Raw genomic sequence first — 288,358 nt, forward strand, 5'->3', positions numbered from 1 at the left:
TAAATGTGGGCTATACAGTCCTTGACAGCTGCCCATCATCTTATTCTCCTAGCAAACAAAGTAGTGCCAGGAAAATACCTTGTGTACATACCTGAGTGACAGGCAGGGCTGTCAAGCTGCCAGGGGTAATGACATCATAAATGAATTTGATGGGAGGGAATTCAATCTGTAGCGATAGAAAGGGCTCAAACATTAGAGTGAAGTTCTAAAATGCTATCTGCTCATCCCCTGAAATGAGGACTGACACATACTCTCAGAGAATAGATTGTGCAATTAGCTCTCCTGGCCTCTTTTTGACATCATAAAAAGATAAGTGAGATTCAACATTATCATGCAGACTCCTTCATGCACACTTCCCTGTGACACTATTTCACCCAGGTTGGACTCTGGAGAGTACGTCTACGACTGATAGGTTGTGTAGTTATATATATGAGAGAGAGAGAGAGAGAGAGAGAGAGAGAGAGAGAGAGAGAGAGAGAGAGAGAGAGAGAGAGAGAGAGAGAGAGAGAGAGAGAGAGAGAGAGAGAGAGAGAGAGAGAGAGAGAGAGAGAGAGAGAGAGAGAGAGAGAGAGAGAGAGGGAGAGAGAGAGAGAGAGAGAGACAGAGAGAGAGAGAGAGAGAGAGAGAGAGAGAGAGAGAGAGAGAGAGAGAGAGAGAGAGAGAGAGAGAGAGAGAGAGAGAGAGAGAGAGAGAGAGAGAGAGAGAGAGAGAGAGAGAGAGAGAGAGAGAGAGAGAGAGAGAGAGAGAGAGAGAGAGAGACAGAGAAAGGCACTCACTGTGTGTAGAACAATCTGGTAAACTGTATTGTTACTGGCCTAGCTATAAGTAAAACCAGTGCTTGAGATTAACCGGATGACATGTTTGTACTGAACAAGGTTCCTGTTGGTGCTATTAGTCCCTGAGTCTGTAGGACCTGTGCTGTATGGGGTGACTGACACACACACACACACACACACACACACACACACACACACACACACACACACACACACACACACACACACACACACACACACACACACACACACACACACACACACACACACACACACACACACACACACTGACAAAGTTTAACACAGAATCACATATAATGTAGCCTATATGGATACTGCATTACGTCGTCATTCGTGACAAACTGCTCCGCTCAAGGAATAACGTAGGGGGCGCTCTGTGAGTGACAAACTGCTCCGCTCAAGGAATAACATAGGGGGCGCTCTGTGAGTGACAAACTGCTCCGCTCAAGGAATAACGTAGGGGGCGCTCTGTGAGTGACAAACTGCTCCGCTCAAGGAATAACGTAGGGGGCGCTCTGTGAGTGACAATGGTTAAATGTCAAACTGCGTAGGTACTTGACAAAACAAACTGTAAGTACATGATGTTTTCTGAATCGTGATCTATGATCGTGATAGACATTCTGACTAACGAAACACGCTCCATTAAACGCTGTTATTGACACATTATTGCTCGTATTATAGGGAAACAGTAATAAACTCATTTGAATACGGGGTTTAGCATAAAAAGCACCTTGACACAGTATTAGGCCTTAATCAATAAAACAGAAAATAACAACGTAATACTTCTTTTTTATAGCCGATTAAGTGTTAATTGGACTGGAGATAATTATCAACATAGACAATCAATGCACATAGCCTACACAGTTTATAAACATGTTATGATATGTATTTTTTCCTAAATTTGACATTTGTCTCAAATCAAAAATACAGAACTATGGGTGGAATTATGCAAAACATAAGGTAAGTGACTAAAATCACGGAGTCTCATTTGATAGAAGATTCCCTATTTGCGCCCTCCCTCCGCTCGCATCCCATGGCCGTCTCTAGGTGATTTAGCGCCGCCAGTCTCGAGCAGGTGTCCAACATGGCGATCACGGGAAACGGATCTCTCACTATTTCTCTCTCTGTTTTCGTGATTTCAGCGGCGTTTCTTCTAAAAGGTAGGATTACTTACTCGTGATTAGGCGCATCAAAAATTGTATGACCTCATGGAGTGAAAGAACATAGGCTACCTACAACTTGAGATGGTTGGTGCGGGATGCGCGTGAGCTTCTCCTAAATCTCAGCATCGGCACTTTGCTTCTTTTGATCTTACTTCAATGTGCAACCTTTTCTGTAACCCGTGTCCCTATATACAAAACAACATATATGCCATTGTTTTTGGGGGACCGTTGGATATAGCCTGTTCACCCTTTTTATAATCAGAAAGTAGCCTATTATGTAGTGTATGTTGAAACCTCAAAAGTGGTGAAAATGAGTAAATGAGATAATCAACAAATAGCCTACAATTTTCTTTCAAAGAAAATAACGGTTATCTACCACTGTAACTTCTATGTGCCACATAATTGCCCGTGGAAGAGTTTCCTCGGTGTTCGTCGGAGAGGTCAGTGGAAATGTATTGCAAATGCTCACAGTTGCTAATATTTATGTTGAATAACTCGAATGCCTAATCGAATATTCTCAATGGATGCCCGGAAAACACGCAGTGCAGCTACATTAGGCTACACTCACGCCAGTGGGTCCCCTCCACGGCTGCGGTGAACGAGTTTCGGCGCATAGGCTCCTACCTACAACATACTGTACCTCCTTACTATTATCCTATTATACACATTGACAGTTAGAGCTTGTCTACATATTATTATTTCCCGCGAATGGGATACTGACGGACCCAGAAATCTCTTGAATTACTGGATTACAAGGAATTTAAATCCTGCCCGACTGTTCCTGCTATTTGTAGGCTACATAGACTGAGGTGCGCTGATACGGTGCACGCACTAGTCTACACGGTAAATGATGTCCAGAACCAATGTATCAATCTCTACCCAGCAGCAGTCAGTCCCGCCCGTATAATTTCATATAGTAAACCTCAGACACTGTAGCCAAAAATATGTTCATAATCTTTTAATTTACCCTACTGTTGTAGTGTGGACAGTAGCCTAACATGTATTTTTTTTGTGTCTCATGATCTGTCGCTAATATGCAGTCAATTTATAAGATACATTATTTTTAATGATGACCATAACATTCTTTACAGGTCTCTTATGTTGTTCAGATGTAGCCTTTCATTTTCGCAACTCCAAATCAACAGGTCTCTGTGTGTGTTTTTACGCGTGTGTTTGTGTGCGCGTGCATGCGTGTGTGTGTATGTGTGTGTGTTTGTTGGATGGATGGATGGATGGATGGATGGATGGATGGGGGTGATCTAAAGCAACACTGCGGCAGGGTAGCCTATTGGTTAGAGCGTGTGACTGGTAACCGGAAGGTTGCGAGTTCAAACCCCCTAGCTGACTGCACCTGAACAGGCAGTTAACCCACTGTTTGTAGGCTGTCATTGAAATTAAGAAGTTGTTCTCAACTGACTTGCCTGGTTAAATAAAGGTAAAATGGCCACTCAGGAACATACACTGTCTTCTTGGTAAGCAACTCCAGTGTAGAATTGGCCTTTTGTTTTAGGTTATTGTGCTGCTGAAAGGTGAATTCGTCTCCCAGTGTCTGGTGGAAAGCAGTTTTCCTCTAGGATTTTGTCTGTGCTTAGCTCTATTCCGTTTCTTTTTCATCCTGAAAAACTCCCCAGTCCTTAACGATTACAAGCATGGATTTGCCCCAAACATAACACTTTGTATTTAGGACAAAAATGTAATTGTTTTGCTACATTTTTTTGAAGTAATAATTTAGTGGCTTGCAAACAGGATGCGTGGTTTAGAATATTTGCATTCTGTACAGGCTTCCTTCTTTTCACTCTGTCATTTAGGTTAGTAACTATAACGTTGTTGATCCATCCTCAGTTTTCTCCTATCACAGCTATTACACTCTGTAACTGTTTGTCACCATTGGCCTCATGGTGAAATCCCTGAGCGGTTTCCTTTCTCTCCGGCAACTGAGTTAGGAAGGACACCTGTATCTTTCCATGGGAAGGCTCGGAACTTATTATGTGACCTGTTAAGCTGATTTTCACTCCTGAACTTATTTAGACTTGTCATAACAAAGGGTTTGAATCCTTATTGACTGAAGACATTTCAGCTTTTCATTTTTCATTAATTTGTAAAAATGTAGAAAAAACATAATTCCACTTTGACATGATGGTGTGTTGTGTGTAGGCCAGTGACAAAATAACTACATTTAAACCATTCAGGCTATTCAGGCTATAACACAACAAAATGTGGAAAAAGTCAAGGGGTGTGAATACTTTCTGAAGGCACTGTACATGTATAGGTAACATAGTAAACTACAGGCTTTCGCTTGACAACTGTTGAATGGAGTGTAGTCTGCATTGAGTAGTGGTTGAACACCATTCACTGTATTTTAGAGCTTCGCTCTCTGTCAATATTCATTTAATTAAACTCTCTCTCTGTGTTAAATGCCTAAATGCATCCAAAATACACAATAGCTTCCAATACAATATCCCAAGTGGTGCAAGATTTGAAGATTATATTCTGGCCTAGCAAAGCTTTACAGTTGTAACAAAACCCACGTATTGTTAGGACCATAGTTAACCAGGCCTGGTATGATAACATTTAGACAGTGGCGATTTTAGCATGTACATCTTTGTGGAGCAAAAACATAAAAAAGTGGGATGCATGCCAGCAAAGCCACCTCACTACAGAACACAACACTAAACAATACATTAATTGCACCCTACCACTGCTACACCTGGCTATCAGTGGAGCCTTGTTTGGCAGCAAAACAGTTAATTCAGCCTCATTTACTGCCTTTAAAAAAACATAGCTCATATGGCTGACTTGCTCAAACGAATGTGATTTTTACTGACAATTGAGATGTACAAACTATGGTATAAAGGGACGACAAGTGGATAAGAGGCAATCTGTAATTCCGATTAAGACATTAATGAGCGAGCTAGGATGTACGTAGTCAATATAACTATATGTTCAGCACTTTTGAAATGTACAGCCGACAGAATTCAGGACATGGGCAGTTCTTACAGTGTTCTCCCTGTACACCAAGTCAGAACCGTAGGATAAATAAAGGGGGCGTATGAGCAAACAATGAAAGCTCCTACATTACTCAATGATTACATTTCTCAAAAACACATTATAGGCTACATGTGCACCACCAAGTCAGAATAGTAGGGAAAATAGACAAAATTATTAGGGTGAGGCTCATGGGTTACTAACAACTAACTACACAACATACACTTGTATTACTTTCTTAGTTACAGTATACATATCTCCCTGGAATATTACATAATTTATGCAGCAGCATACAGGACATTTTTGGACTAACCTTGTTGTGCTGTGCTCACTTAAACAGGAAGGTGGCGCAGTGGTCCTTCATGAGCAAAGTCTGGCATTCTCTGGATTTATGGTGCGTTCAAAGCAACTGGGAATTCTGAAAAAAACAAGGTTGAATCATGATGACGTCATTGATCTTCAACTTATAGCTCTAGAAAGATGACGGATTTATAATTTTGAGTTGGATGAAAGTTCAAAATGTATTATACCAGTTGTAGCTCGTTGATTCCCAATTTCCCAGTTGTCTTGAACTCACTGAAGTCAAGTTTTCGCAGTTAATTTTTATTAATTTTTGATTTCACCTTTATTTAACCAGGTAGGCTAGCTAAGAACAAGTTCTCATTTGCAGCTGCGACCTGGCCAAGATAAAGCAAAGCAGTTCGACACATACAACAACACAGAGTTACACATGGAATAAACAAACATACAATCAATGATACAGTAGAAAAGTCTATATACAGCACGTGAAAATGATGTAGGATAAGGGAGGTAATGTTCCGAGTTAACAGTTGAGTTAACAGTTGTTTTGAGCACGGCACAAATCAAGCTTCATTGACAGCATGGCCAATGTTGAATGTTTCATTTTACCTACATTTTATCTATAATTTATTTTCATTACTTCTCTTCATATGACAAGGATTGAAAAGGATTTGCCAGTAGATTGTCGACTTGATTCATGATGATGACTGCTAGTTACGATTTAGAAAGTATGATGTTGACATGATCAGACCAATCAAAGCTACTGTACATATAACGTGATTTGACGTAATTTTATCTGTGGCCAATGACCTTGAGCCTTCTTGGATGGGCACTTCTAATGTAACTCTATGGCAGCACCCAAGGGGCTAGAATTTTCTAGCTCTACCCTTAGACTTGGCGGTGACGTAGTGTCCCCATGAGTGACAGAACACTGAGCCAATCATGGCGCAACACTCTGTATTTTCTGCTGGCTTGCCCCACCACCACCGAAAGCACTGAGCTAGGCTGAAACACCTGTATTTTGGAGCTGCCTTACTCAAGAAAATGAAAAAGAGACCATGTTTGTACGTGGCTTTATTCTCAATTATGTATATATATATTTTTTACATTGTTTACAAACTGATATGTGACACGTATTAATGCCAAAATAACAACCAAAACAGGCAAGCTCCCCCCTAAAAAATGTGGGGCTCACCATGACGGGTCGCCACTGCATTTAGATATGTTTTTATAGTGAGAGTAGAGCACCAAAGAGAAGGGCAAAGTCGGACTAGATCTTTCTTAGCTGGTCTAGGCTTGGCTGGGGTTTATTTGACCTCAAGCCTGGTTGGTTTATACCTCAAAGGAAAGATAAGTAGCGATACAAAAATACAGATTTAAAATGACTGTTGAAGGATCTTGTAAATTTTGTTTGGAATAATCCATCTCTTACAGAGACATTACTCAAGGTGAGAGATGGATTGGCTCATCCTCCTCTCTGATAAACCACTGAGATAAGATGCTGAATGTAAAAAAAGGGTTTGTTTGAACCCTATAACATTCTGTATTTCTCCTTGTGTCTCTCCAGGCGTACATAATTCTCTCCAGGGGTCCTCTATCTCTCCAGGGGGTTCCTCTGTCTCTCCGGGGTGCCTTGTCTCTCCAGGGGGTGCCTCTATCTATCCAGGGGGTTCATCTATCTATCCAGGGGGTTTCTCTTTCTCTCCAGGGGTGGTTCCTCTATCTCGCCATGGGGGTTCCTCTATCTCTATCTCTGCAGGGCTCTATCTCTATCTCTGCAGGGGGTTCCTCTATCTCTCCAGGGGGTTCCTCTATCTCTATCTCTCCAGGGGGTTCCTCTATCTCTCCAGGGGGTCCCTCTATCTCTCCAGGGGGTTCATCTATCTCTCCAGGGGGTTCCTCTATCTCTATCTCTCCAGGGGGTCCCTCTATCTCTCCAGGGGGTCCCTCTATCTCTCCAGGGGGTTCATCTATCTCTCCAGGGAGGTTCCTCTATCTCTCCAGGGGGGTTATCGATCTCTCCAGGGGGTTCCTCCATCTCTCCAGGGGGTTTATCTATCTCTCCAGGGGGTTCATCTATCTCTCCAGGGGGTTCCTCTATCTCTCCAGGGGGTTTATCTATCTCTCCAGGGGGTTCCTCTATCTCTCCAGGGGGTTCCTCTTTTATAGTACATATCCGTTGTGATTTGATCATGGTATTTCAGACGGTTGCATAATGCTTCTTTATTGTCAGCTCCAGCTCATTCATCAGAGCTGAATGATGGTGAAATGGATCAATAGAAGCTGTCATGGAGCCTTAGGCAGGCCTGAACTGCTTTTGGTGTGTTTCTCTGAGAAACAAAGGAAACATACACTTGTTATGGTGCTTATGTTTGCCATACAGTTTGCTCTGTGTGACATGGATGGTGATTGAAGATGGCTGTCCGAGTGCTGTTGAAGGGTTTGGCTTTGAAATAGAGTGATATAAGGCTGCTGCACTGTATTCTGTCTGTGTGCTGCGTCATCACCCTCATACTTCACAGGCCTTGGTAACTGAACTGGCATCTACTGGGCCAGTTTAAATAGAATATATGGTCCTGTGTTCTTCACGTATCCTGAATACAGCGGTTTAACAGTGCTGTTGACTGTTGGGGCCAGTGTACTGATCTTGTCCACTTAACTTGTTCTGTATGCTCATAGAAGATTTGAATGATAAGTAATAAGTACAGCCCCATTGATATCCTGTGGGTACTGTGGTTGGAAAATTGCACAGCTCTCACAGCCTGCAGTGAAATGCACTTATCCTGTTTCAAGTCAAATTTAACACCCAAGCTAATGGCCCTTTGCCAGCTAGTGAAATATTTCATTGCTTGTACTCTGGGCTCACTACATCATTTGTAACAATAATATACTCTTCTATTTAAAGAAATAGAATTTATAGCTCATTAAATGTACATTAGATTCTGCTTAATAGGCCCCACCCTAATTGCTATAGATAATGCTAGATAATGCTAGATAATGCAGGATATTACTTGATATGGTGGCAGCAAACAAGTTTACTCTTAGGGAAGGGAAGGCTGAGACATGGCAGCTCTTCTCAGTACAACTTGAGAAATAGAGAAGATCCGGTAGACACTGTTGACATCCATAAGAAAATCAGCTATTGCAGTTTTGTTAGTCCTTAGTGTCTGATGGAAGACAGCACATTTCAAGCTGTGTGGGTAGTTCTGTCTGCTTCAGACTCAAATTCCCTGCGTGTCCACACACTTTCTTAAGTGTGCTCTTGCTGACCTGTCCTCTGTACAGGTTTGTAGGTAGCCCAGTGTTTAAGTGTTGGGCCAGTAACTGAAAGGTTGCTGGTTCAAATCACCAAGCTGACTCTGTGAAAAATCTGTTGATGTACTCTTGAGCAAGGCACTTAACCCTAATTGCACATGGATAAGCAAGTCTGCTAAAATGTGAAGGGAAGCAGAGGATTTAGCTGAAGTGTGATTAAGGGCTGCAGTGAGGTTCCGCTGTTGTATTTGTCTTCAAGTCAAACTGGGTGAAGGCATGCAGCTAAAGAGGGGTGAGAGGTCAGAAGAGATGGCCTTTGGCTGTCTGGTGGTGCCTGCAGAATGTCTCTCCATCACTGACCTTGTATAGTTTTTCAACCTTTCAAGACTACTAGGATGCATCCCAAAAGTCACCCTATTCCCTTTATATTGGACTACTTTTCAAATAGTGCGCTATATAGAGAATAGGGTGCCATTTGGGACAAACACATAGTCCTCCCTTCAAGCCCTCAGCAGGGGAACGCAATACAGCTTTGCTGTCTGTGTAAAATAGTATTTTGCTAAATAAACATGTGTTAGGCCAAGGTCAAGGGGCAGGGAGAGGGGAATTGTTGACATCCTATTGACTTTAGAGTTATTTGTGGATGGAATACGAATCAGACCTCCCACCTTTTCGTCAAAGGCATTTTCACCATAGAGAAGAGTTGTCAATGAATGAAGAATGCTGAAGATAGTGCTGAAACAACAATGTTGGCTGTTGAACTTAAGTGTAGTAAACAGTCAAATAGCAGTAAAGGACTGGTGGCGGGCCCTTTGATGAGTGTGAGGACAGAGTGCTTCATTCATGCCAGTGTTGTGATAATGAGGAGGAGGAGTGGTGTCTGCTGGTATGAATATGACATTGTTCTCTCTGGGCCCTGGATCTGAGGGTCCTCACTGCATTGTTCACATTGCCTGGCTATGACTGTGCGAATCATTTCCATGATAAGAAAATGAAGAAGCAATATTGTTGTTTAGGAAGGCATAGAGTGCACATTAGCATGCCTCATGGAGCAATCACAGCACACCATTAAGAGAGACTGTGGACCAGTCGCCGGCTCACAGCACAGCACCTGGTGAATGGAGACATGGGACAGTTTTAATGCAGAACAGAACCGAGTCTATCAACAGACATGGCACAGTCCCTAGCATGCACAGAACTAGGGCTGACCCCACATATTCGACTGGACGATGGTTTGGTCGATAGGCTGTTGGTCGACCAAGATTTTATTTAGTCGAGCATCAGCAAATATATATATGTTTTTATGGCACTGAAGACACCTTATTTACGTCCATCTCAGTGAACTAATCCATTGCAGAGGCCACTGGGAAGGCACAGTTCAAGAAGAAGGGGAGTGTCACTGAGATGCACAATGCACATCTCTCTCCAGAATGTGCTCTTTCCCACCAATTTGTGCACATTCATTGTTTCATAACTTCATTCTGTGAATTGTTTGCATTTGATTTTTAGTGTCTATCAATTCCCCATTATATACACTACATGGCCAAACGTATGTGGGCACCCCTTCAAATGAGTGGATTCGACTATTTCAGTCACACCCGTTGCTGACAGATATATAAAATCGAATCAAAACTATGCAATCTCCATAGACAAATATTGGCAGTAGAATGGCCCTTACTGAAGAGCTTAATGACTTTCAACGTGGCACCGTCTAGGATGCCACCTTTCCAACAAGTCAGTTCGTCAAATTTCTGCCCTGCTAGAGCTGTCCCAGTCAAATGTAAGTGCTATTATTGTGAAGTGGAAACATCTAGGAACAACAACGGCTCAGCTGCGAAGTGGTAGGCCACACAAGCTCACAGAATGGGACAGCCGTGAGCTGAAGCGTGTAGCGTGTAAAAATCTGTCCTCGTTTGCAACACTCACTACCAAGTTCTAAACTGCCTCTGGTAGCAAAGTCAGCAGAAGAACTGTTCGTTGGGAGCTTCATGAAATGGATTTCCATGGCCGAGCAGCCGCACACAAGCCTAAGTGGTGTAAAGCTCGCTGCCATTGGAATCTGGAGCAGTGGAAACATGTTCTCTGGAGTGATGAATCACGCTTCACCATCTGGCAGTCCGACGAATATAGGTTTGCCAGGAGAACGCTACCTGTCCGAATACATAGTGCCAACTGTACAGTTTGGTGGAGGAGGAATAATGGTATCTGGGCTGTTTTTCATGGTTCGGGCTTGGTCCCTTAGTTCCAGTGAAGGGAAATCTTAACACTGCAGCATACAATGACATTCTAGACGATTCTGGCAACATTTTGGGGAAGGCACATTCCTGTTTCAACATGACAATGGTCCTGTGCACAAAGTGAGGTCCATTCAGAAATGGTTTGTCGAGTTCGGTGTGGAAGAACTTGACTGGCCTGCACAGAGCCCTGACCTCAATCCCATAGAACAACTTTGGGATGAATTGGAGTTCCGACTGCAAGCCAGGCCTAACTGCCCAACATCAGTGCCCGACCTCAGTAATGCTCTTGTGACTGAATGGAAGCAAGAACCCGCAGCAATATTCCAACATCTAGTGGAAAGCCTTCTCAGAAGAGTGGAGGCTGTTATAGCAGCAAAGGAGGGACCAACTCCATATTAATAGCCATGATTTTGCAATGAAATGTTCGATGAGCAGATGTCCACATACTTTGGGCCACGAAGTGTATATCACCAGTAGTAAATTTACCGTTAATTCCTATAATTTCTAATCTACAATGTTTGTTTGGTTACTGTAATGTCTGTTTATGCATTCAATATACAGTAACTGCAGAATCTACTAAAGCCTGTAGGAGCAGGAGGAGGATGGTCGGGGCAGGTGAAGTTTTTTATTCTTCTAGTTATGTTGATCTCTGGCTCCTTCAAGTCATTTGTGTCTTATTTCATTCAACCGTGAAAAGCATCAGACAAGCTCAATATATATATAGTTGATTTTTATTAAAACACATATGGTGTGTCTATATATGGAAAAATACACATTTAAAAATGTAGACCAATTGATTGGCCAACCAAGATTTTTTAAAAATCTGAGTACTGTCCAGAGTTTCCAAAAAGGTACATTTTAGCTAGTTGCAGGTGGAAATGTTGATATTTTTCAAAACAATGTTCTTGGAAACTTCACAGCTTGCATGCAGTTTATTTAACCAGCCTCACGGAGAGAAAGTGGAACAATTCAGAAACCATGACAACAGCTGAGAAGCATCCCCATCTCTAAGACTACATAACTGTTGATCAGTGTGGTGGATAGAAGACCTTCAGCTTTCTGTGCGGGAGATAGTTACTAATCGATAATCTATACAGATCTAGCTTTCTGAATGAGAGACTCAGCCGATCAATAAATGTACAGATGCTGCCAAAGGAGAGGAGAGTAGGGCTGGCTGGCTGGGTAACTGGGAATACTGTATTCAACTGATCTGATAAATAGTCAAGAATGCCAGGTCATCAGATTGCCTCAACTTAATCTAATTGGAGGAAGTAAATGGGTGAGACTCATCAACATCTGTTTGCTCTGCCCTCTCCGCATCAACAGTCACGCTGCAGTCACTCCCCATCGGCCATGGTTAAGTGATGTGGTTTGCTTAGCAGATGCTTTCGCCCAGATTGACTCAAATGGCAGCCACATTATCCACTTACACAGCTGGATGCGACTGGCCGTTTTGTAGGGCAACGGAGGGATGTCCCACCTGCCACCAGAATCAGTGGCCCTCTGGAAACCTGCCCAATCCACTGAACTAGTCAATTCACATATGGTGTCCAGGGAACAGCTGGGGGCAGAAAGTGGTCTATAGTAAGCGGCAATGGTGAGAGACTTGTTTCTGGAAAGGTGGATTTTTAAAAGTAGAAGCTCAAATTGTTTGGGCACAGACCTGGTTAGTAAGACAGAACACTGCAGGCTCTCTCTGCAGTAGATTGCAACTCCTCCCCCTTTGGCAGTTCTATCTTATCGGAAAATGTTATAGTAAGGGATGGAAATTTCAGGGTTTTTGGTTGTCTTCCTAAGCCAGGATTCAGACGTGGCTATGACATCCGGGTTGGCAGAGTATGCTAAAGCAGTGAATAAAACAAACTTAGGGAGGAGGCTTCAAAAGTTAACATGCATTAAACCAAGGCTACCAAGGCTTTTACGGTTAGAGAAGTCAACAAATGAGAGCGTCTGGGGAATGGGAGTGGAGCTCGGCACTGCATGGCCTGGATTAACCTCTACAAAACCAGAGGAACAGGAGGAGGAGTAGAATAAGGGTACGGCTAAAGGCTATAAGAACTGGCCGTCTAGTACGTTCGGAACAGAGAGTAAAAGGAGCAGGTTTCTGGGCATGGTAGAATCAATTCAAGGCATAATGTACAGACAAAGGTATGGTAGGATGTGAATACAGTTGAGGTAAACCTATGCATTGAGTGACGATGAGAGAGATATTGTCTTTAGAAACATTTTTTTAAACCAGGTGAGGTCACCACATGTGTGGGAGGTGGAACTAAAGGGTTAGCTGAGGCGCATTGAGCAGGGCTAGAGGCTCTACAGTGAAATAAGGCAATAATCACTTACCAAAACAGCAATGGACAAGTCATATTGACATTAGATAAAGACATGCGTAGCCGAGTGATCATAGGGGTCCAGTGAGTAGCTGGAGACATGGTGATTCAGACAGTTAGCAGGCCGGGGCTAGCAAGCTAGCAGAAGACCTTAGAGGGACGTCGCGAAGGAAGAAGTCTGTTGTAGCCCATTCGTGCTGTTACGTCGGCAGACCGGTCGTGATGGATCAGCAGGGCTCTGTGTGGTAAAAGGATCCAGGCCATTTGGCAAAATAGGGGTAGTGGCCAAATAATTTGTCCGATGGGCCTCTTCAGCTTACAGTCTGATATGCTCTAGACAGCTAGCAGGCCGCGGCTAGCAAGCTATCAGATGGGCATTCAAGGGACGTTGCGACGGAGGAGCCAGTTGAAAAACCCCCTCGTGCAATTACGTTGGTAGTCCAGTCTTGAGATATTCAGCGGGGCTCCGTGTTGGCAGTAAAAGGGATCCAGGCCAATTGGCAAAATAGGCATTGTAGCCCAAGGAGTGGCTGATGAACCTCTTCGGCTAGCCAGGAGATGGACGTAGCAAAGGCTATATCCAGGCTAATTGGTTCTTGCTTCGGGACAGAGTCATTAGCCAGTAGTGGCCACTCGGATAGCAGCTAGCTGCGATGATCCAGGTGAAAAGGTTCAGAGCTTGTGGTAGGAATCCGGAGATATGGAGAAAAATAAGTTTGATTTGCTCTGGTTTGAGTCACGCTGTGCAGATTGGCGAGAGTTGTCCGGGCTAAAGTTTAGCTGATGACCGCTAGCAGTGGCTACCTGACTACTAGATAGTAGCTAGCTGCTGTTGGGGGTTCCGGTTCAAAAGTAAAGAAAATATCAGATCCATACCACATTGGGTGAGTTCAGGTTAAGAAAAAAATATTTTTGTAATATATGCGAAGAAAAAAATATATAAAAAGATTATATACACGGGACGGGACACGACAAGACGAGGACAAAGACGTCTGACTGCTACGTCATCTTGGATAGCCTATGATGGTGCCACATTGAAAGTCACTGAGCTCTTCAGTTCAGGCCATTCTACTGCCATTGTTTCTATATGGCGATTGCATGACTGTGTGCTTGATTTTATACACCTGTCACCGTACTTTTGTATATATATTGTTTTACTAATAATTTCTAATATCCTTTATGTTCTTCCATGATCATTGAGCAAGGAATTGGACAATGAAAATTATTGTGAAGAATGTGAAAAGCCTTTTCACAAAGCCTTTTCAGGTAAATAGTATCTGAAGTAACATATGCCACTGATCTCTGAACAATGTTGTCTGGTTGAGTGCCTGCAACATGGTTGTGGTTTTCAAGCAACCCACCAGGGTAGTTACAAACAGCACAGGAATGAAATCATCAACATGTATTGATCACATCTTTACTAATGCTGCAGAAATGTGCTTTAAAGCAGTATCCAAATACATAGGATGTAGTGATCACAATCTAGTAGCCATAACTAGGAAAACCAAAGTTCCAAAGGTTGAGCCTAATATAGTGTACAAGAGGTCATAGACGTTTTGTAGTTATTCTTATGTTGATGAGGTAAAGAATATTTGCAGGTCTGTGGTATGTATTGAGGAGCAAAAACATGGCTTATTCCAGTTACTAATAAGCATGCACCCATTAAGAAAATGATTGTAAAAAAAGGTTAAATCCCCTTAGATTGATGAGGAATTGAAACTTTGAATGGTTGAGAGGGATGAGGCAAAAGGTATGGCAAATAAGTCTGACAGCACAACCGATTGGTAAAACGTTCTACAAATTGAGAAATCATGTGACTTAACTAAATAAAAAGAAGATACTAGACTATGAAGCACACATAAATTATATATTGAATGATACGAAGGAGCTTTGGAGCACCTTAAATTAAATTCTGGCCAAAAAGGCTAACTCGGCATCAACATTCATTGAATCAGATGGCTCATTCATCACATCACATCCCACTGATATTGCCAACTATTTTCAGGATTTTTTCATTGGCAAGATTAGCAAACTTAAGCATGACATGCCAACAACAAACCCTGACACCACACATCCAAGTATAACTGATAAAAGTATGAAAGACAAGCATTGTACTTTTCAATTCCGTAAAGTGAGCGAGGAAGAGGTGAAAAAGTTATTGTTGTCTATTAGAGCTCGACTCGACCAATTATGATTTTTCAACGCCGATACCGATTATTGGATGCCCATAAAAAGCCGATACCGATTAATCGGCCGATTTTTGGGGGTTGATTTATTTGTAATATTTACAATTACAACAATACTGAATGAAACTTATTTTAACTTAATATAATATATCAATAAAATCAATTTAACCTCAAGGAAATAATGAATCATGTTCAATTTGGTTTAAATAATGCAAAAACAAAGTGTTGGAGAAGAAAGTAAAAGTGCAATATGTTCCATGTAAAATATGTTTTGTGAAAGCTAATGTTTCAGTTCCTTGCTCAGAACATGAGAACATATGGAAGCTGGTAGTTCCTTTTAACATGAGTCTTCAATATTCCCAGGTAAGAAGTTTTAGGTTGTAGTTATTATAGGAATTATAGGACTATTTCCCTCTATTCCATTTGCATTTCATTAACCTTTGACTATTGGACATTCTTATAGGCACTTTAGTATTGCCAGTGTAACAGTATAGCTTCCGTCCCTCTCCTCGCTCCTCCCTGGGCTCGAACAAGCAAAACAACAATTAGCATGCGCTAACTAGCTAGCCATTTCACTTCGGTTACACGAGCCTCATCTCGGGAGTTGATAGGCTTGAAGTCATAAACAGCGCAATGCTTGACGCACAATGAAGAGCTGCTGGCAAAATGCACGAAAGTGCTGTTTGAATGAATGTTTACGCGCCTGCTTCTGCCTACCAACGCTCAGTCAGATACTTGTATGCTCAGTCAGATTATATGCAATGCAGGACACGCTAGATAATATTTAGTAATATCATCAAACATGTGAAGTTGTGAAGAACTAGTGATTATGTTTGATTGTTTTATATCAGATATGTTTAATGCTAGCTAGCAACTTACCTTGGCTTACTGCATTCGCATAACAGGCAGCCTCCTTGTGGAGTGCAACGAGAAAGAGGCAGGTCATTATTGCGTTGTACAAGTTAAGGTTGCAAGATTGGATCCCCCGAGCTGACAAGGTGAAAATCTGTCGTTCTGCCCCTGAACAAGGCAGTTAACCCACTGTTCCTAGGCCGTCATTGAAAATAAGAATGTGTTCTTAACTGACTTGCCTAGTTAAATAAAGATGAAATAAAGGTGTAAAAATATATATTTAAAAAAAAAAACGGCCCAAAAATACAGATTGCCGATTCTTATGAAAATTTGAAATCGGCCCTAATTAATCGGCCATTCCGATGAATTGGTTGACCTCTACTGTCTATCAACAATGACAAGCCATCGGGGTCTGACAAATTGGATGTAAAATCACTGAGGATAATTGCAGATGATTTTGCCACTCCTATTTGCCTATTTGGGCTCCCGAGTGGTGCAGCAGTCTAAGGCACTGCATCTCAGTACAAGAGGCGTCCCTACAGTCCCTGGTTCTAAACCAGGCTGAATCACATCATACAATGAGAGTCCCATAGGGCAGCGCACAATTGGCCCAGCATTGTCCGGGTTTGCTGGGGTAGGCAGTCATTGTAAGTAAGAATTTGTTCTTGACTGACTTTCCTAGTTAAATAAAGGTTCAATAAAATAAATGTATTTCATTTAAGCCTACCAGAAAGTGTGTCCGCTCAGGCCTGGATGGAAGCAAAAGTCACCTAGGAATAGTAAAGCCCTTTTTAGGCCGACCAATCAGCCTGTCACCAATCCTCAGTAAACTTTTGGAAGGAATTGTGTTTGACCAGATACAATGCTATTTTACAGTAAACAAATTGACAACAGACTTGCAGCATGCTTATAGGGAAGAACATTCAACATGCACAGCACTTGCTCAAATGACTGATGAATGGCTGAGAGATATTGACGATAAAAAGTTTGTGGAGCTATTTGGTTATACTTCAGTGCGGCTTTTGACCTTGTCGATCATAGTCTGCTGCCTGAAAAACATATGTGTTATGGCTTTACACCCCCTGCTATATTGTGGATAAAGAGTTACCGGTCTAACAGAACACAGAGGGTCTTCTTTATTGGAAGCCTCTCCAACATAATCCAGGTAGAATGGAATTCCCCAGGGCAGCTGTCTAGGTGCCTTTCTTTTTCAATTCTTTACTCACATGATTAAAGCCAGTGTGTCTGTATGTGGATGACTCAACACTATACACGTCAGCTGCTACAGTGACTGAGATCACTGCAACACTTAACAAAGAGCTGAAGTTAGTTTCAGAATGGATGGCAAGGAATTGGTTTGTCCTAAATATTTCAAAAACTCAATGTATTTTTTTTAGGACATATCTTCCACTAAACCCTAAATCTCAACTGAATCTTGTAATGAATGATGTAGAAATTTAGCAAGTTGAGGTGACTAAACTGCTTGGAGTAACCCTGTATTGTAAACTGTCATGGTCAGGACATATTGATACAACAGTGGCTAAGATGGAGAGAAGCCTGTCCTTAATAAAGCACTGCTCTGCATTCTTAACAACACTATCAACAAGGCAGGTCCTACCTTGACTTGACTACTTGACTTGTGTGTAGATTGAAGAGGAAAAGCAATATTGAATCCATTTAGAATAAGGCTGTAACGTAACAAAATGTTGAAAAGTCAAGGGGTCCGAATACTTTCTGAATGCACTGTATGGTGGTATTATATGGGGATCCCTAATAAATACAAATACAAACAGTTATTTTCCGTCGTTATTTTAATACAATATAGAATTTTTTAATAGAATAGAATACATTATATGCTGTCAATAGTAAACAGCTACTGAGCTACTTGTTGAAAGCCTATTTTGACCTTTTTATTTAACTAGGCAAGTCAGTTAAAAACAAGTTCGTATTTACAATGACAGCCTATGAACAGTGGGTTAACTGCCTTGTTCAGGGCAGAACGAAAGATTTTGAACTTGGGGATTCAATCTAGTAACTTTTCGGTTACTGGTCCAACGCTCTAACCACTAGGCTTGGCTGCTATGCCATAACCCTTTCCATTTGAATTGTTTTCCAGTGGTAAAGGGCTAAAAACCTTAGCTATAGCTATTTAAAGAAAAAAATTGTGTTGGAATATTATGTATTTCATAGACAAATTTATTTTGTAGAATTGCCCTCAAGAGTTGTCACACACAACAGCATGGGGCCTTGTATGTCAATGCAGCAATTTGTGCATGATGTGCCTGTATGACATCTTATTAAGATAGGGTCATATAGGACCACATCAACAGTGTACACAACTACTGTAGAACTTATAATTTGTCATGGTTGTATACTGTGTGGTATAAGATCATATTTCTGATGTTGACATGAGAGAGGGTTTACAGTCTGCAGGTAGTATGCTTACTAGCCTGGGGCGTCAGCCTCTTTGAGTTATCAGCCTGATTTAAGAACCATCTTAAATACTCTCCCACACACACCTCTAATCTGTCATTGTCAGTTGAATCAGGACTGTGCAACCCAAGCAATAATATGAATTGACCCAAACCAGCAGCCCATTGATTACTTCTCACTCTTGGTCCAGTGCTATGTCTGTCAAGGGACGGCGAGACAGGAAGGCAATATAGTTAATGGAAGGCAAAAACTCAAAGTCACATTGTTTACCTCTAAGATGACAGGTAAATGTATTAAAGAGGAAATATGGGCTTCGTCCATGGGCTGCCAAATGACAGTCTGTTTGTACTTAACAAGGAAAGCAAGCCCACTGTCAAACTATCTAATCTGTTCAGGTGTTACAGGTGTCATATACCTGCCACTTTATGAACACTCCATACCATAGCCTTACCAGTCCTCTTATAATGAATTCTTCTCCCATGCTGCTCTGTGGTTCTGCCGCTGCAGCTCAGTCTTTAACCTTATTGTCACTCATTGCAATTTTTGATTGGCTAACAAACTCGACTGGCCATAGTATAGGCTAAATAAAGGCATGTTTAGTATTCTTTTGAAGGTTTCATCATGATGACTAAGCGTTTATAACAACGCATAATATAGACCCACCACTTGCACTGTCAGTAAATGAAATAGTTATGTAAAAAAAACTGTCACATTAAACCACATTTAAGTGTAATTAATTGAATTGATTAAAAACTAAACAAAAACATTTGAATTGCAGGATAGATTTTTGTTGTACAGTAGCAATTAGCTTTGTCTGCAGTGGGGGTTTGATTGAATGTCTACATCAAAACACTTTGCTGCAAACTCTTCTTACTCATATCACCATCCCTCTTGAAGTTTATCCCTTTGCAACTCTTGTCACAGGGAAGGAGGACTCTCTATCCTCTTTTCCTCCTCTTTTCCTCCATCCTCATCTTCCCCAGACCTGACGTGTCCTTTATTCACCCAGAACACTGAGGCCTCTCCACATTGTTCATTTAATTTCACCAAGTGAAGCCCATTGATTTCTCCTCACAGAAGCCTGAAACAGAATGAATGGAAAATAGTTTTCACTAACAGGGCTATTTGGACTCATTTGTTGTCTCATTGATGACAGTGGCTGTCATTTACATTAACAACATTTTGGAAGGGTAGGCAGTCGAAGGCCAGTGTGGGACATCTCTGGGATCTGAAAACACACGTTACATACTCAGTGTTAACTAAAAACACCTTACAAAAAGTCGCAAGTGATGTAAGGTCAGAGAGTTTGTGTTTGTGTAATATTTACATGCATTATGCTTGTTTATGCTCAGTGGTCCGACACGGACCCATCCCAAAGCATCTATGTCTGCTCCTTGTACAGTCAAAGTCTACACTTAAATGAGAATTGACTTTCCTTCACCTCAAAAGCCGGATCCTCAAATGCATGTGTATACAACATGCCTCAGAGGAAGGCTAACTGCTGCTGTTTAAATAGATATCAATAAAGGAAAACAGGACAGGCTTAGGGATGGTGTGGGAAAGAATAGCATGTCTAGACCTAATAACAGCACAACACCGTGTTATTAGAAAGCAGCATGAGTTATGACCTGTGAGCACTAAAATGACATCCATCAATTTAGGAGTTTTATTGGAAAATGTAGATAAGCTGTGCTGCTGCAGTGGGAGATGTAAATGGTTTATTTAGCATAGTAGTTGTGGTTGAGCAGGCAGGAGAGGGGAGGAGGATAGTTGAGTTAGGAAGGGAAAGGGTGGGCCTGTTTGACAAAGGCACTGTTGGAGGATCTATGGCTGATTTCCCCAGCCTGAGAGCAGGCCTGTCTTAACTCTGGTAATTGGGTTGGTATTGGGGAAGTTGGATTAGCTTGTTCACATGTTATTAGTCTTCAGGTGGAGAAGCAGACAGTCACATGGTATGTTACAAGAGTTCAGTTGGTAGAGGAAGGAGTCTATTGAGTTGAGAGAATAATGTGTTTTTCGGTGTACTTGTTTGGTCATATTGTTAAAGTTTGATGTGAATAGTTATGCCTTTGGAACTGTGAGTGATTTGTGTTGCCCTGCTGTCATGAATCTATTAATTTGACTAAACAATAAGTAGTATTTAAATTCAAGGGGGGTATTTTTTATCCACATGTTTTAATTGGCTGTTTTCCATTCAATTCATTTGAACCACTTCACATTTAGGCTTTTCTTTTTTTTTGTCTCCAATAAATGTTTGGTGATATGGTGACAAACAAACATGACTGAACGTCTTATCACAGCATCACATATTCCATTAAAAACAACATGGACAGGATAAGAATGTTCCCATTAGTATTTCAGTAGGTTGTTTCATATTTTTCCACAGTTGCTAGAACTTTCTAATTTGACTTTTTTTCAGAGTGATTTTCAACAAAGTTTTGAAAGCTTTGCATAATCTAAATAGGCTGAAGTAGTGTGGAGGGAAATGGTTCAGAAACCATATCATGGATCCCAGAGAACAAGCAAATCACTCTGTTCCTTCAAGCCTTTTAGATGGTAAAAGGTACGTTCATAATTATTGATCTACAGTACATTTCACAATAAACAATATAATGACAAAAACTCCTGAAAGACTTTTGAAGCAGAAGTTCAAACTTGACACAAACATGTTTTACTCCAAAGCTGTGAAATATCATTCATTTGAATGTAATTGTGAATCACTATGACAGACATGTTGGTTTCATCTTAAATCCCAAATCTGCATTTATTTAAATGTGTTCAGTGCAGTGAGGATTGTCACTGTATAATACATCAGGATGTGCCGGCTTCAAGTATTAGACTACTGTTACTGTCTGCTGCCTCCCTCCTCTCAAGAGTCTGTTTGCAAAAAAGGCTTTTCCAGTTTTTAGCGGGTGTAGCCAAAATGCCTGGCTATCTTCCCAATCTGGCCTCATCAAATATACAGTATCTAGGACACCTAATCACCCAGCAGTTATGTAAACTCAGGAAATTATTTGTTCCAAATTGACCTTCGTTCTCTTTCATTCCCACACTATCTCAACAAGATTTTAACAGTTTATTTTATTCATGTTTTAAAAAAGATGCACCACTACAAAGGATCTTCGAAAGGACAAAGATGCTTTGGTTGTCATGTCTTCCGTCTGTCTGATAAAAATGATAATAATGTTAAAATGTGATCTGTATTACCATTTTGTTTGGATCTTTTTTTTGTTTGGAGACCTGACGCTACCATTTAGCCTTTTATGTGCTACACATGTGCCATTTTCCAGCTCCCTACCAATGTGCACTGTCTTCTAATGAGGGCTTAAGACACAGAGCCATCACCAGACTGGTAATTAAATCATTTCACAGCACATAACAGACTGTGGGCTGGAATGGCTGGCTCGCCATACGGAGGTGATGACTTGTGAGAGAGGGCGAGGCGTTAGTGTTGCTATGTTGTGGTGTCAGATAATATCCCCGACTCTTACAAGTACCAGAGATACAGGCTTGATTTACCTGTTCAGACATCAACATCTTGTTGTTTTCATTGATACAATTCAAATGATGTTACTGACATCACATGCTAGATTAGATACATTTCTGTCACTTAAACCAGATGAAATCAGTTAACTATATCCTGTCTGGTTTTGTATGTCATTTCAGAGCATTTCAAATCGCTCACAACTCCAGTAGTTCTAGATTTGTCCAGAACCTACCACTTTGGAGATTGTGGTCTTGTATCACCAGAGTAGTCGACCCCCATAGATACTGGTAACTAACCCAAGAAAGTTAATCTGTGTCAATGGGAGCAAATAAGCACAGTGGGCAGAACATGCAAGGAGGTGGGCAGAGCCAAGCACGAGCTGGCGAGATCTAATTGCTGTGTTTAGTATGAATTTTCATACTTCTGTGAGGGAACACCTACTCTGTGAAGTGTGCGTGTGAAATAAATCAATTTGCCCTTCCTTCTAAACAACGCCATTTAAAAAAAAACTTTGGCAAAGGGCCAAGTTTACAAAATGTAGTACACTCTATTCATGACATATTCTTTTCATACCCCATTTGAACTACCTGGGTTTCCCCTTTTATCTATGCTACTCCTTTCATAACTAATAGTGAAGTGTTTGATTTAAATAACAAACATGAACTATGGTTGAAGGCTCCAGTACTAGGTTTAAGACAGATCTCCAGCTCCAGGTGGCCTTAATTAGGCAGAGATTATGTTAACTTCACAATATCACTCACAGCCCTTTGTGGTCAAACATCTGTAGGAGGAACATTTCTGTTACAGTTCTGAGGAAAATGTGACCCGGGGAGGGATTTGGTGAACACACACACCACACCCCACTGGGTTAGGATGAAGATAGGATTTCAACCATCAAGTTATGGAATAGGAATTGAATTGGAATTATAAAGACATTTAATCTTTGGAATTAAAAAAACAACTCCAGGATTACTTTTTCATAATTTCAATTTGTATTTCTTTATTTCCAATACAGCTAGGCTGACTGAAGAATGTCATGATCAGCCTGAGGGAATTGAATTGGAATTTGTGGAATTTTGGGGGATAATATTGAATTTGGAATATAATTCTTAGAATGTACAGTTGAAGTCGGAAGTTTAAATACAGTTAGGTTGGAGTCATTAAAACTCGTTTTTCAACCACTCCACGAATTTCTTGTTAACAAACTATAGCTTTGGCGAGTCGGTAAGGACATCTACTTTGTGCATGACATTTTTCCAACAGTTGTTTACAGACAGATGATTTCACTTATAATTCACTGTATCACAATTCCAGTGGGTCAGAATTTCGCATACACTAAGTTGACTGTGCCTTTAACTTCTTGCGGCGAGCCATCCCGGATCCGGGATCGTGTGTACAGCCTCAAGCTCACTACCATAACGCAACGTTAACTATTCATGAAAATCGCAAATGAAATGAAATCAATATGCTAGCTCTCAAGCTTAGCCTTTTGTTAACAACACTGTCATCTCAGATTTTCAAAAATATGCTTCTAAACCATAGCAAAACTAGCATTTGTGTAACAGTATTGATAGCTATTGATAGCTAGCATTAGCATTTAGAGTTTGCATTCAGCAGGCAACATTTTCACAAAAACCAGAAAACCATTCAAAATAAAATCATTTACCTTTGAAGAACTTCGGATGTTTTCAATGAGGAGACTCTCAGTTAGATAGCAAATGTTCAGTTTTTCCTGAAAGATTATTTGTGCAGGAGAAATCGGTCCGTTTTCTGCGTCATGTTTGGCTACCAAAAAAAAATGAAAATTCAGTTATAAAAACGCCAAACTTTTTCCAAAATAACTCCATAATATCGACTGAAACATGGCAAACGTTGTTTAGAATCAATCCTCAAGGTGTTTTTCTACATATCTCTTCAAAGATATATCGTTCGTGGAAGCGTGCTTTCCCCTCTGTATCCCATGGGAAAATGCCATCAGTTGAAAATTACGCACCAATTTAGACAAAAGACACCGGGCGGACACCTGGCAAATGTAGTCTCTTATGGCCAATCTTCCAATGATATGCCTACAAATACGTCACAATGCTGCAGACATCTTGGACGAACGGCAGAGAGCTTAGGTTTATTCATGGCACATTCACAGCCATATAAGGAGACGATGGGAAACAGAGCCTCAAAAATTCTGCTCATTTCCTGTTTGAGGTTTCATCTTGGTTTCGCCTGTAGCATGAGTTCTGTGGCACTCACAGATAATATCTTTGCAGTTCTGAAAACGTCAGAGTGTTTTCTTTCCAAAGCTGCCAATTATATGCATAGTCGAGCATCTTTTCGTGACAAAATATTGCGCTTAAAACGGGCACGTTCTTTTAATCCAATAATGACATAGCGCCCCCATAGGTTGAAGAGGTTAACCAGCTTGGAAAATTCCAGAACATTTTGTCATGAAGCTCAGAAGCTTGTGATAGGCTAATTGACATCATTTGAGTCAATTGGAGGTGTAACTGTAGATGTATTTCAAGGCCTACCTTCAAACTCAGTGCCTCTTTGCTTGACATCATGGGAAAATCAAAAGAAATCAGCTAAGACCTCAGAAAAAAGATTGTAGACCTCCACAAGTCTGGTTTATCCTTGGGAGCAATGTCCAAATGCCTGACGGAACCACGTTCATCTGTACAAACAATAGTATGTAAGTATAAACACCATGAGTGTAAGGCGTCTAGGTGTAGCAGGTAAGGCGGAGTCAGGCGCAGGACACAGAGATGAGTGTTAAATGTAACTTTACTCAAAAAAACAAATATTCCAAGAAGGAACATAATCAAGCTCACAAACGAGACCAACTTACAATGAACAAACACGCACCAAACCATGGGGGACACAGAGGGTTAAATAAGGAACATATAATTATGGGAATGCAACCAGCTGTGTACAAAGAAGGCAAAACATATGGAAAATGAAAAGTGGATCGGTGGCGGCTAGAAAACTGGTGACGTCGACCGCCGAACGCTGCCCGAAGAAGGAGAGGGACCAACTTCGGCGGAAGTCGTGACCATGGGACCACGCAGCCGTCATACCGCTCAGAAAGGAGACGCGTTCTGTCTCCAAGAGATGAATGTACTTTGGTGCAAAAAGTGCAAATCAATCCCAGAACAACAGCAAAGGACCTTGTGAAGATGCTGGAGGAAACAGGTACAAAAGTATCTATATCCACAGTAAAACGAGACCTATATCGACATAACCTGAAAGGCCACTCAGCAACTAAGAAGCCACTCCTCCAAACCCGCCATGAAAAAGCCAGACTACGGTTTGCAACTGCACATAGGGACAAAGATAGTACTTTTTGGAGAAATGTCCTCTGGTCTGATGAAACAAAAATAGAACTGTTTGGCCATAATGACCATCGTTATGTTTGGAGGAAAACCGGGGAGGCTTGCAAGCCGAAGAATACCATCTCAACCCGTGAAGCATGTGGGTGGCAGCATCATGTTGTGAGGGTGCTTTGCTGCAGGAGGGACTGGTGCACTTCACAAAATAGATGGCATCATGAGGGAGGGAAATTATTTGGATATATTGAAGCAACATCTCAAGTCATCAGTCAGGAAGTTAAAGCTTGGTTGCAAATGGGTCTTCTAATGGACAATGACCCCAAGCATACTTCCAAAGTTGTGGCAAAATGGCTTAAGGACAACAAAGTCAAGGTATTGGAGTGGTCATCACAAAGCCCTGACCTCAGTCCCATAGCACATTTGTTGGTAGAACTGAAAAACCATGTGCGAGCAAGGAGGCCTACAAACCTGACTCAGTTACACCAGCTCTGTCAGGAGGAATGGGCCAAAATTCATCCAACCTATTGTGGGAAGCTTGTGGAAGGCTACCCGAAATGTTTGACCCAAGTTAAAAAATTTAAAGGCAAAGCTACCAAATACTAATTGGGTGTATGTAAACTTCTGACCCACTGGGAATGTAATGAAATAAATAAAAGCTGAAATTAATCATTCTCTCTACTATTATTTTGACATTTCACATTCTTAAAATAAAGTGGTGATCCTGACTGACCTAAAACAGGGAATTTTTACCAAGATTGAATGTCAGGAATTGTGAAAAATGTAGTTGGCTAAGGTTTATGTAAACTTCTGACTTCAACTGTACCTAACATTGGAATTGAAATATTTCTGAATTTAAAGATTGACCTTGAATTGGAATGAAATTAAAAGGAATTTAGAGGGATAGGGAATTGAATTATAATTGATTTTGTGGAATTAACTCTACAGTAGAGATGCTTGTTGAATTAAGTTATGTTAAATGGATCTTTAATATTGTCAAAAAGAACCTGAGACACATTTCCCTCAATGACTGACTGCATGTTTAATGACACCCTGCATCTCTGGGGAAGCCACCTGCTGCCTGTCAGTCAGTCCAACTGTTGAACATCTAACTGACATTATTATGCAAACCCTCAAACCTTGATCCTATGTACAGTAGGCTTACTGGGCTATTTATGTATGTACATATTCAAATAAGGAATTCTGTATAAACATACTATTAGTGTGATGGATGGTATGGATGGTATTCCTTGTCCAGCCATTATGCATAATCATGTCTAATGATTCCCCAGATTGTGGCAGACACCAGACACCAGACACAGACTAAATGCATGTTTGTTTTTTGTCTCCTGCCATTGTTCTTTGTGTGGGTAGGTCACCTCTGAATATTCATCACTTCTCATGTCATCAACACCGCCACTGAAATCTGCAGCAAAACATCTCAGACGGTCGTCCTCTTCAGACTCTCTACACATTACTGTACATTCTCAGCCCCAGGCCAGCCCAGCTATCAGACATTTACAATGGCATAATTATGGAGCATTAAGCCATCACTTTGACATATCAGCCAGACACGGTATGCATAACGGCCGCGGAGGCCTGGTTCATTTACTCTGTCTTCAGATTGTCAGAATGGCCTCTAAGAGAACGTTGTGTTTCTCTCTGGATGTAATTAGAATCTGTATTTATGGAACCAATCAAACCTTCAGTCAGAGGAAGAGGGGCCCATTTGAAGGTGACACCAGGATGCATCAGGCCCATATTGCAGACATTTACTGTCAGCAGCCTTTTAGACGGGCCATCTACTCCTCTCACAGCCTTTTAAATCATCATCAATCCAGCCAATTGCCTGTTAGCTCACATGACATGTAGCCTTTATGGATCCCACTAATACAGCAACACTTACAGACCCCCAGAGTGACATTGACTCTGCCAGGGTGTCTGTGGTTTCTTCTAAACCCACAGCAGAGCAGTGACGTCAATGTCTGTGGTGCTGCTTGTTATATTGACTGGGACTCTGGTGTGTTAGCTTGGTCGTGATGCTGCTTAGTGCCTACTGTGTTACATTTTGGTATGTTTCCTCTTCACCTTGTCAGAGGAACTCTCTGATACCTGCTAGTTGATTGGTCTGTGAGTCTACAGTATTCTGTCAGCCTGTCTGAGTGGCTGCTTGTTAGCCTGTGTTTGCCACTGCGCTCTGGCTGCTCCACCTCTCATTGTGATTGTTCACTCTTCTTTACTTTCCATGGCAGGGGTGTGTATTTATGGATGCCAACAGAAGCCAGGCTTCCCTAAAAAAAACAACTTAAAATAAAGAAATAACATCATATAAAATAATGTATCTTTCATCTCTGTGTGTTTTCATAATTGTCCTTCAATTCACAAGAGGCTGAATGTATCTCACCGGAGAAAGCATCTGAGCAAGCGAAACAGCACCCCTCTGTCTCTGTATGTATAAGCCATGATGCTGTCTGGTCAAAAAGAGTATGACATTGTTGCCGCCCATAAGATTGAGTGCAAGGGAATCCAGCAATCATTTGGCCTCCCTTGATCAAATTATAGCCAATCAGTGATGAGCTAAGCTGAGTGAGCTCAACTGTGAATGGTCCTGGCGCACGAAAAAAAGTGTAAAGGGAAGCCAGCCTGGTTTTGGCTTCACTCCTATCACATCACATCGAGAGAAATAGCTCATTGACAGAAACAACTTGAATTGTTGCATCTTGTTGTGTTGTTTTCATCCAGTGGCTAGCTAGCTAAAATTACTCATGGATGGAGATTATTATGGCAAGAACAGCTCAAATAAGCAAAGAGAAACAACAGCCCATCATTGTTTTAAGACATGAAGATGAGTCAATATGGAAAATTTCAAGAACTTTGAAAGTTTCTTCAAGTGCAGTTGCAAAGACCATAAAGCGCTATGATGAAACTGGCTCTCTTGAGGACCGCCACAGGAATGGAAGATGCTGAGTTACCTCTGCTGCAGAGGATAAGTTCAGCCTCAGAAATTGCAGCCCGAATAAATGCTTCACGGAGTTCAAGTAACAGACACATCTCAACATCAACTATTCAGAGAAGACTGCGTGAACTAGGCCTTCATGGTCAAATTGCTGCAAAGAAACCACTACTAAAGGACTCCAAAAAGAAGGATTGACTTGCTTGGGCCAAGAAACACGAGCAAAGAACATTCGACCGGTGAAAATCTGTCCTTTGGTCTGATGAGTCCAAATTTGAGATGTTGGGTTCGAACTGCCATGTCTTTGTGAGATGCAGATTAGGTGAACGGATGATCTCTGCATGTGTGGTTCCCATCGTGAAGCATTGGGTAGGAGGTGTGATGTTTTTGGGGTGCTTTCCTGGGGACACTGTGATTTATTTAGAATTCATGGCACACTTAACCAGCATGGCTACCACACCATTCTGCAGCAATATGCCATCCCATCTGGTTTGCACTTAGTGGGACTATCATTTGTTTTTCAACAGGACAATGACCCAACACACCTCCAGGCTGTGTAAGGGCTATTTGACCAAGAAGGAGAGTGATGGAGTGCTGCATCAGATGGCTTGGCCTCCACAATAACCTAACCTCAACCCAATTGAGATGGGTTGGGATGAGTTGGACCACAGAGTGAAGAAAAAGCAGCCAACAAGTGTTCAGCATATGTGGGAACTCTTTCAAGACTGTTGGAAAATCCTTCCAGGTGAAGATAATGTCAAGAGTGTGCAAAGCTGTCATCAAGGCAAAGGGTGGCTACTTTGAAGAATCTAAAATTGATTCCATATGTGATATTCCATAGTTATGATGTCTTCATTATTATTCTACAATTTAGAAAACTGTAAAAATAAAGAAAAACCCTTGAATGAGTAGGTGTATCCATACTTTTGACTGGTATTGTAGAAGGTTCATGTTAACTAGCTAACGTTGCCCATGAAAGGAAGTTAGGCTAGCAAGCAAGCATTTCAGCCAGGTAGCCTAGGACCTAGAAAATGTAAGCGTGCACTGTATGTCGGAGTGATAGACCATTTTGTGAACATGAGAGGAGGATATCGTTGGCGTTTCTCTACAAGTAGGGTAGGTCAAAAATTATACTTGCACAAATGCAAGCACACACAAGTTTGTATCATTCACAACTAAAGTTGCCAAATAACTCTAAATCTAGCATATAGGACATGTTTCAAATGTTCACTTTTATGTTCAACATAACCACTTCATAGCCACTTCACTCGCTCCTTAATGGGAATCTTCCTATTTTATGCAGCTAAGATCAATTCTTATTGCATGGGACTTATAAGCATATCTTGTCAGCTAAATGAACAAGCCTACAGCCTATGGCAGGGAGCATCGCCAGATAGCCTACTGTAGGCCTATGTTAACTCATTATGTTCTCCTAAAATACTTTTTCTTCATATCACAATGTTTCTTTAGACCTGACTCTTTTGCATGACAATAACAGCTAACAAAATGTAATGTAATGACCACCACAGCCCTAGGGTTAACCTGCAGAGCCTTTCTCTAATACACACACACACGCACGCACGCACGCACACACGCACGCACGCACGCACGAACGCACGCACACGCACGCACACAAAATCAGAACCATGGACAGCCACATCATATTTAGCTCACATTGATTGGACTCAACAGTTTTTGGTATCTTTTAATTGTCACTGTATTAGATGAAGCATAGGTGATTTCATGATGTTGAAATGTTGAAGTTGAAATGGTGCTGGATTAGTGGAGGCAGCTCCTGTTTTGTTAGCTACTTGCGGTAACTCTCCATGGTTCTAAATCAATAGTTGTTTAGTAATCCCAAAATGTTGGAAACATTAACTTGCTTGACCATGCTGTAGGTCATGTAACTGTTTGTTTACATGCAATATGCTTTGTGGACATCACCAGACAGAGGTTGCTCTCCAGTTTTGTGATGAAACAAAGGTGTGGTTGAATTTATTTTGCCACTGTGTCCTCTTATTGTCTCGGCCTTGGGCCTATATATCACAGTGTTAAGGCATACGAACTAACAGGTTATAGAGCAAACAACACAATTATCACAACATGTAGGTTGTAATATGTTTTTTTTCTGGCTTGTCTTGCCCAGTGATTTTACCCACACACTGCTACTGCTCTATGGGTGGTGCCTGCCATGCCCACACACTGCTACTGCTCTATGGGTGGTGCCCTGCCATGCCCACACACTGCTACTGCTCTATGGGTGGTGCCCTGCCATGCCCACACACTGCTACTGCTCTATGGGTGGTGCCCTGCCATGCCCACACACTGCTACTGCTCTATGGGTGGTGCCCTGCCATGCCCACACACTGCTACTGCTCTATGGGTGGTGCCCTGCCATGCCCACACACTGCTACTGCTCTATGGGTGGTGCCCTGCCATGCCCACACACTGCTACTGCTCTATGGGTGGTGCCCTGCCATGCCCACACACTGCTACTGCTCTATGGGTGGTGCCCTGCCATGCCCATACACTGCTACTGCTCTATGGGTGGTGCCCTGCCATGCCCACACACTGCTACTGCTCTATGGGTGGTGCCCTGCCATGCCCATACACTTCTACTGCTCTATGGGTGGTGCCCTGCCATGCCCACACACTGCTACTGCTCTATGGGTGGTGCCCTGCCATGCCCACACACTGCTACTGCTCTATGGGTGGTGCCCTGCCATGCCCACACACTGCTACTGTTCTATGGGTGGTGCCCTGCCATGCCCACACACTGCTACTGCTCTATGGGTGGTGCCCTGCCATGCCCACACACTGCTACTGCTCTACCCTGCCATGCCCACACACTGCTACTGCTCTATGGGTGGTGCCCTGTGCCCTGCCATGCCCACACACTGCTACTGCTCTATGGGTGGTGCCCTGCCATGCCCACACACTGCTACTGCTCTATGGGTGGTGCCCTGCCATGCCCACACACTGCTACTGCTCTATGGGTGGTGCCCTGCCATGCCCACACACTGCTACTGCTCTATGGGTGGTGCCCTGCCATGCCCACACACTGCTACTGCTCTATGGGTGGTGCCCTGCCATGCCCACACACTGCTACTGCTCTATGGGTGGTGCCCTGCCATGCCCACACACTGCTACTGCTCTATGGGTGGTGCCCTGCCATGCCAAAGGGGGACTCTACACTCTAATTATACACTCTTCTAATTCACTGTAAATGGATTAACAGAACCCCCCTTATCCCCTTCTTTCTCCTTCACTCCACTTCCTGGTGTGGCTTGGCCCTGGCCAATGTGGCACCTATGGGGCAGATGGGGGTCTGGTCCCAGTGGGTCTTATATCTTGCCTGGGCTGGATGGTCCTGGATGATCCTCAGCCCCCCAACCCCCCTGCATGTCCTTCCCCCTGGCTGCTAAACCACAGACCAACCCCATGTATCATTTACAGGCTATTCTTAAAGCCCATCTCTTTCTAATGATTAATCCACTTCAGTTAGATTTAGAAATGATCAAAGGCAAGGCATCAAAGCACTTTATGAAGGTAATTACTCACTCATTAGCCATATGTTTGACAAGTAAACCCTCCCTGGCATTGGATAGCACTCTATTAATCAGAAAGAGATCTGACAAAAGGTGAGGTTAGCTATGATGAAATATACATCCTGTCCTTTCTGCCTGTCAGAGAATCTGTGAAATTACGGTACATAGCTGATGAATTATTGAGCAAGCTGTCATGCAATAGCATGGTTTCCACTTGATATATGATGCGCTTGGACTATATTTTGGGTCAACTTCAGACTGGTTAAAATCTTTGTCACCATATTTCATCCACAGCCTCATGTGTGAGGGTCATCGGAATCAATCTACGACATGCTAAGGGAAATATTTTTCCTGGTGAAAGTCCCCAGGTGTCAACTTCCACAGCTTGTCATCACCAAATAACAATCTAAATAGATGATGTTAGCCGGCATCTAAACATGAACCTGATATCCTCTGTGTTACGAAGACAGCCAGTCCCCCTCTCCTCCCACTCTCCATCTACGACACCACCGCCCCATATTGCAGGCAGATCACCCCAGGCAGCGAGGACAAGACAGGACAGAGGAGGATAAATTACACCCACAAGGTCCAGCCTCTCTCCCATGCCTTAATTTGCACCAGCAATTAATCAGCCATCACTAGAGAGCTCCTATGTCAGGCCCAGGATTTTATTAGGGATGTCCTTTATGGGCCTTAATGAGACTTATGTCTTCCTTGAGTATTTCATTTGCAGCACACTGGCTGGCTGCTGTAACCTTGAGGTGAAGAGCTTTTCCACTAAAGTAAAGCAGCTCAGCCTTCCTTTCCTTCAGGATATTCCTTTCAAGATGTTCTGACTGCTGGCTTTTCTTCTTTCATTCACTGCATGGCTGGTTGGGTGTTTTAATTAGATAAAGTCTTGTGTCTCCGAGGTGGCTAATTATAGCTGCAATTAGTCAGACTCTCTTTTAATTTTGTGTATTTCCACATTCATCCACATTTCAATTAAATCTAACATTTAAACTTTGCCACATAATTATTTTGTGCGCTGAGAAAATCTCCGAAATAAACTGTCATGTACAGTCTGTTTAATGAGTACGTGAAGGGGTGGAATCAGTCAGAGATGACAGCTGTGCTGCTCGCCTGTCAAGGCTTTAGGTTTCTGAACTAAACTGCTCAAGGCCCCAAACAGAACAGACTTTAAACCTAGTACTAAAGCTGAATAACAGATGAGCAGGTATCTTATCGCTGCTCACAGCTCGTTTCTCTCTGTAGAACAGATCTGCTAGCTCTCTTTAATTACTTCTAGCTCCTAGCGGCTCCTGTTAACTCACAGACAGACCAGACCGGACACCAGACATTTTTGAAGAAAATCCTTGGAGAGGAAATTAAAATCTTTGTTCCCCCGTTGGCTATTTTCTTCTTCATTCATGAACTTCTCTTTATTACCGTTTGTATATATATTGTAAATTATTACATGGTAAATTGTAACAAGACATAAAATACTGGAAATACTGACATTTTTATAAGCACCTGCTAATACACTGGCTCTTCTATTTCAGAAGTAAAACATTTTCGCTGTCTCTCTATTCGATTTCCAAAGTATACCATTTTTGTTGAATTTGTGTAAACCATTAAACCAACATATTGTACCTCTTCAAGCCACTCGAAGAATTTTTTTAAATGGCCTCCCTTTTTTCTTCCACTTAATTATCCCCACTCTAGATTTGAGTCTCCCCTCCCCTGCCCTTGCCATAAAGTCAGATAGTTAATGTTGAGCTAATATGTACATGCCCTGTGCTACCCTGATCATTAAACACAAGTCTCACTGTAGATGTAAGAGTTTTCCTCCTCCACCTTGTCTGAGGAGGAGAAGTGAGAAGGATCGGAGGACCAATGCTCAGCGTGGTAAGTGTCCATATCGTTTAATAAAACAAAACTGAACACTCAATGAATACAAAACAATAAATGTGAACAAAACCGAAACAGTACCGTGTGGCGAACAGACACAGACACGGAAACAATCACCCACCAAACAACAGTGAAACCCAAGCTAAGTATGATTCTCAATCAGAGACAACTAACGACACCTGCCTCTGATTGAGAACCATACTAGGCCGAACACAGAAAACCAACCTAGAAACACAAAACATTGAATGCCCACCCAACTCACTTCCTGACCAACTAAAACAAACAAATAACACAAAACTAGGGCCAGAACGTGACAGTATCCCCCCCCCCCAAGGTGCGGACTCCGGCCGCAAACCCTGAACCTATAAGGGAGGGTCTGGTTGGGCACCATAGTCTTAGTCCGCCTCTGTGGCCTCCTAGGAACGGCGACCCTTGCCACCAATACTGACCTGGGAACCCTAATAAATAGGCCCACAGGACCGAGGGACACCTCTGGACTTAACAAATTCCTCCGGACTGAGGGGCAGCTCAGGACTGAGGGGTAGCTCAGGACTGAGGGGTAGCTCAGGACTGAAAAGTAGCTCAGGACTGAGAGGTAACTCAGGACTGAGAGGTAGCTCAGGACTGAGAGGTAGCTCAGACTGGTTGACGGCTCTGGCAGCTCTTGGCTCGTTGACGGCTCTGGCAGCTCCTGGCTGACTGACGGCTCTGGAAGCTCCTGGCTGGCTGACGGCTCTGGAAGCTCCTGGCTGGCTGACGGCTCTGGCAGCTCCTGGCTGGCTGACGGCTCTGGCAGCTCCTGGCTGGCTGACGGCTCTGGCATCTCCTGGCTGGCTGATGGCTCTGGCAGCTCCTGGCTGGCTGACGGCTCAGGCAGATCCTGGCTGACTGGCGGCTCCTGGCTGGCTGACGGCTCTTGCGGATCCTGGCTGACTGGTGGCTCTGGCGGCTCCAAGCTGACTGGCGGCTCAGGCGGCTCATGACAGACTGGCGGCTCTGGCGGCTCATGACAGACTGGCAGCTCTGGTGGCTCTGGCGGCTCAGGACAGGCGGGAGACTCTAGCAGCTCTGGACGGGCGGGAGACTCTAGCAGCTCTGGATGGACGGGAGACTCTAGCAGCTCTGGACGGACGGGAGACTAGCAGCTCTGGACAGGCGGAAGACTCTAGCAGCTCTGGACAGGCGGGAGACTCTAGCAGCTCTGGACTGGCGGGAGACTCTAGCAGCTCTGGACAGGCGGGAGACTCTAGCAGCTCTGGACAGGCGGGAGACTCTAGCAGCTCTGGACAGGCGGGAGACTCTAGCAGCTCTGGACAGGCGGGAGACTCTAGCAGCTCTGGACAGGCGGGAGACTCTAGCAGCTCTGGACAGGCGGGAGACTCTAGCAGCTCTGGACAGGCGGGAGACTCTGTAGACAAAGGACAGAGAGACAGCCTGGCGCTGGGACTGGGGACACCGTACTGGGGACACCTTATAACACGGTGCCTGACCAGTACCATGCCCACCACGGTTAGCACGGCTAGGAGCACTGTAGCGCTGAGCTGGCACAGGACGTGCTGGCCTAGGAAGGTGCACAGGAGGCCTGGTGCGTGAGGCTATCACAGTCTTCACCAGACGACTCAGGACGAGTGCCGTGCATACTGCGCCAAACCAACAGCTCTCTCTCCTCACTCTCCTCCAATTTCATCAACAACTCCTCGAATGTCTCATAATCTCCCCTCCGTTCACTCTCCTCCAATCTGTCCAACAACTCCTCGACAATCTCAGACTCACCCCTCAACTTCGCCGACTGCTCCATTTCCACCCTGACCGGCTCTACGTTCCTCCTTGGCGTCTTATGGAAAACAGGGGGAGTTGGCTCAGGTCTGACTCTTGACTCTTCCACACTCTCCCTGTGCCCCCCCAATACATTTTTGGGTCTGCCTCTCGGGCTTCCAGCCGCGCTGCCGCGCAAGCTCCTCGTAATGCCGCCTCTCTTCTTTCGCTGCCTCCAGCTCTGCTTTGGGGCGGCGATATTCCCCTGGCCATGCCCAGGGTCCTTTTCCGTCAAACTCATCCTCCCATGTCCATTCCTCTTTCTTGCGCTGCTCCTGCTGCCGCTGCCTGTTACCACACCGCTTGGTCCTTGGTGGGTGGGTGATTCTGTAAGGGTTTTCCTCCTCCTCGTCGTCTGAGGAGAAGCGAAAAGGATCGTAGGACCAATGCACTGCTTGGTAAGTGTCCATATCGTTTAATAAAACATAAACTGAACACTCAATGAATACAAAACAATAAATGTGAACAAAACCGAAACATTACCGTGTGGCGAACAGACACAGACACGGAAACAATCACCCACCAAACAACAGTGAAACCCAGGCTAAGTATGATTCTCAATCAGAGACAACTAACGACACCTGCCTCTGATTGAGAACCATACTAGGCCGAACACAGAAAACCAAACTAGAAACACAAAACATTGAATGCTCACCCAACTCACTTCCTGACCAACTAAAACAAACAAATAACACAAGAACCAGGGTCAGAACGTGACAGTAGAGTTGTTACTGACTTTATTCTGGGCAGGCAGTGAGTGTTTTGCTTCACACAATTAACACAATACTCTCTGGAATCCTATGTATATCTACAGACTGTTCATTCAAAATGTAAAGTGTGAGTTTCACAGGCAACACTTAAAACCTTTAAAGCCATTTACAACTTAAATAACACAGGCAACCTTATGAAACTGAAACAAACAATGTGTTATGAGATTCGGGGGGCAAATAAAGCAGAGTGTGTTTGCAGCAGAGCAGCCAACCAGCTGCCAGAGCAGAAATAGCAGGCTATCATTATGGTTGTGCGAAAGGGAACCACCCTGTGTTTTAGTTCATAGTGGAGGTTGTGTAGTGATAAGTGGGTGTGTCTTAGTTTTTCTAACGGAAAGCCATAGACTAAATTAAGCCTTTATGATACAACCATACAAACCCTTCTGAAAGCTTCTACTTCAGATGTGAAAATCTTCAAACATAAAAAATAAAAAAAAATCTGTCTCAACGAAAATTAAGTTTTTTGACACTGTTAATTGCATTGACATAAGATGATGAAATTCACAGACAAATCCATTTGCTTTGTACATTGCTCATTTGTTTCTAGAGAATTTTAAGGACAAGCTCTCTTAAAAGAGGTGATAGTGGTTGACAAGATCAGTGGAGCTGAAACCTTTGTTGTCTCTCAGCTTTATGCTCAGATGTAGGTTTGTCTGGAACGGGTTTCACAGCAGATGATTCAGTGGTGTCCTCACATGATGCAATGCTCTGCAATTCAATATTCCTTTGAACTTGGCCTTTTATGTCAGTCTACCAAGTGTTCCTTTTGTTATTGTGTTAATACAGCTCTTTGGTTCATTACTAGTGATGGTTGTCATCAAAGTTAATGATCGGCAGCTCAGAGGAAGAGAAAAAGAGGTCATTTTATAAAACTTTAGTTTCAAATCCATCATTATATTTAGCCAATAACAGAAGTTATGGTTGAAGCTTTCAGTATAATTTCCTCATGTTCCATGAGCTGAATGGTCTATGAATGATCTAAAAATATGATTTGTTTTGTTGCCTGTAAAAAAAACTCCCTTATATCGCTTCTTGTATGATTTACTCTCCCTTCTATGAAACCTGATCCCAATCGCCAATACATCCTCCAGTGTGTCATCCCCACAGTTTGGTCTCTGCTTTATCAGTGCCAGCATGATCCTCATCCCCACAGAGGGAAACTTGGCTGCCATGTTCTCTGACAGAGTGTTGATAAATTCCTGGAACGACTTCCACAAGTGCCGCATTTCCAAATGTGAGAGCTATAGTGAAATATTTATGGCTGTGATAAATGAAAAGCCTTATCAGAGGAAATGTTGATGAAATCTCTATGAATGAGTTATGTTCCTTGTGCTTTTGGGTCTGTTAGGGATTTGGGAATGAGCCCTGACCCCCTCTAACCTATGTTGTCTTATGTCTGTCAACGGCCTGCTCTTCATTCATGTGTTGTATCAGTGCTATAGAGGGGAAGCTCCCAGAGGATAACCCACATTGAGATGGGTGTGATATAATATCCTGATTCCTTAGGGCTGTCTGTGTGCTAGACATTGGCAGTGTTTATCTATGGACTTGTCCTGTCGATGAGCATCCATAGAGCTGTTGAGTGTTCATCTGTAAGAGTCCTTAGAGGTCTGAATGGACTAGACTAGCCGACAGTGTGGCTCCCTTAACCCCAGTCAGTCAGTCTGGGTCCAGCCAGGTGATTTACTTCCTCATTCTTCTCCCCTGGTTGTATCCAGCCATCCCCTTTAACAGCCTTAGCCCTTTAATGGCCTTTAGAGCCCCATTCTCAACAAGGCCTTAAATCTGACTGCTGTCCACTACAGCTTCATATCGACCCCACTGGACCTGGAATGAGCATGTCCATAGTATGTGCTTTATCTCCACTGGCTTTATGTTTAAACCAATATCAATCCATCCCTTCGCTTCATGAGTCCTGTCTCATGGTGGCCATTCTATTTACCACATGTTAGGTAGGAGGTTGTCACTGGGCTAACATGACAAGGACTATTTTCAGTTATGATGATGATACTCATTTGCCTTTGGAGGGGAGAGGGGGTGGAGATAGTAAATTATTAGGCTAGTGAAGTGAGACAAGATTTGAAAAACAACAGCCATTTTATTAAAGCTGCCCTTGGTAGCCTCTTTGGCTTTCCTCCCCATTGGTAGCTTTAACAAATTGCATACAAAACCGTGGCTGATACAACACGGGCATACAAAATCTAACAACTGTCGTGTGATTACTGTACTGCCAGAAAAGTCTAGTGCCTGTCTTCTTTTGTGTAGATTTTGCGCTTGTAAATCCTGCGTCCATCATAAAGAGTTCCTACAATTTTCTTTTGCAAACACTCAAGTTTTGATGCTCAAACTTTTCCAGTTCACACTTTTACTCGAGGCAGAGTTCACACATCCAAGGCTTTTATCATTTTTCAAAAGCTTTATAATGTACACTCTGTACAGCACACACATCTCAATTCCCACTCCTTTCACACCTCCTTGGATATGTCTTGTATTATACCACAAGAGAGAGTTATGATGCCCAAAGCTTTGTAAAGTATTCCCTTACGCTCCACTCCTTCTGAATCATCTCATGTCATATTCAGCCTGCGCCTCCCTTTGGATTCTAAATAAAAGAATCACATCGTTTGCACAATGACATTTCTACCTCACTTCTCACCGCCTATGATTATCTTGTTTAAAGTATATCATCTGGAAAATATACTCCGCTATTTCAATAGTAATGATTCCACCAAATATGTTTGGTAGCGAGACAATTTTATATTCTTTTATAGCTTTTTTATCTTTCGAAATGCCGCTTTTATATTGTATGAAATGATCCATCCACCTGTGAATATGACCTTTATTATGGATATCAATTGTAACTGTGTGTATGTACATGTGACATCATTGTCCTCCGATGTTAATGTGTTTCAGTGTGTGTGTGTGTGTGTGTGTGTGTGTGTGTGTGTGTGTGTGTGTGTGTGTGTGTGTGTGTGTGTGTGTGTGTGTGTGTGTGTGTGTGTGTGTGTGTGTGTGTGTGTGTGTGTGTGTGTGTGTGTGTGTGTGTGCGTGTGTGCGTGCGTGCGTGCGTGCGTGTGTGCGTGCGTGTGCGTTAGAGAAAGGCTCTGCAGGTTAACCCTAGGGCTGTGGTGGTCATTACATTACATTTTGTTAGCTGTTATTGTCATGCAAAAGAGTCAGGTCTAAAGAAACATTGTGATATGAAGAAAAAGTATTTTAGAAGAACATAATGAGTTAACATAGGCCTACAGTAGGCTATCTGGCGATGCTCCCTGCCATAGGCTGTAGGCTTGTTCATTTCGCTGACAAGATATGCTTATAAGTCCAATGCAATAAGAATTGATCTTAGCTGAATAAAATAGGAAGATTCCCATTAAGGAGCGAGTGAAGTGGCTATGAAGTGGTTATGTTGAGTGTAAAAGTGAACATTTGAAACAGGTCCTATATGCTAGATTTAGAGTTATTTGGCAACTTTAGTTGTGAATGATACAAACCTCAGAATGTCTTAGAAATCAAAACATATATGGGCTGCATGGTGCGACTACAGGCTACTGATGTTTTGAGAAAGTAGCAAAAACGTTTGCCCTCTTGTTCCTTGCCTCAGGCTGCACAGCTGTTCTCTCATCAAGTGATCATATTTTCACCCATCAGACTTTTAATCAATTTAGTCTTGTCTTTACTAATATGTAACTCATATTAGTCATGTCTAGATTTAGAATGGCCCATTATGAAATGGGCAGGAACAGGGCCAAGGGGAAAAAGACACAATCTGTACACACTCGAGTAGCAAATAGAGGCCGCACACTTTCCCACCTGTCCATTTTGTAGGCTACTTCGAGTTTTTAGCAGAGCATGTGCTTAATATGAGCGGCTAAGAAATAAATATAAGAACACTTATTTCACACCATGCATCAACCACTGTTTGAGGAGCATGCTCTCGCTGCCTGACAGTGTAAGGACAGACGCTTTCCTTACTAAACAATGGACATGAAACAGAACACGGACATTAATGCTGACTCATGGGAGCCTGACTAGACAGCTGAGGCGTGGGTGCCTGATGAGCCGGTTGAGGCGTGGAAGCCTGACGAACCGGCTGAGGCATGACATGGAGTGAGAACCTGCCGAGCCAACCGAGGCAAGGAAACCTCTCGAGCCAGCTACGGCGTGGAAGCCGGACGAACCGGCTGAGGCATGACGTGAGTTGGGAGCCTGCCGAGCCAACCGAGGCAAGGAAACCTCTCGAGCCAGCTAAGGCGTGGAAGCCTGGCGAACTGGCTGAGGCACCCCCGGTTCCTTCGGCAGCGGTCCCCGGACCGACTTCACCATCCAAACAAAAACCCAAACTATTCAAAAACCAAAACTAGGCTATTCAAAATCAAATACAAATTCAATAATTGTAGGTGAACTGTAAGCCACCCTGCACAATCAATGAACCAACAGCATTGCTTAGGGCCATATGTTCTCTCCCAGACTAATGCATTGACATTTTGTAGTGTCGCATAAGGTAACCAGTCCATCCAGTATGCATAATAATACAGTCCACACAAAGGCGATTACTCAAATTTGTATAATTTTGGAGTATTTATTTTAATTTTATTTCACCTTTAACCAGGTAGGCCATTTGAGAACAAGTTATCATTTACAACTGCGACCTGGCCAAGATAAAGCAAAGCAGTGTGACAAAAACAACAACACAGAGTTACACATGAACAAACGTACAGTCAATAACACAATAAAAAATCTATGTACAGTGTGTGCAAATGTAGAGGTCTAGGGAGGTAAGGCAATAAATAGGCCATGGAGGCAAAAATAATTACAATTTAGCATGAACACTGGAGTGATAGATGTGCAGATGATGATGTGCAAGTAGAGATACTTGTGTGCAAAAGAGCGAGAGGATAAGTAACAATATGGGGATGAGGTAGTTGGGTGGGCTATTTACTGATTGGCTGTGTACAGGTACAGTGATCAGTAAGCTGCTCTGGCAGCTGATGCTTAAATTTAGAGAGGGAGATATAAGACTGTAGCTTCAGTGATTTTTGCCATTTGTTTCAGTCATTGGCAGCAGAGAACTGTAAGGAAAGGCAGCCAAAGGAAGTGTTGGCTTTGGGGATGACCAGTGAAATATACCTACTGGAGCGTAGGTGTACTACGGTTCGGCGTTCCTATAGTGAGCAGTGAGCTGAGATAAGGCGGGGCTTTACCTAGCATTGACTTATAGATGACCTGGAGCCAGTGGGTTTGGCGACAAATATGTTGTGAGGGCCAGCCAATGAGAGCATACAGGTTGCAGTGGTGGGTAGTATATGGGACTTTGGTGACAAAACGAATGGCACTGTGATAGACTACATCCAGTTTGCTGAGTAGAGTGTTGGAGGCTATTTTGTAAATGACATCGCCGTAGTAAAGGATCGGTAGGCAGCATGAGTGAAGCAGGCTTTGTTGCGAAATAGGAAACTGTGAGTCTGGAAGAAGACTTTACAGTCTAACCAGACACCTAGATATGTGTAGTTGTCCACATGTTCTAAGTCAGAACCGTCCAGAGTAGTGATGCTGGTCGGGCGGGAGGGTTCGGGCAGCATTTGGTTGAAGAGCATGCACTTAATTTTACTTGCATTTAAAAGCAGTTGGAGGCCTCGGAAGGAGTGTTTTATGTCATTGAAGCTCATTTGGAGGGTTGGTTAGCACAGCGTCCAAAGAAAGGCCAGATGTATACAGAATGGTGTCGTCTGCTTAGAGGTGGATCAGAGAATCACCAAAAGCAAGAGCGACATCATTGATATATACAGAGAAAAGGGTCGGCCTGAGAATTGAACCCTGTGGCACCCCCATAGAGACTGCCAGAGGTGCGGACAACAGGCCCTCCGATTTGACACGCTGAACTCTATCTGAGAAATAGTTGGTTAACCAGGTGAGGCAGTCATTTGAGAAGCCAAAGCTACTGAGTCTGCCGATAAGAATGCGGTGATTGACAGAGTCGAAAGCCTTGGCCAGGTCGGTGAAGACGGCTGCACAGTACTGACTTTTATCGATGGCGATTATGATTTTGTTTAGGACCTTGAGCGTGGCTGAGGTGCACCCATGACCAGCTCGGAAACCAGATTGCATAGTGGAGAAGGTATGGTGGGATTCGAAATGGTCGGTGATCTGTTTGTTAACTTAGCTTTCGAAGATTTTAGAAATGCAGGACAGGATGGATATAGGTCTATAACAGTTTGTCTATAACAGTTTGGGTCTAGATTGTCTCTTCCTTTGAAGAGGGGGATGACCGTGGCAGCTTTCCAATCTTTGGAGATCTCAGATGATATGAAAGAGAGGTTGAATAGGCTAGTAATAGGGATTGCAACAATTTCGGCAGATAGGCTAGACCAATTACAGTGTGTACCAAAAACATCTTAAATCAGCTTTGTTTTATGTTTTTCTGCCTTGGGTAATATGTGGTAGGCTATGTATTGTATAATGGCACAATCATCATTTTAATTCCGTTTTTTTGGAGGGGGGGGTCTTGGGCTCATAAGCCTATACATTTGCATAAGCTCTAATGTTGTATGGGTGTTTTTAATTAATCATCACTTTTGAAAATGCTGTCCGTTTCATTGTGTTGTGCTTTGAAACAACATCCACAACAACCTTGTTTTACACTGGTTCAACCTGCTTTTGAACTTCATTCTTCAAATGTATCACAGTGAGGTGAGTTTTAAAAGTACTATAGACCTACTGTTTTGATGATCAGTGTTTGATGTGATTTTCCATGTCATTTGCATTAATGTAAGAGTGGTTAGAGGAACAATATAGTCCTGAGTACCAGGCCATTAGGACCTGATGGAGGAACAATAGAGTCCTGAGTACCAGGCCATTACAACCTGATGGAGGAACAATAGCGTCCTGAGTACCAGGCCATTAGGACCTGATGGAGGAACAATAGAGTCCTGAGTACCAGGCCATTACAACCTGATGGAGGAACAATAGAGTCCTGAGTACCAGGCCATTACAACCTGATGGAGGAACAATAGAGTCCTGATTACCAGGCCATTAGGACCTGATGGAGGGACAATAGAGCCCAGAGTATCAGGCCACTAGAACCTGATGGATGGACTATAGAGTCTTGAGTACCAATCCATTATGACCTGATTGAGGGACAATAGAGCCCTGAGTACCAGGTGATTAGAACCTGATGGAGGGACAATAGAGCCCTGAGTACCAGGCCATTAGGACCTGGTGGTCGTTAGCAAGTAGGGTACTACCAAAGCATGTCCAGAGTGCATAAGAGGAGATCAACAGTCACACAGAACTTTATTGCTGTCATGACAGCCAGTGTGGCGGTAATATGGTCACTGTAACAGCCCTAGTTAACCCTCCCCTGCTACTATAATGGCCTGAAGCTCCTGTTACTCTCTCCCAGGCTGTGATAAAGATGGCTAAGTGTAGGTCAGCCACCCCTCTCTTCTGTGACCACAAAAAGCTTTCCACAGCCATTGTGTTCCTTTAGGGCTCTTTAGGGCTCTTTATAAAACACAACATGTCTGTGTGTCCTCCCTCTAAGTGAAATTAAATGTACTTCTGAGTGAGTTTCAAGTCTCCGACTCTTGTCTTCCCACAGACAAAGTTAACCATGATTTTAACATAATTCGAATTATTGTACGAACAGTAAAACAGGCTAGCAATAACTCTGCCTCTCCACCTCAGTTTTACACCCATTATGGGAGAGTGGTTAAAGTAGTCATCAGCAGAAATGTACTACCACCAACACTGTGTTGACTGATCTCCACTGACAGGTTCATTTGGTGATATTAATATGCAATTAAGATTATTTTGCTGTGCATGACGCCTTACTGCTGCAAAGATAAGTGGTACCACCACCGTCCTCCTCAGTGATGTGTCAAAATAAATAATATATTCTCTCCCCGCTCTCTGTATCTTTTTCTGCTGGCTCGAATTGCCTGAGCGCGTCAGACAGATGGTTATCGCTCGGTTTCAAAGTCAGGGAGTAAAACTAGCTATCGCTGCTGCCAACTCCAGTCTTTTGTCCCACTGAGTCGTGCTGTTTCAAAAGCAGTCCCATGTTAATTGTCTTAATGAAAGAGTACAATAAAAGGGATGTGCTTACTGCGCAGCACATCAAGCTGCCTCTGCTTACTGCTCAGCACATCAGGCTGCCTCTGCTTACTGCTTACTGCTCAGCACATCAGGCTGCCTCTGCTTACTGCTTACTGCTCAGCACATCAGGCTGCCTCTGCTTACTGCTTACTGCTCAGCACATCAGGCTGCCTCTGCTTACTGCTTACTGCTCAGCACATCAGGCTGCCTCTGCTTATGCTTACTGCTCAGCGCATCAGGCTGCCTCTGCTTACAGCTTACTGCTCAGCACATCAGGCTGCCTCTGCTTACTGCTTACTGCTCAGCACATCAGGCTGCCTCTGCTTACTGCTTACTGCTCAGCACATCAGGCTGCCTCTGCTTACTGCTTACTGCTCAGCACATCAGGCTGCCTCTGCTTACTGCTTACTGCTCAGCACATCAGGCTGCCTCTGCTTACTGCTTACTGCTCAGCACATCAGGCTGCCTCTGCTTACTGCTTACTGCTCAGCGCATCAGGCTGCCTCTGCTTACAGCTTACTGCTCAGCACATCAGGCTGCCTCTGCTTACTGCTTACTGCTCAGCACATCAGGCTGCCTCTGCTTACTGCTTACTGCTCAGCACATCAGGCTGCCTCTGCTTACTGCTTACTGCTCAGCACATCAGGCTGCCTCTGCTTACTGCTTACTGCTCAGCACATCAGGCTGCCTCTGCTTACTGCTTACTGCTCAGCACAGGCTGCCTCTGCTTACTGCTTACTGCTCAGCGCATCAGGCTGCCTCTGCTTACTGCTTACTGCTCAGCGCATCAGGCTGCCTCTGCTTACTGCTCAGCGCATCAGGCTGCCTCTGCGCTCATCCTCTCCGTATCCTCTCCGGCCCCAGCCTTCTGCACTCCACTGCTGCTGCCTGCAGGCTGCTAGAGACCAGAGTCTTGAGAGGAAGAGGGATGAATAAGGCCTTTATGGAGATGAAGAAGTGTAATGGCACACTCTCCTCTGGAACAGTAGCTCTCTCTTCGTCTTTTATCAGAGACATGAAAGGCAGACAATAAGCCTCCCTGCTATCAACAATATGGTGCCATTTGAAGCAGATTATCCCTCTGTTTAAAGTGGAGAAAACAAAAGGCAGAAAGACAAAGGATGTGGCTGAGAGTTGAGAGCCAAGGTTTCTACTCCCCTGAGGAAGTCTTTCCAAGCTGCTTTATCTTATTTCCTGACTCTCATCTGCCAAAGTGCCTGCTCATATTTTTCTGAGGGTACAATTAGCGCCCCTCCTCTGCTCAATGCCCAATTATAGTTATTTCAAGGCCCTCTTACAAGTACCTTAATGCACACTCCTACTGTAGTTACACTACCTAGATGTTACACTAACTTAATGTCCTCCATAATGCCCACTGAAACGATCTGAGGCCCCACTCTCCGTAAAGAGGCCTCTCCTGTTGCTAAACTGTTTTGATGCAGATAGATGTATTTTGTCAGAGACAGAGAGTCAGTGGCATGGTGCCATGCTGATGTCATATAGACGCTTAGTGTGTAGCAGATAGGACTCATGTTAGAGAGTATGGAGAGTAGTGCCATGGTGTTCTATGATGCAGACACAATGGGGGACACAAGCGAGGACAATAGAGAGAACGTACTGTACACACACACAGAGAAAGAGAACAGTCATATGAAGTGGTGATGTGGCATGAGAAGGATGATGATGATATTAGTAACATGACAAACAATTAAATAATTTGTTAGTCAAGGAATCATGTGTACAGTTGGCATGATTGAGCACTGGTGCATGAGAGAGAGTGAAAAAGAGAGGGAGAGAGAAAAATAGAGAGAGAGAGAAGAGAGAGAATAAAAAATAAAGAAGCGAGAGAACTGGGACACAGCCAGATGCTTCATGTCTCCATATTAACTCCCCACACTTCTCCTCTATTTTTCTTCCATTTCTTTCTTTCTTTTGTTGTCAGCAGTTGCAGAATAAGTTCATTAAAGCTGTGACAGGCTAACATGCTGTGTGAGATGACAGGAGGCCTGAGATGATTTGTGATGGATAACTGCACGTTCTCTTCTCTTTATTTGCTCAGTCAAAAGGCACTAGAGCTTGATGTACTGCCTAAATGAATGTGCACTAAACAGTGATTTTGTGTTTCGTCATAATGACTTAACAACAGTGTATCTGCATGCAATTTGAATAGGGATTTTTTTTTTTTTTTTTTTACTTTTATGAATATAATGCCACGTTGTGGTTTTGAATGGATTGTCAATGTGCTCTCCCACCGGGCAGGAGTGGTCTGAGCAACGGTATGTATCTGTTAAAGGCTTACTGCAGTATGCCATAGATAAACACAACACGTCGTGGGACATTATGGATGGAGTGAAAAACACATCTAAACCACAACGTGATTATCTATTTTCTCTCAAACTAACACAGATGTTGTGTTCAAGGTCATTGGTATAACAGAATACATACACATGTTAAGTACATGTTTCTTCCATCCTCGATAACACTGTTGTATATCTGACCTGCAGTCCTCCAGACCCATCTGTTTCAGGACATCTCATACTAGGCTATGTGATTCAGCTCTTTCTCTGAGAGCAGAAGGGGCTGGTGATTGTTCTGTCTTCAGGTCAGTAATGAACCACTCAGTGGAGAGTCATCCTGTGTGAGTGGGCATTCAGCCCAGAGCTGGAGCTCTACACAGCCCTTATCTCTAAGCCTAGGACTATCTCAGGCCATGTGGACTACTGGAAAGAATGGTTAACAGGAGTGTACTTTTGTTCCAAAACATTGGCTTTGCTTTGGGAATGTAGTATACAGACCTGCCAGGTAGCCAGCTCCTCAGTAAATCACTTTGGACAGTGCAGCTAGTGGTAGCTACAGCTAGGTAGGCAGGGTATAGGCTCTCTCTCTCTCTCTCTCTCTCTCTCTCTCTCTCTCTCTCTCTCTCTCTCTCTCTCTCTCTCTCTCTCTCTCTCTCTCTCTCTCTCTCTTTCTCTCTCTCCTAATGGACTGTCCTCGGGCAGGGTGCTATCCATCACATGTACTACCTGAGGTCTGGATCCTCCATAAAGATTAGGACTGTTAAGACAAGACGGATGGCCCTTGTCATCGCTAAGCATCATCCCCAAATGCCTAAATTAATTATAGGAATCCTCGCAAGGGGCTTAAATTACCACAGTAATAACAGCAGCTAACAGCAACGCAGCAGGTCCTGCACTCAGTTCAAGGATGGTTAGTATGGCGTATCCTCAAGTATTTATGAAAATGGTAAACATGACGATGACATAGAAGCTGGTTTAGGGGTATTTTAGAGGGACAAGGAGATGCACTTAGTGGCGTGAGAATGCTTTTCCTTGTTAAACTCTTAATGGTTACTTCGTGGTGTGAGAATGCTTTGTCTTGTTAAACTGTTAATTGTTACTTCGTGGTGTGAGAATGCTTTGTCTTGTTAAACTGTTAATGGTTACTTCGTGGTGTGAGAATGCTTTGTCTTGTTAAACTGTTAATGGTTACTTCGTGGTGTGAGAATGCTTTGTCTTGTTAAACTGTTAATGGTTACTTTGTGGTGTGTGGAGTATTTTCGACAGGGATACCAAAGCATTGGAGACTGAGTTAGCACTAGCAGTACTGACTATCCCCTATTCCCCCTGTCCCCTCCCCTGACCTCTGGGAATTAGTGAGAGAGGAAAGCAATCGTTAAAGGAGTCCATATTTGATTGACCTTTGTTTCTCAGCTTACACTCCTTCTGGCCTTTTAAAAGCTCCTATTTCACGGTGGCCTTATAAAAGCAGTGGTTATGGATCTGTTTCCCCTGATTGACACAGCTAGTCAAAGCTTTAACTCCCAGTTGGAAACCATTCATAAAAGATGTGTTTCTATTGTGTTTTTCTGAACCACAGCATTTCCATCAGAAAGTGCTGTGAGCTGTGAGAAATGACCACCACACTTAGTTTGGTTTGTTTACTGTGCATTGATGAGTCATCTTGTTATTGATAGCTATGTATAGACATTACAGCTTACCTCAGTCAACAACAGCACTGGTGGAAATACAGTCATTAACCCCTGTGTTGTCGCTGCCAAGTTTGTCCAAGAAGTGCCAAAAGATGTCAGTCTTCACTGACAAAACCCTCAGATCCAAACCTATCCAAATAATGTAGATCTCAACAGGGGATAGCCTTAATGGTATATTGAGTTGTCACAACTCTTTTTTAAAATAGGATCAAGGATTAGGTCGAGGACTCCTCCGCTCGTGTTTTTGCCATAATGCCAGTAGGGTTGTCAGGTCTCACTCTGTCACTCATGATGTAAAATACTTCATTTTTTTCCTCTTGGGGGAGACTGGCTGTCAATCAGCCATATTAAGCTTGAAGTACTCTGTACTGACAGGCAGCAAGACTCCCTCTCCTCAGTAACTTATATAGCATTTAAAGCTAGCATCAAGAATGCCCCACTCTTTCCGCACCAGGCAGTAAGTGCCTTTGCTCAAATGTCAATGTATCATGCATGGTTTTATAGTTTTATCTGGGCTAGCTGTTAGACCCTTGTGTGTCATATGTCTGAGCGCTGCGAGGAAGAAAAGATGAGCTCTGAGTCTCTTTCTCTCCTCTTATCTGGCTCTTTTGTAACTGAAACACATTACCACGTTGACAGGCCTAGACAGAGGTACTGAACTTTAAAGCATCCTGCCCTGCCTGCCTCTGTCTTAGTGAGAGATAGTGCTAGTCACTGCAGGTGTCTGCTATTAGCTATGTTGGCTAGCTGTATGCTAAAGCAGAAATATGACAATATATCTGCTCAATCTTAGAATTCCTGTTTCGCCTTTTTTACTTAGCTAGTTAGATCATGAGATATGTTGTTAGTCCCATTAACAGGAGGCCTGCACTCATTGTATCTCAATCAGTATCTGTCAGTAAAACTAACCCCGTCCAAATAGGGCACGACAGGGCCTGACCTATAGCATATCATAATCACGTCAGCAAATTGGTTATAACGAACTCTGAACACCGTAACACATGTGACAGCAAAATGGATACAGAGGATGTGACAAATAAACTCGAAATGGGGGAAGGTTTACTGGTTGCTCAGGAGGTAAAGGAAAAGTCAGGTGTGTGGAATAAATGTGACTAGTGGAAAATACTGGAGATTAAGAAAAATAAGGTAAGGAGCAAGCGCAGCATGGATATTATGTCTCTGCCAAACAGGTCTCTACAATATAATTTTCCTGACCGTTTGGAACGTAAACAACACTAAGTAAATTATAAGCGTACCAGAGCGTCTGTTGTAACTTTTTTGTTGTTGTCAAGCCTTTATTAAAGCAAAGACTAAAAACAGTAGCATCCATTCATGAATGCAATTTCCGAAATAGAACAGTTTATTGATTGTTTAAGCTAATTATTTAATGCTCGCTTTGTTTTATTTTAAAAGTAAAATGCTTGATTGCATTTCAAATCAGGAATGACTCCTATGCTGTGTGATGACATGAATGAATGAATGATTGATTGATACAGTAGCCTATTGAAATATAGGCCTAACTAATTTATGTTATTAAGACTAAACAGGATGCGCTCTTAGGCCTACAGCTTAATGGTGGTTATACAAAGCTGCTATAGTAAGCCTACTAATGATTATGACATTACTTATGATCATAATAGTAATAATAACAATTAGAAGGAGATCAAGAAAAAGGAGCATTATTATAATAAATATTAATGGATGATTTATAAAGCCAGGCACATTTAACAGTTAGGCTATAGATGATAGACCTAATTAAGTTGGGGTTTCCTCTCTCCTCACTTTTCTTAGACAATAAGGCAAGGACTGTTTTCTCATCTCCTAATTCTGCTGTTGCCTCCACCGCATTATTCTCAACACTAATATGCTGGTTAACTTTGCTATTATGCACATAGCAACATGGTTTAGGAAAAGTTGCAAATTCACAGCACACTGGTGTGTTTCTGAACCCCAGACAGTGACCACTATCCAAAGCAGGAGAAAGCGCATTTGTTATAAAATAATGTAATTTTTATTAGTGTTGCACAATTCTTCTTAAGTGATATAACCATATTCAATAGCACATCTTAGACTGATATTTTTTATTTAACTAGGCAAGTCAGTTAAGAACAAGTTCTTATGTTTAATGATGGCCTAGGAATAGTGGGTTAACTGCCTTGTTCAGGGGAAGAATGACAGATTTTTTACCTTGTCGGCTCAGGGACTCAATCTTGTAACCTTTTGGTTACTAGTCCAACACTCTAACCACTAGGCTACCTGCCTCCCCTATACTTCGCCATCCCCACGGCCTCCACAATGGAGCAGTCCACTCAGACAGGCGCCAATCAGACAGGTGTCTTGTACACCAAGATCAATATATATTTATTTTTATTGCTACTGCTTGGCTAAAGAAATCTCGGTCGACCAGCATCGACCAAACAATCGAACAGTCGACTAAATGGCGTCAGCCCTAATGGACATACCATGCCAATTGGGAGTAGCAGGCCAAGACGTGTCAAGGCGGCAGACTGTTATTATCTCAGATGAAAATCTGTGCTAACCTGATGGCTACAATTAGTGTCAGCTGGTTATTGAGTCTTTAAAGAGGACTCCTGGCCTTTTGGCTCCCAGCCTGTCTGGCTATAGAAGTCTCTAATGAGTCATTAGCCGCATGGCCTCTCCTCTCAGGAGTCCACCCCATAATGGCACACTTTTCATCTATTTTACAGAGAGGCTGTCGTTGGTTATTAGCAGTGCTCTGAAGTCCTATTACCTTTACGTCTATGATAAATGGATGAAATACGGTTGCCAAGTGCACTGTCCCTCCCTTTCTATCTTCTGGTCAGTCTCTCCACTCTCTCCTATCATTGAGCGTAATGGGTAATTGATGTACGTTTACTTCATTGTTTGATCTGTTTCATCATTTATAGTTATTGAAGTTTATGATTGATGGCATTTATGGCCATGTATTGATGGCCTTTCCATATCACCTGGCAGGTACTTAAACCATGTCTTTAGAACTGAGCATTTGACCGTTATTTGAGCAATGCAACAGACTTCCGTGTTTTTGCCATTTGTTATCAAGCTACTGTAAGTAAGTTATGAAGGTACAGAGTTTCTATGTGGCGATGAAGAGAGCAATCAGTATGATTACACAATAAGCATCACCCTGAGCTGAATGGCCAGGTTTGAGTGCTATTGAAGAAAATTACTTATAGTTGCAGAGTTAAGTAAAACGGAAGTTTCCCACAGTGACTTAAAGTTGCACTATGCAGAAATAGCTCCACCATTTCCTGGTTGCTAAAACTCCAATAATTTGCCGAATTTCAGTTTATGTGACAAAATAAGCTAGTATAGTGTAGAGAATCATTGTACCATCATTGTACCATCTGTGAAATATATTTTCCATCACTAAAATTGTTTGTTTCAGCTGGCGTAAAAAAAAAAAAAAAAAAGTAAAAGACTTAAGAATGGGAAGCAGAAATAGCGTACAAAGAACAGATCTACCGCTTCTTAGACTTGTTTTCAAGTAGAATGATCGATCTATAAAAGTTACATATTGCCACATTAAAGAGAAAACTCTAAGAAGTTTCTGAGTGGTTTTAAATGTCAGACTTTCTAGTCCAAATGTAGAATTTAATTTCACTTTGCTAATGCTGTGCCTCCCACCTTTGTTTCTTTGCTGAAATGATTCAATATCGTATTGCTGTCCCCTATCTGTCTCTTTGTATGTCACAGGTACAGTATCTCTGTATGCAGGGGAGCGACATCCCTTGGCAAGAAAAGAGCCTCTTGTTGAAAGCGGAGGGCAGATGCAATAGAGGGGGTTCAAAGGCATGCTTTACATATTGCAGTGGGATACATCTAAACAAGCTTTCTTGAACCAGACTGAAGTCTGTCTGAACTCAGCCATCTGTGTCCCCTGGTCTCCTTAGTTTGGCTCGTTCGTGTTATTTCACAAGATATCATCATACAGAACAGTAATTGGAATAAGAGTTGGCGCATGTATTAATACAAAAAATAATCAGAGGAAATATGTAATTTATTTGAATCTGGTCAGGCTTAACTGTATTTTCAGCTAATGTACAGTAACATCTCTGTCTGTGTTATGTTTAAAGACTATTGACAACACCCCAGCTCCCTCCCTGTAGCTCCCTATTTTATATCCCTCATTAATGCACTGCAACCTTCCATAACTCTTACTCTTTGTCAATCTTGATCTCTCACTGAAGCAGAGAGTTGCTCTACAGAGACAAAGCTCCCAACCTCTCTCTGTCATGCAGGTGAAAGAGGACCCAAAAGCGACTTGGCGAAAACAGAGTCTTTAATCCAGTAAAGTAAATACAATCAAAAAAACACAACTTTCACTCGAAATGACGAGGACAAACTGGAGACTCGATCTTGAACAGCAGGTGAACAGCAGGTTGCCTCGGGAAGGCACTTGAACCAGACAGACTCAGACACCTGCTCACCACGCAGCATCTGAGGAAAACACGACACGACAGGGCGATACACAAACACAGCACGGTGAATTCTAGACAAGGAACCGACAGGGCAGAAACGAATAACAAGGAGAGAAATAGGGACTCTAATCAGGGAAAAGGATCGGGAACAGGTGTGGGAAGACTAAATGATGATTAGGGGAATAGGAACAGCTGGGAGCAGGAACGGAACGATAGAGAGAAGAGAGAGCGAGAGAGTGAGAGAGGGAGGGGGAGAGAGAGGGATAGAAAGAGGGAAAGAACCTAATAAGACCAGCAGAGGGAAACGAATAGAATGGGAAGCACAGGGACAAGACAAGATAATAAATGACAAAACATGACAGTACCCCCCACTCACCGAGCGCCTCCTGGCGCACTCGAGGAGGAATCCTGGCGGCAACGGAGGAAATCATCAATGAGTGAACGGTCCAGCACGTCCCGAGACGGAACCCAACTCCTCTCCTCAGGACCGTAACCCTCCCAATCCACTAAGTATTGGTGACCCCGTCCCGAGAACGCATGTCCATGATCTTATGTACCTTGTAAATAGGTGCGCTCTCGACAAGGACGGGAGGGGGGAGGGAAGACGAACGGGGGTGCGAAGAAAGGGCTTAACACAGGAGACATGGAAGACAGGATGGACGCGACGAAGATGTCGCGGAAGAAGCAGTCGCACAGCGACAGGATTGACGACCTGGGAGACACGGAACGGACCAATGAACCGCGGAGTCAACTTACGAGAAGCTGTCGTAAGAGGAAGGTTGCGAGTGGAAAGCCACACTCTCTGGCCGCAACAATACCTTGGACTCTTAATCCTGCGTTTATTGGCGGCTCTCACAGTCTGTGCCCTGTAACGGCAAAGTGCAGACCTCACCCTCCTCCAGGTGCGCTCACAACGTTGGACAAACGCTTGAGCGGAGGGAACGCTGGACTCGGCAAGCTGGGATGAGAACAGAGGAGGCTGGTAACCCAGACTACTCTGAAACGGAGATAACCCGGTAGCAGACGAAGGAAGCGAATTGTGAGCGTATTCTGCCCAGGGGAGCTGTTCTGCCCAAGACGCAGGGTTTCTGAAAGAAAGGCTGCGTAGTATGCGACCAATCGTCTGATTGGCCCTCTCTGCTTGACCGTTAGACTGGGGATGAAACCCGGAAGAGAGACTGACGGACGCACCAATCAAACGACAGAACTCCCTCCAAAACTGTGACGTGAATTGCGGGCCTCTGTCTGAAACGGCGTCTAACGGGAGGCCATGAATTCTGAATACATTCTCGATAATGATTTGTGCCGTCTCCTTAGCGGAAGGAAGTTTAGCGAGGGGAATGAAATGTGCCGCCTTAGAGAACCTATCGACAACCGTAAGAATCACAGTCTTCCCCGCAGACAAAGGCAGACCGGTAATGAAGTCTAGGGCGATGTGAGACCATGGTCGAGAAGGAATGGGGAGCGGTCTGAGACGACCGGCAGGAGGAGAGTTACCCGACTTAGTCTGCGCGCAGTCCGAACAAGCAGCCACGAAACGGCGCGTGTCACGCTCCTGAGTCGGCCACCAAAAGCGCTGGCGAATAGACGCAAGAGTGCCTCGAACACCGGGATGACCAGCTAACTTGGCAGAGTGAGCCCACTGAAGAACAGCCAGACGAGTGGAAACAGGAACGAAAAGGAGGTTACTAGGACAAGCGCGCGGCGACGCAGTGTGCGTGAGTGCTTGCTTAACCTGTCTTTCAATTCCCCAGACTGTTAACCCGACAACACGCCCATAAGGAAGAATCCCCTCGGGATCAGTAGAAGCCACAGAAGAACTAAACAGACGGGATAAGGCATCAGGCTTGGTGTTCTTGCTACCCGGACGGTAAGAAATCACAAACTCGAAACGAGCGAAAAACAACGCCCAACGAGCTTGACGGGCATTAAGTCGTTTGGCAGAACGGATGTACTCAAGGTTCTTATGGTCTGTCCAAACGACAAAAGGAACGGTCGCCCCCTCCAACCACTGTCGCCATTCGCCTAGGGCTAAGCGGATGGCGAGCAGTTCACGGTTACCCACATCATAGTTGCGCTCAGATGGCGACAGGCGATGAGAAAAATAAGCGCAAGGATGAACCTTATCGTCAGACTGGAAGCGCTGGGATAGAATGGCTCCCACGCCTACCTCTGAAGCGTCAACCTCGACAATGAATTGTCTAGTGACGTCAGGAGTAACGAGGATAGGAGCGGACGTAAAACGTTCTTTTAGAAGATCAAAAGCTCCCTGGGCGGAACCAGACCACTTAAAACACGTCTTGACAGAAGTAAGAGCTGTGAGAGGGGCAGCAACTTGACCGAAATTACGAATGAAACGCCGATAGAAATTAGCGAAACCTAAAAAGCGCTGCAACTCGACACGTGACCTTGGAACGGGCCAATCACTGACAGCTTGGACCTTAGCGGAATCCATCTGAATGCCTTCAGCGGAAATAACGGAACCGAGAAAAGTAACGGAGGAGACATGAAAAGAGCACTTCTCAGCCTTTACGTAGAGACAATTCTCTAAAAGGCGCTGTAGAACACGTCGAACGTGCTGAACATGAATCTCGAGTGACGGAGAAAAAATCAGGATATCGTCAAGATAGACAAAAACAAAGATGTTCAGCATGTCTCTCAGAACATCATTAACTAATGCCTGAAAAACAGCTGGCGCATTGGCGAGACCAAACGGCAGAACCCGGTACTCAAAATGCCCTAACGGAGTGTTAAACGCCGTTTTCCACTCGTCCCCCTCTCTGATGCGCACGAGATGGTAAGCGTTACGAAGGTCCAACTTAGTAAAGCACCTGGCTCCCTGCAGAATCTCGAAGGCTGATGACATAAGGGGAAGCGGATAACGATTCTTAACCGTTATGTCATTCAGCCCTCGATAATCCACGCAGGGGCGCAGAGTACCGTCCTTCTTCTTAACAAAAAAGAACCCCGCCCCGGCCGGAGAGGAAGAAGGCACTATGGTACCGGCGTCAAGAGACACAGACAAATAATCCTCGAGAGCCTTACGTTCGGGAGCCGACAGAGAGTATAGTCTACCCCGAGGAGGAGTGGTCCCCGGAAGGAGATCAATACTACAATCATACGACCGGTGAGGAGGAAGGGAGTTGGCTCGGGACCGACTGAAGACCGTGCGCAGATCATGATATTCCTCCGGCACTCCTGTCAAATCGCCAGGTTCCTCCTGAGAAGTAGGGACAGAAGAAACGGGAGGGATGGCAGACATTAAACACTTCACATGACAAGAAACGTTCCAGGATAGGATAGAATTACTAGACCAATTAATAGAAGGATTATGACATACTAGCCAGGGATGACCCAAAACAACAGGTGTAAACGGTGAACGAAAAATCAAAAAAGAAATAGTCTCACTGTGGTTACCAGATACTGTGAGGGTTAAAGGTAGTGTCTCAAATCTGATACTGGGAAGATGACTACCATCTAAGGCGAACATGGGCGTAGGCTTCTCTAACTCTCTGAAAGGAATGTCATGTTTCCGAACCCATGCTTCGTCCATGAAACAACCCTCAGCCCCAGAGTCTATCAAGGCACTACATGTAGCACCCGAACCGGTCCAGCGTAGATGGGCCGACAAAGTAGTACAGGATTTTGATGGAGAGACTTGAGTAGTTGCGCTCACCTGTAGCCCTCCGCTTACAGATGAGCTCTGGCTTTTACTGGACATGAATTAACAAAATGTCCAGCAACTCCGCAATAGAGGCACAGGCGGTTGGTGATCCTCCGTTCCCTCTCCTTAGTCGAGATGCGAATCCCTCCCAGCTGCATGGGCTCAGTCTCTGAGCCAGAGGAGGGAGATGGTTGCGATGCGGAGCAGGGAAACACCGTTGATGCGAGCTCTCTTCCACGAGCCCGGTGACGAAGATCTACCCGTCGTTCTATGCGGATGGCGAGAGCAATCAAAGAGTCCACATCTGAAGGAACCTCCCGGGAGAGAATCTCATCCTTAACCACTGCGTGGAGTCCCTCCAGAAAACGAGCGAGCAGCGCCGGCTCGTTCCACTCACTAGAGGCAGCAAGAGTGCGAAACTCAATAGAATAATCCGTTATGGACCGTTCACCTTGGCATAGGGAAGCCAGGGCCCTAGAAGCCTCCCTACCAAAAACTGAACGGTCAAAAACCCGAATCATCTCCTCTTTAAAGTTCTGGTACTTGTTAGAGCAATCAGCCCTTGCCTCCCAGATAGCTGTGCCCCATTCTCGAGCCCGGCCAGTAAGGAGTGAAATGACGTAAGCAACCCGAGCTCTCTCTCTAGAGTATGTGTTGGGTTGGAGAGAGAACACAATCTCACACTGCGTGAGAAAGGAGCGGCACTCAGTGGGCTGCCCGGAGTAGCAAGGTGGGTTATTAACCCTAGGTTCTGGAGGCTCGGCAGGCCAGGAAGTAACAGGTGGCACGAGACGAAGACTCTGGAACTGTCCAGAGAGGTCGGAAACCTGAGCGGCCAGGTTCTCCACGGCATGGCGAGCAGCAGACAATTCCTGCTCGTGTCTGCCGAGCATGGCTCCTTGGATCTCGACGGCAGTGTAACGAGCGTCTGAAGTCGCTGGGTCCATTCTTTGGTCGGTTCCTTCTGTCATGCAGGTGAAAGAGGACCCAAAAGCGACTTGGCGAAAACAGAGTCTTTAATCCAGTAAAGTAAATACAATCAAAAAAACACAACTTTCACTCGAAATGACGAGGACAAACTGGAGACTCGATCTTGAACAGCAGGTGAACAGCAGGTTGCCTCGGGAAGGCACTTGAACCAGACAGACTCAGACACCTGCTCACCACGCAGCATCTGAGGAAAACACGACACGACAGGGCAAAACATAGACACAGCACGGTGAATATAGACAAGGATCCGACAGGGCAGGTACGGAAAACAAGGAGAGAAATAGGGACTCTAATCAGGGAAAAGGATCGGGAACAGGTGTGGGAAGACTAAATGATGATTAGGGGAATAGGAACAGCTGGGAGCAGGAACGGAACGATAGAGAGAAGAGAGAGCGAGAGAGTGAGAGAGGGAGGGGGAGAGAGAGGGATAGAAAGAGGGAAAGAACCTAATAAGACCAGCAGAGGGAAACAAATAGAATGGGAAGCACAGGGACAAGACAAGATAATAAATGACAAAACATGACACTCTCTCTCCCCAAACCTTTCTCCCTCCCTCTCTCTCCATCTCCCCCACCTCTCTGTCCCTCTCCTCCTTTTTCTTCACCTCTCTCTCTTTCCGTCTCTCTCTCTCCCCTTTATCTTTCTCTTTTTTTTTTCTCTCTCTCCCTGTTACTCCTCCCATCTCCCCTCTCACACACTCCCTTTCTCTCCCTCCATCCCCCCGCACCTCTTTTTTTCTTTCTATTCCACCTCTCTAACTATCTGTGGCATTCTTTGTGTGGGCTGGTCTGTCTAGGTTCTTCACTGGCTGTCACAGCTCAGCTCATTTTTTATTAAACGGCCTGAAGAACTATTGGAGGCCTCTCCAATGATGAACCTGTATCACTGGTCTGTGAGACACCACGGGATATTCTTCTTCTGGACCCTGTTTTTATTTACACCGTAGCTTACAGCTATGTCTTACTCTTGATTTGAATGCCTATGCTCCTGGAATAAAGTGCCCCCGCCCTTTGCTTATTATGATTATGATGGATGCTCTTCATCTTCCTCCCTGTGTAGTTGGTGGCTCATTGTTTCACCATTGAGTTCAGTCATTTCTTTGCTTCGGCACCCCAGTGTCAACATCATGAATAATTTATGAAATCGGATGCGTAAATCTTGTTCCACGTCATCTGTTGTCTGATAAGCACACGAGAAACTCAGCCTGGTCTCAGACGACATTTTACATTTTAATTATTTAGCAGACGCTCTTATTCAGAATGAGTGCATATATTAAAAAAAAAAATTGGACTGGTCCCCTGTGGAAATTCAAACCCACAACCCTGGTGCTGCAAGCGCCACACTCTACCAACTGCCAACACAGTAAACATAAATTCAGGACACTCACATTAGTATAATATGTTACGTTTGGAATGGTTACACAAGACAGATAATTACTTAAAGCAAAAAATGAAAGTAGGGTGGTTGGTCAGGGTGGATTGTTACTTCTAACGCGAATGTCTAAAGCGAATGTCTAGCAACCCAAAGGTTGCAAGTTCAAATCTCATCTAGGACAACTTTAGCATTTTAGCTAATTAGTAACTTTTCAACTAATTAATACTTTTTTTGGAACTACTTAGCATGTTAGCTAACCCTAATCCTAACTTTAACCCTTTTAGCTAACCCTTCCCCTAACCCTAACCTTAACTCTTTAACCTTACTCCTAAACTTAACCCTAACCTTAACCATAACCACTGACCCTAACCCCTAGCCTAGCTAACATTAGCCAGCTAGCTAACTTTAGCTACCTATCTAGAATTTGTAACATATATCATACGTTTAGAAAATTCATAACATAGTATGTTTTGCAAATATGTAACATATTGTACATTCAGCAATATGACATTCAGCATCATAACATATAATATTAATTGTAATTCATAACATAGGATACGAATTGGGTGATGGATATCCACAAATGAATACATACCATACGATATGTAACATATCATACTAAATGGAGTGTCTCGGATGTATATACAGAATAATATCAAATGCTCTGAGACTAGGATGAGAAACTGGACACTTTTATTCTGGGTTCGTCAGTGTCTGAAGGTTTTTCATGTATTCTAGTATGACAAAAGAGGGTATTTTGTTCTGACTAGATTAAAGAGTTCATACATGCATGGGTGTATTCGTTCTCAGGTTGTGGCAGGGTCTTCCTTGTTTTTCTTTTCCACGTTGACCTTGTTTTTGTGTCTGCCTTCATGGCCTCTTGGTTTGAGCCTGAGAGGCTCTTGGGGCATTGAGAAAGTAGAGAATGGCCTGAGAAATAACAGAGAGTGAGGTAGTCAGAACCAAGCTGTGTTGATGTATGGGCCTGGCTGGAAGACGTCCTAGTCTTTTGATGGAACCACTCTCATTGAGCCGAGCACAAAACACACTTCACACATAGCTTGAGTCTGAATGCAGTGCAGTATCTCCCTCTGTAGGGAAGCTCTCAGGCAAGGCTGAAGGACAGAGCCCACCTCTCAGCTAGCTCAATACTATTGTCCTCTTCCTCCCAGTTAGGTTGTTGGGCAGACTAACACTATCTAGTCTGTTCTGTGAAGATCCAGAGAACTGAAGAAGCAGAATATTTTTGCTAACGTATTCCTAGTAAAATGTCAGCTTTCCCTCGCACTACGGTAGGCTATGTTCTCCCTCCACATCACAAATTCTAACTCCCACACAAATATTTTATTGTGGCTCGAAGAAAGTTTGTGAAATTAGTTTTTGTGTGAGAGAGTTTACTTTTTTACCCCATGCAATACTTTGTCATTATTCTCTCGATTCAATCATACTGTTACTGTGAGACGCTCCAATGTGCATTGACCTCCCTCATTTTCTGTACTTAGTCACATTAGAAAATGCTGAGCACCAGAATGTATGGGATAACCTACTCTCTCTCCATTTCAATTCAAGCTAAGAGAAGAAAAAAAAACTCACTCTGGCAGTATGCTATGTTGAAGAGAGATTGGCTAATCTGTGAAAGCGAGTCTGCCGCTCACTGGGATGTTATGCTCACTGATTTAATGCCCTCTCTGTATTTTTCACTTAGGTAAGCACTTTCTGGCCTCACTGTCGAGGATGGGGGTTTGTGCACTGGTGGGGATCACTCCCTATGAGGGGTTGGACGACTGATTGAGGTGATGTACTGCAGCATGGCTCTGCCCATTCACAGCAGATGGGCTTGTAGCCCTGCTGTTTCAATACACAGACAAGCATAGAGTCAGTGCAGCTATGACACACTGTTACTATAGAAAAGTAATCTTGTAGTACTGCTGTGTACTGAAAAATGACTATGTATTATTGCAATCATGCCATATTGATATATAGGAATACTATAGTCTTGCAGCATTAATACTTAAATAGGCCTTCAGTATTAATGTATAGCAGATAGTAGTATAGCCATGGCATATGATTACATACATGTAGCCTTGCAGTATTAATACTCAGATCAACTTACAGTATTGCTATTCATGCGTATAGCAGTATTACTGCTCAGCAGATAGTCAGGTAGCTGTAACTCCTGTTGACTCTGTCTTCAATATGCATAAGCCCTGACCACCCATCGCCAGCTTTCTCAGAGCTGACCATTGAATCACATCTAACCTCCCATCACCAGCTGTCACAGAGCTGACCACTGAATCACATCTGTACACCCAGGGAGAGGAGGAGAGGTGAGAGGGACGAGGGGAGAGGGGGAGGAGTGGAGGAGAAGACGGGAAGGAGCGGAACAAAGGGAAGGAAAGGAGAGGATAAGAAAAAGGAGGAGAGAGTAGGGGGGGAAGAGTAGGGTAGAGGAGAGGAGAGAGTATGGGGGAAGAATAGGGTAGAGAAGGGGAGAGGAGGGGGAAGAGTAGGGTAGAGAAGAGAGGAGGGGAAGAGTAGGGTAGAGAAGAGGAGAGAGTAGGGGGAGAGTAGGGTTGAGAAGAGGAGAGAGTAGGGGGAGAGTAGGGTAGAGAAGAGGAGATAGTAGGGGGAGGAGTAGGGTAGAGAAGAGAGGTGAGGGGGAGAGTAGGGTAGAGAAGAGGAGAGAGGCGGGGAAGAGTAGGGTAGAGAAGAGGAGATAGTAAGGTGAAGAGTAGGGTAGAGAAGGGGAGAGGAGGGTAGAGAAGGGGAGAAGAGGGGGAGAGTAGGGGAGAAGAGGGGGAGAGAGTAGGGGCAAGAGTAGGGTAGAGAAGAAAGGAGGGGAGAGAAGGGGAGAGAGAGGAAGGGGAAGAGGAGGTGAGATGAGAGGAGGGGGAAGAGTAGGGTAGAGGAGGGGAGAGGGGGAAGAGGTGTGAGTTGAGGACAGGATAAGAAGGGATATGAAAGCAGAAGAGGCGTGATTTCGATGAGCGAGGCTTTAAGATGAGCCCACTGACATACAGTAGAAACACTCTTCAGCTTTACTTCTGGGCTGCTTTCCTTTCCTGTTCCTGCCTGGTCCAGAGGGATCAGTGAAATATCACAGTAATCTCACTCACTGGCACACCTGGATATTACCTTCAACTACACGTCTTGAAATGGAACCTATGCTATCGTTTGAGGAAATAAAACTTTGTACCAATGTGCATAAACTGTAATAATTAGTGTGGAATGATAGAGAATAATCCACTGTTTAAATGTACCTTCAGCTCTCTGCCTCTGCCTCTGCCTCTGCCTCTGCCTCTGCCTCTGCCTCTGCCTCTGCCTCTGCCTCTGCCTCTGCCTCTGCCTCTGCCTCTGCCTCTGCCTCTGCCTCTGCCTCTGCCTCTGCCTCTGCCTCTGCCTCTGCCTCTGCCTCTGCCTCTGCCTCTGCCTCTGCCTCTGCCTCTGCCTCTGCATTGATGAAGCAGTTGCGCTGATAATCACAAAGTGCATCTACATTACTGTCTATTCAGCATGTCTAAAAGCAGCCCTATGGAGCAGATGGTGCTGGAGGCATGAGACTAAACCCTCATCTCACCCCAATCTGGAGAGCAGGCCTCAATAGACAGTCACTGCCTGAATGGGATGTGAAAGAGTTGACTCAGAGCAAACTAAAAGCTGACTAGCATATCGGTACAAGAAATTGAATGTAATATTATTGTAGTGAGAAAAAGCTCCCATGCTTTCATATACACAAAGCCCTCTGCAGTAGGGTTGAAAAGCGGGAACCGGGTTAATGAGATTTACCACGAAAACCCACTCCCTTTTCACCGGGATAAATAACTGCGAGAAACAGGTAAATGATTATAAATTATTTCTATGAACAGCATGACATGAAATGGAACTATAAAATGATATATCTAAATCTGGTTTCTCGCTGCTATTTGCATGAACAATCATCAACGCTCAGGGTGGGGACAGACAGCGCACCTCAGTAGGCTGTGGAGCGCAGTTCACAATGCATGTATCATCTCATTATGGGAACTTTTTTTCTTGTGACAATTAGACCTACATTTGCTGGAGCATAGCCTTTGCTACAGTAGGATAATATAAGGACTGAATGCATGTCTAATTTACACAATTCCATCTAGCTTTAGGGGGTCACCTTACTTTTTAATTGCAAATATATATATTTTTTTATTTGCAGCCACAAATAAACATGTTTTAAAACAGCATATCACTCGAATATCATAGCTTTAAATCAGTGCGCACTTGAGCACTCTGTTATACATATTCAACCCTACTCTGCTGGCATTGTTTTCACTGCGATAACTGATAACTTTGGCCACGACCCCATTTTGATATCTTACATTTCTGACAACCATATGAAAATAATTGTCATTAACAGACAATATTTACTTTTTTATTTGGGGCAATGGCAGTCAATTGAAAAATGTTCTAACAGTATTTCTGATTGTCTTCTCACCATCACATGCTTTTAATGTGGGGCTTTGACAGTCAATTGCAAATGAGTCTGACATAATATTTCTTACCTCACCGCCACTAATGAGATGGGTGTGGCTTGATGCATGTCGTGTCAGAGCTTCTCAAAGTCAGGGAGCGTTGTCGACTCTGCTGTCACATCCAACCTGGATCGATATTAGGTTTTAATGCAGACGAGAGCAATGAATCCAGCTTCACATAGATATGAGCTGGTAAAGAGTACCATGACTTTTAATGCTCAGAGGGAGACGGCAGGGTGTTCCCTTTGAGTCAGAAACCTCCGTATAGACCAGTGAATGTGTTGTCTACAGCATTCGGTGACATGACAGCATGATCAGATGTTCAATTTCACTTACCGGCATGTCAACTGAGCCAGGATCACAGTTAAACGGATTGGGAAGTAGATTCCAATGTGCTCTTCCAAGTGTTGGAGATGAGAAGTCATCACTTGTGTGGGACACTTACTGATGCTGTTTTCTGTTAGAAACATGCACAGCCAAGGGAAGGGGGCATGGTTCGCTTTTAAAAGACACTCTCTCCAAAAATATTTTTTTCCTCTGAATCCACTGATTTGGTCTCTCATCTGTAGAATGTTTTTGTATTTCCCTGCATGTTTGCGTTCAGTTTGTTCAGTTTCCCAAATACGTCTGTTACATAGGCAATGAGACATTTTCTTTTCATTACACAGAAAGTCATCCAAGCCTGTTTTGTTTTTTTACATCCATTGTGAATGACAACAGTTCCTCTCTCAATGTGAAACATCTTTCCAACATTCCACCTCAATAACCACCAAATAGAACATTGTCCTGCTCTGATCCCATATCTCCACATCATTTTGCAAACAGGCGTACGTACAGTAGATGTGGTTTGATGTAGTTTACAATCGAAATTACCTGCTGCAGTATATCTCAGAGTTCTGTACTCAGCTCTTTTGCCGCCAATTGCTCTCGGTGTATCATACAATGTGTCCATATAACAGAGCGAGACATATTCATAACCAGAGTGCAGAGACTGCCCGCCATCCCGCCATAGATGGAGCCCCATCTGTACAAAAGCCCACCATTCGATCCCATGGAATTAGTTTTTTTTGTCAATGTAGCCTTGCAGCACACTGAACATCCCCTGTGCCTTTTCATTCTCGGGAATCGTGAGATAGAACAATATGTCCTCGTGAATAGCATCCTCCGACATATAGCGAACAAAAGTCAATACATGGGCATCTCGGCCCTCACAGCTAACGTCCATTTGGAGACCATAAGCTGGGGAGTTTTTGAATCGTTCAGTCAGAGTTCACTTTTGATTGCTAGCAATAGCATACATTCTTCATTTAACAATGTTATCTGACAAAGGTATTGACGTGAGTTTCTTTGACTCTGCCTTCCCACACATTGTTTTCACCATATCAATTGTGACCAGTAATGTCAAAGTCTCTGCAATAGTGTGTGGTTTCATATCATAGCAGGCCTAGCCATTCACCGTGGGAATGATTCAGCCTTTTCCCCTGATCTAAGGGAGCTCTGGTTGAATTTGATCTTTTAGATTTGAATCATTTTCATTTAGATTAAGGTTAACCACATTACAATGGTTTTGAGATACAAAAACAATATTATAATACATATATATATTTTGGATATATTTTTTTTCTTCTTATATATACATTTTCATATCAGGTGATCCCACAGGTGACCCTGTATATGGGAAACGCTGCTTTAGTGTCACACCTGGGTCGAAGTATTTAGTGTTTATCTTCATGTATTGGGTCAGGCCAGGGTGTGGCATGGGGTTTTTGTATTGTGGTGTGTTTTGTCTTGGGGGTTTGGTGTGTATGTATTGGGATTGTAGCTAGTGGGGTGATCTAGCAAGGTCTATGGCTGTCTGGAGTGGTTCTCAATCAGAGGCAGGTGTTTATCGTTGTCTCTGATTGGGAACCATATTTAGGCAGCCATATTCTTTGAGTTTGTCGTGGGTGATTGTCCTTAGTGTCCTTGTTCCTGTCTGTGTTAGTTTTCACTAGTATAGGCTGTTTTCGGTTTTCGTTACGTTCTTTATTTTGTAGTGTTTGTGTTTTAGATTCGTGTTACGTTTTTTTCTTCATTAAACATGGATCGCAATCTACACGCTGCAGTTTGGTCCGACTCTCCTTCACCACACCTAGAAAACCGTTACAGAATCACCCACCGTAAACGGACCAAGCAGCATGTTAACAGGCAGGAGCAGCCCAAAGAGGAGAGACGAAATAAGGATTTCTGGACATGGGAGGAAATCCTCGACGGGAGAGGACCCTGGGCTAAACCAGGGGAGTGTAGCCGCCCAAATGTGGAACAGGTGGAGGCAGCGAGGAGAGCAGAGTCAGCCGGAGAGAGGAGCCGGCGATATGGGGGAACACGGTTGGCAAGGAAGCCTGAGAGTCAGCCCCAAAAATATCTTGGGGGGAAGGGGGGGGGGGGACTCATGGAGAGTGTGGCAGAGTCAGGAGTCAGAACTGAGCCAACTCTCCCTGTTTATCGTGAGGAGCAAAGGAGGAGACCAGAACCAGAGCTGGTGTTGGAGGTGAGCGAAGCAGAGACCGTGAAGGAGTTAATGGGGAAATTGGAGGAGAGAGAAATGAGGGAGTTGCTGTGTTGGTGCTTTTTGCATGGAATTCGCCTGACGGAACGTGTCAGGGATTTGATGGCACCTGGGTCAGCGCTCCATACTCGTCCTGAGGTGCGTGTTAGTCAGCTGGTGAAGTTGGTGCCAGCCTCACGCATCAGGCCTCCTGTGCACTTCCCTAGCCTTGCACGTCCTGTGCCAACACTGCTCTCAAGAGCTCCAGTACGCCTTCACGGTCTAGCCCATCCTGTGCCACCTCCACACACCAGTCCTCCGGTAGCAGCTCCCCGCACCAGGCTTCCTGTGCGTGTCCTCAGCCCAGTACCTCCAGTGCCAGCACCACGCATCAGGCCTACAGTGCGCCTCGCCTCTCCTGCGCTGACGGAGCCTCCCGCCTGTTCAGCGCTATCAGAGCCTTTCTCCTCTCCTGCGCTACCGGAGTCTCCCGCCTGTTCAGCGCAGCTAGAGCCTTCTTGCTCTACAGCGCTGCTGGAGTCTCCTGTCTGCATGGAGCAGTCAGAGCTGTCAGTGTGCATGAAGCAGCCAGAGCTGTCAGTCTGAATGAAGCAGCCAGAGCTGTCAGTCTGAATGAAGCAGCCAGAGCTGTCAGTCTGAATGAAGCAGCCAGAGCTGTCAGTCTGAATGAAGCAGCCAGAGCTGTCAGTCTGCAAGGCGCTGCCAGTCTGCAAGGCGCTGTCAGTCTGCAAGGAGCTGCCAGTCTGCAAGGAGCTGCCAGTCTGCAATGAGCTGCCAGTCTGCAATGAGCTGCCAGTCTGCAAGGAGCTGCCAGTCTGCAAGGAGCTGTCAGTCTGCAAGGAGCTGTCAGTCTGCAAGGAGCTGTCAGTCTGCAAGGAGCTGTCAGTCTGCAAGGAGCTGTCAGTCTGCAAGGAGCTGTCAGTCTGCAAGGAGCTGCCAGTCTGTAAGAAGCCGCCAGATCTGTCAGCCCACATGGAGCAGCCAGAGATGTCAGTCTGCAGGGATCAGCCAGAGCCGCCAGTCAGCGTGGAGAAGCCAGAGCCGCCAGTCAGCGTGGAGCAGCCAGAGCCGACAGTCAGCATGGAGCAGCCAGATCTTTCAGTCTGCCCAGCGCCCCCAGCGCCGCCAGTCTGCCCAGCGCCGCCAGTCTGCCCAGCGCCGCCAGTCTGCCCAGCGCCGCCAGTCTGCCCAGCGCCGCCAGTCTGCCCAGCGCCACCCGCGCCACCAGTCTGCCCTGCGCCGCCAGTCTGCCCAGCGCCGCCAGAGCCCCCAGTCTGCCCAGCGCCGCCAGAGCCCCCAGTCTGCCCAGCGCCGCCAGAGCCCCCAGTCTGCCCAGCGCCGCCGTCTGCCCAGCGCCGCCAGTGCCCCCGTCTGCCCAGCGCCGCCAGTTCCCCCAGTCTGCCCAGCGCCGCCAGTCTGCCCAGCGCCGCCCGCGCCACCAGTCTGCCCTGCGCCGCCAGTCTGCCCAGCGCCGCCAGAGCCCCCAGTCTGCCCAGCGCCGCCAGAGCCCCCAGTCTGCCCAGCGCCGCCAGTCTGCCCAGCGCCGCCAGGATCCGCCAGTCGGCCAGGATCCGCCAGTCGGCCAGGATCCGCCAGTCGGCCAGGATCCGCCAGTCGGCCAGGATCCGCCAGTCGGCCAGGATCCGCCAGTCGGCCAGGATCCGCCAGTCGGCCAGGATCCGCCAGTCGGCCAGGATCCGCCAGTCGGCCAGGATCCGCCAGTCGGCCAGGATCCGCCAGTCAGCCAGGATCCGCCAGTCAGCCAGGATCCGCCAGTCAGCCAGGATCCGCCAGTCAGCCAGAATCTTCCAGATCTGCATGGAGCAGCCAGAGCTGTCAGTCTGCATGAAGCAGCCAGAGCGGTCATTCTGCATGAAGCAGCCAGAGCTGTCATTCTGCATGAAGCAGCCAGAGCTGTCATTCTGCATGAAGCAGCCAGAGCGGTCATTCTGCATGAAGCAGCCAGAGCGGTCATTCTGCATGAAGCAGCCAGAGCTGTCAGTCTGCATGAAGCAGCCAGAGCTGTCAGTCTGCATGAAGCAGCCAGAGCTGTCAGTCTGCATGAAGCAGCCAGAGCTGTCAGTCTGCAAGGAGCTGTCAGTCTGCAATGAGCTGCCAATCTGCAAGGAGCTGCCAGTCTGCAAGGAGCTGCCAGTCTGCAAGGAGCTGCCAGTCTGCAAGGACCTGCCAGTCTGCAAGGAGCTGTCAGTCTGCAAGGAGCTGTCAGTCTGCAAGGAGCTGCCAGTCTGTAAGAAGCCGCCAGATCTGTCAGCCCACATGGATCAGCCAGAGCCGCCAGTCAGCGTGGAGAAGCCAGAGCCGCCAGTCAGCGTGGAGCAGCCAGAGCCAACAGTCAGCATGGAGCAGCCAGATCTTTCAGTCTGCCCAGCGCCCCCAGTGCCGCCAGTCTGCCCAGCGCCGCCAGTCTGCCCAGCGCCGCCAGTCTGCCCAGCGCCGCCAGTCTGCCCAGCACCACCAGTGCCGCCAGTCTGCCCAGCGCCGCCAGTCTGCCCTGCGCCGCCAGTCTGCCCAGCGCCGCCAGAGCCCCCAGTCTGCCCAGCGCCGCCAGTCTGCCCCCAGTCTGCCCAGCGCCGCCAGTCTGCCCAGCGCCGCCAGTCTGCCCAGCGCCGCCAGTGCCCCCGTCTGCCCAGCGCCGCCAGTGCCCCCAGTCTGCCCAGCGCCGCCAGTCTGCCCAGCGCCGCCCGCGCCACCAGTCTGCCCTGCGCCGCCAGTCTGCCCAGTGCCGCCAGAGCCCCCAGTCTGCCCAGCGCCGCCAGAGCCCCCAGTCTGCCCAGCGCCGCCAGAGCCCCCAGTCTGCCCAGCGCCGCCAGTCTGCCCAGCGCCGCCAGTGCCCCCGTCTGCCCAGCGCCGCCAGTGCCCCCAGTCTGCCCAGCGCCGCCAGTCTGCCCAGCGCCGCCAGTGCCCCCAGTCTGCCCAGCGCCGCCAGTCTGCCCAGCGCCGCCAGTCTGCCCAGCACCGCCAGTGCCGCCAGTCTGCCCAGCGCCGCCAGATCCGCCAGTCGGCCAGGATCCGCCAGTCGGCCAGGATCCGCCAGTCGGCCAGGATCCGCCAGTCGGCCAGGATCCGCCAGTCGGCCAGGATCCGCCAGTCGGCCAGGATCCGCCAGTCGGCCAGGATCCGCCAGTCGGCCAGGATCCGCCAGTCGGCCAGGATCCGCCAGTCAGCCAGAATCTTCCAGATCTGCATGGAGCAGCCAGAGCTGTCAGTCTGCATGAAGCAGCCAGAGCGGTCATTCTGCATGAAGCAGCCAGAGCGGTCATTCTGCATGAAGCAGCCAGAGCTGTCATTCTGCATGAAGCAGCCAGAGCTGTCAGTCTGCATGAAGCAGCCAGAGATGTCAGTCTGCAAGGAGCTGTCAGTCTGCATGAAGCAGCCAGAGATGTCAGTCTGCAAGGAGCTGTCAGTCTGCAAGGAGCTGCCAGTCTGTAAGAAGCGGCCAGAGCTGTCAGCTCACATGGAGCAGCCAGAGCCGCCAGTCAGCGTGGAGCAGCCAGAGCCGACAGTCAGCATGGAGCAGCAAGATCTTTGAGTTTGCCCAGCGCCACCAGTGCCGCCAGTCTGCCCAGCGCCGCCAGTCTGCCCAGCGCCACCAGTCTGCCCAGCGCCGCCAGAACTGCCAGTTGGCCAGGATCTGCCAGAAATGCCGATCTGCCAGGATCCGCCAGATCGGCCAGGATCCGCCAGATCGGCCAGGATCCGCCAGATCGGCCAGGATCCGCCAGTCAGCCAGGATCTGCTGAGACCACCAGCCAGCCAGGATCTGGTAGATCTATCTACCTGCCCGAGCTTCCTCTCACTCCCGAGCTTCCTCTCACTCCCGAGCTTCCTCTCACTCCCGAGCTTCCTCTCACTCCCGAGCTTCCTCTCACTCCCGAGCTTCCTCTCACTCCCGAGCTTCCTCTCACTCCCGAGCTTCCTCTCACTCCCGAGCTTCCTCTCACTCCCGAGCTTCCTCTCACTCCCGAGCTTCCTCTCACTCCCGAGCTGTCCTTCAGTCCCGAGCTGTCCTTCAGTCCCGAGCTGTCCTTCAGTCCCGAGCTGTCCTTCAGTCCCGAGCTGTCCTTCAGTCCCGAGCTGTCCTTCAGTCCCGATCTGCTCCTCAGTCCAGTGGGGTTCTGGGTGAGGACTACTAGGCTATGGTTGGCGGCGAGGGTGGACTATCCAGGGACGCAAGGAGAGGGGACTAAGACATTAACTGAGTGGGGTCCACGTCCCGCGCCGGAGCCGCCACCATGGACAGACGCCCACCCGGACCCTCCCTATTGTTTTGAGGTGCGTTCGGGAGTCCGCACCTTAGGGGGGGGGGGGGGTTCTGTCACGCCCTGGTCGAAGTATTTAGTGTTTATCTTCATGTATTGGGTCAGGCCAGGGTGTGGCATGGGGTTTTTGTATTGTGGTGTGTTTTGTATTTGGGTTTTGGTGTGTATGTATTGGGATTGTAGCTAGTGGGGTGATCTAGCAAGGTCTATGGCTGTCTGGAGTGCTTCTCAATCAGAGGCAGGTGTTTATCGTTGTCTCTGATTGGGAACCATATTTAGGCAGCCATATTCTGAGTTTGTCGTGGGTGATTGTCCTTAGTGTCCTTGTTCCTGTCTGGGTTAGTTTTCACTAGTATAGGCTGTTTTCGGTTTTCGTTACGTTCCTTGTTTTGTAGTGTTTGTGTTTTAGATTTGTGTTACGTTTTTTGTTCATTAAACATGGATCGCAATCTACACGCTGCAGTTTGGTCCGACTCCTTCACCACACCTAGAAAACCGTTACATTTAGGCTGTGGGCCTGGTTATTCAGAAAGCAGGTTATTTTAGAATTAAGTGAATAACTCTCAGGTTTGTGGTTGTACTGTGTAATATGTTTAAATGATAGTACATCCAAAGGCATGTTTGATGTGTATTTAGATTACACTGCAGGCAGGGAGTATTATTGTCATTAATAGTTTAGGGTGGTATGACACTCTTGCATGACTTAATTATGCCAATACCATTAAGTGAGATAATGAGTTGCTTGACACAATTATTGTACCAGTAATATTGCCATGGGCCTTATTGTGTGTGTGTAAAAAAATTTTTTTAACTAGGCAAGTCAGTTAAGAACAAATTCTTATTTATAATGAAGGCCTAGGAACAATGGGTTAACTGCCTTGTTCAGGGGCAGACCGACAGATTTTTACCTTGTCAGCTCGGGGAATCGATCAAGCAACTTTCAGTTAAAAGTCCAACTCCCTAACCACTAGGCTTCCTGCCGCCTCACGTGTGCGTGCTAGTGTGTGTGTGTATCCTCACGACACTGAGGGAATAGTCTTATGCATTTATTACAATGTGTATCTATTACTATCAGAGTCATGATTGACATTCCACTGTCTGTGAAGTGTGTGTTCAGTTCAGGTGAGTGAGTGAGTGAGTGAGTGAGTGAGTGAGTGAGTGAGTGAGTGAGTGAGTGAGTGAGTGAGTGAGTGAGTGAGTGAGTGAGTTTTTAGGTATGGAAGAGAGTTATGTGTGCGTGTTCATGTGAGAGAGAGTGTATTGTATGGAACAGTGCTATGGAGTCAGTGTGGTGATGTGTGGAACAGAGATATCCCTCATCTCAGACCTATATAACATAGCACCACCACACACTACTAGCGTCCTGTCATCTCCCAGTGTCAAATCAAATCAAATTTATTTATATAGCCCTTCGTACATCAGCTGATATCTCAAAGTGCTGTACAGAAACCCAGCCTAAAACCCCAAACAGCAAGCAATGCAGGTGTAGAAGCACGGTGGCTAGGAAAAACTCCCTAGAAAGGCCAAAACCGAGAGAGGAACCAGGCTATGTGAGGTGGCCAGTCCTCTTCTGGCTGTGCCGGGTGGAGATTATAACAGAACATGGCCAAGATGTTCAAATGTTCATAAATGACCAGCATGGAGAAAGAAAGAGAAGGAGAGAATTAGAGAACGCACACTTAGATTCACACAGGACACCGAATAGGACAGGAGAAGTAGTCCAGATATAACAAACTGACCCTAGCCCCCCGACACAAACTACTGCAGCATAAATACTGGAGGCTGAGACAGGAGGGGGTCAGGAGACACTGTGGCCCCATCCGAGGACACCCCCGGACAGGGCCAAACAGGAAGGATATAACCCCACCCACTTTGCCAAAGCACAGCCTCCACACCACTAGAGGGATATCTTCAACCACCAACTTACCATCCTGAGACAAGGCTGAGTATAGCCCACAAAGATCTCCACCATGGCACAACCCAAGGGGGGACGCCAACCCAGACAGGATGACCACATCAGTGAATCAACCCACTCAGGTGACGCACCCCTTCCAGGGACAGCATGAGAGAGCCCCAGTAAGCCAGTGACTCAGCCCCTGTAATAGGGTTAGAGGCAGAGAATCTCAGTGGAAAGAGGGGAACCTCTGTCTTATTGAGGATCAGTGGCTGGGAGTTCTACTGTCTGATAAAGGAAATTGAAGGCATTTTTATCGCTGTTCATTTGTATCGCTGAGCTCTCTGCAGCTAATTGGATATGTGACACATGTTCCTCTTAGCCAAAGTCTCTGTTCCATTTCATTTTAGGATATTGGGGGAATAGTCTTTTGCCACAAAAAACGTCTTTTGAGTTATTGTGGAATCTGGTTGCAAGGTCAGGGACAATGTCCAGTTTATGTTGTCAATGTCTTTCTACTACAAGAGAATTTGATGTTGACCAGAGAAATTGCCTATTATGCATATGCATAAACTAGTGTCTGTCTCACATCATCAAAACAGTCAAATCCTTGTGCAGGCAGCATTATCAACCCAATACAATGTTTGTCTAGCGTTGTTAAATCCACTGACATGTTTGTATTTTATAGCACTAAACTAGTCTGACTTCAATTAATCTACATAGACATTGCTGTAGGTCCCTGTCAAATGAGCAAATGTGTTTCATGCCTGACAGCTATTGAATTCAAATCTCATTCATAATGTTGTATTTATATTAAAGGTCACATTAGCATTTGTGTTGATAATAATTGGTATTTTGGCCCAATAGCAGGATTTGCTGTGGTGCTGCTGTTGCAGCTGGGTGGGAGAGGAAAGGTGGTGCTGTAGAGGGAATCGTTGTGTTCTCCGGAAACTATACACAATTACAATACAATTATGAATCGTAAGAATTGCTAAATGTTTTGGTATATGGGTGGATGATTACATAGATCCTTAATGATTTCAAAGACATTCTTCAAAATATATATAATTGAAATGCTTTAAAAAAAATGTAATTCCATATGTATTGAGCAGCTGTCTTTTTGTTGTTCTGTTATGGTTTGACCCTCCATATTGACTGCAGTCATGTATTCAGAGGAGGTCTTAGTCTGTGTGGGTTGTCATATAAACACTGTCTCAGTCTGGTACTGCTGCTGCCAAAATATATACCTTAGAAACAGTGACAGACAGTCAAACATATAATTTATCTTAGAACCGCAGTCTCGTTGTTATTTAGTTAGGTGTGCTATTCCTTATGTGTCTGTGCTTCCGTGTGTGTGTGTACACATTGTTTGTGTGCATAATTTCAGTGTTTTCTTCACCAGCCCATTTCCATCAGTTGTCAACAGAACCAACGCCACTGTCAGAAGCCGTTGATGGAGCTCCACTCTGCTGTGGGCCTCTCTCTCTCTCTCTCTCTCTCGGATCTATCAACTGTGATGTAATGCTCTCCTCAATCAACAGCACTGCCCTGGCTGGGGAACACTAAATCACAGCTAGCCTATCAAGCACTGCCTGCTACTCTGCATGTAACATTCCTCCCGTCCCCTCCACGGGCTGCTCTGCTCTCCCTGCTCTCCCTCCGGTCAGCTCATCTACAGTCCAAACACTCAAAGAGCACTGGGATGATAGCTGAAGATTGTAATCAGTGCTAATGACCCCACTAATCAATACCACATTAAAACACTTACAGTCAAGCCCTGCTAATACAGAACTGATGCTCTGAGAAAGGTTTGTGTGGAAGATTTTTTTAAATTACTCTTATCCGTCCTAATTTCTTAATGTTTCACATATCTCTGATCATATACCGAATGAGATTCTCCTTTTACTTTAAAAAGCAGCATCTGTGTGGCATTACACTGCTGTTGCAATATAGAGATACATGATTTGATGCTGACTTATTCACATTCTTGCTCACGGGGTAAACTTTGAACATTGATATACTAGAGACATGATAGATCAGAAGCATAGTATATTAAGGAGAGTAAGAGACTGTTTTTTTTACATCAGAAGTACATCAGAAAAGACAGATGTCTTGGAATGTGTTGGGTGGACAGGAGGAAGTCACAGGATTATTATAGGGGAAGCGGATGGACTGTGGATTAGGCGAAGGAGGGGTTGAGGTCAGGTAAGATCCCCTGAAGGGAGAAATGATGAAATGATGGTTTATTATCCTATTACCCTCTTCCTGTGGAACCATAAGATGTAAGGATTGTAGAGAACTAGGAGTGTCTAAAGTGGAGTATATATACTTGTAGTGGTGGAAACATGTCTTTATTTGAATACAGCTGTGTCGACCCTTTGGGAAGAATTCAACTTGGTTAAGCTTCTCTAGTGTCCGTGAGTCATTTACTCTGAACAATTAACACTACAAATGCATGCCACAGTAGCCTCATTTGAAATCCTGTGAAACAGTATGCCCAAGTATGCAAGTAAAGCAAAGACATACTGTATATAATTTTTTTTAAAGCCACAGGGCCTTCCAAGTGGTGCAAGCGGTCTAAGGCACTGCGCTGCAGTGTTTGAGGCGACACTACAGACCTGGGTTTGATCCCAGGTTGTGTCACAACTGGCCGTGACCAGGAGTCCCATAGGGCGGCGCACAATTGGCCCAGCGTCGTGAGAGTTTGGCCAGGTTTTTTTGACTTTGCTCCTTTCTGTCTAGTGACTCCTTCTGACAGGCCAGGCGACTGCAGGCTGACCTCGGTCGCCAGTTGGATGGTGTTTCCTCCGACACATTGGTGCAGCTGGCTTCCGGGTTAAGCGGGCGGGTTGACCCATGACTCACCCTTCGCCTATCTCGAGCCCATCGGGGGGTTGCAGCAATAAGACAAGATCACAATTGGATATCACAAAATAAAAAATAAAAATGCCACAGTTCAGCGCTCAGTATAGTTGTCTGTTATGTCTAGATGAATCCCTCAGAGGATTCCATGCTATTACAGAATAGAACTATCCACCAAAGCCCCAAAAAGAGAAAAATCATCAATTGTTTGCTACTAACGTTACCATAATTCTCCAGTCAGGTCCAAACCTGTATTTTACTGCTATATCAACACAACATTTCCTCAAGGCCAACAGGTCAAGTATAATCCTTCAACTCAAAAGGACTGGATCAATTTGCTATCACACCACATAGTTCTGGGCAAAACCCTCTGTCATCCACATAAACACTGGTTTTCAGCCTAAAACACAGGGTGCTGGAAGCATGTCTGGAGCTTGTCACAACAGAAAGGCCCCTAAGCAAAGAGATGCTTTGACATGATCGATAGAGACAGAGAGGAAAACTAGCTGAGATCCTCATGCTTAAAATAGCATAGAAAATGTATGTTTAGAGTAATATTAAAATGTGTGTACTTAAATGAGCTTATAAAGCGAAACAATTATTTTTATATTATATGCATTTGTTTCCAGAGGAGTTACCATTCATAATCATAGATGAGAAATAGAGAAATGCTGTTTTTTAGAAATCTGTTTGCATTCACCGGATGGCTTGACTTGTATAAAGATTTCCACATCAAGGAACGACTTAAAAGGGGGGATATTATATAGCTTCATTTTCTCCCCGTGGTTCTAAAAGGATATTGGCAGGTGAATACTCCATGTTTCTGCATCCATTTGAGTTGTTATTACAACAGGTGTCTCTGACAGATAAAATGTGGAGTCTGAAAAAGGATTTCAGGTGAAGGATAGGCATTTCTTATCTCAGATAACCACTTTACTCCTGTCATAGCTCTCTCTCTCTCTCTCTGAGTTGAGCAGATGTGTTTTAACCATGGATGTGTGTGTTTACTGTATATGTTTATACTAAATAACCTGGTCATGTTCAAGATATACTCTTCCGATCTCTAATTGTTTAAGCGTGAGGGAAAATATGCCTCAAGGTAGGACCTCCCTTGGGACCTGGTGTTTCACAGTTTAAATCTTATTACAGATATGTAGCTATTCATTTGGAATGAAGGTGTCCATACAATACTAACTTGTGTTTCTTGTGTGTTGCTCCTTGCATGTACATTTGTCTAAAGCATTTATCCAGGTCATGGATGTCTTTTGGGAGCTGGGCTTGATATTCATTTTATCATTATATTAGATGGTTAGGCTGGTTTTAATCCTTAGGCTTCCCAAACCCACCTAGCCCTTTTAACCAGTAGCCCTCCAGGCCAGTAGCCCTCCAGGCCAGTAGCCCTCCAGGCCAGTAGCCCTCCAGGCCATGCTAAGGTCCTCTAGTTAAGCAGTAGCAGAGATGAAATGACCTTTCAGCCAGGCAGTTAGAACAGCATTGTTCTACAGGCTGTAGCCATCATTGGTCTGTTGGTGCTCCTTATTTGCAAAGTTTTGGCAGCTCTCCCCTTCTGTTTATTAGGCTGGCAGGCTGGGAACAGGAGGTGGGGACTATGGAAAGCTCTGATATTTGGCCAAGTAAACAATGCTTAGTGGAAGACTCTTCATCATGGTCACAGCCCCTGTCAGATACCTGTGCTGCTGCCAGTTTTTCAATTTCTCCTGGCTTCCCGTGTAATTTGCCAAGCGGAGAAATTGCAATCGTATTGCAATCTGTGTGTAATATTATTTGTTTAACACGGTCGAAAGAGTGACCTGAATGGAAATGAAGGACACCTGGGGAGGGAGGAATCACAAATGATTTGAGACACCATCACACAGGGCTGCTCTGGGGAAGAAATGTCTCCGTGTCTCATTTAAGAGGTCACCAGATGGCAGGAAAGTCACCAGTCTTTTTACCTGAAAAATATGACCCTTTTTAGCCTGAGCTGGTGTTAGTTTTGTACATTGTATTAGCAGGTCTTACCATGCAGCTAGTAACCAGATACCATTCTGTTACCTGTGTCTGTCATATTGTGTCAATAATATGTCCGTTTTGAGGCTCTAGCTACCTGTAGATAGTTTTGAACATTACTACATACTGCAAATGATATTGTATATCAAGTCATGTTTCTGTAATAGAGAGGTATTGACATGTTTTTTGGCTGCTTACTTGGTAATTCCCAGTGAGTTAGCTCCACGCCACCGCGGGCCGGCCTCAGCCTCAGATGGCATTGTGTCAGGATGAGTGCAGTTCTCTTGGAGCATGTCAAACGGCAGCTTTGGGCTAATGGATATCCTGTGTAACCCTTGGGATGTGTCACTGCTGATAGGAGAGTGGCTGAAGTCCTGCCTGCCATTCACAGACTGTGGAATAGATAACACAGGGACAGACAGAGAGAGACATCATTTAAAGAAAATGTTAGTCATTTAGCTTACAGTTAGTGCATTCATCTTAAAAGATAGCTAGGTGGGACAACCACATATCACAGGCACAGAAAGTACATTTTTCCTCAATAATGTAGCTATCAGTAGAATCAAGTGCAAGTGATTTCTTTTTTTTTTTGGGGGGGGGGGGGGGGTCGAGGTGAGAAGGATTATTTACGATACTGTTTGAAGAGGTGGGGTTTCAGATGTTTTAGGAGGATGGGCAGGGACTCTGTAGTAACTTCAGGGGGAAGCTGGTAGCACCATTGGGGTGCCGGGACAGAGAAGTGCTTGGACTGGGCTGAGCGGGAGCTGCCCTGCCCGTAGGGGTGGGAGGGCAAAGACACCTGAGGTGGGCCAAGAGAGCGGAGAGCTCGGGTTGGTGTGTAGATTTTGAGCATAGCCTGAAGATAGTGAAAGGTAGTTCCTTTTGCTGTTCCGTAGGTACAGTAACCATCATGGTCTTGTAATGAATGCGAAGCCAGTGGAGAGTGTGAAGGAGTGGGGTGACATGAGAGAACTTGGGAAGGTTGGAAACTAGGTGGGCTGCTCCGTTCTGGAAAAATTGCAGGAGGTTGATGGCACAAGCTGGGCGCAGCACAGCCATCAGCGAGTTGCAGTAGTTCAGACGACAGAGGACAAGTGCCTGGATTAGGACCTGTGCCGCTTCCTGTGTGAGATTAATTGATTTTTTATTATTTTTTAAATTTTATTTAACCTTTTATTTAACTAGGCAATCCCACCCTGGCCAAACCCGGACAATTCTGGGCCAATTGTGCGCCGCCCTCTGGGACTCCCAGTCACAGCCGGATGTGATTCAGCCTGGATTTGACCAGGGACTGTAGTGACGCCACTTGCACTGAGATGCAGTGCCTTAGACCGCTGTGTCTATTAGAGGTTGACCGATTAATCGAAATGGCCGATTAATTAGGGCCGATTTCAAGTTTTCATAACAATCAGCATTTTTGGACAGCGATCATGGCCCGATTACATTGCACTTCATGAGGAGACTGCGTAGCAGGCTAACTACCTGTAATGCGATTGCAGCAAGGAGCCAAGGTAAGGTGCTAGCTAGCATTAAACTTATCTTATAAAAAACAATCAATCTTAACATAATCAATAGTTAACTACACATGGTTGATGATATTACTAGTTTATCTAGCTTGTCCTGCGTTGCATATAATAGATGCTGTGCCTGTTAATTTATCATTGAATCATAGCCTACTTCGCCAAACGGGTGATTTAACAAGCGCATTCGCGAAAAAAGCACTGTCGTTGCAGCAATGTGTACCTAACCATAAACATCAACGCCTTTCTTAAAATCAATACACAAGTATATATTTTTAAACCTGCACATTTAGTTATTGCCTGCTAACATGAATTTCTTTTAACTAGGGAAATTGTGTCACTTCTCTTGCGTTCTTTGCATGCAGAGTCAGGGTATATGCAACAGTTTGGGTCGCATGGCATGTTACGAACTATTTTGCCAAAATTTTACATAATTATGACATAACATTGAAGGTTGTGCAATGTAACAGGAGTATTTAGACTTATCGATGCCACCCATTAGATAAAATATGGAACAGGTTCCATATTTCACTGACAGAATAAACATTTTATTTTCGAAATTATAGTTTACTGATTTGACCATATTAATGACCTAAGGCTTGTATTTCTGTGTGTTATGTTATAATTAAGTCTATGATTTGATATTTGATAGAGCAGTCTAAGCGGTGGTAGGCAGCAGCAGGCTCTTAAGCATTCATTCAAACAGCACTTTCATGCATTTGCCAGCAGCTCTTCGCAATGCTTCAAGCATTTATGACTTCAAGCCTATCAACTCTCGATATTAGGCTGGTGTAACCGATGTGAAATGGCTAGCTAGTTAGCAGGGTGCGCGCTAATAACATTTTAAACGTCACTCGCTCTGAGACATGGAGTAGTTGTTCCCCTTGCTCTGCAAGGGCCGCAGCTTTTGTGGAGCGATGGGTAACGATGCTTCGAGGGTGGCTGTTGTCGATGTGTTCCTGGTCCGAGCCCAGGTAGGGGCGAGGAGAGGGACGGAAGCTATACTGTTACACTGGCAATACTAAAGTGCCTATAAGAACAGCCAATAGTCAAAAGTATATTAAATACAAATGGTATAGAGAGAAATAGTCCTATAATAACCTCAACCTAAAACTTCTTACCTGGGAACATTGAAGACTCATGTTAAAAGGAACCACCAGCTTTCATATGTTCTGTTACGGTTTTCTAATGGTGAAGGAGAGTCGGACCAAACTGCAGCATGTCGATTGCGATCCATGTTTATTTAAACAAATGTAAAACACGACTGAACACTACAAAACAACAAACGAAAACCGAAACAGCCTATACATGTGTCAACTAACATCTAACAAGGACATCAAGACAATCACCCACAATACAACCAAAGAATATGGCTGCCTAAATATGGTTCCCAATCAGAGACAACGATAAACACCTGCCTCTGATTGAGAACCACTTCAGACAGCCATAGACTTTCCTAGAACACCCCACTAAGCTACAACCCCACTAAGCTACACACCACATACAAAAACCCATGTCACACCCTGGCCTGACCAAATACATGAAGAAAAACACAAAATACTTTGACCAGGGCGTGACATGTTCTCATGTTCTGAGCAAGGAACTTAAACATGAGGTTTTTTACATGGCACATATTGCACTTTTACTTTCTTCTTTCTTTCAAAAACACTTTGTTTTTGCATTATTTAAACCAAATTGAACATGTTTCATTATTTATTTGAGGCTAAATTGATTTGATTGATGTATTATATTAAGTTAAAATAAAAGTGTTCATTCAGTATTGTTGTAATTGTCATTATTTCAAATAAATGTAATTTAATGTTAAAAAAATGGCTGATTAATCGGCATCGGGTTTTTTGTTCATCCAATAATCGGTATCCACGTTGAAAAATCATAATCGGTCGACATCTAGTTTCTATCTCGGTAGATAGGGTCGTACTCTACGGATGTTGTAGAGCATGAACCTGCAGGAGCGGGTTACTGCTTTGATGTTTGCAGAGAACGACAGGGTGTTGTCCAGAGTCACGCGAAGGCTCTTTGCACTCTGGGAGGGCGACACTATGGAGTTGTCAACCGTGTTTCAGAGGTCTTTGAGTGGGGAGGAAAAGCAGTTCAGTCTTATCGAGGCTTGAGGTGGTGGGCCGACATCCATGTTCAGATATCTGCAAGTCATGCAGAGATGCTTGTTGCCACCTGGGTGTCTGAAGGGGGAAGGAGAAAAGTAGTTGAGTGGCACCTGCATAGCAATGATAGGAGAGACCGTCTGCCAGAGCCGAGTGACTTGGTGTATAGAGAGAAGAGGAGAGGGCCTAGAACCGAGCCCTGGGGGACACCAGTAGTGAGAGTATGTGGTGCAGACACCGATCCTCTCTACGTCACTAGGTAGGAGCGACCTGCCAAGTAGGATGGAATACAAGAGTGTGCAGAGCCTGAGACGCTCAGCCCTCAGAGGGTGGAGAGGAGGATCTGATGGCTCATTGTGTCAAAAACAGCAGATAGATCTAGGAGGATGAGAACAGAGGAGAGAGAGTTAACTTTGGCAGTGCTGAGAGCCTCCATAACACAGAGAAGAGCAGTCTCGGTTGAGTGACCCGTCTTGAAGCTTGACTGGTTAGGGTCAAGAAGATCATTCTGAGAGAGATGATGAGAAAGTTGATCAGAGACAGCACGCTCAAGTGTTTTGAAAATAAAAGAAAGGGATAAGGGTGTATAGTTTTTGACGTCAGATGAGTCAAGTGTTGATTTATTGGAGAGGGGAGCAACTCAGGCCATTTTGAAGTCAGAGGGGACGTAGCCAGTGGTCAGGGATGAGTTGATGAGGGAAGTGAGGAATGGGAGAAGGTCTCCAGAGATGGTCTGGAGAAGGGAGGATGGGATGGGTTGAGCAGGCAGGTTGTCGGGCGATCAGACCTCAATAGTTGTAGGATGTCATCTGGAGAGAGAGGGGAGAAAGAGGTCAAGGCGTAGGGTAGTTGTGTGTGAGTGAGACCAGTGGACTTGATAGGCTGAGTGAGTAACGGATGTCTTCAACCTTTTTTCCAAAGTGGTTGACAAAGTCGTCCGCAGAGATGGAGGAGGAAGGGGGGGGGTGGAGCATTAAGGAGGGAGGAGAAGGTGGAAAATAGTTTCCTAGCGTTAGAGGCAGAAGCTTGAAATGTGGAGTGGTAGAAAGTGGCTTTAGTGGATACAGAGGACGATACAGGGGATACAGCGGATACAGCAGATACAGCAGATACAGCAGATACAGAGGAAGAGAAGGTAGAGAAGAGGGAGTGAAAGGATGATAGCTCCTTCGGAAGTTTAGTTCTCCTCCATTTTCGCTCGGCTGCCCGCAGCCCTGTTCTGTAAGATAGCAATGAGTCACTCAGCCACGGAGCAGGACGGGAAGGCCAAGCCGACTGGGAGGAAAGGGGACAGTGTGACTCATAGAATGCGGAAAGGGAGGAGAGGAGGGTCGAAGAGGCAGCATCAGGAGACAGAAGGTAGGATTTAACAGAAAGGAGAGATGTTAGGATAGAAGAGGAGAGAGTAGTGGGAGAGAGATAGTGAAGATTGCGACAGTGCATGACAATCTGGGTAGGGGCTGAGTGGTTAGGTTAGGAGGAAAGGGAGACAGAAAAGGAAACAAAGTATTAATCAGAGACCTGGACGGGGGTTGTAGTGAGATTAGTAGGTGAGCAGACTCTAGTAAAGATGAGGTCAAGCGTATTGCCTGCCTTGTGAGTTGGAGGGGCTTGTGAAAGGGTGAGGTCAAAAAAAGTCACGGAGAGAGAGTTGTAAAGAAATGAATCGAAGGCAGGCATCGGGAGGTTGAATTCACCAAGTACGACGAGCGGTGAGCCATCGTCAGGAAATGAGCTTATCAAGGTCTCAAGCTCATTGAGGAACTCTCCAAGGGCACCTGGTGGACGATAGATGCCTTTAATGTTAAGCTTGAGTGGACAAGTGACAGTGACAGCATGGAATTCAAATGAGGAGTTGGACAGGTGAGGGAAAGGTGAGACAGAGAAAAGAGAAAATCTCCATTTTGGAGAAATGAGTAGACCTGTGCCACCACTGTGACGACCAGATGCTCTCGGACTATGAGAGAAAACATAGTCAGATGAAGAAAGAGCAACTGGAGTAGCAGTGTTCTCTGGGGTGATCCATGTCACCGTCAGGGCCAAAAAGTCAAGGGACTGAAGGGCAGCATAGGCTGAGATGAACTCAGCATTCCTCACCGCGGATCAGCATTTCCAAAAGCTGCCAGAGTACCGGAATTCCACATGGGTTGTATACTAAATTAGAAGGGTTGAAGGCAAGGGGTGGGGAGCGTCTGTAAAGCCTACAGGGAGAAGTGTGAACAGGTATAGAAAACACACACATAGTTGACAAAGCTACGAAATAGCAACGTTTGATAATCTGTAAATAACTAGGTAAGATACTCAAGTGAATGAGTTATGTGGAGTCTCCCTCTCTTTCCTTCCTCTAACAACTCTTGCAGAACAGTCTTTGTTTCGGCGATGGTCTTAGTTTTGTGACACAACCGCCACTGACACAGCCACCGTTGATAAACCAGGGGTGTTATGCAGGTGAATGAGGACCCAAAAGCGACTTAACAGAAACAGAGTCTTTATTCCAGTCTTAAACAAAAACGATAATCCTGGATATTATCTTAGGTAAATACAAAACAGGAAAACTGAAATCCTCTCGTCAGTAGAGAGGAACGACTGGAGACGCGACCACAGACTGCAGGTCGCTTCGGGAAGGCACAGGCCGTAGCTGACATAGACACCTGCTCACACGCAGCATCTGAAGAAGGCAAAAACACGACAGGGCGGAACAAGGACACAGAACAGCAAACATCAAACAAGGATCCGACAAGGACAGAAGCGGAAAACAGAGGGATAAATAGGGACTCTAATCAGAGGGCAAAATAGGGGACAGGTGTGAAAGAGTAAATGAGGTAGTTAGGAGAATGAGGAACAGCTGGGAGCAGGAACGGAACGATAGAGAGAGAGAGCGAGAGAGGGAGAGAGGGAGGGGGAGAGAGAGGGATAGAAAGAGGGAAAGAACCTAATAAGACCAGCAGAGGGAAACGAATAGAAGGGAAGCACAGGGACAAGACATGATAATCAATGACAAAACATGACAAGGGGAGACTGAATAACTAACAATATATGCTAATTTCCTAGCAGAGGTGGAGAGCACACCTCGATGTACTAATTGCTAATTGCCTAGGAGAGGTGAAACCCCTCCCCCCAATACAGTAACTGATTTCCAAAACAAGTCCCAAATTGCCCTGCCCCTTGATCCTGGTTGATGTGTCAACAACTATCTGCAAATTATGAGAAGTCAGCAGTTCACACACCAAGTAGGCCACTGGGAAAACAGACAGCACTTAAAGGAGATGGCCCTAGCTAGAAAAAAAGACTACTAGACCACAACAGATAAAGACAAAACAAATAAGAATTATCACTCCTAGAGTTATCAGGAATACTCTAGCTACAGACAGACAGACGGACGGACGAACAGACAGACGGACGGACGGACGGACGGACGGACAGACGAACAGACAGACAGACAGACAGACAGACAGACAGACAGACAGACAGACAGACAGACAGACAGACAGACAGACAGACAGACAGACAGACAGACAGACAGACAGACAGACAGACAGACAGACAGACAGACAGACAGACAGACAGACAGACAGACAGACAGACAGACAGAGGGACAGACAGAGGGACAGACGGACAGACAGCAGATTAAACAGCAATGCACCGCACCTGTCTCTCTGAAGCTCCACTTCCCAACACAGCCTGTTGATTTAGCTGATTGGAGACAGGGCCACTTAAACAAAACACACAGAGTACAGGAACCCTTGGGGAGTGTGTTGCCAAACATGATGGGTTAGTGGCAGTGTTATTGTTAGTGTAACAGACCTCTGTTGGCTTCAGCATGGCAGACGTGACCTTTTGAGAACCATTGGAATAACTGCTGGGCTAAGAGCATTAGGTGGGCTGGGAGATGAGTGGAAACAAGCTGACATTACTGACCATCTGCTTCAGTGGGCAGAGAGGGTCATGGCAGTGCCCACTACCTGCATAGCATCAGGCAGCCTCAACAGTAAGCTAGTCCAGTTGACCTGGGGACCAATAATACAGTACCAATGCCATAGACCAACCTGGCATGACGCGCACCAGACCACACTGCATCAGTTGATCCATAGCAAACACAAGGTTGTTGTGTTGACCTCCAAGCAAAGGACAGCTTTGAAGTTGCTTCGGTTTTTCTTTGAGTTCCCTTGAAATGTCATTGCACAATTCAACTGTAGGCCTATAGCAAGTTCTGGTATTGCATTAAATCTGTCATTGGGAGATGTCATTGTTCAGCCACCTATTTGCAGTGTATGCATAGAGAGCACATTGTGTTTGTATCCTTCATGGTTTTGCTGTGACTCATTTAGAGAGCATGCAGGCCAGTGGTGTTATCAGGATACTGCGCTCCTCTGGCTTAGTAATGGCAGCGCTTTAAACTTGGTGCTAGCCTCCAGTACTGTATCAGCATGGCCCTGTTCCAGCATGTCATTTGGTCAAAGAGCCTGAACCAGCCAGCAGAAGAATTAATGACTGCATATCCCATTACCTCCAGTGCTGGGGTTAGCATTTTGTCCTCTCGCAGCAAGGAAAGATGGAGGGCTGCTGGAGTTTCAAAACTCTAGCTAGCTGCTTTAGTGGGCAGGACAAGCAAACAATACAAGAGCTTGTTGTGTACTGTGTGTTTCTGTCCTCAAATAAGAATTAAGCTTCATAAGAAGACCTGGTAAGTCTCTGTTTGTTCCACAGTAACAGGGATAAGAAGCTAATGGTGTGTTCTGATGCTGAGTCGTCCAGCCAGCGCTGACCAGCAGAGTAGTTGCAGCGTGACTCTTCCCACCCCCTTCTGGTGGTTAGCTAACACTCCTCCTCCTTGGACCTTCTCCCCAGGACGATTCCATGATGGATGGTGGGATTGTTATTCAGCATTCCTGCGCTCCGCTCTGCTGCCAAACTCCTGTCTTCTCCGATGGCCATTGTTCTCCGGTCGACTGAAAGAGTCACCTTTAGCCGATTGAAATAAATGAGAGATGACCAAACTGAGACATTAATTACAAAGTTTATCTCCCAGCTGAAGTACACCAATAAAGGACTCTAATAAGGCATCCATCATAGCACCCATTCTGTATCTGGCTAAGGGCAGCGACCAGGGGTCAGGCCATGTGATGAATGAAAGTCAGTGGAGAAACCAGAGAGAGTAAGCAGAGATGCTGCTGTATACAAGCCTTCCAAGGCTACTCTCTGCCTTAGACCTCCCATTTTAAGAATACAATTTGGAAGCTGGAACAGCAGAATACAATTTATTTTGTTCTTGTATCTCTGGGGCTGATAGAGCAACTTTAGTGATAGACGGGGGGGGAAATGTGTTTTCCCCTGGAGCAGCGCAGAGTAACATTTCGTACTGCAACTGTCTTACAATATCTATTGCTTGGAAAGTAAAACACCCCTGGTTATGTCTTTTGCTAATTGTGAGTCATTGTGCAATGTACACACTTGTACTGTGCTGTTAGGTGTGTATCTATATAAGGTTAGTTTTCATTCAGAAGTTGTGTGAAGTATAAGACCTGTGTTAGCATTTTAGAATGTTTCTAGTTCTATCATTTTAATTGGCTGGTCAGGTGTTCAGACCAAGTGGTTCATGTCTCTCTCTATGCCTGTTTGCCTTAGCTAAACTGAGCTCAGGAGTACCCAGGTCTGACAAATTCAGTAAAGCTCAATAAAATCCTCTCTGCTCCTATAATTTCTCCATAAAAGTCAGAAAGGAGATAACTTCACCCAAATAAGTTGAGGTTCCGAAGATGCTGCAATGAGCTGATAGCCAGTATTCCTTTTGCCTCTTTATTTCTATGAGCTGCAGACCATTTTTGGGGGTTATTTTGATATTGGCTCACTGGTAGCACAAGTGCGTCTAAGAAAGAAGGTTATTACTGTACATGTAAAAGAGTGCACAAACACTGTGGTCAAATACCTGTACTAACATACTGTAAACAACATACTTAATGAGTATACACTACATACTAAACTTAGAAAAAAAAGAAACATCCTCTTACTCTCAAAAGAGTTTGTTAGTAAACTTAACATGTGTAAATATTTGTATGAACATAACATGATTCAACAACTGAGACATAAACTGAACAAGTTCCACGGACATGCGACTAACAGAATTGGAATAATGTGTCCCTGAACAAAGGGGGGGGTCAAAATCAGAAGTAACAGTCAGTATCTGGTATGGCCACCAGCTGCATAGAGTACTGCAGTGCATCTCCTCCTCATCGACTGCACCAGATTTGCCAGTTCTTGCTGGGAGATGTTACCCCACTCTTTCACCAAGGCCCCTGCAAGTTCCCAGACATTTCGGGGGGAACCGCCCTAGCCCTCACCTTCCGATCCAACAGGTCCCAGACGTGCTCAATGGGATTGAGATCCGGGCTTTTCGCTGGCCATGACAAAACACTGACATTCCTGTCTGCAGGAAATCATGCACAGAACAAGCAGTATGGCTGGTGGTATTGTCATGATGGAGGGTCATGTCAAGATGAGCCTGCAGGAAGGGTACCACATGAGGGAGGAGGATGTCTTCCCTGTAACGCACAGCGTTGAGATTGCCTGCAATGACAACAAGCTCAGTCCGATGATGCTGTAACACACCGCCCCAGACCATGACGGACCCTCCACCTGGTGAGACAAAACCGTGACTCGTCAGTGAAGAGCACTTTTTGCCAGTCCTGTCTGGTCCAGCGATGGTGGGTTTGCAAAATCCCTCTTTGCCATGCAAATGAACTGAATCCCCAAAAAACATTTCCACTGCATTTCAGCCCTGCCACATAAGGACCAGCTGACATCATGTCAGTGATTCTCTCGTTAACACAGGTGTGAGTGTTGACGAGGACAAGGCAGGAGATCACTCTGTCATGCTGATTGAGTTCAAATAACAGGCTGAAAGCTTCAAAAGGAGGGGGGTTCTTGGAATCATTGTTCTTCCTCTGTCATCCATTGGTTCCCTGCAAGGAAACACGTGCCGTCATCATTGCTTTGCACAAAAAGGGCTTCATAGGCAAGGATATTGCTGCCAGTAAGATTGCACCTAAATCAACCATTTATCAGATCATCAAGAACTTCAAGGAGAGCGGTTCAATTGTTGTGAAGAAGGCTTCAGGGCACCCAAGAAAGTCCAGCAAGAGCCAGGACCGTCTCCTAAAGTTGATTCAGCTGAGGGATCGGGGCACCACTAGTACAGGATCGGGGCACCACTTGTTTAGGAATGGCAGCAGGCAGGTGTGAGAGCATCTGCACGCAGTGAGGCAAAGACTTTTGGAGGATGGCCTGGTGTCAAGAAGAGCAGCAAAGAAGCCACTTCTCTCCAGGAAAAACATCAGGGACAAACTGATTTCTGCAAAAGGTACAGAGATTGGACTGCTGAGGACTGGGGTAAAGTCATTTTCTCTGATGAATCCCCTTTCCGATTGTTTGGGGCATCCGGAAAAAAGCTTGTCCGGAGAAGACAAGGTGAGCGCTACCATCAGTCCAGTGTTGTGCCAACAGCAAAGCATCCTGAGACCATTCATGTGTGGGGTTGCAGCCAAGGGAGTGGGCTCACTCACAATTTTGCCTAAGAACACAGCCATGAATAAAGAATGGTACCAACACATCCTCCAAGAACAACTTCTCCCAACCATCCAGGAACAGTTTGGTGATGAACAATGCTATTTCCAGCACGATGGAACACCTTGCCATAAGGCAAAAGTGATAACTAAGTGGTCGGGGAACAAAACATCGATATTTTGGGTCCATGGCCAGGAATCTCCCCAGACCTTAATCCCATTGAGAACTTGTGGTCAATCCTAAAGAGGCAGGTGGACAAACAAAACCCCCCAAATTCTGACCAACTCCAAGCATTGATTATGCAAGAATGGGCTGCCATCAGTCAGGATGTGGCCCAGAAGTTAATTGACAGCATGCCAGGGTGGATTGCAGAGGTCTTGAAAAAGAAAAACTGAAAGCGTGAACCACTGCTTTTAATCAGGGCAAGGCGACCGGTAACATGACCTGAATACAAACAGTGTAGCTATTCCCTCTGCAAGGCAATCAAACAAGCTAAGCATCAGTATAGAGACAAAGTAGAGTCACATATCAACGGCTCAGACACGAGAGGTATGTGGCAGGGTCTATAGTCAATCACGGACTACAAAAAGAAAACCATCCTTGACACGGACCACGATGTCCTTCTCCCAGACAAACTAAACAACTTCTTGGCTCGCTTTGAGGTCAATACAGTGCCAATGACACGGCCCGCTACCAAAACCTGTGGGCTCTCCTTCACCGCAGCCAACGTGAGTAAAGCATTTAAACATGTAAACCCTCGCAAGGCTGCAGGCCCAGAAGCAATGCGCAGACCAGCTGGCTGGTGTGTTTATGGTCATATTCAATCAGTCCTTATCCCAGTCTGCTGTTCCCACATGCTTCAAGAGGGACAGTTCCCAAGAAAGCTAAGGTACCTGAGCTAAATGATTATCACCCTGTAGCACTCACCTCTGTCATCATGAAGTGCTTTGAGAGACTAGTCAAGGATCATATCACCTCCACCCTATGTCAGGACCCAGTTACGAACCCGGGTCTCTGGAATGAGAAACAGTCACTTAACCAACTGAGCCACAAATAGTTGGCAGAACCCAGAAGATGAGGCAGACACAGCAGTACTTGAGACGGTGTATTTAATGAAGTAAAAAGTGAAGTTCTTCAGGAAAACATGTAACTCCACAACCTCAAAAGGAATTCCACAAGAACAAAGGTAATCCTCCAAGACAAAAAGGTAAATCCACAAGGTGGAAGGTATAGCACAAAAATCCTCAAAAAATCCTCAAAAACAAACAAACAAGAACAAAAAACAGAATTCCACAAGAGAGTCCACCGGGATCAACAAGAGTTCACAGAGTACTAGGGCTGGGTGCTAACATACAAACACAGAGCAAAGGACTGAGGAAAACAAAGGGTTTAAATACAATCAGGGGAAACGAGGCACAGGTGCAAATAATAATGGGGATCAAGGGAAAACAAAAGGTCAAAAGGCACAATGGGGGCATCTAGTGACCAAAAACCGGAACAACCCTGGCCAAATCCTGACACCCTACCTGACACCCTAGACCCACTCCAATTTGCTTACCGCCCCAATAGGTCCACAGACGCAATCGCAATCATACTGCCCACTGCCCTAACCCACCGGACAAGAGGAATACCTATGTATTTAACACCATAGTACCCTCCAAACTCATTAAGCTCGGGACTCTGGGTCTCAATCCCTCCCTGTGCAACTGGGTCCTGGACTTCCTGACGGCCCGCCCCCAGGTGGTGAGGGTAGGAAACAACATCTCCACCCCGTTCATCCTCAACACTGGGGCCCCACAAGGGTGCGTTCTCAGCCCTCTCCTGTACTCCTGTACTGCGTGGGCATGCACGCCACCAACTCAATCATCAAGTTTGCAGGCAACATTACAGTGGTAGGCTTGATTACCAACAACGACGAGACGGCCTACAGGGAGGAGGTGAGGGCCCTCAGAGTATGGTGTCAGGAAAACAACCTCACACTCAACGCCAACAAAACAATGGAGATGATTGTGGACTTTAGGAAACAGCAGAGGGTGCACGACGGGACAGTAGTGGAGAAGGTGGTAAGTTCCTCGGCGTATACATCACGGACAAACTGAAATGGTCCACCCACACAGACAGCGTGGTGAAGAAGGCGCAACAGCAGCTCAGGAGGTTGAAGAAATTTGGCTTGTCACCAAAAACACTCACAAGCTTCTACATCAAAGCAGGGACCGAGAGACTGAAAAATAGCTTCTATCACAAGGTCATTAGACTGTTAAACAGCCACCACTAACATTGAGTCGCTGCTGCCATACATGTAAAAAATGTATCACTAGCAACTTTAAACAATGCCACTTAATATAATGTTGACATACCTTACATTACTCATCTCATATGTATATACTGTACTCTATACCATCTACTGCATCTTGTCTATGCCGTTCTGTACCATCACACATTCATGTATCTTTATGTACATATTCTTCATCCCTTTACACTTGTGTGTATAAGGTAGCTGTTGTGAAATTGTTAGGTTAGATTACTCGTTGGTTATTACTGCATTGTCTGAACTAGAAGCACAAGCATTTCGCTACACTCGCATTAACATCTACTAACCATGTGTATGTGACAAATAACATTTGATTTGATTTGATTTTGACATCTCCTCTGCTGCACCAGTAAGATTGCACCAGCTGTCTCCCGTTTGCTTTCTCATGTCTTCTTTCTTTGTTAACATTTTATCATCTGTCTGATAGCGGCATAACCTGAGGCCATGCTCTGAGCTCTGAGCTCTGAGTCCAGCCACGGAGGCACTATTGGCCTATGTTGCCAGCCACAGAGAGATTTGCCAGTACTTTAAAGTTACAGGAATCCTTTTTGTATATTGCCAGATGATAAATTAAGTAACTTTATTTATGACAAAGTAATATCATAGAAAATAATATAGAAGTACTCTGCTTTATTAGACTCTTGCTAAGAGTGTAATAAGTGCAACTTATTGAGTGTTGTTTGAGCTGAGAAGTTTAAGAGGATAGCTCGAGAAGCTCTTATTTTCTTCATGCTCTCCAAGACTCAATAACCTGCCTAATACCATGATCTTATCTGTGAGGTATGAGAGCTATGTGTTGAGTGTAGTTCTATCTGGAAAAAAAGTAATTATAATTCATTATAAAAGTAATTATATTGTGATCACTCTTTGGTTGGGGGCTGATTAAATGGATGAGGAAGGAATCTGTGCCATACAGAGCTTCTGAAGTTAAAGGGATACTTCGGAATTTTGGCAATGTGGCCCTTTATCCACTTCCACAGAGTCAGATGAACTTGTGGATACCATTTTAATGTCTCTGCACTTGAAGGAAGTTGCTAACTAGAGCTAGCGCAATTGCTAATTAATCTGCTGGAACATACCCATAGACTTCCGGTCATTGTGCTAATGCTAGATAGCATTGGCTCGCAAAACTACTTCTAACTTCCTTCGTATTGAGCACAGAGACATACAAATTGTATCAACGAGTTAATCTGACTCTGCAGAAGTAGATAATTAGCATTGCCAAAATCCCGAATATCCCTTTAAGTCAAGGCTATGGGCTGTGCAGAAGAAATAAAATGCAATCCCATTAGAGCTGATTAAAGCAAATGTTTCTGATATAAAACTGCTCCTTTTAATCACATACCAGGGTGTTCTCATGCACACTGTGTATCGCACAAGCTGGAAAACACATTTATCAGTTTAAAAAATGACCACCACACCACCACACATTATGCAAAACAACAGCTTTCCCTATCATATGCAAAACAGGCTTTTTACTCATAAAGATCCATTATTCACTTACTTGCTTGCATATCCAATTACAAAATGCACTTCCCTCATTCGGACAATCATAGGCCCTAATGAAAAATCTTAGAGGTATAAATTAGTAACAGCAGAGGGTAACATAACTTATCTTTTCATGTTACTTTAATGTTTGTCATTGATTACTTTCTGTGTAGTACACCGCATCTGAAAACTTCCTGTGATCTGAGATATGGGTCGTGATCACTTCCTGTTTTGTGCTCTGCCAACTGACTCTGTGCTGCGACTTATCTGGGATCCACTGTTCCCCGTCCCTGGGCCCGGCGCCAAGGGCATCATGTACCTACACACCGAGATGTCTGCGATAACTTTCTGGGGAGTGAGCTATGTCTCTGACTACTTCCTGTGGAGTGAGATATGTCTGTGACAACTTCCTGTAGTGTGAGCTATGTCTGTGACAACTTCCTGTAGAGCTGAATGTGAATGTGATACAGTAACAGATGCCAATTCTGCTCTTCCCTGGCTCTCACCTTGGTATGGTTATTTTCAGAACACTGGCAAAAGAGATATTTAAATCTGTACTGTTGATCAGGATAACATAAGCTTATAGTGGAGCTTTTTAACTTGACTACACTATCAGAATAGCTCAAATCTCTTCACCAATGCACACTGCTAAGTTTCCATATGACCCTTCCACATATTAAAGTATGTATTGAAGGAAACCTGAATAGTGGGAGGCCCTACATGTTAGGACATAAATCAATGTTGGCCGTCCTTCCCTGCCAGTGCAGTGGTACTGTAGGTAATACTGTGGCCTAGCCTAAGCTGTGTGTCTGTCTGCCCAGGGCAAGGTGTCATGTTGTAGCCTTAGCTGAGGAAACTTCCCCAGCTCATCAGTCATGGAGCAGAGCTAAAGCTAAACCTCTGGATTTTTTGCTGAAGACTTTAAGAATGCTCAGGTGAAAGGTCATACGTAGAATCAGAAAGCCTGTGGGGAAAATCTCATTTGATTTTGAGTTAAACTCAGAGTAAGGCTGTGTGTGTTTCTGTGGAAACAGTGCCTGAAGCCTTGGTTTCCTGCCAGTTTGAACCTGGCATTGCATGTGCGCTCAGCGTGCAATTCATTTCTAGGCTAGCAGATTTAAATATCCACCTCAAGTTCACACTTCACTCAGCTGTGATGGCATTATTTTATGGGGATTAGAAGTAAAAATGTAGCTGTGCATTTTGTTTGGTTACATTTTTCATACATTTCTTTGGGATGATGCCAAAAAAAACAAAAGCAGAATTTAGATGCAATTACTGCTCTAGTATTTTCCAAAGTAATGAATGGACTGTGTTTGTGCTTTTCAGTTTGTTGAATAATGCATATTGGAATGACTGTGACGTGAAAAAAATGCATTCAGTTAAAATTCTAAACAGGATTGCAATCACGAGGAAGTATTTGATGGTGGAGATGTTGACAAGACAAGTGTTTGTTCATTGGGTTGTAATAATCTGTAATCAGAGCACAGTAAATGTGTTTTCCATCAGTCTGTTTTCTAGCGCAGATAGATTTGAAAAATTGCTCCAGGACTCCGATCAAACACCGGACTCAATTGTATTAGCACAGTTTGTAAACAGTGTTTAACTGTGTAATCAAAATCCTTTTCAGACACAATAAAAGCAAAACGTATTATCCTGTTTGGATTTGGAGGTAATGGGGCTTGTAGCTTCAAGCCACATCACTGCTACACCTGTAGGTTTATATGTACTATACTCTATGTCCACTCACATCCACTCACAGAGGTGGGAGTGTGTTACAAGGACAGCTCAGAAGTTCACGTCACTGGCTGTTGTCCTTTACTGTTGTCTTAGAAAAGGGGTCAACCTGAGTGACACGTTGTCATGTTGTGGATCAAATGCTGCGATGTGTTCCAAATGCCACTCTATTCTCTAATGGACAACGTGGTGCACATAGTGGACACAGACCAAAAGAAGTTCACTATATAAGAAAAGGGTGCCATTTGGGATGCAGCCCTGGTCTAGGCCCTGAAGGGTCTCAACCTGTAGTATCCACTCAAACAATGTACTGTAGGTCATCTTTGGCAGTGTAGAGGGTAGTAGAGCCAATTCAAGCCAAGATGCCTAAAACAGAAAGCGCCTGAGGCTGAGGTTGGCTGGGGGATGAGATGATTCACAGTCTAAGATCCAGCTCTCATCTTCAGGGAACAAATTAGGAAATGAAGTCCATTTGCTATTGTTTCAATCCTATTGTATAGCCTATCTACTATAGAGTGCAGACATGTATCAGACATCAGTGGAAAAATCAATTACAAAGGCACTTTATGTGTACATCTACACACTCCATTTAAACTCTTTGGAGGTGTACTGTAGCGTAGCCTATAGGTGCAAAACAATGGTGAGTGTATTACACATGCTCTACAACATCCGTAGAGTATGACACTACCTCACACAGGAAGTGGCGCAGCTCCTACTCCAGGCTCTTGTCATCTCTCATCTGGACTACTGCAACTCGCTGTTGGCTGGGCTCCCCGCTACTGGCATCAAACCACTGAAAATAATAAATTAAATAAACTAAAGTTTAAAAAAAATAATAATAATAAAATACAATAAATATACAAGTGGAACCAGCTTCCTCCTAAAGCTAGGACAGTAAAGTCCCTGCCCATCTTACAAAAACATCTAAAACCCTAGCCCTTCATAGAGTATCTTAAATAATCCCATGGGACCTCCCCTCGCAACCCTTCCTAATAAATGCTTATCGTGAACTAATGCTCACACTTGAGAGTTCACTCTGTCTGGATTATAGAAGACTTCAGTCTGGACCAGCAAGTCAGTTGTAAACCCATGTTTTGTGTCCTGAATGGCAGGGCTCTGGTCAAAAGGCATGCACTTTGTAGGGAATAGGGTGCCATTTGGGATACTACCATGCTCTTCCCACCCCTGGTGGGAAGAAAAGAATACTAATACTGAGGCAGGACTTTTCTCTGTGGGTTTCTGCTGCATGGGGGCTATTACAGTTAGACAAGGCTAGTTTGATGAGTAGAATTGTTTTAATTTGGCACTGTACTGAAACTGTAAGAATTGTCAGATACATTTAGATATGTGTGTGGAATATGTAACGACAACTTCCAATTTAATTAAATGGCAAAGATCTGCTAATTTTTCATATTAGATTGATTGCGAATGCATTGTAAGAGCCATTTGTTGTGGCGAACTAGTGCACTTGAACTTTCCATGGAGAGTGTTTTATTTACACAGGAGCGTGGTGGCCACTTTGCAAGCACACCAGCTCTGCTGAGAGGAGAGAGTACATTACATTCATCTGAATAATGAGCTATCACATCAAATAAATACATCTACAAGAACAATCATGTATTTTAATAAGAAATGCTTAAGGCTGTTGAAATGAAAAATTACCTCTCAGAAGTCCTACACTATAAAATAAATCTGAAGTTGATTTTAATAATTGATCAGTGAGAAAGTTCTTGGAGAGAAGAGAGCTTTGCTGATAAGCAGCATAATTGTTTTTTAGGGTTTGAATCGCAAAATCCTATTGATCGTCTTTGAATAACGCTTAGTGGAAGAGTCTCAGACTTAGGGATTGTTTATGGATCGTTGTTGACCTTAGCATGCCCTTGGATATTGTGTTTAAGACTGAAATTGGCTGCCAAATCTGCAGATGATAAACCCAAAGAGACAGCAAACTATAGAGTGGAGAGATTTAGCTGCTCTCAGCTTTATTTTAAGCCAACAAACACATACATCATCATCAGGAACAAGTAGCCTAGCACTAGGCAGCTTCACCCTCAGGAGGGTCTCATGTTCTCATTCGTCACTGTTGATTGAACATGAACGCTTCAAATCACACGAGAGAGAAAATGAAAGTGGGAATTTAGCTGAAAGATTTGGTGAATGGAGTGTGTGTCAACAAATAACGTATCTATTTTAGAAATAATGTTTTAGATGGTATTTGATCCCTCTATGAGGTCTGGAATGCTCAGACTCAATCTCCTTGCCATTATGCTCTCATATGTTGATGCAGAAGAGATCTGCCAGCAGAATTATAGAGGTTTGGGGTAAAAATATAAAAAAAGCTAACTGAAAGCCGAGCAGTTATTGAACAGCTGTGGCTCTTGAACACAACACAGGAATACTCAATGCCCTCCCCTCACCATTAACCCCAAGGGAGAACTTCTGTTATGGTACAGACATCAAATCATCAAGTAGTCATCTCTCCTTTAGATACTATGCTGTCCCTCTCTAGTATAATCTATCCTAACAATCTGCTTTCTGCTTATTTGCTGAGGACAAGATGTCCAGAAAGAGCCAGAATGCTTTATGAAGTGGACTCTTTTCGCTCCACTGCCAAACCAACGTACAACACTCTGAGATTCCAATCAAACGGAAATGGAAATTTGAGCAGCTTAAGATGAAGCACTCCCCCCCCCCCAAGAGCTTGTTAGTACTCTGCCAAATGAGTGTTTCTCATTTCCATTGCAACTGCATCATGGGTATACTGGCATATGATTATAGTGTCACTGCGATATAGTGTCACTGAGTAGTTTCACTCCTACATGATATACTTTTAAATTGTTAAAACTGCCTGTTTGAACAATTTAACATCCCGTCAAAATGAGGTGGGCATACTGTAGATGCTGACACAAGTGACTCTTCACAATAAGTTCCATCTTGCATTTTCAAAGCTTTTGTCCTCTATTTATTGATGTGTTTCCATCCTCAGAAGACACGTTGCTTTTCTTTCTACTGCACCTGGAAGACTAATGGAGATTTTACCTCCACTGCAAGTCAATACTTTTTGATGTAGCTGTATTCAGTTTATTTATGGGTAAAGCAGTTCACTGTCAGAGAGATGCACCTTTCAAAACCCGCTGTGAGAAGAAACTCAAAGAGTTTGAAGGCAAAGACAAAGGAGGGAAGTGATGAAAGAGTGAGACATTCAGTGGAACAGCTAAAAACAACAAGGTAGAAAACATGGTAGATTTCAGTTTATGGAGGAGTTGTAACTTTAAAACGGCTGCCGATGCTTAATGATAATGATATATTCATGAGCAGTGTTCATGAGCAGAGTTCTTCCTTCTCTTGGTTTAGGCCATATCAACATATAGCTACTCTAGGTTCTCTACATACATATCAGTATTTAATCAGTGTGCAGCACACAAATGTACAGTGTGGCTGAAGAGTTATGCAGTCAGTGTATATTTAAATCATATGTTCCTGAATGATCCTAACATCCATGTGTCCCCAAGTACTCACCAGTTCCTGGGTGAGTGGGCGTGCATTTTAAGGTGTGATTTAAGGGACCTAGAATTAACAGTGGATTACAGGTGACTAGGAGGCTTGTGTGCATCTCTTTCCTGTGTCTCTCTTTGGGTCTGCATCACACACACTGCCTTTGAAGTGGTGTCACTTTTAAAATATCTCAGTTCTCTCATGTTTAACCATGGGGGTTAGAGTCGTTCCGGGATTTGGGAAAAATGTAAGGAGATGAAAGCTAACAATGTGAGCACCCCTTTGGAAAGAGTTTTCCAAATAATTAATAATGACTTGTTAGAACAAGAGATGAACAGCAGTTCAGACTGTAAGGACTGATCTTAGTTCAGTCGCTGTATGATCAATGTACAGAGGTAATGAACTGAATGAGAGGCAGAGCCAGATAGATGCTGCTCTGTCTTTGCTGTATAGTACCACAGTGCTCGCTACAGTAGACTGACTAACTGTATAGTACCACAGTGCTCGCTACAGTAGACTGACTAACTGTATAGTACCACAGTGCTCGCTACAGTAGACTGACTAACTGTAGTACTGACTAACTAACTGTATAGTACCACAGTGCTCACTACAGTAGACTGACTAACTGTATAGTACCACAGTGCTCGCTACAGTAGACTGACTAACTGTATAGTACCACAGTGCTCACTACACTAGACTGACTAACTGTATAGTACCACAGTGCTCGCTACAGTAGACTGACTAACTGTATAGTACCACAGTGCTCGCTACAGTGACACTACTAACTGTATAGTACACAGTAGACTGACTAACTGTATAGTACCACAGTGCTCGCTACAGTAGACTGACTAACTGTATAGTACCACAGTGCTCGCTACAGTAGACTGACTAACTGTATAGTACCACAGTGCTCACTACAGTAGACTGACTAACTGTAGACTGACTAACTGTACTAGTACCACAGTGCTCGCTACAGTAGACTGACTAACTGTATAGTACCACAGTGCTCACTACACTAGACTGACAACTGTATAGTAGACTGACTGAACTGTATAGTATTACAGTGCTCGCTACAGTAGACTGACTAACTGTATAGTACCACAGTGCTCGCTACAGTAGACTGACTAACTGTATAGTATTACAGTGCTCGTGCTCGCTACAGTAGACTGACTAACTGTATAGTACCACAGTGCTCGCTACAGTAGACTGACTAACTGTATAGTACCACAGTGCTCGCTACAGTAGACTGACTAACTGTATAGTACCACAGTGCTCGCTACAGTAGACTGACTAACTGTATAGTATTACAGTGCTCGCTACAGTAGACTGACTAACTGTATAGTACCACAGTGCTCGCTACAGTAGACTGACTAACTGTATAGTACCACAGTGCTCGCTACAGTAGACTGGCTAACTGTATAGTACCACAGTGCTCGCTACACTAGACTGACTAACTTTAGTACCACATTACTAGTAACACTAGATTGATTGACTGTATAGTACTAAATTACTAGTAACACTAGATTGATTTACTGTATAGTACTACATTACTAGTAACACTAGATTAATTGACTGAATAGTACCACAGTACTCGTTACAGTAGACTGACTAACAGTATAGTACCACATTACTAGCTACACTAGAATGATTGACTGTACAGTACTAAATTACTAGTAACACTAGATTGATTTACTGTATAGTACCACAGTACTAGCTACACTAGATTGACTGACTGTATAGTAATATAGTGCTCGCTACAGTAGACTGACTAACTGTATAGTACCACAGTGCTCGCTACACTAGACTGACTAACTGTATAGTATTACAGTGCTCGCTACACTAGACTGACTAACTGTATAGTATTACAGTGCTCGCTACACTAGACTGACTAACTGTATAGTACCACAGTGCTCGCTACAGTAGACTGACTAACTGTATAGTACCACAGTGCTAGTTACACTAGATTGACTGACTGTATAGTATTACAGTGCTCGCTACACTAGACTGACTAACTGTATAGTATTACAGTGCTCGCTACACTAGACTGACTAACTGTATAGTATCACAGTGCTCGCTACAGTAGACTGACTAACTGTATAGTACCACATTGCTCGCTACACTAGACTGACTAACTGTATAGTATTACAGTGCTCGCTACACTAGACTGACTAACTGTATAGTATTACAGTGCTCGCTACACTAGACTGACTAACTGTATAGTATTACAGTGCACGCTACACTAGACTGACTAACTGTATAGTACCACAGTGCTCACTATAGTAGACTGACTAACTGTATAGTATCACAGTGCTCGCTACAGTAGACTGACTAACTGTATAGTACCACATTGCTCACTACAATAGACTGACGAACTGTATAGTATTACAATGCTCGCTACACTAGACTGACTAACTGTATAGTATTACAGTGCTCGCTATACTAGACTGACTAACTGTATAGTATTACAGTGCTCGCTACACTAGACTGACTAACTGTATAGTACCACAGTGCTAGTTACACTAGATTGACTGACTGTATAGTATTACAGTGCTCGCTACAGTAGACTGACTAACTGTATAGTACCACAGTGCTCGCTACACTAGACTGACTAACTGTATAGTATTACAGTGCTCGCTACACTAGACTGACTAACTGTATAGTATTACAGTGCTTGCTACACTAGACTGACTAACTGTATAGTATTACAGTGCTAGCTACACTAGACTGACTAACTGTATAGTACCACAGTGCTCGCTACAGTAGACTGACTAACTGTATAGTATTACAGTGCTCGCTACACTAGACTGACTAACTGTATAGTACCACAGTGCTCGCTACACTAGACTGACTAACTGTATAGTACCACAGTGCTAGTTACACTAGATTGACTGACTGTATAGTACCACAGTGCTCGCTACACTAGACTGACTGACTGTATAGTATTACAGTGCTCGTTACACTAGACTGACTAACTGTATAGTATTACAGTGCTCGCTACAGTAGACTGACTAACTGTATAGTACCACAGTGCTCGCTACACTAGACTGACTAACTGTATAGTATTACATTGCTCGCTACACTAGACTGACTAACTGTATAGTATTACAGTGCTCGCTACACTAGACTGACTAACTGTATAGTACCACAGTGCTCGCTACACTAGACTGACTAACTGTATAGTATTACAGTGCTCGCTACACTAGACTGACTAACTGTATAGTACCACAGTGCTCGCTACACTAGACTGACTAACTGTATAGTATTACAGTGCTCGCTACACTAGACTGACTAACTGTATAGTACCACAGTGCTCGCTACACTAGACTGACTAACTGTATAGTATTACAGTGCTCGCTACACTAGACTGACTAACTGTATAGTACCACAGTGCTCGCTACACTAGACTGACTAACTGTATAGTATTACAGTGCTCGCTACACTAGACTGACTAACTGTATAGTACCACAGTGCTCGCTACACTAGACTGACTAACTGTATAGTATTACAGTGCTCGCTACACTAGACTGACTAACTGTATAGTATTACAGTGCTCGCTACACTAGACTGACTAACTGTATAGTATTACAGTGCTCACTACACTAGACTGACTAACTGTATAGTATTACAGTGCTCGCTACACTAGACTGACTAACTGTATAGTACCACAGTGCTCGCTACACTAGACTGACTAACTGTATAGTATTACAGTGCTCGCTACACTAGACTGACTAACTGTATAGTACCACAGTGCTCGCTACACTAGACTGACTAACTGTATAGTATTACAGTGCTCGCTACACTAGACTGACTAACTGTATAGTATTACAGTGCTCGCTACACTAGACTGACTAACTGTATAGTACCTACACTAGACTGACTAACTGTATAGTATTACACTCGCTACACTAGACTGACTAACTGTATAGTATTACAGTGCTCGCTACACTAGACTGACTAACTGTATAGTATTACAGTGCTCGCTACACTAGACTGACTAACTGTATAGTATTACAGTGCTCGCTACACTAGACTGACTAACTGTATAGTATTACAGTGCTCGCTACACTAGACTGACTAACTGTATAGTACCACATTGCTCGCTACACTAGACTGACTAACTGTATAGTACCACAGTGCTCGCTACACTAGACTGACTAACTGTATAGTATTACAGTGCTCGCTACAGTAGACTGACTAACTGTATAGTACCACAGTGCTCGCTACACTAGACTGACTAACTGTATAGTATTACAGTGCTCGCTACACTAGACTGACTAACTGTATAGTACCACAGTGCTCGCTACACTAGACTGACTAACTGTATAGTATTACAGTGCTCGCTACACTAGACTGACTAACTGTATAGTACCACAGTGCTCGCTACACTAGACTGACTAACTGTATAGTATTACAGTGCTCGCTACAGTAGACTGACTAACTGTATAGTACCACAGTGCTCGCTACACTAGACTGACTAACTGTATAGTATTACAGTGCTCGCTACAGTAGACTGACTAACTGTATAGTACCACAGTGCTCGCTACACTAGACTGACTAACTGTATAGTACCACAGTGCTCGCTACAGTAGACTGACTAACTGTATAGTACCACAGTGCTAGTTACACTAGATTGACTGACTGTATAGTATTACAGTGCTTGCTACACTAGACTGACTAACTGTATAGTATTACAGTGCTCGCTACAGTAGACTGACTAACTGTATAGTACACAGGGCTAGTTACACTAGATTGACAGACTGTATACTACCACAGTACTAGCTACACTAGATTGATTGACTGTATATTATCATAGTACTAACTACACTTGATTGACTGAATGTATAGTAATATAGTGCTCGCTACTCTAGATTGACTGACTGTATAGTAATATAGTGCTCGCTACTCTAGATTGACTGACTGTATAGTACACAGGGCTAGTTACACTAGATTGACTGACTGTATAGTACCACAGGGATAGTTAAACTAGATTGACAGACTGTATACTACCACAGTACTAGCTACACTAGATTGACTGACTGTATAGTACCACAGTACTAGCTACACTTGATTGACTGACTGTATAGTAATACAGTGCTGACTAACTCTAGATCGACAGTGCTCGCTACACTAGACTGACTAACTGTATAGTACCACAGTGCTCGCTACACTAGACTGACTAACTGTATAGTACCACAGTGCTAGTTACACTAGATTGACTGACTGTATAGTACCACAGTGCTCGCTACACTAGACTGACTGACTGTATAGTATTATAGTGCTCGCTACACTAGACTGATTAACTGTATAGTATTACAGTGCTCGCTACAGTAGACTGACTAACTGTATAGTACCAATAGTGCTCGCTACACTAGACTGACTAACTGTATAGTATTACAGTGCTCGCTACACTAGACTGACTAACTGTATAGTATTACAGTGCTCGCTACACTAGACTGACTAACTGTATAGTATTACAGTGCTCGCTACAGTAGACTGACTAACTGTATAGTATTACAGTGCTCGCTACACTAGACTGACTAACTGTATAGTACCACATTGCTCGCTACACTAGACTGACTAACTGTATAGTACCACAGTGCTCGCTACACTAGACTGACTAACTGTATAGTATTACAGTGCTCGCTACAGTAGACTGACTAACTGTATAGTACCACAGTGCTCGCTACACTAGACTGACTAACTGTATAGTATTACAGTGCTCGCTACACTAGACTGACTAACTGTATAGTACCACAGTGCTCGCTACACTAGACTGACTAACTGTATAGTATTACAGTGCTCGCTACACTAGACTGACTAACTGTATAGTACCACAGTGCTCGCTACACTAGACTGACTAACTGTATAGTATTACAGTGCTCGCTACAGTAGACTGACTAACTGTATAGTACCACAGTGCTCGCTACACTAGACTGACTAACTGTATAGTATTACAGTGCTCGCTACAGTAGACTGACTAACTGTATAGTACCACAGTGCTCGCTACACTAGACTGACTAACTGTATAGTACCACAGTGCTCGCTACAGTAGACTGACTAACTGTATAGTACCACAGTGCTAGTTACACTAGATTGACTGACTGTATAGTATTACAGTGCTTGCTACACTAGACTGACTAACTGTGATAACTGTATTACAGTGCTCGCTACAGTAGACTGACTAACTGTATAGTACACAGGGCTAGTTACACTAGATTGACAGACTGTATACTACCACAGTACTAGCTACACTAGATTGATTGACTGTATATTATCATAGTACTAACTACACTTGATTGACTGAATGTATAGTAATAGATTGATTGACTGTATATTATCATAGTACTAACTACACTTGATTGACTGACTGTATAGTAATATAGTGCTCGCTACTCTAGATTGACTGACTGTATAGTACACAGGGCTAGTTACACTAGATTGACTGACTGTATAGTACCACAGGGATAGTTAAACTAGATTGACAGACTGTATACTACCACAGTACTAGCTACACTAGATTGACTGACTGTATAGTACCACAGTACTAGCTACACTTGATTGACTGACTGTATAGTAATACAGTGCTCGCTACTCTAGATCGACAGTGCTCGCTACACTAGACTGACTAACTGTATAGTACCACAGTGCTCGCTACACTAGACTGACTAACTGTATAGTACCACAGTGCTAGTTACACTAGATTGACTGACTGTATAGTACCACAGTGCTCGCTACACTAGACTGACTGACTGTATAGTATTATAGTGCTCGCTACACTAGACTGATTAACTGTATAGTATTACAGTGCTCGCTACAGTAGACTGACTAACTGTATAGTACCAATAGTGCTCGCTACACTAGACTGACTAACTGTATAGTATTACAGTGCTCGCTACACTAGACTGACTAACTGTATAGTATTACAGTGCTCGCTACACTAGACTGACTAACTGTATAGTACCACAGTGCTCGCTACACTAGACTGACTAACTGTATAGTATTACAGTGCTCGCTACACTAGACTGACTAACTATATAGTACCACAGTGCTCGCTACACTAGACTGACTAACTGTATAGTATTACAGTGCTCGCTACACTAGACTGACTAACTGTATAGTACCACAGTGCTCGCTACACTAGACTGACTAACTGTATAGTATTACAGTGCTCGCTACACTAGACTGACTAACTGTATAGTACCACAGTGCTCGCTACACTAGACTGACTAACTGTATAGTATTACAGTGCTCGCTACACTAGACTGACTAACTGTATAGTACCACAGTGCTCGCTACACTAGACTGACTAACTGTATAGTATTACAGTGCTCGCTACACTAGACTGACTAACTGTATAGTATTACAGTGCTCGCTACACTAGACTGACTAACTGTATAGTATTACAGTGCTCGCTACACTAGACTGACTAACTGTATAGTACCACAGTGCTCGCTACACTAGACTGACTAACTGTATAGTATTACAGTGCTCGCTACAGTAGACTGACTAACTGTATAGTACCACAGTGCTCGCTACACTAGACTGACTAACTGTATAGTATTACAGTGCTCGCTACAGTAGACTGACTAACTGTATAGTACCACAGTGCTCGCTACACTAGACTGACTAACTGTATAGTACCACAGTGCTCGCTACAGTAGACTGACTAACTGTATAGTACCACAGTGCTAGTTACACTAGATTGACTGACTGTATAGTATTACAGTGCTCGCTACACTAGACTGACTAACTGTATAGTATTACAGTGCTCGCTACAGTAGACTGACTAACTGTATAGTACACAGGGCTAGTTACACTAGATTGACAGACTGTATACTACCACAGTACTAGCTACACTAGATTGATTGACTGTATATTATCATAGTACTAACTACACTTGATTGACTGAATGTATAGTAATATAGTGCTCGCTACTCTAGATTGACTGACTGTATAGTAATATAGTGCTCGCTACTCTAGATTGACTGACTGTATACTACCACAGGGCTAGTTACACTAGATTGAAAGACTGTATACTACCACAGTACTAGCTACACAGATTGACTAACAGTCTAGTGCTAGTACCAGCTACTCTAGATTGACTGACTGTATAGTACACAGGGCTAGTTACACTAGATTGACTGACTGTATAGTAATATAGTGCTCGCTACTCTAGATTGACTGACTGTATAGTACACAGTGCTACTTACACTAGATTTACTGACTGTATAGTACACAGTGCTAGTTACACTAGATTGACTGACTGTATAGTACCACAGTACCAGCTAATCTAGATTGACTGACTGTACAGTACACAAGGCTAGTTACACTAGATTGACTGACTGTATAGTACCACAGTACCAGCTACTCTAGATTGACTGTCTGTATAGTACACCGTGCTAGTTACACTATATTGACTGACAGTATAGTACCACAGGGCTAGTTACACTAGATTGAAAGACTGTATACTACCACAGTACTAGCTACACTAGATTGACTGACTGTATAGTACACAATGCTAGTTACACTAGATTGACTGACTGTATAGTACCACAGTACCAACTACTCTAGATTGACTGACTGTATAGTACACAGGGCTAGTTACACTAGATTGACTGACTGTATAGTAATATAGTGCTCGCTACTCTAGATTGACTGACTGTATAGTACACAGTGCTAGTTACACTAGATTTACTGACTGTATAGTACACAGTGCTAGTTACACTAGATTGACTGACTGTATAGTACCACAGTACCAGCTAATCTAGATTGACTGACTGTATAGTACACAGGGCTAGTTACACTAGATTGACTGACTGTATACTACCACAGTACTAGCTACACTAGATTGACTGACTGTATAGTATCACAGTACTAGCTACACTTGATGACTGACTGTATAGTAATATAATGCTCGCTACTCTAGATTGACTGACTGTATAGTACACAGTGCTAGTTACACTAGATTGACTGACTGTATATTACCACAGTACTAGCTACACTTGATTGACTGACTGTATAGTAATGTAGTGCTCGCTACTCTAGATTGACTGACTGTATAGTAATATAGTTCTCACTGCACTAGATTGACTGACTGTATACTACCACAGTACTAGCTACTCTAGATTGACTGACTGTATAGTACCACAGTGCTCGCTACACTCGACTGACTAACTGTATAGTACAACAGTGCTAGTTACACTAGATTGACTGACTGTATAGTACCACAGTGCTAGTTACACTAGATTGACTGACTGTAAAGCACCACAGTGCTAGTTACAGTAGATTGACTGACTGTAAAGCACCACAGTGCTAGTTACAGTAGATTGACTGACTGTGTGCTTTGCTGCCTTAATGAGATTTACAGTATGTGAATAGTGTGGCGGTGGCTGATTCTGTATTCTGGATGAGTTGGCTAATTGTGCACAGTTCACATTTCCCCCAATCCCCTGGCTCCACTGATAGGGATTCATTTAGCCTTTATTTTCGCTCATTATATTGCCCTGTGTTATTGCCATACTGTATGTGGGGTATGTTCATCGTTGAAATTGACTCTGGTAATCTCATTAGATAATGAAGGCTGTTGCTCTATACCTCATTCATGAGAGAGAGAGAGAGAGAGAGAGAGAGAGAGAGAGAGAGAGAGAGAGAGAGAGAGAGAGAGAGAGAGAGAGAGAGAGAGAGAAGAGAGAGAGAGAGAGAGAGAGAGAGAGAGAGAGCACAAACTGGGCAATTTGGAACAATGAAATTAGTTTCGAAAATTAACTCCGTCTGAGTGTTATTGTTTTTGCAAGTGTTTATTTCAGACATGTAGATCCGTGTGTGATAAAAGTTCATTTACATTACGACACAGTATTTTGCATATATAATTTTTCTATCACGACCCCTTCCACCTAACTTCTGCTAAAATTCACTTACAAAAGAAATGCAAATGTGACATTTGGCCACCATATCAACTAGGTCGGTCATATTGAGGAGGAGGGGGAGTAGGGCAACATACAGACCTGTAGCTCAGAGGGTAATATTACCTACGTCTGTGCCTCTATCATACCCCATTCAGTTTACCCCAGGAAATCACAGTCTCTATTGCCTTCATGCAACGTTTCGTTTAACCTTGTGCACAAATCAAAGGTGAGCAACGGCTCCTGGGGATGTGGTTTCATTGTTGGGGCTGACTCACTGACTCATAGCCCAGCGAGCAGTGCACGGAGAGGAGAATCACAGAGAGAGCCACATCTCTGCCAAGAGCCAGGCAGGGCTTTCCAATACTGACTGTGGGGGCCGTGATGGGTCCAACACTTCAGTACAGAGCACTGATATAGAACCGCTGGCTGTTCACACTCTCATTCCCATGCCAGCCTCTGTCAGGTGCAAACAAACTGTGTCCTCCTAACCGTGACCTTGGTCCTCCTGTAATTGTCCCTCTCCCCCCTGTGCTTCTAAGAACAGTACAGCACAGCCTCTCTCAAACATAAAATAGAACAACCGATTAAACAACATTAGTCTCTATTTGTGACCTACTGGCTCGATTCGGTCTTATGTTGCAAAGTTTGAAATTGTGTTTTTTACATTGGATAAAAGGAGAGACTCAGAGCCAAAAAAGTTGAGGAACAATAGGAAAGTAATTTTGCTTTGAAAGTTGATCAACTTGTCAACCTATTTTTGAGAAAAAGGCCATTGAATGTTTTGGTACACCTACCGGAGAGTTCTTCTTTGTCTGCACCCATTCAGCATCGTTCACACCCTGTTAAGCCTTAGCCACACCCATCTCATTAAATATTCACAAGTGAGACCATGTGCTAAACAGAGTGAGTATGGTAGTATACTAAACAACCAAAGATTTCAAGACTAAAGACTGTTTATACTATGTCTTTCGACATGTCTGTAGACAGTTGTCGCAGTGACATCATGAACATTCTATTGTCGTTCTAAATCAATCTTGTCATTGTCGCTATGAAAACGTATAAACACAAAAACTACAGGCTGCATGACATCAGCAGTCTGGTGGTCCAAAATAGCATAACTGGTATATTTTAAAACCAATAAACCCATCTGTTTAAAAATGTATTTAGTATATGTCAATCAATCTAGTAAACCAGGCAATTAAAAGCAACTTTCTAAACAATGTTTTGGTTTCTAGCTTGTTAGCTAGCTAGCTAATGTTAAGTTAGCTGGCTAGCCAGTTCAAATAATCAAACGTCTTAACTTTAGCTAATTTGTGAAATGTTTACTTACATAGTGGAGTCTTTTGTTTAGACATGTAGCTAGCTAGTTAGCTAAACAATTAACCATAATCCCAACTCTTTTCAATACTACCCTGCATGAATCTGCAGGTAGCTAACCAACTAGGTTCAATGTTAGCTAGCTAGCTAAAATTAGGCTATAACTAGCAATGCAAATGTCTCTGAGATAAGAATAATATTACTACACATATCCTACACGTAGCGAGCCAGCCAGCTAACATTAGCTAGCTAACAGTACACTTTAAATTGCAATGAAAATGACTTTCTCACCAAATTAGAAACACATCAAATCTGAAAATGTAGCTAGCTAGTCTCTCTTGCCTATATACATGGATGAACGCTTCACCCTCTTTATCACGGATGCCATGGTTGCCCTTAGTTTGAAGATGTAATCCGTAGACAGGTGTTTTATACAACAGCCTTCTGTGTGTTCTCTTTTCAACTCCCTCCGTAAATGTATTTGTATGCCTAGGATCTGTACTGTGTTCAGTTGTATGTTGAGGTTTATATTTTCATATTGAGACTTATTTGAAGATGATAATGTGCATATGCACAGTAATAGATGTTATCATCGGGCAGTGTGTCTGTAAAGACAAAATAAGTTCCAGTGAGGGAATGTAGAGCTAACAGGCTCTGAGTCACAGAGGAGCATCTCTGCCGATGCTGTTTGTTTAATGGCGACTGTTTGATGATGTGTGCTGATGTCTGATGCCTCCTGTCTGATGGCTAATGCTGGGAGTCTGATAAAATCTGTGTGATGCATTCTATATCTCTGCTGGAAGATCTATGTGATGGCTATTTCACGAATGACCTCTCTGAGCAAACAATAAAATGAGTTCACCTGAAATCCAGTTCAGTTGTGCCAATAACCTGCAGCTCTCGTATCATCCATCCCATCAACAGAGTAAACACAGTTTGTGGCTGGTCCTCACCCCCCTGGTACAGGTTGATGGAGCTAAACCACATCAAGGAGATAGACTATTGGCCGTGTTGTGGGGAGGGGGCGTGGGGGGGCGACATGACATTGTCAGCTAATGAGACTCTCATAGTAGTCTGTGAGTGATATGTTTTCCAGTTACCCCTCTCACCCTGTAGGTGAGAACAGAAGTGAGAAGTGCTTCTATACTGCCTGTGTACCAGCTATATCGCCCTCTAGACAGAGAGAAAAAAACTGAGTAGCTTACATACAGTATATCCACCAAAGCAATCAATACCTGTAAATGCATTCATCTCAACCTATTTTATATGTGTCTCTGGGGGACAGGTTTGAGTGACGACAACACTAGTTTGAGTGATAGTCGTGAATGTGAGTAGTGTTGTTCTGTGTGTGTGTGTGTGTGTGTGTGTGTGTGTGTGTGTGTGTGTGTGTGTGTGTGTGTGTGTGTGTGTGTGTGTGTGTGTGTGTGTGTGTGTGTGTGTGTGTGTGTGTGTGTGTGTGTGTGTGTGTGTGTGTGTGTGTGTGTGTGTGTGTGGCTTGTCAGAGCAGCACATCAGCAGTGGTAATGGGCGGTCCCTGTGGAGGGCAGACTGGCAGGCAGGTAATGATCAAAGAGCCTGTTTCCTGTGCCTCATGTTGGGCTCAGAGAGAGGTGCATCTGTCCTCCTGTGTCTCCACTTTTTAATGGGCTCAGTCTGACTGTAGGCAGCGCTCACTCATCACACACATGCACACACCCACACGCACGTGTGCGTGGACTCATATACAAATATACGCCATCTCTGTTCTGTCTTAGCATCCCACCATACATTCACACATGGGGGTAGACTCGTGCAAACCCACACAGACACTGTTTCTTCACACACACCCACACAGACCCAGTTTCTTCACACACACCCACACAGACCCAGTTTCTTCACACAGTCACACATCCATAGACAGACACACACACACACACACACACACACACACACACACACACACACACACACACACACACACACACACACACACACACACACACACACACACACACACACACACACACACACACACACACACACACACACACACACACACACACACGCACACGCACACGCGCACAAGCACAAGCACACGCACACGCACACACACACACACACACACAAACATACCTGAAATAAACTTACCCACATGCCAGACATGCAACCACACAATAAATCACTGAACTCTTCCTGCCTGCACACTGCCTCTCACTTCATCTCAGCCTCTCCATGTCATCTGTACCACATCGTACACCATAAAATATCAATCTGGTGGGGGAATGAACAGTTATAGTCAGTCCCATGCATCTCTCTATATATGTCTTTCTATGTGTCTCTTTCCCTTTCTCCCTGCCAGTCTATCTCTCTAACTCAGAAGCCAAGACACTCAGTGGTCTCGTTCTCTCAATCAAGTCTGCTGTTTTTCAATGGACATCCAAATGGAAGAGCTCCTGCTTTGCTCAGCTTGGCATATAGCAGTTACTGTTTATCACATGGGGATTATTTAGGAGTTGATTATCTGCTCTCTTGCTGGAGATTGGCCAAATCTCATTTTAGATCATAGCTATGTTGTTATAAGTGAATTTTGGAGTTGTGGGTTATGTATAGTTATTTGTCATTATATTTAATTATGGAGACGATTTAAGCTGCAGGGCTGTAGTATGTGCGTAGTACATACATGTGTCCATGTGTATGCATACTCTCTGAGCAAGTCCCCATGTGCACCATGTGTAAACTGCTGATTGGCAGACTTGTCGTGAGTTGGATGTGGTCGCCATCAGGGGCAAATTCATTAACAAGCAATTAACCAGCGTTCAGGTAATTACCCAGCCAATCAAATGAAACCCACTCCACACAGGTAGTAGTGGGAGCATGATGAGCAGATTTAATCATTCATTAGCAACTCTACCCTTATGCACACTCAGATGTCATCGCTGGGATCTACTTTTTTAGGCAGAAATCCTGAAAAACGAATGTAATTCTTAATTCTATGTTTCGTTGATTTTAAATCACACCACATTCATAGTTGGATTCTATTTCCTCCTTTTATTTGAAACCATTAGTATGCTCTTAAAGCAGTTGGTGTTACCTAACATGCGTTTCCTAAATTAACTAGAGGGTTCAACTCCAGCTTAGAGCCTACTATTGTGTCTATTGAAAGTTAATGCATTACAAAAATTGCCCTCTTTGGTAACCCATATTTTATAGTAACCAACATTTTGCTTTTTCTTTCAGAGTAGGCTTGCCTAATAGTGAACTCCAAGCGGACCTGTTCTGTAGAGCGCAGGATTTGATTTGATTTGCTTTGGCAGCTGATCCAGCAGAATACCACAGAAAGGGAATTTCAGAAATGGGAGGGGTTAAGCATATAGCTGCTGTCATGTCAACGTCCGATGATTGATAGTCATTTGTTTTGCACTTTTAATACAACATAAACTATCCAGCCATTCATCAAAAGTGTGAGGGATTTCCTGGCTGTCTCTGCAAAGCTCACTAAAACTAATCCATTTTCTGGAAGCCACGAGCCAGCTAGGCGCTAATATGAAATATTCATGTGAGTCCGGACTAAATCATATGGCCATTGGCACACAGCTAGAGAGCGCTTCGTGTGGAGGGGAGGAAATGTCAAGCTGTGAAGTCGTATATTAGCCTGCCATTGTGAATTTACTATAGTTGCCATTTGGCGCGGTCACTTCAAATAGATCTCTGTTTTAATCAATACACTCTGTAAAACACTGGCGCATATCGCCGACTCTGCATAATCCTGGAGTTAGTCCTCACTAATAGTCTTTCCTCCCATTTGCCTTTTTTCTTTATACATATACATTACTGTTCAGAAGTTTGGGGTCATTTAGAAATGTCCTTGTATTTTAAAGAACATTTATTTTTTTGTCCATTAAAATAACATCAAATTGATCAGAAATACAGTGTAAACATTGATAATGTTGTAAATTACTATTGTAGGTGAAAATGGCAGATTTTTTATGGAATATCTACATAGGCATACAGAGAGGCCCATTATCAGCAACCATCACTCCTGTGTTTCAATGCCACGTTGTGTTAGTTAATCCAAGTTTATCCTTTTAAAATGGTAATTGGTCATTAGAAAACCCTTTTGCAATTCTGTTAGCAAATCTGAAAACTGTTGTTCTAATTAAAGAAGCAATAAAACTGGCCTTATTTAGACTAGTTGAGTATCTGGAGCATCAGCATTTGTGGGTTCGATTACAGGCTCAAAATGGCCAGAAACAAAGACCTTTCTTCTGAAACTTGTCAGGCTATTCTTGTTCTGAGAAATGATGGCTACTCCATGCGAGAAATTGCCAAGAAACTTCAAATCTGGTGCAAAGCTGTGTACTACTCCTTTCACAGAACAGCGCAAACTGGTACTAAACAGAATGGAAAGAGGAGTGGGAGGCCACGGTGCACAACTGAGCAAGAGGACAAGTACATTAGAGTGTCTAGTTAGAGAAACAGACGCCTCACAAGTCCTCAACTGGCAGCTTCATTAAATAGTAACCGCAAAACACCAGTCTCATGCATCCCGGAGTCGCCTCTTCACTGTTGATGTTGAGACTGGTGTTTTGCCGGTACTATTTAATGAAGCTGCCAGTTGAATAGCTCTTTTTCCTGCTGATACTATGTATTTGCTGCCACATGCATCGATTTGACGTTAGATTGCAATATTCCTATGGTTTGAACATGCAGGTGTTTGACTTGATATCTACTGAGCCAATTATTTTATTCACCGTAGCGTATTTGTGTTCTTCATTGTGTTGTGTAGGCCGGGCCATAGAGGCGTAGGATCTTAATGATATCACCCTGTTGCAGGAGAACTTTCCTGCAATTAAATACATTTAAAATGTGTAGTGTATTTGAGATTTTAAAAGGTTTCTGAAGTTTGTAATTTCCACAGAAATTTAGACTTGATTTTTACCTTTCAATTTTTTTTTATCAACACCTACAAAACTGTAATTAAATACAATCCACGTTATAATTCAAATTTCCTGTTACTGCAGGATTAATTTCTTGCTAAGCAAACTGTTTCAAATGAAGATCCTATATCTCTATACATACATTGCATAATGTGTTAAAATGTGTTATCAGTAGTTACAGGAACACCAGACAGGAAACCCGAGTATTTGGTCAGCTGATATTGTGGCAATTAGATTCACTCTACCTTAATATGGCAGCCTATTTAGTCAACCGGTGCTTCACCCTCAAACCCTGATGGCTGCCACATGCACGCTATGTGCTGGTGTTCATGGTGACATGCTATTGCTGTAACATGCATTACTCTCCCTGTCTGTTTGGGCTGTGATTTTGCTTCGTTGATATAGCATACCTTGCTCACTCTCTGTTACTATTATGATCTTGTCCTTATGCATGCTCTGGCAGTGAGCTACCCCGAAAGAGCAGAGCCTAACGCCAAGATATTGCAAATATTGTAATCTTTTCTAATAAATGGTTGAATGAATACATGGTGTTTCCTGTCTGAACCACTGTAAAAGAACAGTGTGTAAAATAGATCCATTTACTCAAATAGAGAGGGTAATTTCAACGGTGTACATTGTGAATCATTTGGAGACGGGCAGGGAGACAGCCTTGTATTGACAGCGATTTATAATGGTAAGTATATTCACACCACCACACACACGCACACACGCACACACGCGCACACACACACACGCACACACACACACGCACACACATTTCCCACCAATCTCTGACTAATAGAACTGGTGTTGAAGATGGTTCACGGCCTCGGTTTACCTCCTACACTCACACACACACACACACACACACACACACACACACACACACACACACACACACACACACACACACACACACACACACACACACACACACACACACACACACACACACACACACACACACACACACACACAGACACACACACAGACACACACACACACACACACACACACACACACACACACACACACACACACACACACACACACACACACACACACCACACAAACTCACACACAGACACACACACCTGATTGATAGCTGTGATTTGACTGTGAAAAAGGAATAGGAAATTGAAAAATGGTGGAAGAAGATTGGGAACAGTGTGCTCATTATAAACCCACAGAAGAAACAAAAGGCTTCCTCTCCTCTTTTATTATTTTTTGAGTTCCACACACACAGGCAACAGGTGTGTGTGACAGGTGTCTGATTGAGGCACACAAAATAAATTACACCTGCAAACAAATGGATGCATTTAGCGGTCCTGGATGCAGTTAGAGCTGTGGGCTGATGGATGTGATTATGAGAGTATGAGCACCAGGGCCAGACACAGACAGAATGGGCACAGGTGCAACGCACGCACACACACACAGACAGAGAGAGAGAGAGAGAGAGAGAGAGAGAGAGAGAGAGAGAGAGAGAGAGAGAGAGAGAGAGAGAGAGAGAGAGAGAGAGAGAGAGAGAGAGAGAGAGAGAGAGAGAGAGAGAGAGAGAGAGAGAGAGAGAGAGAGAGAGAAGACATGTTGTTGTGGGAATAAATAATCATCCATACATAGAATTAATGATATGCCATAACCAAGGTCACCAGAAGTGCCCAACTATGGAGATTATATTTAATGTATCTGTCTCTTTGTAATACAGATCCTCAATGTCATAGCATGCTCAGTGGTTAGACTCACAATAGCTGAATGGATTTGTCATTATGTCATAACCAGGGGATTTTTAAAACAGTTAGAAAACACATTTTGTCAAGTTGTCTCAAAACTCAAATCTCATGGCTCATGGCCATACTCCATCACAATGCAGACAGAGTTATCAAATAGCAATACCCTTTGAGATGGCTTTGTGTTTTCCATAAATGAGGCGAGGGAGCGTCTTGCCTGAGGCCCCAGTGGTTTAATATTCTGTGAGAGATTCCAGACAGTGAGCGGTGGTGCAGCAGCTGCCTCCTGACCCATCTCCAGCCCCTCTTACATCCCTGACCCCTCTCTCCTTGCTGGACAGGCTGTCAGAGGCTTCTACTGAAGTCCTAATTTCCCCCCACACACATTCACATACACATGCATGTACACACATGAACCCACGCAAGCATATGCACATGTGCACACACGCATGCATATACACACACACATGCACGCAAGAACACACACACATCCCAACCTGTCCCGTCAGGTGTCAGCACAGCATTGGTATGCCCCTTGCATGGCACCACAATAGATGAAGGGGAACAATGTACCCAAAACTAAAAGAAAATAGGCAATGAAGACTCTTTCCAAGTTTTGATTTAAAGAAGCTGCATGTGAGCACAATGCAATCAGAGGCGAGCTGTGCATTGAGTCAGAGCTTTGTGTTCTCTCCAGCGGCATTAACACTAACGCTCCTGCTGCCGCTTCGCCTCCACCTGAGACCGGGTTGAAAAGAATCAAGGCTCTGTGTGATCTCTCCCTCTGGAGCAAGATGGAAGACAGGGCTTTAGCTGAACAGACACCGTGAATAAGATGTGATGTGTCTCACAGCCAGGGTTTACGCATTCACTATGATCTGTTCCTCTCTAAACCTGTGTGGTTTTGTGGGTGCGTACATTGCCTATTGTAACGGCAGCCTTGAAGTCAGTGCTTACCCAACCATTCGTGCTAGCGTAACACAACGCAAAATCATGATTATACTGATATTGGTTGTTTTGTTCAAAACCTTTGAACCCCTTTAAATCTATTTTGGATGACTGTGGGAGGCTGAGATGTCACTGTTGTTGTATAATGGTTCGGTTCCATTTTCTTGGGTGAAAAATGCTGTTCTGTGGTCATTTATATTTTGCTATGTCCAACATCAGAGTCATTTTAAAGTGTCATGGTGACATAGCGATAGTTCGTGGCTTTATTGGTTTCTTTGTTCATTTTTTTTATTAATAAAGGATGCCGGTATTCTGCACAGATATATAGCACAGGTCTTTACAACTTGCAGGGAAAGCTTTGTATATGTGATGTGTTTAGAGTGAGAGATGGCAGTTGGCGGGGCTGCTGGGCATCCAGTCAGAGGTGTGTATCTCTAACACAACCACGGACAGTGAGTGGCACCTGAGACAGGCAGGGGCAGAGTTCTCTGTGAGCTTCTATGTTTTCTGTTTCATTTCTGCTCTTAGAATGAAGACATTACTTTCGTGTTACAGAGAGGACTTGAAGTTCCAATTGAAGAACTGATAAACACGTATTGCAAATGCTTTCAGACAAACATGATGCAATCTTTGCAAGATCCTCACATACATCAGCCTCCTTACCAACTAGCCCTTGAATACCAGAAAATCACACTGTGAACTCACCATGGGAGCGTACTGTTCAATCCCTCTGAACGTGTCAGGCTTCAACTCTGTGTGTGTGTGTGTGTGTGTGTGTGTGTGTGTGTGTGTGTGTGTGTGTGTGTGTGTGTGTGTGTGTGTGTGTGTGTGTGTGTGTGTGTGTGTGTGTGTGTGTGTGTGTGTGTGTGTGTGTGTGTGTGTGTGTGTGTGTGTGTGTGTGTGTGTGTGTGTGTGTGTGTGTGTGTGTGTGTGTGTGTGTGTGTGTGTGTGTGTGTGTGTGTGTGTGAGCCACATCTGCTCGCGTGTTTGTGTGTACGTGCCTGCATACATGTGTGTGTGTGTGCTTGTACTCAGGGGTGCAAAAGGCCCATGTTAATATTCTGAGCATGGAATCAGCCATATCCAGGGAGAGGTTGTCATATCTGACCATCAGTGTCTGTTTGTATGTTCCATCAATAGGGTGCAGTTAAACCTCCTCTGGCCATGGGAAAACTGTTTAAGTGGGGATACATATTGAATCCTCTTTGACTACAGTATATTGAAGGAACAGCCTGTAGATGTATTAATATGTTTCTGTCTGCCACTGAGAGGAATTAGCCTGAGCATTCCCTCTGGTGCTATAGGTAAGTGTTTTCACAGATATTCCACAGGCAAGCAGATACCTGGATTAAGCCATATCTGAGAAAACGGTGGGGTACCAGAGCAGCTCTCTCTGTTTAGCTATAGCTGCTCTTGACACCTCTCTCTAAACCTCCCTCTAAAGCGCTCTGCTGCAGGCAACTATACAGATAGCTGGAGTGTTACATTTTCTCCAGGGTTTGCACAGTGTACTACACTGAGTATACAAAACATTAAGAACACCTTCCCAATATTGAGTTGCACACCCCCCTTTTGCCCTCAGAACAGTCTCAATTTGTCAGGGCATGGACTCTACAAGGTGTCAAAAGCATTCCACAGGCATGCTGGCCCATGTTGACTCCAATGCTTCCCACAGTTGTGTCAAGTCGGGGCTCCCGATTCCAGGCTGAATCACAACCGGCCTTGATTGGAAGTCCCATAGGGCGGAGCACAATTGGCCCAGCGTCGTCCGGGTTTGGGTTTGGCTGTCATTTTAAATACGAATTTGTTCTTAACTGACTTGCCTAGTTAAATAAAGGTTTAATAAAACAATAAAAAGTTGGCTGGATCTCCTTTGGATGGTGGACAATTCTTAATACACATCGGAGACTGTTGAGTGTGTAAAACCCAGCCTGGTTGCAGTTCTTGATACAAACTGGTGCATCTGGCACTTACTACCATACCCCATTCAAAGGCACTTCAATCTTTTGTCTTGCCCATTCACCCTCAGAATGGCACACATACACAATCCATGTCTCAATTGTCTCAAGGCTTAGAACATCTTATTTAGCCTGTCTCCTCCCCTTCATTTACACTGATTGACAAGTGATCATAGTCTATGTGTCATGCAGGTGAAAGAGGACCCAAAAGCGACTTAACAGAAACAGAGTTTATTTAAGTCCAAAACGGAATAACAGAAATCCTCTAGACTTGTAGAGGGGAAACAACTGGAGAAGCGGCCACAGACTGCAGGTCGCTTCGGGTAGGCGCAGGCCGTAGTCGACAGAGACACCTGCTCACACGCAGCATCTGATGAAGGCAAAAAACACGACAGGACAGGGCGATACACAATCACAGCAAAAACACGACAGGACAGGGCGAAACGCAATCACAGCATGGTGAATACAATACAAGGAACCGACGGGACAGGAACGGATCACAAAGGAATAAATAGGGACTCTAATCAGGGGAAAGGATCGGGAACAGGTGTGGGAAGACTAAATGATGATTAGGGGAATAGGAACAGCTGGGAGCAGGAACGGAACGATAGAGAGAAGAGAGAGCGAGAGAGTGAGAGAGGGAGGGGAGAGAGAGGGCTAGAAGGAGGAAAGAACCAAATAAGACCAGCAGAGGGAAACGAATAGCATGGGAAGCACAGGGACAAGACAAGATAATAAATGACAAACATGACAGTACCCCCCCACTCACCGAGCGCCTCCTGGCGCTCTCGAGGAGGAACACTGGCGGCAACGGAGGAAATCATAGATCAAACGGTCCAGCACGTCCCGAGAAAGAACCCAACTCCTCTCCTCAGGACCGTAACGAAAAACGATAAAAAGGGAAACTAGGGTACTACTCTAAAAAAAAAAAGAGAACTAGGGACAGACTGAGACACAGCAAGGGCAGGGACAAGAACAGGAGAGATGCGATGGCAGGGAACAGACTGAGACCCAGCAAGACCAGGAGCAGAAGCAGAAAAAAAAATTACCAGACTTCTTCTGCGCGCAGTCTGAACACGCAGCCACGAAACGGCGCGTGTCACGCTCCTGAGTCGGCCACCAAAAGCGCTGGCGAATAGACGCAAGAGTGCCTCGAACACCGGGATGACCAGCTAACTTGGCAGAGTGAGCCCACTGAAGAACAGCCAGACGAGTGGAAACAGGAACGAAAAGGAGGTTACTAGGACAAGCGCGCGGCGACGCAGTGTGCGTGAGTGCTTGCTTAACCTGTCTTTCAATTCCCCAGACTGTCAACCCGACAACACGCCCATAAGGAAGAATCCCTCGAGATCAGTAGAAGCCACAGAAGAACTAAACAGACGGGATAAGGCATCAGGCTTGGTGTTCTTGCTACCCGGACGGTAAGAAATCACAAACTCGAAACGAGCGAAAAACAACGCCCAACGAGCTTGACGGGCATTAAGTCGTTTGGCAGAACGGATGTACTCAAGGTTCTTATGGTCTGTCCAAACGACAAAAGGAACGGTCGCCCCCTCCAACCACTGTCGCCATTCGCCTAGGGCTAAGCGGATGGCGAGCAGTTCACGGTTACCCACATCATAGTTGCGCTCAGATGGCGACAGGCGATGAGAAAATAAGCGCAAGGATGAACCTTATCGTCAGACTGGAAGCGCTGGGATAGAATGGCTCCCACGCCTACCTCTGAAGCGTCAACCTCGACAATAAATTGTCTAGTGACGTCAGGAGTAACGAGGATAGGAGCGGACGTAAACGTTCTTTTAGAAGATCAAAAGCTCCTGGGCGGAACCGGACCACTTAAAACACGTCTTGACAGAAGTAAGAGCTGTGAGAGGGGCAGCAACTTGACCGAAATTACGAATGAAACGCCGATAGAAATTAGCGAAACCTAAAAGCGCTGCAACTCGACACGTGACCTTGGAACGGGCCAATCACTGACAGCTTGGACCTTAGCGGAATCCATCTGAATGCCTTCAGTGGAAATAACGGAACCGAGAAAAGTAACGGAGGAGACATGAAAAGAGCACTTCTCAGCCTTTACGTAGAGACAATTCTCTAAAAGGCGCTGTAGAACACGTCGAACGTGCTGAACATGAATCTCGAGTGACGGAGAAAAAATCAGGATATCGTCAAGATAGACAAAAACAAAAAATGTTCAGCATGTCTCTCAGAACATCATTAACTAATGCCTGAAAAACAGCTGGCGCATTGGCGAGACCGAACGGCAGAACCCGGTACTCAAAATGCCCTAACGGAGTGTTAAACGCCGTTTTCCACTCGTCCCCCTCTCTGATGCGCACGAGATGGTAAGCGTTACGAAGGTCCAACTTAGTAAAGCACCTGGCTCCCTGCAGAATCTCGAAGGCTGATGACATAAGGGGAAGCGGATAACGATTCTTAACCGTTATGTCATTCAGCCCTCGATAATCCACGCAGGGGCGCAGAGTACCGTCCTTCTTCTTAACAAAAAAAGAACCCCGCCCCGGCCGGAGAAGAAGAAGGCACTATGGTACCGGCGTCAAGAGACAAATAATCCTCGAGAGCCTTACGTTCGGGAGCCGACAGAGAGTATAGTCTACCTCGAGGAGGCGTGGTCCCTGGAAGGAGATCAATACTACAATCATACGACCGGTGAGGAGGAAGGGAGTTGGCTCGGGACCGACTGAAGACCGTGCGCAGATCATGATATTCCTCCGGCACTCCTGTCAAATCGCCAGGTTCCTCCTGAGAAGTAGGGAGAGAAGAAACGGGAGGGATGGCAGACATTAAACACTTCACATGACAAGAAATGTTCCAGGATAGGATAGAATTACTAGACCAATTAATAGAAGGATTATGACATACTAGCCAGGGATGACCCAAAACAACAGGTGTAAACGGTGAACGGAAAATCAAAAAAAATAGTCTCACTGTGGTTACCAGATACTGTGAGAGTTAAAGGTAGTGTCTCAAATTTGATACTGGGAAGATGACTACCATCTAAGGCAAACATGGGCGTAGGCTTGTCTAACGGTCTGAAAGGAATGTTATGTTTCCGAACCCATGCTTCGTCCATGAAACAACCCTCAGCCCCAGAGTCAATCAAGGCACTGCATGTAGCACCGAACCGGTCCAGCGTAGATGGACCGACATAGTAGTACAAGATCTAGATGAAGAGGACTGAGTAGTAGCGCTCACCAGTAGCCCTCCGCTTACTGATGGGCTCTGGCCTCTTACTGGACATGAATTAACAAAATGTCCAGCAACTCCGCAATAGAGGCACAGGCGGTTGGTGATCCTCCGTTCCCTCTCCTTATTCGAGATGCGAATCCCTCCCAGCTGCATGGGCTCAGTCTCAAAGCCAGAGGAGGGAGATGGTTGCGATGCGGAGCAGGGAAACACCGTTGATGCGAGCTCTCTTCCACGAGCCCGGTGACGAAGATCTACCCGTCGTTCTATGCGGATGGCGAGAGCAATCAAAGAGTCCACATCTGAAGGAACCTCCCGGGAGAGAATCTCATCCTTAACCACTGCGTGGAGTCCCTCCAGAAAACGAGCGAGCAGCGCCGGCTCGTTCCACTCACTAGAGGCAGCAAGAGTGCGAAACTCAATGGAATAATCCGTTATGGACCGTTCACCTTGGCATAAGGAAGCCAGGGCCCTAGAAGCCTCCCCACCAAAAACTGAACGGTCAAAAACCCGAATCATCTCCTCTTTAAAGTTCTGGAATTTGTTAGAGCAATCAGCCCTTGCCTCCCAGATAGCTGTGCCCCATTCTCGAGCCCGGCCAGTAAGGAGTGAAATGACGTAAGCAACCCGAGCTCTCTCTCTAGAGTATGTGTTGGGTTGGAGAGAGAACACAATCTCACACTGCGTGAGAAAGGAGCGGCACTCAGTGGGCTGCCCGGAGTAGCAAGGTGGGTTATTAACCCTAGGTTCTGGAGGCTCGGCAGGCCAGGAAGTAACAGGTGGCACGAGACGTAGACTCTGGAACTGTCCAGAGAGGTCGGAAACCTGAGCGGCCAGGTTCTCCACGGCATGGCGAGCAGCGGACAATTCCTGCTCGTGTCTGCCGAGCATGGCTCCTTGGATCTCGACGGCAGTGTAACGAGCGTCTGAAGTCGCTGGGTCCATTCCTTGGTCGGTTCCTTCTGTCATGCAGGTGAAAGAGGACCCAAAAGCGACTTAACAGAAACAGAGTTTATTTAAGTCCAAAACGGAATAACAGAAATCCTCTAGACTTGTAGAGGGAAACAACTGGAGAAGCGGCCACAGACTGCAGGTCGCCGGGTAGGCGCAGGCCGTAGTCGACAGAGACACCTGCTCACACGCAGCATCTGATGAAGGCAAAAAACACGACAGGACAGGGCGATACACAATCACAGCAAAAACACGACAGGACAGGGCGAAACGCAATCACAGCATGGTGAATACAATACAAGGAACCGACGGGACAGGAACGGATCACAAAGGAATAAATAGGGACTCTAATCAGGGGAAAGGATCGGGAACAGGTGTGGGAAGACTAAATGATGATTAGGGGAATAGGAACAGCTGGGAGCAGGAACGGAACGATAGAGAGAAGAGAGAGCGAGAGAGTGAGAGAGGGAGGGGGAGAGAGAGGGCTAGAAGGAGGGAAAGAACCAAATAAGACCAGCAGAGGGAAACGAATAGCATGGGAAGCACAGGGACAAGACAAGATAATAAATGACAAACATGACACTATGTCCTGGAAAGAGCAGTTGTCCATAATGTTTTGTACACTCAGTGTCTATTGATACGTTTGGCTTTTGAGCTTGAACTTTTATTAATCATTAGTTATAAAAGAGACAAGAAGGGAGCCATAATGAAGCTTGGGAGGGGCTGAGTGAGGGAAAAGGATCACATGTGGCGGTACTGATAAGGGGAGGAACCGTTTAAGGCCCATATCACTCAGCTCCTTGCCTAGCAATAAGGATGCAATGTGTAGCGATAACGAGGAGGCTCCATCCAAGGTGGGGTCTGTATACTACCATGGGAGAAACCATGTCTCTGTCTAATGCAGCTGTATTGACTCTCTGGGAAGAATACACTTGGTTTAAAGCTTTCATAGTGTCTGTTGAGTTTGTACTTTGAAAATTAGAACCTAACAATATTATGGTATTTGACTTGAGGCTGAGACAAAGATGACATGAACTAAGCATGAGTGAGAGTGGTTACTACAGTAATATCACAATCTAATCCCAGATTGAATGTACAGTATTTCAATTTTTTAAAGCTGCTTATTTGGAAAATGTAAACACAGGAGATTGTGAGCAGTAATTGTGGCTAGACATGGGCTAGAACACAAATCTTAGACGTCACTGAAGGTAACTGGACAGTGTTCTTACTTTTGAGAATAGGTCTTAAACCATCTGATGGCTTGCTGTTTGGAAAATGATGACCACAGCGGCCAATCTGTGTTCCTTGGGTCTACTCAGCAGGTGCTGGCTTTTCCACCAAATGTCCTTTAAGAAAAAGGTCTGCATCCCTCCTCCCAGCCTTTTAATTAAATGAAAGCACAGTGGGACACACACACACACACACACACACACACACACACACACACACACACACACACACACACACACACACACACACACACACACACACACACACACACACACACACACACACACACACACACACACACACACACACACACACACACACACACACACACACACACACACACACACACACACACACACACACACACACACACACACGCGCCAGAAGCTGAGTCACTGAGGAGAGGAGACTGCCTGGGCCGCACAGCATCCCAGCATCCTCCTCCTGCTGTTGCCACACATGCGTTGTGAACACACACACAGATAACATGCGATAAGCTGCAGATCATGGCCAGAAATAAGAAGGAAAAATGTTTCCTTGACAGCATAGAGAGGGAATGTTACCTTTCCCCAAATGCTATTATACCCAGAAGCCTGGAAAGAGAGGCTGCTCTCTTCCACCCTCAGCAAGAGAGACCGTCTCCAGAGATATCAGTCTGGCTGACAGAGTGTACTGCAGCTCTGTGGATTCACCCAGATGACAGCCTGCTGAACACTGCTAGTATTGTCTGAAAGCATGCACATACTATCTAATGCTCAGATAGTTTGTAGATTTTACTATCTGTCAGGTAATACATTCATACAACAGCATATCAGACATTTGTAGATTCTGTCTTAAGTCTAAGGAATATGTGTAGAAGAGGAGGAGAGCAGGCCCAGACAAGGACAGGCTTTATTTGGAGGACGGTGGGCCTGTCTGGCCTCATCCTCTATGATTGACAGATTGCGGTGGAGGCTGCCACTTGCAGGGAATAGCATCACACGCATTTCCCCTGAAATCTGTCTATCAGTGCTGTCTAAGCAGAGAGACAGCCATGACATCTAATCACAGCCTGGCTGGCACCTCATAACTCCTGCCTAATGTGCTCCAGGTACAGGGGAGTATTGGGGATAGGGGTAACAGGGGGAGCAGTGGACAGGAAACAGGACCAGCGGGTATTTATAGTAGTCCTGTCTGTGGTTGTACACTTTGACACATTAATATAGTTTTAAACTAGACTGAGAATACAGATTTTTTTTTTTTCAGTCGACTTTCTGTATGATTTGTAATCTGACATGTACCTTTATTATTATGTGCTGGTTTGTGTCTCCTGTGGGGATTCAGGCTGAGAGAGTATAACAACGACATGCCTTCCATTCAGGTTAGGTCAAAGATGATACCTCAGGCAAGAACACTAGTGTGTGCCTGCTTGCTCTACGAAATTGTCCAATTAGATGTTAGCCTGCATCAATAGGCTTACTATAACAAGCTGTGATGTTAGAAATAGGATGCCGATAAGACTATGCATTCAGTGGAGTTGTTTTATGAATGGCAGTTGGTCTGTGTGTGTGAATGATGGTAGCTATCCCCAGGGTAGGGCCCCATGGAGCTGCTCTGAGCCCACTCAGAGCGGTGCTATGAGTCCAGGATGCCCAGGGTGGTGCCGTGGGGAGTTGAGAACATGCCAGTCTCCCTTGGCCTGCTGGTGTGAGATACCAGTCTCTGGTGGCTGGCCACTGTTCCGAGCGTGCAAATTCCGGTGTGCCCCAGGGCTCTCAGGGGACCTTCACTAGGCTGAGGCTGCTCTACCCCTGGGCTGGCAGGAATCTCAAACAGAGAGAGTTGGGAAAAACAAGTCCACAGATAGCTAACTAGCTACCCCTGAGCTGTTCCATATTAATATCCCCCAAACGACTGAAACTTTACAGTAGTTGTAAAAGAGGTGCTGAAAAGTTTAGATTTTTTTTGTGTGGAGTTGTAAAGCTATACACTCTAAATTACATTGGAATTTTCAGTATTTCAGTTGACACATATTCGGGATTTATGCCAGTCTCTAAAATTAAAAAGAGGAAGCGCTTAAACCAGTGGATTATGACTCATCCAAAATGAGATGAGTTTTGACAGAGTTACCTTCCGTGTTGGAATTATGAATGAATGTGTCCGTCTTATCATGAATATGGGCCTCTGCTTACAATTGTTCTGTCTTATCATGAATATGGGCCTCTGCTTACAATTGTTCTGTCTTATCATGAATATGGGCCTCTGCTTACAATTGTTCTGTCTTATCATGAATATGGGCCTCTGCTTACAATTGTTCTGACTTTCTTTTTTCCTTTCCTCTCCTCCTCCTTCTCTACTGCTGCAACAGGAGCCGCTGAGACCTTGTCAGGTACTTTTGATTTTCCTCTAATGTTCATCTGACGATGTCTGATGCCATTTACTCCACTTGCTCTTTATTTATTTGTGAAAAGCATCGAGTTGTGTGTTCATGTGCTGTGCAATCTCGACAATCGTATGTCAATCTACTGCCAAAGTGATTGTATTTGTATAGCACAGCTATTGTGCATAGAGAACATTTCAGCTAAGACTATGTCAGATGGTGGCAGAGTACATTCTACATTCCCTGTTGTTAATGGCTACTGTCACTATGTTTACTGTTTGTGCATTCTAATTTTGTCTATGTCTAGTGTTCTATTGGTTGACCCATGACTGGTATGTACTGTACAAAGTGACTATGGTAGCCTACACTAAACCAAAGGTAAACATTCTGTATTGTGAAATCCCATGTCTACCACCACTATAGGCTAGAAGCTCCCCTAGTCTCTCTGTCACACTTAAGAAGACACAACGAGCACAAAGAGCCTCTAACCTGCCAGTACAGTGGAACATGAGATTGAGCAGTCCCCAACATTGATCTGCAGTGAACATGGCACAATCTGCATAAGATAATAGAGTACAGGAGAGATGCTTTTCCGAGGGGAAATGTCTCTGTACATCTCTATTCAGTCAAAGCCTTGTCAAAGCAGCATCAGACATCTGACATCAGATCAGAAACATGATGAAACTTGAGTGAGAGATTGTCTTCAGAGATAAAAGAGATTACATTAGAAGGCCTAAAACTTTAGAAGCCCTGCTACGATGCAGAGGAGCCTTGAAACAGTGAAGCACTAATAATGCCCAATGATATGATTGCTTTTTACTCACAGATGTCCTTGAAAGAGCTTCGCTTCTTAGAGAGCAGGGCTTAATGACCGAGCTGGACATGTATGTAACTCATAAGGCATTGAATGGGAGTGTGAGAAAGAGAGCTATTTTCATTCTTAATGACTGGTTCCTCTTTGAAAAGGACAGGGCCGCTCCAGACATCGGTGACTCAGGGGAGAGGAATCAGGGGCCTGGCGCTGTCCTGCTTTCCACTGCCCCTTTCATGTCTTTCGGTGAGAAAATAAAAAGAGAGAGAGAAGTTCAAAGAAAAAAGGAATTTGAATCAAATGGTGCCCTTTCCTAACTTCTTGGAAGGAATGAAGAGAGGAACTTAGATTATATTTCTTGATTTCAACCCCCAACTACTAAATGTTACCGGCAGAGTTTCTTCTCTGTGTCTTGCGTTATGAGCTGCTTGTTGATGGGGCCCATCTCAGGCCGCTGCTGTAACATCCCGGCATTTGAGTTCACAGACCTCTGAAGGCCCTGTAATTAATTATCTTTGACTGTGTCATTCAGTGTGTTCTGACGTAGGAACAGGAGGACAGCCATGTGTGGCAATACTGGCGCTTTGCACTCTGAGACAGCTGCTAGAATGAGGGTGAATTTATCAGCCAGTTGTCTGCACCACATATCTCTCTCTCCTCCCGCCTACCCCTCCCGCCACCAGAAATGAATGACTGCCTCTCCTCATTTGCACCGAATCATGACCAGGATGCTGAGGCAATTGGGAATGTTTACTAGAATTGCAAAAAACCCTCCATGTTCCGCAAAGTGGCCTGTTTTCCCTCTGATGGGATTACTAATCACAGTGCCGTTATTTATGTGCGTTTTGAATTGGAGATGAGCCATGGATATTGGAGAGGACCCAACCCTGCTAAGGGCTGCTGAGGTGCTTCTACACCTGCATTGCTTGCTGTTTGAGGTTTTAGGCTGGGTTTCTGTACAGCACTTTGAGATATCAGCTGATGGAAGAAGGGCTGTATAAATACGTTCGATTTGATTTATGGATATTTTCTCCAGCAGTCCCTTTCCTCTCAGTCCAACAGATTGGGAACAGAATAACCTTTCTTTGAGGCTTCTTCGTGTTGCTGTTTTGACTGCCTGCTAGATTACTAAAAACAACACTTGAAACGGTTTTGGGCTCCTCTGCTGGGGTAGGCCTACTTACTATAAGTATGTCAGAGCAGCCTTTCGAGTTTCAGTCAGACACACTCAAATTAATTACACACTTCCACATTCCAACATTGGAGCACACTTAATAAACAAGAATTTGATTGTGTTATAATGAGTTAATTATGGACCAATTCGCCTTTAGAGTATTTCGCTATGCTCTAGTAGTCCACTATACATTCACACTTCAGAGGTAGTTGAAAACAGAGGCTTCTAATAATAAAACAAATACGGATTCCTAAAACATCAGTTTAAAAACAGGACACTTCCATGGAGTAGAAAAAAAAACGATTTCCTTACAATAGGATAACACTCACATACCTCAAGATACTACCCATTTAGTACAGAATGTACTGTACTCTGGTCAAATCAAAAATCAAATCAAATCAAAATAAAATAAAATGTATTTGTCACATACACATGCTTAGCAGATGTTAATGCGAGTGTAGCGAAATGCTTGTGCTTCTAGTTCCGACAATGCAGTAATAACCAACGAATAATCTAACCTAACAATTCCAAAACGACTACCTTCTACACACAGTGTAAAGGGATAAAGAATATGTACATAAAGATGTATGAATGAGTGATGGAACAGAACGGCATAGGCAAGATGCGTAATGTAGGATATGTAAACAAAGTGGAATAGTTTAAAGTGACTAGTGATACATGTATTACATAAAGATGCAGTAGATGATATAGAGTACAGTATATACATATACATATGAGTAATGTAGGGTATGTAAACATTATATTAAGTAGCATTGTTTAAAGTGGCTAGGGATATATTTTACATCAATTTCCATCAATTCCCATGATTAAAGCGGCTGGAGTTGAGTCAGTGTGTTGGCAGCAGCCACTCAATGTTAGTGGTGGCTGTTTAACAGTCTGACGGCCTTGAGATAGAAGCTGTACTGACCTCGCCTTCTGGATGATAGCGGGGTGAACAGGCAGTGGCTCGGGTGGTTGTTGTCCTTGTCCTTCCGGTGACATCGGGTGGTGTAGGTGTCCTGGAGGGCAGGTAGTTTGCTCCCGGTGAGGCGTTGTGCAGACCTCACTATCCTCTGGAGAGCCTTACAGTTGTGGGTGGAGCAGTTGCCGTACCAGGCGGTGATACAGCCTGACAGGATGCTCTCGATTGTGCATCGGTAGAAGTTTGTGAGTACTTTTGGTGACAAGCCAAATTTCTTCAGCCTCCTGAGGTTGAAGAGGCGCTGCGCCTTCTTCACGACGCTGTCTGTGTGGGTGGACCAATTCAGTTTGTCCGTGATGTGTACGCCGAGGAACTTAAAACTTACTACCCTCTCCACTACTGTCCCATCGATGTGGATAGGGGGGTGCTCCCTCTGCTGTTTCCTGAAGTCCACGATCATCTCCTTTGTTTTGTTGATATTGAGTGTGAGGTTATTTTCCTGACACCACACTCCGAGGGCCCTCACCTCCTCCCTGTAGGCCAATATCAATATCAACATCAATATCAATGTCCATTTTCAGTCATCACCATCCTGTGTTGTGTGTGTGCTTGATGAACCAATATCTGTGATGTGGAATGAAATGAAAAGTTCATTGCTACAGACAGGTCTGAGGTATATTTATCCACAGGAGGTTCATGTCTTGCTGCTCGCTGCATTCTCTCAGCTCATTTGAATCCTGTTAGTTTGGCTGTCTATTCCCATTATCACTATCTGAAAACGCAGGGGCTTTTTTCCACTTTGTAAATGTCAGCCCGGTTTGGAGGTGTATGACGACTCAGGCATGCAAATGTGCTTTGGATGTTTTCTTCAGGCTGTTGCTGGGAGTCTTGTTCCTCTCCTGGTGCTAATCCGAAACATTTAAAAGCATTCTCCATTCTTCTTCTTATGCCTTTTGGCTCCTGCCGGATAGCACAAGGTGACTTTTGATGTATCCCCTCCCCCACCTGGAAGGCTGAAAACAAACCAAATGGATGCTTGGTTTCTGGCTTTAATGATGAGGACATGACCAGGTAGGCACAGATGTGGCAATACTCAGTCACTGGCTGACTCAGTGGGTGACTCGGTGGCTGACTCAGTGGCTGACTCAGTGGGTGACTCAGTGGTGGACTCACTGGCTGACTCAATGCTGACTCAGTGGGTGACTCAGTGGTGGACTCAGTGGTGGACTCAGTGGTGGACTCAGTGGTGGACTCAGTGGTGGACTCAGTGGGTGACTCAGTGGGTGACTCGGTGGGTGACTCGGTGGGTGACTCGGTGGGTGACTCGGTGGCTGACTCAGTGGGTGACTCTGGTGGCTGACTCAGTGGCTGACTCAGTGGCTGACTCAGTGGCTGACTCAGTGGGTGACAAGGCTGTTGTTCCTAAGAGATGGAGAATAAAGCCCAGTGCTCATAGACTCAGATGGAGAGCTGTAATTCAACTCTGTCTGTCTGTCTCTCTCTCTCTTTCAGTCTCTCTCTCTTTCACCTTCCCTCTCTTCCCTCTCTTTCACTACCCTCCTTTCCTTCTGTGTCTCTCCGTCCTTCCCTGTCTCCTTTCTTCTCCTTTTCTCTCAGATGGAGAGCTATAATTCAGATCCGTCTGTCTCTCTCCCTCTCTCTCCTTCTCTCTTTCTCTCTCTAACTCTCCTTCTTTCTCTTTGTGTGTGAGAGGTAGTGCTTACAGCCCATCTGGCAGAGAGTCACAGGACCCACTCTGAACTGAGAGATCAATAACGTCAACCAGTGCAAATCACATCCAATCAAATTTGATTTGTCACATGCGCCGAATACAACAGGTGCTTACTTACAAGTCCTTAACCAACAATGCTTTAAGAAGTTAAAAAGAAAAATGTGTTAGGTAAATATAGATAAGTAGAAAAATTGAAAATAAAAGTAACAAATAATTAAACAGCAGCAGTAAAATAACAATAGCGAGGCTATATACAGGGGGTACCAGTACAGAGTCAATGCACCAGTTAGTTGAGGTATTTGAGGTAATATGTACATGTGGGTAGAGTTAAAGTGATAAACAGAGAGCAGCAGCAGTGTAAAAAGAGGGGTCTGGGTAGCCCTTTGATTAGCTGTTCAGGAGTCTTATGGCTTGGGGATATAAGCAGTTAAGAAGCCTTTTGGACGTAAACTTGGTGCTCCGGTACCGCTTGCCGTGCGGTAGCAGAGAGAACAGTCTATGACTAGGGTGGCTGGCGTCTTTGACAATTTTTGGGTCTTCCTCTGACACCGCCTGGTATAGAGGTCCTGGGTGGCGGGAAGCTTGGCCCCAGTGATGTACTGGGCCGTACGCACTACCTTCTGTAGTGGCTTGCGGACGGAGGCTGAGCCGTTGCCATACCAGACAGTGATGCAACCAGTCAGGATGCTCTCGATGGTGCAGCTGTAGAACCTTTTAAGGATCTGAGGACCCATGCCAAACATTTAGGCTTTGTCATGCCCTCTTCACAACTGTCATAGTGTGTTTGGACCATGATAGTTTGTTGGTGATATGGACACCAAGGAACTTGGAACTTGAACTCAAGGAACTTGAACTCAACCTGCTCCACTGCAGCTCCATCGATGAGAATGGGGGAGTGCTCGGTCCTACTTTTCCTGTAGTCCACAATCGTCTCCTTTGTCTTGATTATGTTGACGGAGAGGTTGTTGTCCTGGTACCACACGGCCAGGTCTCTGACCTCCTCCCTATAGGCTGTCTCATCGTTGTTGCTGATCAGGCCTACCACTGTTGTGTCATCGGCAAACTTGATGAGGGTGTTGGAGTAGTGCCTGGCCATGCAGTCATGAGTGAACAGTGAGTACAGGAGGGGACTGAGAATGCACCCTTGAGGGGTCCACTTGTTAAGGATCAGCGTGGCGGTTGTGTTGTTACCTACCCTTACCACCTGGGGGCGGTCTGTCAGGAAGTCCAGGATCCAGTTGCAGAGGGAGGTGTTTCTGCCCAGGGTCCTTAGCTTAGTGATGAGCTTTGAGGGCATTATGGTGTTGAATGCTGAGCTGTAGTCAATGAATAGCATTCTCACATAGGTGTTCCTTTTGTCCAGGTGGGAAGGGCAGTGTTGAGTGCAATAGAGATTGCATCATCTGTGGATCTGTTCAGGCAGTATGCAAATTGGAGTGGGTTTAGGGTTTCTGGGATAATGGTGTTGATGTGAGCCATGACCAGCCTTTCAAGGCACTTCATGGCGACAGATGTGAGTGCTACGGGTCAGTAGTCATTTAGGCAGGTCACCTTAGTCTTCTTGGGCACAGGGACTATGTTGGTCTGCTTGAAACATGTTGGTATTATAGACTTAGTCAGGGACTGTAATTGTGGCAATAACATTTAATAAAATCCATTATTATTATTCCAAATCAGAAATGGATGATAATAGCAATAGCATAGACTAAGATTAGACTGCACTATATTTATTATTTAAGTAATTCACTCTTATTTTGTATTTTTTTTACCTCTTCAGTGGCCACAATCTCAGTGGTGAGATCACTCTATGTCCTCTGGTGTAGGTCAGGGTCTAGGTGAGACAGGGACTTGAACCTTGGATATAGTGCAGTAGATTTATGAGGGTAGTCCTGTATATTAGGGGGTATCTAGGGTTCAGGTCCTCTCTAATGACAGCCTTGATATCTCTAGTGATGGTGCTGTCTTCCTCACTTGGGGCCATGGTTGTAGAATCCTTGTTTTCAGAGGTAGGATCATGGACACAGACGGTGCAGTTTCAGTGCTCAATAGGGTTGTAACCGTTTTGAGGGGTTTCAGCCAAGGTGATGATGTCTTTATTTTCTTTCAGGGTCTGTCAGTGCAGAGTATACAGCTGCCTGCTGCTCAAGATAGTGCTCCAACATCTCAAGTGGAGTTCCATCTTGTTGTGACATGGTGTATGAGCTTGTGGGTCGGTAGCTGTAGCATTTCTTGCTTGGTCTTAAGCACATGAGCGGCGGTTGTCCTTCGGTGGAAAAAGGAAACCACCTTCCTGATCCTCCCAAGGAGGCGGTCCATCTTGTTCACTGAGATTCCCCTTTGGGATGCACATTGATCACATGTGCAAAGCAAGCTATCTGTGGCCCCAGTCCAGCTTATATCACTACATTTACTTGGGTCTTGGCATTATATGTGGTGGTTGGGATATTGCTATTGGGCTTATCTAGCTTCCACTTTGCTACTGCTCCTAGCAGTACCTGCGCCAGATTTGTGCCTGTGTGACTCTCAAAGCGGTGGCGTGTCTGTAGCGCCGGACTTAGCATCTCACACTCCTCTGTGGTGTAGTGAGCAGTCACAGTCACGGATCTTTCCATTGCCCTGGAGGGTCCACCCGTCTGTGGTGAGGGCAACAGAGGATGCCTTGGATAATTTGTCGACATGTTTGATATTTTGATGGGATTTCGTAGCCTGGCTCAAGCACTTTCACCATAGTTTTAAACCCTTTGTTTTCCACAACAGAGTATGGCCTCATCTCTGCAGCGTTAAACATCCCAATACATTTGGTGATGGCTTTAACCCAGTCTGATTCTGCAGCAAATGGCTGCTTATATACCACTGTGAGAAGTTGTTGTCTCTTGGCTGAGTTGGCTCCCATCACTGACACACCAGGGTGATGACGCTTTCATGTGTGGTCTTGAACAATGTATTTCCATGATCATACGGCTTTCTTGTGGCACAATGCCTACACAACGTAATGGTGTTGTCCACCACCCTTCCTTCGTCATCATATTTGACAGGGAAGCCAAAATACTCCGATACATGAGACTTAAATGAGGCGGGAGGCTTTTCCAGTTCTTCAGCTCCTCCCACTAGCCATGGCTGTCACTGCTATTTTTCTTCTTTGCTTTTTGCAACGTGAGCATCCAGGATTGATTCGTTGGGATTCAACACTCCCCGTTCACGTGACCAGTACACACATCTTTTCACTGCAGCTCTCGAGGTCAGGACAGGCAGGAGTTCAGTGATCAGGTCAGAGTCCAAACAGTACCAGGGGATAGGCAGGCTCGAGGTCAGGACAGTTAGAGTGGTCAGACAGGTGGATTAGGCCAGGACAGGCAAGGGTCAAAACCAGGAGGGTAAGGAAAAAACTGAGACAGGGAAAAATAGGAGCTAGGAAATACGCTGGTTGACTTGGCAAAACAAGACGAACTGGCACAGAGAGACAAGAAACACAGGGATAAATACACCGGGGACTAATGAAGAAAACAGGTGACACTTGAATGTGGGTGGAGACCATCACAAAGACAGGTGAACCAGATCAGGGTGTGACAGATATTCTACCTCAGGCGAGCAAAACATAGAGAATTCCTTAGATTTCGTGCACCAGTTGTTGTTTACAAATATGCATAGACCGCCACCCCTTGTCTTACCAGAGGCCGCTGTTCTATCCTGACGAAAAAGTGTAAAACCCGCGAGCTGCATGTTATTCATGTTTTTGTTCAGCCACGACTCGGTGAAACATAAGATATTACAGTTTTTAATGTCCCGTTGGTAGGATATACATGATCGTAGTTTGTTTATTTTATTATCGACTGATTGTACGTTGGCTAATAAGACCGATGGTAAAGGTAGATATTCGTCCACGGTACCTTCGTCTCTTTCTCCTGCAAATTATTGGGATGAGGGCCTTGTCAGGCGTCTGAAGTAAATCCTTCCCATCCGACTCGTTGAAGAAAAAGGTATTCCTCCAGTGCTCCACGGGACCTAAATCACTGTCCTGATATCTAGATGTCACGCCCTGACCTTAGAGATCCTTTTATTTCTCTATTTGGTTAGGTCAGGGTGACTAGGATGGGCATTCTAGTTTTTCGTTTCTAGGTTGGCCTAGTATGGTTCCCAGTCAGAGTCAGCTGTCTATCGTTGTCTCTGATTGGGGATTATATTTAGGCAGCTTTTTTCCACCTATTGTGTGTGGGATATTGTTTTTGTATTGTAGCCTTTTTGCACTACAAAGCTGCACGTTCGTTTTGTTACTCTTTATTATGTTGTTGCTGGTTCACATTAAATAACGCCTTCCACGCCGCACATTGGTCCAATCCTTCCAACAACAATCGTTACACTAGAAGCTATTTTTGGGCATAAGACACGGTGGCGGAAACATTATGTACAAAATAACTTACAAATAACGTGAAAGGCCACAATAGCACAATTGGTTACAGGATCGTAAAACAGCAGCCATCTCCTTTGGCGCTATTATTCTAGGCCCTTCTACCATATTAGGAGGATTAGGAATGTGGCTGCAAGTACAGCCAACATATGTCTATAGCAGTCAGGCTGTGTTCATGTCTCTGTGGGTGTGCTGAAGTATTATGCTGTTCAAATCCGTGGTCTGTTATTGTGCCAATGCTTTTTTGTTTGTCTCAATCCCCAAATTATTAACATTACACAATGAAAAAAAATCTGAATGGCAGTAATTCTAGACCTTTAATGTGTTTGTCCTCCTCCTCTTGTCCATCTGTCTGTGTCCAGTTGAAGGTCAAAACCTGGGGACTGATAATGTGTCAGTGATCGAGGGGGAGATGGCGACCATTAGCTGCAGGGTGAAGAACAATGATGACTCAGTCATCCAGCTCCTTAACCCCAACAGACAGACCATCTACTTCAGAGACGTCAGACGTAAGTGCTTCTCATAGAGATCCTATTAAATTATTAGAGGGGTTATGTCATAAACCCTCAAAGTTCCATAATGGGGCAAAAATGGCAGCCATCTTGGTCAGTGATAAATAAAAAAAACGGTCTATTTGGAATGAATGGAAGAAGAGGCATACAGTAGGTGATGCGTTTCCTGCTTTTACTTATTGCGGAAAATGCAAGTAAGGCATGTGATGTATCAGAAATTGTGTAATGGAATTATTATTGTCATATAATTATAAATAAAGTTTATTCAGGTTTTATATCAATTTTCTGCATAAATAGCCTCTAAAATATATGTAAACAGATCATAAATGTCTCAGATTTGTTTTACTTGAAAATCTGTGAGTGCTGTTATGTTATACAATTCTAGTACTTGTTGCATTTACAGCTTGACTAAATCCTATTGTCAACTGATTGGTGCCAGTGGATGGCTGTGGAATGACTGCATTGTTTGAATGGAATGTTGGCATATTGGCAGTTAAAGGAGATGTCTCCTTTTCAGAAACAAATCTGAAATTGTATATAATGGCATGTTATAGAAGGTTCCAAACTATTTTGTGATTTCACATGTTTTTGAGAGACTTACCCCAAACAGAAAATCAATTATACATCCTCATTGTGCAGTATAAGGGTCTTGAGAAAACATCAACAAATTCTTCAAAAACACCCAACTACATCTTTTTAGATACGGCAAAGCTCTCAGTATAGTGATGCCGGTCTTTAGATATTGTACACGTGAAATTGTGTAGTTCTGAACTTTATCCTCAATAATATATTCCCTTTTGCTCGACTCAAGCCATTCCCCTATCGAGCTGTTGTTCCATTTTCCATGTAGCCTGCTGCTGCATGTAATTGCCAAAAATAAAGGAAACACCATCATAAAGTGTTTTAAATAGGGCATTGGGCCACGATTAGCCGCCAGAACAGCTTCAGTGTGCCTTGGCATATATTCTACAAGTGTCTGGATCGTCCTGTATGGAAGCACCCCATGCTTTCACTTCATATCCGTCTTTTACTTTAGTGTTTCCTATATTTTGGCAGTTTTTACATTTTTACAATTTTATTTTTACCTTTATTTAACTAGGCAAGTCAGTTAAGAACAAATTCTTATTTTCAATGATGGCCTAGGAACAGTGGGTTAACTGCCTTTAATTGGCCATTGAGTTGATTTATTCATCATTTTGTTCATGCAGATAATCTCTTAGATTAGGAATCTAAAGAGAATCTAAGATTAGGACAATGTTTATGCATGAGCATATGGCTTCCTCTAGGTTCAACCTAGAGTGTCTTGTGTCCTTTGTGTCTTGGAATGGAGCCAACCTTCAAGGTGATATGAGAAACACTTCTTCTTGTTTTCATATTTCATCTCCATCCAAAATGATTTCACAAGTCTGAGTGGTATCCAGATTGGTGTTCTAATTTTCCACTGTATGGCAGAACATTACAGAAGGCTGAGTGTACATCTCTGTCATGTTTGTATTGCTAATGTAATTTATGTGTTTTACCGCGTTAAAGGAGCGATTCAAATAAAGATAACACAATGACACCCGTGACAGCCTTGAATGCAACACAAATAGAATGGTGTGTGATCTATAAAATCTGTGTTTGAAAGAGCTCTGGTCTCACATCTTTTCTCTATTTAGTCACATATTCCACACAGCCTCTTTAACAGTTTGTCATTTTACCACTTATCCCATTTTAAAACCAACTCATACTGGCAGCAAGGAAAATGGCTGAAGTGCAATTGTCAAGTGTAATTACAGAAACAGTTGGGTATCAGTAAATTGGCTGGAGTTAGTATCAGATATGAGTCAGAGCTCTGATCATGTCTAACTGCTGCTCCCGGTTGAACATTACACCCACAGTGGAGCCTGGTAAATCCCAGGGCAGCAGGTCTATTCTGGGCTGGGCTCCCAGAAGGCTGTGTTCTGTGGTGACCACCCTCTGATTAGTGGCATTGTTACCTGTTACCAGGCCTCTCTCTACAGAGTCAGCCCTTTGTGTATGAGGAGGAAAACATCCATGACACACAGTCACACAGGCAAAACAACAGACACAAACAGAAACAGACACTTACACAAAACACTCTACCAGGACAATAATACCCAACATTTACCGTAGGGCTACACATCCCCCATCAAATCTACAAATGCACTAGCTTTCTCCGTCTGCTTCTTTTGGTTTAAATACCATAGAGTTGCTCAACGGAGCTATCAAGTCCACTCACTGTCAACCACCTGGGAAGTTACTATTCCAGCAATACTAACACAGTAACACTGTCCCTGAACCTGACGCTAGAGACCCAATGTCAAGGCTTTTGCTGATGCTTTATATTTTTGGCCTAGTGCTCCAATAATTAGGGATCGAGGAAACAAACCAACTTTATGGATGGCATCATCAATTCAACCTTTATAGCTCACATACAGTACATCAAATCTAATCAAATGGTATTTGTCACATGTGCCGAATACAACAGGTGTAGAGCTTATACAAGCCCTTAACCAACAATGCTTTAAGAAGTTAAGAAAAAATCATGTTAAATAAAAAATAGTTAAGTAAAAAAAATAGAAGATAAAAGTAACAAATTATTTAACAGTAGCAATAAAATAACAATAGCGAGGCTATATACAGGGGGTACCGGAACAAAGTCAATGTGCGGGGGCACCGGTTGTCTAGGTAATTGAGGTAATATGTACATGTAGGTAGAGTTAAAGTACATTACACCTGATGTAGTGGGCAATGATCCAACTTTACTTATTGATTGTATTTTTTGTTGCTTTACAGTGCAACCCTGATGTTGGCCACAGCCTCTTTATAATCTCAACACACTTGAGTAATCACCTGTCAATGAGCAAACTGCTTCATGCCAGCTAATTCCTCCCTAGCAAGGCCTTTGACTCTCAAAGCTATGCCAAGGCTCATCGCTATATCCTTTGAGGAGAGACTTCCAAAGACTCCTCAAATTATGAGACAGGATTGGGAATGAGGTCTCATATAGGAAGATGCTCAAAGGCCTCTGTAATGATCAAGATGCTGCCTGACATGGAGCTCTGACAGGAACGAACACTCCCCATGTTTTAAAGATAGGCTGAATAGATTGAGTTCTTTAGCTCTGCGCTAATAGAAGACCTGATGAGGAATGGGTAGGTCAAAACATCATTACACCCTCCAAAGAACCATCTGGGGTTATTTATGTAAAACAGTGTTCAAGTGGGGGGTTAACTAACGTGGAAAAAGATGTCGCTAAATGTAAGATGTAGGATGTTAAGCTAGGTTGCCACACTCAAAGCTAACTCGAGTAACACCACACTTATATGGCACGCCAGTCCAAACTACAGATTTTTGTTCAAAACAGCTACTTTTTTATTTAGTATGGACCTCAAGTTCTTGTGATTGAATACATAATGTATGTTACAGTACTTCTCCTTTTCCAGAATATGTGAGGTCTTCATGGGCACTTCTCCTATTGTCCTGCCCAGGGAGGGCTCTGTAGACTGGAGAGATTAAACTGTTTATAAATCAACTTTTATGAATCATTCTGAAACTCACTTTTCTTTTTAGAGACCTGGGTTGTAAAATGCTGAGGCTTTTTACCATTTAGGAGGCTTTTTTCAGCATAACTACTAGCTATATGAATACAGACCAAATACTTTTACTGTACTATTTCAGTATGTCTCTCTGTTCTCTCTGTTTGTTCCCTCTCACTCTCTTTCTGTTTCTCTCTCTCTCTGTTTCTCTCTAACTGTTTCTCTCTCTCTGTTTCTCTCTCTTTGTTTCTCTCTCTGTTCGCTCTCTTTCTTTCTCTCTCTCTATTTCTCTCTGTTTATCTCTTTCTGTTTCTCTCTCTTTCTCTCTTCCTGTTTCTCTCTCTGTTTCTCTCTCTTTCTGTTTCTCTCTCTGTCTCTTTTGTTCTCTCTCTTTTGATTCACTCTCTCTGTTTCTCTTTGTTTCTGTTTCTCTTTCTGTTTCTCTCTCTCTCTGTTTCTCTCTCGTTCTGTTTCTCTCTCTCACAGACACGCACACATACCACAAACACACACACGTGTGTGTGTCTCCCAGTCCTAACTGTCTGTCTGGTATCTGTTTCTCCTCAGCCCTGAAGGACAGCCGGTTCCAGCTGGTGAATTTCTCCGACAATGAACTGCGGGTGTCTCTGTCCAACGTGTCTCTCTCAGATGAGGGACGCTATGTGTGCCAGCTCTACACAGACCCTCCTCAGGAGGCCTACGCAGACATCACTGTGCTGGGTATGTTTACACACACATGCCTAAACTCACATGCATGAGTGTACGCCTGCATGTATACACAAGGAACGTACACACACACAACACTATGTATGAACACAACATGTTATGTATGCACATTACATGGTGCCAAATTCATAACTTAGACATTGCTCTCTACCACACTCTCATACATCCTATATAAACGGTGAATATACAATTATTTGAATTTATGTATTTTCTTAATTAATCTTGTTATATTGAGTCCCACTGTCCCACTGTCAGCCAATTAGGCACTTACAGTGCTCAATAGCATGGTAATACATAGGAACAGATGCTGCTATGGATAACAGAATATATCTATCTGAGACTGGCTTTGATGACTGACTGTTGAGTGTGTGAATCCTACTGAATGTTAACTTGGATGCTCTAAGTAGTTCCCTATTGAGAGTCATTTGTGACAAACAGTGGAGCTACGGCGTGAAATTACACTAATACTACAGCTGTATTATACTTGCCGACATCCTAGGGGATTGAAAAGGAATTAAGTACACTTCAAAGTAATTACTCTGCTTTTAGAAATGAAAACTAATAGCAAAAAGTGAGAACTACAGGTGATTTTTAGGAGCTCTTGACGTGACACATCTTTCTGAGTTTTCCACAAGTGTCTCAGGCTGGTTTCCCTATGTGAGAGACAGCGGAATAAGTCACCAAGGTTGGACATGCTTAGCTTGTATTCATTGGTCATGCTACTATATATGATTTGATTATGTAAGGGGAAATTGTAGCCTATGGCATATAGCATAGTGGAACAGGACATTATAGCCTATAGCATAGTGGAACAGGACATTATAGCCTATAGCATAGTGGAACAGGCCAGTATAGCCTATAGCATAGTGGAACAGGACATTATAGCCTATAGCACAGTGGAACAGGACATTATAGCCTATAACATAGTGGAGCAGGCCAGTATAGCCTATAGCATAGTGGAACAGGACATTATAGCCTATAGCATAGTGGAACAGGACATTATAGCCTATAACATAGTGGAACAGGACATTATTGTCTATAGCATAGGGGAACAGGACATTATAGCCTATAGCATAGTGGAACAGGACATTATAGCCTATAGCATAGTGGAACAGGCCAGTATAGCCTATAGCATAGTGGAACAGGACATTATAGCCTATAGCATAGTGGAACAGGACATTATAGCCGATAGCATAGTGGAACAGGACATTATAGCCTATAACATAGTGGAACAGGACATTATAGCCTATAGCATAGTGGAACAGGACATTATAGACTATAGCACAGTGGAACAGGCCATTATAGCCTATAACATAGTGGAACAGGACATTATAACTTATAACATAGTGGAACAGGACATTATAGCCTATAACATAGTGGAACAGGACATTATAGCCTATAGCACAGTGGAACAGGCCATTATAGCCTATAACATAGTGGAACAGGACATTATAGCCTATAGCATAGTGGAACAGGACATTATAGACTATAGCACAGTGGAACAGGCCATTATAGCCTATAACATAGTGGAACAGGACATTATAACTTATAACATAGTGGAACAGGACATTATAGCCTATAACATAGTGGAACAGGACATTATAGACTATAGCACAGTGGAACAGGCCATTATAGCCTATAACATAGTGGAACAGGACATTATAACTTATAACATAGTGGAACAGGACATTATAGCCTATAACATAGTGGAACAGGACATTATAGCTTATAGCATAGGGGAACAGGACAGTATAGCCTATAGCATAGTGGAACAGGACATTATAGCCTATAACATAGTGGAACAGGACATTATAGCCTATAACATAGTGGAACAGGACATTATTGTCTATAGCATAGTGGAACAGGACATTATTGTCTATAGCATAGTGGAACAGGACATTATTGTCTATAGCATAGTGGAACAGGACATTATAGCCTATAACATAGTGGAACAGGACATTATAGCCTATAACATAGTGGAACAGGACATTATAGCCTATAGCATAGTGGAACAGGACATTATAGACTATAGCACAGTGGAACAGGCCATTATAGCCTATAGCATAGTGGAACAGGACATTATAGCCTATAGCATAGTGGAACAGGACATTATAGCCTATAGCATAGTGGAACAGGACATTATAGCCTATAGCATAGTGGAACAGGCCAGTATAGCCTATAGCATAGTGGAACAGGCCATTATAGCCTATAACATAGTGGAACAGGACATTATAGCCTATAGCATAGTGGAACAGGACATTATAGCCTATAGCATAGTGGAACAGGCCAGTATAGCCTATAGCATAGTGGAACAGGACATTATAGCCTATAGCACAGTGGAACATGACATTATAGCCTATAACATAGTGGAGCAGGCCAGTATAGCCTATAGCATAGTGGAACAGGACATTATTGTCTATAGCATAGTGGAACAGGACATTATAGCCTATAACATAGTGGAGCAGGCCAGTATAGCCTATAGCATAGTGGAACAGGACATTATTGTCTATAGCATAGTGGAACAGGACATTATAGCCTATAACATAGTGGAACAGGACATTATTGTCTATAGCATAGGGGAACAGGACATTATAGCCTATAGCATAGTGGAACAGGACATTATAGCCTATAGCATAGTGGAACAGGCCAGTATAGCCTATAGCATAGTGGAACAGGACATTATAGCCTATAGCATAGTGGAACAGGACATTATAGCCGATAGCATAGTGGAACAGGACATTATAGCCTATAAGATAGTGGAACAGGACATTATAGCCTATAGCATAGTGGAACAGGACATTATAGACTATAGCACAGTGGAACAGGCCATTATAGCCTATAACATAGTGGAACAGGACATTATAACTTATAACATAGTGGAACAGGACATTATAGCCTATAACATAGTGGAACAGGACATTATAGACTATAGCACAGTGGAACAGGCCATTATAGCCTATAACATAGTGGAACAGGACATTATAACTTATAACATAGTGGAACAGGACATTATAGCCTATAACATAGTGGAACAGGACATTATAGACTATAGCACAGTGGAACAGGCCATTATAGCCTATAACATAGTGGAACAGGACATTATAACTTATAACATAGTGGAACAGGACATTATAGCCTATAACATAGTGGAACAGGACATTATAGCTTATAGCATAGGGAACAGGACAGTATAGCCTATAACATAGTGGAACAGGACATTATAGCCTATAACATAGTGGAACAGGACATTATTGTCTATAGCATAGTGGAACAGGACATTATTGTCTATAGCATAGTGGAACAGGACATTATTGTCTATAGCATAGTGGAACAGGACATTATAGCCTATAACATAGTGGAACAGGACATTATAGCCTATAACATAGTGGAACAGGACATTATAGCCTATAGCATAGTAGAACAGGACATTATAGCCTATAGCATAGTGGAACAGGACATTATAGCCGATAGCATAGTGGAACAGGACATTATAGCCTATAACATAGTGGAACAGGACATTATAGCCTATAGCATAGTGGAACAGGACATTATAGACTATAGCACAGTGGAACAGGCCATTATAGCCTATAACATAGTGGAACAGGACATTATAACTTATAACATAGTGGAACAGGACATTATAGCCTATAACATAGTGGAACAGGACATTATAGCCTATAGCACAGTGGAACAGGCCATTATAGCCTATAACATAGTGGAACAGGACATTATAGCCTATAGCATAGTGGAACAGGACATTATAGACTATAGCACAGTGGAACAGGCCATTATAGCCTATAACATAGTGGAACAGGACATTATAACTTATAACATAGTGGAACAGGACATTATAGCCTATAACATAGTGGAACAGGACATTATAGACTATAGCACAGTGGAACAGGCCATTATAGCCTATAACATAGTGGAACAGGACATTATAACTTATAACATAGTGGAACAGGACATTATAGCCTATAACATAGTGGAACAGGACATTATAGCTTATAGCATAACAGGACAGTATAGCCTATAGCATAGTGGAACAGGACATTATAGCCTATAACATAGTGGAACAGGACATTATAGCCTATAACATAGTGGAACAGGACATTATTGTCTATAGCATAGTGGAACAGGACATTATTGTCTATAGCATAGTGGAACAGGACATTATTGTCTATAGCATAGTGGAACAGGACATTATAGCCTATAACATAGTGGAACAGGACATTATAGCCTATAACATAGTGGAACAGGACATTATAGCCTATAGCATAGTGGAACAGGACATTATAGACTATAGCACAGTGGAACAGGCCATTATAGCCTATAGCATAGTGGAACAGGACATTATAGCCTATAGCATAGTGGAACAGGACATTATAGCCTATAGCATAGTGGAACAGGACATTATAGCCTATAGCATAGTGGAACAGGCCAGTATAGCCTATAGCATAGTGGAACAGGCCATTATAGCCTATAACATAGTGGAACAGGACATTATAGCCTATAGCATAGTGGAACAGGACATTATAGCCTATAGCATAGTGGAACAGGCCAGTATAGCCTATAGCATAGTGGAACAGGACATTATAGCCTATAGCACAGTGGAACATGACATTATAGCCTATAACATAGTGGAGCAGGCCAGTATAGCCTATAGCATAGTGGAACAGGACATTATTGTCTATAGCATAGTGGAACAGGACATTATAGCCTATAACATAGTGGAGCAGGCCAGTATAGCCTATAGCATAGTGGAACAGGACATTATTGTCTATAGCATAGTGGAACAGGACATTATAGCCTATAACATAGTGGAACAGGACATTATTGTCTATAGCATAGGGGAACAGGACATTATAGCCTATAGCATAGTGGAACAGGACATTATAGCCTATAGCATAGTGGAACAGGCCAGTATAGCCTATAGCATAGTGGAACAGGACATTATAGCCTATAGCATAGTGGAACAGGACATTATAGCCGATAGCATAGTGGAACAGGACATTATAGCCTATAAGATAGTGGAACAGGACATTATAGCCTATAGCATAGTGGAACAGGACATTATAGACTATAGCACAGTGGAACAGGCCATTATAGCCTATAACATAGTGGAACAGGACATTATAACTTATAACATAGTGGAACAGGACATTATAGCCTATAACATAGTGGAACAGGACATTATAGACTATAGCACAGTGGAACAGGCCATTATAGCCTATAACATAGTGGAACAGGACATTATAACTTATAACATAGTGGAACAGGACATTATAGCCTATAACATAGTGGAACAGGACATTATAGACTATAGCACAGTGGAACAGGCCATTATAGCCTATAACATAGTGGAACAGGACATTATAACTTATAACATAGTGGAACAGGACATTATAGCCTATAACATAGTGGAACAGGACATTATAGCTTATAGCATAGGGGAACAGGACAGTATAGCCTATAACATAGTGGAACAGGACATTATAGCCTATAACATAGTGGAACAGGACATTATTGTCTATAGCATAGTGGAACAGGACATTATTGTCTATAGCATAGTGGAACAGGACATTATTGTCTATAGCATAGTGGAACAGGACATTATAGCCTATAACATAGTGGAACAGGACATTATAGCCTATAACATAGTGGAACAGGACATTATAGCCTATAGCATAGTAGAACAGGACATTATAGACTATAGCACAGTGGAACAGGCCATTATAGCCTATAACATAGTGGAACAGGACATTATTGTCTATAGCATAGTGGAACAGGACATTATTGTCTATAGCATAGTGGAACAGGACATTATTGTCTATAGCATAGTGGAACAGGACATTATAGCCGATAGCATAGTGGAACAGGACATTATAGCCTATAACATAGTGGAACAGGACATTATAGCCTATAGCAGAGTGAAACAGGACATTATAGCCTATAGCAGAGTGAAACAGTACATTATTTTATTTGAATTTTTAATTTAATTTTTATTTATTTTATTTAACCTTTATTTAACTAGGCAAGTCAGTCAATAATACATTCTTATTTACAATGAAAGTTTTGTGTGCATTCCTTTGTGCGTCTGTGTATACTGTATGTGGGTCTGTCTGTACATATATATCTGAGGCTCTTGCTGTTTGTCTGTCAGTCCCACCAGGCAGTCCAATCATGGATTCCCGAGAGGATGTGGTCAGTGAGGGGAACGAGACAGAGCTCACCTGTACAGCCATGGGCAGCAAGCCTGCCGCCTCCATCAGATGGGTGAAAGGAGAGCAGGAGCTGACAGGTCAGAGGAATATCTTTCCCTCAGATATCTTTCAGATATAACCCCAGCCAGGCAGCTTTACCTCTCCACAGCAGCCTACTGGAAACTGCAAATGCTCCTTTTACATTCAGGACTTGGTTTCACACTCGTCACAATATGCTATATCTACTGATCTGTTCAAGGACTAAAGAGTGAGTATGGATATGAGTATTTCAGTTGTTCAACTGAACGAGGTATAGTGTTGACTTTGAGTATGACCTATTCATAAAGCACTGCGCTGGCGAACTGTCTCCTCAGCAAAAGCCACATTACAACAGTTACCAAAGAAGCAGAGCATTTTAGTGCTGGGCTGAACTTGTAGTGGGCCTTTTCCAGTGACCAGATAAGTGGCTTCAAATGAACTCCCAACTGTTCACCATACACTCACTACAGCCTCCCCCATCGCCCAGCCAGCAGCCTAGCTGTAACAGAACAGTGTGTAGGCTAGAGTACATCCCTATAGTACATCACTGAGGCACCCAGTGTCTGTAATGGTTTAATACACTCATAAACTTGTGTCATCGCCAGACACCAGGGAGTTGATGTGGAATCAACACTCTCTCTGAGGAATCCGCCCGGCAACAGCCTGTAAATCTGGTCACAGCCCCGCCTACTGAGAGCATGTGTTAGCTGCTGCTGAAGGACCGCAACTCACACACCAGCAACACGTTTGTTTCTGTTGATCACATGTTGTCTTTTGGTTGATCAGACTTCTGATTCAACAGTTTGAAAGCCTTGAACCTCACTTATTACCTTTAATTGCTAAGTCCTTTTATGAAAGTACTTTATTTGAATGCCTCAAGTTCACTGTAGGCTCCTGGAGAGAGGTGCAGTAGTGTATGGTAGGTACTATGGTGTGGTGCCTTATTGCCTCACATATGATCAAGAAGACTCATCTATTATTCAGCCTATCCATACACTACAGCACGAGGGAGAATTCATTTCACAGCCTAGTCCTGTTTACATAAGGACTGAATATATCTGTCGTCAAATGATATACATGTATGTATTAGAATAGAGAGGACATATTTGGCTTGTTGAGAGGATGAAATATTTAGAAGGAGCGAATATCAGCTAAATGCCATCTGCGCCTCCAGTGTTAGAGAAGTGGAAGTCAATTTGTGTTTATGAGATGTCAGGCCCTCTGGGGAAGGCTGGGCTGGTGTGGTGTGGGTACGTTAGACAGGCAGGCAAGCAGACAGGCTCGTTAGATTAGTGAAATGCCACCATGTTGAACAGGGGCTAATCCAGACTGGCAGAGGAGGACGTGGACGGACCAGGAAGTCACGTCCTTTAGCACCTCTGGAAACACTGCTCACTTCTCATAAGCAATTCATTAGCTCCCCACTGGGCACACACTGGTTGAATCAACGCTGTTTCCATGTCATTTCAATGAAATTATGTTAAACCAACGTGGAATAGATGTTGAATTGACGTCTGTGCCCACATTGAGATCCAAGTCACAAATTGGTGATATACTTAGAGAATTGTCAACGATTAAAAACAGGGGTCTAATCCATGTTTGTTCTGCTACGATTTTTACTGTATATCTGCAGAGCAAAACCACTAGAAAAAAACTTTCTCTAAGGTTGTTTTTCAACGCCTATCTCTCAGGATGTTTCCCTATGTAAGTGTCATTGGGTTAAAAGCTATAGCAATGTGCATGTTAGTGTATGTGGTCAGTGTGTATTGGAGCAGTAGTGTGATGCCTTCTCTGAGACCTAAGCGTGCCCCCCTGTGACTGGCTGGTCGGCTGGCGGAGATGGAAGTGTGCTGCAGGTCACAGAAGGCCCTGTAATTATTTCCTCACTTCATTAAGTGCAAGTAAACCATCACACTCAGCACTGCTGCTAATGCGCTGGCCCTGTGACATTATAATGCTCTCTAAATGAATGCCCCTCTGACAGCCAGACACATGTAGGAGCCTGGAGGGCAGGTGATTACTGTAGGGGTTAGCCTGAACACAACAGAACAGAACCCCACTCAGCATCCAGGATGCTGCATAGACACACACTCGTTAACAAACCACAACCACATCGTCCCTACCTCACGTTGGACTCAATGAGAATCTGTGGGTTCTAAAACCACATCAAGTAGGCTTAAGTAAATGTAATGATTTGAAGGTGTAAAGGGTGGTCAAAGTTACCTTGTTTTTAGCTTGACTGCAAAAATTGTGCAGTGTGAAATAGGATACATCCGTTACAGTAGATGTTAGTTGTGTCCATGTGAATAACCAGGTGATGCTAGTCACATTGTTTTAAGCTGACTCAGTAACCCCATGCTCTGTATGATAGTCTGTTGTGAGTTGAGACATCTCTATAGACTTTGGTTCCTAGGCGAGATGACGGTGGATGAGACCTATGACAGGATGTTCACGGTCACCAGTCGACTGAGACTCACTGTGTCCAAGGAGGACGACGGAGAGCCAGTCAGCTGCATCATCGACCACCCAGCCGTGAAGGACCTCCGGGCACAGAGATACCTGGAAGTGCTATGTGAGTGACCCGGAAGTGAAACAGGCATGACCTGGAAATAGAATGATATTGACTCTCGTAGTCCCTATGAGGTCTATCACAGAGATAAGGGATACAGTGCCTCAGAAAGTATACAAACTCTTTGACTTATTCCACATGTTGTTGTGTTACATCCTGAATTCCAAATAGAATTCCACACATCTATACAAAATCCCCATAATGATAAAGTGACACACTTTTAATTAATTAATTTTTTGAAAATGAAATACAGAAATATCAACTTCACATACATATTCACACCCCTTTGCTATGGCACTTCAAATTGAGCTCAGGTGCATCCAATTGCCTTTGATCGTCTTGAGATGGAGTCCACCTTTGGCCAATTAAATTGTTTGGACATGATTTAGAAAGAAACACACCTGTCTATATAAGGTTGCACAGTTGACAGTGAATGTCAAAGCAGAAACTATACCATGATGTCCAAGGAACTGTCTGTAGATCTCCGAGATAGAATTGTGATGAGGCATATATAAAACAATTTATAGAGCACAGTGGTCTCCATCATTGGGAAATGGGAAAAATATGGAACTACCCAGACTCTGCCTAGAGCTGGCCATCCGACCAAACTGAGCAACTGGGAAAATTAGGATCTTGGTGACCAAGAACTCTTACAGAACTACAAAGTTCCTTGGCTGAAATGGTAGAACCTGCCAGTCTCTATAGCACTTCACCAATCTGGGCTTTATGGGAGAGTGGCTAGACTGAAGTGATGGACTTCTGAGAAAAAGGCACATGATAGACTGCTATGAGTTTGCAAAAGGGCACATGAAAGACTCTGGGATCATAAGGCCAAGGAGTCTGTGATCTGATAAGACAAAAATGTAACTCTTTGGCCTGAATGCAAAGTGGTATGTCTGGAGAAAACCAGGCATAGCTCATCGCCTGTCTAACACCATCCCTACCGTGAAGCATGGTGGTGGCAGTATCTTGCTATGGGAATGCTTTTCATCGGCAGGGACTGGGAGGTTGGTAAGTGTAAAGGGAACAATGAATGGTGCTTTAGAATGCAAATGACTTTAGACTGGGGCGAAAATGTACGTTCCAACAGGACAATGTTCCCAAGTATACAGCGAAAGCAATGTTGGAAGGGCTTCAGAACAAGAATGTGAAAGTCCTCGAGTTCAGCTAAATCCCAAACTTGAATCCCATTGTAAATCTATGGAATTCTAACTTAACAAAGCTTGAGAAAATCTGTGCAAAGCTGATATAGACATACCCAAGACGACTCAAAGCTGATATAGACATACCCAAGACGACTCAAATCTGATATAGACATACCCAAGACGACTCAAAGCTGATATAGACATACCCAAGACGACTCAAAGCTGATATAGACATACCCAAGACGACTCAAAGCTGATATAGAAATACCCAAGACGACTCAAATCTGATATAGACATCCCAAATCTCAAAGCTGATATAGACATACCCAAGACGACTCAAAGCTGATATAGACATACCCAAGACGACTCAAAGCTGATATAGACATACCCAAGACGACTCAAAGCTGATATAGACATACCCAAGACGACTCAAAGCTGATATAGACATACCCAAGACGACTCAAAGCTGATATAGACATACCCAAGACGACTCAAATCTGTAATCGCCATCAAAGGTGCTTCTACAAAGTATTGATTCAGGGGTGTAAATAATTACAGTTGAAGTCGGAAGTTTACATACACCTTAGCCAAATACATTTAAACTCAGTTTTTCACAATTCCTGACATTTAATTCTCGTAAAAATGTCCTGTCTTAGGTCAGTTAGGATCACCACTTTATTTTAAGAATGTGAAATTTCAGCTTTTATTTCTTTCATCATGTTCCCAGTGGCTCAGAAGTTTACATACACTCAATTAGTATTTGGTAGAATTGCCTTTAAATTGTTTAACTTGGGTCAAACGTTTCGGGTAGCCTTCCACAAGCTTCCCACAATAAGTTGGGTGAATTTTGTCCCATTCCTCCTGACAGAGCAGTGTAACTGAGTCAGGTTTGTAGGCCTCCTTGCTCGCACATGCTTTTTCAGTTCTGCCCACAAATTTTCTATGGGATTGAGGTCAGGGCTTTGTGATTGCCACTCCAATACCTTGACTTTGTTGTCCTTAAACCATTTTGCCACAACTTTGGAAGTATGCTTGGGGTCATTGTCCATTTGGAAGACCCATTTGCGACCAAGCTTTAACTTCCTGACTGATGTCTTGAGATGTTGCTTCAATAGATCCACATAATTTCCCTCCCTCATGATGCCATCTATGTTGTGAAGTGCACCAGTCCCTCCTGCAGCAAAGAACCTGCACAACATGATGCTGCCACCCCCGTGATTCACGGATGGGATGGTGTTCTTCGGCTTGCAAGCATCCCCCTTTTTCCTCCAAACATATTGATGGTCATTATGGCCGAATAGTTTTATTTTTGTTTCATCAGACCAGAGGACATTTCTCCAAAAAGTACAATCTTTGTCCACATGTGCAGTTGCAAACTGTAGTCTGGCATTTTTATGGTGGTTTTGGAGCAGTGGCTTCTTCCTTGCTGAGCGGCCTTTCAGGTTATGTCGATATAGGACTTGTTTTACTGTGGCTATAGATACTTTTGTATCTGTTTCCTTCAGCATCTTCACAAGGTCCTTTGCTGTTGTTCTGGGATTGATTAGCACTTTTCGCGCCAAAGTACGTTCATCTCTAGGAGACAGAACGCTTCTCCTTCCTGAGCGGTATTTATTTTAATTTTATTTTACCTTTATTTAGCCAGGCAAGTCAGTTAAGAACAAATTCTTATTTTCAATGACGGCCTAGGAACAGTGGGTTAACTGCCTGTTCAGGAGCAGAACGACAGATTTGTACCTTGTCAGCTCAGGGGTTTGAACTTGCAACCTTCCGGTTACTAGTCCGAACGCTCTAACCACTAGGCTACCCTGCCGCCCCATGGTAGCCTAGTAACCTTCCGGTTACTAGTCCAACGCTCTAATCACTAGGCTACCCAGCTGCGTGGTCCCATGGTGTTTATACTTGCGTACTATTGTTTGTACAGATTAACATGGTCCCTTCAGGCGTGTGGAAATTGCTCCCAAGGATGAACCAGACTTGTGGAGGTCTACAATTTTTTTCTGAGGTCTTGGCTAATTTATTTTGCTTTTCCCATGATGTCAAGCAAGGAGGCACTGAGTTTGAAGGTAGGCCTTGAAATACATCTCCAGGTACACCTCCAGTTGACTCAAATTGTTTAAAGGCACAGTCAACTTTGTGTATTTAAACTTCTGACCAACTGGAATTGTGATAAGTGAAATAATCTGTCTGTAAACAATTGTTGGAAAAATTACTTGTGTCATGCACGAAGTAGATGTCCTAACCGACTTGCCAAAACTATACTTTGTTAACAATACATTTTTGGAGTGGTTGAAAAACAAGTTTTGATGACTCCAACCTAAGTGTATGTAAACTTCCAACTTCAACTGTATGTAAGTGAGATATTTCTGTATTTAATTTTCTAAAAACATGTTTTCACTTTGTAATTATGAGGTATTGTGGTTAGATGAATGAGATTTTTAATATATATTTTTTTTGAGTTCAGGCTGTAACAAAATGTGGAATAAGTCAAGGGATATGAATAGTTTCTGAAGGCACTGTACCGTATATGAATGAATTAGATCATCAATTCTGTATCTAGTTAAAATACCTGGCAGTCCAGATTTAGAGATTCACTTTACAATACGTCTCCTGGAATGTAATAGAATCACCTCCAGGGAAAAGTAACTTTTGCTGTAGTGTTGTGTAACATGAAAGAAGAGAAACCTGCACCTCTAGTCTTGTGTCAAATGTGATTTGCTGTTTCCTCCAATGGTTTATTGATTGAAGAGGTAAAACAGCTGTCCTTACACACTGTAGAACATCAGAGAAAGGTTAAGCTAACCTTTGGTAGTCTGTGTAGAATATTCATTTGTTAACAGAGACGAGTACTTTGCCTAACCTTTCTAGGCAAAAGGGAAAGCTCAACTTGAACCACTTGACATTTTGACAATATTTTGCTAACATAGATAAGAGAAAAAGTAATATATATATATTACTTTATAGTTAGACTGTCTGAACACATAGTCAGTTTCTCTATATGTTTCACCAACGGGCTATGTTCAAATGAAATGTATTGGTCACATACACGTGTTTAGCAGATGCTATTGCGGGTGGAGCGAAATGCTTGTGCTTCTAGCTCCGACAGTGCAGTAATATCTAAGTGATATCTAACAGTTTCACAACATATACCCAAAATACACGTAAATCTAAGTAAGGAATGGATTAAGAATATATATACATATATGTCAGAGCGGCATTGGACTAAGAGACAGCGCTTTCTTCACCACACTGTCTGTGTGGGTGGACCATTTCAGTTTGTCAGTGATGTGTACCCCGAGGAACTTGAAGCTTTCCACCTTCTCCACTCCGGTTCCATCGATGTGGATAAGGGGGTGCTTCCTCTGCTGTTTCCTGAAGTCCACAATCATCTCTTTAGTTTTGTTGATGTTGAGTGAGAGGTTATTTCCTGGCACCACACTCCCAGAGCCCTGCCCTCCTCCCTGTAGGCCGTCTCCTCATTGTTGGTAATCAAGCCTACTACTGTTGTGTCGTCTGCAAATTTGATGACTAAGTTGGAGGCGTGCTTGGCCACGCAGTCATGAGTGAACAGGGAGTACAGGAGGGGGCTGAGCACCCACCCTTGTGGGGCACCAGTGTTGAGGATCAGCGAGGAGGTGTTGTTTCCTACATTCAACACCTGGGGGCTACCCATCATGAAGTCCAGGACACAGTTGCACAGGGTGGAGTTCAGACCCACGGCCTCGAGCTTGATGATGAGCTTGGAGGGTACTATGGTGTTGAATGCTGAGCTATAGTCAATGAACAGCATTCTTACATAGGTATGCCTCTTGTCCAGATAGGACAGGGCAGTGTGCAGTGTGGTGGTGATTGCATCGTCTGTGGATCTATTGGTGAGATAAGCAAATTTATGTGGGTCTATTGTGGCAGGTAAGGTGGAGGTGATATGATCCTTGCCTAGTCTCTCAAAGCACTTCATGATGACAGAAGTGAGTGCTACTGGGCGATTAGTTCAACAACCTTTGCTTTTTTAGGTACAGGGACAATGGTGGTCATCTTGAACCATGTGGGGACAACATACTGGGATAGGGAGAGATTGAATATATCTGTAAAAATAACAGCCAGCTGGTCTGCTCATGCTCTGAGGATGCGGCTAGGGATACCATCTGGGTCGTCAGCCTTGCGAGGGTTAACACGCTTAAATGACTTACTCACGAGAAGGAGAGCCCACAGTCCTTGATAGCTGGCCGTGTCGGTGGCACTGTATTATCCGCAAAGCGTGTGAAGAAGATGTTCAGCCTGTCCAGAAGCAAGACGTCGGTGGCCGCGATGTGGCTGGTTTTCCTTTTATAATCCGTGATTGTTTGTAGACCCTGCCACATACTGGGACTCAACTTTGTCCCTATACTGACGTTTAGCCTGCTTGATTCCTTTGTGGAGGGAATAACTACACTGTTAGTATTCTTCCATATTCCCAGTTTTCTTGCCCTGGTTAAATGCGGTGCTTCACGCTTTCAGTTTTGTGTGAATGCTCCCATCTAGCTGCGGTTTCTGGTTGGGGTAGGTTTTAATGGAGGGCGGGAAGGGCCTTATATGCATTCTGGAAGGTAGTATAACAATGGTCGAGAGTTTTAGCAGCGCGAGTAAATCAATCAATATGTTGATAGAATTTCAGGAGCCTTTTCCTCAAATTTGCTTTGTTAAAATTTCCATTTACAATAAATGCAGCCTCAGGATATGTGGTTTTCAATTTGTATAAAGTCCAGCGAAGTTCTTTGAGGGCCGTCGTGGTATCGGCTTGAGGGGGGATATAGACCGCTGTGGCTATTATTGATGAAAATGATCTCGTAGATAGTATGTGTCATGTTTTGTCATATATTGTCTTGTCATTATGCTTTCCCTTCTGTTCGTTTCCCCCTGCTGGTCTTATTAGGTTCGTTCCCTTTTTCTATCCCTCTCTCTCCCCCTCCCTCTCTCTCCTCTCTCTATCGTTCCGTTCCTGCTCCCAGCTGTTCCTCATTCTCCTAACTCACTCATTTAGTCTTTTTACACCTGTTCCCTATTTTGTCTTCTGATTAGAGTCCCTATTTCTCCCCTTGTTTTCCACTTCTGTCCTTGTCGGATCCTTGTCTATTGTTCACCGTGCTGTGTTTGTGTATCGCCCTGTCGTGTCGTGTTTCCCTCAGATGCTGCGTGGTGAGCAGGTGTCTGAGTCTGCTGAGTTCAAGTGCCTTCCCGAGGCAACCTGCAGTTCAAGATCGAGTCTCCAGTCGGTTCTCGTCATTACGAGTGGAAATTGTGTTTTTTGATTGTATTTTTATTTTACTGGATTAAAGACTCTGTTTTCGCCAAGTCGCTTTTGGGTCCTCATTCACCTGCATAACAGAAGGATCCGACCAAGAATGGACCCAGCGACTATGGATTCTCTCTACTCTACTCTCGAGTTCCAGGGAGCGATGCTCGGCAGACACGAGCAGGAATTGTCTGCTGCTCGGCATGCCGTTGAAACCCTGGCCGCTCAGGTCTCCGACCTCTCAGGACAGTATCAGAGTCTTCGTCTCGTGTCACCAGCTACTTCCGGTTCTTCCGAGCCTCCGGAACCTAGGGTTAATAACCCACCATGTTATTCTGGGCAGCCCACTGAGTGCCGCTCCTTTCTCACCCAGTGTGATATAGTGTTCTCTCTCCAACCCAACACATACTCAAGAGAGAGAGCTCGGATTGCCTACGTCATATCACTCCTTACTGGTCGGGCTCGGCAGTGGGGCACAGCTATCTGGGAGGCAAGCGCTGAGTGTACTAACAATTATCTGAACTTTAAAGAGGAGATGATAAGGGTTTTTGATCGCTCAGTTTTTGGGAAAGAAGCTTCCTGGTCCCTGTCTTCCCTATGTCAAGGTAATCGATCCATAACGGATTACTCTATAGAGTTTCGCACTCTTGCTGCCTCCAGTAACTGGAACGAGCAGGCGTTGCTCGCTCGTTTTCTGGAGGGACTCCACGCTAAGGTTAAGGATGAGATTCTCTCTCGGGAGGTTCCATCCAGCGTGGATTCTTTGATTGAACTCGCTATTCGCATTGAACGACGGGTAGATCTTCGTCACCGAGCTCATAGAAGAGAGCTCGCGTTAACTGTGTCTCCCCTCTCTCCGACACTACCGTCTTTCCCCACTGACTCAGGTGTTGAGCCCATGCAGCTGGGGGTATTCGCATCTCGACTAAGGAGAGGGAACGGAGAATCACCAACCGCCTCTGTCTCTATTGCGGTTCCGCTGGTCATTTTGTCATTTCATGTCCAGTTAAAGGCCAGAGCTCATCAGTAAGCGGAGGGCGACTGATAAGCGCTACTAGACGGTCCTCTCCGTCAAGTACATGTACTACCTTACCGGTCCATCTCCGCTGGACCGGATCGGCAGCTTCCTGCAGTGCATTAATAGACTCTGGGGCAGAGGGCTGTTTTATGGACGAAGCCTGGGCGCGGGAACATGACATTCCTCTCAGACAGTTAGGGAGCCCACGGTCATGTTTGCCTTGGATGGTAGTCCTCTCCCCAGTATATTATATGAAACACTACCTTTAACCCTCACTGTATCTGGTAACCATAGTGAGACCATTTCTTTTTTGATTTTTTGTTCACCTTTTACACCTGTTGTTTTGGGTCATCCCTGGCTAGTGTGTCATAATCCTTCTTTTGATTGGTCTAGTAATTCTATCCTTTCCTGGAACGTTTCTTGTCATGTGAAGTGTTTAATGTCTGCTATTTCTCCTGTTTGTTCTGTCCCCTCTTCTCAGGAGGAACCTGGTGATTTGACAGGAGTGCCGGAGGAGTATCATGGTCTGCGCACGGTCTTCAGTCGGTCCAGAACCAACTCCCTTCCTCCTCACCGGTCGTATGATTGTTGTCCTGTTCTCTTCAAGAAGCGTTTTGCATCCGCTCCTATCCTTGTTGCACCTAACGTCACTAAACCGTTTATTGTTGAGGTTGACGCGTCGGGGGTGGGCGTGGGAGCCATTCTGTCCCAGCGCTCCGATACTGACGATGGGGTCCACCCTTGTGCGTATTTTTCTCATCGCCTGTCACCGTCGGAACGTAACTATGATGTGGCTAACCGCGAACTGCTCGCCATCCGTTTAGCCCTAGGCAAATGGCGACAGTGGTTGGAGGGGGCGACCGTTCCTTTTGTCGTTTGGACTGACCAAAAGAATTTTGAGTACATCCGTTATGCCAAACGACTGAATGCGCGTCATGCTCGTTGGGCGTTGTTTTTCGCTCGTTTCGAGTTCGTTATTTCTTATTGCCCGGGTACTAAGAACACCAAGCCTCATGCTTTATCCCGTCTCTTTAGTTCTTCTGTGGCTTCTACCGATCCCGAGGGATCCTTCCTGTTGGGCGTGTTGTCGGGTTGACTGTCTGGGGAATTGAGAGACAGGTTAAGCAAGCACTCACGCACACTGCGTCGCCGCGCGCTTGTCCTAGTAACCTTCTTTTTGTTCCTGTTTCTACTCGTCTGGCTGTTCTTCAGTGGGCTCACTCTGCCAAATTAGCTGGCCATCCCGGCGTTCGGGGTACGCTTGCTTCTATTCGCCAGCGGTTTTGGTGGCCTACTCAGGAGCGTGACACGCGCCGTTTCGTGGCTGCGTGTTCAGACTGCGCGCAGAAGAAGTCTGGTAATTTTTTTTCTGCTTCTGCTCCTGGTCTTGCTGGGTCTCAGTCTGTTCCCTGCCATCGCATCTCTCCTGTTCTTGTTCCTGCCCTTGCTGTGTCTCAGTCTGTCCCTAGTTGTTACTCTCCTGGCCTGTTTGGTCCTGTTTGCTCTAAAGCTTTCAGTTCTCTACCCGTGTCTCATTTTTTTTTTTAGAGTAGTACCCTAGTTTCCCTTTTTATCGTTTTTCGTTACGGTCCTGAGGAGAGGAGTTGGGTTCTTTCTCGGGACGTGCTGGACCGTTTGTGATCTATGATTTCCTCCGTTGCCGCCAGTGTTCCTCCTCGAGAGCGCCAGGAGGCGCTCGGTGAGTGGGGGGGTACTGTCATGTTTTGTCATATATTGTCTTGTCATTATGCTTTCCCTTCTGTTCGTTTCCCCCTGCTGGTCTTATTAGGTTCGTTCCCTTTTTCTATCCCTCTCTCTCCCCCTCCCTCTCTCTCCTCTCTCTATCGTTCCGTTCCTGCTCCCAGCTGTTCCTCATTCTCCTAACTCACTCATTTAGTCTTTTTACACCTGTTCCCTATTTTGTCTTCTGATTAGAGTCCCTATTTCTCCCCTTGTTTTCCACTTCTGTCCTTGTCGGATCCTTGTCTATTGTTCACCGTGCTGTGTTTGTGTATCGCCCTGTCGTGTCGTGTTTCCCTCAGATGCTGCGTGGTGAGCAGGTGTCTGAGTCTGCTGAGTTCAAGTGCCTTCCCGAGGCAACCTGCAGTTCAAGATCGAGTCTCCAGTCGGTTCTCGTCATTACGAGTGGAAATTGTGTTTTTTGATTGTATTTTTATTTTACTGGATTAAAGACTCTGTTTTCGCCAAGTCGCTTTTGGGTCCTCATTCACCTGCATAACAGTATGGTTGGCATTTGATTGTGAAATGTCCTAGGTCGGGTGAACAGAAGGACTTGAGTTCATGTATGTTATTAATCATAAAACATATCCCTCCACCCTTCTGCTTCCTGGAGAAATGTTTGTTCCTGTCGGCACGATGTACTGAGAACCCAACTGGCTTTAATAGCCAGGTTTATGCAGTCCTATAACACTGAAAGCCTTAGTTGGTGGAGTTGAGCTGACAATATACTGGTCATACAAGAGTAATAATATAAGCAATGGAGTAATGGCACTGTCGTAGCCAGCCAAAGCACTCTCCTATCCTTCCCAATGCATTGCAGCATGGTCCTTTTATTTTTATTTTTTATTTCACCTTTATTTAACCAGGTAGGCTAGTTGAGAACAAGTTCTCATTTGCAACTGCGACCTGGCCAAGATAAAGCATAGCAGTGTGAACAGACAACACAGAGTTACACATGGAATAAACAATTAACAAGTCAATAACACAGTAGAAAAAAATGGGCAGTCTATATACAATGTGTGCAAAAGGCATGAGGAGGTAGGCGAATAATACAGTTTTGCAGATTAACACTGGAGTGATAAATGATCAGATGGTCATGTACAGGTAGAGATATTGGTGTGCAAAAGAGCAGAAAAATAAATAAATAAAAACAGTATAAAAAACAGTATGGGAATGAGGTAGGTGAAAATGGGTGGGCTATTTTCCTATAGACTATGTACAGCTGCAGCGATCGGTTAGCTGCTCGGATAGCTGATGTTTGAAGTTGGTGAGGGAGATAAAAGTCTCCAACTTCAGCTTTTTTTGCAATTCGTTCCAGTCACAGGCAGCAGAGTACTGAAACGAAAGGCGGCCAAATGATGTGTTGGCTTTAGGGATGATCAGTGAGATACACCTGCTGGAGCGCATGCTACGGATGGGTGTTGCCATCGTGACCAGTGAACTGAGATAAGGCGGAGCTTTACCTAGCATGGACTTGTAGATGACCTGGAGCCAGTGGGTCTGGCGACGAATATGTAGTGAGGGCCAGCCGACTAGAGCATACAAGTCGCAGTGGTGGGTGGTATAAGGTGCTTTAGTGACAAAACGGATGGCACTGTGATAGACTGCATCCAGTTTGCTGAGTAGAGTGTTGGAAGCCATTTTGTAGATGACATCGCCGAAGTCGAGGATCGGTAGGATAGTCAGTTTTACTAGGGTAAGCTTGGCAGCGTGAGTGAAGGAGGCTTTGTTGCGGAATAGAAAGCCGACTCTTGATTTGATTTTCGATTGGAGATTTTTGATGTGGGTCTGGAAGGAGAGTTTGCAGTCTAGCCAGACACCTAGGTACTTATAGATGTCCACATGTTCAAGGTCGGAACCATCCAGGGTGGTGATGCTAGTCGGGCATGCGGGTGCAGGCAGCGATCGGTTGAAAAGCATGCATTTGGTTTTACTCACGTTTAAGAGCAGTTGGAGGCCACGGAAGGAGTGCTGTATGGCATTGAAGCTCGTTTGGAGGTTAGATAGCACAGTGTCCAATGACGGGCCGAAAGTATATAGAATGGTGTCGTCTGCGTAGAGGTGGATCAGGGAATCGCCCGCAGCAAGAGCAACATCATTGATATACACAGAGAAAAGAGTCGGCCCGAGAATTGAACCCTGTGGCACCCCCACAGAGACTGCCAGAGGACCGGACAGCATGCCCTCCGATTTGACACACTGAACTCTGTCTGCAAAGTAATTGGTGAACCAGGCAAGGCAGTCATCCGAAAAACCGAGGCTGTTGAGTCTGCCGATAAGAATATGGTGATTGACAGTGTCGAAAGCCTTGGCGAGGTCGATGAAGACGGCTGCACAGTACTGTCTTTTATCGATGGCGGTTATGATATCGTTTAGTACCTTGAGTGTGGCTGAGGTGCACCCGTGACCGGCTCGGAAACCAGATTGCACAGCGGAGAATGTACGGTGGGATTCGAGATGGTCAGTGACCTGTTTGTTGACTTGGCTTTCGAAGACCTTAGATAGGCAGGGCAGGATGGATATAGGTCTGTAACAGTTTGGGTCCAGGGTGTCTCCCCCTTTGAAGAGGGGGATGACTGCGGCAGCTTTCCAATCCTTGGGGATCTCAGACGATATGAAAGAGAGGTTGAACAGGCTGGTAATAGGGGTTGCGACAATGGCGGCAGATAGTTTCAGAAATAGCGGGTCCAGATTGTCAAGCCCAGCTGATTTGTACGGGTCCAGGTTTTGCAGCTCTTTCAGAACATCTGCTATCTGGATTTGGGTAAAGGAGAACCTGGAGAGGCTTGGGTGAGGAGCTACGGGGGGGGCGGAGCTGTTGGCCGAGGTTGGAGTAGCCAGGCGGAAGGCTCAGGCTTTGTAGCTCAGTTGGTAAAACATTGTGCTTATTACCACCCATATGTAAAATGCACGCATGACTACGTTTCTTTGGATAAAAGTGTCTGCAAAATGACATTGGTTGTTAAATTATAGCGCACTGACAAATGGCTCTTTCACTGGTTTGAACATACAATAACGCTTTTTTTATAGTGACTGAAAGCATGAGTCAGGTTGAGATAGGTTGACATTGCTAGAGCTGTGAATATAATATGAATTAGAAAGTGTGTACTGTTTCTATACAATGTGTATTGTGAAAATACCATCTGTCTCCTTTCAGATCAACCAGAAGTGAAGATCGTTCAGGCGTTCCCTGAAGGTTTAACGAGAGAGGGGGAGAATCTAGAGCTGACGTGCATAGCAAAAGGCAAACCACAGTGAGTATCCATCCATCCACACAGATAATTTAATACTAGTTAACAGTACAGCACTCCACTCTGTCCTTACAAATGCCAACATAGACAGCTACATGACACTTCCAGGCTTCCTATATCCCTTTTCTGCCAGCCAAAGGACTCCCCTAACCTTTCCAATACATTGTAGCATTTATATGTTACCAATTGCTAGTGTGTTTTGTGTCAAATGCATCATTAGGAGGAACCTGCCAATGGCTCTCCCACACTGATCAGAGTTCAGACCTTTAGAGTGAGATTTGGTCTATTGACGGGCGTCGTACAGGGACTTTCTGATGTGGCTGGTATTTGTGTCATCCAGGCCCCATCAGATCAGCTGGCTCAGAGTGGATGATGATGTGCCATCTCACACCGTGATCACCGGCTCTGACCTCTTCATCGAAAACCTCAACAAGTCGTACAACGGCACGTACCGCTGTGTTGCCTCCAACACCGTGGGAGATGCCTACGATGACTATATCCTCTTTGTATACGGTAGGTACTGTCATGGCTACTGTCGCCTGTAGTTTGTTTTGCGATTCTATCTATATTTGGAGATGAGTCCAGGCCAGGTAGTCTGTATTGCTGATTCAGGATGTGTCGGGTAGGCAATCGTGGCCCACTAGAATTGGCTAAATTTTCCATTGAAACTTCTCATGTGTCAGTTCACTGATTACAGGTTTCTCTGGGTGAATCTGTCACAGAAACATGTCACTGACGCACTGTAACATAGTAACAGATGTCTCTGACTTACTGATTTATTCTGACTGACACCTCACAGACTATCCTCAATCTAACTTGTAGCTTACGTATGAGTCTCTGACTTAGGTTACTATGGCACTTATAGCAATGCCACTCTGAGATTGTATTTCTGTAAGTGCTCTTAGGCAGATGGTGACATTTGTTTGTCCCTCTTAGTCCTCTAGTGATCATCTCCTGAACAAAAGTATGGAATGTGCTATTAAGTAACAGTTCAGGCCTATTCAGGGTTTGATCCTATGGCTGAAGTTATAATTGGCGCCCCATCCACTCTCATCCATTAGAGGCATGATTCACTTTCCCTCTGTAATGTAACTGTCATACAGTTACTGTATCTACAGGAAGAGGTTTGAGGTTTGGGAAGCAGGCTGTAGTCTTGCTTCCATATGGATCCTTTGTTTGGAATATGATTACTTTGAACAACACACATCTTTGCATTTCCAAATAGTTTTTGCTTCATAAAAGCGCTTGTGAGAAATGAAACCTGCCAGAACAGGAAACATTTTCCATACACACCATCTTTTGATTTATGTTGTTTTGTCTTTTACTTTCATACTTGTTTTGGCACATTGGTTTGATTGGGAATGTGAGCTGACCATTTGTTTTGGAGATATACCCCTCTCCCATGCATAATCAGGTTCTATAGTATGCGTCTCTTCATATAGGCCCTCCTCACGTCTCCATATTTCAGTTTCCTACATGTCTCTGAAGGAACAACCTGCTCCCTACTCAACAGAGATAAACTAGACAAACTGTGGTACACTAAAAGACTCTTGAATGAATATCCATGGTGAAAATGTGTGTTTGCCGGGGTAGCAAACATGCTAGCATGTGTGAGCTGTACATGTTTTGTAGTAGAATTACCTATTTGTATGCCTTTGGCACAATGAAATATCCCATTTTACAGAAATAGCTTCCCACCACAAGTCTTTTTCAGTCTTTTACCACCTCAACATTAGAGACAGCATATCTCTGGTGTTATCAGTGCAGTCTCTATTCTTTTAGTTAGAGCATTAATGAGACACTGGAGATTTGTAAAAGGTGTTGATAACGCTTTGAGTAATTAAGTTTGAGATTCCCAGTTCTGTTATTCCACAGGATTAGATGCTAGACATGTTGTTGGTGCATAAGATGATTGTTTTCCCTGACTAATCATACTAGTTACTGTACACTAGCATAATGAGTGTGTGTTTCTGAACATGGTTACGTCTAGGGGTAAGCATGATGAGAACCACAGATGTGTCAGCTTAGCAGGTGGGTCTCTAGGTGAAGAGACTGCTGGGTGGGTTTTTCTGTGTACAGTATCCTGTTTTCTACTTGTATTAGGCCCAGGAGGAGCCCATTAGTGTCTCGTGTTGGAATCCACAGCTGCTATCTCTTAGTATGTCCCTGATGTTCATTAATGTGGATCTGTCAGAGGACTGTGTGCAGTACCATGTCAAAGCTAGATGACCAGGAACCTAGCTAATGTAGTGCAACAGGAGAGCACAGTATGTGTACCAATGGTCTGTGCTATTCTAGATATATTAGATATTTATATGTGTGCTACTTTCAGAGAGTTGGAATATACAGTCTGCTACTTTCAGAGAGTTGGAATATACAGTCTGCTACTTTCAGAGAGTTGGAATATACAGTCTGCTACTTTCAGAGAGTTGGAATATACAGTCTGCTACTTTCAGAGAGTTGGAATATACAGTCTGCTACTTTCAGAGAGTTGGAATATACAGTCTGCTACTTTCAGAGAGTTGGAATATACAGTCTGCTACTTTCAGAGAGTTGGAATATACAGTCTGCTACTTTCAGAGAGTTGGAATATACAGTCTGCTACTTTCAGAGAGTTGGAATATACAGTCTGCTACTTTCAGAGAGTTGGAATATACAGTCTGCTACTTTCAGAGAGTTGGAATATACAGTCTGCTACTTTCAGAGAGTTGGAATATACAGTCTGCTACTTTCAGAGAGTTGGAATATACAGTCTGCTACTTTCAGAGAGTTGGAATATACAGTCTGCTACTTTCAGAGAGTTGGAATATACAGTCTGCTACTTTCAGAGAGTTGGAATATACAGTCTGCTACTTTCAGAGAGTTGGAATATACAGTCTGCTACTTTCAGAGAGTTGGAATATACAGTCTGCTACTTTCAGAGAGTTGGAATATACAGTCTGCTACTTTCATCTTGCCTCTGCCCACCGCTGCACTAAAACACTTTATCCCTGACACTAGAAATGTTGCGTGTACTCTGTGTACTCTCCTACGGTAAGTAAAAAAGCATACAGTAAGTAACAAAGCATGTTTAGTTGTCAGTTCTATTCTGGTCTAAGGGTGAGAGAGAAGGTAGTTAGGCTGGTTGGCCTCCTCTGCTGGTTCTGGGTTGTTTTCAGTAGACTGTGAGTGCTGGTCTGTGGTTGGTTGACGTCCTGTGTGGGAGTAAACTGGTCCAAAGCAACTAGGCTCCCAGCTACTGTAGGCTCCCACCAAACTCTGTTCACTGTACAAAGCTGACCTGGTATAACTCACACATACTGGCTGTTGGCAGGAGAACAATTATGTATTTTGCTCAAGGATTTGTTCTGCAGTTGACTCTCTGACCCAGAGATTTCCTACACGGCCATGAAGTCAAAGATTCCCATGCAGCCATCTGGGCGTCAAGCCCAGTCAGAAAGTATGCTCAAATATGGCTCTGTTGACCCTAACTTGGATGAAGCGCTGTTGTGAAAACAAATGTGTTGAATCACAAGGATTCTGAACCATCACCCATCTCTGCACCATAGAACAGAATAACTAATGAAACATCAGGCTGCAAATTAATAACCAAATCATACAGACTCAAGAGAAAACATAGTTTAATGTATTTTAAAAATGCATCTGAGGACATTGTTGTGCTGTATTACTTTATGGAATATTTGTTTGAGTCAGAAATCTCCATTGCTATGTTATGAAGACAATGTGCATATAAAACAATGTATTCAGAATTGCTAAGAAACTGAAGAAAAATAAAGTTTTTTGGCTGCCAGATTTAAGAGGGCATAACTAAACAATTTCTCCCGCATTGTTTCAGTTTGTGCTTAGAATTTCTCATATCAAATGTTCTTACAAATAGAAATGTACCCTGAAAATATGGCACCTCCAAATACATTCATATTTCAGCTCTCATAATGTGGAGCCAAGAGTAATCCAGCCTGCAAATTGCCCATGGAGAATGCTTGTTTGCTAGACTATTATATGTGCCACATCCCATCCAGGCCTTTGTGGCAGCCTCTTATCCCTGGCCTGCATGCCCAATTTCCCAGACTCTGACATTTCAGCTATCAGACCGCCTTCGGTCACAGGGAAAGAAGAAATCCCCTATAAATATTGTTTGCGGAGAATCTGATCCTGATATCCCCTCACCTCTCCCCCCTGCCCCCTCCTCCCCCAGAAGCGACATTATGCCACCATTGATGTTTTATCATTAGTTTGGAAGTGTGTGGTCCCCTACTGTGGGCTTCTGATGGGCACAGACAGTAAAGGCATGAAGACAGCCAGACAAATTTCTCCCGCTGTGACTTGTCTCCAGCAAGGGGCCGGCGCTATCTCTCTGTACCAGAAACAGGAAGATATTCCTAGTGGCAGGGAAGCTTTCCAGTCTCTTAGCACCGCTGCATACCTGTATTGGCCTCCATTTTGTAATTCTCATTATTTTGTTTTTGGTGTTATGAAAGGCCTTGTCAGTACACTATCAGTCTGGTGTTGCAAGGGTGCAGAAGAACTGCAGGGGAGAGCTCCAGAGTTGCTTAATGCACTGCTTAACTTAATTACTGGAAATAATCACTTAATATTTTCATTTATATCTTCCCAACTACCCATTGAATGTTTATGAACAATATGGGGCACATTAAGTTCATTTTTCAAACTACAGTATGAGTATACAAAATAGTCAATTAGATGTGTTCATTCCAACCTTTTGGTCTACTGTTAATGAGTAGAGGTTTAAGTAAGATTAGAATTACCTGATATCAAACACTGTGCATTGTCAAAGCTCTGATATTACATTCACTATCACCAGACAGTAGAAAAGACATCAATGATGCGTTGACTCAGGTTACAGATGAAGAATGCAATATGGGAAAAGCAACATTCTTCCTGTGGGAAAAACAGCCATCGTCTTATTGAGACCATGCAGAACCCAAATCATTATCTCGCTCTATAGTAATACTACAGTAGTTACTGAGAGATTCGATACTTTCCCAATTCTGCTACAGTACTTCCATACTTGCATGACCCCATCCTTAATGGCTTCTCACACTTTCTTTATTTCTTATACATTTCTTCTTTATTTTGTATGTTTTCCATCTAGATGCTCCTACCACGATCCCCACACCCACCACCTTGAACCTAGACAACACCCAAGGTACTGTATGTCCCCACTTTGTTAATTCTCAACCCTCGCCTGTGTGTACACGTGCGCATGCTTGTGAGTGTGTGTTGCAGTAGTGTAGTACAGTGAGAAAGAGAGAGTTTGGGAGAGAGAAAGGGAAAGGTTGAGACTGCGGGCGGGCAGTCTCAATCAGATCGTTCTACTGATAGATGCCATAGTGGACACCCTGCGCTGTGCTTTCAGTGACACCTGTCACAGCCCTTTCCTGTCACGTTTGATCTGTGAGGATGGAGGAGACATGTCGGTCGCTCGGCACTCTGCTATCTTATCAGCATCGCCATGCAGCCGTATCTCAACCTGCCCACACTCACATCACAGTCACATTACAATGCCCTTTACATCTCCCCCATCAAATCACAATCACATTCATCTTTGTAGGTCTGGAAACATTGACCGATTTTTCTTTTTTCTCTTTGACTTATGATATGGATGAAGGACAGTTTATTTACAGTGTCAGCTGGCCCACCTCTACATACGGTTTAGTGTTGGATCTTCTACGGTACTATATGTAGTTCTTATTCTTTTCACTTTTGTGGTGGAAGAAGTGTGTTGACTATTGGGAAGACTTCTTTGTGTATAATATGGTTGTTCAAATAAACTGAAAAACAAAACAAAAATCTGTCTCTCCTCCATTCTAGATAGTTCAGGTTTGTTCGTATACAGACACACGGAGACCATTTATTAGGAATGCCAAATGCATTCATCAGTGAGAGAAAGTCCATTTAGAAGATAATACATTTCTGATAAACTGGCAGTGAGAGAAGTAGAATGGGAGTACTGGGATGGGCTAGAGCTTTTAAAATATCTATTAAAGCCTAATGTTGGCCAAATGTACTTGGCAGCATCAGGAGGTGACATTTAGAGATAACTAAATATGGCATTTATATTGCAGAGTAACTGCAGCACTGACAACTGCCATTAATTATATTCTCTGTTTGCCAGCTAAACGCAGACCTCGTAATTGATTTCTATCAATATTTGCAAGCAGAGTTCCCTCAAATGTGTGGATGAAATCCTGCGCTGTGGAAGTACTCCATATGTCCGGCAGTGATTCTCTACTAACACACAGGGGAGGGGCAAATGCACGTTCATAGCTGACAATGTACTTCCAGAGCTAACATGAAGTCATCCCGAGTCATTCAAAGCCAGCCCACCGAGATATACCATACGTACATGTCCCATGGCATGTCACACAGAGGAGGTGGTGGTGGTGGGTGGTGGTACAGTATGGCTCTTTGATTTCCACTCAGGCACTAGAGAAGTAATCAGGTCCCCTTTCATGCTGGTGCTGGAAACCTCCGGAGGCCATTTTGTGTGTCTGAGTAGAGGGAGTAGAGAGCCTGAGTGTCTCATCAACTGCACAATCAGGTCTACAAGGTGAATGAGTGGTCTGGGACATGAAGAAGCTCTAGCTCCTATTTCTACATTGTTTTGAATAGTCCATTTGGAATATTTTACTCCAAAAAAGAGGGGTGAACTTTTATATATAGGATCTTCAGTATCAATGACAATCCTACTATACTGTGTCCCGGTATTTCTACTTTTATACAGATGTAGGATCTTAATTTGATCACCCTGTTGCAGGAGAACTTTCCTGCAATGCAGGACATTTTAATCCTGTACTGTATTTGAAGTTTAAAAAGGCTTTTGAAGTTGGGAATTTCCACTGAAATATATATTTTTTATATTAATTAGAACCTGTATAATAATTCACATTTCAACTTGATGCAGGATTGTTTTCCTGCTGTAGAAAACTGTCTCAAAAGATCCTACATGTGTACATCTAATGTTCTTTGATTGTCCTTGGACTAGGACAAAATTCTGAGGAGACTGTTTATCTCATATGGTCTCTACAGAGAATCAACAGATGACTCCTCCCATGGGCGTCAGCCAATTTACTTTGAAAATGCAATTCGTAAACAGGTGGTTGTTAAAATTGTGTGTTGTGTTTTTCATTGTAAACCAATTACTCTTCACTTACAGTTTAATGAATGAGGCAGCGGAGACGTTTTCATAAGTCCTCAGTGATTTCCGAGAGACAGGACTAAAAACGGGGGTTTGACATGATTTCTGCAGTGCATGCTGGTAGGATGTAATAGAGCTTTCTTGCTGTTCACTACTTTTCTGAATACTATGTCTCAGGGGCCTTGTTAACCTGACATGCAATGCATCACATTGTGTTACTATATAAGGTGCAGAACCGCACCTTCTGTTGGCCTTTTACTCTGTTCAAGCACAAACTTACATTCGCAACAGAGGGTAATGAGTGTCATGACCAGAATATTCTTGTAAACCTGAGGCCCATAGAGATTTAAATACCATGTAATGTACCATAGCTTTACATTGTACTTAGATAACTCTGTATTGGCGTTCATAGGAATTCCTGTCGTCGAGGACAACTTGAGCTAGTTCCTCCCAGCCCTGAGTGCCACAGTGCGCTCCTGTGATGTGTGTGAATGGTGTTATCCAAATGAATGTGTAAACATACAGCTCTCAAGCTGCCATTTTCCATTGATCCACACAAGCAACCGTCCCTCCATGTGGCCTCTCCACTTCCCTTTTATAAGCTAAGGGAAACATTTTGTGGGGTTCCATTCTGAACAAGTTGTTTATGCACCATTTCCTCTTTGTGTGGCTCCTAGTTCATGTGGAATGTAGCTTTTCATTTCCACAGTGTAATGCTTTCATGCCCTGCTAGATTTTTCTCTCCTCTGATAAGTGTTTTATTTTTTTCTCTCAATTTCCTTGGTGTAGCCTAGCAACAGGCAAGAGCAGCAGCGGTTCAAGGCCTAAATATGGTTTTGTGTTGAGGAGGAGCAAATGCCATGGTAAAGCATGAAACCACAGAGTCGTTTGTACATCTCTGTTGTAGAGCTGGCCAGTCCTCCACGTTTTGTATCTACTGCTCAAAGAATCTCAAAGAAAGAAAGAAAGAAAGAAATAAAGAAAGAAAGAAAGAAAGAAAGAAGCTGCTTTGAGAGTTCACATTGTCAAGCTTTTCAGCGTTCCTATATAAAATACTGTATGTAGGACTAAGGGGCTTTAAGTCCCTTTAGAGTTCGGCGAGAAATTAGTCACTATCAGTCTATGAAAGCGTTGTCATGGGTTTTATAAAACCTATTTTCAATGCTGTACTGTCAACTATACATACACCAATAGTTACTTAACCAAAGGTTATTGTAAAGTGCATTGAAAGTAGCTTTTAAATCAGCTGTCGAGAGAGGCCGAGAGAACAGGGGTTCCCAAACCGTCTTCCACTTCACAAATGTATGGGGAAGTTATTTTAAAATAATTTTTACTATTATAAAATGGCATACAAACAAGTACAGTGCCCATCCTAATTCATAAGTGCTGCCTCTCTGATTGGTTTGCTAACCTAATGCAATGCTCCAGGCACCATGGCTTATATGAGGGGCTGGCGTGAATAGATTTCAGCCAGCATTATTAAACAGAGTGGTTTCTGGTATTGTGCTGGCAGGCTGGTTTCTATTGTTGAGAGGGTAGTAGTCGTTCTGATTCTACAGCTCAGGGTTTATAAAGGCAGTCTGCGGAGGTGAAGCCCTCGCTCGTCAAACATTCAGAGATGATCCCAGGGAGGGACATCATATCCCGGGTAATCTCCTGCTAACACCCTCCTTACCTCGCCTTGGCTGGAGAAAGTAGAGAGTATAGAAGAATCTGCACAGAAACACTTCTCACCATTCAATGATCTCTATGGAAAACTCAAACCACTTGACAGGGCTTCTGTACATTCTGGTGTGCATGTTGAATAAATGAACTGTAAGAAGAAATAGGGTAAATGTTGAGAATCCTGTTCAATTGAATGAGATCGCCAGAGCCCCATGGTTTAACAACTGGTCCAGGTGTACAGGCTCAGTGGCTGGATGAGCACCAAGTCCTCTCCATGCAGGGTTCCCACAGTTCCACATTCATCTGCAGGCTATATATTGTCTCAAAGGATATCATGTATACAGAGCCAAAGATAGGCCACCGGTCATGCTGCCTGCTACCACACAGAACTTTGTCAAGCCTGTGTTTGTACGCTGCAAGGATGCTAGCCCACCACAGCGTATCCACTATCAACCAGCTAAACTGATCCTACTCCAGGGAAGGACCTTTCATAAACAATAAATGAGTCAATCTGAGTTTAGCTGGCACTAAGAATAAGGAATGAATGGAACTCTTGACCTCAACTTTTCTCTCCCCTGCTTTGTTTTGTGAGGCAATTTGTTTGTCAATGACTAAAGCTGAAATGTATTGGAGTGAAACTAGAGAAAGTATGCTGTCTTACTGTAAGTGCACATTGATATTTTCGCTGTTTTTATTCATGTGTTCTCATATGTTGCATTGCTGTCTTATGGGGTGGTTTGGCTTCTTCATCTTCCAAAAGTATGTGGGCGGTGTCTTCAAGCTGTGCATGTAATCTTCAGCACAACAAACATTAGCAAATGTTCTACAAAATATCAAACTGTCTTTACTGTCACAACAATGTGTAACAGGATTATAAACAGTAATACATGCTAGTTTGAGAAAATAATTGTTAACAGTATCTTATGAGCTAAGTCCTATCTGTTAGATAATATAGCCATGTAAAGTGTTACCAACCACACCAAGGTGAGGCTAAATGGTGTCACTAAATAGTGTTGATAGTCAGTGAGTTAATGGGCTAGTTAATGTCAGTGAGTTAATGGGCTAGTTAATGTCAGTGAGTTAATGGGCTAGTTAATGTCAGTGAGTTAATGGGCTAGTTAATGTCAGTGAGTTAATGGGCTAGTTAATGTCAGTGAGTTAATGGGCTAGTTAATGTCAGTGAGTTAATGGGCTAGTTAATGTCAGTGAGTTAATGGGCTAGTTAATGTCAGTGAGTTAATGGGCTAGTTAATGTCAGTGAGTTAATGGGCTAGTTAATGTCAGTGAGTTAATGGGCTAGTTAATGTCAGTGAGTTAATGGGCTAGTTAATGTCAGTGAGTTAATGGGCTAGTTAATGTCAGTGAGTTAATGGGCTAGTTAATGTCAGTGAGTTAATGGGCTAGTTAATGTCAGTGAGTTAATGGGCTAGTTAATGTCAGTGATTTAATGGGCTAGTTAATGTCAGTGAGTTAATGGGCTACAGTGGAAGTGAGAAGTCTTCCACGTTCTAATGTTGAAACGGTCCAGTTGCCTAACTTTGGCACTCCTAGTTGTGCTGCTGAAGCACTGCCAAAGATGGCTCAGACAGACAGACAGACAGACAGACAGACAGACAGACAGACAGACAGACAGACAGACAGACAGACAGACAGACAGACAGACAGACAGACAGACAGACAGACAGACAGACAGACAGACAGACAGACAGACAGACAGACAGACAGACAGACAGACAGACAGACAGACAGACAGACAGACAGACAGACAGACAGACAGACAGACAGACAGACAAGTGACTTTATTATGCTGATTCTCCTGGTGCTGAGACAGAAGCAAAAAGGCGTGAATGATTCAGCTGTTCACGGCTTTGACTGAGTGACTCCTCCAAATACATACACCCACTTGGTTGAGCACCTTGGAAATTAGATGGCACCTTATGATAATGTATGCATTTAGAACTGAAATAAAGTCATACTAGTGTATTATGAAATATACTATATATGAAAGAGGTCAAAGGTAGAGGCAATAGGTCGGTTTCACTGCATAGTAATTAACAATGAATTAACGCACACTAACTGTCTGAGTCAATAGTGTTAGAGCCAGGCCTGAATCAGAATGCACAAACGTGTGTTCATTCATTGTTCATCAAACATTATAGCATTTGTTAAACATTTAATGCAAACACCTAACACTTGTATATCATTAGCCTTTGAGGCTCAACATTAAATACTTATTTAATATGCAAATGAGTTTGGGCTCAGATTAGCAGATTGGTTCCCTTTGTAATGGGTGTGCTTTGCTTCCTTGATTTATCAACAAAAAATAAATGATATTTATATGTGGAGAAAATTAGCCACTGGCTCCATTCTAGTCTGTACAATAGTCCATTATAATTGGTCCCCAGGGGTATATGGGTTTTACTGTGCCAGGATGGGGATGTTCAAAGAGTATCATACTAAATGAAGATAGTTTTCTCATAGGGCCTGATTTGAACTTGAAATGTGGATACTTAACTTTAAAACTTAAACTTTTCTCAGCTCTTGAGGAACTGACGTTGTGATGTTAGAAGAGCATATTTGGGAATATTCGAGGTAAAAAAAAGGAAAACAGGCACAGATTCAATATTCCTCAAAACCCATGATGAACCCTTTCAACATTCTTAGGTTGACATGCGCCGCAGTAGAATGTCTAACCAGAAGTGGTTTGTTAGTTTGTCTACCTGCTGACCCTGAAAAGGGTAACAATATTTGGCATTGGAAGTTCAGGGAACTCCGTTCCTTGAATATTTTTTCTGAGGAGGTTAGAGTTGGTTATGTTGTGATGCAGTAGCTAATGTGAAAGCAGAGCAGAGCACTGGAATATCTTTTCCATTAGCTTGTCAATCACTGTTCTTAGCAATGACCTCAAGAAAAACAGCTTTAAAAAAACTAGGAAGCAGGCAGCATTCACAATGTTCTTTTTTGTGTAGTCAAGAAGCTTGTTTTGTCAATTCAAAGTTTTCCCAACTCCATGTTTGCTAACATCCCAAGGTACAGAGTTCAGTCAACTCTCCATTCACAGATTTGATGTGTTGCCAATAATAGTTCACCTGTATTTTCGCACCTCCATAAAATGTCACGGTTGTGTCTGCAAATTTTCACTGCTTTGTTCAGAATTGACAAAGCAAGTCTGTCTCAGAATCTCTATTGTGCTGAAGAAGGTTGAGGCATTGCAATTGTATTGAGGACAATGCTCATATTTGTCAGCAGTGCAGTTGGAGATTTTTAGATGACCCTGTCTAGAAGAAGATGTTTTTTTTAAATGAAAACATAAATTAGAACTTTTCTTTTTTTAAATTTCCTTCCAAAGAACACATAAAGGATTGACCTCACACCCCTAAGTGATGCCTGCACTCTGAACTGACCTCAACAAAGACTCTTTCAAATCTTTTTGGATTTGTTTTATTTTACCTTTATTTAACTAGGCAATCTAAGGCTCATTTGAATTCAGTCCAACCTGAATTGCCATATTTATCCTGTACAGATGTAGGATCTTAATTTTAGCCAGTTTGCTACAGCAGGAAAATAATCCTGCAGCAACAGGAACTGTTAATTATTATGTGCATTATATGTAATGGACTTTTTTGTAGGTTGATAAATCAAGTCTGAAATTTCAAAGTGGAAATTACAAACTTCAGAAAACATTTTTAATCACTGGGTGATAAAATTAAGATTCTACATCTGTAGCTCTTTTTCACAAAACCAACAGGCTTAAAAAGCTTTTGCTACTACCAAATAGACTCTTCTACTAATAAGTACACTCTGCTACTACCAAGTAGCCTATGCTACTACCAAATCGACTCTGCTACTACTAAGTACACTCTGCTACTACCAAGTCGACTCAGCTACTACTAAGTAGACTCTGCTACAAAGTAGATGCTTCCAGTCTTCTTCGGGAGTGTGTGAGAGCAGGCCACATACTCCACAAACATATTGCAATGGAGGGTGAGATTGAATTTGGCCCCTTGCCTAATATGTTATGAGCTTTTTCCAGCAATTCACAAGAGTCATCATTGCAATTAAATGTGTGTAATTACATCTGTAAATCCACAGTGTGCATACAAGTGAGTTCCAGTATGACTAATGAAATCAATATTCCATGTAATCAGCCAGGGGACAAATACACACAACTGATCCCCAGTTTCTAAATCAGTCAATCAGTCAAAACGTCAGTCAGGCAGTTATTCAGTCAGTTACCAAGTCAGTCATTCAGTTACTAAGTCAGTCAATCAGTCAGTTACTAAGTCAGTCAATACGTCAATCAGTCAATACGTCAGTCAATCAGTCAGTTACTAAGTCAGTCAATCAGTCAGTTACTAAGTCAGTCAATCAGTCAGTTACTAAGTCAGTCAATACGTCAATCAGTCAATACGTCAGTCAATCAGTCAGTTACTAAGTCAGTCAATCAGTCAATACCTCAGTCAGTCATTCAGTCAGTTACTAAATCAGTCAATCCGTCAGTCAGTCAGTTACTAAGTCAGGCATTCAGTCAGTTACTAAGTCAGTCATTCAGTCAGTTACTAAGTCAGTCAATCCGTCAGTTACTAAGTCAGTCATTCAGTCACTTACTAAGTCAGTCAAGCAGTCAGTTACTAAGTCAGTCAATCCGTCAGTCAGTCAGTTACTAAGTCAGTCAATACGTCAGTCAATCAGTCAGTTACTAAGTCAGTCAATACGTCAATCAGCCAATACCTCAGTCAGTCAATCAGTCAGTTACTAAGTCTGTCAGTCAGTCAGTTACTAAGTCAATCAGTCCCGTTACTAAGTCAGTCAATACGTTAGTCAGGTAGTCAATCAGTCAGTTACTAAGTCAGTCAATCAGTCAGTTACTAAGTCAGTCAGTCAGTCAGTTACTAAGTCAATCAGTCCCGTTACTAAGTCAGTCAATACGTTAGTCAGGTAGTCAATCAGTCAGTTACTAAGTCAGTCAATCAGTCAGTTACTAAGTCAGTCAATCCGTCAGTCAGTCAGTTACTAAGTCAGGCATTCAGTCATTTACTAAGTCAGTCATTCAGTCAGTTACTAAGTCAGTCATTCAGTCAATACGTCAGTCAATCAGTCCGTTACTAAGTCAGTCAATACGTTAGTCAGGCAGTCATTCAGTCAGTCACTAAGTCAGTCATTCAGGTAGTCAGTCAATAAGTCAGCCAAGCAGTCAGTCAGTCACTCATTCAGTCAGTCACTAAGCTAGTCAGCCAGTCAGTTAGTCAGTCAGTTAGTCAGTCAGCTAGTCAGTCAGTCAGTCAGTCAGTTACTCATTCAGTAAGTCACTAAGCCACTCAGTCAGTCGGTCACGAAGCCAGTCAGCCAGTCAGTTAGTCAGTCAGTCAATCAGTCACTAAGTCAGCCAGTCAATCAGTTCGAGGCTGCTAGTTAGTGACCTGGCTATGTATAATTTGTCATTCCAGAACAGACACAGAGAGCGAGGGAACCATAAAGCATGTAGCCCCTTCACTCCAGCAGAGCACATTTCAGTGCTGGGCCGAACGATGTGGGCATCGGCCACAAATCATTTTTATTCCTCCATAAATCCACCTGGCTGTGCTCATCCTGCCAGGACTGAGGTGTGGGCATGTCACAGCTCCCTCAGCCACATCCCGTCAGGACTGAGGTGTGGGCATGTCACAGCTCCCTCAGCCACATCCCGTCAGGACTGAGGTGTGGGCATGTCACAGCTCCCTCAGCCACATCCCGTCAGGACTGAGGTGTGGGCATGTCACAGCTCCCTCAGCCACATCCCGTCTTGACTGAGGTGGGGGCATGTCACAGCTCCCCCAGCTACGTCCTGGCAGGACCGAGGTGCGGGCATGTCACAACTCCCCAGCCACATCCTGTCAGGACCAAGGTGTGGGCATGTCACAGCTCACCAGCCAACAGCAGGACTATGTGGGAGGTAATGGCCGACTGTTAGAGCACTTCCACATTTTAAACATAATCAAAATTCTGTTTAGTTTGTGTGCAATGCCATAAAGGACCTCTAATGTGGTTCTGAACTAAAAGGCAGAACCATTGAATGACTCCAGACAGGGCAACAGCATGGGACGGTTCCAATACAGATCTGTCATTCAACTAGCCATTAGACGTTAGTGACGGGTTATAGATTTTACAATCCCCCTGCTGATACTTTGTAATACCTTTTAGATGCGTTCAATGATATAGACGGGCCCGCTTCTTTGTGTGAAAGAAACCCGCTCCATTTTTCCCTCCGTGTGCTGTGGCAGGTTGGTTGTGCTCGCAGACGTTTGGCTGGTTCAGGTGTTAAATGGAAGGCGGTGGGGAGCAAGGTGAGGGTGAGATGGGGCGGGCCGGGGCAAGTGAGGGGATGTGACAGGGCTCCTCGGCTCAGTCCATTTAGCGGGTTAATGTCGATTAGCATGGAGCACGGGCCCTTCCCTCTCCTCAGGGAGCGTACTGTGCTGTGCTACAAGACGTCCCTGATACTGGAAACAAACAGCTCTGCTCTGCTCATCCTGCCTGAGATACAACCAACAGCAGCAGCAGATGAGACTCTAGTCTGTGTCAACAGTATGTGAGCTCTGCCCCTGCTTGGTGGAGGTAAGTCCGTTTTGAAGAGGAAATGGCATTGAAGCATGTCTCTACTCTCTATTCAAGTTAAGTAGGTGTCAGATATTTTAGGCATTTCCCATTCACATTCAGAAAGAAAGTCGTTTCTCCTAATCATAATCTTTATTCAAAACCATCCAATTTCAGTTCATGATTAGAGGGGACTGATGAGAAATGGAGTCTCTCCTTCAGGCAGTAAAGTAACACCCTTCTCTCACCTCTCCTCTTCACCCCTCCATCAGTCTCAACTGATACAGGTCCCCACACTTAATCTGTAGACCTCAAGTGCCGAAAATGTGGAATGTTTGGAGATTTAATGCCTTGCCTTGTTCTTTTGTAGCTAGTAGACATATAAATCTCCCTAAATAGTGGATTCCCGTGGGTGAAATGTATTTCTGTGAGAGGGAACAGCACATTGCAGCCAGATTTATCTATGTGCTTGTGTCTACTCCCTATGATTGAGGTTTATAACTTCCTGATATTACCTCTTAAATCAGAGTGTATTTTACAGTTCCCTGGACTGTTTCTGTTGAAATTGTGGGGTATGTCAAGTATATGATTTTTATGTAACAGTCTCAGAACATTTTACACAAATACTTTTTGGAGATGAAAAGCTCTAGTCTCCCAGAATAAGTGGTATTTGGAAATATGATACAGTGTCATAGAGTTCTCCAGATTTCATTCTATCTGAAAGCACAGAGAACAAATGTTGTAGATATCCTGTTGTGAATGTCCATCGCCACATACAGACAATGACTCATAACTTATGAATGACATACTGTAGATACAGATGACGATTGAGGCCTCATTCACGGCAGTACATTATCAGTTTGAATGGCCATGGGGTCTTCATTACGTAATAATACATATACTGTACATTAGACTTGCATTTGGTAGTTTGAATAACATCATCCAGAAGTGCCCTGTATGCAGGAAAAGTAATGAAACTGAAATGAAGTGGGCTATTCTGTTCTACAGCCCATACAGCCACAGTAGGAAGGGAAGAGAAGGTGTGACTGAGTGGGAGGAGGTTAATCATACATTTCAATGTTGATTTGAACTGAAAACACTGTTTTCACTCCACTGCTTCATGTTGTACAATGCGTCATTGTCCTTCATTGTTGAACAACACACCCTGTAACAGAATAGCTCTAATAGAATTTCATTGAGTCGCAGCTACCTCCCTGAATGGGTCAGTCGTTGACCATGGACGTGTATGGTAGCTTCTATGTATAAGTTGCCAAATATAGTCTTGCTACATCCCTGCATTTCTGGTAGCATATGTTACCTGATTTCTTAAAGTATTTGTAATTTTGACTGTTATTTACTATGCTACTTCCAGTCTCCTGCGCTGTAATTTAATCAGAAGTGAGTCACTGCTCTAATACAGTTGAAGTCGGAAGTTTACATACACCTCAACCAAATACATTTAAACTCAGTTTTTCACAATTCCTGACATTTAATCCTAGTAAAGATTCCCTGTCTTAGGTCATTTAGGATCACCACTTTATTTTAAGAATGTGAAATGTCAGAATAATAGTAGAGAGAATAATTCATTTCAGCTTTTATTTCTTTCATCACATTCCCAGTGGCTCAGAAGTTTACATACACTCAATTAGTATTTGGTAGCATTGCCTTTGGATTGTTTAACTTGGGTCAAACATTTCAGGTAGCCTTCCACAAGCTTCCCACAATAAGTTGGGTGAATTTTGGCCCATTCCTCCTGACAGAGCTGGTGTAACTGAGTCAGGTTTGTAGGCCCCCTTGCTCGCACATGCTTTTTCAGTTCTGCCCACAGATTTTCTATAGGATTGAGGTCAGGGCTTTGTGATGGCCACTACCTTGACTTTGTTGTCCTTAAACCATTTTGCCACAATTTTGGAAGTATGCTTGGGTGCATTGTCAATTTGTAAGACCCATTTGCGACCAAGCTTTAACTTCCTGAATGATGTCTTGAGAAGTTGCTTCGATATATCCAAATAATTTCCCTACCTCATGATGCCATCTATGTTGTGAAGTGCACCAGTCCCTCCTGCAGCAAAGCAAGCCCATAACATGATGCTGCCACCCCCGTGCTTCACGGTTGGGATGGTGTTCTTCGGCTTGCAAGCATCCCCCTTTTTCCTCCAAACATAACAATGGTCATTATGGCCAAACTGTTCTATTTTTGTTTCATCAGACCAGAGGACATTTCTCCAAAAAGTACGATCTTTGTCCCCATTGTGCAGTTGCAAACCGTAGTCTGGCTTATTTAATGGCGATTTTGGAGCAGTGGCTTTTTCCTTGCTGAACGGCCTTTCAGGTTATTTCGATATAGGACTCGTTTTACTGTGGATATAGATACTTTTGTACCTGTTTCCTCCAGCATCTCCGCAAGGTTCTTTGCTGTTGTTCTGGGATTGATTTGCACTTTTAACACCAAAGTACATTCATATCTAGGAGACAGAACGTGTCTCCTTTCTGAGCGGTATGACTGCTGCGTGGTCCCATGGTGTTTATACTACTATTGTTTGTACAGATGAATATGGTACCTTCAGACATTTCGAAATTGCTCCCAAGGATTAACCAGATTTGTGAAAGTCTACAATTATTTAACTGAGGTCTTGGCTGATTTATTTTGATTTTCCCATTATGTCAAGCAAAGAGGCACTGAGTTTGAAGGTAGGCCTTGAAATACATCCACAGGTACACCTCCAAATGACTCAAATGATGTCAATTAACCTATCAGAAGCTTCTAAAGCCATGACATAATTTTCTGGAATTTTCCAAGCTGTTTAACCTCTTGGTCCTACCTGGCACGCAGACGTCCCATCTAGACATCTGGAAATGCAAATGCGCTACGCTAAATGCTAATAGTACTAGTTAAAACTCAAACGTTCATTAAAATACACATGCAGGGTATTGAATTAAAGCTACACTCGTTGTGAATCCAGGCAACAAGTCAGATTTTTAAAATGCTTTTCGGCGAAAGCATGAGAAGCTATTATCTGATAGCATGTAACACCCCAAAAGACCCGCAGGGGACGTAAACAAAATAATTAGCATAGTCGTCGCTACACAAACCGCACAAATAAAATATAAAACATTCATTACCTTTGACCATCTTCTTTGTTCTGGATAAGAGCGTCTGCTAAATGACTTAAATGTAAATGTAAATGTAGATGTCCCATAATCACTATTGGGTCTTTTTTTCAATTAAATCGGTCCATATATAGCCTAGATATCGATCTATGAAGACTGTGTGATAAACGGACAAAAATTGTGTCTTATAAATTAACGTCATTTTTTTTAAATGAAAAAAGTTGATGATAAACTTTCACAAAACACTTCGAAATACTTTTGTAATGCAACTTTAGGTATTATTAAACGTTAAAGGCACAGTCAACTGAGTGTGTGTAAACGTCTGACCAACTGGAATTGTGATACAGTGAATTATAAGTGAAATTATCTGTCTGGAAAATTACTTGTGTCATGCACAAAGTAGATGGCCTAACCGACTTGCCAAAACTATAGTTTGTTATAACTTCTTAGGGCTGCAATCCCGTTAACGGGATGATATGACAACAGTCAGTGAAAGTGCAGGGCACCAAATTCAAAACAACAGAAATCTCATAATTAATATTCCTCAAACATACATGTATCTTATACCGTTTTAAAGGTAATCTTTTTGTTAATCCCACCAAAGTGTCCAATTTCAAATAAGCTTTACAGCGAAAGCACCACAAACGATTATGTTAGGTCACCACCAACTCACAGAAAAATTCAGCCATTTTTCCAGCCAAAGAGAGGAGTCACAAAAAGCACAAGTAGAGATAAAATGAATCACTAACCTTTGATGATCTTCATCAGATGACACTCATAAGATTTCATGTTACACAATACATGTATGTTTTGTTTGATACAGTTAATATAAAAAAATCTCAGTATACTGTCATGACTGTCTTGATCAGGTCAGATAACAGGAGACCACAACCCTACAGATTATCTCTCAACCCAACAGCGGTGGAGAGATCTAGGGGTCTGAAGACTTGGGGGCTTTTATGGCCCTCACGCCCCTGGTAAATCTCAGGCCACAGGCAAATTCCTTTGTCATGTCACTATGGAGAACCAGCCTCCGAACATTAAACATGAACTAAAGGGACTTTGGAACAATGGTTTTCGTCAGCCACAATGGTGGTCATGACAATAGATGGAATATGAAAATGTATTTTTGTTCTGTTATTAAAGGTTAATAGATGACGTTATTACGAAAACATTGTAATTTGAAGGGTGTTCCTAATAGATGTTTGATGTTTATACATTGTACGTTGTATGGAAAATAACCAAATCAAAGAGAATGTTTTGGGGAAGATGAGATGTTAAGTTAGTTGTCTAAAATGTGATTTGAGAAAAACCTAGCCCTTGCCTCATTAACTTGGTATGCCCAGAGAATTGCCCTAAAGGTGGCTACGCCCACTTCTGACCCAAGGGCATACAACCTGTGAGTATAGAATTTACAACAGGACTATGTGACCCCAGCTGCAGCAGGGTCTGAAAAGGTCAACCAACCCAGAACGCAACGCATGTTTGAGGACAAAGAAATCCTTTTCCACCCAAGCTACGGATGAGTAGCTGTGTCTAAGCGAGTGAATTCAAGTCAAACCACCTAGCCTCCATCTCCCATCGAATCGTGGTATCTAAAGGGTTTCATTCCTATGCTGTTAGCTCTGAGCTACAGAGCTGTCTGTCTTCAGAAGACCCCTTCCAGAGAAAGGGGTGAGGGAACAGACTCCTAAGCCAAAAAGGACACTGACACTGGGAGGACGAGCAGGGAGGTGCGCAGGAGAAGTGCGTCATCGAACAGGTCCATGTCAGGACCCGGTTACGAACCCGGGTCTCCGGAGTGAGAAAGAGTCACTTAACCAACTGAGCCACGAATAGTCGGCAGAACCCAGAAGATGAGGCAGACACAGCAGTACTTGAGACGGTGTATTTAATGAAGTAAAAAGTGAAGTTCTTCAGGAAAACATGTAACTCCACAACCTCAAAAGGAATCCTACAAGAACAAAGGTAATCCTCCAAGACAAAAAAGGTAAATCCACAAGGTGGAAGGTAAAGCACAAAAAGCCTCAAAAGATACTCAAAAAACAAACAAACAAGAACAAAAAAACAGAATTCCACAAAGAGTCCACCGGGATCAACAAGAGTTCTCAGAGTACTAGGGCTGGGTGCTAACATACAAACACAGAGCAAAGAACAGAGGAAAACAAAGGGTTTAAATACAATCAGGGGAAACGAGGCACAGGTGCAAATAATAATGGGGATCAAGGGAAAACAAAAGGTCAAAAGGCACAATGGGGGCATCTAGTGACCAAAAACCGGAACAACCCTGGCCAAATCCTGACAGTCCACGCAGAGAATCCCCGGAGATCATCCCCACGTAATTACATCATTATGTTCTGACCCATAAGAGCAGCAGTTTGAGGCAAGGCTAGGGTTAGAATAGCATAGCTGACAAATTCACCCAAATGTATATTTCTCTTGTGTACTTCTTTTTCTCTCTCTTTTGAAATTCCCATTGTGGGTAACACGCGCCATAATGTGTTAGCCTGTTATACTAAGTTCTAATCAATAGCCTATGATGTGTTTTGTCTATGTGTATCTTTTATCATAATTTTAGCTTTTAGTAAATAAATATTCAGCTAGGATTGGTGTGGTACGAATTTATTGGTGGGAGCCGGGTCCGTGCAGATTCATGGACTATACGACGTTCAGAACGAGATTGGTACAGGCAACTGGTTAATTAGCGGCTGTTGTAAAATCAATATTCTGATATTCTTTGAGTTAATGTTATGAAATAGAAACTCAATAAAAACTTGTTTTCCCATGGTGCCCCAGGTTAATGAGTTAATAATGGCTTGATTCAGTTAATCACGTAATTAGAAACTTGTAATCATTCGATGAGCAACAGTCATCACATTAACTAATACAACGTCATGACAATACATTGGCGCGTTACATTCAGTAGTTCCAAAAACATCCAGTGATATTGCAGAGATATTACATCATTTTACAGAAATACTCATAAATGTTGATAAATACAATTGTTAGACATGGAAATATAGATATACCTCTCCTTAATGCAAACGCTGTGTCAGATTTCAAAATAACTTTACGGAAAAGCAAACCATGCAATAATCTGAGACGGCACTCAGAAAATAAACACAATTATCCGCCATGTTGGAGTCTACAGAAATCAGAAATCATCAGAATGCACTCCCAGGAATCCTAGTTCCACAATAAATGCTTGATTTAAAGTAATGTCCATTATTTATGTCCAAGTAGCTACTTTTGTTAGCGCGTTTAGTACACAAATCCAAATGCTTGTGCAGGTCCATCTGAACGTCGGACGAAAACTTCAAAGTTATATTACAGGTGAAAGAAACTTGTCAAACTAAGTATAGAATTAATCTTTAGGATGTTGTTATCATAAATCTTCAATTACGTTCAAACTGGAGAATTCCCTGTGTCTGTAGAGAAGCCATGGGACGCTATCAGGTGAAATGCGTGTGACCAGGACCTGGCTCTCTGCCAGACCATTGACTCAAAGAGCTCCCATCTGGCTCCACAACACAGAAGCCTCATTCAAGTTTCTAAAGACGGTTGACATCTAGTTGAAGCCCTAGGAAGTGCAACTTTATCCATATCCCACTGTGTATTCAATAGGGGCTGGGTTGAAAATCGACCAACCTCAGATATTCCGCTTCCTGTTTGGATTTCTTCCATATGAGTTCTATTATACTCACAGGCATCATTCAAACAGTTTTAGAAAGTTCAGAGTGTTTTCTATCCAATACTAATAATAATATGCATATATTAGCAGCTGGGACTGAGGAGCAGGCCGTTGACTCTGGGCACCTCTGGGCACCTTTCATCCAAGCTACTCAATACTGCCCTTGCAGCCATATTAACAAGAAATGTGTGGAGTGGTTGAAATAGGAGTTTTAATGACTCCAACCTAAGTGTATGTAAACTTCCGACTTTAACTGTAGCTGTGATTGGCTCAAAGAAGGGGTCTGGGGATCATTGTTTTAAGAGGCTGTGTTTGGCTTGTTTCCAGACTCCAGAGCTGATGAGGGGGCGCCACAGAAGATAGACCACGCTGTCATCGGAGGTGTGGTTGCCGTGGTGATGTTCGCTATCCTCTGTGCACTCATCGTCCTGGGGCGCTACTTCGCCAGACACAAAGGTATAACGGCTCACCTGGGTTCCCTGGTTGTTACAATACTTCCACTGGCTTGAGATTAACTGATGTACACTATCATTGATCATTCGTAGACCTAGAAGTGGACTAGCTGTAGAGATTCATTACCATTAATTTGAGTCCAACAGGGGTGTTCATGAATTTGTTTATTCGTTGCAGGCACCTACTTCACACATGAAGCCAAAGGGGCAGACGACGCAGCAGATGCAGACACGGCCATCATTAATGCAGAGGGGGGACACAACAACACGGAAGAGAAGAAGGAGTACTACATCTAATGATGAGAGGCCAGGGGGGTGCTGGGGGGAGGAGGGGGGCGTCCTGTAAGAGCACTATATCTAACTCTGAGTGGGCCAGAGGGTGTGGGGGGAGGGGGAAGGGGGTAACGAGGGATGTCAAACTGGTGCAGCTGAGAAGGAAAGATGAGAGGTGGGGAAAGGAGAAGAGAAGATGAGAAGAATGATGAGAACTCTAGAGGAGAGGAGGATTAGAGTGGATGAGTAGTTGGAGCCTTCATTGCTTTGTCGTGGATTTGTCCATCCAACCTATCCTGGACTGCTGGGGCCCATTCTGTACAGTTCAATTATTTTACAGACAATTTTGTGCCTTGTTCTATTTCTTTCGTAATTGTTGTTTTATTTTTTCCCCTCAAGCCTGTCGACTCCACCAGATCCTTTTTGCTGCAGTTAGCTTTCAGAGGAGATTGAATGACACAGCGCTTCTTCTCTAGTTGTCCTGCAGCTCTATTTTAGCTTGTGTGCCAGGCTTTTAGAAGCACTCTCTCTGCTGTGTACTGTAGAAGCAGCCAACAACACATATGAGTCATTTACAGACTATCTAAAATCTATTGTAAACAGCTCTCATCAATATCAAACTATACTGTCCCTCTTAACTCATGCATAAATATGACCTCTCCTGCTCTATCAGACATACTGAAACATCCCTTTTATGTTTGTTCTGTGGCTAAAAGACTGACTGGAGTTGCTGCCATGGTCATACGCATTGTTGGTTTGTCTGTCAGATGTTGGTCGGGGCAACAGGCTGTTGTGTTGTTTCAACATCATGATATTATAGTGAATTCGGGGGGTAGTCCCAACCAGGGGACTGCCCTGGTCCAGCAACTGGTAAGCCAACACCTTAACTGTTATACCAAGAGGTCCGATCCCCTTGATGAGGTCACTAGGTGTTGGGCTAAGGTCGCTACAAAAATGGTTTACTCTGGGTCCACATACTCATACCCTCAATGGTCAGTGAAGGACCAATGTAATAGTAATGCTTGTACGTGTTCAAATACAGTGCATATATTACCCAGTGTCTTCAGCAAAGGGTCAAATCCAGTTCAAATAATTATCTTCTACAGAGAAAACCAGTTTGATTTTGTTCTTGAATAATATACTGACTTTAATATATTGAATATATATTTAGTAACCTTACAAGGACCTTCAAACACGATTTTATTGTTGTCTTAGGCCTTTATCTAATCTGTTGACTCGGGTTGCTATTGGGAGGAATATATTTCAATATGAAAGGGAAGAAAATATGTTACTTATACTTTAGATTGAAGACGTTTTAATTGTAATGACGTTTAAAACATTTTAATTTTTCAAACAGTAGCCAGTACACAAGGAATTCTGTATGTATTATTTTGACTACCATTGTATACCTTACGGATATTATGATACACTTTGAATATAATTTTTGCATGACTTATTGTTTTGTTAAAATGTTTTGTTTACAAATGAGAAAAAGTAACACACAACTAATGGTCATTGCTCAATGAGCATTCCTAATCGTGTCTGTGAATAATAAGTTATTGAAGATCCCCTATAAGTTTTGAATGGGGAATGACTAGCACGGTTTCCATTTCTGCCATGTTTCAGCTTTTGAAGTAAATGTACAGATTGCTGTGGAATCCCTGTAATGCATATTGAAGTTCCTGCTTTTCTCTTTCCATGGTGCATTAGTCAATGGATGTATTGGATATAACAGTGTGATAGACAAAACAACTCCAAATACATGAATTAAAAGGACAGCCACTGCCTTAAAGCACTATGATTCAACTTTGCTTTGGAATATATCATAATAATGAAGAAAAAAAGAGTGAAGGACTAAATGCAGTGCCTTCCTTTATTTAAAGGGTATAACAGTACGATGTCAACAGTGTCATACTATATCTCAGTATATGAATCTCTCTGTACCTTACACTAGTAGTGGTGGTCTTACTCTCTACTCACATGTAACTCATAAATCAGACTACTAAGAACTGGAATAACAAGTTGAAGTTATTTTCAAGTTGGATAAATAATTGGAATCATAACTGAATGATATGGCTGCTTCTATTTAAAAAACAGCTCCTTATAACAAACAAGCTAAGTAGTATTAATGATTTTATTTACGGACAATCTATTTCAGTCCAATAAGAATTTACAAGGTAGGCAAAGTGTATTTAATTTATTTGCTAAATGGATTTTAGTTGTATTTATAAGGTTATGTGCTGCAGTTGTGGCTAAGGCTTGCTACACTTTGGGAAAGGTAAAACAAGCAAAACGGCACTGGAAATCGGATGTTTATTTCATTGAATTGCTTGAGGGTGATGCAGAACATATCCGATACCAGTATAACTAATTAAAATTTGCAAATCAATATTAATCTCAAAGTGTATTGATTAGTTCTGAACTTGCTTTTGTTTTGTTGATCTTCAATGTTTTATTCTGGATACAATTGAAATGATCGCTGTAGGGATTCAAATTAAGTGTTGTTTTTGTTTTCAGTATACACTCAGTGGAAGGTTTATTATGTACACCATCCCATTCTTGAAAATGGTTTGCTCCTACAGACAGAGTCACATGACCGTGGCTTGCTACAGTATATACAGTTGGCAGACAGACATCGAGGCATTCAGTTACTGCTCAATTGAACGTTAGAGTGGGAAAAGCAAGTGACCTAAGCAACTTTGAGCGTGGTATGATCGTCGGTACCAGACGCCATTCCAGTTTCTCAGAAACGGCCAGCGTCCTGTTTTTTTTAAAAGCACGACAGTGTCTAGGGTTTAAGGAGAATGGTGCGACAAACAAAAAACATAAAGTCAGCGGCAGTCCTGTTGGCGAAAACCACTTGTTGAAGGAGAATGGCAAGAATCGTGCAAGGCCACAAACAGGCAAGTAACGGCGCAGTACAACAGTGGTTTGCAGAACGGCATGTCGGGATGCACAACACGTCGGTACTTGTCACGGATGGGATATTGCAGCAGATGACCACACATCGGTCCTTGTCACGGATGGGCTATTGCAGCAGATGACCACACATCGGTCCTTGTCACGGATGGGCTATTGCAGCAGATGACCACACATCGGTCCTTGTCACGGATGGGCTATTGCAGCAGATGACCACACTGGGTTCCATTCCTATCAGCTTAAAAGAAGAAGTTGCTCCAGTGGGCAAGCAATCACCAACACTGGACAATTGAGGAGTGGAAAAACATTGCCTGGTTTGACGAATCCCGGTTTCTGTTGCGTCATGCTGATGGCAGAGTCAGGATTAGGTGTAAGCAGCATGAGTCCACGGCCCCATCCTGCCTGGCGTCAACGGTACATGCTGGTGGCAGTGGTGTGATGGTGTGGAGAATGTTTTCCTGGATCAAATTATGGCCCTTGATAGCAATTGAGCAATGTTTCCATGCCCTGAAGAATTCAGGCTGTTCTGGAGGCAAAGGGGGTTCGACCCAGTACTAGATGAGTGTACCTATTAAACTGGCCACTGAGTGCTATTTGACATGTTGTCCATGTGTTTCCACTTTCTCAGGTTCATGTTGAATCTTGTGTTTTGCATCTAATGTGAAGTGCAAAGTGAAAGCCCCCCAAGAATACTACACATTTCAGAAAGTTATCAAATCAAAATATATATATTTTTTTCTCAGTTGTATATGTTAGTGTTCTTAATATATGGTGCACTGTTAAATGTTACATATTATTTTGTATAGACCTAGTTCACAAAGAAAGAACTAGATTTGTTAATCAGACAATATCACTTGTACAGTCAGTGTCCAGCAAAATACAAGGGTGGTTATTGATAAATCCTTATATCCACAGTAAAACGTATCATCTGTTTTTCCCCAGACATAAAGAACAAGTAATCACACAAAAAAATGGAGACTAAAGGCTCTATTGAATCTGTATCGCTGATCGCGTTACAGATTGTGCGCTAGACATTTTAAGGTCATTTCCGTTTGAGCTGACATATACAGTGTTTACCGTGAATGCAGTCTTCTCTAACGCAGGAACGTTGCCTTTAAATTTGAATCACGTTGTACAGCTGAACTTCCGCGATACGGATTGTGTAGAGACTTAAATAGCATCTATTTACTTTCTAATGGTGTATTAGCATCCTGAATATGATGCATGTCAGTCACATTTTCAGATGTTTTCAAAAAAACAGGTGGTATAATTGCAGTGGTTAAGTTTTCTGATTAACCCCCAACATTTCTTGGCTGTTTGGATGGACAACATGTTTGATGCCTAGAACGTTTGGTTGTTCATTGCTCCAGTTAGTTATTTTGAGGTCAAATCTTTAGTCTCTCTGTACCTGGGCAACATTTCTGTGTAGTAAAGAAAGGTTTCCTCATGTTCCCATACATATTTTGTATTGGTTCATAAAACATTTTTACAAAAAATATTCTGACGAGTACTTGTCTTAATAAAAAGATATCAATGTGAAATGGCCTGTATTGTCTTTTACCTGATATTCCTATTGTCAAGAACTTCTAGTGTGGTTCAAGCCATAACGGTGGTTACCATCCAATCTGCTCTGTGACAGCAATCATTCTCTTGGTCCTGCACTGTTACCCCTGGTGTGGATATAGATGTTGTGTTTGTATTTGCTTCAAAACCCTCTATTCAACTCAGCCTATAGATCCAGAGCTTTTGAGATTTCTAAAATATTTGACTACCCATTTTGTCCTGAAGTGAAACTGGTCAGTGTATTTCATCTCCATTAGATGTGATCTACTGTATTTAGTGTTCCTGATTGAAGGGGTCTTTTTTTCATATAGTAGCTTAACTTCACACACCTTAAGATATCAGTAAGAGCCTTTGGATGTTAACATTGATTTGACAAATTGATAAGCATTTTCAAGAACAGGACCTAATTTATTAGCATGAACCATTCTTTTCCCATTATTTGAAGTGATCCCAGCTAAAGGTCAGCAGCATTATTCAAGCTTTAATGGAAATGTTTTATTCTTAGATCCCAGACATTTCTCTCCACTATCCACAGGATCATGAAGAAGTTATACCCCCCCTTGTTGGTCCCCCCTTTGCTGCTGTAACAGCCTCCACTCTTCTTGGCAGGCTTTCCACTAGATGTTGGAACATTGCTTTGAGGACTTGCTTCCATTCAGCCACAAGGCAATTAGTGAGGTTGGGCACTGATGTTGGGCAATTAGGTCTGGCTTGCAGTCGGCGCTCCAATTCATGCCAAAGGTGTTCAATCGGGTTGAGGTCAGAGCTCTGTGCAGGCTGGTCAAGTTCTTCCACACCGATCTCGACAAACCATTTCTGTATGGACCTTAGTTTGTGCACAGGGGCACTGTCATGCTAAAATAGGAAAGGGCTTACCCCAAACTGTTGCAACAATGTTGGAAGCACAGAATCGTCTAGAATGTCACTCACTGTATGCTGTAGCATTAAGATTTCCCTTTACTGGAACTAAGGGGTCTAGCTGGAACTATGCAAAACCGTCCTAGCCCATTATTCCTCCTCCACTAAACTTTACAGTTGGCACTGGGGCAGGTAGCGTTCTCCAGGCATCTGCCAAATCCAGACTCATTCATCGAACTGCCAGATGGTTATGCGTGATTTATCGCTCCAGAGAATGCGTTTCCACCGCTCCAGAGTCCAATGGCTGTGAGCTTTACACCCCTCCAGCCGACGCTTGCGCATTGTGATATTAGACTTGCATGTGGTTGCCTGGCCATGGAAACCCATTTCATGAAAGTCCTGACGAACAGTTATTGTGCTGACATTGCTTCCAGAGGCAGTGTTGAAATCGAGGACATACGATTTTTACGTGCTTAAGCACTCGGAGGTCCCATTCTGCGAGTTTGTGTGGTCACTTCACGGCGGAGCTGTTGTTGCTCCTAGAGGTTTCCACTTCACCATAAAAGCACTTACAGGAAGCTCTGGCAGGGCAAAACGAACTGACTTGTTGGAAAGGTGGCATCCTATGAAGGTGCCACGTTGAAAGTCACTGAGCTCTTCAGTAAGGCTATTCTATTGTCAATGTTTGTCTATGGAGATTGCATGGCTTTGTGCTCGATTCTATACACCTGTTTGTGGCTGAAATAGCCAAATCTACTAATTTGAAGGGGTGTCCACATACTGTTGTATGTATAGTGTGTTTCATAATTTCTACTCTACACCTCTAAGTTCTACAGTTGTAAAGAGTTTCTGCAAACTACCCTAATGTGAAAATGACTGAAACAATCTGATCTAAACATGGATATGAATATGAATAATGCAAATGCTGACATTTTAATGAACATTATGCACACTGTATGCATACACACCTATAACATGAAACAGTACACAAGTACATGAATTGATTAACTTTACGGTATGATGTTTCATTAAGATGTTCTATTTAAACGTTCAATTTGAATCTGCAATGCCATGTTTAAGTGTAATTAGCACATTGGGGGAATGGAGAGTGAATGAGTGTCAGTGCATGGCTTGTTTAGTTGACTAATTTATTGAATAAGATTGATGGCATGTATCACTCGCTTGGCTGCGGCCTAATTAAAGGATATAAGTATAAATAGATGCATGTGTGTGAGCATAGACAGCGACAGCTAGGGGTGACGGGTTCTGCCTGCTAACATAATTCCAGGTACTGTGTAACCACACGCACGCACGCACTCACGCACGCACGCACGCACACACACACACCTTGGCTGATTCAGAAGTGAACAATGACTGGGAGGGACAAACGAACATTTACTCCAGTTGCCTAACATCCTTCTGTACAAAGCTCTGATTCTCAGTGTTCAAAAGAGGATATGTACTCTACTTTTTCCACAGAGATGCTTTTGTTACAACATATTCAGTGGAAATACACACAACAGCCAACAAGAAAACATATAATTATTTCAGGGACTTGCTTTTGTACAAGAGATCTACACTACCGACAGTGGAGGTAATTGATTGTTGAGGGACAGCGGCTGCTTCGCTAGAATAAGAATAGCAATTTGACCAGAAGTGCTGTGGAGGATGTCAGGGCTTGGTCATAAAGCAACGGCACACATTGGAGTATATTGAGTTAAAACTTTTAATGGTAAACAAATGCTCAAAACAGACCTCATTAAAATGTAGAAAACTAAAAACCAAAGCCCCATATATGAACAAACATGAACAAACAAAATAGATGAGGTTAGCCCCAACTTTATAAATAAATCTAAATACTGAATCTCAATTGCAAACACCTGAATCGTATGATCAGTCCGAAAGACAGGCCATTATCTCAGCCTTTTATGAAGAAGAGAGACGTTGGTTAATTAAAACACATAGCCAAGCCCTGCTAATCCTGTGTGTGAGTGGCAGACAGAGGAGTCTTGTGTTTGGGAGGTGATTAACTCTAAGCCTGAAGACGCTGTGAACAGCACTACAGGCTCATAAGTCAGAGATGCTATTGCTTGATGCTCGGTTTAATACTCGTTGCCTAGTACTTAATCAGACATTGATGTTTACCAGGGGGAAATGTGCTGGATTCGATGTTCAATTTGCATATGGCTGATAATGCAAAAACAGCACGATTATAATAACACCTTACTATTCTTACTATTCTATGAAAATAGATTAAATTAAAGAATGTCAAAGAAAACAATATAATGTTCTGTTTTAGCACTCTGGAGATATTTCCCTCAAGCGTCTCTCAAACGTATTTTCAAGGCGACTCCAATTTCTCTCAGATTGTTTTTTATATGCAATTTATCACATTGTTGCACAGTTACCAAGAGTCAATCGAAACCTGAGAACAAATGATCTCACAATCCTAACTGTATTTAAATCTTCCCAGCCCAGTTACGTGATCTACTCCTGTTCTGCATCTTATTTCGTTTTCTTCAGAGGTAATTCATTTTCTAAACTTTTAATTTGAATGTAGTGGTTAGAGATCAGTTAACGTTTCACTCTATGGCCTTGAATAGCTTGAAGATACCATTGTTGCAAGTACAGTAAGAAATGTGATGTTTCCTACCTACTTCTCACTTCAACTACTTTCAGTATTTCTGTCATTTCTGTCTTTGTGTGCAATTAGTTATATTCTTATTGTCAGCTGACGTATGTTTAATTTGTTTTCCTTTGGAACTTGTCCAATTAGGCGACCACAAGACACAGTACTTATTAGTATCAGTTTAAAAAACGGAGGAAATACGTTTATAACTTTTCTGTGGCAGGTTTATTTAATTGTGAATGTTGTTTTTCTCTGCCAGTCTAACAGCCAGAGAGGTTTCCTTCTAATTACTTTGTTGACTGAATGAGCGTTATGTTAATGTTATACAGACAGACAGCTACCTAACCTCAGTATAGTTGACATCTCATCTGCTACCTGAACTCACATCTCTCCCACTAGTGCCCTCTAGCTCCTCTGGGGTCCTGGAGAAAAACACAAGAGAAAACATGACCCCTAGTCTTCCTGCTTCATCTACCATGAGGAGAGCAGCTGCTCAGCAACACTACAAATGACTGTATAAAACTGGCTCAACCTTTAACACTATCTGTCCAGTCAACCTCATAAAGGGCTGTCTAGACTATCAACGGTGTGTAAAGTATCATCTGTTTTGTTGATTGACCAGTGAGTGAAATAACAGTAAACGATATGATAGATCAGGCTTATTGATGACACTAATAGAAGCCATAAGAAATAGGCTTTGTTGATGCAGGGAGGGAGTGGCTAAAGACGAACACTGCCCGCTTCCTCCCCAATCATTTATCCGTGTGACGCATTTGCCTCGTTAAATTAATTAGTTTGGTAATTAAGTGTGACATGAATGAATTAAATAGACATGAATTCAAACACTATAGGGCTCCATCCGAAAACAAAAGGTTAGTGGCACATTGTTCATTAGCGTTTAAACTTAAATTGAATTTTCTTTGTGTGGGTGTGGAAAAGCATCTTAGAGAGACAGAATCTTGTGTTTGTATGCACTACTAGACTGTGAAGTGTAATGTATTACGTCAAGTCGTACATTCAATGCTCTTGAATGCTAAAATGTTGCATAGCTCATCGATACGGTACACCATATTATTGTTGAGTTTCTTGCAGAATCAATCAAATGTATTTATAAAGCCCTTCTTACATAAGCTGATGTCACAAAGTGCTGTACAGAAACCCAGCCTAAAACCCCAAACAGCAAGCAATGCAGGTGTAGAAGCACAGTGGCTAGGAAAAACTCCCTAGAAAGGCCAGAACCTAGGAAGAAACCTAGAGAGGAACCAGGCTCTGAGGGGTGGCCAGTCCTTTTCTAGCTGTGCCGGGTGGAGATTATAACAGAACATGGCCAAGATGTTCAAATGTTCATAGATGACCAGCAGGGTCAAATAATAATAATCACAGTGGTTGTCTAGGGTGCAACAGGTCAGCACCTCAGGAGTAAATGTCAGTTGGCTTTTCATAGCCAATCATTCAGACTATCTCTACCGCTCTTGCTGTCTCTTGAGAGTTGAAAACAGCAGGTCTGGGACAGGTAGCACGTCCGGTGAACAGGTCAGGGTTTCATAGCCGCAGGCAGAACAGATGAAACTGGAGCAGCAGCACGGCCAGGTGGACTGGGGACAGCAAGGAGTCATCAGGCTTGGTACTGTAGTCCTGAGGCATGGTCCTAGGGATTAGGTCCTCCGAGAGAGAGAGAGAGAGAGAGAGAGAGAGAGAGAGAGAGAGAGAGAGAGAGAGAGAGAGAGAGAGAGAGAGAGAGAGAGAGAGAGAGAGAGAGAGAGAAAGAATGTAGAGAATTAGAGAGAGCATACTTAAATTCACACAGGACACCGGATAAGACAGGAGAAATACTCCAGATATAACAGACTGACCCTAGCCCCCCAACACATAGACTACTGCAGCATAAATACTGGAGGCTGAGACAGGAGGGGTCGGGAGACACTGTGGCCCCATCCGACGATGCCCCCGGACAGGGCCTAACAGGCAGGATATAATCCCACCCACTTTGCCAAATCACAGCCCCCACACCAGTAGAGGGATATCTTCAACCACCAATTTACCATCCTGAGACAAGGCCGAGTATAGCCCACAAAGATCTCCGCCACGGCACAACCCAAGGGGGGGCGCCAACTCGTACAGGAAGTACACATCAGTGACTCAACCCACTCAATTGACGCACCCTTTTCCTAGGGACGGCATGGAAGAGCACCAGTAAGCCAGTGACTCAGCCCCTGTAATAGGTGGAGAGAGGGGATAGAGACAGGTAGAGACAGTAGGGGTGGTTCGTTGCTCCAGTGCCTTCATGTTCACCTTCACACTCCTGGGCCAGACTACACTCAATCATGGACCTACTGAAGAGATGAGTCTTCAATAAAGACTTAAAGGTTGAGACCGAGTCTGCGTCTCTCACATGGGTAGGCAGACCATTCCATAAAAATGGAGCTCTATAGGAGAAAGCCCTGCCTCCAGCTGTTTGCTTATAAATTCTAGGGACAGTAAGGAGGCCTGCGTCTTGTGATCGTAGCGTACGTGTAGGTATGTACGGCAGGACCAAATCAGAGAGAAAGGTAGGAGCAAGCCCATGTAATGCTTTGTAGGTTAGCAGTACAACCTTGAAATCAGCCCTTGCCTTAACAGGAAGCCAGTGTAGGGAGGCTAGCACTGGAGTAATATAATCAAATTATTTGGTTCTAGTCAGGATTCTAACAGCCATATTTAGCACTAACTGAAGTTCATTTAGTGCTTTATCCGGGTAGACGGAAAGTAGAGCATTGCAGTAGTCTAACCTAGAAGTGTCAAAAGCCTGGATACATTTTTCTGCCACATTTCTGATTTTTGCAATGTTACGTAGATGGAAAAAAGCTGTCCTTAAAACAGTCTTGATATGTTCGTCAAAAGAGAGATTAGGGTCCAGAGTAACGCTGACGTCCTTCACAGTTTTATTTGAGACGACTGTACAACCATCAAGATTAATTGTCAGATTCAACAGAAGATCTCTTTGTTTCTTGGGACCTAGAACAGGCATCTCTGTTTTGTCCGAGTTTAAAAGTTGAACATCTGCAGCCATCAACTTCCTTATGTTTGAAACACAGGCTTCCAAGGAAGGGCATTTTTTGGGCTTCACCATGTTTCATCGAAATGTACAGCTGTGTCCTCAACATAGCAGTGAAAGTTCACATTATGTCTCCGAATAACATCACTAAGAGGTAAAATATATAGGCGCAGTGGAATGGGATTTCACTCTGGGTGGATGAGCAAAGTCATCACCAAGAGCAGAATTCAACAGCTATCAAAGGCTATTCATCCTCCAACGACATGAAAGGCAGAGCAGAGCACAGCTAAGTATCTGAAGTTAGAGAGTAGAACTCCCACTATCTCGCCCAGCAGATTATCAATTGGCTGTGTCCATCAGTAGAACCACTGATGTGAACAGAGGAAAATTGGCTCTGTATAAAAAAGGAGAAAATGTATTAGAGGCCTAATGGGCCTATTGTCTGAGGCCAAAGTGTTAAATTACTCCTATTTTTTTTTCTCAAAAAAGTTAATCAATTCTGTAAAATACCTCTTATCAAGACGGACAAAGTCTTATGTCTCATTTTGAATGTAAAACGATTAGAGCCAAGCCCAATCTGTCCGATACAGCTGCAGGACAAGGCAGCACTAATTGCTCTTTACATTGTTTACCTCCTAATTTGTGTTTCCATTTGATTACTGAGTGTGCCAATCAGCTGACTTATAATAATGACACATCCTCAGCTCCTTCATGTCGTAAAGCACGTTATTGAAATCCAAATCAAATGATTCTAATAGAGATAACGGACTACCTGTTTATTATTGAGTGTGTGTAGTTGCTGTAGTGCACACATGGCTGCCTCTGGGAAGATGGCTGCTGTCCAGTGACCCATTTGACGCTGGTGGCCAGTGGCTCGCCTCAGACGCCATAAGCTAGTTACATTTTATTCCCTGTACAGTCATTGGCTTCCTTTTTAAGACAAAGGTGGCATCATTGGCTTACTTTTTAAGACAAAGGTGGCAAGACGAACCTGCAGCGATCATCAAGATTACGTCTTAATCACGCTCCCCTGAGCTCCGACTCCAAGAGGTAACGTATTTCAGATCATTTTAGCATCGTATCTTGACTCGACCATGTGTGGCTTCTCAGGGGGAGAACCACAAACCATGTGATTCAATACAATCTGGTTCCTCCGTCAAAGAATGCAATGACAGAAAAGGCCTTGATACTGTACTGTCTTCACTCAGTCATGGAAGACTGGCATACGTTGAGTGTTTTGCCTATTAGCATAGTGTGTGTGTGTGTGTGTGTGTGTGTGTGTGTGTGTGTGTGTGTGTGTGTGTGTGTGTGTGTGTGTGTGTGTGTGTGTGTGTGTGTGTGTGTGTGTGTGTGTGTGTGTGTGTGTGTGTGTGTGTGTGTGTGTGTGTGTGTGTGTGTGTGTGTGTGTGTGTGTGTGTGTGTGTGTGTGTGTGTGTGTGTGTGTGTGTGTGTATGTTTTGGTATCTCATTTGATGGGGAACAAGTGACTCAAGCACATAACCTTTATGGATCAGTCATAAATGTTAAGTGATCCGAGGCAGAAAACAAACAGCCATTTATGGAATAAACCCTTTAACCCTCTCCTTACATCTTATAAAGACAATAAACCCTTTAACCCTCTCCTTACATCTTATAAAGACAATAAACCCTTTAACCCTCTCCTTACATCTTATAAAGACAATACACCCTTTAACCCTCTCCTTACACCTTATAAAGACAAACCCTTTAACCCTCTCCTTACATCTTATAAAGACAATAAACCCTTTAACCCTCTCCTTACACATTATAAAGACAATAAACCCTTTAATCCTCTCCTTACATCTTATAAAGACAAACCCTTTAATCCTCTCCTTACATCTTATAAAGACAAACCCTTTAACCCTCTCCTTACACATTATAAAGACAATAAACCCTTTAACCCTCTCCTTACATCTTATAAAGACAAACCCTTTAACCCTCTCCTTACATCTTATAAAGACAATAAACCCTTTAACCCTCTCCTTACACCTTATAAAGACAATAAACCCTTTAACCCTCTCCTTACACCTTATAAAGACAATAAACCCTTTAACCCTCTCCTTACATCTTATAAAGACAATAAACCCTCTCCTTACATCTTATAAAGACAAACCCTTTAACCCTCTCCTTACATCTTATAAAGACAAACCCTTTAACCCTCTCCTTAGATCTTATAAAGACAATAAACCCTTTAATCCTCTCCTTACATCTTATAAAGACAATAAACCCTTTAACCCTCTCCTTACATCTTATAAAGACAATAAACCCTTTAATCCTCTCCTTACATCTTATAAAGACAATAAACCCTTTAACCCTCTCCTTACATCTTATAAAGACAATAAACCCTTTAACCCTCTCCTTACATCTTATAAAGACAATAAACCCTTTAATCCTCTCCTTACATCTTATAAAGACAATAAACCCTTTAACCCTCTCCTTACATCTTATAAAGACAATAAACCCTTTAACCCTCTCCTTACATCTTATAAAGACAATAAACCCTTTAACCCTCTCCTTACATCTTATAAAGACAATAAACCCTTTAACCCTCTCCTTACATCTTATAAAGACAAACCCTTTAACCCTCTCCTTACATCTTATAAAGACAAACCCTTTAACCCTCTCCATACACCTTATAAAGACAATAAACCCTTTAACCCTCTCCTTACACCTTATAAAGACAATAAACCCTTTAACCCTCTCCTTACATCTTATAAAGACAAACCCTTTAACCCTCTCCATACACCTTATAAAGACAATAAACCCTTTAACCCTCTCCTTACACCTTATAAAGACAATAAACCCTTTAACCCTCTCCTTACACCTTATAAAGACAATAAACCCTTTAACCCTCTCCTTACATCTTATAAAGACAATAAACCCTCTCCTTACATCTTATAAAGACAAACCCTTTAACCCTCTCCTTACATCTTATAAAGACAAACCCTTTAACCCTCTCCTTAGATCTTATAAAGACAATAAACCCTTTAATCCTCTCCTTACATCTTATAAAGACAAACCCTTTAACCCTCTCCTTACACCTTATAAAGACAATAAACCCTTTAAGCCTCTCCTTACATCTTATAAAGACAAACCCTTTAACCCTCTCCTTACATCTTATAAAGACAAACCCTTTAACCCTCTCCTTAGATCTTATAAAGACAAACCCTTTAACCCTCTCCTTATACCTTATAAAGACAATAAACCCTTTAATCCTCTCCTTACATCTTATAAAGACAAACCCTTTAACCCTCTCCTTACATCTTATAAAGACAATAAACCCTTTAATCCTCTCCTTACATCTTATAAAGACAAACCCTTTAACCCTCTCCTTATACCTTATAAAGACAATAAACCCTTTAATCCTCTCCTTACATCTTATAAAGACAAACCCTTTAACCCTCTCCTTACATCTTATAAAGACAAACCCTTTAACCCTCTCCTTAGATCTTATAAAGACAAACCCTTTAACCCTCTCCTTATACCTTATAAAGACAATAAACCCTTTAATCCTCTCCTTACATCTTATAAAGACAAACCCTTTAACCCTCTCCTTACATCTTATAAAGACAAACCCTTTAACCCTCTCCTTAGATCTTATAAAGACAAACCCTTTAACCCTCTCCTTACACATTATAAAGACAATAAACCCTTTAACCCTCTCCTTACATCTTATAAAGACAAACCCTTTAACCCTCTCCTTACATCTTATAAAGACAATAAACCCTTTAACCCTCTCCTTACATCTTATAAAGACAATAAACCCTTTAACCCTCTCCTTACACCTTATAAAGACAATAAACCCTTTAACCCTCTCCTTACATCTTATAAAGACAATAAACCCTTTAACCCTCTCCTTACACCTTATAAAGACAATAAACCCTTTAACCCTCTCCTTACACCTTATAAAGACAATAAACCCTTTAACCCTCTCCTTACATCTTATAAAGACAATAAACCCTTTAACCCTCTCCTTACATCTTATAAAGACAATAAACCCTTTAACCCTCTCCTTACATCTTATAAAGACAATAAACCCTTTAACCCTCTCCTTACACATTATAAAGACAATAAACCCTTTAACCCTCTCCTTACACCTTATAAAGACAATAAACCCTTTAACCCTCTCCTTACATCTTATAAAGACAATAAACCCTCTCCTTACATCTTATAAAGACAAACCCTTTAACCCTCTCCTTACATCTTATAAAGACAAACCCTTTAACCCTCTCCTTATACCTTATAAAGACAATAAACCCTTTAATCCTCTCCTTACATCTTATAAAGACAAACCCTTTAACCCTCTCCTTACATCTTATAAAGACAATAAACCCTCTCCTTACATCTTATAAAGACAAACCCTTTAACCCTCTCCTTACATCTTATAAAGACAAACCCTTTAACCCGCTCCTTACATCTTATAAAGACAAACCCTTTAACCCTCTCCTTACATCTTATAAAGACAAACCCTTTAACCCTCTCCTTATACCTTATAAAGACAATAAACCCTTTAACCCTCTCCTTACATCTTATAAAGACAAACCCTTTAACCCTCTCCTTATACCTTATAAAGACAATAAACCCTTTAATCCTCTCCTTACATCTTATAAAGACAAACCCTTTAACCCTCTCCTTACATCTTATAAAGACAATAAACCCTCTCCTTACATCTTATAAAGACAATAAACCCTTTAATCCTCTCCTTACATCTTATAAAGATAAACCCTTTAACCCTCTCCTTACATCTTATAAAGACAAACCCTTTAACCCTCTCCTTACATCTTATAAAGACAATAAACCCTTTAATCCTCTCCTTACATCTTATAAAGACAAACCCTTTAACCCTCTCCTTACATCTTATAAAGACAAACCCTTTAACCCTCTCCTTATACCTTATAAAGACAATAAACCCTTTAATCCTCTCCTTACATCTTATAAAGACAAACCCTTTAATCCTCTCCTTACATCTTATAAAGACAAACCCTTTAACCCTCTCCTTACATCTTATAAAGACAAACCCTTTAACCCTCTCCTTAGATCTTATAAAGACACACCCTTTAACCCTCTCCTTATACCTTATAAAGACAATAAACCCTTTAATCCTCTCCTTACATCTTATAAAGACAAACCCTTTAATCCTCTCCTTACATCTTATAAAGACAAACCCTTTAATCCTCTCCTTACATCTTATAAAGACAAACCCTTTAACCCTCTCCTTACATCTTATAAAGACAAACCCTTTAACCCTCTCCTTAGATCTTATAAAGACAAACCCTTTAACCCTCTCCGTACACCTTATAAAGACAATGAACCCTTTAACTCTCTTCTCACACCTTATAAAGACAATAAACCCTTTAACCCTCTCCTTACACCTTATAAAGACAATAAACCCTTTAACCCTCTCCTTACATCTTATAAAGACAATAAACCCTCTCCTTACATCTTATAAAGACAAACCCTTTAACCCTCTCCTTACATCTTATAAAGACAAACCCTTTAACCCTCTCCTTATACCTTATAAAGACAATAAACCCTTTAATCCTCTCCTTACATCTTATAAAGACAATAAACCCTTTAACCCTCTCCTTACATCTTATAAAGACAATAAACCCTCTCCTTACATCTTATAAAGACAAACCCTTTAACCCTCTCCTTACACCTTATAAAGACAATAAACCCTTTAACCCTCTCCTTACACCTTATAAAGACAATAAACCCTCTCCTTACATCTTATAAAGACAAACCCTTTAATCCTCTCCTTACACCTTATAAAGACAAACCCTTTAACCCGCTCCTTACATCTTATAAAGACAAACCCTTTAACCCTCTCCTTACATCTTATAAAGACAATAAACACTTTAATCCTCTCCTTACATCTTATAAAGATAAACCCTTTAACCCTCTCCTTACATCTTATAAAGACAATAAACCCTTTAATCCTCTCCTTACATCTTATAAAGACAAACCCTTTAACCCTCTCCTTACATCTTATAAAGACAAACCCTTTAACCCTCTCCTTATACCTTATAAAGACAATAAACCCTTTAATCCTCTCCTTACATCTTATAAAGACAAACCCTTTAACCCGCTCCTTACATCTTATAAAGACAAACCCTTTAACCCTCTCCTTATACCTTATAAAGACAATAAACCCTTTAATCCTCTCCTTACATCTTATAAAGACAAACCCTTTAATCCTCTCCTTACATCTTATAAAGACAAACCCTTTAACCCTCTCCTTACATCTTATAAAGACAAACCCTTTAACCCTCTCCTTAGATCTTATAAAGACAAACCCTTTAACCCTCTCCTTATACCTTATAAAGACAATAAACCCTTTAATCCTCTCCTTACATCTTATAAAGACAAACCCTTTAACCTGCTCCTTACATCTTATAAAGACAAACCCTTTAACCCTCTCCTTAGATCTTATAAAGACAAACCCTTTAACCCTCTCCGTACACCTTATAAAGACAATGAACCCTTTAACTCTCTTCTCACACCTTATAAAGACAATAAACCCTTTAACCCTCTCCTTACACCTTATAAAGACAATAAACCCTTTAACCCTCTCCTTACATCTTATAAAGACAATAAACCCTCTCCTTACATCTTATAAAGACAAACCCTTTAACCCTCTCCTTACATCTTATAAAGACAAACCCTTTAACCCTCTCCTTATACCTTATAAAGACAATAAACCCTTTAATCCTCTCCTTACATCTTATAAAGACAATAAACCCTTTAACCCTCTCCTTACATCTTATAAAGACAAACCCTTTAACCCTCTCCTTACATCTTATAAAGACAATGAACCCTTTAACTCTCTCCTTACATCTTATAAAGACAATAAACCCTTTAACCCTCTCCTTACACCTTATAAAGACAATAAACCCTTTAACCCTCTCCTTACACCTTATAAAGACAATAAACCCTCTCCTTACATCTTATAAAGACAAACCCTTTAACCCTCTCCTTACATCTTATAAAGACAAACCCTTTAACCCTCTCCTTACATCTTATAAAGACAAACCCTTTAACCCTCTCCTTACACCTTATAAAGACAAACCCTTTAACCCTCTCCTTACACCTTATAAAGACAAACCCTTTAACCCTCTCCTTACATCTTATAAAGACAAACCCTTTAACCCTCTCCTTACATCTTATAAAGACAAACCCTTTAACCCTCTCCTTACACCTTATAAAGACAATAAACCCTTTAATCCTCTCCTTACACCTTATAAAGACAAACCCTTTAACCCGCTCCTTACATCTTATAAAGACAAACCCTTTAACCCTCTCCTTACACCTTATAAAGACAATAAACCCTTTAATCCTCTCCTTACACCTTATAAAGACAAACCCTTTAACCCGCTCCTTACATCTTATAAAGACAAAAACCTTTAACCCTCTCCTTACACCTTATAAAGACAATAAACCCTTTAATCCTCTCCTTACACCTTATAAAGACAAACCCTTTAACCCTCTCCTTACACCTTATAAAGACAATAAACCCTTTAATCCTCTCCTTACACCTTATAAAGACAAACCCTTTAACCCGCTCCTTACATCTTATAAAGACAAACCCTTTAACCCTCTCCTTACACCTTATAAAGACAATAAACCCTTTAATCCTCTCCTTACACCTTATAAAGACAAACCCTTTAACCCTCTCCTTACACCTTATAAAGACAATAAACCCTTTAATCCTCTCCTTACACCTTATAAAGACAAACCCTTTAACCCGCTCCTTACATCTTATAAAGACAAACCCTTTAACCCTCTCCTTACACCTTATAAAGACAATAAACCCTTTAATCCTCTCCTTACACCTTATAAAGACAAACCCTTTAACCCTCTCCTTACACCTTATAAAGACAATAAACCCTTTAATCCTCTCCTTACACCTTATAAAGACAAACCCTTTAACCCGCTCCTTACATCTTATAAAGACAAACCCTTTAACCCTCTCCTTACATCTTATAAAGACAAACCCTTTAACCCTCTCCTTACATCTTATAAAGACAAACCCTTTAACCCTCTCCTTACACCTTATAAAGACAATAAACCCTTTAATCCTCTCCTTACACCTTATAAAGACAAACCCTTTAACCCGCTCCTTACATCTTATAAAGACAAACCCTTTAACCCTCTCCTTACATCTTATAAAGACAAACCCTTTAACCCTCTCCTTACATCTTATAAAGACAAACCCTTTAACCCTCTCCTTACACCTTATAAAGACAATAAACCCTTTAATCCTCTCCTTACACCTTATAAAGACAAACCCTTTAACCCTCTCCTTACATCTTATAAAGACAAACCCTTTAACCCTCTCCTTACACCTTATAAAGACAATAAACCCTTTAATCCTCTCCTTACACCTTATAAAGACAAACCCTTTAACCCGCTCCTTACATCTTATAAAGACAAACCCTTTAACCCTCTCCTTACACCTTATAAAGACAATAAACCCTTTAATCCTCTCCTTACACCTTATAAAGACAAACCCTTTAACCCGCTCCTTACATCTTATAAAGACAAACCCTTTAATCCTCTCCTTACACCTTATAAAGACAATAAACCCTTTAACCCTCTCCTTACACCTTATAAAGACAAACCCTTTAACCCGCTCCTTACATCTTATAAAGACAAACCCTTTAACCCTCTCCTTACACCTTATAAAGACAATAAACCCTTTAACCCTCTCCTTACACCTTATAAAGACAAACCCTTTAACCCTCTCCTTACACCTTATAAAGACAAACCCTTTAACCCTCTCCTTATACCTTATAAAGACAAACCCTTTAACCCTCTCCTTACACCTTATAAAGACAAACCCTTTAACCCGCTCCTTACATCTTATAAAGACAATAAACCCTTTAACCCTCTCCTTACACCTTATAAAGACAATAAACCCTTTAACCCTCTCCTTACACCTTATAAAGACAATAAACCCTTTAACCCTCTCCTTACATCTTATAAAGACAAACCCTTTAACCCTCTCCTTACACCTTATAAAGACAATAAACCCTTTAACCCTCTCCTTACACCTTATAAAGACAATAAACCCTTTAACCCTCTCCTTACACCTTATAAAGACAAACCCTTTAACCCTCTCCTTACACCTTATAAAGACAAACCCTTTAACCCTCTCCTTACACCTTATAAAGACAAACCCTTTAACCCTCTCCTTACACCTTATAAAGACAAACCCTTTAACCCTCTCCTTACACCTTATAAAGACAAACCCTTTAACCCTCTCCTTACACCTTATAAAGACAAACCCTTTAACCCTCTCCTTACACCTTATAAAGACAAACCCTTTAACCCGCTCCTTACATCTTATAAAGACAATAAACCCTTTAATCCTCTCCTTACATCTTATAAAGACAAACCCTTTAACCCGCTCCTTACATCTTATAAAGACAAACCCTTTAACCCTCTCCTTACATCTTATAAAGACAATAAACCCTTTAACCCTCTCCTTACATCTTATAAAGACAATAAACCCTTTAATCCTCTCCTTACATATTATAAAGACAAACCCTTTAACCCTCTCCTTACATCTTATAAAGACAATAAACCCTTTAACCCTCTCCTTACATCTTATAAAGACAATAAACCCTTTAATCCTCTCCTTACATCTTATAAAGACAAACCCTTTAACCCTCTCCTTACATCTTATAAAGACAATAAACCCTTTAACCCTCTCCTTACATCTTATAAAGACAATAAACCCTTTAATCCTCTCCTTACATCTTATAAAGACAAACCCTTTAACCCTCTCCTTACACCTTATAAAGACAAACCCTTTAACCCTCTCCTTACACCTTATAAAGACAAACCCTTTAACCCTCTCCTTACATCTTATAAAGACAAACCCTTTAACCCTCTCCTTACACCTTATAAAGACAAACCCTTTAATCCTCTCCTTACATCTTATAAAGACAAACCCTTTAACCCTCTCCTTACACCTTATAAAGACAAACCCTTTAACCCTCTCCTTACATCTTATAAAGACAAACCCTTTAACCCTCTCCTTACATCTTATAAAGACAATAAACCCTTTAACCCTCTCCTTACATCTTATAAAGACAATAAACCCTTTAATCCTCTCCTTACATCTTATAAAGACAAACCCTTTAACCCTCTCCGTACATCTTATAAAGACAAACCCTTTAACCCTCTCCGTACATCTTATAAAGACAAACCCTTTAATCCTCTCCTTACATCTTATAAAGACAAACCCTTTAACCCTCTCCGTACACCTTATAAAGACAATGAACCCTTTAACCCTCTCCTTACATCTTATAAAGACAATAAACCCTCTCCTTACATCTTATAAAGACAAACCCTTTAACCCTCTCCTTACACATTATAAAGACAATAAACCCTCTCCTTACATCTTATAAAGACAAACCCTTTAACCCTCTCCTTACACCTTATAAAGACAATAAACCCTTTAACCCTCTCCTTACATCTTATAAAGACAATAAACCCTCTCCTTACACCTTATAAAGACAATAAACCCTTTAACCCTCTCCTTACATCTTATAAAGACAATAAACCCTCTCCTTACATCTTATAAAGACAAACCCTTTAACCCTCTCCTTACACCTTATAAAGACAATAAACCCTTTAACCCTCTCCTTACATCTTATAAAGACAATAAACCCTCTCCTTACATCTTATAAAGACAAACCCTTTAACCCTCTCCTTACACATTATAAAGACAAACCCTTTAACCCGCTCCTTATACCTTATAAAGACAATAAACCCTTTAATCCTCTCCTTACATCTTATAAAGACAATAAACCCTCTCCTTACATCTTATAAAGACAATAAACCCTTTAATCCTCTCCTTACATCTTATAAAGACAATAAATCCTCTCCTTACATCTTATAAAGACAATAAACCCTCTCCTTACATCTTATAAAGACAATAAATCCTCTCCTTACATCTTATAAAGACAAACCCTTTAACCCGCTCCTTACATCTTATAAAGACAAACCCTTTAACTCTCTTCTCACACCTTATAAAGACAATCACCCAATAACAGCTGTATTATAGGAAACTGACTAATCTCGTCCCCAGCTGTCTCTCTAGCACTTGAGCCTCGGGACAAGGTTAGGTAGTGACTAGTGGCAAGTACAGCAGATAATTAGTGATACACAACTAATTCATATCAAAAGTCTAACAATTACCCTTTGTACCAACAGTATTTCCTGAATAATTGCCTACTTCGCTAGGGTGACAGGTAGGGTATTATCATTTAGGATCGGTCACCTACAGGGAAAGGTCAAGCGCTTCATCATCAGCCTGGGACAGTGACACCTGGCATTTGGCATCAGAACACAGTCCAACTACGCCTTCTTCTCAACCACAATCAACTCCACTAGCATAGAATCCAGAATCCACATGAGAAAATCAGAATAGAAGAGTGGCCGTGTAAGGGTTGATGCTCAGTGAAGAGCTGTTGCCTAATGTAATTGTGAGGTCTAATCAGGCACTTAATCAGCCCATATTGTTTCTCTGCCTTCCTCTATCCCATCAACCCCTATTCCTCCAATCCATCAGCAAGAAGGTGAACGCCACTGATTGCCTCCTTTCTTCAATCCGAATCCAAGGTTACAGCATTAGAAACCTCAAGCACTAACAGGGTTCTGTTGATTGGGGTTGTTGCTAATTCATTTAGCACCCTATTGCTGAGGTGATTATGAGGGATGCAAATACTTTTTAAAGCTTTCTATTTGCCTTGGTAATGACAACTACCCCTTTGACAGAACAAGCAATTGAAATGATTCCAATAGGGTCAACCGTGAGCTGCTGAAAGCAGAATATGCCACATGCTAAACAGACTCAAAAGTGCATATCCCCATGGCCTTTTTCCTTAGCGTCTACATGACACCCCATAAAGCTGCTTCCCCCCTGGTATTATCCCCAAGGACAGTGTCTCTGTACAGGGGTCTATAGTGTTGAGCCACACACGATCTTTCTCAGACAACAATCACACCCATAGGGCAGATTACAGACCACTCCCCCCCTGAGAGGCGTCCTACCGCCAGGCACCTGCTGTCTCCACCAAACTGGCACAGCTTGGCATCAAACTCCCCCCACACAGCACATTTTAGCTGTCTCTGCATCTGGACATGCACAGCTGTTCAGGAATAATTCTCCAAGCAACCAGGTGAAGAGGATTCAGACTTTCCCTTCACAGTTGAACTCAACTTAACCCTCGCTTCCCCTTAACTTAAACTACTTTGGTTAGGGGGAGAGGGCCAACTTTGAGAAAAGGACATTGGACATTATCACAGGAATCCATAACCCCTTCATTTAATTTGTCCCCCTTGAACTATGAGGTGTAAACCTGAAGCTGAAAGGCAGCATGTTCCAAAAACATCACAATGTCCACCGAGCAGATGGCCATCGAGCTGGGGACCAGACCCACCACAGTAAATCTGAATAATGCATGCACACCTTGCTGTGAAACAGCACATCCAAGAAACAAATGGATCGCTCTGTGTCTGGATGCAGCGCAAAACGCTTTGCTAAAAGCTCACTTTACCCAAGTCATCTCCAATAAGTCATTTCCCTTCCAATGTTCACATGCATAAAAATGACAACTTGTTGGTTATGAGAGGGCACGGTATTGGTGCACATTGAATGTCAATGCAGCAATGAATATACAATGGCTCTGTGGGGTGGCTGCACCCGGAGCAACGCTGAGCTGCCAGGAGGGTTGTCTCGACCTCCTCAGGTCTCAGTAATTGTTTCTGCCACAGTGCAGGAAACCTCAGTCAGCTGTGATTTGATGGAGGCTCGTTTTCTCTTCATTTACAACAAAACACCCAGCAAACCAAAATTGATTCTGTGAATGTTCCCAGAATATTTGTTAGGTTGCGGAAAATGTTCTCATAACATAAAAACTGTCCAGTTGTCTAAAATTGGTTAAATAAATAAAAACTACACCATAATGATAAAGCAAAAACTGTTTATTAGAAATACCTTATTTACTTAAATGTTCAGACCCTTTGCTATGAGACTCCAAAATGAGGTGCATCCTGTTTCCATTGATCATCTTTGAGATGTTTCTACAACATGATTGGAGTCCACCTATGGTAAACTCAATTGATTGGACATGATTTTGAAAGGCACACAACTGTCTATATAAGGTCCCACAGTTGACAGTGCATGTCAGAGCAAAAGCCAAGACATGAGGTCGAAGTAATTTCGCGTAGAGCTCAGAGACAGGATTGTGTCGAGGCACAGATCTGGGGAAGGGTACCAAAACATTTCTGCAGCATTGAACGTCCCCAAGAACACAGTTGGTTCCATCATTCTTAAATATAAGTTTGGAACCACCAATACTTTTCCTAGAGCTGGCAGCCCGGCCAAACTGAGCAATCGGGAGAGAAGGGTTTTGGTCAGGGAGGTGACCAAGAATCTGATCCAGAGGTATAGAGTTCCTCTGTGGAGATAGGAGAACCTTTCAGAAGGACAACGATCTCTGCAGCACTCCACCAATCAGGCCTTTATGGTAGAGTGACCAGACAGAAGCCACTCCTCAGTAAAAAGGCACGACAGCCCACTTGGAATTGAGTGGCGCAGCCAGAGCCCGGACTTGAATCCGATCAACCATCCCTGGAGAGACGCTCCCCATCCAACCGGACAGACCTTGAGAGGATCTGCAGAGAATAGGAGAAACTCCCCAACTACAGGTGTGCCAAGCTTGTAGCTTCATACCCAAGGCTCGAGGCTGTAATCACTGCCAAAAGTGTTTCAACAAAGTACTGAGCAAAGGGTCTGAATACCTATGTAAATGTAATGTTTATTTTTTATTTTTAATACATTTACATGTAATAAAAACCTGTTTTCACTTTGTCATTATGGGGTATTTAAAAAAAATCCATTACAGAATAAGGCTGTAACATAACAAAATGTGGAAAAAGTCAAGGGGTCTGAATTCCTTCCCAATGCACTGTGGGTGTTAATAGTAATAGTTCCATCAGCAACAATATTCCAGGATTTTTTTTTGAACAAATGATATTGCTCCAACATTTTATTGAAGTATGTTCAGGCAACATTATTAGAACCATCATGTCAATGTCACACTCTTTTTACGAGACCATTGTAGGAATATTATTGTGGGTGTTTTGAATAACATGAACATTCATGTACCTGTAATGTTTCCTCAGAACCACTTCTATTGCTCCCACATTTTGCTGTGGCATTATGTTCTAAGAACATTACCAGAACATTGTTTTATTACATTCCCTGGCAACCAAATGAGAACCTTGGGGGAATGTTCTGTGGTAGATTTTTACAGATGTTGTGAACAACATTTGAATGTTAGAAATTATTGTAAAAAAATTATTTGATGGTGAAAAAAATTATTTGAATGTTTGTGGGACGTTATCATCCTGTGACTTTTTATATCTACCTTTTTTGTAAGTACAAACCGGGCGTAACGGCAGTAAATGATGATAGTTGATGGGCAGGCCAGGCATATTTGGTGAGTACCAAACTTATTTTGACATAACGCTTGCAGAGCTGGTGAATGGTAGCTTGAAATGGTAGCTTTCTGGGCAGAGGAGATCTCGTCAGTCATCTGCCCAGATACTGGTTCAAACCTTAACTAGAACTTAATTGGAATGTTAGCTAATGTTCTGGGAATTTTCCCAATTTGCTCGGCAGGCTCCAGATAAATTATCCTGAATGATTTGTTCCTAAATTTGCACTGGCAGTTTCCTTGGATATGGATGACAGATCAAGGGGAGAGGATGCATGAACAAAAATACTAGATTTTCGGAAGTTGTCAGATTTGTCTATGCTAATGAGATACTATTGGGAAACAACTACAGTCACTGTTGTGTGTGTGTAGTAATACACTACACATCTAAGGAATGAGAGAGACTTTAGGACAAAAATGGATTCATAAAGAAAATATGAGTTCCCATCCTCACTAAAGATTCAGAGACATTATTGGGGAACCACTTTTTCTGCAATACTGCAGTGCCCTCTGCAGTCTAATGCTTACACTTCGGAATCTCCACGGTAGCAAATGCAAGGCCCAGTGAGTATGCATTGTTGCTCCAAGCAATTACTTAATCAGATGTGCATTCCCATTAACAAAGTATCAAATAAACCCAGCCACAATGTCATAGTATGTTTTAGAATTTTATTTAGATTATCTCACGGAAGAAAAGAAAATGTCTTAGCAATATCTCATTTACAGAGGGTGGTTTTAAATAACATTGTTAATGAATAAAAAACTATAACAATAGAGTAAAGCAACAGATAAAACATAACATACCATTAAATATGGAATGTCCTCATAATACAACCTCATAGCTTCCTGTTAATGTGAAGAGTGCATTGACATTCTGTACACTTCTTTCACATCTGCAGCACACATACGTGTTTGGAAGTTATTTATCCTGGTAACATGACATTAGATGGACCCCAACTGTGGTCACAATCCTCCATGCTCCTTAATCTTTCCATGTCTGAGTGTCTTGTTGTGTGAAGGTGGGAGACGTGTAGGTGAAGAAATGTCCTCAGTGTCTTCCATTATTGTCGGAACTAAATAACACCACAAGTGCCAATGTTACCAAACACCTTCAGTGAAGAATCAGTGAAATTGCAAACCATAAAAAGTCAAGGATCTATACATGGTTCTCAGATGCTAGAATTCGTAAAAAGTGTGTGTTTCTTCAGTTAGGGCATAAATGACCTAGGCAAACAATATCACGCTGGCAGTAGGCCCAGTAAGACATATCTTAGATTATTATTGCTCATAAGATTAACAATATTTGGCAGACATTTCAAATGGCATTTTCTGTTTGTTGGACAATATTATCTCACGGACATTAAATGAAAATTGTACAACAACTTCATAAACAATTTCCTAAAACAAGCTTTCAAAATCTCACCTCTTAGTTTATGAGAAAATAATTTCCCTCTTTCTTTGCTATCTACATGTTACCAACTGTATGACCCACCCATTCGTGTCAATTCAACATTCTTAAAAACAGTTTGAAGGGATTTGTCTATGAATTTCTTACATTTTTATAAACAACATTAATCTGTTGAGTTGGAGATGTATGCCAAGCTGGCCTCTTTTAGCTGCTGGTGTGATTTGAGGACTGAATCACTCAGCATAGACTCCAGCTTCCGGCCTGAGGCCTGTCTGCAGAAAGGCCCCGTGGCCCCCTAGGCCATGTGACAGCAGTCTGTGGCTGTGTGGGGGCATGCATCCGTGGCCAGGGAACGGCCCTGGCATGGCCTTACCAGATCCTGAGGGTTTGGTCTTGGGAGCTGGGTAGTACCCCTCCAGGTTATTATAATGAGAGGGCATGGCCTTGGTGCTCTGAGTTCTCCTGTGGGGCTGAGTGGAGAAGGATCCAGGGTGATCTGGTTCCACAGGTGATTTGACATGGTGGTAGTAACGAGGCTCTTTGATGCTCTGTGATCGTGGTCTCCTGGGGATGCTTGGTTTTAATCGGGCAGAGTAGCTGTTAGCAGCATTGCCCATAATTACCTTGTCCTTGTCACAACCTCTACTATGACCACCCTCACCCTGCTCCACGCTCTTAGCATCTAGGAGCATGGGGACGTTGCAATGCTGTGGCTGATATCGTTGGGGGGTGCCCTGCTTGGGCTGGGTTCTCCTGGAGACGCTCTCTCTCCTGGGAGGGACTGGCTCCTCTCCTGGCCAATGAACACTCTGGTGCCTGATGTAATCACTAGGGTCTGAAAGCTGCTGACCAGGCGAGATTGGAGACATGGCAGGTACTTCACGTTGGCTGTCCACTCTGTCGGTGGCCAGCAGCCAGGCATTACCTGGGTCTGACCTGCTTCTGGTGTGACTGATATCTCTGCCCCTGATGTCACTCTGTGGGAGGGGAGGATTCAGGTTCTGATAAGGAGACATGATAGGGCCCTGGGGCCTCTGCCTGGCTCTATTCTCTTGCCTGATTGGCTGATAGATGGGTCTGTCACAACCCTCTGGGTGGTCCCAGGACTTGTAAATGACTCGCTCTGGATCCCTGCTCTCTAAGAAGAGTTCTCTTTTTGCGGGTGGGATGTTGTGTGAGGGACGGTAGTGGTAACCAGGATGTCCACAATCCTTGGTAGAGCGCATGGTGTATGACTGACTGTGTCGGATGCGGCTCGTCCTGTAAGGGTCCACATAGTAGTAAGACTCCTCTAGAGGCGCTGTGTCTGAATAGGGACTGTAGCGGTACTGAACACAGCCATTCTCAAAGTACGGCTGCAGAGGTTGGACATCTGACTGGACTAGCCTTTTGTACTCCTTTTCCTGGACAGCTGGACGTTGGACGTAGAACAGGGTGTCTGCCAGTTCAATACGAATAGGTTGCTGGGCATGGAAGGAGCGTGCCCTGCGGATGCCGGGGTAGCCCAGGGCTCTATCCTCAGTCCTCTGCCATTGTCCCCTGGATCTGTGGTGGCCACTGGAGCTGTACTCTTCTCTGGGTTGGGGTTGACCACTGTACTGGGGGGAGTTAGAGGGGTAATTCCGGAGGCCTAAAGTATTGTAGCAGCTGTCAGACATGGGTTTGTACATGCTCTTGGGGCCTGCCTGGTGGGGAAGGAAATAGTCAGGCCGAGGAGGTCCAGATACCTGTCCTGCTGGATTGACCCGATGATGTCTGTACACATCTTCAGCCTCCCTCATAGCTCTCTCTCCATCAGAGCTGTACTGATTGACTAAGGACGGCAGAGGACGATGTGGAGGGATCTCCCCCACAGACCCTGGCATGGACGCCTCAGCAAGAACAGTCTGATAGTTATAGGCATTGACTGAGTCAGTGTTAGCAAGGACAGCAGCAGCTAACGGGCTCTGAATGGAGCAGACTGATTGAATGGGAGGGGAGGCCCCACCACTGAGATACGAGGAGGACACAGTCTGAAGATGTACAGTCTTTACAGCTCCCAGGGGCCGGTCTCTCCCTTCCCTCTGGTCCCTCACCTCTGTGCTGCCCAGCAGTAGAGCTCCAGCCTCTAAGGAACTGACAGTGGGAGTGAAGTTACTCATGGCCACTTGTCCTTCAGGGGCCTGTTTTCTCTCATAGCCAGGGAAACGGTCACAAGGACTCTCAACTGGTGTGCCAGCCATGGGTAAGAGGGTGGCTGGAGAAGAGACCTTGAGGTCACCGTAATCCTGAGAGCAGGGTTGGAGGTGGAGAACAGAGGGTCGTGGGGGTATGTCCAGGGGGTGGGGGGTGTTCTGTCTCTGGAGAGGGTAGGGGGGCTGGGTGCCCCTCCTCTGGGAGGTCAGAGTGGCCTTCTGGGCAGACTCAGCCAGGGCCAGGGCCAGCCTGCGGGCAGCACTTGTCAATGGAGGGTGAGGAGGGAGGACAGACACTGAATTCACAAGCCCATCTGTTCCTGGGGAGGCATAAGACAAACAATGCTGCTACAGTATGACAGGACAAACAACGCTGTGATCAGACATGAGGGGACAACACATAGAATAATACCATAAGAACTTAAGTGATTAAGGAAACGCATTAATAACTGTACATATGCATGTTAAACATTGTTGCACATTAATGATACTGTCGATTGAAAAAGGCTTTACAAAGACTCAATCATGGACACTCTTACTTACAGTTATGGCTGCTTTGTATTGTTGTCTCTACCTTCTTGCCCTTTGTGCAGTTGTCTGTGCCCAATAATGTGTGTACCATGTTTTGTGCTGCTAACATGTTGTGCTGTCATATGTTGCTGCCTTGCTATGTTGTTGTCTTAGGTCTCTTTATGTAATGTTGTCTCAGGTCTCTTTATGTAATGTTGTCTCTTGTCGTGATGCATTGTCTTTTTTTATATCCCAGCCCCCGTCCCGCAGGCCTCCTTTTGTTAGGCAGTCATTGTAAATAAGAATTTGTTCTTAACCGAATGAAAAAATGAACTAAAATTGAATTTATTTTTAATGTGCCACTGACCTGCATCCGGAGGGTTTTGTGAAGCCAGGCTGTCTGTGACAGTTGAGGTGAAGCTTGGTGGGCTGGGGGGCCGGCAGGGTGCCCTAGCCTCACTCCCCTCCTCACTCACTAGTTGGGCCTCACACAGATCCAGAGGTGGAGGGGAGGAGGATTCACCCCCCTGGGTATCTGAGACACAGTGTGGGGCAGACACACACACAGTGTGCACATCTGTTTCGACCACAGGGGAAATGACCCGAGCCACTTTATTTTTCTCCCCTCTTTTCCTATGGACTGGGCTGATGTCAGGGGACTGGGAGTCACTGAGGACTTTATTGACGGATGAGGAGATGGGCTTTGATTCACTGGAACCCCTGACATGCTTCCTACAGTTGATGCTTGCTTTGCGTTGAGGAGCGGATTTAGCTTTTGGTGGGCTCACTGGGCTGCACTGGAAGGACATGGGGTCAAAGTCCAGAAAGGCCATGCCAGGGGCTGGAAGACAGAGGTCAAGGTCGTCCTCCTGATGTGGAGGGAACACGCCAGCTGTGTCAAAGGCTGGACCATCAGCACCACTATGGACCTCCTTGACCTGGTTATTGTAGTGGTCAACTTTGACCCTAGCATCACACAGGTCATCCCTGAATGCGGTGGAGAGGGCATCGCTGGTAGAGTGTGGTCTAGGGAGGCGGTACATCTGGGGCTCCCCTATGGCAGACAGACAGTATGCATTACCATTCAGTGGCAGACTTCAACATTAGACATAAAAATAAATGTAACAAATTATCCATCTAAATTAGTTTATCGCATAGTATGAAAAACAGGTACTGACAGGATTGAAAGTATGACGGAGCATATTTACTTTCCAAATTGTGCAAAGAGGTGAGAGATTCTTCACTTTTGGTGGAGCGCAGTGTCCCACTATCACCTCTACCACCTGAATAATATGGAAGTACAAACTGAAGTTGAAATAGACTTCTTTTTGAAAAAAACATGACTTCATCACATCACCCAAGTGGAATAAACAGCCATACATTTAACCACAGAGACATGACTGGAGGTATTTTATAAGATGGCTTTGAAGACTGTTCTTATGGTTGTGTACAGTCCTGGATGGTGACAGTGTAGTGCTGGTTAAGGCCTGACCTGGCAGCGCGATGCTCTTGATCTCATTGGGTTCGCTGGGGTGACGCTTCAGCTTGCGTTTGGAGGTCATGGAGGATGATTTGCCCAGGTGGAAGAATGAACGCCAGCTTCCCACTGGGGACTTTTTCACCTTCCCAGGAGCCCTCTTACTATAACACAACACAACATCCCCAGTGAAAACAGTGGACTGTACAGGGTGTCAAAGACAAACTCAGCAAAAAAAGAAACATCCCTTTTTCAGGACCCTGTCTTTCAAAGATAATTAGTAAAAATCCAAATAATTTCACAGATCTTCATTGTAAAGGGTTTACACAAGGTTTCCCATGCTTGTTCAATGAATCAAAAACAATTAATGAACATGCACCTGTGGAACCGTCATTAAGACACTAACAGCTTACAGACGGTAGGCAATTAAAGTCACAGTTATGAAAACTTAGGACACTAAAGATGCCTTTCTACTGACTCTGAAAAACACCAAAAGAAATATGCCCAGGGTCCCTGCTCATCTGCGTGAACGTGCCTTAGGCATGCTGCAAGGAAGTATGAGGACTGCAGATGTGGCTAGGGCAATACATTGCACTATCCGTACTGTGAGATACCTAAGACGGCGCTACACGGAGACAGAACGGGCAGCTGATCGTCCTCGCAGTGGCAGACCACGTGTAACAACACCTGATCGGTACAGCCGAACATCACACCTGCAGGACAGGTACAGGATGGCAACAACAACTGTCCGAGTTACACCAGGAACACACAATCCCTCCATCAGTGCTCAGACTGTCCGCAATAGGCTGAGAGAGGCTGGACTGAGGGCTTGTAGGCCTGTTGTAAGGCAGGTCCTCACCAGACATCACCGGCAACAATGTTGCCTATGGGTACAAACCCACCGTCGCTGAACCAGACAGGACTGGCAAAAAATGCTCTCCACTGCTCTCCACTGACGAGTTGCGCTTTTGTCTCACCAGGGGTGATGGTCGGATTCGTGTTTATCGTCGAAGGAATGAGCATTACACTGAGGCCTGTACTCTGGAGCGGGATCGATTTGGAGGTGGAGGGTCCGTGGGGCTGTGTGTTACAGCATCATCGGACTGAGCTTCTTGTCATTGCAGGCAATCTCAGCGCTATGCGTTACAGGGAAGACGTCCTCCTCCCCCATGTGGTACCCTTCCTGCAGGCTCCTGACATGCCCCTCCAGCATAACAATGCCACCAGCCATACTGCTCGTTCGGTGTGTGATTTCCTGCAAGACAAGAATGACAGTGTTCTGCCAAGGCCAGTGAAGAGCCCGGATCTCGATTCCATTGAGCACGTCTGGGACCTGTTTGATCGGAGGGAGGGGGCTAGGGCCATTCCCTTGAAAATGTCTGGGAACTTGCAGGTGCCTTGGTGGAAGAGTGGGGTAATATCTCACAGCAAGAACGGGCAAATCTGGTGCAGTACATGAGGAGGAGATGCACTGCAGTACTTAATGCAGCTGGTGGCCACACCATATACAGACTGTTACTTTTGATTTTGACCCCCCTTTGTTCAGGGACAGATTATTCAATTTATGTTAGTCACATGTCTGTGGAATTTGTTCAGTTTATGTCTCAGTTGTTGAATCTTGTTATGTTCATACAAATATTTACACATCTTAAATTTGCTGAAAATAAACGCAGTTGACATTGAGAGGACGCTTCATTATTTGCTGAGTTTACAACAGCCTATGAAACAAATACATCCTTCATACGGTCACACACATTTTGTTTTAATATACTGTTCAATAGTTATGTCAAATCAGTAGTGATGTTTGGAACGGATGAATGGTCTCTAACGGATTTGGCTATTGTCTCCTGTCAGACTGACAGGATTATTATTTTTTTATGAGTTTATATGGTTTATAAAACTACAATGTATTGTAGGCTATTAGTTTCTAGAAGCACCAACAACCTACCTCTCAGTGGGGAGCGCGATGACTGTGTGGAACTTGCCCATAAGTGCCCCGGGTCCCTCCCCCACCTCGATGTACTCGCTGTGGGACAGAACGGGGGTAGGAACAGGGGAGCCCAACTGGGCCTGGGTACGGGCCTGGGCTTCGTCCAGAGATAGGAGCTTAGTGGAGGGAGAGCACACTAGCAGAGACTTGGGCCTGGATAGGGTACTGGTACCTGGGAGCAGAGAGAGAAATGTTTTTGAAGTTCCCATAATGTCCCCATAATGACTGCCTAAGCCAGGGTAATGCTGTACCTGTGCTCTCCCGTTTGTGGGCGTTGACCTTGCTGCTGAAGAGTGACTCTGTATTGTTCAGTATGAACTCCACCACCACTGACTGGATACGCACTTCCATAAAGGCTGCGGTTCCACTAAAACAGGCCGACTCAATCTGCTTGGACCTGAAACACAGTTATGTCCTAATCAACAGCATTGCCAGTCATAGCCAGTTACAAAACAACAGTGTACATTTAAGCAATACGGCACGGCTAAGGGCTGTTCTTAGCAGTGGTATATTGGTCATATACCACAAACCCTTAGGTGCCTTATTGCTATAATAAACTGGTTACCAACGTGAATAGAGCAGTAAAAATAAATGATTTGTCATACCCGTGGTATATGGTCTGATATACCACGGCTTTCAGACAACCAACATTCAGGGCTCCAACCACCCAGTTTATAAATCGCAGTTAATACTAATGACAGTGTTGGTGGTTGGAATGTTTCAATATACCTGAGCAAGTTTGGAGCCCAGACGATGGCCAGGTTCTTGGTGTGCATGTTGGTAATAGGGCTGAAGGTGGCTAGTTGGGACAAATGTCTCATGAGGAATTCCAGAGTCCTGCAGTGCAGACCAGGGACTATTACAGATCAGGTAGAACACAGACATGTGCAATACACCCTTCTTTACTGTCAGCCTACAAAGCCAAGACTGTGGCTTCAATGCTCTCTTTTAGCCAACAGATGGCGCCTAAGCACCTACAGTTCAGTGGTGACTTTATCCACTACTGTAGTGAATATAGAAGATGCCGCATTGCAGGAGCCACTAGGGTGTGCTGTGAACTCCTCTCCCACTGACCTGTAGTGAGGAGGAGGAAGCTGCTGGATGACGTTGTGGATCTTCACCAGCCTCTCCTCATCAGTAGCTGCAGACACAGCCTCCTGTGGAGGGAGGGAACACCAGAATTCCACACAGAGAGAGCCTGATCACTAGGCCAGCAGGAGCTTTCTGTCCTTTACTGTCGTTCCCCCCTTTACGTTTATCTTCAATACACCCCACCGTGCTACGAGGAGATTTCTGATGAAGAATTTTAAGTTCATTTCAGTGATAAGACCTTTCTATTTCACATATTTTGAAATGGGAAAGACAAGCTTATTTGTTAGTACGGTATCTCCCTTGGTTTATTCCAAGATGACTATATTATTCATCTATTCCCCAATCAGCGTCCACCTTTCCCCTCTATGTCAGTTCAGTGTTCTGCTCCTTACTGAGAATCTCTCATAGAGCTGGTAGGTGAGCAGAGGGTTGGGCAGCTCTCTAAAGTACAGTTTACAGAGGGACCCTACGGAGTGGATATCCAGTTTGAAAACATCTCTACTGAGGTCTGGGATCTCCTCCGAGTCAAACTCATGTCTGGGGAAACAGATGAGAGAAGACACTGGTTAACACTCAACATCAGACCATCACATACAATTAACACTGTATACGTCTGTAAGCAGTACTGACATGATGTTTGAATTTCTTCATTGTTTTCCAGGATGTTGTACATTATTTGATGTTAAAAAGTGAAGCAAGGACTTACCTCAGTTTCTGGATGTTGGAGGAGATCCCAGAGAGTCTGTACATCCCGTCCACGACACCATGTCTCTCAATGAACTCAGTACAGCATTTTATCACCTGGGGGACTGGAGAAAGGAGAGGAGAAAGGAGAGGAGAAAGGAGAGGAGAAAGGAGAGGAGAAAGGGCCGTCAACAAAGTAACATCCAGGAGATTTTAACAACAAAGACCGAGAAGACTACCTTTCTCTATACAGTGCTAACTATAGAGAGAAAAAGGCTGCTGGGAGACTGACCATCATGTTCTGAGTTGAGGAGGTGTTCCCCCAGGTCACAGCCAAACACCCTCTCCCTGAGGATCCCACGCTGCCTCAGCTTCTGGGGGGGTGGACGGGACTTCATGAAGCTCCTCAGGAATGTCACCAGCTTCCCATGCTTCTTGCACACTGATGGACACACTGAATGAATATACATTTTGTTTTTGGGTTGTAAATAAAAACATACAATAGATGTGCATTTGAATTCCAGTGGATAACACTTGAAAGGAAGAATAAAAACACTTATTCCCAAAGAGTCAACCAATACAACGCCGTTACACACACGCCAGACTCACCTCATTTTTTCAGTACATATTTTAAGATTCAACTCCAGTCAGCTATACATTAAATCATAGGGAAGAGGGAAGACAGAGTTACTGTTGATGTAAAACAGGTCACAGTACCTGGTTTTGGCACAGAGCTGGACACACAGGTGGGAATCCTATCACTGATCAGCTCCACACAGTCACAGGGGAAGAAGCCAACCTGCACAGAGATAAACAGAAGGAGAAATAGTAACACTCTCCTGCGCTCTATAATGCACCAGATATGATCTAAGGAAGAGTAAGTGATAGTAACCTCCATATACAGTAGGGAGTGGGATGCAGAAAACGGATCACTAGTATGAAGGGACAGACAAAACGGTTTGAGTCAGACTTATTTGAGGTGTTTTACCTGAAAACCATGTTTCCCTCTCCACCAGCCAGTGTCCTCTTTAGGAGGCATGTCAATGACTGACACAATGTCCCCTACCTAGAACAGGGTCAACACAGAAAAGACAAATGAGAGTATAGCAGTTTGCGTGGGTTTAAAATTCACAACCATGGCAGAATATATCCCCATATCTCCCCACTGTTCCCTAAACCCCTCCCCTTTCCTGTCCAATGACAAGATGCACAGAGGGGTCACCTCAAAGGTCAGCTCGTCTGTGGCCTGGGCAATGTAGCGTTTGATGACGTGGGCCGCGGCGATGGCAGGAACATTGATGGAGGACTCCTCAGCTACCAGCATGCGGTTGCCCTTGTTATCAATCTGAGAGACAAAAACACAGGTTGACAAAGTCTACAAAATACGCAACATTATGGAGTTCAGCATAGATATCATATCAATTACTAGAATGGAACATTTAATTGTGCATGAAGTCTAATTGAATAAACAAGTTGTCCTGTTGATCTGAGGAGTGAGTAAGAGAAACATGAGTAGCTCACCTCCATCCATGTCAGCACTGGACCACAGTTGATCTTGTTATCAGCGATGGCTGAGAGATGGGACAGGTAGGCTGCCAACATCTTGGTTATTTCCTACGGAGAATAGAATCAGCAGCAATGAGTTAGGTTGAATGCAAAGCCAGGGGAGATATAATGTAATGTAACTGTGGCTGTGTAAGTGTCTCTAATGGCACCCTATTCTCTTTGTAGTCCACTAGTTTAGACCAGTTTCCTTCGCACAGGTCAAACGTAGCACACTACTTAGGGAATGGGGTGTCATTTGGGATACAGATGGTCTCAATCACAGCAGATAGTAAAAATATTCCCAGTTAGTCCTGTTGACTGACTCCTACCTCTACTGTGTCCTTCAGATAGTCAAAGCGAGGCAGCTCATTGAGTTTGGAGAAGTGTCGGTCATAGATACAAAGGTGGAGGTGTTTGTCTAGCACACGGAAGTCTTCATAGGAGCGCTTCACCAACCAGCTCCGACTCTGAGGCACAGAGACAAGAGTGAGCCTGAAATGAGACCAGACTGGAGAAAAACATTGAAGGCGTCTAGGACAAAGATACTGTACACAAAGGCATCAGCCTGTCTCAAACCTCTCCTCCTGGACCCCCAAACATTCCATGTATTTGATCTAGTCCAGAGCTAGCACACCTGATTGCACTTGTTAACTAATGGTCAAGCCCATGACTACTTGAATCAGTTGTGCTAGTTCAGGGCTACAACAACATTTGTTAAATGTCTGGGGGTCCCTGAGGAAAGGGTTGAGAAGCACTGGATTATCTTACCCTCTTAGATATGAATATCATGCTTCAGTTAAATGTTCCAGATTTTTCTATGGGTCAGAAACTTGGGCCTAGCCCTCAAGCTCCATTATACCTGGCAGCAGATCTGAACCAGGAAGAGTGGCTCCTTGGAGTCCAGACAAGCCTTCTGCCCCTCAGTTTGCTCCTCTGCAAAGGACAGCTGCAGGGGAATGGGTACAGAGAGATTAAAATAGTGGGGGACACCACACTCTAAATAATGTAGGAGTTTAATACAGCAACCTCTTTCTGTAACTGAACTACTGTGAAAGTAGAACATATATCATGTCCGGTCACTTAGCCAACTCTCCAAACTATCAATAATGGACAGTAAACCAAACTGGGTAATACTACCATTGTAAGAAATGGGTATGGTTTGTCATGAAGGGAAACATCTAGATTGTTTTTGTTTTTATTATGTACTATCATGGTCTTAACAAAAAAAAAAAACAGAGGCCCCTTAAATAAATGGGTTGTAGGAGGTCCTTTGGTCTTGAGAGTTGCTGACTTCATACTCAATAAGGAAAGAACTCTTGGGAGGTTAAGAAAGTGTGAATGTGGCCAAAATATAAGCAGTATATGAATAATGCATAAGCAATTGAAAACCCCTTCAGCGTTTGAGAGGCTATTGAAATGTACCAAAAATCCTTGTCAAATTCCCTCCATCCCTCCCATAGAACTCCATAACATCCTATACCAAGAGGAGATCAAAGCCTCAGGAATAGTTAGGGGAATAAATTGATATCAAATACAGGCAAAACTTCAAAGTGCTGCGAGGCTGGGGAGGTTTTGGTTATTTATAACTAATCTAGATACTCAACACAATATGACCTAGTTACCCATCATTGCTCAGTAACATGGTAAACCACAGCGTATGGTAAATCATACACATAGCGATACAGAGAGGATTAAAAAAAAATAAGCATGAGTCAATGAGTGAATTAAAAAATAACATTAACTATGGTCATGTGGATGGAAAGATGGACTGTTAGCATGATAAGACAACAAACATGAATCAATGATGATTAACAATATGTCAAGAAGATGTCTGGACAGAAACACAGTCACATGGAGCAGAGTCATGTAACACTGAAAACTAAACTGAGTAAATGTAGTGCATGTCTTACTTCTGTTTAAGCTCTTTCCATCCCCCAACTCTTTTTACCAACGCATTTTAGCCAAGCAACTAATACTGACAACCTCACACGGCACAGCACAAATCCCTAAATAGAAACAAGACTGCAGTCATTAACTATTAATACACACATCTGGACCCAGAGACAGAAATGAAGACAATTGCATACTGGTACCTGCCAGTGCAGGCTCTTAACAGGTCGTCAGCTATTAAGTCAGGTTACAACACAGCTGGATGTCTCCCAGACAGCGTTCAACTGCAGTCCTGTGTCTCCAGATAGAAGTCACTGAGCTGAACCCATAGCTGCCTACCACAGATGCTGGTTGCTTTCATCTGTCCCGGAGGTTAAATCCCCTTTAGCCTGTCCTTCTCCGCAAGGTGGAACCACAACATGTTTTCACTGTTCAATTAGACCACAAGAGCAGAGAATAGAAGTAGGGAAAGCATCCCGCTGTTTCTCTCTCCCTCTGTCCCTCCCATCCCTTCCTCAATCTCCCTCCCACTCCCCATTTCAATCTCCCTCCCACTCTCCCTCTATCTTTCGTCATCCTCTCGTGACAAAAGAGCTCTACATTATATAGGCTAAACCAGAGCAGTTAGCACACACACATATGTAACACTGAGAGGTGCAGGAGAACATAGACAACCCAGGCATCTCCATTTCAAAAGTGTGCTTCTGGAGAGAATGGAAGTAATCTTGGGCAGAATCAGCCCAGTACGCTGTATGTGTTTCAGAGGCTGCTGTCCTCATGTTGCCATTCGGTCTGAGACCTGATCTGTCATATTCCTGATGGTCCTGTGTGTGTTCTAGAACAAGCATATGAGTTATGAGACCCACCACAGGGATAATGTTATGACACTCCCTCTAATCTGTCAGCCCACTTCCTCTCTGTGTGAAGTCAGCACATAAATTATATCATGACGGCTGTTTAAGGTCCAATGCAGCTGTTTTTATCTCAATAGCAAATCATTTCTGGGTAACAATTAAGCAATGTTGTAGTAATTCGGTCCAGGACTTGTGACTCGACCATTGGTGGCTCTAACTCTCCGTCCCGTGACTTGTATTTGCACTTTGACTGGATAGGCTACTATGATAAGCAACAATGGGTGCGCAGAGCAGCGACAGTTCTGTTCTCTAGCAATGGAAGGACTCGCTACAGCAGCAAGCGGTGAGTGTGGACAGGCAGGCAGGCTCCACTCTGGTTCCGCCTCCGATCATACACATCACACAAGCGAATCTTGCTTCCCCGTAACCACCAGTTAAAAAACTGTTTTACAATATTGAAAACAATGGTTTTGAGTTTAAAAGTAAAACAGTAAAGCTATTGTCTCCCTCACTCTCCCCTTCAGTATTGAAAAGTTAAAAAAGTTCCACTTTCTCCAGTCTCCCTTTAGTTTTCACTCAAGAATGAAATCACCTATACAAATATCAGTGGGTGGGCATCCAGAGTGGCACAGCGGTCTAAATCACTGCATTGCTAGCTGCGCCAGTACAGATCCTGGTTCAATCCCAGGCTGTGTCGCGCCAGGTGCGACCAGGAGACCCATGAAGCGGCACACAATTGGTCCAGCATAGTCCAGGTAAGGGGGAAAGTTTGGCCGGCCAGGTTGTCCCATCGCGCTCTAGCGACTCCTGTGGTGGGCAGGACGCAACGCACGCTGACACGGGAGTCCGTACGGGAGTTGCAGCGATAGGACAAGACTAACTCCCAATTGAGGAGAAAAAAAGGCAAAAAAAAATATAATTAAAAAAATAAATATCAGTGGGTGATTACAAAAAAGTAGCAAATAATAATCCTGTCACTCTGACAGGAGACAATAGCCAATTCCGTTAGAGACCATTCATCCGTTCCAAACATCACTACTGATTTGACATAACTATTGAACAGTATATTAAAACAAAAATGTGTGAGACTGTATGAAGGACTCATTTGTTTCATAGGATATTTTAAACTCTCATTGTCAACTGCATTTATTTTCTGCAAACTTAACATGTGTAAATATTTGTAAGAACATAGCAAGATTCAACAGCTGAGATAAACTGAACAAGTTCCACAGACATGTGACTAACATAAATTGAATAATGTATCCCTGAACAAAGGGGGGTCAAAATAAAAAGTAACAGTCAGTATCTGGTATGGCCACCAGCTGCATTAAGTACTGCAGTGCATCTCCTCCTCGTGGACTGCACCAGATTTGCCAGTTCTTGCTGTGAGATGTTACCCCACTCTTACAATTCCTTTGACTTGTTTTTTGTTCTGACATGCACAGTCACTATGGGACCTTGTGTGTGTGTGTGTGTGTGTGTGTGTGTGTGTGTGTGTGTGTGTGTGTGTGTGTGTGTGTGTGTGTGTGTGTGTGTGTGTGTGTGTGTGTGTGTGTGTGTGTGTGTGTGTGTGTGTGTGTATATATATATACACACACACACACACACACACACACGCACACACACACTTTCCAAATCATGACCAAACTTTTGTATTTACAACAGGTGGACACCAACAAAGTCGTAGAAACATCAAGGATGAACAATGGAACTAGGATTCAATTTAGCTAAATTTCAAGTCTCATAGCAAAGGGTCTGAATACTTACGTAAATAAGTTCTTTGCAAACATTTCTAAAACCCTGTTTTCACTTTGTCATTATGGGGTACTGTGTGTAGATTGATGAGAAAGATACAGTTGAAGTTGGAAGTTTACATATACCTTAGCTAAATACATTTAAACTCAGTTTTTCACAATACCTGACATTTAATCCTAGCAAAAAATCCATGTCTTAGGATCACCGCTTTATTTCAAGAATATGAAATGTCAGAATAATAGGAGAGAGAATGATTTACTTCAGCTTTTATTTCTTTCAACACATTCCCAGTGGCTCAGAAGTTTACATACACTCAATTAGTATTTGATAGCATTGCCTTTCAATCGTTTAACTTGGGTCAAAAGTTTTGGGTAGCCTTCCACAATAAATTGGGTGAATTTTGGAACATTCCTCCTGACAGAGCTGGTGTAACAGAGTCAGGTTTGTAGGCCTCCTTGCTCGCACACACGTTTTCAGTTCTGCCCACACATTTTGAGGTCAGGGCTTTGTGAAGGCAATTCCAATACCTTGACTTTGTTGTCCTTAAGCCATTTTGTCACAACTTTGGAAGTATGCTTGGGGTCATTGTCCATTTGGAAGACCCATTTGTAACCAAGCTCTTACTTCCTGACTGATGTCTTGAGATGCTTCAATATAGCCACATATTTTCCCTCCTCATGCTGCCATTTATTTTGTGAAGTGCACCAGTCCCTCCTGCAGCAAAGCATCCCCACAACATGATGCGCCCCCCCCCCCCCCCCCCCTGTGCTTCATGTTTGGGATGGTGTTCTTTGGCTTGTAAGCCTCCCCCTTTTTCCTTCAAACATAATGATGGTCATTATGGCCAAACAGTTCTATTTTTGTTTCATCAGACCAGAGGACATTTCTCCAAAAAGTACTATTCTTGTCCCCATGTGCAGTTGCAAACCGTAGTCTAGCTTTTTTATGGTAGTTTAGAGCAGTGGCTTCTTCCTTGCTCAGTGGCCTTTCAGGTTGCATCGATATCGGACTCGTTTTACTATGGATATAGATACTTTTGTACCTGTTGTCCATCTTCACAAGGTCCTTGCTGTTGTTCTTGGATTGATTGATTTGCACTTTTCGCACCAAAGTGCATTCATCTCCAGGAGACAGAACGCGTCTTCTTCCTGAGCGGTATGATGACTGCGTGGTCCTATGGTGTTTATACTTGCGTACTATTGTTTGTACAGATGAACATGGTACCTTCAGGCATTTGGAAATTGCTCCCAAGGATGAACAAGACTTGTGGAGGTCTACAATTTATTTGAGGCACTGAGTTTGAAGGTAGGCCTTGAAATACATCCACAGGTACACCTCCAATTGACTCAAATTATGTCAATTAGCCTATCAGAAGCTTCTAAAGCCATGACATAATTTTCTGGAATTGTCCAAACTGTTTACAAGCACAGTCAACTTAGTGTATGTAAACTTCTGACCCACTGGAATCTTGAAACAGTGAATTAAGTGAAATAATCTGTCTGTAAACAATTGTTGGAAAAATTACTTGTGTCATGAACAAAGTAGATGTCCTAATCGACATTTTACAAGAAATGTGTGAAGTTTTAATGACTAACATAAATGTATGTAAACTTCCGACTTCAACTGTATATATTTCTAATCCATTTTAGAATAAGGCTGTAACATAAAATGTGGAGAAAGTCAAGGGGTCTGAATACTTTCCGAATGCACTGTGTGTATGTTTGGTCTGTACTATAAGTGTCAGAGTGAGGCATGCTGGTCTCTCCCTAGAGTGATATTTCTCTCTTAGCACATCTCATCTCCCCCTGTAGGAAGACCAAGGTCACAGACAGATTTCTGTTCAGCAGCTACGCCCCGGTCACACAGCTAATGTATCACAGCTGCCACAGCTACAGTAGGTCAGCTATTAGATAGCTGCAAATTACTGTGCTAGAGCTCCCATCAGCTCACACACGTCCCTTAGCATACATGTAATAGCTTGCTGGTCATGTTATACCACGCTGCGAACATAGCGGTTCACTGAGACTCTCTCAACAGTAAAAGCAAAGATGGTTTAGTATGATGACATGTAGAAACTGCTTCCCCAATAAAAATCCCAGATCACGCTTGTTGGCGATGTCATGGCAACTGTAACGTAGACGCTGGGAGTCGAGAAGCAGGTGGTAAGTTTAATATAACAAAGAACATGGAACAATGCAAGGTGCACGTAATGCTGGTTGCCAGGACTGGTCGTTAGTAATCCGGCTCCAGCTGCAGGACGACAGGCACAGAGGGACGGCCCCGAGGATGAGTAGCAGGCCGGACGGCAAAGATGAAATCCCAGATTATGTTGGGATCCAGAATGTCCTCCACCGTAACTCAATACCGCTCCTCTGGGCCGTACCCCTCCCAGTTCACTAGTTGCTGGAGCCGACCCCAATGACTTCGGGAGTCCAGTAGGGATCTGACGGCATAGGCGGGACCGTCCTCAACGTCCAGGAGGGGGGCCGAGGCGTGCCGTGGGGCCGGCATCAGCCAAGGGACCAGGAACCACCAGCCTGAGAAGGAAAACATGAAAAAGTGAGATCCTCCAGACCACTGCGGTGGTAGTCTGCCTGCTCCTTCTGACGGTGAACGGTGCACTGGAGTCTCAGATGAGTCTCGCTCCACACTTCTTCTGCGGGGCTGAACCAATTATCCACTGCAGAGGTTTTGATCTAGCCCGAGGTCCACAGAGCCAGGGTAAGCTGAAAACCCAGAACACACTGGAACGAACGGAGTCAGCCCGGTGGAGGAGTGACTTAACGAATTCTGGGCCCTCTCTCCCTGCAGGTCCTGGCAGTAACTCCTCAGGAACTTCCCCAGCTCCTGGTTCATCCTCTCCACCTGCCCGTTAGACTGAGGGCTATACCTGGAAGTGGAGGCTGACCGTGACCCCGAGCTTCTCCATAAAGGATCTCCATACTCGTGATGTGAATTGGGGGCCACAGTCGGAAATGATGTCCTCCGGAAGGCCATAATGCCGGAAGACCTGATGGAATACTGCCTCAGCGATTTAGAGAGTAGTAGGAAGACCAGAATGGATGAAGGGGATGAAACAACATGATTTGGAAAATCTATCCACAACCACACAAGATGGCGCTGACAGAGATGGTCGCAACGCTTCAGGTACTTTGAAAACTATGTACGGTTGTTTTTTATGTATTATTTCTTACATTGTTAGCCCAGAATATCTCAATTGTTTTTACATACAGCCGGGAAGAACTATAGGCTATAAAAGCGATGACAACTTACCATCATTACAACCAGGAATACGTCTTACCCGAAGCGGATCCTTTGTTCGGACCTCCACCCTGGACATACGATCTTATCCCAGAGGCTGACCCAAAACAACGCGGTCGCCGCAGGAGAGGCAGATGGAGCGGCCTAGTGGTCAGACTCAGAAGGCGAGCACACCATCCACCGCTTCTGAGCATATTACTCGCCAACGTCCAATCTCTAGATAACAAGGTGGACGAAATTAGGGCACAAGTTGCCAGCCAGAGAGACATCAGAGATTGTAACATTCTGTGATTCACGAAAACATGGCTCACTCAGGATATGTTGTCAGAGTCGGTACAGCCACACGGTTTCTTCACGCATCGCACTGACAGAAACAAACATCTCTCTGGTAAGGGCGGGGGTGTATGACTTATGATTAACAACTCATGGTGTAATCACAACAACATACAGGAACTCAAGTCCTTTTGTTCACCTGATAATTATTTTCGATTATTGTCACAGCCGTGTGACAATATCCCCCCAAGCAGATCCCTCGTCAGACCTGAAAGAACTTCACTGGACTCTATGTATACTGGAAACCATACATCCTGTGGCTGCATTTAGGTAGCTGGGGATTTTAACAAAGCTAACCTAAGAACCATACTTCCTAAATTCTATCAGCATATCGAATGCGCAACAAGAGCTGGTAGCTTTCTGGATCATTGCTACTCGAATTTCCGCAATGCATACAAAGCCCTCCCCCGCCTTCGGCAAATCTGACCAGGACTCCATTTTGCTGCTCCCAGCCTATAGACAGAAACTAAAACAGGAAACGCCCGTGCTCAGGTTAATAGAAAGCTGGTCTGACCAATCGGATTAGAGACAAAGTAGTCGCAAATCAACGGCACAAACACGAGACGTATGTGGCAGCGTCTACAGTCAATCACTGATTACAAAAAGAAAACCAGCCACGTCACGGACACCGATGTCTTGCTCCTAGACAAATTAAAACAAACTTCTTTGCGCACTTTGAGGACAAAAGTGCCACTGCCACGGCCTGCTACCAAAGCCTGTGGGCTCTCCTCTTCCATGGCCAATGTGAGTAAAACATTTAAATGTTTTCAAACCTCGCAAGGCTGTCGGCCCAGACGGCATCCCTAGCCGCGTCCTCAGAGCATGTGCAGACCAGCTGGCTGGTGTGTTTACGGACATATTCAAGCAATCCCTATCCCATTCTGTTGTCCCCACATGGGTCAAGATGGCAACCATTGTTCCTGTTCCCAAGAAAGCTAAGGTAACTGATATAAATGACTATCGCCCCATTGCACTCACTTCTGTCATCATGTAGTGCTTTGAGAGACTAGTCAAGGACCATATCACCTCCACCCTAGACCAACTCCAATTTGCTTACTGCCCCAAAAGGTCCACTGACGATGCAATCGCCATCACACTGCCCTATCTCATCTGGACAAGAGGAATACCTATGTAAGAATGCTGTTCATTGATGACAGCTCAGCATTTAACACCATAGTACCCTCCAAACTCGTTATTAAGCTCGATACCCTGGGTCTTGACCCCGCCCTGTGCAACTGGGTCCTGGACTTTGACGGGCCATCCCCAGGTGGTGAAGGTAGGAAACAACATCTCCACCCCACTGATCCTCAACACTGGGGGCCCCACAAGGGTGCGTTGTCAGCCCTCTCCTGTACTCCCTGTTCACCCATGACTGCGTGGCCATGCTCGCTTCCAACTCAATCATCAAGTTTGCAGACAACACTGCAGTGGCAGGCCTGATTACCAACAATGACGAGAGCCTACAGGGAGGAGGTGAGAGCCCTTGGAGTGTGGCGTCAGGAAAATAACCCCTCACTCAACGTCAACAAAACAAAGGAGATGATCATGGACTTCAGGAAACAGCAGAACCCTAAAATTTGATTTGAAATCAATGGATAGATGAGACCAAGAACGCTGAGGCACGAGAAGGAGTTTCCCTGCAGGAGCATGCCAGGGGGGTGATTTGGTTTGAGCACATACGGAACTGGATTTGACACGCCAAGGGAGCCACCAATATTTCTCAGAGATAGATTGAGTAGTGCGATAAATACCTGGATGTTCAGCGACAACAGCTGTGTGCGCTCAGGTCGGCAGCCGATACCATATCCCTGTGGGAACTTAGATGGGCTCAGGAGGACAGGTAGTGGGTGCGGGCTCCCCCTCCAGAGCCTGATGAATGTCCACATCTACGTCCCAGATCACGGGGGCTACGACTCAACAGGAAGGGATTATGGGTGCATTCTGGACAGGACCCTCTCCCAAATCGTAAAGACAGGACTGGGCATTGGCGTTCTTTAAACCTGGGCGATAGGTCAGTGTGGAGTCAACCACCATTGAGGTGAGAGGAGTGGCAATGGAGCTAAAGTTCCTGATGAAACGGCAGTAGAAGTTGGCAAACCGCAAAAACCATTGTAACCCCTTTATGGTGGTTGGGGACTGGGCATGACCTCACAGCATCTACCTTCTTGACGTCCATCTTCACTCCTTGCGGGCTGATTTGGTAGCCTAGAAAGGAGACAGCCTCCCGATGAAACTGGCACTTCTCATCCTTGACAAACAAACAGTTGGTTAGTCAGGAGGCGTTCCAGGACTACTTGGATGTGAGCGATGTGATCCTTCAAGGTAGCCGAGTAGACCTGATTGTTATCAATATACACAACAACCTGGCCTCCGAACATGTCCGAGAACACCTCATTGATGAATGCCTAGAACACCGACAGAGAATTGTCTAAGTCAAATGGCATCACAAAGTACTCGTAGTGACTAGACATCGTGCTAAAAGCTGCCTTCCATTCATCCCCCTCCCGGATGTGGATGAGATTGTATGCACTCCACAGGTCCAATTTGGTAAAGAACCACGCCCCGTGGAGCTGTTCGATGGCTGCCGGCACCAACGGGAGGGTAACGGTACTTGGTGGTGATCTCACTCACTCCTCTGTAATCAATACATGGACGTAACCCTGCATCGTTCTTGGCCATGAAGAAGAAGCCTGCAGACGCAGGAGAAGTGGACGTACGGATGAAACCTTGTTGAGCGACTCATGGATGTACTCCTCGATGGCCTTGGTTTCAGCCACCGACAGAGGGTAGAGGCATCTACAAAGGGGCACAGTGCCTGCAGGCAGGTCGATGGCACAGTCCCAGGGGCGATGAGGAGGGGGACCGGTGGCGTGGGTTTTAGAAAATATCTCCCGCAGGTCCTGGTATACCTCTGGGATGTTGGGCTGAAGGACAACCACATCACACTCAACCAATGTGCAACCACAGGGGACAGGAAAGCAGGTCCTCCAGCTCTCTTTCCTCTCGCCTCTATCTCTTTGCCCTTTCTACCACAGTGTAACAGCCAGGGAGGGAGAGAAGCGATGAGTGACGACGCTCCCGAAGTAAGTTATCCAGAAGGATGGCCATCTCGAGGAGTGAGTCCAAGGAGATGTTGTCGTCGCGACAGGTCAGTCCCGTCTGGACCTTCTCTCACAGTACTCTTCTGAATAGCGTATGAAGGCCCGGCTCATTCCATCCGCTGGATGCTGCTACTGTCTGGAAGGTGAGCGTGTACTCAGCAGCAGTCTGGTCCTCCTGCCATAGTTGGAGTAGGCGCTCACTCCCCTCTCTGTACTCCGGTGGATGATCGAAGATAACTATGAACAGAGCCATGAACCCCTCATATGAATCCAGACGGCCGTGGCCCATTCTAACGCCCGCCCAGTCAGCAGAGAAATAACCTTGGAAACCATGGACCTCTCGATGGTGGGGGCTCTCATCTGGTGCGAAATAGAGGGAGCACTGTAGTAGGATGCCACGGCATTTAGATGGGGTGCCGTCATATTAGCCGGGAAGGACAAACAGGCGTCGCTTGCCTAGGCGGGTTACTGAATGGGCTGGTGTGATGGCTCGACTGATGGTAGAGTATCCTCCGCTAGTTGAAGGCAACGCTTCTCGGGTATGTTCAAGACGTTGAACACGGCAAAGAACCTCTTCCATAGCCGTCCCCAGTTGCACCAGCTGGTCGTGGTGTTGACGAAGTAGGTATCCCTGCTCGTAAATCGTCTAGGAGATGTTCTGGTTTTCTGCTGCTTCCATTTTGTGAGACAGTATTCTGTAAAGTAGACGCTGGGAGTTGAGAAGCAGGTGGTAAATTTAATACACCAAAAGAAAGATACAATATAGGAGTAGCGTACTGACATGAAACACATAAATAATAATGCCTGGGGAAAGAACCTAAGGGAGTGCCAGATAAAGGGGAGGTAATGAGTGAGGTAATGGAGTCCAGGTGTGCCTCATGATGAAGCGCAGGTGCGCGTAATGATTGATGCCAGGACCGGTGGTTAGTAAACCGGCGACAAACGCCGGAGGGGAGTGGACGTGACCACGAGGTTGGCTAGCTAAAGTCATGCGCATAAATATGTAAATCAGGTCTAACAGTCATCTCGCGCTGAACTGCGCATGTGCATGCCTTCAAATAAAAAGGCACTTTAAAAAAAAGACGTTTTTTTTTTTACAAAAATGAAAACGTGTTAGTATGTCACTTTCACTAGGTTGGAGTAATAACATGTTCAGCTACTAAGATTTTGGCTCAAATCTAGGTTGTGCCTTTAGATTGTGAAAAAATGACCAACTTCAGAGTAAGTTTTTACTTTTCTAACTACAAACCCCGGTCTGGTCTGCTGTGTCTGCTTCCTATTTCTTCCCATAAGTCTCGCAATGCTGGGCCTCTGGGTTTAGAAACTGTGGTAAAAGCATCAGTTTTCGAATGAGTAGATGACTACTGCTCTCTGCAAGCAAGCCAACAAAATTACATAGGAATTATGCAGGCAATAAACAGCCACTTTCACAAATGAGTGAGTAACCACTTCCGCTTGACTGATTCCAATTATCACCACAGGCACACACAAAAAAATAAAAAATAAAAATAACCCTCAACCATCTGAAATCTGTGCTGACTGTAATGGCGATGAAACTTCAATTAAAGTGTCAGCAAAAATTACCCTTAGGGCCATCCTAAAATGACCACCTGATGAGGCTATGGGATGATATCACAGGTGCAAGCTAAGCAAACAAAGCAACATCTTAAACAATTAAATGTTCTCTTACATTCTCCAGTGATGCACATAACTCCTCTCTCCTGCCACCTCCTGGAAGTTGAAAGCTGCCACAGTTCACGCTCTGTACTACAGTAGTACTGACCGGCTGTGGATGCTCCCACAGTAACGCTGTCTGCCCAGAAAACCCCTAATTCTCTGGTTGATATCATCACTTTAATCCAACTAGTACTGAGGATTACAGGTTTATCCTGGGCTGAGCGGATCAGAGAGGAATGAATGCTACTTAGTGGATTAACACACACATGGATTCCATGTTGCTGACTGCTGTATCGCTTATTCAATTGTATTTACAAATTAAAGGGATACTTAGGGATTTTGGCAATGAGGCCCTTTATCTACTTCCCCAGGGTCAGATGAATTAGTGGATAACATTTTTATGTCACTGTGTCCAGCATGAAGGAAGTTTATTTTTGCAAGCCAATGCTTACTAGCGTTAGTGCAATGACTGGAAGTCTCTGGGTATCTGCAAGCATGCCAAAATTCCAACGCTTCCCTTTAAGTACATAATGAATGAGAATTTAAATTCCATCTGTACTTTTTCCAAATATGGTAAATTGGAATGGGGGTGGGGCAGGATGACCTAAAATAATTAGAACAAACTGCTGATGCAATGGCTTGGTTCCATTAAGGAAATTAGGTATTTTGTGGAACAATTCACCATGATGTCCACTGAGCTACACATGAACTTGAGCCAAGGACACAATTACCAAACTACCAGCAACAAATGACTTCTGTTCTCCATTGAATGCATGAGTGTTCAGTTCTGGGCCGGGTCTCACCTGCACAGTGCCAAAGTCAACGGTCTCATAGTGGAAGTGGGCACACTCAGCCAGCCTGGGAAAATGACCTCTGGGGAATGTCAGCCTGTAATACAGCAGCATCACCTCATCAGTATTCTACTGGCTGATACACTGAGGTGCAGAGAGAGCGAAAGAGAGAGAAGGAGAGAAAGAGGAGAAAAAGAAGAGAAGAGCAGAGAGAAAAAGAGCAGAGAGAAAAAGAAAGAGCAGAGAGAAAAAGAAAGAGCAGAGAGAAAAAGAAAGAGGAAAGAAGGAGAGAAGAAAAAGAAAGAAAGAGAAAAAAGAAAGAGGAAAGAAGGAGAGAAGAAAAAGAGCAAAGAGAGTGAGAAGGAGAGAAGGAGAGAAAGTAGAGAAGGAAAGGAGAAAAGAGAAAAAGAGCAAAGAAATAGCACGAGAGAAGAGAAGAGAGAAAGAGCGAAAAATGAGAGAAAGAAGAGAGAAAGGAGAGAGAAAGGAGAGAGAAGGAAAGAAGAAAGAGAGAAAGGAAATAACAGAGAAAGAGGGGAGGAGAGAAAAGAGCAGAGAAAAAGAGGAGAGAAGGAGCGAGAGAGGAGAAAGGAGAGAAAAAGCAAAAGAGAAGAGAAAGAGGAGAGAGAGAAAGAGCGGAGAGTGAGAAAGAGTGAAAGAGAAGGAAAGATGAAAAAAGAAAAAAACAGAAAAGGGGGAGAAGAGAAGAGCGGAGAAAGAGCGAAGGAAAGAAAGGAGGAGCGAACAAAAGAAGAGAGCAAAAGAGAGCGAAAGAGAAAGAGGAAAAAAGAAAAAGAGGAGATAGAAAGGAGAGAGCAGAGAGAAAGGAGAGGAGAGAAAGAGAAGAGAGAAAGAGAAGAGAGAAAGAGAAGAGAGAAAGAGAAGAGAGCAGAGAAAGAAGAGAAGGGGGGATAGTAGTGTGAAAGCGAGAGAGTGGATAGAGAGAGTGAGATAGCAAGTTGACCAGTCGGTCTCTGCCCGGCCCATCAATTTACTGCACTTTATTTTACTGCCCTGGTTTAGAGGCCCATTTTACAGCTCATAATAGCCTGTTTCCGTGGGGACGGGAGCACCTACTTCTTCACGTTTTTGACCTTCATGCTGGCTGTGCTGATGCAGGAACGCAGGGTGGGCTCAGGCTCGACAGGAAGCTCTGTGAGCTCATCATTCCGTACCTGCCAATCAACACACACGATACTCAATATTCCTGAAGTGTAAACCAATTACATGATGGTCAAACCCATACTAGCAGTATCTATAAGACTACATAGTAGTAGAGTTAAGAGACTGCTGTTCCCAGGTTACAGTGCTCTTATCAGACCTCCTCTAGCGATAAAAGACTGTACCATGGCCATTGTGCTCCCTTGTGGGGACTTATCTGTTGGAGTAGTGCTCTTGTATGGATCGGGCTGGTTCTTGTCTTCATCTGGTGTAATACACAGTGACATGGCCCTACAGAGGCAGAGGGAGGGAAGGACTGAGAGACAGGAAGAATCCGAATCCATAAATATATTACATTTGACATACTTTAAATAAATATAAATGTCCATGTGTTCCACCAGAGGGAGCCAGCGAGAGAGACCGATGTATTCACATTATGTTTGGGGATCGAATCAAATCAAATCATGACATTGCACCAGCGGCCTAGAAAACTGTGGTATTTACATCCTTGTTATTCTGGTGGTAACAAATAACTTCACACAGTCTCAAATGACTACTGACTGGTACAGAAAGCACCAGAGAGGAGTATAGCCTACATACAGTAAAACACATCCTGGGCCCACCAGGGATTGCCTCACAAAACCATGCAGCTGAAATCTGAGTCAGTGTGCTAGGCAGAGGAAGAAAAGTCCTTTCAGCCCAACTTTTCCCAGGTTCAATGAAGGAGAGTAGATCCTTGAGATTTCTCAATCCTTCCTGGGCTCAGACATGAGATCTGCTGATAATAAGGACAAGGACACTGGCACTGAAAGAATGAGCTCATCTCATCTGCTGGAGATCTGTGATTAAATTAGAGGCATCCTATCCTATCTAGGCCTGGTTGTTTTGCAGAATATTTACAGTTGATTGAGAAGATATCATGTGTGTCATCACAACCCTTTACAATGGGATGATATAGTATAGCCATCTCTAATGTCTTCTAGAATTCCTCTCGCTATCGCTCTCTTCCTCCCTGTCAATCTCTCACACACACATAACACATGCCCGTACAATCACTCACACACACACCCTCAACACGGCTTCTTTATATTTATGGGTGTGATATCTGCAGAATCCTGGTCAGCTGACATAGCACCGGTTCAGTGTGGCGCGCGAGAGAGTAGCTCACCCCTCAAAGACGTCACCACTTCCTGGTTTTCCCTGTGGTCCTGAGGCAGCATTCCCGTTCACCGCGGCAACCCCACAGCCAGCCTCCATCATACTGAAACAGTCAAGAGAGACAGAGAGACTTAGCTGGGAAGCTTCCAGACATTAACCCACTCTTAGCTGCAGCTGGTTCTCTCTAGAATCATTTCACACCTTTAACAAATTAATGGTTAATAAGTCTACAGTAAGAAAGGCATTCAGTAAATACCCACTTCTTACACGTTAAAATTGTTTCATTCAAACAGGTAAAATTGAAAATATATATTTTTTAAACAATATGGAATCCATCCATACTGCAGGCAGAGTAAAGCACTGGGACTTGTATGACTGTGTTTGGAATGGTCCTGAAAGGCAGAAACAAACCCTTCATGATGAGTGTTGTTGTGAAGAGAGTGTTGTGGCAGCCCCCATGGGGAGTGTTGTGACAGCACCCATGATCCATCATCCCTAATAAAGCTCTTTATATACAGTCAACAAATAAAAGGAATGCTCTGACAGAGCAAAACAAAACACCTCCAACCAGCCTTCCAAATCTTTCCATAACTCGCCCTCATGAAAGGCAACACTGGGAGCTGAACTCACATCTGGTAGGATATTGGGCAAACACAGTGCAGTGGTAACCAACCAACGCTGGTCCTGGAGTGCTACAGTATGTGCATTGTGCACTCAAAGTACCTCGGTTCTACACCTCAGCATTACAAAAACTCCCCAGCCAACCAATACTGAGGTAGTAAAGCAGGAGTTTTCCTCTTCTCCAATCAGAAGCTGTAATGATGACTATAGAAGATACAGTGGGGCAAAAAAGTATTTAGTCAGCCACCAATTGTGCAAGATCTCCCACTTAAAAACATGAGAGAGGCCTGTAATTGTCATCATAGGTACACTTCAACTATGACAGACAAAATGAGGGGAAAAAAATCCAGAAAATCACATTGTAGGCTTTTTTATGAATTTATTTGCAAATTATGGTGGAAAATAAGTATTTGGTCACCTACAAACAAGCAAGATTTCTGGCTCTCAGACTTGTAACTTCTGTAAGAGGCTCCTCTGTCCTCCACTCGTTACCTGTATTAATGGCACCTGTTTGAACTTGTTATCAGTATAAAAGACACCTGTCCACAACCTCAAACAGTCACACCAGTCACACTCCAAACTCAGGCCAAACCAGACCTACAGATCTACTATATTCCACTGTACTCTCACTTCATCCTTCCAATGGCGGCTGTAGCCTTGCTGTAGGATCTCCTATCAAACATTATGTGACAATTCACTTCAAGATTAGGAGAGTTTGTACACAAATTAAGTGGGAAACCGACACAAAATCACACCAGAGAGAGTTATTTCCAACAGGACAGCACCTGAATGTTTGTTTCTCCTTCCTGGACCGTTCCGGGACGCAGGCGTGTTCGAGGATAGCAGGGTTCGGTACACAAATCAGGTTCTCGATAGATCAGGGTCCAAAACAGACAACAGGTAAGTCCAGACAGTCCAAGTCATACACAGTAAATCCAGCAGATATATTATCACTTTCTCTTTTCAATGTTTCACAGGTCCACAGCTCCATGCTCTCCTTTCTTCCTGGTGTGGCTTGACCCCTTATATACGAGGTTCGGCCCCACCTTGCAAGCGTTCCCCTTGCTTCTGTGGATTGTAGTTTCTCTCTCTCTTTTGGGTCAGACATGTTGTGCTTTGTAGTTCCTTATCTGGCCAACCCTTAGTGAGAGGGCAGAGCCCGTTTATTAGTTCTGCCCTCACGTATCTGCCATGTATCACTCGGCCCCCTTCTTTGCCACAATTATTACAACAAATATGTATCTAATAAAAGAGGACAGCATGATGACACACACAAAAAAACAGTCCCAAAGCTGTCCTGAATCTCTCCAGGGATAGGCTCCATGATTTTGAAGATGAACAAAGTAATACAACAGTTTGCATGTACAGACTATTTTTGCCATTCAGTATAGTCTGGCAATCTGTCACCCATCAGAATGTGGTCCAACTTTCTGTTCCTCCTTCAAAAGCTCTGTAGGCGACTGCATTGCATTTATTCTATGATCAAATGTAACATGCCTGACCTTGATGATTGTTCAGAATGGAGAATGTTTGTTCTCAGATAAGGGCACCCTGTGCTTCACATTGTTGCGTTGCAGATACACTCAGCACTGCCTTATGGCAACATGACAAGGTACATCCATTAATTTATCCATTAAATATCGATAACATGGCAAAGCTATATGATTTAACGAGGACACAGATGTTTCCTGACATGTTAGCCAATGCCTTACATTTTGTATGTCCCAAATGGCACCCTATTCCCTACATATGGGCCCAGGTAAAATAAAAAAGTAGTGCACTATATAGGGATAATTTGGGACATTATCTTTACCCCACTTACCTGTCAGTCATGACAGACTAGCCATAGTAAAACCATCATCCTGCAATGTACAGTAGAGGTAGCTATAAGAAATATTGTTCACCACTTGAAGGAAGTTCTCCATTTCTGCTGCAAGGAGACAAAAACAGCTCTGATCTGACTTTGACAGCTCTGGCCTACATGGGATTCTAGGAAAACTAGGGCAGCCTACGCAATTCTGCATGCCATTTATGAAACCTGTATTAGAAATCATGGGCTGGTGTGATGAATTGATGCCCACACATCATCTCTAAGAGAAGAATTTCATGCCATAAGCCTCTGAAGCGTCACACTAGACACTCACATGTTAAGCTAATGCATTTGCTACAGTGCTGTATGCAATTAGGCCAAAAGCTTTAAGACACTAATATATATATATATATATATATATATATATATATATACACACACACACACACACACGTATGGACACCCCTTCAAATAGACTCTTTCAGGCACATCTGATACCGACAGATGTATTAAAAATCGAGCACACAGCCATGCATTGGCAGTAGAATGGCCTTACTGAAGAGCTCAGTTACTTTCAACATAGCAACGTCATAGGATGCCACCTTTCTAACAAGTCAGTCAGTAAAATTTCTGCCATTAAGTGGAAACGTCTAGGAGCAACAACAGCTCAGCCGTGAAGTGGTAGGCCACGCAAGCTCATAGAACGGGATCGCCGAGTGCTGAAGCGCATAGAAATCGTGTACTCGGTTGCAACACTCAATACCGAGTTCCAAACTGCCTCTGGAAGCAACATCGGCACAATAACTGCTCGTCTGGAGCTTCATGAAATGGGTTTCCATAACCGAGCAGCCACACACGCTTGGAGTGGTGTAAAGCTTGACACCATTGGACTCTGGAGCAGTGGAATGGCGTTCTCTAGAGTGATGAATCACGCTTCACCATCTGGCAGTCCAACGGATGAATCTGGGGTTGGCGGCTGCCAGGAGAACGCTACCTGCCCCAATGCGTAGTGCCAACTGTAAAGTTTGTTGGAGGAGGAATAATGATCTGGACTGTTTTTCATGGTTCATACTAGGCCCCTTTGTTCCAGTGAAGGGAAATCTTAACGCTACAGCATACAATGACATTCTAGACGATTCTATGATTCCAACTTTGTGGCAACAGTTTGGGGAAGGCCCTTTGCTGTTGTTTCACCATGACCCTTCCCCTTACAATACCCCTGTGCACAAAGCGAGGTCCATACAGAAATTGTATTTCAGGGCCTCCCGAGTGGCGCAGTGGTCTAAGGCACTGCATCGCAGTGCTAGCTGTGCCCCTAGAGATTCTGGGTTCGAGTCCAGGCTGTCGCAGTTGGCCGCGAAAGGGGGGCCCACGGGGCTGCGCATAATTGGCCCAGAACCATCTGGATTAGGGGAGGGTTTGGCAGAGAGCGATGTCCTTATCCCATCGCACACTAGCGACTACTATGGCGGGCGGGGCACAGTGCAGGCTGACACGGTCACGAGGTGTACAGTGTTTCTCCGACACATTGGTGCGGCTTTCAACTTAAGTGGGCATTGTGTCAAGAAGCAGTGCGCCTTGGTTGGGTCGTGTTTCGGAGAACGCACGGCTCTTGGCCTTTGCCTCTCCCGAGTCTGTACGGGAATTGCAGCGATAAGACAAGACTAACTACCAATTGGATACCATGAAATTGGGGAGAAAAAAAAGAAAACTGTATTTTGAGATTGGTGTGGAAGAACTTGACTGGCCTGCACAGAGCACTGACCTCAACCCCATCGAACACCTTTGGGATGAATTGGAACGACGACTGCGAGCCATGCCTAATCGCCCAACATAGTGCCCAACCCCACGAATGCTCTTGTGGCTGAATGGGAGCAAGTCCCCTCAGCAATGTTCCAAAATCTAGTGAAAAGCCTTCCCATGAGAGTAGAGGCTGTTATAGCAGCAATGGGGGGGGACCAACTCCATATTAATGCCCATGATTTTGGAATGAGATGTTCGACAAGCAGTGGCCCACATTCTTTTGGTCATGATTTGTATGTAGTGTTTTATATCTAAAGTGAGAGGCTACTGGGAGCCACTGGGAAGAGAGAAATTACTATTGTTTCACCTCTTACTGTTATGTTATTGAGTGTCTCTGGGGTCACTGAGCAGCCCCCACCCAGACAACTGAGCCACACACACACACACACACACACACACACACACACACACACACACACACACACACACACACACGTGGAGGCAGTACTGTATTCGTCAACATCTTCATGGGTTTTGATAAAGGCGCTCCCCAGTGTAATGTTTCCATCTGACTGTTGAGGGGAAAGTTTAACGCTCTCAGGCGGTTAATAAAGCTAGTCAAAGTGGAGAAGGACTGGGGTTGCTATGGAAACCTGCAGGTTGTGAGTCACTCATCTGCTCTGCTCGACTGATGAGGTAGCAGGAAGAGAAAATGAAACTGACAAAACTGTACACTCCAATACAAGAGATTGAACAATATGACAGATATTTCACCAGATGTATAAATGTGACGCATTCGCTTGGCGTTTCCACTCACTACCAAATATGATAGTGAGAGGAAGCCCACTGCCTGGCAGTGGGAGAAGATGGAACTAAATTGATTTATTTTTAATTGCTTTGTTAGGATGGAGAGCAAATGCGAATTGAGTTATTGCACACGCGCATTTCGCAGAGGAGGTGTTCCCCAGCGGAAATATGCAGATGCTGCTAGATCACGCCAATAGGATCTCACAAGCTCATGCTTGGCTCTGCCCACCTCCTTGCCTGTACTGCCCAATTTTACTCATTTGTTCCGATTGGAAAAGGCAGGCTGTGGTCTGTCTTGGTTTAGTTATAAAAAAATATTTTACAATACTGTACCATAACGACAATACTTTATACAGTGCAGTGGTGATTGTTTTTATGGGATTAAAAACCTTAATGCTTTTTTCAGGGGGCGAATCATACAATTCTATAATCTGATTTACATTTACTACAGTAGGATTCATTTAGTTTCATCTCATGATGAATTCCATAGCTGTATAAATCATGTGTCCCATTGCACACACACAAAATGAGGCTTAGACATAGTAAAGTTCATAGACTATACTCTGTCCAGAAATACAGGCAGATGCAATAAACGAGAATAACAAACTGAAATGAATTCATTTACATACACTTTCAACAAAGGACCCACTGTAAGCCTAGTTTAAATGTAATCAGTTAGGTACGTGAGAAGAATTATTTAAGCTTAGTTGACATACACTACCGTTCAAAAGTTTAGGGTCACTTAGAAATGTCCTTGTTTTTGAAAGAGAAGCACATTTTTTGTCCATTAAAATAACATCAAATTGATCAGAAATACAGTGTAGACATTCTTCATGTTGTAAATGACTATTGTAGCTGGAAACGGCTGATTTCTTATGGAATATCTACATAAGCATACAGAGGCCCATTTACTCCTGTGTTCCAATGACACGTTGTGTTAGCTAATCTAAGTTTATCATTTTAAAAAGGCTAATTGTTCATTAGAAAAACCTTTTGCAATTATGTTAGTACAGCTGAAGACTGTTGTTCTGATTAAAGAAGCAATAAAACTGCCCATCTTTAGACTAGTTGAGTATCTGGAGCATCAACATTCCATTACAGTCTCAAAATGGTCAGAAACATGACTTTCTTCTGAAACTCGTCAGTCTATTCTTGTTCAGAGAAATGAAGGCTATTCCATGCAAGAAACTGCCAAGGAACTGAAGATCTCATACAATGCTGTGTACTACTCCCTTCACAGAACAGCCCAAACTGGCTTTAACCAGAATAGAAAGAGTGGGAGGCCCCGGTGCACAACTGAGCAAGAGGACAAGTACATTAGTGTGTCTAGTTTGAGAAACAGACGTCTCACAAGTCCTCAACTGGCAGCTTCATTAAATAGTACCCGCAAAACACCAGTCTCAATGTCAACAGTGAAGATGCGACTCTGGGATGCTGGCCTTCTAGGCAGAGTTCCTCTGTCCAGTGTCTGTTCTCTTGCCCATCATAATATTTTATTGTTATTGGCCAGTCTGAGATATGGATTCTTTGCAACTCTGCCTAGATATAAATTACAAAGTTTCTACCTTTCTATTTTTTCAAAATTATTATTTTTTAAATAAATTTGTATATTTGAGTTTAACCATAATAATTTGGTGTAATAATTTGTATGTTTTTTTCTGGTGGATTAAACAGTAATTATAACCAACGCTTGTTCTAAAAAAATACCGATATTTTTGGAGATTATTTCATTTTCAAATAACCAAAAGTAAGAGGTTGTAATCTGATTAAAGGGAAAAGGACCATTCTTGAACAGGGGGTGAGACATTCTTACTAATCTGCTAGTTCGTATTTAAGTATAACTTTTGTATGACTGAAGCCTTTAGTGAGAGGTCTAATGCATTAATATTTAATCATTTCTGCCCTCCAAATTCATTATATAAAATGGGCCCCATTTCATTTTGTCAGGTTTACCAATCCAAATAAAATGTTTTTTATATTATATGAACAAAATATGACAAGTCGCTAGGTGTAGGCAAGGCCATAAGCAAATAAGTAAACTGGGATATGACTAAAGGGGTGATTTTTCCACAAATAGACAGGTATTTCCTTTCCACAGTAGCAAGATCTTATCTATTTTTGCTAACTTTCTATGAAAATGTATTGAAATGAGATGATTTCTTTCTTTCGAGATATGAATATTGAGTATGTCCTTATCACCGTCAGACCAGTTTATTGGTCAACTGTACGGTAATGGAAAAGTTACATATTTTAGTGATCCAATACGTAATATAGTAAATTTAGCATAATTGGGTTGTAATCTCGAGAGGGTAGAAAAAGTAGATCTATGAGGCTGTGGAGGGATCCAAATTGTGGATTTAAAAGAAAACATGAATCATCAGCATACAACCACACCTTTGTTTTAATTAAGCCCTGGATTTGTAGGCCCTTGATATTATTGTTGGATCTGATTTTAATAGCTGACATTTCGATGGCCATAATAAATAGATATGGCGACAGTGGACAACCTTATTTTACTCCAACAGTTTAATACTTTAAGAAGTAGACATTATTTACTATTTTAAAATCTAAGTTTACTATACATAACTTTAACACATTGAAAAAGAGATTATCCAAAATGTAACTATTCCAAGCATTTATATATAAATTCCTGTCGTACTTTATCAAAAGCCTTTTCAATGTCAGCTACGAATACCAGGCCTTGTCCCTGCCACTGAAAAACATCCCCACAGCATGATGCTGCCACCATGCTTCACCGTAGGGATGGTGCTAGGTTTCCTCCAGACGGGATGCTTGGCATTCAAGCCAAAGTGTTCAATCAGACCAGAGAATCTTGTTTCTCATTCTCAGAGTCCTTCAGGTATCTTTTGGCAAACTTTGCGGGCTGTCATGTACCTTTTACTGAGGAGTGCCTTCCATCTGGCCACTCTACCATAAAGGCCTGTTTGGTGAAGTGCCTCAGAGATGGTTGTCCTTCTGGAAAGTTCTCCCATCTCCATAGAAGCACTGTTGAGCTCTGTCAAAGTGACCATCAGGTTCTTGGTCACCTCACTGGCCCTTCTCTCCCGATTGCTCAGTGTGGCCGGGCGGCCAGCTCTAGGATGAGTCTTGGTGGTTCCAAACTTCTTCCATTTAAGAATGATTTTATTACCCTTCCCCAGATCTGAGCCTCGACACAATCCTGTCTTGGAGCTCTAAGGACAATTCCTTGGACCTCACGGTTTGTTTTTATGCTCCGACATGCACTGTCAACTGTGGAACCTTATATAGACAGATATGCCTTTTCAAATCATGTCCAATCAATTTAATTTACCACAGGTGGACTCCCAAGTTGTAGAAACATCTCAAGGATGATCAATTGAAACAGGATGCACCTGAGCTCAATTTCAAGTCTCATAGCAAAGTGTCTGAATACTTATGTAAATAAGTTATGTTTTTTTTTATATACATTTGCAAACATTTCTATAAACTTGTTTTTGATTTGACATTATGGTGTATTGTGTGTAGATTTATGAGGGAAATGCTTTATTGAATCCGTTAATAAGGTTGTAACGTTAAAAAAATGTGGAAAACGTCAAGGGGTCTATATACTTCGCACTGTATATCAATATCTGCACATAAAGGAGTTTCCAATTCTACTATTTTTTTCACCTTTAATTAACCAGATAGGCCAGTTGAGAACAAGTTCTCATTTACAACTGCGACCTGGCCAAGATAAAGCAAAGCAGTGCGACACAAACAACAGAGTTACACATGGAATAAACAAATGTACAGTCAATAAGACAATATAATGTCTATATACAGTGTGCAAATGAAGTAAAATTAGGGAGCTAAGGCAATAAATAGGCCACAGTGTCGAAATAATTACAATTTAGCAATTAAACACTGGAGTGATAGATGAGCAGAAGATGAATGTGCAAATAGAGATACTGGGGTACAAAGGAGCAACAAATAAAAATAAATAAAGGAAATTAGGTAGTTGGGTGGGCTATTTACAGATGGGCTATGTACAGGTGCATATACTACCCACTACCCATATACTACCCGCTGCGACCTGTATGCTCTCGCTGGCTGGCCCTCGCTTCATATTCGTCGCCAAAACCACTTGTTCCAGGTCATCTACAAGTCTTTGCTAGGTAAAGCTCTGCCTTATCTTAGCTCACTGGTCACCATAGCAGCACCTACTCGTAGCACGTGCTCCAGCAGGTATATTTCACTGGTCACCCCCAAAGGCATCTCCTCCTTTGGCCGCCTTTCCTTCCAGTTCTCTGCTGCCAATGACTAGAACGAATTGCAAGAATCACTGAAGCTGGAGACATATCTCCCTCACTAACTTTAAGCATCAGCTGTCAGAGCAGCGGGTAGTATAAGGGGCATTGGTGACAAAACGGATGGCACTGTGGTAGACTGCATACAATTTGCTGAGTAGAGTGTTGGAGGTTATTTTGTAAATAACATTGCCGAAGTCAAGGATCGGTAGGATAGTCCGTTTTACGAGGGTATGTTTGGCAGCATGAGTGAAGGAGGCTTTGTTGCGAAATAGGAACACGATTCTAGATTTAATTTTGGAATGGAGATGGTTAATGAGTCTGGAAGGAGAGTTTACAATCTAACCAGACACCTAGGTACACCTAGGTACTTGTCCACATATTCTAAGTCAGAACCGTCCAGAGTAGTGATGTTAATTAAAACTTCTTGTAACTACCCATCCCGGATCCGGGAGCGTTGTCATCAACTACAGTAATTAGCATAACGCAATGGACAAAAAATGGACAAAAAATATTTTCTAGAAAATATTCATATTCTTGAAATACAGTGAAACACAGCTTAGCCTTTTGTTAATCACCCTGTCATCTCAGATTTTGAAATTATGCTTTACAGCCAAAGCAAGACAAGCATGTGTAAGTTTATCGATAGCCTAGCATAGCATTATGCCTTGCTAGCAGCAGGCAACCTGGTCACGAAAATCAGAAAAGCAATCAAATTAAATTGTTTACCTTTGATGAGCTTCGGATGTTTTCACTCACGAGACTCCCAGTTAGATAGCAAATGTTCCTTTTTCCCAAAAATATTATTTTTGTAGCCGAAATAACTCTGTTAGTTCTTCACGTTTGGCTGAGAATTCAACCGGAAATTGCGGTCACGACAATGCCGAAAAATATTCCAAATTACCTCCATAATATCGACAGCAACATGGCAAACGTTGTTTATAATCAATCCTCAATGTGTTTTTCAAATATCTATTCGATAATATATCCACCGGGACAGCTGTATTTTCAGTAAGCCCGGGAGGAAAAATAGCTACCTCTGTCTATTACGCAAGAATTACTCTGAGAGCCCTCAGCTGGACACTTACGCAATGTAGTCGCTTACGCTCATTCTTCATCATAAAGGCGTGAAACTACATCAAAATGCTGTAGACACCTTTGGGAATACATAGAAAAAGGAATCTGGTTGATAGCCCATTCACTGATCAATATGGGATGCATCGGAACGCAGAGCTTTCAAAACATGAGTCACTTCCTGATTGGATTTTTCTCAGGCTTTCGCCTGCAATATCAGTTCTATTATGCTCACAGACAATATTTTTACAGTTTTTGAAAGTTTAGAGTGTTTTCTATCCTAAGCTGTCAATTATATGCATATTTTAGCATCTTGTCCTGACAAAATAGCCGGTTTAATTTGGGAACGTTATTTTTCCAAAAATGAAAATAGTGCCCCCTAGTTACAACAGGCTAGACGGACGGGCAGGTGCGGGCAGCGATCGGTTGAAGAGCATGCATTTAGTTTTACTTGCATTTAAGAGCAGTTGGAGGAGACAGAATGAGAGTTGTATGGCATTGAAGCTCGTCTGGAGGTTTGTTAACACAGTGTCCAAAGAAGGGCCAGAAGTATACAGAATGGTGTCGTCTGCGTAGAGGGTGGATCAAATAATCACCAGCAGCAAGCGCAACATCATTGCGACACCCCCATAGAGACTGCCAGCGGTCCGTACAACAGGCCCTCCGATTTGACACACTGATCTGTGTCTGAGAAGTAGTTGGTGAACCAGGCGAGGCAGTCATTTGAGAAACCAAGGCTGTCAAGTCTGCCGATAAGAATGTGGCGAGTGACAGAGTCGAAAGCCTTGGCCAGGTCGATTCATACGGCTGCACAGTATTGTCTTTTATCGATGGTGGTTATGATATCGTTTAGGACCTTGAGCGTGGCTGAGGTGCACCCATGACCAGCTCGGAAACCAGATTGCATAGCGGAGAAGGTACGGTGGGATTTCAAATGATCGGTGATCTGTTTGTTAACTTGGCTTTCGAAGACTTTAGAAAGGCAGGGTAGGATAGATATAGGTCTGTAACAGTTTGGGTCTAGGGTGTCTCCCCCTTTGAAGAGGGGGATGACGGCGGCAGCATTCCATTCTTTAGGGATCTCAGACAATATCAAAGAGAGGTTCAACAGGCTAGTAATAGGGGTTGCAACAATTGGGGCAGATAATTTTAGAAAGAGAGGGTTCAGATTGTCTAGCCCAGCTGATTTGTAGGGGTCCAGATTTTGCAGCTCTTTCAGAACATCGGCTATCTGGATTTGGGTGAAAGAGAAATGGGGGGGGCTTGAGCAAGTTGCTGCGGGGGATGAAGAGTTGTTGACTGGGGTAGTGGTAGCCAGGTGGAAAGCATGGCCAGCCGTAGAAAAATACTTATTGAAATTCTCGATTATCGTAGTTTTATCAGTGGTGAGTGTTTCATAGCCTCAGTGCAGTGGGTATCTGGGAGGAGGTGCTCTTATTCTCCATGGACTTTACAGTGTCCCAGAACTTTTTGGAGTTTATGCTACAGGATGCAAATTTCTGTTTGAAAAAGCTAGCCTATGCTTTCCTAACTGCCTGTGTATATTGGTTCCTAACGTCCCTGAAAAGTTGCATATCGCGGGGGCTATTTGTTGCTAATGCGGTATGCCACTGGATGTTTTTGTGCTGGTCAAGGGCAATCAGGTCAAAATTGAATGGGCATGCTTATTTAAGATGGTGAGGAAAGTACTTTTAAAGAATAACCAGGCATCTTCTACTGACTGAATTAGGTCAATATCCTTCAAGAATACCCGGGCCAGGTCGATTAGAAAGGCCTGTTCGCTTTAGTGTTTTATGGAGCGTTTAACAGTGATGAGGGGTGGTCGTTTGACCACGGACACATTACGGACGAAGGCAATGAGGCAGTGATCGCTGAGATCCTGGTTGAAGACAGCAGAGGTGTATTTAGAAGGCAGGTTGGTCAGGATGATATCTATGAGGGTGCCCGTGTTTACAGATTTAGGGTTGTACCTGGTAGGTTCCATGATCATTTGTGTGATATTGAGGGCATCTAACTTAGATTGTAGGACTGCCAGGGTTTTAAGCATATTCCAGTTTGCTCACATTATTATTATTATTTTTTAAATTTAACTTAATTTTTCTCAACACAAAGAGATTCCACCATGTTGAACAAACAAATCTGTCTGCATTTATCAAATTGATTACAGCTGGGGGGTAATACGATATGACTTGACTCACATAGAAACTGTGGATGGAAATGTGGTTATTGTTTAAAAAAAAGTTTGGTCCACCATTTTTACCATATAATATATGAATCATATAAATTAAAATGGCAAATGTAGGTGCAATCAATTATCTTAATAAATTACAGAAACAATTTCAGAACAATGTGAGATGGTGGGTGTCATGGCTTGCTGAAATTACATGGAAAGACCCTGTATTTATAATTATATGACAATATTCTAGGTTGACTATAAATCTGCTACACAATTTCTGATACACCACATCTTACTTTTATTTTCCTTCTTAAGGAAAAGCTGGGAATGTATCATCTACTCCTCTATGCCATTAATTCCAATCAGACTGGTTTTAGGTTTCTCCCTGACCAAGATGGCTGCTATTTTCTCCCATAAATGGAATTGAGGGTTTATAACACAGCTCCTCTAGTAAGTTAACAGGATCTCTATGTAGTCAACATGTTGTCATTCCATACACAACAGACATATGTCATAACCTTCAAAAGCCACAACATTCATTCACATTCTATATTTCTCGCTCACCTAAAACCGAGTTCAATACAAAGCACAAGAATGACGACGATGGTAACACTTGGATGGTCTTTTAAACATACCTGTAACCGCAGAACAAACCACCACACCAAGGGTCTCTTCTCTATATCCTCTTAGCCGCCTTCTAGTAAGTTAACAGGATCTCTATGTAGTCAACATGTTGTCATTCCATACACAACAGACATATGTCATAACCTTCAAAAGCCACAACATTCATTCACATTCTATCTTTCTCGCTCACCTAAAACCGAGTTCAATACAAAGCACAAGAATGCCGACGATGGTAACACTTGGATGGTCTTTTAAACATACCTGTAACCGCAGGACAAACCACCACACCAAGGGTCTCCTCTCTATATCCTCTTAGCCGCAGTGTGCCGCGCACTTTACTACTGTTGAGGTTTTCGACAGCAATGACTTGTAATTTTTCAGCATCCCACTACGAAGCCCAGTTCGCACTGCTTCAGTGAGAATAAAACCAATATGAGATTCGTCAGTGAACATGTCCTACAGAAGAGACAGCGAGATAGAACCCGTAGCCTCGTATGTTCTGCACCCAACGCTGCGAACGCGCACAACTCGGCTGGGCGCGTACGCGCCAGCAAGGTAAATACATGATTCCTGAAATTGCTCTAGTCCTAGTGCCCTCAACTGTCCTTGTACATCAGAAAACCGGTTTCAATCGCTCTTGCACTCCTAACAAAGAAACAAATCTATGTGTACTATGTCATGGGTGATTTATGAGATGAAAGATGTTTGCTATTAGCATACAAAAAGGAGCCTTGTCAACTATTTCAACAGTGGATTGCAGTAGTATATACTGTAGGTTATGTGCACACACACACACCCATGTTGCAACCTGGATTCAGGGTTAGACATAACATAGTAAATGTTCATCCGGGACACTCCAATTAATATGACATGTTACATTTCCTATGGTATGGTATGTATTAATTTGTGAATGTCCATCATCCATTTTGTTTGATATGTAACGATTTACAATTTCTATGATATGTTACGAATTCAAATTCGTACAACATATTACAAATTTTAAAAATGTACTAAACTGTATGTTAACAATTCAAATTTGTTGTCGCTAATGTTAGCTAAGTGGCTAATGCTAACGTTAGCTAGGTGGCTAAAGTTAGCTAGGCTTGGGGGGGGCTTTGTTTTCCAGACCCGGTCCTGGGGAACCCAAGGGTTGCACGTTTTGGTTTTTGCCCTAACACTACACAGCTGATTCAAATAATCAACTAATCATCAACACTGCTGTTCTACTATATATACAATTCATTATAAACTGGGTGGGTCGAGCCCTGAATGTTGATTGGCTGAAGGTCGTGGTATATTAGACCGTATACCATGGGAATGACAAAACATTTATTTGTCTTGCTCTAATTACATTGGTAACCAGTTCATAATAGCAATAAGGCACCTGGGGTGTTTGTGGTGTCTTGCCAATATACCATGACTAAGGGCTGTTTCCAGGCACTCCGAGTAGCGTTGTGCTTAAGAGCAGCCCTTAGCCATGGTATATTGGCCATATACTACAACCCATCGGGCCTTATTGCTTAATTCTACTGAGTGCCATTACCCACTTCATATTTGTAAATACAGTGTAAATACAGTCCATTATTACTATGCATATTACTGCTTCTGTTATACTGAACAACAATATAAACGCAACATGTAAAGTGTTTTTAATCCATTCACCTGACAGGTGTGGCATATCAAGAAACTGATTAAACAGCATGATCATTACACAGGTGCACTTTGTGCTGGGGGCAATAAAAGGCCACTCTAAAATGTGCCTTTTTGTCACACAGCACAATGCCACAGAAGTTTTGAGGGTACATGCAATTGGCATGCTGAATGCAGGAAGGTCCACCAGAGCTGTTGCCAGAGAATTGAATGTCCATTTCTGTCATGGCTGTTGAATGAAGTATACCAAAGTGCAGCGTGGTGAGCGTACATATTCCTTTTTATTAGGATTACGCCGACAAAAACAATAAACAATACAAAAACAACCATGAAGCTTAAGGGCTAAGTGCCACAAACAAAGTTAACTTCCCACAAAGAAAGGAGGGAAAGGGCTACCTAAGTATGGTTCCCAATCAGAGACAACGATAGACAACTGTCCCTGATTGAGAACCATACCCGGCCAAAACATAGAAATACAAAATCATAGAAAAACAAAACATAGAATGTCCACCCCAAATCACACCCTGACCAACCCAAATAGAGACATAAAAAGGCTCTCTAAGGTCAGGGCGTGACAATTTCTCTACCATAAGCCACCTCCAACCGGCCTCACATCAGCAGACCACGTGTAACCACATCAGCTCAAGACCTCCACATCCAGCTTCTTCCCCTGCAAGATCATCTGAGACCAGCCATGTGGACAGCTGATGAAACTGAGGAGTAGTTCTGACCATAATAAAGCCCTTTTGTGGGGAAGAACTCATTCTGCATGGCTAGGTCTTGCTTCCCAGTGTGTGGGCCAGTCTCCCAAGTGGATGGGCCTATGCCCTCCCAGGCCCACCCATGTCTTCGCCCCTGCCCTGTCATGTGAAATCCATAGATTAGTGTCAAATTAATTCATTTCAATTGACTGATTTCCATATAGGAACTGCAACTCAGTAAAATCTTGGAAATTGCTTATTTGAAAGTACTGATTTTATAAACTACATGTATAGTACATTCAAAAAGTATTCAGACCCCTTCCTTTTTTCCACATTTTGTTACATTACAGCCTTATTCTAAAATACCCATAATGGCAAAGTGAAAACAGGTTTTTAGAAGTTTTTGCAAATGTATTAAAAAAACTAGATATTCTTTGTTGAAGTACCTTTGGCAGCGCTTACAGCCTCAACACTTCTTGGGTATGATGCTACAAGCTTGGCACACCCCTATTCCTCCTCTTGAGTGGCTCTGGCTGGCCACTCAAGGACATTCAGAGATTTGTACCGAAGCCACTCCTGCGTTGTCTTGGCTGTGTGTTTAGGGTCGTTGTCCTGTAGGAAGGTGAACATTCACCCCAGTCTGAGGTCCTGAGCGTTCCCCATCTCACCTGACAGAGCTTGAGATGATCCCAAACCCCTGAAGCAAGCTTCTAGAAAATTGGAATAGAAATTGTGCTACACCAAACTGGAAGTCTTGCGACAAGCTTGGAAAGACAGTACTGTACAATATCGAAGAGCCCTCACTGCTGCGTGATCATCCTATTTTTATAATCCAATTGAGGAGAATGAATAAACCAAAATCTATTTTTGATACTGCTGCAAAGCTGACTAAACAGCAGCATTCCCCAAGAGCGGATGGCTTTCACTTTAGCAGTGATGAATTCATGAACTTTTTCGAAGAATGAAAATAGTAATGGCCTCTAAACCTTCAAGCTGCATATTCAAGCACCTATTCCAACTAAACTGCTGAAAGAGCTACTTCCTGTGTTTGGCCCTCCTATGTTGAACATAATAGATGGCTCCCTATCCACTGGATATGTACCAAACTCACTAAAGTGGCAGTAATAAAGCCTCTCTTGAAAAAGCCCAACCTTGTACCGGAAAAAGTTTTTAAAAACTATTGGCCTGTATCGAATCTCCCATTCCTCAAAAAACAAAATAGAAAAAGCTGTTGCGCAGCATCTTACTGGCTTCCTGAAGAAAAATGTATTTGAAATGCTTCACTCTGGTTGTATACCCCATCGTAGCACCTAGACTGCACTTGACCAAATTCTGTCCTCGAGCTCCTAGACCTTAGTGCTGGACGACACACACGTGTACATTTTGTTTAAACATGATGAAGCCCCAAAACTGCCTATTATGGAAGCCTGTGTTTCAGAGATAAGGAAGTGGATGTTGGCAATAAAAATAAAAACTTTTAATCAAAACAGATATGCTAGTTCTAGGTCCCAAGAAAGAAAGAGATCTGCTGTTGGATCTGACAATTCATCTTGATGGTTGTACAGTCATCTCAAATAAAACTGTGAAGGACCTGGACTCTGGACCCTGCTCTCTTTTGACGAACATATCAAGAATATTTCAAGGACAGCCTTATTCTATCTTCGTAACATTGCAAAAATCATAAATGTTTTGTCCAAAAATCATGCAGAAAATCGAATCCGTGCATTTGTCACTTCTAGAATAGACTACTGCAATGCTCTACTCTCCGGCTACCCGGATAAAGGACTAAATCAATTTTAGTTAGTGCTAAACATGGCTGCTACAATCTTGACAAGAACCAAAACATTTGATCATATTATTCCAGTACTAGCCTCTCTACACTGGCTTCCTGTTAAGGCTAGGGCTGATTTCAAGGTTTTACTGCAAATCTATAAAGCATTACATGGGCTTGCTCCTACCTATCTCTCCAATTTGGTACTGCTGTACATACCTACACATACGCTAAAGTCACAAGACTCAGGCCTCCGTATTGTCCCTATTGTCCCTAGGCAGGGCTTTCTCCTATAGAGTTACATTTTTGTGGAATGGTCTGCCTATCCATGTGAGAGATGCAGACTCGGTGTCGACCTTTAAGTCTTTAATGAAGACTCATCTCTTCAGTAGGTCCTATGTGAATGGCAATGCCCTGGAGCGACGAACCGGTATTGCTGTCTCTGCCTAGTTGGCTCCCCTCTCCACTGGGATTCTCTGCTTCTGACCCTATTACGGGGGCTGAGTCACTGGCTTACTAGTGCTCTTCCATGCCGTCCCTAGGAGGGGTGCGTCACTTGAGTCAGATTTTGAAAAAAAAGTTTTTGCTTTCTCATTATGGGGTATTGTGTGTAGATTAATCTATTTTAGAATAAGGCTGTAATGTAACAAAATGTGGAAAAAGTCAAGGGGTCTGAATACTTTCTGAATGCATTGTATATGAACTTAAAGTCAATGATGTCTATAAGGTCTATATAATACATTTACAAACATACATTCTCAACTTAACTTGTAAAATAAAGATAAACACACCGAACACAGGTGATATACTAATGACATCATCTGTGTGTACCTATTACCAACAATAAGGCCTAAGAGACCAAACATATTTTGCTTAATTTAAATTGCCTTAAAAACATATGCTCTTTCCATGAAATAGGCTGACCAGGTTAATCCAGGTGAATGCTATGATTCCTTATTGTTAAATCCACTTCAATCAGTGTAGATGAAAGGGAGGAGACCGATTAAAAATATATTTTTAAGCAAGAAGGTGTTCCTAATGTCAGGAAGGTGTTCCTAATATTTGGTATATTCTGTGTATATGCAGACTCAAAGGGATAATTTTTTGCAAAGCCAGAAAGGAATTTGAACATTACTGCAAAGGCCAATCATTCACTGTCGGTAACTCTCCACAGTTTGGTCATTGGGTGGTGGAGTTATCTTAACACTAGACTCATGACTGACCTTCCAGTAATGACTGACCTTCACACAGTAATTGAAAAATACTTTGTTATATACTATAAATGGAAATAATCCCACTTAGCAACTTGTGGAAATGATTTCAATTTAACATAATCTTAATTTGATATAGGTGTTGTCACGCCCTGGTCGAAGTAATGTATGTTTGTCTTCATTTATTTGGTCAGGCCAGGGTGTGACATGGGTTATTGTGGTGCGTTTTTGTCATGGGGTTTTTGTGGGGTGCCTGAGTCTATGGCTGCCTGAGGCGGTTCTCAATCAGAGTCAGGTGATTATCGTTGTCTCTGATTGGGAACCATATTTAGGCAGCCATATTCTTTGAAGATTTCGTGGGTGATTGTTCCTGTCTCGGTGTTAGTGTTCACCAGATAGGCTGTATAGATTTTCATATTCCGTTTGTTGTTTTTTTTGTATTGTTTGTGCTTTTTTCTTTATTAAAGAAGTATTGAACTAACCACGCTGCACTTTGGTCCGACTCTCCTTCAACGGAAGAAAGCCGTTACAGAATCACCCACCACAACAGGACCAAGTGGCGTGGTAACAGGCAACAGCAGCAGCAGGAGCAGCGCGACAAGAATTTCTGGACTTGGGAGGAAATCCTCGACGGGAGAGGACCCTGGGCTAAACCAGGGGAGTGTAGCCGCACCAAGGTGCAGCGAGAGAAGGACTGGACATGGGAGGACGAACTGGATGGTGAAGGACCCTGGGCTTAGCCTGGAGAATATCGCGGCCCCAAGGAGGAACTGGAGGCAGAGAAAGCGGAGAGGCGCTGGTATGAGGAGGCAGCACGGCGACGCGGATGGAAGCCTGGGAGTCAGCCCCAAAAATGTATTGGGGGGGGCTCACAGGGAGTATGGCTATGCCAGGTAGGAGACCTGCGCAAACTCCCTGTGCTTACCGGGGGGCTAGAGAGACCGGGCAGGCACCGTGTTATGCTATGGAGTGCACGGTGTCTCCAGTGCGGGTGCATAGCCCGGTGCGGTACATACCAGCTCTTCGTATTGGCCGGGCTAGAGTGGGCATCGAGCCAGGTAAGGTTGGGCAGGCTCAGTGCTCAAGAGCTCCAGTGCGCCTGCATGGTCCGGTCTATCCAGTGCCACCTCCACACAACCAGTCTTCCGGTGGCAGCTCCCCGCACCAGGCTTCCTGTGCATGTCCTCAGTCCAGTACCACCAGTGCCAGCACCACGCACCAGGCCTTCAGTGCGCCTCGCCTGTTTAGCGCAGCCAGAGCCTTCCTCCTCTACAGCGCTGCCGGAGCCTCCCGCCTGTTCAGCGCAGCCAGAGCCTTCCTCCTCTACAGCGCTGCCGGAACCTCCCGCCTGTTCAGCGCAGCCAGAGCCTTCCTCCTCTACAGCGCTGCTGGAGTCTCCTGCCTGTTTAGCGCAGCCAGAGCCTTCCTCCTCTCCTGTGCTGTCGGAGTCTCCCACATGTTCAGCGCAGCCGGAGCCTTCCTCCTCTCCTGTGCTGTCGGAGTCTCCCACATGTTCAGGGCAGCCAGAGCCTTCCTCCTCTCCTGTGCTGTCGGAGTCTCCCACATGTTCAGCGCTGCCAGAGCCTTCCACCTCTACGGCGCTGCTGGAGTCTCCTGCCTGTTCAGCGCAGCCAGAGCTGCCAGCCTGCATGGAGCAGCCTGAGCTGCCAGCCTGCATGGAGCAGCCTGAGCTGTCAGTCTGCACGGAGCAGCCAGAGCTGTCAGTCTGCACGGAGCAGCCAGAGCTGCCAGTCTGCACGGAGCAGCCAGAGCTGCCAGTCTGCACGGAGCAGCCAGAGCTGCCAGTCTGCACGGAGCAGCCAGAGCTGCCAGTCTGCACGGAGCAGCCAGAGCTGCCAGTCTGCATGGAGCAGCCAGAGTTGCCAGTTTGCATGGAGCAGCCAGAGCTGCCAGTCTGCATAGAGCTGCCAGTCTGCATAGAGCAGCCAGAGCTGCCAGCCTGCATAGAGCTGCCAGTCTGCATAGAGCAGCCAGAGCTGCCAGTCTGTATGGAGCAGCCAGAGCTGCCAGTCTGCATGGAGCAGCCAGAGCTGCCAGTCTGCATGGAGCAGCCAGAGCTGCCAGTCTGCATGGAGCAGCCAGAGCAGCTAGATCCGCCAGTCAGCCAGGATCCGCCAGTCAGCCATGATCTTCCAGATCTGCCAGTCAGCCAGACTCTTCCAGAACTGCCAGTCAACCAGAGTCTTCCAGATCTGCCAGTCAACCAGACTCTTCCAGATCTGCCAGTCAACCAGACACTTCCAGCACCGTCAGTCAACCAGACTCTTCCAGATCCGCCAGCCAGCCAGGATCTGCCAGAGCCAACTACCTGCCTGAGCTTCCTCTCAGTGCTGAGCGTCCCGAGCTTCCCCACAGTCCCGAGCTTCCCCTCAGTCCCGAGCTGCCCCTCAGTCCCGAGCTGCCCCTCAGTCCCGAGCTGCCCCTCAGTCCAGTGGGGTTCTGGGTGAGGACTACTAGGCCATGGTTGGCGGCGAGGGTGGACTATCCTAGGACTCGAGTGGGAGGACCTAAGACATTGATGGAGTGGGGACCATGTCCCGGGCCGGAGCCGCCACCATGGACAGATGCCCACCCGGACCCTCCCTATTGTTTTGATGTGCATCCGGGAGTCCGCACCTTAGGGGGGTTCTGTCACGCCCTGGTCGAAGTAATGTATGTTTGTCTTCATTTATTTGGTCAGGCCAGGGTGTGACATGGGTTATTGTGGTGCGTTTTTGTCATGGGGTTTTTGTGGGGTGTCTAGCATAGTCTATGGCTGCCTGAGGCGGTTCTCAATCAGAGTCAGGTGATTATCGTTGTCTCTGATTGGGAACCATATTTAGGCAGCCATATTCTTTGAAGATTTTGTGGGTGATTGTTCCTGTCTCGGTGTTAGTGTTCACCAGATAGGCTGTATAGATTTTCATATTCCGTTTGTTGTTTTTTTTGTATTGTTTGTGCTTTTTTCTTTATTAAAGAAGTATTGAACTAACCACGCTGCACTTTGGTCCGACTCTCCTTCAACGGAAGAAAGCCGTTACAGAATCACCCACCACAACAGGACCAAGTGGCGTGGTAACAGGCAACAGCAGCAGCAGGAGCAGCGCGACAAGAATTTCTGGACTTGGGAGGAAATCCTCGACGGGAGAGGACCCTGGGCTAAACCAGGGGAGTGTAGCCGCACCAAGGTGCAGCGAGAGAAGGACTGGACATGGGAGGACGAACTGGACGGTGAAGGACCCTGGGCTCAGCCTGGAGAATATCGCGGCCCCAAGGAGGAACTGGAGGCAGAGAAAGCGGAGAGGCGCTGGTATGAGGAGGCAGCACGGCGACGCGGATGGAAGCCTGGGAGTCAGCCCCAAAAATGTATTGGGGGGGGCTCACAGGGAGTATGGCTATGCCAGGTAGGAGACCTGCGCAAACTCCCTGTGCTTACCGGGGGGCTAGAGAGACCGGGCAGGCACCGTGTTATGCTATGGAGTGCACGGTGTCTCCAGTGCGGGTGCATAGCCCGGTGCGGTACATACCAGCTCTTCGTATTGGCCGGGCTAGAGTGGGCATCGAGCCAGGTAAGGTTGGGCAGGCTCAGTGCTCAAGAGCTCCAGTGCGCCTGCATGGTCCGGTCTATCCAGTGCCACCTCCACACAACCAGTCTTCCGGTGGCAGCTCCCGCACCAGGCTTCCTGTGCATGTCCTCAGTCCAGTACCACCAGTGCCAGCACCACGCACCAGGCCTTCAGTGCGCCTCGCCTGTTTAGCGCAGCCAGAGCCTTCCTCCTCTACAGCGCTGCCGGAGCCTCCCGCCTGTTCAGCGCAGCCAGAGCCTTCCTCCTCTACAGCGCTGCCGGAACCTCCCGCCTGTTCAGCGCAGCCAGAGCCTTCCTCCTCTACAGCGCTGCTGGAGTCTCCTGCCTGTTTAGCGCAGCCAGAGCCTTCCTCCTCTCCTGTGCTGTCGGAGTCTCCCACATGTTCAGCGCAGCCGGAGCCTTCCTCCTCTCCTGTGCTGTCGGAGTCTCCCACATGTTCAGGGCAGCCAGAGCCTTCCTCCTCTCCTGTGCTGTCGGAGTCTCCCACATGTTCAGCGCTGCCAGAGCCTTCCACCTCTACGGCGCTGCTGGAGTCTCCTGCCTGTTCAGCGCAGCCAGAGCTGCCAGCCTGCATGGAGCAGCCTGAGCTGCCAGCCTGCACGGAGCAGCCTGAGCTGTCAGTCTGCACGGAGCAGCCAGAGCTGTCAGTCTGCACGGAGCAGCCAGAGCTGCCAGTCTGCACGGAGCAGCCAGAGCTGCCAGTCTGCACGGAGCAGCCAGAGCTGCCAGTCTGCACGGAGCAGCCAGAGCTGCCAGTCTGCACGGAGCAGCCAGAGCTGCCAGTCTGCATGGAGCAGCCAGAGTTGCCAGTTTGCATGGAGCAGCCAGAGCTGCCAGTCTGCATAGAGCTGCCAGTCTGCATAGAGCAGCCAGAGCTGCCAGCCTGCATAGAGCTGCCAGTCTGCATAGAGCAGCCAGAGCTGCCAGTCTGTATGGAGCAGCCAGAGCTGCCAGTCTGCATGGAGCAGCCAGAGCTGCCAGTCTGCATGGAGCAGCCAGAGCTGCCAGTCTGCATGGAGCAGCCAGAGCTGCCAGTCTGCATGGAGCAGCCAGAGCAGCTAGATCCGCCAGTCAGCCAGGATCCGCCAGTCAGCCATGATCTTCCAGATCTGCCAGTCAGCCAGACTCTTCCAGAACTGCCAGTCAACCAGAGTCTTCCAGATCTGCCAGTCAACCAGACTCTTCCAGATCTGCCAGTCAACCAGACACTTCCAGCACCGTCAGTCAACCAGACTCTTCCAGATCCGCCAGCCAGCCAGGATCTGCCAGAGCCAACTACCTGCCTGAGCTTCCTCTCAGTGCTGAGCGTCCCGAGCTTCCCCACAGTCCCGAGCTTCCCCTCAGTCCCGAGCTGCCCCTCAGTCCCGAGCTGCCCCTCAGTCCCGAGCTGCCCCTCAGTCCAGTGGGGTTCTGGGTGAGGACTACTAGGCCATGGTTGGCGGCGAGGGTGGACTATCCTAGGACTCGAGTGGGAGGACCTAAGACATTGATGGAGTGGGGACCATGTCCCGGGCCGGAGCCGCCACCATGGACAGATGCCCACCCGGACCCTCCCTATTGTTTTGATGTGCATCCGGGAGTCCGCACCTTAGGGGGGGGGGGGTTCTGTCACGCCCTGGTCGAAGTAATGTATGTTTGTCTTCATTTATTTGGTCAGGCCAGGGTGTGACATGGGTTATTGTGGTGCGTTTTTGTCATGGGGTTTTTGTGGGGTGTCTAGCATAGTCTATGGCTGCCTGAGGCGGTTCTCAATCAGAGTCAGGTGATTATCGTTGTCTCTGATTGGGAACCATATTTAGGCAGCCATATTCTTTGAAGATTTTGTGGGTGATTGTTCCTGTCTCGGTGTTAGTGTTCACCAGATAGGCTGCATAGATTTTCACATTCCGTTTGTTGTTTTTTTGTATTGTTCGTGTTTTTTCTTTATTAAAGATGTATCGAACTAACCACGCTGCATTTTGGTCCGACTCTCCTTCAACGGAAGAAAGCCGTTACAGGCGTACAGTACCTTGTATGGTCAGACTTTTCTATAACTCACTATATACCAATTGTATGAACTGTATACATCCGACTAGATAGCCTCACGATAATATATATAAATACTCCAAATAAATACTTTTTCCTGACCTGATAAATGATCTAGCACCCAGTCATGGTGTCTGGCTCTCTTACAGTCACACCTTGTGTCCAGTAGTTGAAACTACACCTCTGCTGTTCAGACAGAAGGTCAGACAGAAAATCCATTTTAGTTTGTTAATCCAAAAATAACACAAACACATACATAAGCACGTTTTAGATTTTTATTATATCAAAATACAAAAATTTGAGAGGAAAATATTACATTGGACTAAGCGTTGGAAATGGACATATGATGGACATGAACGCAACGCTGCTTTCCACCTCTCATGGACATGCCATGGATCATCATAGAACATGCTGTATGTCTATGTCAAACCGCTCATGAGCCAATGTTACAAAAAATTTGCCAATGCCTTTTTTAATAAACCTGTCACTTTGTCTTGAGCCTATGCCATAGGTCATACGCTTCTGTCACCTATCATCTAGAAGCCACTGGTGGTATCAGGGTTTATTCTGAAGAACAACGTTCCATGGCAGTTGAACATGAAGAGAGTAACATGTGATCCCAGGCAATATTGAATTCCCTGGACAACAGTGGCAAAAGAGAAAATCAACACAGACTAGTATTTTACATAAGGCTTTGGTACAGCACCATACAGTAGATGAGTTAATTGCTCAAATAAAAGTTAAGTGGAAAATAATTCCTGATGTCAATCCAAAAGAACTGAATGATGAAGCTCCAAATTATCAGCAGGTTATCATTCTAAAACAGACAAAAAGTAAAAGTTATTTTATGTTTTTGCTTCGGAATATTTACACATGAACAGTCTGATATCAATCAATTGTTTCAGTTAAAAAGGCATATTGAAACAGATTATGCGCAGAAGACGTCAACATAAAATATAGAAACGTGTGATATACAGCACGCACACGGCTCAAAGGATGAAATATGCTATGACATGACTACATATTCTTCCTTTAACCACTACTGGCTTGAGGATAAGGAGGATTAGTTAAAACAGTCAAAGATGTAGCGCTTATTGTACTGTAATAATACATTCTATTTCCTCAGTGATGGTACACATGGAAAAACAGAGAACATAGAAAATTCTACATATTCCATTTTCTGTCTGATCACAACCAGGTTGAACGTTTATGACTGATTGCTGAATAGGCTTTTTGTATTGTCTCTACATGCAAGATAAATATAGTTAAATCAAATTTGCTCTAAGTATAATCATACCAGCTCCTGCACTAAAAGCATTAGGGCAGAAAAACACAAAACAAAAGCCGATCTAACAGAACAGGATCTTAATTTGATCGCCCTGTTGCAGGAGAACTTTCCTTCAATGCAGGATATTTCAGACTTGTAGTATATTTGAGGTTTAAAAAGGCTTCTGAAGTTTGTAATTTCCACTTTGATATTTCAGACTTTATTTTCTCTTTAAGAACATTTTTGCAACCCCTAAAAAATGTCCATGAAATATAATCATTATAATAATTCACGTTTTCTCTTGCTGGTTTATTTTCCTGCAGTAGCAAACTGGCTCAAATTAAGATCCTAAATCTGTACCTCCAAAGTAGCCCTCTTACATACTAAGTTTTTTTTAAGCAAAAGAGCCCGGAAGACTACATACATTAGTAAAATTCTACATGGAGAATGTGTCAGAAATACCTTTTCCAAAACATACGAGAAGAATCAGCTTTACCAAAACATATGAGAAGAATCAGCTTAAATACAAACACTGTTTGATGAACACTCTTATTGGCTATACTGTACAATACTGTCCCCCAATAGGAGACTTTGCAACAATAGTGGAGAGATATCACATAAGAAGGTTATGCCCCTGCAGTAGTGTGCTTGAAAACAGTGCTGTCAATCAAAAATAGTTTTGACCTGTAGGAAGTGTGTAGTGTAGAACAACCTTCTCATGCCCTGACCATGGGCTCAGATTCCCTCCCCTGTCTGCTGTTACATATTTAATACTGATCCAAAGTACTGATCAATAACTTCACACAAAGTAGGTTTCCCCATCTAATCTGGATATTATATCTCCCCTTCAACACAAGTACAACACTTTGGAGAGGGTACCCTGGAAGCACAGACAGAGGATGTAACAGAGACGGAAACTAACTATTGTTCCATTGCTACATTGTTCTCTTTGATGTATTTTTTGAATGTCACCACACTATCTATTGCCGCTATCTGATTCCACAATCAATACAATTTGCTCATTGCCAATCACACTAGTTTACTAATAGGACCTACAACGATGGAACTAGTTGAGTTAGTAAAACACAGAGGACTTCAAGAGATTAGGCCTCTGATCTACAGCACCACAGAGTTAAACATAGCACCAAGTCATAATGTTGAAAGCAACTACGTCCTAGTATCACGTACGTCATCTCTAGCTAATGTAAACACGACTTCGGTTGCAGCACATACAGTACCCCATAACTATGACATTGTTTGTGGCTCAATGAAAAATGTGGCCTCTCTTTTGTTTCTCATACTTGGGACATCTGAAGGCAAGTGATCATAAGTGAATCTACCTGTGTGCTCGTGAGAAAAGAGACGTTGTTTTCTGTTCCAGATAAGGTTTAGTCCAGCGACAGCACGTTGATGCTTCTAAAGCTTTTCAAATTGGTATTCATTCACATACTATACAACAGAAGAAATACTACTGAACTTGTGCAGCCAACAGACCCAAATGACAGTAACACATTTGTTCTGTGCTAACATTTACTTCTCCATAAATGTAAAACAATGTCTCCGAAAATATGACAAAAGAGGCACCTTAAGATGTTTTATAAATATTGTCCACTTCATACCTTAAAGCAAATACTTTCATCACATCTAATACCATTTGCTTTAAATCTGCATCTAGAGTTTTGTCCTCAAGCATAATTGACATGGACAGAAAATCGTTCTGTTTAGTTTCATCTTTACAAATACAGTACACACCATGTATACATTATAAATATAGATTTTCCTCATATCTTACATATAACCAATTCTTAGAATATGCATGTTGATGTATCAATTTCAAACAACTATTTCACTAATTCAAAAGAAAATATGTTGGAAAGTGAGTGAAGAGGGCAGATAAAGTTGATGATTTGATCACTGAATTGTATTCTATAGTAAGCAGAGAGGGTATTAATTAACATACATTCAGAGAGTTGTTATGGCTAGTGCAACTCCTGAATTGCTATCAGTAGAGATAAAAGTGACTCCAAGTCAGACAAATGGGTTTAAAACATCAATGTCTTCCAGTGATTCATCTTGTCAGTGTGTAAGCGTAAAGCTCTCTAATAGGTCTAGTCTTTTATTGATTTATTTTACCTTTATTTAACTAGGCAAGTCAGTTAAGAACAAATTCTTATTTTCAATGACGGCCTAGTTTTCAATGACGGCCTAGTCTACAGGGTGAGAAGAAAATGCTAAACAGTAACCATCAGTGTAAAGGAAAGCATTCTTCCTTGGCTAACCAGCTAGCACCTTGAGATAAATCAAATCAATCTATTGTGCCAACTAGCCAATTAAACATACACTTAATACCACCACATGTGAAAGGTCATCCATTGTACTGTGACATCAGGACATTCATTTCCTGTACAGCAAAACATACATTCATTATCGGTTAGTGTTAAAATGAATAAACATACAGAGAAATAGCTAGCAGGTAATATTATACCGTTGTTAGAGAGATAAACAGTCGAGAGTCGAGACAGCCACCCCACCTTGAGTTTCACCTTAGTTATTGTAACACAAATGTTGTCACTTGTCATCTAACAAGCCCATTGGTTAAAATCGCATAATAAATCAACAGCAATCAGATCTTTCAATACAGTATTAAGTATTACAGTTGTTTTGAAATATGAACATCAATGGCAAGTTTCACTTTCTGCATAATAACTACTTCTGTACCATTTACAATTAAATGTTGATTTAATTGTGATTTTTAAAAAAATCTATGTTATAACATTACCACAATTTGAAACCTGAAATGAATAACACTTATCATAATCACTAATTGTTATTATAGGTCTGTTCTATTAGTAGAATATACACAGTCAAGATATTTTTTTTATAAAAGAATCAGAGTAATGCACCTTCAGTACCACTTCCTCACAGCTAAGTGTCCTTGGCAGAAAAAGTTGAGTCTGCACCAGGTCAGACTGGAGTTTATAATGAGTCCCAACACAGAGAGAGAGAGAGAATGTGTGAAGGCGAAGGAAAAGGCAGTTAATTCACTTTTCAAAAACAAGAGAGAAAAGGCAAACAAGGCACCTAGAGATGTGCCATATTCCACAAGTGACTCGAGGTTTCCTCCATATGAATGAAAAACACTGTATAGACATCACATTTCCTCACCCCTTTTCTGTCCTCACCCTATCAAGTGTATATTTGGCCTCTTTTGAACACAAGGTTACTGTATGTCTTAGCAAGAAGAACATAGGCTCAACTTTACTGGATGTGATCACATGGTTAAAGGCTTTGAGCCAACATGCAAGAGAGTGAGGATATGTCTTTTAGTGGTTTGAAATGTACCAATATCATATCACGCCTTGTATTGGATGATAATATTATTTTGGGATTAAGCAAAATATGCAGATTGGGATCGATATTAAATGCGGATCAAAATCAGATTTCAGGCCATAGCATCCATTTCATATGGGAAGTGTATGATACTATATACACCATTTATTTCATTTGAAAAATAATGTAAAATACGTACAGTATATACCACTAGAATTACAGCAATTCTACGCTTACTCTGAGGTATATTTTGTGATAAGAACCCTGTGTTAGATACTGACACTATTTGAATTGTAGGAAAGGTAGACCTAGGTCCTTGTTTAAGGAACGCACCAGGTTTTATAGTCCACGGCGTCACTGTAACACCTCAGATAGACTCCTCCTGACCAGTGACTTTTAAGGTGTTGTGAATTATTTAGATCAATGCACTTTCCTACAATATAAGAGATTCTCCCCCTTTTCATTATTGGATTTATTTACATTACATATGTTTTATCTGGTGACCCTCACTACATTATCCTCAGGGAGACATGGAAAACATCTTTATTTTGTTTTTAAATTATTAGAAAAATGCTAGAGACAGGTTATCCACTACCAAAGGCTAAATGGAATTAATCATATGATTATCATCATCAGTGTTTGGGAGTTATAGGGAGATCTAGGTTGGTGAGTCAATGTCGTCACGTCCCATGGCGTGGGCTGTCTGTGAGTGACAGCAGTGGACATACTGGTCAGTGGTCAGTGTAGGGTCCCGTAGTTGGGCCCGTCTGAGTCTGTACTGGCCAGGATGGCCGCCTGGTCCTCCTCAGAGCGTCTGCTGCGGCGCAGGAGGGAGGACAAAAAGAGATACGGGCTCTTCCTGTTCTGCCTTTTCCTCTTCCTGTGCAGGTAGATATCTTCTCTGTGAGCCGGGGTAGTCTGGGATTGCTGCTGGGTCTGAGAGGGAGACACACCTAGTGAGGGAGAGGTGGTGTTATTGAGGATACAACACAGAAGCATTTCGTATGGCCCCTGACTTGTCTAAGTGCTGTAAAGCCAACAAGTATACATAGGCATGACAATGATTGGATATGGCTTTACAGCACAAACGGATTTTGGGACAAGGCTACAATGAACTCGCTAAATGTTATTCTTATTGGTACTTCTAACAGTTGTGTGTCGGCCTGTGGCCTATTCTTTAGTTCAGAGACTGACCTGTTCTTCTCCTGGAAGTGGAGTTGTTATTGGTGTTGGCAGCCACTCTCTTGGCTTTAGTAATACAGTGGTGTAGCAGTGTTTGTAAGCTCTCAGACCCGGCAGGATCACAAGACGCACCTAGAGGTCCCCTAGAAAGAGGAGAAGACAGGCACAACACACATGCTTTACTTTAACTCACCACTGGGGAGCGCTATCTTCTCAGTGATTAGTCAGATGGGGAGTCAGGAGGACATTGATTCCGAAAGGCTCTGTAATATTGAACCATAAATAGACTGATGATTTGTTGAGAAATTCATTTGCTTTAGATTGTGAGGAATTAATAAAGTACTATGGGACGAACTGTGTTAATTCTCAAAAAGATTATGAAGGAATATTTGTCACCTTCAGATACCCATAAATGAAAATAATCTCGATACTGTATTTGTAATAACAGTTTACATAAGAAAGGCTTCCGTTTCTATAGTTACTGAGTTGCTCCTCTTGCTCTACAGTGAGAATCCATGGCTTGTCTGTTTTGTTGAGTGGGGCAACAAAGAGGATTCTCATCTTTTAATAGAATTACGGTATGTTGATTATTTTCATTTAATGAATGACATATCAATCAAAATCACCCTAATACTGAATATATTTTAATGTGTTAAAGATGGGCAGTGTCTATCATTGGCTAATTGTAAATCCGTGTTAAATTGAAGGACGTTGATGAGCTTTACACAGAAAGGTATCTGTTTTGAAAAATACTTTTACCTCATAATGAATACTCTTGTTTTGCAGTCCATCATAGAAAGATGCAAGTAATGATACTAAGACCCAAAATAACCTCATCAACACCAAACATTTATGTTCAGGTTCATGAGATTAAATGTTTGTTGCCATTTAATGGATTGAATACACCTGCTTCAAAACCTAACTTGACGATATCTAAAGTCAAGTGATTCTGCCAAAACATATTGTTTCAAAAGGCATACTGTAGGAACACAAAGGTTTAGAGGTGTTGTCCATCATCACTGTAGAGAGAGAGAGATTGAGAGCCATTAGCAGAGAGGGGAGACAAATATGATAATTAAAGCATTCCTCGTTAGATAAATAGTAGATATTCATAATCACAAATACTGTGTGCAGGGGCCACAGTGAGTTAGCTACAGTACATTTCCAAAAAAACATGAACACTGTACAGCACACTTTCATCAACATGAACACTGTGTACAGAGGCTTCACCATGCTGACGGGAGGAGATGGCAGGAAGAGGAAATGGCCGTTAAAGAACAGTCACATGACAGGAAGAGGAAATGGCCATTAAAAACAGTCACATGACAGAAACGAAAGCACTTAAGACGACGAATATGACGAAGAATTTAGCCTTGAGAATTATTGTTATACGTTTTAGTCAAAAGAGAGATATTTAGAGAAGGCATGCATGGCATTTTGCATGGAACAAAACTTTAAAGGGGAATACTCCAGTCTATCAGTAATCTGGGTCCTCTATTGATTCAAGGCTTTTTTGAGTGCAGGGAAACTGTGCCTGTATTTCAAATACTGCTTCACAGTCCAAAACAGCTCCTAATATTGCTCACCAGCCTAATCACTGTGCTTGACAGCAGGCATGTTGTGCCAAAGAACTGTAGGAAATGTAACCTGTATGTTAGCAGTTAGCATTAGAGCTAGCAAACTTGAATCCAGTAAAGAGGCTCAACCCAAAGTCAACGATTCCCCTTTAAAGGAGAGAGTGATTAGAGCCCTCCCCTGCTGACGCCTCCCCTCTCCGACATGGGTCCGACCCTTACCTATTGCGGCGTAGGGGACCGTCTCACAACAACGCTGCCCAGATAGCTGAGATCAATCAAAAACAGATGAGGTAAGACCCCTGAGCTCTCATACTGTACAAACCAGCAGCCCTACACTATACTTGCCCATATGACCACGACACTGTAAAGGGGTGGAAAAAGAGCATGACCTCTTACGCTAACCTGGCAATCCCTGGGATTCAGAAAGGTAGGAGGTGGGTGTGAGGGGGAAGGGGGGAAGCATGTAGGTATTCAGACAAAAGGGGAGGATTATATGCGCCTCAGGTATATTGCTCTCTTGTATGTCTTCTATTGTCCTGCAGAGCATGTACTGTATGACTATGTGGGCGTAACAGATAATAATTAGAAATGATCAAGTTGTCCAAATGGTCTCAAGTTTAAACATTTTTAAAAAACAGGTGTTTGGTCATAAATCTCAGATTTTCAAATGTTCAAATGTGTGAAGAAAATTCCTGAAATAGAAGGCTTATGTGGGCAATAATAATGCTGAATATCATTAAAATAACTTTGCTATCTTGTACATTTCACATTTTGTTTGAGGGGTGGAAGGCACTCAAAGTGTAGGTCTCACTCAATCGTCATTTTTTTGTTTAGCTACAGTGTCATTTACCACCAATTAAAAAACAGTAGCAGTCAAGGAAAGCCTCTACTAAGATGTCATAGGTGGGCAATAATACAAGGAAATCCACTAAATATGTAAGAATAAATATTGCCTCACTACACTAGTATTCAGAGTTTTCAATCAATAAAAAAAACACTGTATATGCTAGTTAATTATTTAGTGAAGCATTCGCTCAAAGGTCCCATAAGTCTGCCACCTGAAATCCTATGTTGCAGATTGCATTTTAATGCAATTGTAACGTTTTACACATTCTAGGTTAGGCTTCCTGCCAACATTTTCTTTAGCAAACAGTATTTTCCGTGAACTATGGCAGTTAAAAATCACATTTTCTTCTGAAAATGGGTCGCCATACAGAGATAAACACAAATATCTTAGAAATAATAATTACAGAATTCAAAGATCAATATCAATCAGATGTGACTTTGTTCTAGGGTTAAATTTCAAAATGTGTCATAAGGACACACTTTAAAAGTGAGTATGAATTGTATCATTTGCCTTGATTCAGATGGGTATATTGCCAATTTTTTTATTAATAATTTGTTTATGACTGATCAGATGTGTGCCAGATGCAAATACATGCTTTCTGCATATAAGCCTAAATATGCATTATTGGTCTGCCAAAAGTAAAACATTACGTCATATTCTATAAACTGGGGATACATTAAGAATTGAGTGCCCAGGTTGGAGAAGTTTGTTATGTGGGTTAGTTAATGCGTTGCTGTCCCTGCCGGACCGGTGTAGGTCACCTACCCTGAGGCGGATATCTGGAGCTGGGAGGGCTCTGAGGGCAGCATCTCCTCCTCTGTCCTTCTCTGGGACGGCCACTGCCCGAACACATCCCTGCCCTCCAAAGGGGGAGAGGGGGACTGGGAGGGATAACTGGCTGCGGTGGAGGCATAGGACATGTGGGCACGGTAACTGGGGCTGGGCCTGCGGCTTCCCTGCTGGCCCTGGGTGGGGGAGGTGGCCAGGGAGGACCTTCGGGAGAAACTGACAGTGGCTTGGGGGTGCAGGGTGATCTCAGGCATCTCCAGAGAGTGGGATGTGCGGAGGATGCTGGGGCGGGGCGGGGGGCGGACTAGAATATCTGGAGAACCTGGCTGGGTGCTAAGAGGGCTCTGGGAGAGGGGGGGAGAGGCGGGAGGGCTGGAGGACCAGCGGGGGCAGGGAGGGGTCTGTCCTACGCCCTGACCTCGGGCTGAGCCAGGACTGGGGGCTGCTGCTACGGGCTGTGCTTGGGCTCCCTTCACGGGCTGCCGGGTCAGGGTAAGGCAACACTGGTACACCCACACCATGGGACGTGTGTCTGAGCTGGCCGAGACTCTGGGCCTGTTGCATAGCTAAGTGCCTAGCTGGGGGACCTGGGGGTCGGTCTCTGCTCTGTGGAGCCATTGGGACCTCCAGCTGCAGGAGCCGAGGGCTGGGGAGGTGCAGGCGGCTGGGGGGGAGAGAGTGGAGAGGGGGGTACGGTGGAGGATCGGGAAGGTCCTGGTGATGATGTAAGGGGTGGTGAGGTGGATAAATGAAGTGGGGCCCCTCCAGACCCAGGAAGGGGAACTCGTGAGGCTGCCAGCTGTCAGGTGAGCGAGGGGAGCGAGGGGGAGTACTGTGTGTATGTGGTAGGGAATGGCCAGAGGCAGTGTACTGATGATGGAGTTCCATCTCTTCCCTCTCCTCTGGGATGGAGGGATAGCCGTAGGGCCCCCCGTCAGCAGTGCCTGGGGGGGGGAGGATAGAGTGGAACTACGGGGACTGATGTCAGGCATGTAAAAAGGTGGTGGTATACCCGATTCCCCGCGGCTGCCTAGATACCCATAGAAAGGGACCTGTGGAAAATCCCTGTAGCGGGAGGCTGGGGCCTGCCCTGCAGCATGATGCCCACTGCCCTCCACAAAGCTCATACCTTCCATGGGCCTGTGGAGGCGGGGGCTGTAGTTGGGGGGCTGCGTGGACTCCAGACTGGAGGATGTTGGGGAGAGCTGTGGTCGGAGCGTGGCCATGATCGGGGGCAGGGGCCCGGGGTCAAAGTCATTCTCCTCGTCCGACTGCCGGAACTCAGGATACATGTCGGACTCCTCGGCGAATGGGAAGCCGTGGATGCGGCGGTGGGCTGATGGCGGGCTGGCCATGCTGAAACGACCATCGGGACCGCGGCTGATCAGCTCGATGGGGCTGGTGACCTCTGACTCGTGCTTGGACACGCTGTACTTCTTGCTGGCTATGGCACGCTTGGTTTTCTTGTAGAAGGAGAGCTCTTTGTCCCGGTCTCTCTGAGGGCTTGGCAGCCTCCTGACGTACAGGCCCGGGCCATGGGCCCCATCTGAGGACAGGGATTGGGGCCGCGAGGCGGGAGGGGAGCTCTCTGGACTGATCTTCCCAGAGGACAGCCTGTCAGACACAACCAACACAGAGGCAGACACTCAAACATGATGTCTTCATAATGAACCCCTTAAACAGTAGTTATTCATCAATAAACTGCCTAATTGTACACAGTAAAATAGCATGTTAATCACAGTAGGCATCACTACTATGCTAGACAGATAAAATCCAAAGCCATGGCACCATGTCAAAGCAAATACACCTGTTTCATTTGTATTCAACTTGATAGTATCCCGTGCATTCTGCTAGCATTGAAGCTAATGACTGTAAACCCCAGCGAAAGAACCGTTACCAAGCAGCCATGAAAACCGTCTCATATAACTTTTTTTACTTGCTCTTGGGTAAAAACCGAGGGCTATTTGTCTTGTTGGGAACATATGCTTCGCCAAATGCTTTTATGTCATAAAAATAAAGCAGATGACATCCAACTAGCCCTTTTTTTCTATTTGCCACACACCAGGAGCAGCATTGTAAACAACACAGTCAACTATAGAGTGCATATACACAGTACAGTGCATGCAGCTGAGCCAACGCAAACACAAATCCCTATACGGTGCATATAATGTATACTGTGCATGCGGTTAGGCCAGCAGAGCACTAAGTAAATCAATCCATGCAGCCAAGCCAGCATAGCGTAGTGCAGCACAACACACACTGTGGCATGGTGCAAGGAGCTAAGCACTCACAGGGAGCTGGCTGGTGGGGGCATGTAGCTGCTCCTGGCTGGCACGTCCCAGCAGGGCTCTACCCCGGGCAAGGGGGTGAGAGGAGGCCTGCGGTGGGAGACACACAAATGACATGGGCCATGGTCATTTGTCAACTAAGCCAAACCTCCACACAACACAGGAGGGACCATCACGGAGTCACAAGAGGACTAGACTTCACTATTCTGATATAAACAACTGGAACATGCATTATAATGCAAGTCAACACATCCAATTCCTTTTAACATAGACCTCTCTCCAAACCTTTGACATACACACAATATACATCCAAACCATACTCTTGTCCTAGCAAAGATACCCTGCCCTGACAGTTGGTACTGAACAGGAGTGAAGTGAACAGAGGCCATAACAATAACTCTTAAGACAGGTAAAGAGGAGTTTATTGTTGCATCTAAATTCAATCCAGTGACTACTGCATTGTGAATCGGCATATGAGCTCAAAAGGTTGGCTCCTGTTTTTTAATCTCTCTGGGTTTGTTTTTAGTACTTACGGTGAGTCAATGCTTTTCCTGAAGTGTGTTACAGACAGGGGAGGGTCTTAGAAGAGACAAAACAGAGATTTAGACCAGTGAATGGACAGTAGAAGACCAGTGAATGGACAGTAGAAGTTAGACAGTTAGATGAATTGGGGGCATACCTGGTTTGCGTTTGAGTTTTCGTCGGTGTTGTTTGTTGACGAAGCAGGCTGCTAGAGTACTGAAGAGCACCGCAGCCGCTAGAAAGCAGATGGTTGCCACGACGCCCGCTACCACGGGCCTTGCCAACCCCTCTTCAGTCACCTCCGTAGGGGGGAAGGGATCTGAAGTGGAAAAGGTACCCAGGGGTTCAGAAATGGGGGGTGGGGGGGTGGAAATGGACTTCAAATCAAGAACTTCACCAATCTCATTGAGGTAAATGGATTTAATGGAGTGACATATCAGCAGCATTTAAAAATATTACATTCCATTGTAGTTATTTGGGAAAATTATTTGAATATACTCTTAATCTAATTCTGAATTGTAGTGTAATATATTTGGTGTAACACTTACCTGTGCTGGACACTCCCACCACATTACTGCTGTCACTGATGAGGTCATCCATGACGGCCATGACTCTGAACTCATACCAGGACTCCTGCCAGGGACACAAGACAACACACTCCTCCACTGTCCATTCCACACACATAACACATCCACAGTCCAATTCCCCTCAGCATAACCCCTGTCTCAAAATAACGGTGTGATTACCCCAAAACAACTGCCATTAGCAAAATAATAGCAATAACAGTTTGAGTATACATGAAGGTATACCTTAAATGATTTATATAGGATTTACAAGTAATTTGTAAAGTGTTCATTATTATCTTGTAGACAGCTGAGCCATGACACTAATTACACATTGGCAGTTGTCACTATAAACAGACAGCATTGTTTATACATTTAGGTATTTACGGTCCTTTACCTGGACTAGGTCCTTGGCCATCAGCTCAGTCTCACCGGCAGGGATTAGATCGTCGAGGACCTCCCACCTCTCTCCGAGACGGAACTCCATGATGTAGCGGTCGACCGGCGAGGAGTGATTGGCTGGCGGGAGCCATGTGAGCAGGACGCCGTGCTGTGTGCGATTGGCTGTGAGGCACCGTGGTGGAGTAAGAAGCACCTGTGGTTCAGGGGTACTCAGGGGAGACACTAAGGGGACAAGAGAACAGAGCAGTTTTGGAAGGAAGTTAAGCAATTCCTATTATTCAAACAGCCATAACAAACCCATAAATTCACATGTGATCAATCAGGGATAAACAGAAGATGGTGAGAGCAATTACAAACTGCATTCTAGAAGATAGCTCTAGAGAGCAGTGGTTTCAATGATATTGTGAGCATACAGAATCAACATGACATGTCTGAAATGGACACACTGATGTATGAACCTTTAAATACAAATATTTTATATTTCAAGTTAACTCTATAGCTTATGATATATGCCTTGTCTAAAAGAACATGCATTACAAATAGTAAATTCTAGGTATCTAAATCCACACATACACATGGATTTTGTATTGTAGATATGTGATAGCAGAGTAGTGGCCTGTGGGAACAGAATGTGTTATGAAATGTAATGTCATGTAATACTTTAAATTGTATATAGCTGCCTTAATGTTGCTGGACCCCAGGAAGAGTAGCTGCTGCCTTGGCACAAACTAATGGGGGTCCTTAATAAATACAAAATACAAGTATAGGCATACAGTATCAGTCCAGTGTAGGCAGTTGTTCTGGAGCTGGTGCCACCTACCTACTGTGTTAACCGTCACAACCTCGCTGAAAGGGCCTGTGCCCAGCTTGTTCTGTGCCAGGACGCTGAACTGATACTCTGTCCTGGGCTCCAGCCCCGGCACCACCAACCACGTCTGAGACCCCGACACCGGCATGGAGTGCCAGTCATGGGGGCCAAAATTCTCCTTTTTCAACCTTGGAGGACAGAAACACAGAGAGAGGTATCAATACTAACTAACCTGCACCCCGACTATAAGGTCAACGGGCCATCCTAGTAACACTCAGATAGCATATATGGTGTACATTAGATAGACAGTCTTATGTAGTGTGCATCTGTCAAACTACACAGGCAATGGGCCACAGTGTTGCAATACAATACTGTTGCTAGGCTATATTTCACTCTGTTTAATGTCCTCTTCACATTCACGTCACCATCTCTGTAATCTAAACTAAAGGTAATTAGATCACTTTGACTCGTACATTTGTAGTAACAGCTCTCTGTACAAAGTAATTCATTATGTAAATACACAAGAGATGTCTCCATGTATATGCAATGTTCCTCAAAGCACATGGTTTAATATTACTGTCAAAAAAATGTCCATTAAGGTGTCATCAGGCCATGACAGAGAGATGGATGAGAATGGCTGTTAATATTAGACTGCCAAAAGCACCACTTCTATCAGATTATTATTCACACGCAGCCACCATTCAACACAGTATGGCTCCGTATGACTGCTGACATGTACATCAAATGATAATGGTGATTTTATGGCACCTCGTGCATGTTGCCTAATAGAATGTTGCTGCAATGTCTTTCCATTACGCCTTTAATAAATGAATGAACACATGCATTATGCATCTTCTGTGATTTACTGTATGCCCAACTCTTCAACATTGCAAATAATGTAAATACAAATACTGAGTAACTGAGTGATATTACTGAAGGACTGAGTAATAAACCATTAGCATTGTGCTGTCAAAATGGTGTTGTAGTACCTGTCTGTTGATGATAGTATGTTTCCCCCTGTATACCGTTATATGCTTCCCCCTGGATACCATTCTATGCTTCCCCCTGGATACCGTTGTATGCTTCCCCCTGGATACGGTTGTATGCTTCCCCCTGGATACCGTTGTATGCTTCCCCCTGGATACGGTTTTATGCTTCCCCCTGGATACGGTTGTATGCTTCCCCCTGGATACGGTTGTATGCTTCCCCCTGGATACCGTTGTATGCTTCCCCCTGGATACCGTTGTATGCTTCCCCCTGGATACAGTTGTATGCTTCCCCCTGGATACCTTTGTATGCATCCCCTGGATACCGTTGTATGCTTCCCCCTGGTTACGGTTGTATGCTTCCCCCTAGATACCGTTATATGCTTCCCCCTAGATACCGTTATATGCTTCCCCCTGGATACCGTTGTATGCTTCCCCCTGGATACTGTTATCTGTTTCCCCCTGGATACCGTTGTAATAATTAAAGTAATTAAATTATCAATATTTCCTTATTGATAACTAGGGCTGTAGCGGTCACAACATTTTGTCAGTCGGTGATTGTCAAGCAAAAAACTGTCGGACTCACGGTAATTGACCGATTATAATTAACATAGGCACATTTATTGACCGATTATAATTAACATAGGCACATTTATTGACCGATTATAATTAACATAAGCACATTTAGCATCTCCTGGGTTCCACACAGACTTTTAAAAATGGAATGTAGGCTAATAAATCCATGTAATTTAGCCTACACCTTCACAATAAATCCACAATTTATTTCAGAAGAACAGAATAGCATACTCAGTTGTCCTTATCTTGTTTGGGATAGGGGGCAGCATTTTCACTTTTGGATGAATAGTGTGCCCAGAGTGAACCGCCTCCTACTCAGTCCCAGATGCTAATATTTGTATATTATTAGTAGTATTGGATAGAAAACACCCTGAAGTTTCTAAAACTGTTTGAATGATGTCTGTGAGTATAACAGAACTCATATGGCAGGCAAAAACCTGAGAAAAAATTCAAACAGGAAGTGGGAAATCTGAGGTTTGTAGTTTTTGAACTCAGCCCCTATCGAATTCACAGTGGGATATGGGTTATTTTGCACGTCCTAAGGCTTCCACTAGATGTCAACTGTCTTTAAAACGTTGTTTCAGGCTTCTCATGTGAAGGGGGGCCGGATGGGAGCTGTTTGACTAAGGGGTCTGCCTACAGCCTCATTCGCGCTTTCACTTGAGAGGTAAGCTCTCGTTCCATTGCTTTTCTACAGACAATGGAATTCTCCGGTTGGAACATTATTTAACTTTTATGATAAAAACATCCTAAATATTGATTATATACTTAGTTTGACAAGTTTCTTCGACCTGTAATATAACTTTTTGAACATTTCATCCAAATGGACCAGATCGCGCTTTTGGATTAGTTTACCAAACGCCCTAACAAAAGAAGCTATTGGACATAAATGGACATAAATGATGGACATTATCGAACAAAACAAGCATTTATTGTGGAACTGCGATTCCTGGGAGTGCATTCTGATGAAGATCAAAGGTAAGTTAATTTTTATAATGCTATTTATGAATAATCTTGACTACCCAACATGGTGGATATTTCTCTGGCTGGTTTGGGCTCTGAGCGCCGTTCTCAGATTATGCTTTTTCCGGAAAGTTTTTTGAAATCTGACACAGCGGTTGCATTAAGGAGAAGTGCATCTTAAAGATTAATGTATAATAGTTGTATTTTCATCAACATTTATTATGAGTATTTCTGTGAATTCATGTGGCTCTCTGCATGTTTTGGAACTACTGAACATAACACGCCAATGTAAAATAATATTTTTGGATAGAAATATGAACTTTACCGAACAAAACATACACGCGTTGTGTAACATTTACATTTAAGTCATTTAGCAGACGTGAAGTCCTATGAGTGTCATCTGATGAAGATCATCAAAGGTTAGTAATTCATTTTATCTCTATTTGTGCTTTTTGTGACTCCTCTATTTGGCTGGAAAATGGCTGGGTTTTTCTGTGAGTTGGTGGTGACCTAACATAATCGTGTGTGGAGCATTCGCTGAAAAGCATTTTTTAAATCAGACACTGTGGTTGGATTAACGAGAATTGTATCTTTAAAATGGTGCCTAATACTTGTATGTTTGAGAAATTTGATTTATGAGATTTCTGTTGATTTGTATTTGGCGCCCTGCAATTTCATTGGCTGTTGGCGAGGTGTTCCGCTAGCGGAAAGGGGTTCCGCCAGTCCTAGTCAGGTTATGTTAGGTCCTGATGTGGCTATGCCAAATGGCTGTGGGAGATTTGCTTATAATTCTGTGGCATTATTTTATATTATTATATAGTATGACGAATAATCAATCAAATGTATTTATAAAGCCAGAACCTAGGAAGAAACCTAGAGAGGAACCAGGCTATGAGGGGTGGCCAGTCCTCGTCTGGCTGTGCCGGGTGGAGATTATAACAGAACATGGCCAAGATGTTCAAATGTTCGGCGGGGTCAAATAATATTAGTCACAGTGGTTGCCGAGGGTGCAACAGGTCAGCACCTCAGGAGTAAATGTCAGTTGTCTTTTCATAGCCAATCATTCAGAGTATCTCTACCACTCCTGCTGTCTCTAGAGAGTTGAAAACAGCAGGTCTACAATACAATCGAACAAAGCTGAATAAATTATAAATATCGTCTCCAAACGATTTGGGGGAGAGCGCACATGCGGCTATTCTGTGTTGAGCAGTTAACAAATAAATAGGTACTCCTATATGCTTAATTTAGAGTTATTCATGTAACTTTAGTTGTTCTACAAACATTGGCCTATATGTTATGATTGAATACATTGTAACGCTGGATGATGAGACTAATGATGATTTGAAAAAAGTAACTTGAAAGGCATGAGCTCTGCTTTGTTTTTTTTGCGCAGGTTGTACACACTCCAGTATTCTGTCATTAACAATTTGACAAGCACTTGATAATGCCTCGAATTTCACCGCGGCATCCCCTTTGTGGACGTCATGCACCCTAGAAAAATCCATGCCTTTTGCGGCCTGGAGTGCTGCATTGTGCCCTTCTCCCTGAGTGTGCTGCGCAATCCGAAGCGCCTCTCACTCACACTGCTCTCTGTCAGTGATTGGGTCTGTCTTTCTGTTAAGACAGACACAACGGGGACACAACTGCGTGCGTCCTTATCCAATTCCGAGGAGCATATTGAAGATATTGGATGAACTGTCCACATTTACTTTTCGTCAGCCAACAAGATGAGTAGGCCTAACGTACAGCAAAAGCACTAGCCTATGTCAATCTAAACTCAGCAAAAAAATAAACGTCCTCTCACTGTCAACTGCGTTTATTTTGTATGTAAATATTTGTATGAAGATAAGATTCAACAACTGAGACATAAATTGAACAAGTTTCACAGACATTTGACTACCAGAAATGGAATAATGTGTCCCTGAACAAAGGGGGGGGGTCAAAATCAAAAGTAACAGTCAGTATCTGGTGTGGCCACCAGCTGCATTGAGTACTGCAGTGCATCTCCTCCTCATGGACTGCACCAGATTAGCCAGTTCTTGCTGTGAGATGTTACCCCACTCTTCCACCAAGGCACCTGCAAGTTCCCAGACATTTCTGGGAGGAATGGCCCTAGCCCTCACCCTTGACTCAACAGGTCCTAGATGTGCTCAATGGGATTGCGATCTGGGCTCTTCACTGGCCAGGGCAGAACACTGACATTCCTGTCTTGCAGGAAATCACGCACAGGACGAGCAGTATGACTGGTGGCATTGTCATGCTGGAGGGTCATGTCAGGATGAGCCTGGAGGAAGGGTACCACATGAGGGAAGAGGATGTCTTCCCTGTAATGCACAGCGTTGAAATTGTCTGCAATGACAACAAGCTCAGTCCGATGATGCTGTGACACACCGCCCCAGACCATGACAGACCCTCCAGCTGCAAATCAATCCCGCTCCAGAGTACAAGCCTCGGTGTAACACTCATTCCTTCGACGATAAACGCGAATCCGACCATCAGCCCTGGTGAGACAAAACCGTGAGTCATCAGTGAAGAGCACTTTTTGCCAGTCCTGTCTAGTCCAGTTTGGTGGGTTTGTGCCCATAGGCGACATTGTTGCCGGTGATGTCTGGTGAGGACCTGCCTCACAACAGGCCTACAAGCCCTCAGTCCAGTCTCTCTCAGCCTATTGAGGACAGTCTGAGCACTGATGGAGGGATTGTGCATTCCTGGTGTAACTCAGGCAGTTGTTGTTGCCATCCTGTACCTGTCCCGCAGGTGTGATGTTCGGATGTATCAATCCTGTGCAGGTGTTGTTACACATGGTCTGCCACTGCGAGGAAAATCAGCTGTCCGTTCTGTCTCCCTGTAGCGCTGTCTTAGGCGTCTCACAGTACAGACATTGCAATTTATTGCCCTAGCCACATCTGCAGTCCTCATGCCTCCTTGCAGCATGCCTAAGGCATGTTCACGCAGATGAGCAGGGACCATGGGCATCTTTCTTTCGGTGTTTTTCAGAGTCAGTAGAAAGGCCTCTTTAGTGTCCTAAGTTTTCATAACTGTGACCTTAATTGCCTACCGTCTGTAAGCTGTTAGTGTCTTAACGACTGTTCCACATGTGCCTGTTCATTAATTGTTTATGTTTCATTGAACAAGCATGGGAAACAGTGTTTAAACCCTTTACAATGAAGATCTGTGAAGTTATTTGGATTTTACGAATTATCTTTCAAAGATAGGGTTGAGAAATAGATATATTAGGCCTAGCCTATAGAAAGCTGATGGGGTCCTCCTCTTTTTAATAGAGGCCATCACTCTGTTTTCTCATGCAATTGCATAGCCTATAGAAATGTTGGCAACAGGAGTTCATGGGCGCTCATGAAGTGTTTGATTAGGTTTTTGATTACATTTGCATTGATGACAGAGTGATTAGAGGGACAATAGAGTGCTGAGTACCAGGCAGTAAGCAAGTTTGGTAAGCTAGTAACAACTAGCAGCAGCATCAGAGCTCGGAGAAGCCTAATTACCGTGACTAAATGTTCATGTGGAATTTTACTGGCTTCATGACTTGTGATCACCAGTGTGGCGGTAATACGGTCACCACAACAGCCCTGTTGATAACAAATCAGATCCCTACAAATCATATCTATTGAAGATCAATCCCCAAAGTCTCTGTCCCTCCACCTCTATTAGGGGAATCAACTGCAATCTGAGTATAAGATCTGATGGTAGACTAGAGCATGCTGGGAGTACTCACACTGGGCCGTACCACACTGAGAATGTCTGATCAAAGCCTCCGTCATAACCCGGCTCCCAGGACACGTTGGCCGAGGTCACCGAGGGCAACACACGAATGCTGCCTGGAGCATGTGGGCTGGTGCCTGAGGGTCAAAGAGAAGAGACCATTATATTTAATACCAGAGCCATCTATAGTATACCTCTCTATCTCTACTGTATATTGCTCTGGCCCACACTAAAGAGTGATAGCGCAATCTGTTAGGTCTGTATGTACTGTACAGTGAAGGTTAGGATGACCATTCTTCAATAACCACAGTATGAGTCAAGTGTGTTATTCCCATAACAGCTCTTTTGTCAATGTATAAAAAGCTTTTTCACTCAAAATGACTATCATTGTCCAAAAATGTGTCCTATTAAGTCAAATAATGTACATTGTGCTGTCATTACCATTCATAGTCCTCTACAGTATATAACTGTCTACTAGGGCTGCGAATGGCCTATCTGATTGGCTAATGCCCTGTACTTTGAGGTGTTGACCAATGGTGAGGTAAAGGTGAGTGAAGGTCTATGGCTTGGCCAGACCATCATCATCCCTAGCCCCAGTTGTGTGTCCAAGACCCAGCACCTTTGTACTGGGATTAAATGGAGACCTGCTGCCCTGACCACTATGGTCAGAAACGTCAAAGCTGTCCTCTCCACACTCAGCACCTCTGACATGTCAGCTGTCACTCCAGTGAGGGGACACTTGGGAAGGTGCCAGCTAGGGTGTATGACTGTGAGAAGTCCCGAGGCATGCTTATTACTCATATGTACTGTAAACACACAAGCAAGTCACTTGTCTAAGCAGTACTTCAGTATACATATAGTCCAGCTGGGACTAGGGTCATCATGAATATCTAAGCAGTACTTCAGTATACATATAGTCCAGCTGGGACTAGGGTCATCATGAATATCTAAGCAGTACTTCAGTATACATATAGTTCAGCTGGGACTAGGTTCATCATGAATGTCTAAGCAGTACTTCAGTAAACATACAGTACAGCTGGGACTAGGGTCATCATGAATGTCTAAGCAGTACTTCAGTAGACATACAGTCCAGCTGGGACTAGGGTCATCATGAATGTCTAAGCAGTACTTCAGTAAACATACAGTACAGCTGGGACTAGGGTCATCATGAATGTCTAAGCAGTACTTCAGTAAACATACAGTACAGCTGGGACTAGGGTCATTATGAATGGGAACAAAAAGCTGCAGGGTTGCTGTCAAACTACTTAAATTCAGATTAACTGAAATTCTGAACCCTAAACTGAGAAAATACAGGGGGACTGTATCGATGACTAGGATCACCAGACATGCATGGGGACAGACGGTTATGAGGTCACAGGGGACGGTACCAATGACGAGGAGGCGCGTGCTGGCAGTGATGCTGGTGACCACATTGGTGGCCACACACTCCCATTCCCCATGATCCTCCTTGCTGAGGGACAGGAACTGTAAGCTGCCGCTGGAAAGGATGTTGTGCTTACTCTTGCTGGGCTTCCCCACCTTGAACACATGCACACACATGCGCACACACACAAGCACACACACAGTTCCCTGGTTGTTATATCAAAAAAGCAGTTTGAGTTTTCCATGTTTCTCTTCCCAGACTAGTCCCAGCTGTAGCGTGGTGTCATACCTTCCTCCAGGTGATGGTTGGTATCTCAGGGTCTCCCGAAGCAGCACAGGGGATGACGAGCTCTCTACCAGCCTCTTGGCGGTACTCCCCACCAGGCCTCACGTTAAAGTAGGGGGGATCCTGTGGGCCGGGCCAACACACACACAATGTCACAGACCAAGTCTCACAACAAGTCTCACCAAAAGGGGGGAGAGAAGTCTACACATATCACATTTGGTCAGATGTTTCTTCCAGTACCAGTACCTTTAGCACCAGAATGGCCGGGTCAGACTGGCCCTTAGTACCCAGGGCGTTGAAAGGCATACAGGTGTAGGTGCCGAGGGAGTCTTCTGTGGCCTCCGCCACCCGGATACTCCCATCTGGTGCCTGGCTCCATCCAGGGTACTGGGACAGGAGAGAGGAGGTACACTCAACATCACAGGGATGCAATATTCTCTAAAACATGTCAGGACCTGTATTCAAAGAGCGTTAAAGGAGTGCTGATCTAGGATTCGTGTCCATATAAATCGCATTCATTATGGTCTAAAAGGGAAAGATCTGCAATTCTACTCTGGGATACTTTGTGAACAGCTGTTTTGGTGAATGAGGTGTTATCAGCATCAGTCCAGACAGACAGAGGCCCCCACAGATGGCAGACTGAGACTGACCTTCTCCACTCTGAGAGGGTAGCCATCTTTCTCCCACTTCACTGATATCACTGGCGGGTTGGCGTCCGCTGGGCAGCGGATGATCCCTGGCAGTTTCCGTGGGACGTATATGATGGAGGGCATGTTGAGCACACGAGCAGGGTCTGAGGGTCAGAGGTCAGAGAGGACAGAGCACAAGGTTTTGTATAGATGGACGGGAGATGTTTTCAGTGAAATTAGACTGGAGCATAAAGTCTGAAACTGTTAAATCACAATTACAACTGCCAGGTACTTCTCCTGTAATAAGTTGGTCGGTATGGAAACCATGTAAGAAATAGTATTTTATAAGTGACTTTATGGTGGCCCAAGCTAGCTGCTAACTAATTGTCTTTAGCTATCAACTTGGATAGTACATAACAGGAAAAAGGACTGCTGAATTTGGTTTATCGTTTCAGCGAGGGGCTCTGGTCATCCTCTGAAGCCAATCACAAAGACAGTCATGGTCGGCTGGTAGTGTATCTAGATCTCTCTCTCTCTCTAAGAACACAGATATCAATGACCAGAGACTCCAGAGGGAATTAGCATAGTAGCAAACACACTTAGACATCCGGCCTGGTGGCATTTCCCCCCCACATACCAGATGAACTAAAAGGTCACCATTTCAATTCAGTCCAGCACATTGAGGAGACCAAGACTCTTTCTCTAAGGGGAGAAGGATAGACTGAGCAGCATGCTATTGGGTGAGACTAGCAGACTGTCTCTATCAGTGTCTAGCAATATGGAAGATAAACAACTCTACAGAGACTGGAATCATAGACTGGGAAAAATTGCAAAGAATATGGTGATGAGAGAGAACCTGCCAAGATGATGAGCAGTAGGAATATCTAATCATTCCCTCGTCCCGACCTTTGACTCTGAAATTCAGCCAAGGGTGGAAAAGTTTCAGCAGGGCGATATGTATGGTACTGCATCACCAATGACAATACATCAGCAGTGTTCTGGCTGCCATTATGCAGGTTGTGATACTGTTATTTCTCCTCCTGTTCCAGTACTGCCAGCCAGCCTTGTCTGCCCCTCCCCCTTACCCTCCCCCCATCGCCATGGTAACACTCACACTGAACAGAGAGCTGTGCCGATGCTGACGGTGGAGTGCCGAGGCTGTTGCTTGGGCTGCAGGTGTATTTCCCAGCATCCTCTGGTTTCACCCGGAAGATGTGGAGGGTTCCGTCGATGAGGATGCGTACTCGGTTTTTCAGGTCACTACAGAGAGGAAGCAGAAGTTATCGAATATACCATAGCATAGAGACACACTCGCACACTTGGGGCTGCATTAATGTAATTGCACAAGCTTGCCATGAGAGGGGAGCATTTGGTCAAATCCAACCAGGCTGAATAGCTTCCAAAAGATGAAGCAGTTGAATGTCAAATAAATCCCCTAATTTCCACAATCACCTGATGCTCCAGCCTTAGTGTTTTCTCTCGCACTGCCACTTTAAATGAAGTACCCTCATGAAGAGTACACTGGCAGATATTCTATTCCCGCTGTGTTTCAAACAAAGAACAAACAAACCTCACACCATGTTCATTTGAGTAATATTTGAGAGGACATTATGCAAAATAAATAGCAGAGGGAATATTTTAATCTAAACTATGAATATTTTTGAGTAAATAAATCGTATGATTAGACCAAAATACCCTTTCGTGATAGACTGTTGCCTCCAAGGATATACCAAACATTGTAAGCACCCCAACTAGGACAGTAGTGTCTTATCCTAGGGTTGATTATGCACAGCCTTTTTCTAGGCCTTTAGAAACCTATTTGAGATTGGGCCTCTTTCTAAGGGACTCTCTGATAGGTTGATTCTCCCAGACAGACACTTGGTCTCCCAGTCACTTGTTCTTTCTAAAACGTCTCCATCACTAAACTAAAGCGGTGCTTGGGGCGAGTCTGAAGGCTCCTGGCTACGCTTCAGATCATTACTACAGTAGAAGAGGCATGTGGAATTGTCATCAGAGCGTGCTAACCCGGCTGGTGTGCTCCAGACAGCCCCTACTAGGCCCTCTCTTACTGCTGCCGGACCACAGCAGAGCAGGGCACCAGCACAGACACACACATTCAAAGTCACTGAATCAAGACAGGGTCTGCAAGTCTCACATACTAATTATGCCAAGACACAGTACAAAATACTTTAAGGTCACAGGAGAGGACACAAGATTCAAAAGCCTTTAGATGACAGGGTGAAATAGGCTCAAATACCAAAGGGAAGGCACACAGACAATCAGACACACAATCTCAATTATAACTTTACTTCTTAGTGAAGTAGACGTTATCTTCCTCCCAAAACCAGGTGTAGGTCAGGTTGCCTGGATACGCCTCTGCTTGACAGGTGAAGCGTGCATTCTGGGATATGTTGACAGTGATGTTCTCTGGCGGTGACTTAATATACGGTGGCCCTAGAGAAACAAACAAAGGCTTTTAGTGCACAACAAAACATGCACTGAAAAATTATATAAACTCAACATGCAACAATTTCAAAGATTTTACTGATTTAAAGTTCAAATAAGGAAATCAGTCAATTAAAATCAATTCATTAGGCCCTAATCTATGGATTTCACGTGACTGGGAATACCGATATGCATGTTTGTCACAGGAACTTTATAAAAAGTTAGAGGCGTGGATCAGAAAACCAGTCAGTATTGGTGTGGCCACCTTTTGCCTCATGCAGCATGACACACCTCCTTCACATAGAGTTGATCAGACTGTTGATTGTGGCCTGTGGAATGTTGTCTCACTCCTCTTCAATGGCTGTGTGAATTTGCTGGATATTGACGGAAACTGGAACACGCTGTCATACATGTTGATCCAGAGCATCCCAAACATGCTCAATGGGTGACATGTCTGGTGGGTATGCAGGCCATGGAAGAACTGGGGCACTTTCAGCTTACATGGAATTGTGTAGAGCCTTGCGGTGATAGAGGTGGATGTATGGCACAATGGGCCTCAGGATCTCGGTATCTCTGTGCATTGAAATTGCCATCAATAAAATGCAATTGTGTTCGTTGTCCATAGCTTATGCCTGCCCATCCCATAACCTCACCGCCACCATGGGGCACAACGTTGACATCAGAAAACCGCTTGCCCACGACGCCATACACGCTGTCTACCATCAGCCCGGTACGGTTGAAACCGGGATTCATCTGTGAAGAGCACACTTCTCCAGCATGCCAGTGGCCATCGAAGTTGAGCATTTGCTCTCTGAAGTCAGTTATGACGCCAAACTGCAGTCAGGTCAAGACCCTGGGATGGTTTCTGACAGTTTGTGCATAAATTCTTCAGTTGTGCAAACTCACAGTTTCATCAGCTGTCCGGATGATTGGTCTCGTACGAACCCACAGGTGAAGAAGCCAGATGTGGAGGTCCTGGGCTGTTGTGGTTACACGTGGTCTGCAGTTGTGTGGCCATTCGGACGTACTGCCAAATTCCCTACAATTATGTTGGAGGCGGCTTATGGTAGAGAAATTAACATTTTATTCTCTGGCAACAGCCATGGTGGTCATTCCTGCAGTCAGCATGCCAATGGCACACTCCCTCAAAACTGACATCTGTGGCATTGTGTTGTTTGACAAAACTGCACATTTTATAGTGGCACCAGAAAAAGGTGCACCTGTGTAATGATCATGCTGTTTAATCAGCTTCTTGATATGCCACACCTGTCAGGTGGATGGATTAAATTGGCAAAGTAGAAATGCTCACTACCATGGATGTAAACAAATTTGTGCACAAAATTTGAGAGAAATTAGATTTTTTTTGTGTATGGAACATTTCTGGGAACTTTTATTTCGGCTCATAAAACATGGGACCAACGCCTTACATGTTGCGTTTATATTTTTAGTCAGTGTAGATATGGATACTGAAATATATTCTTATGACCCATTCAGCATCTTCTTATTGTTAAATAGGTACAGTAGACCTGTAATGCCCTGACCATAGAGAGCCTTTTTAATTCTATATTTATGTTAGGTCGGGGTGTGACTAGGGTGGGTAATCTAGGTTGTTTTATTTCTATGTTGGCCTGGTATGGTTCCCAATCAGAGGCAGCTGTTTATCGTTGTCTCTGATTGGGGATCATATTTAGGCAGCCATTTCCCCACTGTGTTTTGTGGGATCTTGTTTTGAGTTAGTGCACAGCTTATGTTATGGGTTCGTTGTTTGTAAGTTCGACAAAAAATAAAAATGTGGAACTCCGAGCACGCTGCGCCTTGGTCCGTATCTCCACACAGCCGTGACAAGACCCCTGGCACAAGCTTCTCTCTAGTAGCCTATGAGATACAGTAAGCATACATATTGTAACTTGAACCACACACTTGGTTGCCAGACTTGCAGATGCCTCCACAACATGAGCCCTCAGTGCCCGGAGGTTGCTGCTCTGCTCTCTGTACTATATTACAGACAGTGAAACGTAACCTGTCTTTTTAAGTGGGCTCAGCTACAAGCCTCCTGGTTACTTCCTTAATACACATGGAATAGCTTTGTACATCAGGAGGGACTACTGAAAGAGTGGTTAAGTCACAGACCAAATAAAAACAGATCACTTTAGTGAGAATCACGACTCCTCCGATAGCTGCTTGTAATTGCTCAGAGAGCCTTAGACAACTTCACTGGCACATTTCCACAGAGCCTGCTTATGGATGGATACTCCTTAGTGAAAAACAATATTGCCTGTGTACAAAACTCATATGTATCATTATATCTCAGATTTATTCCAATTCACTCTGGATTTGAAGACATGTATGAGGTTTATGAGGATGCTTCAGTCAGACCAATGAATTGAAACCTTTCCCCTCACCTGTCAGCTGTTCAAGACAACCCTCCCCTTCCTGTATTGTCAGGCATGTGCATGCAGTGTGTGAGAGTGTTTAGAGTGGTCAGTAGAGTAAACCTTCCTCAAAATCCAAGATGTAACCAATGACTTCTTGCCCATCCTCCTTTTAGACATTGGCTGAAATGGACTATTCTTTACCCCACCATTAAACCTAACAAGCCTACCATGACCTGCTCCATCATCTAATGTACAGCCTCTTAACTCATCCAGTGCTTGTTTTGATAGAGAGAGAATGTGTGTGCGTGTGCACGTGTGTGCTCGTGTTTGATGTAGACATAGAGGCAAAGGCAGGAAGTGGAGGAAGCCTGTATCAGATCCATCTATCTGAGCAGAGCAGAGCCCAGTTCTGTGTCTGTCTAGCCGAGAGAGAGCCTGGTTAATGGACCGAAGACAGACAGTGATGTATGCCTCAGACAGACAGTGATATGCACACACACCAGCAGCAGCAGTAGCCACAGACTAGGTCAGGAGAGGATTTAAGATTATTGACTGATACCGACTAAACCATATTACCACACTGATAAAACCAAACACTAACCCTGCATACTGTGACAAAGGCAGGAAACAGAGAATGTTTAAGTAGAGAGAGGCAGGACTTAATTTCTCCATCTTAAACACAATCTAGACACAGTTCTGCATAGCTGTAGGCATGTAATAGATGTTTAAAAGCAGGTGTAAGGTAAAAATAGCGTAAAGATGAACTGATAAGGGAATTTTCAGGAAGTCAGGACAAACTGTTCTTTCAGTATTCAGCCAGCAATTGTCCTAGGAATCTTCTCCTCAAAACTCATCCTCAATAATCAGTGTGCACCTCAGTTGAGAAAAGTCATGATTTCTCCCTCACACCAGCATAACAACCTTTCAAGTTACACCCATCTGTGACATTACAGTGTGACCGTTGCCCTCTTACCTTGGACCAGCAGACGGGTGGTGTGGAGCACCTCTCCCTGGTCGCTGAAGGCTCGACACGTATACGCCCCCCTGTCGTCCCGAGTGATCCCCAGCACCGTCAGACTTCCATCATGCACCTGGGGTGGACATGTTTGTGCGAGACAGAGCAAACATACAGACATGGTATTTATAAGCATAACCTAGTGAAATGGCACACCAAAATCAAGGCAGGGTTGAGGTTCTGTCTTTGGTAGGAATGTATGTTTTATAGAGAGCATACAACCAATACTCTAAAGT

General features: G+C 43.6%; 3 protein-coding genes across 9 annotated transcripts in view; 1 reads left to right on the plus strand and 2 right to left on the minus strand.

Annotated features, from left to right (window-relative positions):
* Positions 1-1,849: 1,849 nt before the first annotated feature.
* On the plus strand, positions 1,850-183,752 carry LOC124005788 (cell adhesion molecule 1-like). Of its 4 annotated transcripts, XM_046315335.1 has the most exons (11): positions 1,850-1,957; positions 125,710-125,730; positions 135,128-135,274; positions 139,387-139,539; positions 145,709-145,846; positions 148,201-148,359; positions 160,689-160,785; positions 161,123-161,295; positions 165,896-165,949; positions 183,309-183,437; positions 183,612-183,752. In XM_046315335.1, the coding sequence occupies exons 1-11, from the start codon at positions 1,882-1,884 to the stop codon at positions 183,728-183,730; spliced, it is 1,266 nt and encodes a 421-aa protein (XP_046171291.1). In that variant the 5' UTR covers positions 1,850-1,881; the 3' UTR covers positions 183,731-183,752. The 4 variants fall into 4 exon arrangements, with proteins under 4 accessions (XP_046171291.1, XP_046171293.1, XP_046171294.1 ...); XM_046315337.1 differs by lacking the exon at positions 165,896-165,949; XM_046315338.1 differs by lacking the exon at positions 148,201-148,359.
* Positions 183,753-209,895: 26,143 nt separating this feature from the next.
* LOC124005975 (rho GTPase-activating protein 32-like) lies at positions 209,896-249,763 on the minus strand. Of its 4 annotated transcripts, none has more exons than XM_046315622.1 (22): positions 249,486-249,763; positions 236,112-236,204; positions 235,129-235,234; positions 234,860-234,957; positions 233,795-233,879; positions 220,980-221,066; positions 220,450-220,587; positions 220,097-220,189; positions 219,798-219,920; positions 219,564-219,641; positions 219,293-219,374; positions 218,868-219,017; positions 218,598-218,700; positions 218,284-218,428; positions 217,874-217,956; positions 217,529-217,636; positions 217,051-217,196; positions 216,758-216,971; positions 214,825-214,973; positions 214,541-214,615; positions 213,700-214,386; positions 209,896-213,142 (listed from the first exon to the last, which is right to left on the minus strand). In XM_046315622.1, the coding sequence occupies exons 2-22, from the start codon at positions 236,201-236,203 to the stop codon at positions 210,882-210,884; spliced, it is 5,103 nt and encodes a 1,700-aa protein (XP_046171578.1). In that variant the 5' UTR covers position 236,204; positions 249,486-249,763; the 3' UTR covers positions 209,896-210,881. The 4 variants fall into 4 exon arrangements, with proteins under 4 accessions (XP_046171578.1, XP_046171577.1, XP_046171579.1 ...); XM_046315621.1 differs by having other exon boundaries at positions 218,868-219,029; XM_046315624.1 differs by having other exon boundaries at positions 212,990-213,195; positions 218,868-219,029.
* A 10,667-nt stretch (positions 249,764-260,430) lies between these two features.
* The window catches only part of LOC124006242 (protein turtle homolog B-like), a 79,703-nt gene continuing 51,775 nt past the window's right edge, over positions 260,431-288,358 (minus strand). The window contains 18 exon segments of the mRNA XM_046316131.1: positions 260,431-265,719; positions 265,961-266,091; positions 269,138-269,517; positions 269,519-270,112; positions 270,115-270,775; positions 271,983-272,028; positions 272,129-272,290; positions 272,520-272,604; positions 272,932-273,158; positions 273,757-273,932; positions 280,003-280,126; positions 281,378-281,528; positions 281,662-281,781; positions 281,905-282,045; positions 282,309-282,451; positions 283,402-283,547; positions 284,597-284,741; positions 288,081-288,198. Of these exon segments, the coding sequence (XP_046172087.1) occupies positions 265,505-265,719; positions 265,961-266,091; positions 269,138-269,517; positions 269,519-270,112; positions 270,115-270,775; positions 271,983-272,028; positions 272,129-272,290; positions 272,520-272,604; positions 272,932-273,158; positions 273,757-273,932; positions 280,003-280,126; positions 281,378-281,528; positions 281,662-281,781; positions 281,905-282,045; positions 282,309-282,451; positions 283,402-283,547; positions 284,597-284,741; positions 288,081-288,198 (3,765 nt within the window). The 3' untranslated portion in view covers positions 260,431-265,504.

Source organism: Oncorhynchus gorbuscha, linkage group LG19, assembly GCF_021184085.1.
Source record: "Oncorhynchus gorbuscha isolate QuinsamMale2020 ecotype Even-year linkage group LG19, OgorEven_v1.0, whole genome shotgun sequence".
Classification (NCBI taxonomy): domain Eukaryota; kingdom Metazoa; phylum Chordata; class Actinopteri; order Salmoniformes; family Salmonidae; genus Oncorhynchus; species Oncorhynchus gorbuscha.

Excerpts from the sequence above, each read along its gene's own strand:
- LOC124005788 (XM_046315335.1), top strand. The coding sequence starts at position 1,882 with ATGGCGATCACGGGAAACGGATCTCTCACTATTTCTCTCTCTGTTTTC. Across the intron at positions 1,958-125,709 it reads AGCGGCGTTTCTTCTAAAAG|GAGCCGCTGAGACCTTGTCA; the intron begins GTAGGATTACTT and ends CTGCTGCAACAG. Across the intron at positions 148,360-160,688 it reads GAGATACCTGGAAGTGCTAT|ATCAACCAGAAGTGAAGATC; the intron begins GTGAGTGACCCG and ends GTCTCCTTTCAG.
- LOC124005975 (XM_046315621.1), bottom strand. The coding sequence starts at position 236,203 with ATGATGGAGGCTGGCTGTGGGGTTGCCGCGGTGAACGGGAATGCTGCC. Across the intron at positions 235,235-236,111 it reads AGTGGTGACGTCTTTGAGGG|GGCCATGTCACTGTGTATTA; the intron begins GTGAGCTACTCT and ends CTGCCTCTGTAG. Across the intron at positions 219,030-219,292 it reads CAGCTCTGTGCCAAAACCAG|TGTGTCCATCAGTGTGCAAG; the intron begins GTACTGTGACCT and ends ATATTCATTCAG.